Raw genomic sequence first — 288,358 nt, 5'->3', positions numbered from 1 at the left:
ATTGTCATTTTAACTTCACCAAATCTCCAAACAAGCAAACTCCAGGCAGGGAAAATATCAGGGACATGACTCCCTGTGAGGCAGCAGCGCCACCGTGCCACCCCCACATGTGTAATTGTTAACGGTAATAATTATTTAAATGAACTTAATGATTTTTCTGTAAAATGTAACATACATGCTTTAACACATTTCATCATGAAAGTGATATCAAGTATAAATGTAAGGATTCTAAATGAGCAGAAAACTGGAATATAATAAACTAGCAAAATACCTGCACTTCGCAGCGGTGAAGTACTGCCTTAAAATTTTTATTAAGAAGAAAATGAAACCTTTTTAAACTGAGGGAAAATATACCAATAATTAAGGATCTCTTTGTATACCACATTGTGAGTTACGGCCCTCTGGTTGTAATATGACCAAGCTGTGTGCTGAGCTAACCCTTGAGCCTGCAACGTACAGTTGGCCATGTGAACAGTAATCTTGTTTCAAATCTCACAGCTTGGATTGCTGCTGTCATAATCGGTTTGAGTTTCATGGTTTGTTTCAATTACGACAGTATTTGTAGGACTTGTGTTGAAGAGACATTCGGCATCTGTCAAGCGTTGTAAGCATACAACTGGTTTTATGGAAAACTTTGCATCCAGCTTTTGAGAGTTTAAACATTCATAAACATCAAAGTGTCCACTACTGAAATCGTCACTTGTCAATCTAAGATGTTTAAGAGGCATTGGCGGTTGTCGAAAGGTGTAAAATATTTGGCCATTTTGGTAGACTTGAAAGCGACAACCAAACAATTCAGCGGCAGCCCTCAACTCACATGCAGATGCATAGGTGAAGGGTTTAAGCATTTCACTCTTCTAGTGCTCCTGTGTAGTATAATTATCTCCTGTACCGTCATCAGTCCACACCTTGAACCTGTCACAGTCATTCAATACATAAGACACAATGTCTCTCCGGATATCAAGAGTGAACCTGATATGGCCGTGCAATATGTAACAAAGAGAATGGAAAAGGTAGGTGCCATTTCCGGGCATGGAAACCACTCGGTAAGTGACAGTTCTTTGATCGATGGTGATCACCTCGATAGACATGTTAATCGGGGATGCGGTTGGAATGATAAAGGAAATGGGTACCTGAACAATGTAAAGTAAGTCTAAAATACCTAAACAATAACTATAATCGCAATAAATGAACAATGAAACAGCGGAGAAGCCGTGGATTAAATAAAAAGGCAGCAGGGAGACGTGAATCCCATGGCGAAGCAAGGAAGGGAATGTAGAGACTGGAGCGACGGATGGCCTTATATAGGCAGGCAGCCAACAACGTGGGAGGCGTTGGGATGGGGGACCCAACGCCGCCTCACACGGTGACCAAGTTGCAGGCTATGGACGTATATATGTACGTAAGTATTATTCAGTTAGCGTTGGGAACCCACGTACCAAATTTCTTGAAGATGGGCCCATAAGTAACAAAGACTGTTGAAAAGTTCAATATGGCGACCAACAGTGGCATAATACCACCGAAATAAGTACCAAATTTCAGCCTTCTACCTACACAGAAAGTTGGAGAATTAGTGACGTTGGAAAGTTTAATATGGCGGCTGACAGTGGCATCATACCACTGAAATAAGTACGTACATTGGTTTTGATTAGTGCAGGGAAGCCACGTACCAAATTTAGTGAAGATGGGGCCATGAATAAGAAAGTTCAACATGGCGGAGGTTGTTGACCGTTATGACCGTTACGCGTACAATTTCTAAATGAAACCTGCTAAATTTTTGTAAGTAAGCTGTAAGGAATGAGCCTGCCAAATTTCAACCTTCTACCTACACGGGAAGTTGGAGAATTAGTGAAGTTGGAAAGTTCAATATGGCAGCCGACAGTGGCATCATACCACCGAAATAAGTACGTACATCGGTTTTGGTTAGCGCAGAGAAGCCACCTACCAAATTTCGTGAAGATGGGGTCAGCCTTCTACCTCCACGGGAAGTTGGAAAATTAGTGATGTTGGAAAGTTCAATATGGCGGCCGACAGTGGCGTCATACCATTGAAATAAGTTCGTACATCAGTTTCAGTTAGCGCAGGGAAGCCGCCTAACAAATTTCGTAAAGATGGGGCTATACTGTAAATAAGAAAGTTCAACATGGCGGACATTGTCGACCGTTATCGACCGTTATGACCGTTACGTGTAGATATTCGAAATAAAACCTGCTTAACTTTTGTAAGTAAGCTGTAAGGAATAAGCCTGCCAAACTTCAGCCTTCTACCTGCACGGGAAGTTGGAGTATTAGTGATGAGTGAGTGAGTGAGTCAGTGAGGGCTTTGTCTTTTATTAGTATAGATTAATGTGTTCTGTGTAGTAGTCGCTGCCACAGGAAGTCCCAGAAGCACATATCGATTAACAACTGGGTCGGTTTTAAGATGGCATTTATGACATTCTACTTTAATGATAAAATAAACTATTAGATTAAAGTCGAATTTTCCACTTTAGTTGCAAAATAGACTTTCTTCTTCACTATGTCCCTAATTTGTTTTTCTTCTGTGGCTCAAATATATTCTAATGTGATTCTATTATAATTGCAAAGGTGCAAAAAAAAAATAAAAAGCCGTCAAGGTATGTGAGGCCATTAAAATGTATTGCATCATTACAATGGGGAATATGTGATTGATGATTTGCTTTATTAAAGAAGATAATCATAATACGTATTATATAATTTGTATATACTTTTCAAACAGTCAATCCTATAAAACAAATAAACCTTGAGTGAGTTCTTGTGAGAATAATTAAGCTTGCTGCAGCATTGCACATGCTATCACAAAGTTCATAATGATTGGTTCTTTCATAAAAATGGCGGCATGTCTTCCTTAAAGTTGACACAACACTCTGTGCTTGATCCAACAGTTTTACACCTTTGATCACACATTATCATAGGACACGGGTCTCATACAAATTGCATAGTCACATTTCCCAGAATATTAGTTCTGGTTTTAGTCAACATATCCCTTCGTGAGAATATTTTACCAATATATTCGAGTGATTGGATTAAGACAATAAGAAAAGAAGCTGGTGAAGACATTAACAGATGAAGACAAAACTGAAAATATGAACCATGTGAAACTCAAAAACGCATTACAAAGATTCAAGATCCAAGGCTGAGGGGCAAATGAAACATTAAAACTGAAGCTAAAATGTGCCAACACAAGAAGAAAATGGTTGACTAAGTGACAGAAATAAAAACATGAACCAACAAAAAAAAGATGTTAGGGTATGAAAAAGATTCACAATCAAAGAATATGGTAAAGGTCAAAACAAGCAAAAAAAATATATATTCTTAAATATTATAACAATAAATAACAGCTGAATAATTGTATGGAAGCAGCAGCCATAGTCGGCAGTAAGGGGCCATGACAGTGATTAGTTCTGTGTAGACTAAATACATAATACAAGGTATCATAAAGCATATTCAGAGCTTCAAAATGTTTGAGGGCAGCAACACTACTATGAATTTACTATGTCACTTAAAGACCACTTATATTATGACTAGCAACCAATTTTCAAAAGATGCTTCAAAATCAAAATACAAAAGAACAATGAGAATCAACTGCAGTATGGCATGGAAGTTCAACATCTAAAGCACACATTTGTCATCCTACAGTACCATTCTATGTCAGAAAGAGTAACTGTGCTGTCATCTGGCAATTGCCTTCTATGGGGTAATAGCATTAAACTAGTAAATGTTTGATTTTTCCGTTGCCATTATGAGCAAATTGTTACAGCGAGAAAAGGCAAACACACAAAATGATGTTTAAGCCTTACCGTACTTCAGGGGTTGGGACTCCCGTAACAATGCAATCCAGCTGAACCTTACTACCTTCTGGTACCTCTCTGCTTTTTAGCTTTTGAATAAAACTGGGAGGAACTCCTAGTGGCTGCTCACTGTAATAAGTGTCCGACGCACTTTCCTCAGTGGATTCTTCCAAAGGCTCTATTTCAGTAACTTCTGCTGTGTTCTCATCTTCTTCCTCGGGCAGCATTTCAGGCTCATTTTCATCTAGTGTCACTTCTTCAATTAGTTGGCTTGCTATAGGGGCAGCAGGTCTCTCTCTTTCATCGATGGTGTATGAATAAGAGGAGCTTTCTGACTGAGCTTTACTTTGGTATCTACTCCTGTTAGCTTTACATGCCCGGGGCCTGATCCTTTTTGAACTGTTGGCTTTGAAAAGAGATGAAAGTTCTTCAATAAAATCAGCAGCCTTATTTAGAAATTCCTTTTTACACTGCGAGTCAGATCCATAGGGGCTGTTCCTGGTTGGCTTTCTTGGCTCCTGCAGAGGATCTCTGGAGCTTTTGTAAACATTCTCTTGTCGGAAACTGGAGTATGTTTGTTTCTCTATTATCACAGGAGTTGTCTGTTGGCTTCCTAAGTCAACCAATGGGGCCTTACCCTGTTCCTTTTCTCCTAATTTTATCTCCTTGGGGCACTGAGCAATAGCCTCCCGTGCGAGATTCACACTTTTATCTAGTTCCTCCTGACTTAAAAAGGCTGAGAGATCGGTGAAGTCATCCTGGGTCACCAGGTCTTCAGGATTTCCTGTTATACTTTCATAGAAGGAGTGCTGCAAATTGCTTTCTGATCGGCTCACTTCACTGTGCCTTTGATGGATTCTGGATTCTGCCAAATAACTCTCTCTCAAAAGCTGAGATATTGACGTGGATGCCTCTAAACTATCGTCTTGCATTCTGGAAGAAGAAAAAAAAATACAGGGACTTTAGCTTTTGCTACCATGTATTGTACATAATGACAATTCTGTAGCATTAGGGATCAGGTTCGGTGTATATGTCAAAAGTTAGACTTCCTTTAGCCGAAAACCAGAATAATTAATTCCTCTTAACAGCCACCACACATACAGTTAGGTGATAAAGTGTCCATCCATTTTATAATTATAGAATTTTTACTTATTTTGGACACTGAATATTATTATATTGTCATTCAAACCATTTTAGATTAAGGGAATCTCAAAAAAATCAAATAACACAAAGTTTCAATATTTTTCAAATTATTTCACAAATAAACACTTTCAGCATCCAATGTACCAGCATGTAAAAGGTGTCACGCCATTCTACAGCACAGGTAAAAGATTTTTTTTGGGCTGGCAGCATTGTTCTTAGGTGGTTTACTTCATATTTAGCAATGGTTTCTAGTAAGTGCAGAAATCTGAAGACTGTACTTACTTGTCCTTTCGGGAGCTAGACATGTTGACCCCATGGTTCAGTCCTGGGACCAATTATTTTTTTTACATGTATTGCCACAACAACATATAATTTACAAATCTAAAATCAAATGGTGAACTAGAAGTTTACTTTTTATCCTAATGACACTTTGCTATATGTATTGATTGAACCACATGATATTTCTCCATTTAAAAAACTAATAAATATAATCTATTGTGACAAAACAATGTATGACAGATGATTATTTGTCTTTAAATTCAAGAAAAAAAACACTTATAGTAGTAGCTGAACATTATGGTAATAAATACTGCTTGAACTTTAGCTTGGCTAAAATATCAGTGTTATCTTTGCTACTAATTTTAATCAGTAGTCTTCAAATTGTGTTTCAAAATTAAGGTGGTTTCATAATATGTACGACATTGAAAAGCTAGTGTAGTTTGTTCATTTATTACTAAACATATTTGACTGTTGTTTGCTCACTATTCTATAGTAAAATCAAATCACAGCACTACAGATCATAACCAGCAATAAGATGTATGACTGTACATCTCCTGTTCCCAATTCACTATGCTGACTTCAAGAAAATTTTAAGACTTGTTTTAAAATGGGGTGCTTGGCTGCAAATGCGAACTGGTTGGTCAAGTGCTTCATTCATGGCTAACAGCAGGTGGAGAACAGCATCTGTACCCAATCTGTGCTATAATGGGAGACTGCACAGTAAAATCCGGAGGGACATTTGTTTGAGACAAAAGAAAACAGTCCGAAGGATAGCCGGAGAGGTGAACGGTCAGGAGAATACCAGACGACAGCAGCAGGAATACGGGCGCAAGGAGAGTGTAACTGGGCTCTGTGAGTGGAACGAAGTGAACTGCGCTTAATGGGATGTCCCTGTTGAACAGTGTAGGAGCCGGGAAGTAGAACAAATCTCCCAGGGATCCAGGTAGCACCACATTGGTGTATGGGATGATGGAGGTCCAACTATGCATCTTCTGGAAGATGCAGGCAGAACGGGAGTCAGGGGAGTTGGTCATAGCTGTTGATGTCTTTGCCAGTTGAAAGACCTGCTAGGTAGGGTGAGCTGGGGAGATGATGAGTGAAGGACTTGCTGGGCTGGCTGAGGAAGAACCTGATGCTGCTATGGTTTTATCTGGATTTGCATGACTGTTTAATCTGGATTTAAAATTGGTTTTTTTTCTCCACAAGTTACACTGGATTTTTATGGATTATTTATTTATTGATGCACAGCACTTTTTGAAAATTGTTTGTTGTAAATAAAAGCACTGAAGCACTTACACTGTGTTTGTCCTCGTTTGCTCAGCTCATCTTGGTTTACAACTAGTGAATGTTCCAGGTCCAAGACCATGGAGACAATCCAGACCGTCACACTAGGATAAATAAAATTCCTGAAGTTGGAAGAACCTTTAGATAAAGGTTACCCAAACTCTATATTGATTTGTCTCTCAATATTATGAAATTCCTATCAGCCTCTACATTTCAAAAACTAATTTTTGCACAGCTTACTCTTGTTTGCACTGCTGCTCATATTGCTTTTTGATAATTCTAGGAATAATTGTGTTCATAAGAATTACTTATGAATGCTTTCCTTTTTTGTGAAGCACCCCCTGACTCACCAGTACAAGAAAACCTCTACATACAGTATTATAATATACTGTTTGACTGTTTGAGCTTAATGTCTAGCTATGCAAGATGCTGAACATTTAATGGTCCCCCCCACTTTTGGGCCTTTAGATCTGAAAAACAATACACTGTAGGTCATTTTTTAGAGCATTTTTTGTGCAGGAAATTATGCCCTTATGCCCATTTAGTCATTCTGGTGTGTTCAGACCATAGTGTATTTATTTATTTACTTATTTTTCATCTACCTGCTTATATATTTATTTTATTTAAATAAAAAGCCAAATTTCCCCTGGGGATAAATAAACATTTATCTATTTATCTACCTAAATTGAAGCAAATATTTTAATATTGTTAATATTTGACACAGCTATTCTTGTTTATTATGCACTATTAGCTCATGAAATTATATGTTTGCCGTGCTCCTTCCATTCTCAATCTCCATGGAGTGGATGAGCCATCATCAGTTATGGGTCCATTGGTAAATCTTCTTGTGTTCTGTAATTTGCTGCTGCATGCACGGCAGAGCGTCTATAGTAGCCCTGGATGTGTTGCATGTTGGTCAGATATGCAAATATGTATTTCACTGTATTTAATTGGACTGAATGACCTTGGATTATTGGAACTTTGGGCTAGAATTTTAATACTTTAGAAATCTGCATAGATCAGATTATAAAATTGCAGTGTGGAATATTGTATTATTTAGCATTATGTTATTTGTTTTTAATGCAATTTTCTGGTTTAATTAAACATTGGTTTATTTCTAATAATATATAACATATTGGACTATAAGTGGAAGTGTATAGTGTAAGAATAAATCAATTGAATGAATGGATGAACCAATGAAATGAATGAATGCATGAATGAACGAATGAATGAAAGAAAGAGTTGAACTGAATTCATTTCAAACATACTGAATGAAAGTAGTTGAAACCGTACCTTAACAAGCACCTGACCAAATCCTGATGTTACAGACAGAAAGAGAGTGAGAGTTTTATAGATGTTACGTGTTGAGTTCTATCTGGAGAAAGACAGACAGGTGAACATCACAGCAATATCAATCCTAACTAATTATATGAAAGATTTTTAGTCATATTTACATTGTTAACAATGAGTTCCCATTAATCATTAATGAGCTACTGTATAATATCTTGATGATCACATTGTGAGTACTGCTATGGCTTTTCAGGGGGCATTGGAGGTATAGGTACTGAAAGAGCAGTGAAACGTGAATGGGCTACAGTGATATGCTGTCAATTAATCAAAACCTCGTCAATAGGGACAACCTAGTGCAAAAGGTATTAATAGAAATGTAATGTGTTAAAATAGTTAAAGTCCCTCTATCACCACTAAAATTATAAAAATATTAACACCTTCCAGCAAAATGATTTTCCTTAAGATTTACAGGGGCTATTATTAGGAGACTTAGCTACTTAGTTTTAATCAGAAAGTTATAGGGCTTTAGACAGCATCTTAATTGCAAATGTCATTGCTTAATGTGTTACATTACCAACATCAGATAATATTCACATATTGCATTTCATGTTTAACAATGGCTCAAAATACTCTACATAAAGAGCACAATACAAGACAATTAACGAGAATCAATTTAAATGTTGTCCTCAGCAGGGAACACCATTGCAATATTCATTACATCAACTACCTAAAATATACAAATCTCCATTTTACAGTATATACCCCCTTTGAACATAAAGGACAACTTAAATCACTTTTATGAGGAGAACAATACTACTTACTTAATAACAATATGGTAGATAGTACTTCATATGACATTACTGCTGATATTTAACCAATTTTTAACTCATGTAGTGCAATTCAGGTTCAAGGCTTTTATTCAAATAAAATTAGATTAGATTAGATAAATTTCATTAATCCCATGGCAAAATATAGATGCATACAGCAGCAAAAATCATAAAAAACAAGGATACAGACTCAGAGGACAGCTAATAAAGCCAGTTAATCAATAAATAAATAGAAATAAACTTAACAAGTATATCTTGAGGGCGGCACGGTGGCGCAGTGGTAGCGCTGCTGCCTCGCAGTTAGGAGACCCGGGGTCGCTTCCCGGGTCCTCCCTGCGTGGAGTTTGCATGTTCTCCCCGTGTCTGCGTGGGTTTCCTCCGGGAGCTCCGGTTTCCTCCCACAATCCAAAGACATGCAGGTTAGGTGGATTGGCGATTCTAAATTGGCCCTAGTGTGTGCTTGGTGTGTGTCCTGCGGTGGGTTGGCACCCTGCCCAGGATTGGTTCCTGCCTTGTGCCCTGTGTTGGCTGGGATTGGCTCCAGCAGACCCCCGTGACCCTGTATTCGGATTCAGCGGGTTAGGAAATGGATGGATGGAAGTATATCTTGAGGAAGCATTGAATTGCCTGATCGCAGTGGACAGAAAAGATTCCCAGAGGCACTTCTATAGTATATTTACACAAGAAAGCATGAAATTTGCATTTTTAGTTTCATCCAATAACAGACAGAAATGAAATAAAACAAATAAATAGAGGCGAGACAGGTTAAAGCTTGTACACTTGCCCACAGTTTTTGAGACTTGTGGACTGTGTTTCTGATACAGATGTGAGCAACATTGCAGCAGTACAACAAACAGTCCTGTCACCTTTTCTCTTTATTCTGCACACCTCAGACTACAAATATAACAGCTGGTTATCTCACTTGCAGAAATTCTGCACTTATGGGGTGTATTGATAAGAGGAATAAGAGAGGAGTCAGGTGGAGAAGTTTGTGTCTTGATGCAAAGAGAATTGTCTGCACCTTAACATCAGCAAAACCACGAGACTGGTAATTGACTTTCATCACACCAAAGAGGCTCTGTGTTTGGTCAATATTCAAGGAGTGGGCTCCACATTAATGACAGGTTGGGCTTGTCTCAGAACACAGAGGAACTATATAAGAAATGGTAGAGCGAGCTCTATTTTCTTTGGAGACTGTGTCCCTTTACTGTGGGTAGTAACGTCCTTCACATCTTCTACAACTTTATGATGGCCAGTGTGATTTTCTACCCTATGGGGTGCTGAGCTGATAACACCACTCCAAGAGTGGCCCATTGTATCTACAAGTTAATTAAAAGGGCAAGCTCAGTTATGGGACACACTCTGGACCCCCTGGAGGTGGTGGAGGAGGAGGAGAGAATTAAAACAAAACTGAGTGCCCTCGATGAACAATGCTGCACATCCTCTCTCTCACACACTAACACCAAGAACTTTCAGCCAACGAATCATTCAACAGAATTTTATCAAGAGACACTATGGGGGCTTCTATATACCTGGGACTGGGACTGCCAAGTCAGAAGTTTTCTTTCTTTTTCCTATGCGCCCTTCACCACCATAACCTATCATCTAATTTGGAGGAACGAAAAGTTTAGAATAATCAAAACTTTTGATCTCTGGCTTTCGACAAATCTCGATGTTTTAAGGTTCCCTGATATCGAAAATATCTATATCTCGATGATGGGTGTGTGTCTGGCTGTGTGTGTGTCTGTGTGTCACAGTTTCTTAAGGATAGTCTAGAGCTAACACGGCTGGATGGAAAAATAACAAACTTAGAACTTAAGCCTGTTATGAGATGATGATATACTGATTAGTTTTTGAGCCAAATCATGCAAGAAAAAGAGGCACTCTAGGGGAAGCCTCAAACACTGTAATTCCACAATTAATTATGAATTCTTCTTGTCAATTGCTATTGTAATGACCTAATTTATGATCAGAAAGATCAGCATCAGAGTGGTAAATAATTACTGAAATGTTATAGAATAGTTTGGGTAACTTGGTTCCTAGGGTACAAAACCTACTGAAACTCACGTCAGAAGTTTTAAATTTATCTCCCTTTTTAGTCATTCTGGAGTATGTTCAGACCATAGTGTGTGTATATATATTTTTTATCTACTGTATATATTTTATGTGCTTCTTCATTACATCTTGCCTGAAGAAGGGGCCTGTTGCCTCAAAAGCTTGCATATTGTAATCTTTTTAGTTAGCCAATAAAAGGTGCCATTTTGCTTGGCTTTTCTCTACATTCATTTTTATAAAAAAGAGACAGATTTGGACAATTAAAGCAACAGGAATTTGTGACATTTGAAATTTAAATGAGTTTGACTCATCCATTACACTTTAATAGTTTTTTTTTTTTTACCAGCTAATGATCCTTAAATCCAACTATAAATCTTACAATAGCAGCCGTTACAAACTTAACAGAATGATTCTCTGACAGATCAGATTTTAAAAGTACAAAAGCAATCTTAAACAATTTGTTGAAATGATAATTAAAATTATTGGAATTCATAAATTCCACAATACATACAGTATATATTGTATAAATTTGTAATTGTAGTATTGATTTTAAGCAGCATTTTCCAGTTACAGCTGAGTAAAGGTCAGAGAATAAAATTAGAATGTGCACTTGGTAAAGATAAATCTTGATGATATCATTCTTTATAATCTCTATGCTGAAATTCTCCAGTTATAATAAACCCCAACAACAAAACACTGGGATAATCCCCTTGTCCATTGCTCATTACATTCAAGTCTAGCATTGTTTGTTGCTATTCATGAATGCCAATCCTATTTTATTGAAATGATAACTGTTGTCACGCATGCTTGTCAGAAGACCACCTTCCTTCCTTTATCTGAGGTAAGCAATATTACACCAGGGTGAGAGTGGGTGCTGTTGCTAAACAATGTCATCTCTTCTTACACCTGTAGTGGCAAAAAAGTGCCCAGCATGGGCAACTGACTCCCGCACCCCTATTAAAGCCCAGGTGCACCCAAACTGCAAAGAGGGCACAGCTCCCAGACAAGACACAACTACCAATCTGACAGATTCTTAAAGCTGAGAAGGTTGTCTTTTATTTCTGTTGTATACAAGTATTCTATGTTTGTACCATTGAACACCTGTTTTCTTTAATAATAACTAGTTTAGGATTAAAAGAGTTGACCTGGCTGGCACCCTGACACTTTCTTGAAGTCCTCATGTGTCCTTTGTCACACATGCACATCTATGGATACCACCCCGGGCTGAGGGGGGACCCTGCTGCTAACTGTCTTGTCATTTTCTTCCTCCACAGTCTCGAAAAATCGCACCATGAGGGCAACTGATCCTGCCTCTTCAAAATGAAGGCCACCTGGGAGTAGGCGTCATTTATTGCAAAGATGATGTGACCAAAGGAGCTCCAAGTAAGGTAATTAGAAGCCACTGTATTATGTGGTGATTGACGTTTCTGTCATTTTTCTTACACCATTAAGCGTAAGGGGAGGACCATGTTGGCACCCCAAAATATTCCCACGTTGTCAACCTTCCTTCACTCAGGTGATCACCTCTTTCACCAGTCCACCCTGGGCAACTACTTGATTGATTTAACATTATTTTAAATGTGTTGTTACTATTATTATTTACAGCATATATTTTATAGTGTAAAAGAGCACAATATTGTCCACTTTAGTAATTGACTTACTTTTAATTAAAAGGCCGATGGAGGGGATTATTTTTTGCCATGGTATCGAATAGGTATTGAGTATTGTGAAATTTCATGAGGTTTGGTATCAAACACATAGATTCTGGTATTGTGACATCATAAACAGCACAATACAAGTCAGCCCTATGTTTATCTGAGAAACTTTCTCTCATGGTTACACCATGGCAAAACATTTTATAGAGACAGCATAATATATGTCAACCATTTGTTATAATAAATGTCAGCTAAATTCAGACTATTGCTGTAGTATTTATTACCATCCCCTCATTTCTGGATACTATATTTTCCCTACAGAGTCACATGCACTTTCTTTCATGCAGAATTTATTCATAGTTCCTAATCAGACTAATATGTATGTATTCTGAATGTGAAAAGGAACCAATGTACAAAGAGAAAATACATTCAGACACTGGAGGAACGTACAAAATTTACATAGATGGGGACCAGGCCAGTTCTGCAGCAACACTAACACTGGACAGATGTTTCATTCCTATGACATTAACACCATAAACAAGTTCATCTTTATCCAACATAGTGCTTTTGATGCCAAGTTTCATTTCTGAAATGCTTAGTACATGGTATATTTCTATTAGCATTTAACCTGTACAGTGTTTCTATGCAGATTAAGGTCTAAAAACCCTTATCAAGACCACAGTACAGCTTGATTAACCTTTATTCATCATATACAGTACCTCTCAATGATAAACATGATGTTCTGTAAAAGTGCAAAATAAGGCAAGCTGTGTTTTTCCTGTATAGGGCTTTACATTATGAAAGCTATCTCAAACATTTGCATTAACAGTACCATCCATCCATCTTCTAACCCATCCATCCACTTCACAGTTGGGTGTATACTGCACCAGGATACACCCTTGACAGAGCATCAGTTTATTACACAGTGCAAACACACACAAACACACTCACTTCTACAGGGTCAATTTTAGAGTTACCAAAGAACAAAGCAATCATGTCTTTGGAAGAAAATCTACAGTGCCCAAAAGGATAACCCTCACAGGTACAGTTGGGGAAGACTTCACAGAGAAATGTTCAGGCCAGGATATGGGCACATAGAAGCAACACTGACCATTAGGCTGTCTTTCTGCCCTTTGAAGTATTATTTAAAACAATCAATAATTAAAATACAGTGACCATTTTTCTAAATTAAAATCATGTATTTTTGAAAAAAATATGTAATCATCTTTAAAGACAGCAAATAAACTGTTATGTGGATTCAGCCCTTCAGTCTTTGAAGGAGGACATACCTTGTGCCACATGTCTAAATAGTAAGCTGCAAGTATAGGTGTGATGGTTTTAGGAATATGTTCTTGGCATAGATAGATAGATAGATAGATAGATAGATAGATAGATAGATAGATAGATAGATAGATAGATAGATAGATATTAGTTATTTGTCCACAGGGGGAAATTGGCTTTTTACAGAAGCTCTTTAAATAAATAAATACATTGATCTTTATGTTCCTTGCTTTACACCCCAATAAAAGCAAATTATCGCCAATATACTAATAACCCAATATTACTTCACTCACTCAGAATATTGAACCACTGTAGGAAACATTTTAAGATAGAGAATCTTTTATCGGTAGCACCTCTGCACAAGAACCATCTTTTTCAACCCTCGCAAACATACAGTGCATCCGGAAAGTATTCACAGCGCATCACTTTTTCCACATTTGTTATGTTACAGCCTTATTCCAAAATGGATTAAATTAGTTTTTTTTCCTCAGAATTCTACACACAACACCCCATAATGACAACGTGAAAAAAGTTTACTTGAGATGTTTGCAAATTTATTAAAAATAAAAAAATTGAGAAAGCACATGTGCATAAGTATTCACAGCCTTTGCCATGAAGCTCAAAATTGAGCTCAGGTGTATCCTGTTTCCCCTGATCATCCGTGAGATGTTTCTGCAGCTTACTTGGAGTCCACCTGTGGTAAATTCACTTGATTGGACATGATTTGGAAAGGCGCACACCTGTCTATAGAAGGTCACACAGTTGACAGTTCATGTCAGAGCACAAACCAAGCATGAAGTCAAAGGAATTGTCTGTAGACCTCCGACACAGGATTGTCTCGAGGCACAAATCTAGGGAAGGTTACAGAAAAATTTCTGCTGCTTTGAAGGTCCCAATGAGCACAGTGGCCTCCATCATTCGTAAGTGGAAGAAGTTCGAAACCACCAGGATTCTTCCTAGAGCTGGCCAGCCATCTAAACTGAGCGATCGGGGGAGAAGGGCCTTAGTTAGGGAGGTGACCAAGAAACCGATGATCACTCTGTCAGAGCTCCAGAGGTCCTCTGTGGAGAGAGAAGAACCTTCCAGAAGGACAACCATCTCTGTAGCAATCCACCAATCAGGCCTGTATGGTAGAGTGGCCAGACGGAAACCACTCCTTAGTAAAAGGCACATGGCAGCCCGCCTGGAGTTTGCCAAAAGGCACCTGAAGGACTCTCGGACCATGAGAAACACAATTCTCTGGTCTGATGAGACAAAGATTGAACTCTTTGGTGTGAATGCCAGGCGTCACGTTTGGAGGAAACCAGGCACCACTCATCATCAGGCCAATACCATCCCTACAGTGAAGCATGGTGGTGGCAGCATCATGCTGTGGGGATGTTTTTCAGCGGCAGGAACTGGGAGACTAGTCAGGATAAAGGGAAAGATAACTGCAGCAATGTACAGAGACATCCTGGATGAAAACCTGCTCCAGAGCGCTATTGACCTCAGACTGGGGCGACGGTTCATCTGTCAGCAGGACAACAACCCTAAGCACACAGCCAAGATATCAAAGGAGTGGCTTCAGGACAACTCTGTGAATGTCCTTGAGTGGCCCAGCCAGAGCCCAGACTTGAATTCGATTGAACATCTCTGGAGAGATCTTAAAATGGCTGTGCACCGACGCTTCCCATCCAACCTGATGGAGCTTGAGAGGTGCTGCAAAGAGGAATGGGCGAAACTGGCCAAGGATAGGTGTGCCAAGCTTGTGGCATCATATTCAAAAAGACTTGAGGCTGTAATTGCTGCCAAAGGTGCATCGACAAAGTGTTGAGCAAAGGCTGTGAATACTTATGTACATGTGATTTCTTAGTTTTTTTTATTTTTAATAAATTTGCAAAAACCTCAAGTAAACTTTTTTCACGTTGTCATTATGGGGTGTTGTGTGTAGAATTCTGAGGAAAAAAAATTTATTTAATCCAATTCCAGTGAGACACTGCTGGTTTAAATTATTCTGCTGAAATATTTGTTGTCTGAAAGTCCTCAATGTTAGTGTGCGACAGAGAGGACGTGCCGCATTGTTCATAACGGCACTCAGTTTTGCTTTATTTCTTTCTGTTGCCTCGACCTCCAGAGGGTCCAGAGTGCATCCCATCACTGAGCCTGCCCTCTTAATTAGCTTGTTAATTCTCTTGAAGTGATGTTACCAGCCCTGCACACCACAGTGTAGAAAATAGCATTGGCCTTCACTACTATCTCAGTGAACTTTACAAAGATTGACCTAAAAATGTTAATCCAAGAATGTCTTTTGCATCATTTTAATGATAATACCACATCAAAATATGTGATATTATAAGTGTATGCCAAAAATATTTATCCTATATACTACCTCTCATGGTAAATGTAATTTTAAAACATTTCTTATGTAGAGTGCACTGTACATTTATATAGTGCCTTTCATAATGAACAACATCACATTCATGGTAAAAGCACATTATACAAACAATACAGCCTGATAAACAGTTATGTTACATATTATATTTTATGGTAAACACATTCAAAGCTATTTATGTGAAGCAATAGATTTCAATATACAAAAGGTTAATGTTATATAGTGTCTTATAAAGTGATTACTGTTTTTGAGTACTGCACAGTGTAAGTTTATCACATATCTATATATTTTTGACCTGCTTATCCATTTCAAGGTTGTGAAGAACCAGTTCCTATCCTGAAGGCAATGTACTCAGTGCTATCATATTCATCTGTTCAATTGTGTTTGTTTTGCATTTTTTCTTTTAAAATCCATAAATTAATTTGCTTAAGACCATATCTGAAAGCCAGAATGGCATATTGCAAACATGTGTCACTGACACTCAGCTCCGAGGTTAGGAAAGCCGGTATCAACCTTTCAAGATCCCACCCTTTTGCAGCTGCTGTGCGCATTAATCCTAAACACACAGGCTAAGCCCCCTGCCCCCCACCACCCAACTGCCACAGGCCCCAAAGCCCACACTCCCCTCTCCAAACTTCAGTCTAATTTTAGAGCAGAGTGTCACATTACATGACAAATTTGAAAAGTAAGATATTATCCACATGTCTTACACAGGCACAACCATTCTCTCGTTTATCCAGGTCATGTAAAGATGAACAGTAGTGGCATTTTCCTGGGCCTCGTGGACATAATTAATACAAAGCAGCTACAGTCTTGTCGCAGGTCAAGTGTCTGGAAGAGACACCTTGCAGGGCATTTGGTGGGCACTGCTTCAGCCAGCAGGCGGAAATACAGCTGCTTCCATCCTCATTCCCTGCTATGCTCTAAATAAACAGTGCACAAATGTTTTTGTTCACAGTGACGGCTGAGTTAACTGGAATAAATACATATTGGAATGTCTGCTTCTTAAAAAAGCATGATTACAAAAGATAAAGGTGATGAAATGAGGAAGATAAATAAATAAAGTAAAAGACAGGCTATACCAAAATATGCCGGCTAAGCACACACTCTACAAACAGCCAAAAGGCAACAAGATAGGACATTACCTTCTGCTTATTAACCCAAAATTTGCTGTGCAGATCTTACAATCCTCCAATTAGGCTGGCAGTTTTGAAAATGAGGAGAGTCCCCACAGGCTCTGGGAAGCAGCAGGAAGCAAGCTGCCGGCAGGACGGTACAGAACGGTGGCAGAAAGAGACCGGGGGCAAACCTGTCACCAGTCAGAGCAGTAGCATTTGTCAGCTCACAGGATCCCAGGTTTATTTTTGGGTGGTATGAACCATGTGTTCAGGAAGCATTCCACCTGATTGGGTGGAAGAGGTTTCAGCCAAAATATTCTTTTACCAGAAGAGCACCTAGGCTAGTCTGTCAAACCCCTCCTAAACAAGCACCTATAGGGTTTCTCCAAAGAAGTATGCAGAGGAATCCTTTCCTGATTCATACAGTGGAAGGGGAATTGAGAAAGGGCTGGTAAGAAGGAAGTCCTGCTTGTGATCAGCCTTTGTATTTGCAGGTAAAATTATTTGTATTGTCTGTTTAGGAAGGGTTGGACCAAATTATTTCTCACAACATAATATACTCAAGTTTATTTAATCCAATTCAGGGTTGTTTGGGGCTGCAGCCTTTTTTGGCAGCATTGAGCATAATATAGGAACCAACTCTGGATGGAAAGCCAGTCCACAGGAGAATCAACTCACATTGAGATTCACAATAAGACATGGCCAATCTGGGATTATCAATCAACCTGACTTGAACTCTCTGGGATGTCAGAGGAAAATAAAAGTACCAAAGTAAACATTCATTGGGCCATGGATGACATCCAGCATTCACTCAGACAAATAGTAGAGCAGAGATTTTAACCTATGATGGAGGATTTGTGAGGCAGGAGCGGTTTTAATTACTGCTAGCATTATTTTATTAAATACAAAAATATTTAATAAAAAAATATGTATTTGTTCTTAGCATAATTTTTTTTTTTTTTTGTAAAAACTTGATTGCTATGTATTGATTGTAATAAAATTAATAAATAAAAATTAAAAAAATAAATAAATACAAAAATAAATGATGGTAAAGCGCTATACAAATGTAATGAACTATTATTATTATTATTATTATTATTATTATTATTATTATTATTATTAAAGGTGAATTAACTTATACAAGAAAGTTGTTATTCAAATCTTCTGTTTCTGCAGAAGGACCCAACTAGCTCCATGTCTAAATTGTAAACTGAAATTTTGATGCTGTGGTTTGGATAAAGCATCTTGGGTAAGGGAAATGTACTATATAAATAAAATTCATTATTATTATTATTATTATTATTGCATTTTCTTGGAATCTTCTTGGCACATGTTAAATCTCCAGATGCATGTTGGACAATGTCTGAATGCCACAACAATCCTGCTGACCTCGGTCGCGTGTTAACTGTCATCTGATATTTCTGTGAGCAGGATAAAGCACCACGACAAAAAGAAATAAAAAACATTCGGGGGCTTAGCATTAGGCACATGCTCTTTAGGAACAGGTTTTTACAGCACAGTTTATTTGCAACACTCCTGAATCTGTTAAATCTCTTACTCTTGTAATCAGAGCAGAGCTATTACTGCAACATTTTAAGACAGCAAAGAACAAATGCTGCTAAAGGAAGGGTGTGCTTCACTTACTGTCTTAATGCTTTTGAGAACAGAAATAAAAGCTTTTCCTGAAGGATAGGTTTGAAATGTGGACAGGGAAATGAGGTTCACATGACAAACATACTGTAGTAGTGGTCAGAAAAGAGGCTAAGTAAAAAACCAGAAGGGATAACAAACATTCATCAAATAATAATATGTAAACCAGAGTAATTGCAAAAGACTCTGACTATCCACAAAACCTTTCTCTAAAATAAGAAAGAGAAACAGAAAAGTTTTTCCTACAATAATATGTCCATTCATACATATAAATAATAATTCCTTACATTTATATAGCACTTTAATCACTACTCAAAGCTCTTCAGTGAGTGGAGAGCCACTTCCATCACCACTAAGGTGTAGCATCCACCTGCATGATGTGACAGCAGCCATTTTTGTGCCAGTGTGCTCACCACACATGAGCATTCAGATGGTGAAGTGGTGAGAGAGACAGCCAGAATGAGTAGGCCATAGAGGACAATTTAGCCTAGATATGGGGATACACCTTACTGCCCAGTGATCTTAATGACCACAGAAAGTCAGGACCTTGGTTTTATGTCTCATCCAAAGGATGGCACCATTTTTACAGCACATTATCCCTGTCACTGCACTGGGGCATTGGAACCCCAATTCAGACCAAAGGGTGCCACCTGCTGACAGTAGCAAGTCAAGTCAATTTCCAAATTGGCAGCCATGAATAGATGCAACATAATATAAAAATACAAAATAATCCAAAATTGACAAAATCTACTATATAATAACACACTAAGATCTGTGTGTCCAGTCCCTCAGAGAAATCTGATTGGTCAGTTTGCAATTGGTGATGCAACAAAGGAGAAAGTGAAAAACATGAGAGGAAGAGAAAGGGACAGATCATATAAAGAGTCTCTAGTAGTAACAATGGCAATGTGTCTCGAGTTTCCTTTCTGGCTCTTCACCAGTGCTTAGGTGGCTTGGACGTGAAAAGAAGGCAAGACACTGATACCATCACACATTTACTTAATACTGATCACAATTACTAGACTAATGATTAAGACAAAGCAAAATCCAATGTTCAAAACAGCAGAAGAAGCCTTTAAGTCAAGACAAATAATTCTTAAAGTAGGTCTACTCCAAGAAGAAAGTAACTAACTCAATGCCACAGCAAAATGTTAAGCTTTGAGTACCTCTTTAATTTACAGGAACACTTCAGGACAGAACAGCAAATGAAGGCCCATCTCCAAGAGCTTACTTGGGGCTGAGTTGTTTTGTGTGCAAACACAGACACATAAACAGACAGACATGGCAACCAAAGTAGGTGATTTTTACATTATTTGCAAACCCACCTAAGAAGAAAGCAAATATTAATTTGATTTTTTTCAAAAATGGGCCAGACAGATGCCCTGCATATTCCTAACAAAAACACAAGATTAAAAAACAAAATCAGACAAAATTAACACAAACTACAAAAGCATTTAAATTCACAATGAATCAGTCGAACACAGTTTTAATTTTAAAAAGCCTTTCACAGAGTACTAGGTGCTTTACGAAATGAGGATGATTGCAATAAAAGGCAACACAAGTTACCATGCTAGATATAATTATAACTGTAATCACTGAGGAAGAATGAGGAACTAATAGTTAAATAAGTAGTTTTAAATACCAGCTTACACAATGAGAACTTTCAAACGGTACTTATACGAGGAAAGCAAAATTACAATCTTCTTCTTCTTTTGGCTGCTCCCGTTAGAAGTTGCCACAGCAGATCATCCAAAATTGATGTCTGCATATTGATTTGGCAAAATTTTACACTGGATGCCCTTCCTGACGTAACCCTCCCCAATAGAAAAATAAAAAGGTGGATTACACTATAAAATAAAGTGAACAGAAAATCATTCACAAATAATCCATCAATAAATTAAATTTTGTTGTAATGGACCCTGTGACTATTGTGAGGACCAGAGGAGGGCTTGTGCCTCCTCCAGACCGCGAGGGGGTGTCCGTCCTGGTTATGTTGGGGGCCACGGGTAGAGGGCTTGGAAGCCCAACCCTGTAGGGGCCCGTGGCCACCGCCAGGCGGCGCCCAGATGCCTGAGGAACCCTGGAGCCCAGCACTTCCGCCACACCAGGAAGTGCTGGGGGGAAGACAACAGGGGACACCCGGACGGCTTCGGGTGCGCAGCCGGCACTTCCGCCACACTGGGGTGTGGCTAGGACTGATTGCCGGGAAGCAGCTGGAGCCCATCCGGGTTCCTATAAAAGGGGCCGCCTCCCTCCAGTTATTGGCGGAAGTCGGGTGGAAGAAGGACGGAGCTGGAGAGAGGACTGGAGGCGGCTAGAAAGGCATTTGTTTGACTGTAAGGCCTGGACTTTGGGGGATCGGTGCTGGAGGCACTGGGGATTGGAGTGCACGGTAAATTTGTATATAGTGTAAATAAACAGTGTGTTGGGTGAACTATGTTGTCCGTCTGTCTGTATCCGGGCCAGCGTTCACACTATGTAAGTAAGCAGTGCTCTTGAGGTATGCCCAGAATAAAGTCAAGAATAAATAAAACACAAAATAAAACAAATAAAACACAAAACTGAATATAAAGTAATCAATAAATCAGTAAATAAAATAAAATAAATGTATTATTAGAGAAAACCAGGGACAATTCCTAACCCCAAACATATTAATTTCTCCCTCAGGTACTTCCTTCTGTCATTAGTCAAGTGTTTGCTTCAGCTTACCATCCAGCTCCACATGCAGCTAACCTTTTATAGGGAGTAAGTTATAAAGCCCTTCTCAGAGACAGTTTTAGATCAAAATGGAACCCCTGTCTCATAAATGTAATAGGAGTTCCAGCCTATAGCTCCCTCTGCTGGTCCCTGGTGACTGTGTATACTTGTGCTGCTCAAGGCTCTTAAATGACTATATGTCCCAAGTAGACACCTAGGCTGCCCCATTCTACAGTACATTACAGCTTGTAATCTGTTCCACTATCTTGGTATGTGTTCTCCTATGGAGGCCATGGTGTATTTCTTCATGCTTCATTTCTTCATAGCTAGGATGAGTTTTGTTTAGAGCTTTGAGCACGGAAAAGGCATCCATCTATCATCCAACCTGCTATATCCTAACTACAGGGTCACGGGGGTCTCCTGGAGCCAATCCCAGCCAACAAGGCAGAAATCAAGCCCCAGGCAGGGTGCCAGCCCACTGCAGGGCGCACACACACGCACACACAATTTAGAATCACCAATGCACCTAACCTCCATGTGTTTGGACTGTGGGAGGAAACCCACACAGACACAGGGAGAACATGCAAACTCAATGCAGGGAGGACCCAGGAAGCGAACCCGGGTCTCCTAACTGCGAGGCAGCAGCGCAATCCACTGCGCCACCGTGCCGCCTGGGAAAGGCATTATATAAATATATATTTTTATTATTGTTATTATTTTGTCTGACATTTTACTCCTTTACTTGTATTGCATGGATACAAGGGGTTAGGAGCTTCAATATATTGAGGTCCCTTCTCTACCAGTTTAGAGCAGACCACCGGTTATTTATGGGGAAATGCATCCCAACATGTCCTGTCTGTGCCCACAGTTCCCATATTCATTTCTGTAGTACTTTACAAAGCATGTAAGATTTTAATGTAAAAAAATAAGGTAACACACAGATATTGCATAATTTAATTCTGACATGAACTCACAGAAAACCAATAACATGCCCATCTATCTATCCATATCAAGTAAAGGAAAGAAACAGTTGCATAATCTAGAAGCACAATACACAAAGCAGGAACAAATCCTGAAAGACGCCAGGTCACTGCAGGGTAGACACAATCATACTCAGCCAGATTAGACAAAACAATTTGACTAGCTGGCACATAGCTGGGCTGTGTGTGGAATGGAATTAGAGAGAATGGCTATTCACTACACATTTAGGATGAGAAGAGGCAAATGGGTGCAGGTCACTGAAGTTGGGAAGGACTAGCACTAACCTCTAACCAATCATTTTTATTTTAAAACTAGGAAATGACAGGGTACTGCAGCATTTCTCAACCTTTAAGTATTTGCGACCCGAGTTTTCATAACGGTTTTAATCGCACCCCCCTAACGTTTTTATGAAACCCTAATAAAATTTATTCCTGTATTTTTGGCTGCCGATACACCGCTACAAGTTTTATCATACAACACCTACTTAACTTTTATTTAGCTCTATATTTACTTTTCTAGTATCAGAATGTAGTTTAAGTTAATTTGTTTTGGTTTCAATAGATGTATTTTTCATATTTTCGATTCTTGTTTTCCTTTTTTCACATCTTCACACCCCCTTTTTTGTTATTTCAGGGGGTGCACCCCACAGGTTGAGAACTGCTGGGTACTGTGTTTAGGTAAGGCCTGGATTGTAACTTCCAGTAAAGGAAAGGACGATTGTATTACAGTTTTTCTCGATTGGTTTGGCTCATTTCTTGAAACCGAGATGACATTCTCAAAATAACATGGACAGATCTCCAAACCACCTTGCAAATGTTCACAACAGAATGGCATTTCTCATTGATTTCATCAAATTGCAAATGCCTTAGTACATGTCTCAAGTGTCTCAGTGCATCTTTGCAAATGGTTAAGTACAAGTAGCCTGCAGTTAGCACAATAAGCCCACATTTAGCACATTTTCCAAATAAATAGATCTTGCTGATCTAAACTGATTAGTTGATTCTCAGTCTAATGGTTGTTCTCTCCAAAACATGTCAGCATGATTTCATCGTGTAAGTCATCATATGCACAATAGTCTGTTCAATTGTCAAAATTAGTCAAGAACATAATACCATGAACACCATATATGAATTTCTTGGAACATTTGATAAATTCATGACAGTAATTGACAATCAGGTGAAATTAGAACTTGACCAACGAAGGAGGAGTTTCCCACATCTCAGATGACCAACCAAACAGTTTGTTTAGTTACCTGACAGGTGCTGTCTATTGTTGTGAATGCTGCCAAACGTGTATATATAGAGCTTGGCTAGGGCCAGTACCATTTGAACATGGAGGTACCTCACCAAGTAAATCAAGAAGGGCAACCTCCTGCTCGAGGAAGAAGAAGAAGAAGAGGAGGAGGAGGAGGAGGAGGAGGAGGAGGAAGAGGAAGAAGAAGAAGAAGAAGAGGCGGAGGAGGAGGAGTGAGGATGCGTGGTGGTGGAATAGGGGGAAGAGGCCGAGGAGCACGAAGACACCATGCTGTCCCGGATGAGATTCGGGCCACAATTGTAGACCATGTGGTTAACCATCGCCTGACAATGGCAGAGGCTGGGCCGAGTGCAGCCTAATGTGCCTCGCTCTACTGTCTCCTCCATCATCCAAACCTTTCGAGGGAAAACAGGTATGTACTCAGTCAATGATGGAGTCATTACAGTATACAGTACTGTGCATACTGTAAAGCAAGACATGTATAAACTCTTCATTCCGTGTGTGTGTGTGTAGGCCTACAGTACTGTAATATATTACCTCAATGTGATGTTGCAATATGATGTTACAGTACAGTAACTCATTCTGTAACAAATACGGCATACATTACGAATTGTCATACAGTGTTGTCCTTTGACTTCTACGTCTAGGATTGGACGACAACCTCACATGGGTGGCAGAAGAAAACTTCTCAATGAACAACAAGAACAAGAGATCTGTAACATGGTGATTGCAAATAATGCTCTCACTTTGAGACAGATCCGTGATGCAATCCTTCAAGACAATGCCATATTCCAAAATGTCAACTCTATCAGCATCTCCACAATAGACCGGGTATTGAAGAAGCATCAGATGACCATGAAGCAGATTTACAGGGTACCATTTGAGAGGAATTCTGACAGAGTGAAAGAGCTGCGGTACCAGTATGTGCATGTAAGTCAGTTATTGGTTGTCTATTATAGTAACATTACAGTAAGCAGTGGTTCCCAATTTGTTTGGTTTTCAGTATCCTCTTTACCTTTAGAATCCAGCTTTATCTGACTACAGCATTTTGCCTAAAACTGCAACAGTGTTTCTCCCTCTTTGTGTCAAATACTCCCTGCAGTGCCTCTGCATAGGCCTGTACCCCAGGTTTGGAACCACTGGAGTAGTGGCCAGTAGCAGGCTATATTGAACTTGTGGAGGAGAACATAGAACAATCCCATGTAATTTTCTATTTCTGTTGTGTATGACTCCTCTATATGACTGATTTGATTTTTTACTCTATTGTAGAGAATAATGGCATTGGAAGGGAATGAAACATCTCACATCCTTGTATTTGTCGATGAGGCTGGTTTCAACCTGGCCAAGGGCCGCAGAGCGTGGCCGTAACATCATTGGTCAGCGGGCCACGGTGGATGTCCCAGGCCAGCGAGGGGGCAATTTAACAATGTGTGCTGCCATATCTGAGAATGGTGTGGCCACACACATCCCCAGTTTAGGCCCATATAACACTCAAAGCTCCTCATTTTCTTGGACCGTCTTTATACACATCTGGTCCCAGAAAATGAGAGAGGTCTCGAAGGGCCTCACCTACCACACTATGTGATCGTGTGGGACAATGTAAATTTCCACCGTGGGCCGCTCATCAGGGCCTGGTTCACCACCCATCCAAGGATGCTCATGGAGCTACTACCACCATACTCTCCTTTCCTTAATCCCATTGAGGAATTTTTTTCCGCTTGGAGGTGGAAAGTCTATGAACATCAGGCTCAAGACCAGAGATCCCTGCTCCATGCAATGGATGCTGCATGTGAGGACATTACAGGGGATCAGTGTAGGGGATGGTTGAGACATTGCCCGTTTCTTCCTCGCTGCATCGCAAGGGAAAATATCCGCTGCGATGTGGATGAGAATCTATGGCCAAACAGAGAGCAGCGTGGATGGCCAGGAGGATGAGGATGGTGGCCAGGAGAGGGACGGTGACGACAACAACCAGTGAAAGTTACCTTAGTTGTGAAACTTTATTTACTGTAAGCCCTACTGTAGGCTAGATATAATTTTTCTTGTTTTTTGTTTGTGTTTATATTTCGTACATGTACAGAATACTGTATACATTTTTATGTACTCTAATGTATGGAAGTTACTTTATGTGTGTCAATAAAAATGATTACAATTTCCTTGGAAGTAGGAGTGCAGTGTGTCTGATGTCAAACTTTGGAGGCTGCTCTTACTGTAAAATCCTTTTTTTCAGTTTTATACATAATTGTATTCTGTTGGCTAGACCTCTGCCATAGTGACAAAACATCTAGGCATTTTGACTTGCAGTGCTTACACGATGCCAAAGGGACGATGCATTTTGGGGGCACTAACTATTTAAATGGGAAAGGAATTTAGTTTTGACACATGGGTAAACTATTTTGGGAGAGATACGAGCTTTTGCAGGTGATCCATGGTGTTGTGCTAAACCATCCAGGTTATTTTGGAAAAACGCACTAAGTGAATGCAAATGAGCCAACGCAATTGAGAAAGATCTTTGACATTTTGATGGTACTGACTCTTTATATGGGAAAGGAATCTATTTTGAAGCATGTATGAACAGTTTTGGGAAAGATATGACCTTTTGCTAGTGAGCTGTAATGTTGCGCAGAACTGTAAGACTGTTTGGCCAAATGATCTTATAGTTTTAAGAATGTAATTTCTGTTTCAAGAAATGAGCCAAACCAATCGAGAAAAACTGTAATATGAATATAGAAAAGATAACTGAAGTAAAATGAGTAATGCACAAAAATGTGCATATCAATAATGAAACAAGCAAGCAGGGGTTATATGCACCTGTACATAATTACAATAAGTTAGCAGTAACAGAAAGCTGGCTACATCAGAGGGATGGCGATGAGTGTAACATAAGATATGGTTATACATTGTTAAGGAAAGACAGGCAAAATCAAAAAGGTGGGAGAGCTAGCATTTATATAAAAGAGAATTTGAATGGCTGTCTACTTCAAATGGTAACGAACCAACTCTTAGTGAAGATACAGTATCTGGATTCAGTTAGAATGCATCAGGGATTTTGGCCTGGTATTGGGAGTATGTTACAAAACCTTTTACAGATAAGTTTAAATGGAGTTATGATTGAGTCTTTGGACCAACTAGCGACTATTTGTTAGAACAGGATGTTAATTTATCTAGAAATGAAAGTAAAAGAAAATTAATTGTGCAAGTATCACTCTGTAAACAAAGAGAGAACAAACATGTACTCAATACAGTATTTACATTACACTAAAGCATTGTCATAGCTGCATTATCATCACATAATAATGATTCATAATTTTGGACGCTATAATTTATTGGTAAAGTTACAGACCTGCTCTCCATTATGGTCTAAAGCAACAATTTTATCTTCAGAATTCAACAGCAATTTTATTCTTTATTGGGTATTTTTTTTTTTTTCAAAAAGGCCACTTTTAAGACATTTCCACTACAATAAGTCACGGACCATCCACACCCAACAAGTAACAACAGAACATTAATCAATGAAATTTTCATATCATTTGAGTCATAATCTGCAGTCTATGAAAGCTTTTTTTGTGATATACTTTGTTAATTTCTGATGGGAAATTGTCCTTTCACATACATCTTTGGTATCAGAGCCCAAGGTCAGCCCACTGTACAGTGCAACTGGTGCAATTTTCAGGTTAAGGGCTTTGCGCAAGGGCCCAACGAAGTAGGATTTCTATTGGCGGTAGTTGGATTTTTCCAGAATCCTTAGCCACAGAGCCACCACTCAGTCTATCTGGGCTGTGTTTGTAACAACATGATATTTTACATTGTTAAAAAAAAGCATGGATTCAATGTAGTCTACTAATGCAAAATAACTGGAAATGAGCTACATTTAAGACATTTTAAGAACCTCATTCAATTTAAACATCTGTAAGAAGTAGTTAGTACTGGTATAAATCCATTTTTTCTCCTACAGATGTATATTAGTTATCAATCATATCTGTGCTTATTCTTTGTAATGTATGTCCTTTTAAAAGGCATCTTGGATAAAAGACATCAGTAATAAAACAAACCTCTGGAATCCCACCCAGGGTTTGGTCTTGATCTTGATCCTGAAGCTTCTGAGACAGGAGCCAGTCCTCACTACGCTGGATGAATCTAGTTTAGTAACACCATTAAATAAGCAGGCTATACAACAAATCTGCTTAAGTGTACCAAGCATCAAGACAATCCATCCATCCATCCATTTTCCAACCCGCTGAATCCGAACACAGGGTCACGGGGGTCTGCCATCAAGACAATAATATTGTTACATCTGATTAACTCTTCTGCCATATTCCAAGTTCAAAGACAGAACCACACATCTTACAATTAAGCAAAACCTTCACTTCAATACAGAAATTCACCTGTAATTTAAATTACTGTAGCCACATTGGATCTCCATGAGTAGGTCTGTTTAGTAATAGTAAATAAGCAGTTACTGTAGTAAAGCCATAAAAGTTACAAACCACACTGTGGCATAGATGTACTGAACTTGTAGTCGCTATGGCTCTTCAGGACTGGAACTGAATACTCCAAGTCAAGAAACAGTGTCTGAGAGGATATGTATATGTTTGAAAAGAAGATAATGAATTACATCATTTATTCAGTATGCCCTCCTTGAGCCCGCATGCAGTTAGACCCCTTTTTTCATGTAAATCAATTTCCCACATAAACTCAAAATCACGTACTTACCATTTGATTTGGTTCACAGACGTTCGCTTTGCCTCCAGGATGGTAAAGGTCACATCATTTATTGCTCTTTACAATCAAGTAAGATTGCTAAATTTAGGATGCTTCATCATTCTGTGAAAAGAACATTGCAAGAGTGCCAAAGTCGACACTACGACGCCCTTTGGTGCTGCTATTTTTGCTCTGTTACTCATCATTCTCAAATGACTAGTGAGGTGGACATACACAATAAGGATGGTGATTACACACTAATGACAGTTGATTAAAGTGCAGTTGTTGCTGCTGGTTAACAAAATAAGCCATTAAAGCAACAATTCATATTTATAATATATAAAGCACCACTCATAAAATACATATTTGCAATTATATAGTATCTCAAAATACACTTACTGGCAATCTTGAAGATTCACTTGGACTTTGTTCAGCTGCCATAAAACTCTGCTATACCCGGGTTCGCTTCCCGGGTCCTCCCTGCGTGGAGTTTGCATGTTCTCCCGTGTCTGCGTGGGTTTCCTCCGGGCGCTCCGGTTTCCTCCCACAATCCAAAGACATGCAGGTCAGGTGGATTGGCGATTCTAGATTGGCCCTAGTGTGTGCTTGGTGTGTTTGTGTGTGTCCTGCGGTGGGTTGGCACCCTGCCCGGGATTGGTTCCTGCCTTGTGTCCTGTGTTGGCTGGGATTGGCTCCAGCAGACCCCCGTGACCCTGTATTCGGATTCAGCGGGTTAGACAATGGATGGATGGATGAATATATGTGTTTAACAGTCTACTGAAATTTGTTCATTTTTTATATCTGCAATCAATTAAACCAAAATCCAGAAGTGAATTAATTTCATATAAAAAAAAAGAAATGGATGAAATAAAAAAATGCAAAAAGTTAAAAGATCAGTTAAAAACAAAATTACCATAAAAATTAATTTTAGACTCAGAATATTATAATATTTTATTCAGGCTTGAATATTTGGAATAATAAAGTCCTAATCACTGTTGACAGGAAATTTTAGATAGATAGATAATAATGACCATCACTCATAACTGAGCCTAATTTCTTAATCAGCTTGTTGATATTACTAAGAAACTGAAAGATGAAACAGCAAGAAATGACATGTAGGGGTTATATTTTGAATGGGATTAGATATTTGGTAGTAAAAACTGCTTTCTGTCCTGAATATTGACTGTAAGAGTGAAATCACAAATACAATTGTCTGAAATAACACTCACATGCAGGGTTTCTGGGCTCATTCTCCGTAAAAGGGTGAGGAATAAAGCATCATGGGAAGGACTTCAGAGTTCGGCCACTGCTTCTCCACCTCCAAAGGAACCACTTAAGGAGGTTTATGAACATTATGATGTCCTCTTTGAGCACCCCATGGAGACTGAACTAGAAAATCCCGGGGCAGACAGAAGGATTATGACTTAACTGGCATGGCAGCTTCTGGGAATTCACCAAGAGGAGCTGCACAATAGAGTGGACAGGTTTGTCTAGTCTGCCATGTTGCCATAATGACCCTCATGTGAAATCCTTCCCACTATTTTCTAAACCCACTCACTTGCATTTACAATTTTGCAATGGACACTGAAAGTAAAAGAAAAAAGAAAGGTGGTGCTGAGAGAGCAAACATAAGTGAAAAAACAGAATTGAAGGAAGATACGGTGTAATATATGAAACTATCAGCTCTATTTAGAACGGGTGAGAAAAGTTGTCATTCGTTAACTTTACAATACTGCATTGGTTCCTTACTTCAGTACTACTAGGTGATGCCAAAGTAGGTACCTAACTACAGTACCAAATTAATTATATATTGCCCCAAATGCAAAGACATGTTTTTCTTTGATTTTCCCTTCTGCTCTACAGTTTAAAATTAGAAATCAAACAATTCAGACATGATTAAAGTGCAAATTGCAGACTTTCATTTAAAGGTATTTGCATACATTTCGGTAACAGCACGCAGAAATTGCAGCACTTTTTATGACCCCCATTTCGGGGCACCATAATGTTTGGGACAATTGGTATCATCGGTATTTGTGATTACTCTGGTGAGTTTCATTACTTCATTAGTTCAGGAATAGGATACCTTAGTTTGCATCTGCCCTTTGGAGTGTGCAGTTGCCATTGTTCAACATAAGGACAAGAGTTGGGCCAAGAGTTGAATGTCAAAGGAGCCATTATGAGGATCAAGATCAAGAAATAAACCAATAGAGGCATCAGTTAAACCTTAGGATGGCCTAAATGAACTGTCTGGAATATCATTAAGAAGAAAGAACACACTGGTGAGCTTAGTAATCGCAATGGGACTGCTAAGCCAAGAAAGACCTCCACTGCTGATGACAGAGGAATCCTTGCTATAGTAAAGAAAAATGCTCCAAACACCTGTCAGAGAGATCAGAAACAGTCTTGAGACGACAGATGTGTGTGTGTCAGAGACGACTATCAGTAGAAGTCTTCATGAATAGAAATGCCGAGGCCATACTGCAAGATGCAAACCACTAGTTAACCACAAGGAAGGACAGATTACAGTTTGTGAAAAAGCACATAAAAGTGCAAGCAGAATTTTGGAAAAAGATCTTGTGGACATACAAGACACAGATGAACCTGTATGAGAGTGATGGTAAGATCAAAGTGTGGAGACAAGACGAAACTGGTCAAGATCCAAAGCAGACCATCTCATCAGTTAAACATGGTTGTTATGGCTTGGGCATGTATGGCTACCATACGTGCTGGCACACTTATCTTCTGAAATTATGGAATTGCTGACAGCAGTCATACAATGAAGCACTCATCTTCTCAAGTTCCAGTAAATGCATCCAAATTCATTGGATCAGGGGTTCTCAACGTCGGTCCTGGGGACCCCCTGTGGCTGCAGGTTTTTGTTCCAACCAGATTCCTAATCAGTGACAACACCTGATAGCACTGATCTCATTTAATTAGCTGGTATTTTTTTTTTTTTCTTTTATTCGACATTCAGAAAAGCATAACGGTATGATTTTTACATTTATAAGACATTTATAAATATTTCTGCTTTTGCTCTAGATTTAAATGCTTAACTCTCTTTTATTTCATTATACTTTGCCCTTTCTCTATGCAGTTTTTCCCCCTTCATTGTATTTTAATAATGACAACTTAAAACGAGCAGAGCAGACACCCAGGCAAATAACACTGAATAATCAAAGACTGCAGCTACTTTAGAGTCAGACCCACTAATTAGTAAATAGTAAGGATTAATTAAACAATTAGAACACCTAGAAAAGTAGACTGAAAATCAAGATGAAAATACTGTTAAAACGAAACAAATACATTATTCCTATATAACTGCTTGGTATATTTTAATATTTTTTTTTTTTAGCAAACTTAGTTTTCTAATTAATATATTGTTCCTTAAACACAGAACTTGGGAAATATCAGTTCACTTAATTAGCCCAGGAGTTCAATTAAAAATAGAAGTTGGTTGGAACAAACACCTGCAGCGACAGGGGGTCCCCCAGAACCGACGTTGAGAACCCCTGCATTGGGTGGTGCTTCATACAGCAAGATAATGTGACCCGACAAAATAGCGGCGATTAAAACGCGACGTCAAAATCGCGCAGACAAAATCGCGCAAGTTTCATTAAATATGAATTTCTAGTTTAAAGCATATATAATAAGGTTTATTTTAGAAGTCAATATTATGAGACGCGGCATGCCATCAGCACGGCACGCAGATAGTCCTTAAGATCACGCCCTGCATATGTAGGAAGAATGGCAGCAAGACGTCTTGATAGTTGAGCGTATTTAGACTTGCTGGCTGCCTGACTGCTGGTAATTCCGCTTTGTGTAGGACGCGTTATGCCAACCCTCGACTGCGTTATTTGTTCGCGGCATGCCATCAGCAGTTATAACAATTATAACCTGGCACATAATGTGTACATGATGCGCACGTACGCGTCCCACTCTCTTGGCCTCTCTCGCGATTTTGTCAGCGCGCATTTGTCGAAAACCAGTTTGTCGGCGTTGCGGTTTTGTCGGGGCTCATATGTCTATACGTCGGTGAACCCAAATAATGCTACCAAACATACTGCAAAGGAAGCAGGAGTTTTTCAAAGCTACATAATTCTTGAATGGCCAAGACAGTCACCCAGTTTCAATCCAATTGAGCAGGCCTTCCATATGCTGAAGTGAAAAAATAAGGGGACAAGCCCCCAAAACAAGCAGGAGCTAAAGATGGCTATATTAAAGGCTTGGAAGAGAACCACTAGAGAAGATCCTCAGCAGCAGCTGGTGATGTCTATAAACCACAAACTCCAAACCGTTGTTTCATGCAATGGATATGCAACAAAATACTAAATATGACTGCTTTAATAGACCTGCCATTGCTATGGCCCAAACATTACGGTGCCCTGTGGACCATGTAGAGAAAGTGCCATTTCTGCATGGTCTGATTGAATGTATGCAACTATCCATAAATTAAGGCCACTTTGATCAATTCTGAATTGTTTGATATTAAATTTTAAACTATGCTGAAGAGGAGTATATCAAGGGATTTGTTACAGATATGAAGGAGGGCACTATACGATGCAACTATTAAGTCCAGTCCATTGATGCTGATGAGACAGGAGCAGGATATAAAAAAGAAGGGACAGCAACAGATTCCTGCAACATTGTGGTGCTGTGGTGTGATGATAGAATAGAGGTTTGCAGGCATTTTTCAGTATTACAGAAAGCTATATGACCTGTGTGAATTTTTATCATGACAAGCAGGATATGAAGAAATCATCTATAGAAGGATATGCCATAATATACTATAACTATATAGGCATCATTTATTTTGTATTGTAAAGTTATAATTAGCCATGGTACATAGCAGTACACATAGCATAGCAGAAGCATATTAATTACTTAATTTATTTGTTATTAAAGATGACACTGGCCCTATGAGAAGGGAGGAAGTTAGTTCAACTATAGGATCCATGTCAGAGGCAATTTAGGCTTGTATGTCTGGGTACATGGCAGAGGCAAAAACAGCTGAGGAAGATAAAGAAAGAGATATTCAGGCAGATGAAAGAAATGTAGAGGACGCTTCTACAAGCTTTGATTACTTTGCACATCTCCAGTCTGAAGGTCTTAAACTGTTTTTTGTGCTATCACCTCCAACAATCTCCATGACAGAGTGTGTTGCTGATGTGGTAAAAGTGATTGGAAAGTCTGGCCTCAACTAACAAGGCTGAAGCTACCCATAGTCTTCAAGAAAATACACTTGACCGTGGCAACTTCCCACCTTCTAGATGAGTGCATTAGAAAGAGCAAGAGACAGCTGATTTAGGAGTTGTATGTCTCTTTTCTTTCATTGGCAGATACCATGATAGCCTAGTAATAATGCCCCTGTGCCAGAGTGGGGGTGGTCTGGACTGCATCAATTCACCCCCGGGCAGAAAAACAGCACCACTCTGTGCCTCTGCTTGTGTTTGTGTTTACTTCATCCTGTTTTTAAAAAAAGGATATTTGAAGGTTTCTATCAGTTATCATCAATTAAAAAAATGATTAATGAAGGCCATATGTCATCTCATTAATTTCCAAAATGTAAATTTCAGATAAGTATAATTAATTCTTTTTCTGGGTTAGAATATTCCTAATGATGGTTTAATTATGAGTTCAAGTTACAATAAGCTTTTAATAAAGTTATAATCTTCTTACGGGCGGCACGGTGGCGCAGTGGTAGCGCTGCTGCCTCGCAGTTAGGAGACCCGGGTTCACTTCCCGGGTCCTCCCTGCGTGGAGTTTGCATGTTCTCCCGTGTCTGTGGGTTTCCTCCGGGCGCTCCGGTTTCCTCCCACAGTCCAAAGACATGCCGGTTAGGTGGATTGGCGATTCTAAATTGGCCCTAGTGTGGGTGTGTTTGTGTGTGTCCTGCAGTGGGTTGGCACCCTGCCCAGGATTGGTTCCTGCCTGTGTTGGCTGGGATTGGCTCCGGCAGACCCCCGTGACCCTGTATTTGGATTCAGCGGGTTGGAAAATGGATGGATGGATAATCTTCTTATATAATACACTAACATGTCGGTCCAGGATTTTAAATCACCTGTAGCTCGCAAACCGTTCCAGCTATTGACCTGAAATTTGGTACACATATACTACGTGACGTCTACTATCCGCTTTCAGGGTAATGATTGACCTCTGAGGTTATTCCTCTTTTTATTTTTATTTTATTTTATTGTAGAATCAACTCTTGGCAGCAGCCAGCAGGCCGGCCATGCGGTGCATTCGTACGGGCGCCGTTCTCATCCCTACCACCTTCACCGTCACTTCCTCTATCTCTTCATATCTTAAATCATTCTTGAGGCAGATTGAAGCCTGAAGTGTAGCTTAAGTAAAAAATTAAAGAAAACGTACTAAGTAATTGCAACACAAACGCTGATTTAATCAGTTTTAACGTGAAAAGATGCCGACGACAGAATAGAAGAAGCGGGCTGCTAGGGTAGAGAAAAGAAGAGCTGCTCAGGAAGCAGCAAGCACATCAACCTCTGAGCAAACAAATGCTAAACGTACAGAGAAAGAGGATGAAAACTAGGAATGCTCAAGTCAAGTGCATTCACTGTACGTTATTGTACAGTGTGCTGTTACTGGTATAAATATAATATGTGTTGGACTATGGGTTTCGACTTTGATAAGAAGTATATTTGTGTGATTTTTGAAAAAAAAAAAACATAAAATTCAACTAGACAGCCTGTGTTAGACTTAAAGAATGCTTTACATCTGCTTCTTACCAGTTCATGCAGGAGGTACAATATATTTCTTTATCATCAGTCTTGAAACGGTTTTGTCACAAAGGTCTCCAGAGATATCCTCCCATGTGCCTTTTTCCTGTAGGAAATCATCTGCTGCAAAGAACAATTATAGTGTTGGTTGGTTACTAATTACAAAATACTTTAAAGGAATTAAAACACTAAACATAACGAATGAATCATCCTTGCATAATCATTTCTAAACACAAAAAATAAAAACAGCTAGAAGGCTGACCTCCAGGTAGACTGGATAAGCAGAAACTCTTTACAGACATATTGAAAACAAACATTTTTAAAGCTACCAAGAACCAAAATTATCTGAAAAAATGTCATTTAGTGCTAATAGTCCTCTCCACTGAAGAAACAATTGATATAATGAGTTAGGCACTTGGAGAGTTCATGATAAGCAAATATTTGTTCTTGAGATCAATCATTCAAAAGTTCATAATATAGAGAAATAAAAACATTTTTGTTAGTTTTTTCCAAGTATTACATTACCATTAGTGTTAATTAACATGCATTATTGGAGACAAAGTGTGAAAACTGACATAAAGCCAAGAAATTATATGTGAAATGTTGTTCTTACAGCACAATTGAGTCCATCTAAGAACACCAGTTATTATTGCTAATCGGGCAGTAAGGCTTGGAGGCTCAGATTGTGCATCATAAATCACACAGTTACCTGGTCAGTCCTTACTGCTGACTTACTGTGTGACACTGAAATGTTGCTAAACTTGCTTATGTTTAAATTCTAAAACATATATGACATGGGTGGTACGGTGGCGCTACTGCCTCGCAGTTAGGAGACCCGGGTTCACTTCCTGGGTCCTCCCTGAGTGGAGTTTGCATGTTCTCCCTGTGTCTGCATGGATTTCCTCCGGGTGCTTCGGTTTCCTCCCACAGTCCAAAGACATGCAGGTTAGGTGCATTGGCGATCCTAACCTGTCCCTAGTGTGTGCTTGGGGTGTGTGTTTGTACCCTGTGGTGGGCTGGCGCCCTGCCCGGCGCCCTGTCTTGGCTGGGATTGGCTCCAGCAGACCCCTGTGACCCTGTAGTTAGGATATGGCAGGTTGGATAATGGATGGATGGACATATATGACATCATGCATGTGCACCAGAGGGTCACCTAAGATAAAATTCCAGGATGAGAGGGGGTGCTGTTACTAACATTCTTGTCTCCTTTTTCTATCATAGTGCTGAGGAGCCTCCCCTTGAGGGCAATGAAGCCAAAAAAGCACCTCTGTGGAAGGTGGCATCTCATTTGGACCTGACGGCCCCACAGTCAGGAACGACTCCAGACCTGTAATTACCTGAAAACACCAATAGAGGACGATAAGAAGCTGTTGCTTGTGTTGTTTGCTTGTGCCATTGTGAGTCTGCTAAGTTCTTTTTTGTTTTGTTTGAAATTAAAGGGGTTTGCCTGGTTGGCACCCCAACTATTCTGGGATTTGCAGCCGTCTTATTCACCCCCCTGCAATGAAACAATTATAATATATATTTCTACCTGTAAAGTGTCTTCAGACTTTGTTCTCTAAATAAATGTGCTTCATAAAATAAATTTTGTTTGTTCATCTCCAGTTTTTAAGTGTTGTTGGACTCATTTAGCCATGAACTTTATGTCTGCTTATGCTTTACCATCATCAAATGTTCATGTTAATATAATGCTAGTTGTTTGAAATTCTGCAAAGCTGCATGTTTTATTTAATTAAACAGATAAATAAGCACAAAGGAGCTGGTGGATATTTTCACTGAAAGATTTTGTACTTTCAGAAGTTTTTAGTATCTGTAGTTTGTCAGGAGTTAGTTTGACTCTCATTTTCATAAAGGATTTTTTTTGCAAAGCAATATTTGTGTATACCCTTGGTCAGATTGAAAAGCAAAATCAGTTTATGTTGTAATTTCTAGATTTGCATTGTGTTATTTTTTCAGTAGGAATGAAGGATTTCTATAATGCCCTGAATTTTTTATCAACAGAAAGTCTCCTCTAGATATGATTATAGATTCACCATACAATTTTCTAAACCCACTTAAACCCGTGCAGGGTCACTGGGAGCTGGAGATTATCCCAGCACACACACACACCATACACACATGTGTACATGCACACAGACACACTAGTGGAAATCCACCTTAATCTGCATGTACTGTATTTGTTTTGTTGGAGGAAACCAGAGCCCTGACATTTATCTATGGAGCATGCAGTGTTTTCGTTGCCCACAGTAGAATGACATTTGTGTCATTCTACTTTATAATGTAATGCCTCATCTAGTACTTTATATTTCTACTTTGAATTGAATTTGTGCTTTCCTTATGATGATGTGTTGTGTAAAAGGGCTGTTATATAAAATATTGACCACTTATATGGAACCATAAGTCATGACTCGTGTGTCTCATTGCCTGAACCCAAATCTAATGAAAATAATTAGCATGTCCCATTTCTTATTATTTAAAAGTATTAATTGATAGGTGAATGATAGCCTGAATGAAAAAGGTATGGAATTAAAAGAGATGGATGATTAATGAATTTCTTTAAGTGGTTAATTCATTGAGCCATTTTTCCATTATTACCTGTACTGTGGGATTGCTTTGAAACACAGAGAGACATGAGCAAAATGATTGTAAAGTCTATTGTTAGTGCACCACCTAGTGGCACATTGTGTTTACTTCAATATCATTAATATCATCAGAGCATTTCTTTATTTTATGTACAGTCCATAATATTTGGACAGAGACAACTTATTTTCTAATTTTGGTTCTGTACATTACCACAATGAATTTTAAATGAAACACCTCAGATGCAGTTGAAGTGCAGACTTTCAGCTTTAATTCAGTGGGTTGAACAAAAAGATTGCATAAAAATGTGAGGCAACTAAAGCATTTTTTTTAACACAATCCCTTCATTTCAGGGGCTCAAAAGTAATTGGACAATTGACTTAAAGGCTATTTCATGGGCAGGTGTGTTCAAGTCTGTCGTTATGTCTTATCAATTAGCAGATAAAAGGCCTGGAGTTGATTTGAGGTGTGGTGCTTGCATGTGGAAGATTTTGCTGTGAACAGACAACATGCGGTCAAAGGAGCTCTCCGTGCAGGTGAAAGAAGCCATCCTTAAGCTGCAAAAACAGAAAAATAAATCTGAGAAATTGCTACAATATTATGAGTGGCAAAATCTACAGTTTGATACATCCTGAGAAAGAAAGCAAGCACTTGTGAACTCAGCAACGCAAAAAGACCTGGACGTCCACGGAAGACAACAGTGGTGGATTATCACAGAATCATCTCCATGGTGAAGAGAAACCCCTTCACAACAGCCAACTAAGTAAAGACCACTCTCCAGGTGGTCGGTATATCAATATCCAAGTCTACCGTAAAGAGAAGACTGCATGAAAGTAAATACAGAGGGTGCACTGCATGGTGCCAGCCACTCGTAAGCCTCAAGAACAGAAAGGCTAGATTGGACTTTGCTAAAGAACATCTAAAAAAGCCAGCACAGTTCTGGAAAAACATTCTTTAGACAGATGAAACCAAGATCAGCCTCTACCAGAATGATGGCAAGAAAAAAATAAGGAGAAGGCATGGAACAGCTCATTATCCAAAGCATACCACATCATCTGTAAAACACGGTGGAGGCAGTGTGATGGCTTGGGCATGCATGGCTGCCAGTGGCACTGAGACACTAGTGTTTATTGATGATGTGACACAGGACAGAAGCAGCCGAATGAATACTGAGGTGTTCAGAGACATACTGTCTGCTCAAATCCAGCTAAATGACGTCAAATTGATTGGGCGGCATTTCTTGATACAGATGGACAATGACCCAAAACATACAGCCAAAGCAACCCAGGAGTTTATTAAAGCAAAGAAGTGGAAAATTCTTGAATGGCCAAGTCAGTCACCTGATCTTAACCCAGCTGAGCATGCATTTCACTTGTTGAAGACTAAACTTCAGACAGAAAGGCCGACAAACAAACAGCAACTGAAAGCCGCTGCAGTAAAGGCCTGGCAGAGCATTAAAAAAGAGGAAACCCAGCATCTGGTGATGTCCATGAGTTCAAGACTTCAGGCTGTCATTGCCAGCAAAGGGTTTTCAACCAAGTATTAAAAATGAACATTTTATTTCCAGTTATTTAATTTGTCCAAATACTTTTGAGCCCCTGAAATGAAGGGATTGTGTTAAAAAAATGCTTTAGTTGCCTCACATTTTTATGTAATCGTTTTGTTCAACCCACAGAATTAAAGCTGAAAGTCTGCACTTCAACTGCATTGGAGTTGTTTCATTTAAAATTCATTGTGGTAACGTACAGAACCAAAATTAGAAAAATGTTGTCTCTGTCCAAATATTTATGGACCTAACTGTATATAGATAGATATATATTTCAGATGTATGTGATATATCTATAGATAGATAGATAGATAGATAGATAGATAGATAGATAGATAGATAGATAGATAGATAGATAGATAGATAGATTATAATATAATCTGCTTTCAGAATTAAAGTATTTTAAACAAAAGCTTAATACTCACAGCCATAATACAGAGCATGCATCTATGTTTTTTAAGTAAACATTTCTATTACACAGTCAGGGTCTTTCCTGGATGCATTATTGTAAAAGTAAGAAACTATATTTTGGATGAAAATCAGTGACAGATAAATACATATTAAGGGAAGAAGAAGAAGATTCCGAAGGGCGGCATGTCGAAGAGGTGGTAGCTCTGCTGCCTCACAGTAAGCAGACCTGAGTTAGCTTGTACATGTTCTCCTCGTGTCTGAGTGGGTTTCCTCTGGGTGCTCCAGTTTCCTCCCACAGTCCAAAGACATGCAGGTTAGGTGCACTGGTGATCCTAAATTGTCCCTAGTGTGTGTGTGTGCCCTGCGGTGGGTTTGCTCCTGCCTTGCGCCCTGTGCTGGCTGGGATTGGCTCCAGCAGACCCCTGTGACCCTGTGTTAGGATATAGTGGTTGAACAATGACTGACTGACTGAGAAGATTCTGATGTCAGTAGTCTGAAAAACACCTGGGATTTCAGCTACATTATAAATGTACTAGTATGATTTACTACTTTGTTTTGAAAAGGCTGTCTAAAACTTCTCTTTGGTTTCACTACATCTTTGTAACTTATATTCAGTTTCATTTTTTGGAATACAGTATGTGTCAGTAAAAATCTAATTAATAAGAAATCCATAAACATTATAACAGGTGAACAGTGGAACAATGTAAGCGAATAGGAGTTACTTCACTTCACTTCAGGTAAAGAGAATAATGGTACAAAGCAGCATGTTCATTGTATTTATTCTGAAACTAGAAGCTGTAGGCATCAGAGGTAACCTACAAATCTGGATCTCTACTTAGTTAACCGACAGGAGACAAAGAGTACAGATAAGAGGAGAATGCTTCACATGGAGCAAAGTCATCAGTGAAGTCTTTCAAGGGTCTTTTTTATATTAATGACATTGATTCTGGTATACAGTAGTTAGTAAACTTGTCAGATTCGCAGCTGACACTAAAATTATGGTAAGGCAGACACTGAAGAGGCAGCAAGTAGAATTCAAAAACACCAGGACCACCTCCAGAAGTGGGAGAACAATAAGGAAATGCAGTTTAAAGTAGAAAGGTGCAAAGTGCTATACATAGGCAAAAGGAACATCAATTATACTGTAAATACAATATGGGAGACACTGACCTACAGGAAGCAATCTGAAAAGAATTTTGGGGTATATGTTGACACAACATTTTCATTGACTAAGCAATGTGTACAAACAATTAAAAAGGCAAATAAGATGCTAAGTTATATTATAAAAACTGTTGAATTTAACTCAAGGGACATTATACTCAAACAATATAATGCACTAGTAAGACCACATCTGGAGTACTGTGTACAGTTCTGGTTACCCCCAGTACAAGAAAAGCATATCAGCACTTGAAGCTGTGCAGAGGAGAGCAACCAAGTATATCCCAGGACTTAAGGACATGTCCTAATCTGGCAGACTCAGAGAATTAAACCTGTTCAGTCTCGAGTAGTGCAGACAGAGAGGCGATCTTTTCCAGGTGGTTAAAATCCTCAAAGGAATTGATAAAGTAGATCCAGCAACATTCCTTCAGCTTAAAGGTGAATCATGTACTTGAAAATTAAGGAAACTGAAGCCATGAAGCACTTCTTTATAAAAAGATTTGTGGGATTTTGGGACAAACAACTGAGACATGGAATTGAAGCAGAAACCTGACAACCTTCAAGAAAAATCTAGATGAGATATTGGAATAGCTTGGCTTTAGCTAAACAAATGGGCTTGATGGACTGAATGGTCTCCTCCTGCTTATCAGATTTCTTATATTTGTATTAAGGTGCTTTGTGGACCCTGACAATTACTGTGTGTATTATAGTCCATACTGTGTTGAAGGTGTTAAAAGTACTGGCCACCAAGAAGTTCTTGACTCAGAGGAATACCCATCTTATATAATACACTATGAGAATTGTCTAACTTTATCATTTACTCAGTCTACAAAAATATGACATTACAAACACAGTTTCTTTCATATCAGAGAATGACATTATGATTTTCTGTTTGTGGAGGAAAGCTGTGGTGTAGATTTACAGATGTATGATCTGTGTAACAATTCTGGCAAGATCATACATTTGTATGGTTGATATTAGTGCTGCATACATGGTTTTAAAAACAAGCCAAAGATTCTTAAGTCAAATGTTGTGAATAAAGCTGTGTATGCCAAAAATGTGTAAGATGCTATGTACTGCAATATCTGACATCTGTCCATTGTGCCCAAGTGACTCCATAATGACTCTTGATATGCACCTTTTAATATTCCACAGAAATACAGCAAACGAGCAAATGTTCTCTTGAGTGAGGACAACCTCGTAATCATGGCTGCTATTGTCTGTTTGTATCAGCAGACTGGTCACTGAGTTCAGTTATGGCTAACTAATATGAAAATAAAACAATTTTAGAATTTAGGCATTTCATCTTTACATGATCTTCAGTGTGGCTTGTCTTTTTAGCAAAGTCTCCAAATGACCACATTGTGTGAGATATAAAACTATCTCGGAAGACTGTTTCTTTTATATGCTTATGATTCATGTGCAGCTGGTGTGGTAATGAATGTAGATAATATAACAACATTCTTAAAACTACCTTGATGTAATTCAGGGCCATGGAGTTGTATAGAACATATTTGTCATTAATTAAATGTCAAACATCTTTTATCTGCTGCTGGCATTCCTTCTTTAAAATATCTTTCTACTACTCAGTTTGTATAGCTTCCTAAATGCTTAAGTTACAACCTCACTTTAGTAGATTTCCTAAGGGGTTGGTTACATTCTATTTTTTGAGCATTTTTGTTCCTTCTAAAGCATTTAAACTGGCAATATCACTGATAAGCCAAAGAACAAGAATGTGGAGGGGAAAATGTTCAGTCTCGTAGCCTTATCTATACCTGGCAGAATAAAAGGATGATGAGTTGCAACAGATGGAGGAAGAGGAAGGTAGAACTGAAAAAAGATAGCAAAGGACATTTACTGCTATTAGCTGCTGTGAGGCCTTGGATGACAGTTGACCAGTGAGGTACATGGTGACAAATCTCAAATAATGTCCCCTGAAGAACAATACAAATTAGAATTTTACTGTGCTCTGTGCACTTGACACAATGATCCTATACACCTAAAGCTGTACTGTAAGAAGGGGAATTACTACTACTGCCATCTAGATATATACAAATGGGAGTGAGTGTTAAATTAAGTCTTTATCATCCATTCAGTTGCGGAGACCTATTTCATTTTACAAAATTAACTCTAAAAAATGGACGGCACGGTGGCGCAGTGGTAGCGCTGCTGCCTCGCAGTTAGGAGACCTGGGTTCGTTTCCCGGGTCCTCCCTGCGTGGAGTTTGCATGTTCTCCCCTTGTCTGCGTGGGTTTCCTCCCACAGTCCAAAGACATGCAGGTTAGGTGGATTGGCAATTCTAAATTGTCCCTATTGTGTGCTTGGTGTGTGTGTGCCCTGCAATGGGCTGGCTCCCTGCCTGGGGTTTGTTTCCTGCCTTGCGCCGTGTATTGGCTGGGTTTGGCTTCAGCGGGTTGGAAAATGGATGGATGGATGGAATTCTAAAAAAACAATCGATGCAGTTTTCATTAAAGAAACAATTGAGCTTGCTTGGCTGCATTGTGATTATCTTGCTTATTGTTAGAAACAGCCTTGGTCTAGCAAACATGAGATTTCAAAGGTCTAAAAACTAGTCATAGATGAAGAAGACACAGGATAGGCCTGAATTACAGTCAGTGAACATAGCCAGATAATACAACTACAGTAAATGGCCAAACAGAGGCTGAGAGAAGCTTTAGGGCTCAGCATAGCATACACAGTGGGTTCAAATGTGTTGATTTTGTGTTAAAATAGGGAAAACCACAAGTTATTTGGGTATTTTACCTTTTTTTCATTCAAAGTATATCCTTTTGGTAGAACATAATTTAGTTGGTGTTGTCTAAAAATAAATTGATTGATAAACACAGGCAAGTGTTCCTTTCTCACAGAGGAAGCATGTTTTTTTAAGTTTATGATTCCCATATTTACATGAATTGTGTAATGAAAAGATAGATAGATAGATAGATAGATAGATAGATAGATAGATAGATAGATAGACTGTACACTGAAAAAAAAAGTCACGATTCACACTTAATATCAATCTGAACCAATATAATTCTTTTAAACTTATTGATCCCACAATTTTTAAGTTGAGGCAAATCATTTAGAGTGATTGGGTGCAATTCACTTGTTTTTTTTTACTGAAGTAAATCTATTTTTTAAGTTGTTCTTCTTTTTTGGCAGTTGGAAAGCCATCAAACTGGAAAGTTCGACTGAAAGAATATACAAACGGCCCCTCAAACACAGCACATGAACAACCTAAAATATTAAGTTAAATGAAATAGGATTTTTACGTTTATTCCCTCCACCATAACTTAATTTGGTACAAACAAATTTTTTTACTTTGATTGAGATCTGAAACTAAATATTTCAAACTGCAACACTAAATGACTAATCTTAAGTTGCTTGAAAGAGAAACTTTATGTTGAATGGACAACATCAATGTTATACTTTTTTCAGTGTAGTTTGAACACACACCAGAATGACTAAAAAGGAAGAAACAATTCTGACTTGGCAGTCCCAGTTCCAGTGAGGCATTATGCAGACATATTACTGTTGCTATAAAGGAGCCCCCATTGAGTTTCTTGACACACTTCTACTGAATAATTCATTGGCTGAAAATCCTCAGTGTTGGTGTGTCAGAGAGAGGATGTGCAGCATTGTTCATATTGGCATTAAGTTTTATTTTAATCTTCTCCTTTGCTGCTACATCCAGATTGTTCAGAGTGTGCCCCATAACTGGCCTGCCCATTTAATTAGTTTGTAGATTTGGAGGTGATGTTAGCAGCCCAGAACACCACATGTAGAAAATCACACTGGCCATCACAGGGTTACAGAATACATGAAGGATGTCACTACCCACAGTAAAAAATGCAGTCTCCTAGGAAGAAAGAGCATGCTCTAACCTGTCTTATATAGTTATTTTGTGTTCTAAGATCAGTCCATCCTGTCAGAGATGTGGACCCCCAAGTACTTGCCGGAGTGCACCATCTACATCCCCTCCTTGAATAGTGACCAGACATAGAGGCTCTGTGGTGCAGTGAAAGTCAATAACAAGTTTCTTGGTTTACTTTTGATTTTACATTTCAAATATTCTTTCTGCACCAAGAAACAAAGATCCCCACCCGACTTCTGTACTCTGTCTCATCCCCCTTATCAACAGACCCAAGAGTTCTCCTTGTGGGTTTACTGTACAGAGAAGTCCCTCATGTATATTGTATTATTGTTGTGTGTATAATAGTCCTTTTTATACTGTATTTTGTTAAACAATTCAGTTTGGCACTATTCCATTATATAACGTATCTTTTATTTGCTTGAGACTTTAACATTTTTTAAACGTTATGGTAACAAGTCAAAGCTAGATACTTGAAACATCAGGGGAACTCACATGCTAGTTCAGTTTTAAAACAGTATTGAAAAAGAGAACTTATTGTTCATTTGCAAGCGATCTATTTGGTTGATAAACACTTGAAACTGCAGAAATGTGTATTTAAACACATTTTCTTTACTTCAGTTATTTCTAACGGCAGTAGTGTGGCTATCAGGAAGAAGCTACACTTAAATTATTAAGCTGCATAAAAGATAAAGGAATGAGTTATCTGGTCAATTAAGTAGCATTAAAAAACGAAACAAAATGGCATTAAAAGGGAAAAGGACATTGCTGTTATGATTCTACACTGTCCACCTGGCCATCTTTCTGATTTCCTTACTTGAACTTTTTCAAACCTACCAGAACAGAACAAAATGGAGGGGATTATAATGGCCATTAATATCCTCCAATGGACAGGTTTCCCTTGGATACACTGAATCAATTACCAAAGGAAAGATATCTTTTGTCTGTGTGTAATGAAAAACATTATAGAGACATGTGAATACCCCATCTAGATAAAAAGAAATTAATGAATGTATTTATTTCTTACATAACAGACTCCCGTAAAATATTATTTACAGCCTACTCAAGTCCTTTTATTTATAGCTTTCAGTTAATTTAAAATCTTGCTTGAGCAATCTCTGTGAAGTATGACTTTAATACTTGTGTTTGTAAGTTTGTATACTGGCTTCCATTTAAATTCAGGGCTGATCTTCCTTTTCGTCATATGGCTTGGGAACTCTTTACTTAAAGATATTTTTGAAATCAAACAATCATGACTTACATTCATTTGCCCTAGTTTTATGTCTAAAGAAATCACTACCTTTTCCAGAGGCAAGGATACATTTTCCTTTATCTGTACTCAGCAACTAGCGTGGGTGGAGTTTTTATGTAAGTAACAGCCAGACTAAAACTGAAGCGCTGGAGTCGGATACCATACATGCAATGAAACATTGGCCTACAGCTTTTTTGTATGTTACAGCCCTTGGGCTAAAATCTTTAAAAATGAGCATACCTGGGATGTCTATAGATTTATCAACCCCTTGACGGTGATGCAGATATTTTGAAGTTAGTGTATTCCTTATGTATATCACTTAGGTTAGATGTAAGTTGCACATCTTTGGAGTGTAGGTGGCGAACCAGAGAACTCAGAGGAAAACACACATGAACACTCTGGAGCATTCAAATTTCACACAGTCACTCAGTGTTCACATATTCTGCTTTTACACAATGAGTTTCATGTGGCTGATGCACAGTATTGCTGTGGCTACAGTTAATGCCCCATAAAGTCAACATCCTATATCTGAAGAATGTTCCTTGTAATTGTCTAATACGGTCTAATAGGCTAGCACTTTAACATGGCTTTCTCATAGTTTCATTTTAGTGTAACCCTGATATTCTGTATATGCACTGAATTATTGTTTTTATCATGGCTCTGCAATCCCTACTGTCCCCTACTTTCTGTGCTGTTGTTTTTCTGGTTTTCTTTGGTGGCGATCCGCCTACCATCACCTGAGCAAGGAACTATGCAGTCCCTACAGATATACCCACATGACCATCATCATCTGATTCTTCCACGTGAAGCATGAAAAACCCTGAGGACTGATTTAGATCATTTATGTTAGGTAGAATGCCAGAGGGTTACGCCAGGAAGGGCATCTGGTGTAAAATATTGCCATATTAATATGTGGACAATGATAGAAATTTCCATACCGGTGCAGGCAGGGTGAAATGGGTGGAGAAGAGTGTCAGGAGTGATTTGTGACAGACAGGTATCAGCAAGAGTGAAAGGGAAGGTCTACAGGACGGTAGTCAGACCAACTATGTTATACGAGTGGGAGACAGTGGCACTGACCAGAAAGCAGGAGACAGAGCTGGAGGTGGCAGAGTTAAAGATGCTAAGATTTGCATTGGGTGTGACGAGGATGGATAGGATTAGAAATGAGGACATTAGAGGGTCAGCTCAAGTTGGACGGTTGGGAGACAAAGTCAGAGAGGCGAGATTGCATTGGTTTGGACATGTGCAGAGGAGAGATGCTGAGTATATTGGGAGAAGGGTGCTAAGGATAGAGCTGCCAGGCAAGAGGAAAAGAGGAAGGCCTAAGAGAAGGTTTATGGATGTGGTGAAAGAGGATATGCAGGTGATGGGTATGACAGAGCAAGATGCAGAAGACAGAAAGATATGGAAGAAGATGATCCGCTGTGGTGACCCCTAACAGGAGCAGCCAAAAGAAGAAGAAGAATAACATGTTAGGTAGAATGCCCATTGGGGGCTGGGCGGTCTCATGGCCTTGGAACCCCTGCAGATTTTGTTTATTTTTTTCTCTTTTTTTTCTCTTTTTTTGTATTGTTTTTTCTGTCCTCCTGGCCATCACACATTACTTTATTCTTTGTTATTTAGTATTGCCCAATCTTATTTTTATATTTTTTCTAAACTTTTCATTCTTCATCTTGTAAAGCACTTTGAGCTGCATAATGTTTATGAAATGTATGTTGTTGTTGTTGTCTCTATGGAGTTGGTAAGCACTCCTGTTATTGTTATTTGGATTTTATTTCTGCTTCTCAAAAGATATGTGCACTTAGCTAAGCAGTGATTCCAAACTGGCCCTACGTAGACATGTTCGCAAGAGTAGGCTCCGCACTCACCTCATCCCTCAAACCAGAAATGTATTAGGTGCATTTGACATTGATAGATGTCATTCATTTTTGGACTAATCAGAAAACATTCTTAGTTTCAAGACTGATAATTCAAATCTACCTTAATAAAAGTGTCTGCATGTCTGTCTGTGTGTCCGTCTGGTTGCTATATCTCTGCCATTCCAACAGACTGTGCATCACAACTTTTGCAAATCCCATATGAAATGGCATATAAAAGAAACATATGCATTGCATGGTGCACTGCAAACATTAATGCTGAGGCCTATGTTGATGACTTATATTTCAACCTGTATTAGACAGCACAGATAGTGAATTTATATTATCATTTAGTCACATGATATATTTTAAAGAAAATGTGTCTAAAACAGAATTTATCATTTGGTCTCACCCAGAGAGAAAGGATTAATCTTGACATATGTTATTATTTAAGTGGCATAGGTTTTTGTTATTATTTGTGTACTTAAATCAATTTCCACAAGCTGACTTTGAATACATGTGTCAATATTTAGCTCAAGAAAAAGAATAAGTTATTACTAAAGAAACATACTGGGGGATGGGTATGTTTCCACCAGCTCTATTTTGTAAAAACAGGCAAAATGTATTGACTCAGTATTACCTCATTAATTGGTTTCAGTGATTACTATATTTGTACTTTAATTTTCATTTAAATTACATACTTAACTCACAAGAGGAGTAGAGTCACCGAAAACAATCTTCCTACACCGAGTCTTTCTCAAAATACAAAAATCTTACAAAGTTCTAATCTGACTCGTAGTTTAGTATAAGTTAAATACCAGAAGCTGTTATACGATACATGTTATTTATTTATAGCATTGTAACATCACTCGTCATGTAAATATGTAGAGTGAATGAGGATGCTAACAAATGCAAACAAAAGATATGCATTAGGATACTGGGACTGGGATCCCATGGGACTGAAGTTGTGGATATGGGACTTTTTCAATGCAGAAAGCATTTGCCAGACAGCATTAAAAAATGTGGGATCACATGTTATAATATATTTTTGTTGAATATGAACAAATGCCATTACATTATACAATTTCAGTGTAAATATTAAAAATCCAATCATTTCCAAGCTGGGGATGGTCAAAGCATATTACAAAAATGGAGCAGGCAGATGTGCAAAGAACAATAAAAAATGGTCAATATAGCACAAAAAAAAGTGAATTCAGGCATTTGGGACAGATTCTCACTGGCTTTAGATCCAGTTATAAAGGAACTTAACTAATTTATTTGTGTTTATTGCTTCCTTGTCAAACTTTCATTAAAATAAAAATCATCTGTTAACAAATTTTAGTAGTGTTTATTTGGAGGTATTGGATTGGGTTCATTAATAAAGAATCTTGAACTCTTGAGAAAATGGTGTAATGAATGGAAGCAGTCAAAGCATCTATGGAAACAGGACTGAAAAAAAGTTACATAAAAAAATATATATATATATATATATTGTCACACATGTACGATTAGGAGGCAGTCAAAGAGCCTAAAGGTGAGTAAAACATTGCGAGATAAGGGGATGTCATGTGGTACTTACCTGAACTCTCTTTTGTCAGCAGGAAACAAGAAGAGAAATAATCCCACAACTTCCGGGTTTTCAAAATGGTCACGATGACACCACTTACGGCCAATATTGATGACGTCACTTCCGGCTCCCACAAACCACCTCACTTCCGGCTCCTCAAAATGACGTCACTTCCGGTTCCTGTTGCCACGTCACCATTTTGTCAACCATTTCCTGTCACCTGTTTTTTGTTCTATAAAACCGTCATTTTGTTTCAGTAAGGTTGTTCATTGTACTTTCAGGACTTTGAATCACTGCATTTTTCCAATATTGTCTGCACGACAATATACGGGGACGGTCCCCAAATCTTTATTTTGTATTTGTGACTTTCTTTTCAATCATTATATATATATATTGTCAGGGATTCTAGGGGCAACGACCCGGCCGGGACGCCGTGAGGGACCGGAAGAGGGTCAAAGCCCACCCTGGATCATGTGGGGGCCACCTTCCTGGCTGCTCTTGGGGCCATGGGTACAGGGCATGGAAGTTCCACCCTGTAGGGGCCCGTGGTCACCGCCAGGAGGCGCCACAATGCCTTGGGGACCTGTTACCCCAGCACTTCCGCCACACCAGGAAGTGCTGGGGGGAAGATTTAGGACGGCACCCGGAGAGCTGCTGGGAGGACAGCCAGCACTTCCACCACGCTGGGGCGTGGCCAGAGGAGGAATGCCGGGAACACCTGGGGCTCATCCGGGAACTAAATAAATGGGGCCGTCTCCCTTCATTCGAGGCTAGAGTCGGGTGGAAGAAGGACGAGGCAAGAGGAGTTGTGGAGGCGGCCCGAAGACAGGCATTTGTGGCCAGGACTGTGTTTGGGGTTTGTGCACTGATTTTGGGCTGGGTCTGAGTAACCATTATTGTAAATATTGTTTATAATAAATACGTGCGGTGGTGAAAAACAACATGTCCGCCTTTCTGTGTCCGGGTCGGCTCCATATATATATATATATATATATATATATATATATATATATATATATATATATATATATATATATATATATATATATATATATATATATATATATATATATACTAGGGTATGTTTCATGTTGTGTTAGAGGTATTCTTTGTGTTCTTTCATTCTATTTGGCTTTGAAATTAACATGCAAATGCTTTTTAAACTTTTGCACTTTTACTGTAAAACTTCAGTAAAAACAATATTTGGAAATAACTTTTTATCAATATCGTATTGAATTTTGATTCTGTGTTTGGACTTACATCATGACAACGCAACATATAACCGACCATGAGTGAATATTATTTCTTTCTCTCTAATAAATAAACCGACTTTTTTGAATGTTTGTCCCTGTGATTTGTTAATTGTCATAACAAAAGCTATCGTAAAGAGAAACTGTAAACATTTTAATACGAATGGCATATCAAGATCTCCTTTGGTGTCTAATGTTTGACCAATTTTGAATACAACTAATCTTGTTCTATTGCATAGCCCATCACTCATACATAAATTATACAATAACATTACAATACATCTTTCTTTCAAAAGTAATTCGGCGTTACTGGTTGCAGATATTCTATGGCATATTGTAAGTTGAAGTTTTCATCTTCACCACCAACTGTTTCAGAATAGTCTATTGATACACATTTAACCAAATTGACAATTTGATCGTAAAAATGTATAAGAGCTGAGAGCGCAGGAGCTGTGTCTGAAAAAAGCATTCACATGATTGAGAGGTATATATATATATAGTGGAACGGGACCCGGACACAGACAGATGGACAACAGTTTAGCACTCATCATACTCATTTAATATTTACAATATTTACAAATAAAGTCAGTGCACACTCAATGCCTCCAGCACCGATTCCCCAAAGTCCAGGCCTCACAGTCACTAATGCCTTTCTTCTGGCCGCATCCAGTCCTCTCTCCAGCTCCGTCCTTCTTCCACCCAACTTCCACCCGTTGGGAGGCGGCCCCTTTTATCACACCCCGGATGGGAGGCCAGGAGGGACCGGAAGACGGTCAGAGCCCTGCCTGGATCACGTGGGGTTTGCCTTCTGGGTTGCTTTGGGGGCCACGGGTCAAGGGCATGGAAGCCCTTCCCTGTAGGGGCCCGTGGTCACCGCCAGGAGGCGCCCCGATGTCTTGGAGACTTGCTGCCCCAGCACTTCCGCCACACCAGGAATTGCTGGGGGGAAGACCTTGGGTGTTACCCGGAGGGCTGTCAGGAGGACAGCCGGCACTTCCGCCACGCTGGGGCGTGGCCAACGGAGGAATGCCGGGAACACCTGCTGCTCATCCGGGCACTCTTTAAAAGGGGCCGTCCTTCATACATTCGAGGCTGGAATCGGGTGGAAGTAGGACAAGGCAGGAGCAGAGAGGATGAAGGCGGCCCGAAGCAAGGCATCATGAGGCCAGGACTTTGGGAAGGGGTTTGTGCACTTGTGTGGGTCTGTGTGACCAAAGGACTGGGTTCTTTGTGACCAAACAATTGTATATAGTGTAAATAAACGTGTGGTGGTTTGTGCAAAACAAGATGTCTGCCTGTCTGTGCCCGGGTGCCGCTGACACTACATATATATATACTGTATATAGCAAAATCCCCGCGCTTCGCAGCGACGGAGAACTGCTTTTCATTTTTCATTAAGAAGAAAAGAAAACTTTTTTAAACTGAGGGAAAATATACCAATAACTATCTGTTAAGGATCTCTTTGTATACCACGTTGTCAGTTCAGTAGTCCGGTTGTAATATGACCAAGCTGTGCACTGAGATTACTTTTGAGAATGCAACGTATAGTTTTGTCCAGGAGGAAAGCAATGTTGCCTCAAATCAATGGCAACCTTTTGTAGGGTGTGTCCCTGAGACTTATTAATTGTCATCGCGAAGCAGAGCCTTACTGGAAATTTGAGGCATTTCAATTGAAATGGGAGATCAGAGGGTATAACGGTGATGCCAAGAATACATTCAGAGTGTGGTGCTCTGCTGTTTTTTTGTGTAGCTGCCTTCACACAGCTTCTCCGCTGCTTTATAAATGAACGCCATATAAGGCCATTGTTTATCCTTGCTTCGCGGTTCTCTACTGTTTTATTGTTCGTTTATTACGATTCTTATAGTTATTGTGTAGCTATTCGAGACTTACTTTACTGTTCAGGTACGCATTTCCTTTATTTAATCCGCGGCTTGTGCATTATTTTTTGTTCGTTTATTACGATTATAGATATTTATTGATTCCCTTCTTTAGCTGACTGCCTGCTCATATAAGACGCTCCGCTGGTTTTTTGTGAAACAGCCTTTACACAGCTTCTCCGCTTTTTTATAAACAAACGACATATAAAGCCATCACCTTGTCAATTGTGTAATGCGTTTTTTGAACAGGTTTGATGCATGGAAGTGATCACTCGTACTGCATTCAGTCAGTTCACGTGAGCTGCTCTCTTGTGTGATGTTGCGATGTCCACGGCTTTATTTAATGTTAGCTAAGACCCGGCACTTAAACGTTTCTGGCTGCACTCCGGTTGTAATATGCGCGAGCTCACTCTTGAGAATGCAACGTATAGTCGTCCAGGAAAAAAGCAATCTTGCCTGAAATCAATGGCATCATTTTGTAGGGTCTGTCCCTGAGACTTATTACTTGTCATCGCGAAGCAGAACCTTACTGGAAATTGGAGGCATCTGAATTGAAATGGGAGATCAGAGGGTATAAAGGGGATGCGAGGAATACATTGAGTGTGGAGAAACTCTAGAGACAGCATGTGTATTAACTTGTGGATTTTTCTGTGAGTATTTGGTGGCAGCATGACGAAGTTGCTTCCGCAAGACCGCAATAGCTGTGGAGCTCAACTCAGGGCATATTCTTTTCCTACCTTGTCAATGGTGTAATGCGTTTTTTGAACTGGTTTGATGCATGGAAGTGATCACTCGTACTGCGTTCAGTCAGTTCACGTGAGCTGCTCTCTTGTGTGATGTTGCGATGTCCACAGCTTTATTTAATGTTAGCTAAGACCCGGCACTTAAAAGTTTCTCGCTACAGCAATTTTAACTCCGTTACAAAGTGATCCAAAGTCTCGTTTATACCTCGTGTCTTCTCATTAAACTTGTATCTCGCGAATAAAGTATTCAGCGTTTTTCTTCAGCGCTCTTTGGGAGCTCTTCCTTCTTTTCTATGTACTGCGGTCACAGTCAGTTCATGTGATTACGTGGGAGTCGTGATGATGTCACACGCAGCTCCGTCCCCCGCGGCCGTCCAGCTAACGTCCATTACAGTATATGGAGAAAAATAGGTTCCAGTTATGACCATTACGCATAGAATTTCGAAATGAAACCTGGAGAATTAGTGATGATTGAGCAAGTAAGTGAGTGAGTCAGTGAGTGAGTGAGTCAGTGAGGGCTTTACCTTTTATTAGTATAGATAGATATATATTAAAGCCAAATACCACTGACTCACACATCAAGAAGTCTCCCGAACCTTGAAATTTGGAATGTAGGTTACCTTTGGCCCATAGGTGCTTGCTAAGAAACAGTTTTAAAAATTTTGTGGTCCAGGCACAAAATTTCTTATAGTTTTTAGAACCATTCACTCCATTTCTTTCTAAAATAAATTTCTTTAAAGTAAATTAAAAAATACTTTCATTTTTCTGAAGAGTACAAGCTTTGTTTTGATATTTTCGAGTTTCCACAAAGCATTTATAATTTGACATTTATTTATCTTATTTAAATAATTTAGTTAGGTTATTCCAAGGTATATTAAATCAATTTTTTTTGAGGATTTTGATTTTCACACTTTTTTTATTATATTATTTTTCATACTTTTTTCACGAATTCTTCTACTAAGTGTATACCTCTTTAAATAAACCCATAAAAATATGACAGAGGAAGAAAAGATTGTTATTGACGAAGTAATGCTCCCTCACAGTGTGGTGCGGATGAGCGGTGATGGCGTGTTCCTGTTCTCCTCGCTGGCCTACCTTGTCTTTATATATAAAACTGTACGGTGACTGACTGACTAATAGATAAATGGACAGCCAAACCCGCTGGAGCTAGAAACGTGAAATTTGGACAGTATACCTTTTGTGACATAGGCACCAACTAAGAAGGGATTTTTCGATATTCAACCCCTGAGGAGGTGAAAAGGGCGGTTAAATGTTTTTTAAAGTGACACCTGTATATCAGAAACCACTTAACTGAGAAACACAAAAATTGGTATAGAGACATTTCAATAAAAAATAAATAAACACGTATTTCTAGATTTTTTGAAATTCAACCCCTGCAGAGGTGATACAGGGTGTTCAAGTTTGTATGGGAAAAAATTAAAGTAGGACTTTGGTCTTCAAACTTGATAAATATGCTCTACAAAAGAAATAAATAAACACGTACTTTCAGTGTTTTTCAAAATTTGAGGGGGTGAAAAAGAGGGTTAAACCTTTTTAAACTAACATCCATATATCAGAAACTACTTGACTGAGATACTTGCGCAAGAATTAGTATACAGACTCTTCAATACATAAAGACGTATTTTAATACTTAAATACGTGCGTCTGCATTCTTTTTAAAATGCACACCAATTGTGTAATTATTGTGTAATTATTAGCTACTAAGAATTGTAACAAAATACAGTAATAGTCGTAGCGTTTGTACTACGTGCACACCACCGCCGCTAAGTATTTAAGCAGCAGCACAGTGCTTGCTGCTTCATTATAAACTAGCCAACCTGCGGTGTAGCATACGCCACATATAATTATTTATTGATAAGTGAACACTTGCCATTACAGAGACCTTTTGCTGACAAGAGGCTCCTGAGAAGCATGATGACTGAACCAATTTTAATTCTGAGTTTATGCGGAGGCATGCCAGTTGGAGTAAGACTATTAAGAAATTCTTCAGGGAATGCAAGTTGATCTACAGGATCGTCTGTGACGATGGAGTCAACGCTGGTGAAAGTTACTTTGTCGTTAGGGATAAGTTTCATCACCTGTTCATTAAGGTGTAGTGAGTCTTCATTGGTGACGCTTAATATAGCTTGCGCACTGAGTTGTTCCCGAGTGAGAGTTGAGAAGTCGATGTCGGCATATAATTGCTTCGAGAGCGATCTCGGAAGCCTCCGAAGGGTTAGAGTTGGCGGGCAGGGTCTTGTGGTGCGTTTCCCCATGATGTGGGAGGAGGGCTGGAGTGGGCATTCGTGGCTCTTTCGTATGTAACCCATGGGCAGGGCTTTGTTAAAGTTGGCGGGCAGGGCTCTGTGAGTTGGCGGTCGTGGCTCTCTGTCTTGCGTGCGGTGAAAAGTCAACGTGGCTCAGAGGTGCATGTGGACTTTTGCACAGACAAAAGCGACTGAGGCTGTGTTTGATGAGTTGCTGCATGCAGGCACATGAGTAGGCAGCGCACATGCCTCGAGAGCGACGCTGGACGCGGAAGGACGGTTACAGTTGGCGTGCGTGGCTCTGTCATGCGTATCCTATGATGCGGTAGGAGGTTTAGAGTTAGCGGGCGGGGCTCTGTCGAGCGTATCGCATGGTCTTAGAGTTGGCGAGCGGGGCTCTGTCGAGCATATCCCATGGTCTTAGAGTTGGCGGGCGGGGCTCTGTGAGTTGGCGGGCGTGGCTCTCTCTCTTGCTTGCGCTCACTGTCTTGCGTGCCCTTAGTGAATTATATATATAGATGTGACATTGGCTGTCTAGGCAACAAGTCTGCGCGTTCGATATTACCGTCAGTTCTATCTTCTAATTTGTAAAACTATACTTTTCAGTGCAATTTTTTCCTTTTTATACACTTATTAAATATATATTCCTATCTCATATAATATAATATATATATATATATCACAATAGATATCACAAACAGATATCCCTATTTGTTTATTCTATTCCATATTCTTATTAATATAATATTTTTAGCGTTTCAACCTCCTTTGTCTTAGCAAAGTTTAGGAGCAGTCGTGAAATCGCTTAAGATGTCGCGTACTCTGTGATCGCTGCTACACTTCTAGAAGGGGCAAAGACTGTACATGCTGCTTTTAGGCTTCCTTTTAACCTGATACACGTAGAGACCCCTTTACTGTATGTAATTTTTCCAACCAAAGTAACATGGCAGAAGTGCTGCGACATACTAAGCTTATTGCTTGGGATGAAAGCATTATGACACATAAAGGGGGTACTGAAGTCTTCAAGATATCACACTGTTCCATTCCATCTAAACAAGTGTGATGCTGAGATGTCACCCATTGCATGACTGCACTCAGGTCCTAATCTGGGACCCTAAGTTGTTTTGTCGTGTGGTGGGTGTAGCAATGCGCTATATCAGCGCGTTCTCCTAACCTCACTCTCTCTCTAAGATATTAGGGATAATAATAAAGGTGATGCAAGGAGTTACAGTGTTGTTGGCATGTGATTTTTTGTCAAACATTACCAGTAGTGCCCAGAGGAACACAAGCAGATGAAGTCAAAGCATGTTGTAACAGACCTTATCTGTGGCCATTGGTGACCAAACTCAAACATACCAAAAATATGAGAGTCCATCTAAGGGGTGATGTTTTTGCTGGTCAGTTTTTAGACCTGTTGCTTAAAATAGAGCTTGGCGATTTTCCAGAATTGGATAGTAATGTTACCATCCCTTCAGAACTGTGTTCTATCGTCTTGACCACTGTGGAAGACAATTTTCAAAATATATCCTGATATTGCATACATCCATAATAAGCCAATGGAATGGATATGCAAGAGTGCTTTTCTGACCCCTAAAAACGATCAAGCAAGCGTGATCAACGATGTCTTATTAAATTCTTTCAAAGGGGCTTTATTGGAATACAAATCGGTAGATTCAGTGCTAAATACGAATGATGCTACAAACTATCCTGTTGAATTTCTTAAACCACCAGGCCTCCCAACCCATAGGCTTATTTTGAAAGTGGGTGCTCCAGTGATGTTGCTGTGAAACCTATGCCCACTCAAAGTCTGTAATGGAACCAGGCAGCAGATAACAGCATTAAAAAGTAATATTATCGAGGAGATAATATTGACCGGATGTGCTCGACGCGCATAGCCTTAATACCCTCTGATTTCCCCTTTGAATTCAAGAGATTGCAGTTCCCCCTTAAAGTCTGTTTTGCCATGACTATCAGCAAGTATCCAGGCAATGCCGGATAATCCAGGTAATATATTTATATATCAATCCATCCATTATCCAACCCACTGTATCCTAACTACAGGGTCACGCGGGTCTGCTGGAGCCAATCCCAGCCAACACAGGATGCAAGGCAGGAAACAAACCCCAGGCAGGGCGCCAATGTGTATATATATATATATATATATATATATATATTTATATATATATATATTTATATATATATATATATTTATATATATATATATATATATATATATATATGTGTGTGTATATATGCATATGTGTATATATATGTATATATATATATATATATATATATATATATACATGTGTATATATACTGCTCAAAAGAATTAAAGGAACACTTTTTAATCAGAGTATAGCATAAAGTCAATGAAACTTATGGGATATTAATCTGGTCAGTTAAGTAGCAGAGGGGTTGTTAATCAGTTTCAGCTGCTGTGGTGTTAATGAAATTAACAACAGATGCACTAGAGGGGCAACAATGAGATGACCCCCAAAACAGGAATGGTTTAACAGGTGGAGGCCACTGACACTTTTCCCTCCTCATCTTTTCTGACTGTTTCTTCACTAGTTTTGCATTTGGCTACAGTCAGTGTCACTACTGGTAGCATGAGGCATACCTGGACCCTACAGAGGTTGCACAGGTAGTCCAACTTTTCCAGGATGGCACATCAATACGTGTCATTGCCAAAGGTTTGCTGTGTCTCCTGCACAGTCTCAAGGGCATGGAGGAGATTCTAGGAGACAAGCAGTTACTCTAGGAGAGCTGGAGAGGGCCATAGAAGGTCCATAACCCATCAGCAGGACCAGTATCTGCTCCTTTGGGCAAGGAGGAACAGGATTAGCACTGCCAGAGCCCTACAAAATGACCTCCAGCAGGCCACTGGTGTGAATGTCTCTGACCAAACAACCAGAAAGACTTCATGAGGGTGACCCAAGGGCCCCATGTCCTCTAATGGGCCCTGAACTCACTGCCCAGCAGCATGCAGCTCGATTGGCATTCGCCATAGAATACCAGAATTGGCAGATGCACCACTGGTGCCCTTTGCTTTTTACAGATGAGAGCAGGTTCACCCTGAGCACGTGACAGAAGTGAAAGGGTCTGGAGAAGCCATGGAGAACATTATGCTGCCTGTAACATCATTCAGCATGAGCAGTTTGGTGGTGGGTTAATGATAGTCTGGGGAGGCATATCCATGGAGGGTCACACAGACCGCTACAGGCTTGACAAAGGCACCTTGGCTGCCATTAGGTATCAGGATGAAATCCTTGGACCCATTGTCAGACCCTATGCTGGTACAGTGGCTCCTGGTGCATGACAATTCCTGGCCTCATGTGGTGAGAGTATGCAGGCAGTTCCTGGAGGATGAAGGAATTGACACCATTGACTGGCCACCACACTTTCCTGACCTAAATCCAATAGAACACCTCTGGGACATTATGTTTTGGTCCATCCAATGCCACCAGGTTGCACCTCAGACTGTCCAGGAGTTCAGTGATGCCCTGGTCCAGATCTGGGAGGAGATCCCCCACAACACCATCTGTCATCTCATTAGAAGCATGCACCTATGTTGTCAGGCATGTATACAAGAACACAGGGGCCATACAAAGTGCTGCATACAATTTTGAGTTGCTGCAATTAAATTTTGGCAAAACGGACTAGCCTGCCACATAATTTTTCACTCTGTTTTTGGGGCGCCTTTGAATTCAGGGCTCTGTAGGTTGATCATTTTCATTTCCATCAAACGATGTGGCATCCTTTCGCTCCTAACATATTACCCAGTCTATATCAGTATAGATATCCAGGGGATTTCTTTTTCCCATTGAGATCTGATGTGTTTTCAAAGTGTTCCTTTAATTTTTTGAGCAGTTTATATATATATATATATATATATATATATATATATATATATATATATATATATATATGTCAGGGATGCCAGGGGCCATGACCCGCCGGGACGCCAGGAGGGACCGGAAGAGGGTCAGAGCCCTGCCTGGATCACGGGGTTTGCCTTCCGGTTGCTTTGGGGCCACGGGTCAAGGGCATGGAAGCCCTTCCCTGTAGGGGCCCGTGGTCACCGCCAGGAGGCCCCAATGCCTTGGGACTTGTTTCCCCAGCACTCCCGCCACACCAGGAAGTGCTGGGGAAGACTTTGAGGATACCCGAGAGCTGCCGGAGAACAGCCGCACTTCCGCCACGCTGGGGCGTGGCTAGAGGAGGAATGCCGGGAACACCTGGGGCTCATCCGGTCCTGTATAAAGGGCCGCCTCCCTTCATTCGAGGCTGGAGTCGGGTGGAAGTAGGACGAAGCAAGAGGAGTGTGGAGGCGGCCCGAAGAAAGGCATTGTGGCCAGGCTTTGGAGGACTATTTGGGGTTTGTGCACGTGACTGAGGTCTGAGTGACCATTGGCTGGGGTCTTAGTGACCATTATTATTGTGTTTAATAAACGTGTGGTGGTTTTACAACAACATGTCCGCCTGTCTGTGCCCGGGTGCCGTTCACATCTGGCGTAGTCGGCAGGATGCTCCGCCTGTTTCAAGGCGGAGACCTGATCTAAAAATATTGTTGTGGACGGCCCGTGCAGCAGGGGACCCCACCCACGCATCGCTGGTGCTGCGTGCACACAGCCCCGCTGGGTAAAGGAACCCCACGGACCGCCAGGGGTCCGCAGGAAGGCCATGTTTCCCTGATGCGGCAGGTGGCGTGTTTACAACGAGTGCAGCGGTCTCCTACAAGCAGGCCGCTGCTGAAGGCGCCGGGACCGCATGGCGCCAAGAAAGGCCACGCCGAGGAAGTGTCCTCGGTTTGACGAGTCCGAAGGTGAGTTCCCTGCCTAGCGCAGCCGCCCATGGGGTCCGGGCGTGTTTTCTTTTGCAGGCAGGGACCTCCCGGATCCACGCCGGTGGCAGGCGATGCTGGTCTGCGGGCTCCGCAGCGGGCGGCAGCCGCGAGGGCTGTGGAGGAGGAGACGCTGCAGCTCGAAGGCGCTGGCAACAGCAGGGCTGCCGGCAGGCACGCCGCCACCGCAGAAGGGGAGGCAAGATGGCCGGACCAGAAGTCCCTCCCCTGACAGGCACGCCATTGGGCGGTGTGTCTTGCGGGCCCGCCGATGACTGCAGAGAGGCGGACCAAGGAATGTCCATCACGGGCAGGGGAGACCCGATTGGGCCGGAGGAGAAGGCCCACAGGAAGTGGCGGCGCTGGAGGCTGACAGAAAGGTAGGCTCCGCCGCTTCACTTCCCGTCTTTGCCGGCTGCTTAGGCGGAGCTGGGGGTGTCCCTTCAGCCCGCCGGGCAGCGTGTGTTGCAGGTGCTATGTGCCCTCCGGGCTGAGGTGCTGGAACTGGAGAGGAAGGCGCTCGCGGCGCTGAGAACGTTTCAATCAACAACGGACGGCGCGACGCTGGAATCTCCAGCCGGAGAGGTACAGCGGAGACGGTGAGTACAGCCGACTCCGTAAAGCATACGGGAGGGTCTGCTGAAAAGGCTGTGATGACAACGATCAGTTCCGAGTAAGCAGCCCTCCGACAGGAGGGCGCCGCGGGCTGTATGCGCGGCGAGGGGGGAGTCCGTGAGGACGCTGAATGGACACGGGCTGCTAAGTGCCCCGGGTCCTAGCGCCCGCCGAAGTCGGCTGCGGTCTTGCGCCGCACTATAGGGACGCAGACGGGACAGAGGCGCCTTTTATTCCATAAGGAGTCTCAAACCGCCATGGCGCCCCAGAGTGAACGGAGGAATAAAGGGCTGGGTGCCGATTCCTCCGATATGAAGGGGACGCAGACGGACAGGGGCTCGCGTTGGTTATCTGAGTCGCACACCGCCAAGGCGCCCGAGAGTGAAGGGAGGATTAAGCGGCTGGGTGCCGCTTCCTCCAATATGGTGAGACGCGTTGCTGGGTGCACGCGGACGGCTGGCTGCCCTCTGGGAGAGCAGAGGGAATCCCTGAGGCAGGCAGAGAGAGAGCAGGCGGTGCCGACGACTCCATCATCGAGAGGGACACGGAAGCCGCGGAGAGGGTGCCGATCAGGCAAGTGCCGGGGTGATTGGAGGGGGGAACGCTGCCCGTGCATGGCACGAGCTGGGTGCTTTGGCAGCGGTTCTGCCCTGTGTTCTCTTTGTAGGGACGGACCCGGCGGCTGAAGGAACCCTTCGTGGCGGAACAGCCCTCTGATGTCGGGCCGCCAGCGGAATGTTCTCTGCCGGTGCGCAGCTGCGCCACAGCTGGAGGAGCCTACGGGGAACGAGTGGCTCGGACCAAAGGGGCGCTGGAGGTCTCGGAGGGGTGCCGACGAGGAGGCCCCGGGTGTCGGTAAAGGGGAGCACAACCTGTGCGAGGCACAGGGATGCACCAAGGGCTGGTGCTCGGATTGTGTCTCCGCCCTGTCCCTGCTAGGAGTGTGGGGCCGGACCCCGCTATCCTCGAGTGGGGCCCGCTTGGGCTCTGCTGCCCTCGCTGGACAGGTCGCTCTTGCCCACGAGTGGTCTTCGCTGGCTGTGGGGCACTGTCAGGGATGCCAGGGGCCATGACCCGCCGGGGCGCCAGGAGGGACCGGAAGAGGGTCAGAGCCCTGCCTGGATCACGGGGTTTGCCTTCCGGTTGCTTTGGGGCCACGGGTCAAGGGCATGGAAGCCCTTCCCTGTAGGGGCCCGTGGTCACCGCCAGGAGGCCCCAATGCCTTGGGACTTGTTTCCCCAGCACTCCCGCCACACCAGGAAGTGCTGGGGAAGACTTTGAGGATACCCGAGAGCTGCCGGAGAACAGCCGGCACTTCCGCCACGCTGGGGCGTGGCTAGAGGAGGAATGCCGGGAACACCTGGGGCTCATCCGGTCCTGTATAAAGGGGCCGCCTCCCTTCATTCGAGGCTGGAGTCGGGTGGAAGTAGGACGGCAAGAGGAGTGTGGAGGCGCCCAAGAAAGGCATTGTGGCCAGGCTTTGGAGGACTATTTGGGGTTTGTGCACGGACTGAGGTCTGAGTGACCATTGGCTGGGGTCTTAGTGACCATTATTATTGTGTTTAATAAACGTGGTGGTTTTACAACAACATGTCCGCCTGTCTGTGCCCGGTGCCGCTCACAATATATATATATATATATATATATATATATATATATATATATATATATATATATAGTAGCCGGCCCGGACACAGACAGGCGGACACGTTCATGTCACCCAACACACATTTATTATACATTAATTATAAGTGCCACACAACCCCAAAGTCCTGGCCACAACACAATAATGCCTTCACTCTTCAGGCCGCCTCCTGATCTCCTCCCAGACCTTGGCCATCTTCCACCCGACTCAAGTCATCACATGAAGGGAGGCGGCCCCTTTTATAAGCACCTGGTTGTGCTCCAGGTGTGTTTCGGCAATCTCCCGCCGACAAACCCCAGTGTGGCGGAAGTGCCAGCTGCATCCCCGGAAGCACTTAGGGTGTCCCTGCTCATCTTCCCTCCAGCACTTCTGGGTGTGGCAGAAGTACTGAGTTCCAGGGCTCCAAAAGCATAGGGGCGCCCCCTGGCGGTGACCACGGGCCCCTACAGTGTTGTGCTTCAAAGCTTTGCACCCATGTCCCCTAAAGGTACCAGGGCAGTCGCCCCCACATGTTCTGGGGAAGGCACAAAGCCTCCTCTGTTCCTCCTGGGCGTCCCGGCCAGGTTGCCACCCCTGCCATCTCTGACAATATATATATCTGTGGTGGGCTGGCGCCCTGCCCGGGGTTTGTTTATATACACCCTGTGGTTCACAGCTGCACTGACACTGAAGATAGTTCTATAATTTTATTTGCATGTCTTGCTCTTGCCCTGTTCTTCAAAACATGTAGAGCCCCAGTGTATTCATTGCAACCACTTCATTCTAAAATTAAGTTCAAACCAAATTACATTAGAAGTTGGTGTATGTTTTTTTTAGTGTGTGAGCCACTAAAAAGCTGACAGATGTCACAGCTGGAATTTCAGTCTTACTTATTAAAGTACTTGGGACTCAGATAAGAATTTTGTAAAACTGACTTTGCCAAAAAAAGCCAACTCTATAACTGTGATTTCACAGTCAGCATTGACACATATACTGTATAAAGTGACTTACAAATCACAAGTAGTATTAGCTTCCATATCTAATAAACAGTAGAGTATTTAGGTTAAATGACATACTCAGGATAATACAGAGAGCGGTGAGGAATAAATCCTTGACCTTATGATTTACAGAGAATTATAAGACTACACTTAAACTAAGTGTCTTATCTTGTTTTTTTTCTACAAAATTAATAGATTTTTGAGACTTCAAAGGCAAACATGTTAATATGCTTTCTGAGTGAAGTTTACTCTAGAGACTCAATGCCCATGTATGGTGTGAGTGCCTCAGGGTTTGACTGACATGCTTTGGAAATTTTTTGTCTGAAAGGTACCTCCTTCCTATGAGTATGAGCAGGAAACAGAAAATAGGAATATTTTCATCTAAATGCAACTCTATATACAAATAATCAGTTAATGAATATGGATGGATGGAGTTAAGTTATGAAAGATGTATAGGCAAATAAATTAAAAATGGATATTTGAAAGTGCGGGTAAGATCACACAGTTTTGAAGGCCGGGGATTAAAAATTAGATAATTACAATACCAATAAAATGCCATAGGATAGTTTAAATTAAAGCACCTCCTGACTACAGACCAGTCGCACTTAGGTCTGATATCGTGAAGACCTCTTGAGAGGTTGGTCCTGGGCTATATGAGTCCTCTTATGGTTGGCCACCTGAGCCCACTGAAATTTGCCTGTCGGAAAAAGATTGTAGCAGAAGAATTATGTGTCAGCTCCACAAGGCTCACTCCTATGTGAACAAAGCTGTCAGCACTCTGAGCATTATTTGTTTTGATTTCTCCAGCTCCTTCAATAACATCCAGCCATCCATGTTAAGGGATAGGCTCAGAGATATGCAGGTGGATGAGCCTAGCATGTCCTAGATAATGGACTACCTGGCGGACAGACCACAGTTGGTAAGACTCAGAGACTGGGTCTGATATGGATGTGAGTAACACTGGAGCACCAGAGGCAATAGTCCTGCCTCCGTTTCTCTTCACTCTGTACACTACCAAATACAAATATAATGCCAGATCATGCCACTTGAAGAAATCTTGAGATAATTGTGCAATTATGGGGTGTAAGTCCTCAGGTTAACTGAGTTTTGATTTGGGAAAAGAAAACAGGCAAGAGCTCAAGTGGTGGGAAAAACAGATGGTAGAAAGAGGGAGTGAATGAGGATATTGGGAGGTGAGTGTTGTGGGGGTCTTTGTGATACTAGGAGGTAGAAAACATGTCAAGTCACCATACTTGCTATATATAAACATGAATAAGCTGCAACTGTTAAACAGTTTTGATTTTCTTTTTTCTGTACTCCCTGTATTCATTGTTACTACTTTGTGTTTGTTCCACTTATTAAATGCATTATTTAGTATATTTAAGCATACTTAGTTTTATTTTGGGTCAGAGGAACATCACTGGATCACTCCTTCATAGTTATTATTTATCTTTTCCTTTAAAAATATTTTTACATGTTACACAACAGTGTCAAACCCACTTAATCAAATTCAGGGTTAAGGATGGCCAGAGGCTGTCCTGGCTAAATTGGACTGAAAGCAGTGGCCAGCCAATGCACATGGAGGTCAACTTAAAATTGCCAGTTAATTTAACCTCAACATTTTATGAACCAGAGCTCCCAGAAGAAATCCCATACAGGAGCAGAGAAAGCATGCAAACTGCTCATGGGTAACATCCACACACAGGAATCAAAGCCAGGATGCTGGGATTATAAGGTGGCAAGTTAAAAACATTGGACTTGTGCTTTTATATGAGCAAATTAAAATGTAAACATGATTGTTCATGATTAATAATAGCATACTCTGTATTTGAATAATTTTTTAGATTTTATGATAGGACTTATGTAAACTACATATAGAGCAGGCCAGTGTTTCCCAACCTCAGTCCTGGGGGCACACTGTGGCTGCAGGTTTTTGTTCTAACCAGCTTCTGTTTTTAATTGGACTCCAGGGCTAATTAAGTGCTGTGTTATTTCCCAAGTTCTGTGTTTTGGGAATAATATAGAAATTAGAAAACTATGTTTGGTAAATATATATATATATATATATATATATATATATATATATATATATATATATATATATATATATATATATATATATATATATAAAATGGACCAAGCAGTTATATGGAAATAATGTATTTTTTTCTTTTTAACAATATTTTAATCTTGATTTTCATTCTACTTTTCTAGGTGTTCTAATTGTTTAATTAATCCATTATTTACTAATTAATGGGTCTGATGCTAAAGTAGTTGCAGCCTTTGATTATTCTGTGTTATTTGCCAGCGTGTCTGCTCTGCTCATTTTTTAATTGTCATTAATAAGATACAACGAAGGGGGAAACTGCACAGAGAAAGGGCAAAATAAAATGAAATCAACAAAAGAGAGTTAAGCATTTAAATCGATTGGAAAAGCAGAAATATTTCTAAATGTCTCATAAATGTACAAATCATGCTGCTGTGCTTTTCTGAATGTAGAATAAAAGAAAAGTAATACTCGCTAATTAAATGAGATCAGTGTTATCAGGTGTTGTCACTGATTAGGAATCTGGTTGGAATAAAAACCTGCAGCCACAGTATATCCCCACCCCCCCGGACTGAGGTTGGGAAACACTGGTGTATGCACATACATTTAATACATACAGTAATATTTTGTTTTTAACATTAATAGGAACAAAAACAATTATTACTATTAACTCAAGGTGCTGCACTGTGGGAGAAACAGGTTGCTGAATCTATAGAGAGATGTGAAGAGATGGAAAGAAAATTTCAAGAGCAGCAAAACATGTATGAATCCGCTAGATCAAAAGGAAACATCAGAAAAGCCTAATTACATCTCAGGTAGGGCTTTCGATCTCCTTTTGCTAGAAAGTTTTACTTTTATTGGACATGCTTTTGTTACTTTCAGTATAGGGAAATTAAATTACATATGATGTCTTAAAGCAACATTTATTTCTATAGCACATTTTCATATGACAGCTGTAGTTCAGTTATTTACAAGATGTCAAAGAAGTTGTTACATACAAAAAAACTAGGTAAGAAAAAAATGCAAAAATAGTATACAAAATAAATGCACATATTCATAAAACAGATATTGTGGCCTGCAGGGGGCGCTCCATCTCCCCAAACACCCAACACAGACAGGTTCAGGCACAAGTCAGAGCAAACAAGAGGATTTTATTATTGTGTATCATAGGAAACTCTCAAGTAAGTGTTTCACACCTCAGTCACAAGCACAAGTACTGTATAGCAATCCTTTGTTTTCCTCTGTAATTCTGTCTTTCTTCTTCTTCTCTCTTCCTCTGTTATCTCTCCACCTCCGCTCCTCCAACAAACTTTGTCCTCCTTCCTCATGCCTGAGTGTGGCTCCTGGAGCTGAGGCAACCGGCTTCTTTTATGTACAACCTGGGAGTACTTCCAGTGTCCTGTAAGTATGGTCCAGAAGCACGGAGCTGGAGTTTGATACCCCCGGAACTCAATAGGGCTTCAAACTTCAATTCCCAGTGTGCCCTGTTGGGAATCTGTGGTTTGTAGCAACATAGTGGACTATTCAAAATGAAAAAGCAGATTTCAAAATTTGTGTTTCAAACAAGGTGTATAAGACAAACACATTCTGCACATCACTGGATAGAGGAATGTTTAAAAGCCTGCCTAAAAGTACCAGTGAATGCCACCAAGGACTGTTTCACAGTTTAGAATTAAATTGTTGACAACACCACAAGACAAATCATTTTGAGTGCAGCAATTTGTGAAGTGTGAGTCCATTGTTCAAGTGCAATTGGATTGGAAGAGGTGGACAACAAGATCTTGCTCATCGTCAATGGCCTCCCAGGTCTCCAGACCTAACCCCCTGTGATTTTGATCTATGGGGCTACATTAAAGAAAGAGTGTTTGTTCCACCTATGCCTGTGAATCTTCAAGATCTGCAAGATCAAATTAAGGAAGCTGTGAATTCAGTAACTAGGGACCAGTTAACTCGTGTGTGGCAAGAAATGGTCTATCGTTTTGATGTTTGTCATGCTACACAATGGTGCTCACGTTGAATGTGTGCAACCTCAAGGACTATAGGACCAAACTTTGAATATTCCTCTATCCATTGATGTGCGGAATGTGTTTCTGTCTTATACAAGCTTAGACTATTTCAAGTCCAGTGATTCTGAATATGATTCTATTTTTTCAATTATACTCGAAGATATTTAGACTTTAAACATTTAAAACGTAACACTAATATTTCAAATATCTGATGCAACTATTCTTGTTTTTTATGATTGCCTACCTCAAGAAGTATATCAATACATTTCATATTAACACACCGAAATTGGGCGGCTTACGCTTAAGACGTTTTGCCCATTTATGAATTCCTTGTCTATATTTAAATACCTTCATCATTAAAGCATAGTAGCGTGACATTACCGTATTCAAATATTGATATTAAACTAAATATACTAAATCTAAATATCACGTAACTACTCCAAAAACTATACCTAACTCTGTAACAGTTAATCTGCAGTCTGATAGCTTGTTGCTTTTCTTCTGGTGACTGCGCGTGCGCACTGGTGTTACGTTTCTCAACGCGCACTTTTGGGCACGCGCATCTAGAACTTACCAGAGACTCGCCAGTTTGTTCTCGAATCGTTACCGCGTCGATTGCTTGCAGTGGGCGTTACAACAGTGCCGTCACATCCGGGAGCGCAGTGGGTGCGTCATCGTTGATTAGTCCGAAGTGGTTCTAGAAGAGACAACCAAAATCTTCCCGTTATCGTAATAAAGCGGAGTTCTAGGATTTCTTGCTGTGAAATGTACACAGACACCAAGAATCTTTTCAGATAGCTGCTGTCAGAGGTGACGGAATTAGGAGGCTGTTATGGTTTAAGTGCCCGAACGAGCAGGTAAGACCGGGGGCTATGTCGATGTATTTATCCAGTGTCAGTAACAAAAATGAACCGAGAGTGAAACTGACACTGCAAATATTGGAGCTGTGCTTCTATCTCCGAAACAGAAAGGTTATTCAAGTTGTTGTACGCCTTGCGGAACACGCTTTCCCTGCTGCGTGGTCTCTTTTTGTGTGCTTAGGTTTACACGCTTAAGTTCAGCTGCAGCCTCGACAGTGCGCGGAAATTTTAGCAGAAATTTGTACCCTGAAAGGCTGTATACTTGACATGGCATATTTTCCACAGCAGTGGCCAGATGTTTGACTCGAAGACGCTAGAATGTACAGCTGTATTGATAATGTCGCCCCTGAGTTATCTCCCTCGCGACTTTTTCGACTTCTCTTCGACTCTTATTAGCGCAGCGGGCTTTGCATTTCAGAACCCAATCATTCCGTTTTCAGTATTTCCATCGAGCCGTTACGATTTTGCTATAATGCAAAGGACCAAAAACAAAAGTTTCATAGTAATTCAATTAACTCCTCATACTGCTACATCCTTCTTTCTCGTTCGGCTCTAGTTAGCTCCGTCTCTTGTAAGGCTGCGCAGCACCACACCTACCACTGTTGACTTCATCGAAGCTTGCCTGTCTCCTTTTGGTACTTGAAGCTGTCGCCGTAAAAAGGTGTGAAGCTCCATCATAATCGGTAGCAGCCAGTCCATTTTTTGAGACACATGAAGTATGGAATGTAGTATGTTTAATTATAGAGCGACTGCTTAATGCTTTGTATACTTTGTTGTTAAAAAAATAATTGATGTAACATGTTAATTCTTATTTATTGGACCGCAAACAACAAAATAGAAGTTTTGTTTACATCTGTCATAGATGTCAGTTTTTAGAAACCAAATTAAGTATATTAATATTAAATATTCCACTTATACAGTTTACAGTACCTGCTCTGTTTCACGTGTGTGCATTGTATATACTTTGGAAAGTTGCATGTAGCATCTAGAAATTGATGTCTATTTTCCTTCGAAATCAGCATGACAAATTTTATATGGGGCAAAAAATTTATTTCATAACCAAAGCAATTAAATATTGGTAAAAATAGGCTGTATGTTAAAATACAGTAGTGTTGCTACAACTCGACAGCTTTGATAGAATACATACATACTATGTTTTGAGTAGTGTCCTTTGGCACATATAACCCAAGCAACGCGTCCACTCTGCTTAAAAAAATTGGATTGGCATCATACAGAAATTGGCATTCTTAGGAGATAACAGTTTTGATTGATTTATCTATCTCAGATTATATATATGAAGCTTAATCGGCTCCAATATGCTGCATAGGTCTTTATATGTGACTATTATATGTGGTGTTCTTTTCAAGAATGTTGCCCAGAATGCACCGTTGTCTTCATGGGTGAATTTCGAGATGATCAACATAAGGCAACAATGGAAATAATATAATCCCCAAATGTGCGATTGATTCAGGTAACTATCAATCAGGTTTCGTCAATGGCAGATAACAGTAAAATTGCAGAGCATGCTCATGTGTTCACCCATGATTTCAGTCACAGAGGGACAGTTTTAACACATTTAAAAAAAATTCCATGTATACATGGGATAAAAATGTTACATTTGCACAGGCAGTGCTTGAGCTGGGATTTGAACGGAGGGCAATGGATGGAAAATCTGTGTATTTTTACTTTTTAACATAATCTCTGTAAACACTAACTCGCTTGTTATAATTTTCACAAAGCATTATTATGCCACTTTGATAAAGTATTTTTTTCCTCCATGTGTGCAAAGTGTCATTGTCATTGATTTAGTGCCTGCCACAGTTTTAGCCCTTCAGACATGGCAACAGGTGGTAGTAACACAAGGATGTGTCTAGAGAATTGTGTAATCTGTTGGAATCCACAGGTGTCACAGAGCAACCTGTCCAGCTCCTGCAATATGAGCCAAAGTGTTGTCATGAATGATAATAGGAATAGTTGACCTCTTTCCTTTCCATTTTCCGTACTTGATTATTAAGAATGTTGGCAACAATCACTTTCATCGATTAGTTGGTTATGTCATTAGGCTTAGTATTTTGTGCTGCGCAATTACGTCACTACTTCATTCAGTTGTGAATAAATTTGAAAAAGGAGAATACAGTGTGACCTAAGAGCTTAGGAGCACTTTACTCTGAATGTAGAAGGAAATGGTTGTGACTTGCAAAATATGAATGTTTGACCTTGTATGGCACAAGAGCACAACAGAGATGCACAAACATTTGAATACAAATCATATTATTACAGGCTCTGTGGAGGAGAAATACGCGCCATCATTCCAGTAAACTGAATGTTACTTCAGCGTTATGTGATACAGATACAGGTGCTGGTCATAAAATTAGAATATCATGACAAAGTTGATTTATTTCAGTAATTTCATTCAAAAAGTGAAACTTGTATATTAGATTCATTCATTACACACCGACTGATGTATTTCAAATGTTTATTTCTTTTAATTTTGATGATTATGACTGACAACTAATGAAAGTCCCAAATTCAATATCTCGGAAAATTAGAATATTGTGAAAAGGTTCAATATTGAAGACACCTGGTGCCACACTCTAATCAGCTAATTAACTCAAAATGCCTGCAAAAGCCTTTAAATGGTCTCTCAGTCTAGTTCTGTAGGCTACACAATCATGGGGAAGACAGCTGACTTGACAGTTGTCCAAAAGATGACCTGTGACACCTTGCACAAGGAGGGCAAGACAAAAAAGGTCCTTGCTAAAGAGGCTGGCTGTTCACAGAGCTCTGTGTCCAAGCACATTAAGAGAGAGGCGAAGGGAAGGACAAGATTAGGTAGAAAAAAAAAGAGTACAAGCAATAGGGATAACCACAGTCTGGAGAGGATTGTGAAACAAAACCCATTCAAAACTGTGGAGGAGCTTCACAAAGAGTGGACTGCAGCTGGAGTCAGTGCTTCAAGAACCACCACACACAGATGTATGCAAGACATGGGTTTCAGCTGTCGCATTCCTTGTGTCAAGCCACTCTTGAACAAGAGACCGCGTCAGAAGCATCTCGCCTGGGCTAAAGACAAAAAGGACTGGACTGCTGCTGAGTGCTCCAAAGTTATGTTCTCAGATGAAAGTAAATTTTGCGTTTCCTTTGAAAGTCAAGGTCCCAGAGTCTGGAGGTAGAGAGGAGAGGCACAGAACCCACGTTGCTTGAGGTCCAGTGTAAAGTTTTCACAGTCAGTGATGGTTTGGGGTGCCATGTCATCTGCTGGTGTTGGTCCATTGTGTTTTCTGAGGTCCAAGGTCAACGCAGCTGTCAAACCAGGAAGTTTTAGAGCACTTCATGCTTCCTGCTGCTGACGAACTTTATGGAGATGCAGATTTCATTTTCCAACAGGACCTGGCACCTGCACAAAGTGCCAAAACTACCAGTACCTGGTTTAAGGACCATGGTATCCCTGTGCTTGACTGGCCAGCAAACTCGCCTGACCTTAACCCCATAGAAAATCTATGGGGTATTGTGAAGAGGAAGATGCAGTATGCCAGACCCAACAATTCAGAAGAGCTGAAGGCCACTATCAGAGCAACATGGGCTCTCATAACACCTGAGCAGTGCCACAGACTGATCGACTCCATGCCACACCGCATTGCTGCAGTAGTCCAGGCCAAAGGAGCCCCAACTAAATATTGAGTGCTGTACATGCTCATACTTTTCATGTTCATACCTTTCAGTTGGCCAACATTTCTAAAGATCCTTTTTTTGCATTGGTCTTAATTGATATTCTAATTTTCCGAGGTACTGAATTTGGGACTTTCATTAGTTGTCAGTTATAATCATCAAAATTAAAAGAAATAAACATTTGAAATACATCAGTCTGTGTGTAATGAATGAATCTAATATACAAGTTTCACTTTTTGAATGGAATTACTGAAATAAATCAACTTTGTCATGATATTCTAATTTTATGACCAGCACCTGTATATGAACGCTATAGTCTAGCTCTTTACAATGTGAATATAACACTAGCATATGCAACAGAATTTTATATTTGGCAACTAAAAATATGTTTTATTAGCCACTAACTAGTACACTTTCAGATTTTCCTTTGCCATATTTGAATGTGGGCGGCACAGTGACGCAGTGGGTAGCGCTGCTACTTTGCAGTTAGGAGATCCAGGTTTGCTTCCTGCATCCTCCTGAGTTTGCGTGTTCTCCATGTATCTGTGTGGGTTTCCTCCGGGCACTCCGGTTTCCTTCCATAGTCCAAAGGCATGCAGGTTAGGTGCATTGCGATTCTAAAGTGTCCCTAGTGTGTGGAGGTGTGTGTGTGTGTGTGTGCTCTGTGGTGGACTGGTTCCCTGCCCGGGGTTTTTTTCCTGCCTTGCGCCATGTGTTGGCTGGGATTGGCTCTGGCCGACCCCCATGACCCTGTAGTTAGGATATAGCGGGTTGGATAATGGATGGATGGATGGATATTTGGGTGTGGTTTTTTTTTTTTTTTTTGGACACGGTCAATCTACTAAATTATGGTGCTGCATTCAACACTTCAAAACATTTGTAACATTAGCGTGTTTACAAAAAATTACTGTGAAGAAGCAGAAGTCCCTGTCCGAGCAGAAATGATTATTTTTTTTTTTTAAGTCTACAAAGGAAAGTAAAATCTGTAAAGTATGCAAAGGAAATCAAAAACACTGCGAGAATGCGGTGGTGAATCTCACAGCACATCAACTGTAACTGAAAGGCATATCGCTTATTCCAAGTCAAAAGATAGGAGGGTGGAAAAGCAAAAGTTCAAGACTGTTTGGTTGTTGGATTTTAAGTGGCTTTTATAGTCTGGGGAAGACATAATAATGTGCAAATGCTGCTGCAGCAAGCCTGTTGTAACCGGTAAAACAGATTTTGTGGCAGGATCACACAGTTTCAAATTTGAAAATGTAACAGCAGACTCCCAACAGCAAATGGCACGTAGCAGGCTGTGACAGTGTGTTGGCTGCAAGCAAATGTGCCAGAGAATCTGCAGTGTTAAAGGGTTTCCAGACACAAAAAAGACAAATGATGAACCAAAAAGATATGAACTTTCAGTTAAAAATAAACTCTGCATATTACTTAATAAAGAAAGAAGTGAGTTTCACACAACTGACACCACTTGTTTTACTGCAAAAGGAAAATAGCCCGGGCATTTCCCCAACATATGACAGTCATGTTCATTGTGCTGAACTAATTTCAAACAAGACTTAACAAAAAAAAATCAAACCTAATAACGGCATGATGGTGCAACAGAGTTTTCTGTGGTGGTCAGATATTTACATGATGCTTTGCTGTCTCTTTCATAGAAACTTGAACAAAAAAAAAAAAAAACAATAATTTAAGTGTTGATTTAATGTGATTCTGAAAACATAAGCCAAATTGTGATTTTTAGGTAATTTATTGAAAACTGTTGTCTTTTTAAGGAAATTGTGTGTGTGTGTGTGTGTTCATTGTATAACGAGAGCCATAAGTGCTATATTTTCAAATGTTGTATAGGAACTTATTTTTTGTTGAAAATTACTATTAGTAAATTAGTATTTTATAAAATACATTCCTGTAAATTTTACACAGACCTGTTTTTTTTTCCCCAACGATTGTATTTAATGCACTTAATGTGTTTAATTGCAAATTGCATTTTTTTGACAGTCCAACTAATTGATTAATCGACAAAATAATTGCCAAATTAATCAGCCTTCAAAGTAATCACTAGTTTTAGCCCTAATGGATTGCACACTCAGCAGTGTAACAAATCATACAGATGACTTTGTCCACACAAGCCTGATTCTTGAATGCCTTTGGTGTCAAAGAATCACGGTGGTTCAATTTTTTTGATTGTCATTTGGAAATTGGGTCATGGTGGTATATCTAAGTTTCACTACCAGTTATAAAACAATTTTTACATTTTTCCTTGTAAGAACCATTTGTTAGGTTGTTAAACTGACATAAATATGTCCTTATGTTAGAATCCTTGAGGGTTCTCATGGAGCGCAGACGTGAATATCGGCAGAGTTTCTTTGCAGCCTTTGTCGATTTTAACAAAGCGTTCGACTCAGTTGATAGAGCTACCCTGTGGGACATCCTGAGGGTTCGTGGGATCCCCTCGAGGTTGCTGGATATCATGGCCGGCTTGTACACTGGTACTGTGAGTTCTGTGCAGAGTGGAGGCAGGACCTCTGTTTTTTCCCAGTTGATTCTGGGGTTCGTCAGGGGTGTGCTTGTTCCTTCTCTGTTCAATGCTTGTATGGACTGGGTGTTGGGCAAGGTCGTGGGGGCCAGCGGCTGCGGAGCATCTGTTGGTAAGGAAAGATTCACGGATCTTGACTTTGCTGACAATGCTGTGATCTTCACGGAGTCAATGGAGGCTCTGATCGGGGCACTCGAGAGACTGAATGAGGAGTCTTGAGTGTCTGGGCTTGCGAGTGTCCTGTATAAAAACCAAGATCCAGGCCTTTAATGACCTCTTAGGCACAGCCATCAGCAGTGTGTCTGTTTATGGAGTGTTAATCTTGTTTAGAGGTTTACTTACCTTGGCAGTGACATTCATGTCTCTGGTGACTTTTCCTGTGAAGTCAGTAGACGGATTGGGAGAGCATGGGGGGGTCATGAGGTAGCTGGAAAGGGGTGTGTGGCGCTCCCGATATCTGTGCAAAAGGACGAAGGTCCAAGTCTTTAGAGTCCTGGTGCTTTCTGTCTTGCTATGTGGTTGTAGACATGGACGCTCTCCAGTGACCTGAGACAAAGACTGAACTCCTTTGGTACTGTGTCTCTCCGGAAAATTATTGGGTACCATTGGTTTGACTTTGAGTTGGTTGCTCATGGGGTCCCGAATGAGGCACATTACCTGCATTGTGAGGGAGCATCAGTTGTGGCGCTACGGCCATGTGGTACGAATCACGAGGGTAATCCGGCTTCTAAGATTCTCATTGTTGGGGACCCAAGTGGCTGGACCAGGCCAAGGGGTCACCCACGTAGCACCTGCCTGCGGCAGATAGATGATCATTTCCAACACGATTGAAATGAATAATGATCAAATTAAAATAACCAGTGAAACATGTGAATTTGACAATGATCAGATGTTAAAAAAGAAATACATTAAACAATACAAACTGAAGTGCACATAGTCTTTAAACAAACAAGTGCATTTAACTTTGTCCAAAAGTTTAAATAAAGCTTCAATACAAATAAAATAAAACAATGTACAGTTTATAAAAGATTCAGTTCATGTATTCCTGATTGCAGTGCAGGAACGTGAGCATTTCGACAAGCTCTGGTGTGAGGCTGCCTCTCTTCTTTGAGACAATGTTCCCAGCTGCTGAGAAGAGACACTCAAGAGGGAGTAGAGGTAGCAGGATTACGCAATAATGATTTTGCAGACAAAGATGTTTTAATCATCACACTCTGAAGGAAAAGTGTTGTAGTTTATCACATCATGTACTATATTATGCCAAAATAAAAAAAATAACGGACTAAAGTATGTGATAAGCTAATTACTGCCAACACAACGGTGCCGAGTTTATTTGGAAAAGCACATTTGTTGAACGCTGCAACCGGCTAGAGTTGGTTTCCAGTGCAATTTGGAAGCGCGCCGAAGCCGAGTATATGCGGTGACATACATTAGGCGACGTACATTCATTGAACTCCGCAACCAGCTAAAGTTGTTTCTCCCTGCAATTTCACAGCACGCTGGAGCCGAGCATATTCGGCCATGTATATTCATTGAATGATGTATCCGGCTACAGCCGTGTCTCAGTGCAATTTGCCAGCACACAGGGGTCAAGTATATTTGGCGACGTACATTCATTGAACCCCCGCAACCGGCTATATTTTACAGGGCAATTTGCCAGCACGCCGGAGCTAATCAGTCAGTGCTATATATTTGTTGAGCAGCCAGCTTACGACCACTGCAGGCCCTGGCAGAACTACAGCACCACTGTTTTTGGGATTCAGCCTCTGCACTAGACGAGCCTGCAATGATCAGCGTTTACCACTGTGTGTTTGCATGCCGACAGTTTAAGCGCAGTTGGCTCTGTGGTTTACTGAATTTTCAATGGCGTCAGTTGCACCTTGATTGTTGCAGTAGGTTTTTTATTTTATTCTATAGTTTTTACATTTCATTTGCAATGTGTAAAATGATCAGTGTTGCAGTAATTGTGATGCTCTTTGCATGAAAAAAAATACGCGTTCCATTACAATTTCACATTTTCTTTGTGAATTGTGATGTTTATTTAAAAAGTGCAGCCAAAATGTATTTGTTTTCCAGGGGTGCATTAACCTTCAAGTATGTGTCTGTTTAGATAGATAGATCTTTATTGTCTTTGTCACTTTTACAAAGGAACAACGAAATTGAAGGTGCAGTTGACTCAGTGTGAGGCATAAGGGCTCATTTATACTTCAAGCTCAGAACGCGTACGCATCATGGCTGCCACGCGTTCCCAGCGTTCATTTCACGCGTGCGCGAGTTGCAGTTCCAGCAAAAAGTCGGGGGGGGGAGGGGCGCAGTGTGCTAAAAGTCGGAATGTGACGTCAGAGTCTCTGTTTACTATCTACATGTGACAGCAAGCCTCTATGGAGATCCTTCGGGATCGATGCGACTTTGCTGTTTGATGAATGGCTCAATATAGCGCTATACATTATGTAGCCGATGTGAAGTTGCAAAAAAAAAAAAAATAGACGGCACAAAAGATGGTATGTGAGACTTTTAAAATGTATCCTGCCATTTATATATGTCTTTTTTATGTTTTAATTTTTGCAACTTAACAACAGCAACATAATGTATAGCGTTATATTTGAGCCACTGAGAAAAAAATAAAGGACACAGTGAAAACGTGTATTTTGTGATTAAAGTGGAAATTTCGGCTTTAATCTCGAAATGTCCACTTTAACCTCGTAGTTTACTTTATCATTAAAGCAGACGGTTGTAAACGTCATCCCAGTTTTTAATCGCTACAAGCTTCTTGGACCTGACAGCAGGTAAAGTAAAACAATAAAAAATAGATGGCTCAAAAGATGGTATGTGAAACTTTTAAAATGTATTGTGTCATTACGATCGGGAATATGCAACGCTTGAATATAAAAGCACCACAAATGCATCTGTATGTCGGCATTTTGCTTCAGCAGCGGAAAGCAGCAATAGATCGCCAAACAGAACAAATTAAATGTATGATATTCCAACTCTCAGCACATTTAGAATCTTTAGATTTATACTTGATATCACTTTCATGATGAAATGCATTAAAATATGTATGTTACATTTTACATATAATTTCGTTTAAATAATGAGTACTGTTAATAAATACACACATGGGGGAATAATTACACACACGGGGGTGTCACGGTGGCGGAGCGATAGCACTGCTGTCTCGCAGGGAGTTATATTGCTGGTATTTCCTGCTTGTATTCCACACTGTGCTCTGGTTTCCTTCCAAAGATATGCAGATTTGGGGATTTTGTGCCGCTAAAATGACGCTAGTGTATGTGTGTGCTTGTATCCACCTTGCGAGGAGCTGAGGCCTCGTCAAGGGACTATTTCTCACTCGTGCCCAATGCTTCCTGGAATGGACACATACATCCCTGGATTTATGGATTTGGTGTTTTAGGCAATTCACAACACAGAGAAGCCGAACATGTTCTCACCGCGATATCTCGCACTGCCACCTGGTGGATTCCTCCAGATTTACGTAAAGTACACACGCAAGTATAAACACTATAACGCTTGCGTAGCAGGAGCATCCGCTGCAGCATGTGTCGCGTCGCGTGAAGTATAACTCCGGCCTAAGAGTTAAAAAGACGAGAAGAGAGAAAATAATAGCAAACTGAATAGTAATAAAAGTACTTCATAAAATTAGGGGTTAACTATCATTGTTGAAACCTTGATATACATAGTATTGTACAAACATCAGTGTTAACACGTGACACTAACTTTACTCACTAAAACTTATCTCTTGAGAGACGGCGGCATCACAGCTCCAGAATGCTTGCGTTGGTAGGACTGTGTGCGTCTTGACAAACAATAACAAACGATACTGCCCCCAGACGGTCATGTAATTAAAGCTTCTGTTTATGACGCGTCGACAATAAAAAAAAAAAAAAATTTCGCATCGACGATTTTTTTGTAGTCTGCGTCGTCGATTACGTCGACTAATCATTGCAGCCCTACTGTCTTGCACCCCAAAACATGAGGCTTAGTCACAGTACTTTAGCAAAACCAATTTTTATTCCGCTTGAAACAGGAACGGCACACTTATTTATTGTAGAGTGATCTGCCACTCTGCTATACACAGACACAGTAGTCGGGCAGGGTCGTGGCCAGATCAGTAACCAAGTAAACCTGTTATCTGCATTTACAATCTACCTTGCATTACCCACCGATAGCTTTTCATTTTGCTTTGGCAGAGAGATGCAGCATAGCTTTGAGCTTGCTGTTGCTCCAGCAACAGATAAACAGTCTTCCATAGACGGGAGATCGGACTTCGGGACACACTTCGGCGTGTCGTCCAGTTGTGGGAGGTCCCAAAAGAGTTTACAGACCTCACGTTTTCTTGAATGAGTGCCGCATTAATAGGAATGTTTCTTGAACGATCATCACTGAACTACATAAAAACTGCTTTTTCGACGTCTTCAAATGCAGCAGTTCGCATATGTTTGCAACCTGAGATTTTTCTTCTTTGTTTGCTCGGTCTTTCAGAAAAGTTGACAGCGTCGATGGCAATTCCAAATTCACTGACAGCGTCTTTTTTTTTCTTTTTGCCGCAATCGAGAGCTGCAAAAATGTAAAGGTTTTTTTTTTTTCTCCTAATATGAACTGTTATCGTTTTCTCGTTTCTGTAGGAGGGTGACAGTGAGTTAAGTTTCAATGGATTTTTTTCAAATGTTGATGAGCAATAAGCAAAAGGTATTGCTGAAAACCACTGAAAACAAACACGGCAAAAAATAAAAAAACAGTACAAGGAAAGTTTGAAGAAAGAAAAAAAAATTACGGTGTTTCTGTTTGGGGATTGTTGTGCACAACTGATCTGTGGCCACAGAACTAAATGCTCTGTGGATGATTCATTCAGGCATTTCAAGGTGTTTTGGCCACTCCGTTGTAATGAAAGTATCTGCTGAATGTACTTCGTAGTAACAAGATTTCTAAAGACTCGCATCATATGGGGAAACTGTTGGGACCATAAAAATATTTGTTGGAATGATGTACATTGCAGAACATACTGAAGGAAGTGAAGCATATGTAATGTTGCCATTGAGAAATAACAATGTTTTTAAATATCGAAAGTAACCCAAGTTTAACACAAGAAAGATAAGATCGTAGAAACCTTTTTTTCCCTTTTTGCCTTTTATTATGTGTTTGTGTTTTATGTGTTTTATGTGTTTGTGTTTTATGTTTTTTTACTGAAATTTTGTGATTTGTTCCTTTTTAAATGTTCACTAAACTTTTAAAACATGGTTTATTGGGCTGAGAAATTTCTTGTGTTACAGGTTTGACTCATGTTGGATCCTACCTTGCTACTGGTTCTTGATTCAGGAAATCTGGAAAAAATACTGCTGCACTCCTATTCTGACTGCATTAGCTTCAGATGCACCTTAGAATTTAAGATGCAGCAATGCTTAATTTCATGAGTCAGCATTTTTTGAAATTATTGTCCCCAAACATTTCTCATGTTTTATTGTTTAAAAGGAATGGGTTCAGAACATTCACAATAAATCTCTCCAGTGTCTGCAACCTGAAGTACTATCTTTCTGTTTTTTCCATTATGATTTTTTCTGTATATGGTGACAGTATTTTATTCTGTTTTTATGATTTTGTATATGGTGACTGTGTTTTATTCTGTTTTTAACATTAAAGATGAGCCAGACTTTCTGTCATATTCAAGAGATGTTCTTCCTTGACAAACTCCTGCAACCCATCTCATCACTGTGGCATATGAATGAGTCCTTATCACTATCACAATAAAAATAGGATTTGACACTGCAGTTCTATGAAATATAATGCCTTTTAACAGTTTCCACCTATCCTGCCTTTGCATGCTCACTATGTAAACACTGTAATTCAAAAAATAGACTGTTTTGTATTATGACTGACTATATAAATAGGTCAGACTGCCAAGCATCCAAACATGTAATGGATTTGGCTCAATATAGATATGCCCACTGATAAAATATCTCAAAACTTATTGCAAACCTAACAAACTTTCCCTCACAGTAGCACCAGTGTTGCTGGTGATTACTATGTAAAGGACAACAATAAATACATCGCTTTTTGGAAGCAATTGACAAAGCTTAACGGCTCTGTATATAGTGAGTCTGTCTGGTGAAGGCTTTATGAATGGGTCAATTTTCCTTGCTAACAGCCTGACTGATATTGATAAGTGCTACATTAGCAAACCGGGTTAGAAAGGTACGCTAGTGCTTCCCTTAGAACAAGGGTGCCCAATGTGTCGATCGCCATTGACTGGTAGATCGCAAAGGTAGTGCAGGTAGATCGCGTTGCATTCCAAAAAAAATTTTTTTTAAACGTTAGTCTATATATCCTCCCTATTGCATTTGCCACTTGATTACACACTGGTCATCCCGCACGCATGATCAAACACGCAAGCTACTGCAAAACTCTGGCTGTGATCTAGTTAGCCTTCCAATTTACATTGACTAAAGAAGGGATTTAAAAAATGTGTTTTAACACATTATTATTACTGAAGCAATTATTATTCAAGCAACATTTGTGTTTCATTTTAACTTGCTTGATAAGATTCCCAACTGTTATTTGTTAATTTTAGTTATGACCAGCTTCATTCGCTATGCTTAATTTGATCATGATTTTTTTAACCAGCTGTCAGTAAACAACTTTGAGATGCAGATGACAAAGGAACCATCAGTTCAAAATCTACCTCGGTGGTTCTCAAGTTCAGTCCTAATGGTCTACTTTGTCAGCAGGTTTTCATTCTAACTGATTTCTGCTTTTAATTGGACTCCTTTCTTAATCAAGTCAGCTGTTATTTCCTAGCTTATGTTTTCTGGTGTCAGTTCATAAGTTCTAGATTTGAGGTAGAAAAATAAACTCCACTTAAATTATTTAGGTAATGCAAAATAATCATTAAATAAATTTGTTTGTTTGCGCAATGTGCTTGGTGTCAGGGCCTGTCAACATCCATTTAAAAATTGATTCTGACTTGTATTTATTTAATTTCTTTGTGAATACCTAATGTTAATGGAGAGAAGGATGCAGATTAAATGAGAGTCTATATAAGGACCTGAAGCTGCCATTTAATTGGTTGCTTTCATATTTTTTCGGGGACACAGCTCTCTGTGCCTTGGACTCTCCCACATTTATTAGCAGTAAATTAGTATCATTGTAGGTTCTTTTTTTTTTTTTATATATATATAAATCTAATGTGATTGGACAATCGTTGATGCACTGTTTCATGTTTACATCAATAGTTCACAGTTCACGCCTGCAATTAATGTAACTACAGATGAGCAAGTGCAGCTTAACAAGATGGCAACTTCAAGTGGAACTTCAGAAATCAATGAAAATTGTTATTTCTTTAATGAAACACCCTTTCATAAATTGTTCACTTGAAGAAAGAAAGAAGATAAAGGAGTTTGTAATGGACTGACCTGACTTAAGAATTCAGCAGCAGGCAAGTGATCATAGACAAGCTTACACAGACTCAGACTTTTTCCCACACAAGCTCCGCAGGTGGCAGGGACCTGTCTGAGGAGGATAGTTCTACCTGGAGAAGCTGGGCTAGAAGCAGCTCCATAATGGCCATGTTATTTCACTTCAGATGAGTAGAGTCCATCTGCCCAGGGTGTTTGGTCACCAGTGAGGCCTCACACTGAGGCAGAGAGGGGTCAGCAAAAGGGCGAAGCAGCTTAGAGATGCCAACAAAGTGCTCACTAAGTGCCATTGTCAGAAACCCTGATCTGAAACCTTTTTTTTTTTTTTTTTTAAACTGGCTTCTCCGGTAGTCCTGCCCTCTTCGGCCATTTGAGCAAGTGTATGAGATATACTGTATATGTGTTTGTGGTTAGTAAAATAGTAGAGTTCATTGGGATGGTTTTGGTTATAAAAAGTGTGCCACTACAGGAAAAAAAAATGGGGAAACACTGATCTAGACAATAGTATGAGGCTAAATTTTATTGGCAAGCTTAGTGAAATGCCTCAATTTAATCAGAAAATAATTTAGAACTTTCCAGGCCTGAAGGTAAGGAGAGCAAAATTTACAGTACTGTGTAAAAGTTTTATTTTTTATCCATTTACAAAATTCAAAGTGAGCTAACAGAGGGAAAATCTAAATCCAATCAATATTTGGTGTGACTACCGTCTTAAAAGGTACACTTGCACATATTCAGGGATTTTGTAGGATTATGATTAACCAATTATGCCAGACAGGTACAAATGATCATCATTTTCATATGAAGTGTGGCAGAAGTGCTTGGTTGGCGCCGACCCGACATAGACTGACACCGGAGGCACAGGTGAAAATGAAAATAAGCTTTTGATTTTTCTTTGTCTGTGGGCTACGTCTTCCCCGTACCCACAGACACAACACAGTCCCAAAACACACCAAATGAAAACACCAATATACTCTTCTTCCTGTGCTTCTCCCAGGCAGCTTTGTCCTCTTTCCTACTGTGGCACCCTGAGTAGTGGTCGCAGGCTCCTTTTATAGATCACCTGGAAGTGCTTCAGGTGATAATTGACCTAATTAGGCTGCACTTCCGGGTATGACTGCGTCACAGCCCAGATGGGCTCAGGAAACTGTGCAGCTTCCACTGGCAGTGGCCACAGAGCCCAACAGGAATGAGCTGTGGTGTTCCACAATAGTGGCCCTAAAGCAGCCTAGGGGGGCTGCCACCAAGTGTTCCGGAGGATGTAGTGTGCATCCTAAGGCTGCTTCCCCGGATCCAGTGTCAAAGGGGCGTCCTGGCCATCCATCGCAGCATGTTGCTACACAGTCATTAACTGAAACAGAAACAGCTGTTTAGGAGGCTTAAAACTGGGTGAGGAACAGCCACACTCTGCTACCAAAGTGAGGTTATGAAAGACCGTTTCATGTCACAGGTCATAGGAGCACAGAAACAAGACACAAGGTAGTTATACTACATCAACAAGGCCTCTCCTAGGCAAAGATTTCAAATCAGACTGGGTTTTCAAGATGTCCTGTTCATGCTCTTTTGAAGATGCACAAACTTAGAGCTGTAGATGAAAGACACCTTATGCTTAATTTCCTTTCGAAATTGGAAGATGTCCGGCAGAGCCATCGGCTCAAAATTGGCAGAAACCTGTAGAACCCATTTACACCAATCTACTGTCTGGAGAAATCTGGCCAGGATAGGTCCTCATGGAAGAACTGCGGCCAAAATGCCATACCTCCAATGTGGAAACAAGGCCATGCGACTCATCTATGTACAAAAACAAGAACTGTGGTGCAGAAAAAAATTGCTGCAGGTGCTCTGGACTGCTGAATCAAAATTTTAAATATTTGACTGTAGCAGAAGGCATTTTGTTCACCAAAGGGCTGGAGAGCAGTACAATGAGTGTCTGTAGGCAACGGTAAAGCATGGTGGAGGTTCCTTGCAAGTTTGGGGCTGCATTTCTGCAAATGGAATTGGGGATTTGGTCAGGATCAATTGTGTCTTCCATGCTGAGAAAAACAAGCAAATACTTATCCATCATGCCATACCATCAGGGAGGCATCATTTAATTGGCCCCAGATTTATTCTGTAGCAGGAGAGCGACCCCAAACATACAGCCAACATCATTAAGAACTCTCTTCAGCATAAAGAATAACAAAGAGTCCCGGAAATGATGGTATGGCCCTGATCTCAACATCAAATGTGTCTGGGATTAGTTAAAGAGACAGGAGTACTTGAGGCAGCCTATGTTCATAGAAAGATCTGTGGTTAGTTCTCCATGATGTTTGGAGCATTCTGGCGCGTTCCTTCAAAAATTGTGCAAGTGTACCTAGAAGAATTGATGCTGCTTTGAAGGCAAAGGGTGGTCGCACCAGATATTGATTTGGTTTAGGTTTCTCTTCTCTTCATTTACTTTGCATTGTTAATTGATAAAAAATAGACTAACATTTCTATTTATGTAAGCATTCTTAGTTTACAGCATTTTTTCACACCATCCTGAAACTTTTGCTCAGTACTGTGTGTTCAGGGAAAAAAGGTATCCTGATCATAAAGACAGAATAAGATTTAGGTTGGAATTGTCCTATGGGTTTGGTACAAGACAGTTTGGGGGAAAAGTTGTTTTAAGATGTGGGAGTCAGTAGGTCTTACAATGGGAATGTGTGCCCAGGTACAGAAAGCTTGGCAAACTTGCATAGAACTGAGCAGACTGGAAGCAAGTTTGAAATAAAATTAGGGTGACTCAGTGGGTGTGGTAAATGATAAACTAGGATTGAAACCTTGAGGGAAAAAAACAGGACTAGTGACTGTACGATGTGGATTTATGAAATACAGTGGAAGTTGGCAAGGAATGGGCATGCTGTTCACAGAGGCAGAATACTGTAATATTTGAATTGGATTTATGCTATGGATGTGCTATAGGACAGAAGAAGCCCACATTATTGGAAGATTATGGAGGTGGAGGTGTGGAAATTATGGTGCGGGTTTTGGCAGAATGGGGAACTGGGCAAGTTGGCAGAGGATTGGTCAAAATTAGTACATAATTTGGGTGGCAGGAGCACCTGTTCCTTTCCACAATCCCAGTATAGGGAAAGTTATGGGAAGAATAAGAGGCCTGTGGATGTCACAAACTGACATTTTGGAGCACAGAAATGAGAAAGCTGGCTATATAAATGGACAGCATGGTGGAAACGGTATGATACATTTTGGCCTGGATTTGTCCTATAGATCTGGTTCTGGACAGGCGTAGACGTGCATTGACACTATGAGGACCACGAGATTATGTAGTACAACCATATAGATAGATGTAAAAGGCACTATATAATAAATAGATGTGGAATACACTATATAATATACAAGTGCTGTTTCAGTTTGTCCCTTCAAAAACTGTGTCCCTGCCCAAATCTTTTCACCAGCCACCACTGGGTACAACAAATCACTGATTTGAAAAACTTGCCTAATCTGATTCCATTTACAGCAGTGTGTGCTTTTCATGTAGTGCCTGGTATTGTGAAGCTAAAAAAATATTCAGTGTGATTCCACCAGAAATTATTTTCTAAGCTTTGATAGATTTGACTCTTAATCTCTATAGTGACATCTGATGGCCATTTGTATTAACATTACACACGGTTACAATAGAGTTCAATGACTGTCTGTAAAATGCTGGACACTTAATGCCTTTGACAAGCACTGGTCATTGTTGCATCTGGGAAATGGTTTAATTTTCCATTTCTTAATGTCAAAAAATAAAACTGAAAAAAAGAATAATGACAGGCAAACTGTACCATATGGTATAAGAGTTAATAATACAAAACAAGTCACCTCACCAGTCTTATAAATATTCCCCTTTCAATTATTAATGGTTTATATGGGTTATGGGTTGAATGGAATGAGCTTGCTATGAAGTAAATACATCATCACAGTAAGTAACCTGATTTGTCACATACCTTCATCATCTGGTTCCTTTGCTCAACTCATTAAAGTGGTTATTTTTATACTTTGTAGGGAGTTTGGACCCGAGTTCACATCTTGTGAAGTTCCCCTTGGATAATTAGTAAGGGAGAGTCAACCGAGCAAAGAATAACCACCTGTTCTATCCACAGCACTGACACAACCAGACCATCCACCACCTTTACAGAAGACCAAGTCATGAGAAAATTATGCAAACTTCGTTCTGACAAAGCGGCAGGCCCTGATGGCATCAGCCCAAGGGTGCTTAAAGTCTATTCCTCACAACTCTGTGGTGTACTACTTAGGATTTTCAACTTAAGCCTGAGTATTAAAAAAAAGCGCCAGTGCTATGGAAAACATCTTGTCTGGTTTCTGTTCCAAAGAAGGCACACCCTTGTACCCCCTTCTGACTACAGGCCAGTGGTGCTCACTACACAGTCTTTGAGAGACTAGTCCTGGAAATACTTTGCCCCCAGGTTAAGTCAGCACTGGACCCTCTCTAGTTTGCTTACCAGGCGAGGATTGGAGTCAAAGATGCAATCACCTACCTGCTGCATTGTGCCTACAATCAACTAGACAAGCCAGGAGGAACTCTCAGGATTATGTTCTTCGATTTCTCATGTGCCTTTAACGCCAGCCAGCCAGACTGGGGAGTAAGCTATCAGAAATGCAGGTGGATGCTTCCTTAGTTTCGTGGATCATGGACTATCTAACGGGAAGGCCACAGTTTGTGCGGCTACAGGGCTCTGTGTCTGACACAGTGCTGTGTGGCACTGCTGCTCCACAAGGGACAGTTCTGTCACCATTCCTCTTCACCCTGTACACTACAGATTTTAGTTACAACACAGAGAGCTTCCATCTGCAGAAATTCTCTGATGACTCTGCAATAATTGGTAGTATCAGACATGGAGACGAGATGGAATACAGGAAGGTAGTGCACAGTTTTGTTGACTGTTGTGAGCTGAATTAACTGCAGATCAACACCAGTAAAACTAAAGAACTGGTAGTTGATTTAAGACTAGAATTACCAGAGTCTACGAAAATACTCATAGATCCGGCCCACCTTAAAACCGTTCGCAGTTCTCCGCCGGCGTCCTTTGTCCTGTAAATGTGCCGATAAAGACAAGCTGCAAGCAGCCGGCTATTCCATCCCCCCACCAACTTAGAATGTGCACAAACTTCTACCAGCTCATGCCTTGTTTGATTGGCACTAATTGGGAGTGAAGTGGAATTTTAGAGTGGAAATAGATAGTTATTTGGAACACGCACATTTCATGTGTGTTCCGTTTCTACAGTAATCTGTGTAAATACATTTTTCAAACAGAAACTTTTTTTCATATTTTAGTAATAAATGTTACAAAATGTAGGCATAAACTATATAATGTGTGAAGCATGAAGTCCAAACATCAAATAAACACTTTCACAAAAGGTTCAAGAATGATACAACAGCTTCCGCGGCTTAGCGGTAATATTTGCTGACTTAAGGCATAGCAGGCTTACCGTGCCTCAGAGACCTGAGTTCGATTCCCCACTGGGAAGAAAGTTTTTTTTTATTCTTTTTAACCTCAAATGGACATACAATTTATAAATTGGTATGCACTGTCAGTTAATGAGATTGTTATTTTCGTGTGCGATGCTCCTTTAAAAATATTTTTTAACAATTGAAACTGCAATTAACATTAAAAATTGTCCTTATAACTGTTCTGTTTTAACAATGTATTTACACAGATTACTGTAGAAACGGAACACACATGAAATGTGTGTGTTCCAAATAAGGATCTATTATTTCCACTCAAACTCCACTTCACTCCCAGATAATCAATCAAGGCATGAGCTGGGAGAAGTTCGTGCACGTTCTGAGTCGGTGGGGGGATGGAATAGCCGGCTGCTTGCAGCTTGTCTTTATCGGCACATTTACAGGACAAAGGACGCTGGCAGAGAGCTGCAAACGGTTTTAAGATGGACCGGATCTAAGAGTTTTTTTTCATAGACTCTGGTAATTCTAGGTGTGGAGGTGGAGATTGTTGAGGAGTACAAGTATCTAGGGGTGCATATGAACAATAAGATAGATTGGTCCAGGATCTCTCTGGTCATATACAGTAAGGGTCAAAGTAGGCTGTATTTCCTACGCAAGCTCAGATCTTTTAGTGTCTGCAACACTATGTTGCAGATGTTCTATAACAGCGTGGTTGCCAGTGCCATTTTCTTCACTGTGGCATGCTGGGGGAGCAGCATGAAAGTGGCAGACATCAGTAGACTAAACAAACTAATTCAGATGACTTCCTATGTGGTAGGAGAGAAACTGTGGCAGATCAGAGAATGTTGTCTAGGCTTCGGTCTATTATTGAAAATGCTAATCACCTACTTCATAGTGTTGTGGTTGGACAGAGGAGCGTTTTCAGCAGTAGACTGACTAGCATCAACTGCTCCACTGAACGTCACAGGAAATCTTTCCTCCCCACAGCCATCAGACTCTATAACTCCATTTCTGGTCACTCACCCACAGTTTAAGTTATTACCTTTTTTCTTTATTGGATATCCTGGTTCATTTTTTATGTACTTGAAATGTGTAACATACTATCTGTTCTTGTGCAATAAATTGTCTGCTCTTCACATGAGAATAACCTTATTTGCTCTCAAAATGTGCAATATTAACTTATTAACTCTGTAGTTTAGTTTGACACTTACATTTATTATACCTTATTTATATTTACATGATTACTTTTATACTTGCTCTTAGTGTCCCTTGTCTGTTAAGTTATAAGTAATTTTCTTCAGGATTAATAAAGTTTTTCTGATTCTGAACCACAGACATCATCCTCATTATCAACATCTTCTAGAAACAATTTATGGAAACTTGGAGTTTATTGTTAATGAGTCTGTAAATGTCTGCAGTGCCACTGCACATGCTTCTTTTTTGATTAAATAATTCAGCGATTCATACAGAAGTCAGAATGAAGATTCACTTGAGGAATGGCAGCAGAACAACTTGATAACCACACCTGTACCTACTTTCAAAACAATATCTGACTTTGCAAGCAGCATCCCTTCCTTGTGAACCCATCCTTTCAGAGTCTGGAGTTGTGCTCGGTAAAATCGTTATCTTAATCACAGAAGAGCAGAATAAATTGTTGTCTTGAATAAAAATTCTAGTTATCCTTTCTGTATGTTTCATAACCCATCTTCCATTACATTAGCACAATCTTGGTCAGTAACACATTTACTTTTTCCCCTGTCCTTTACCAGTCATGTTGCCAAACTAAGTATAAATACATTTTTTGTACTTTTTGATAAATTTAAATTCCAAGTCAAATCTCCCGACCAAGAGTCTGCCTTCTCTTAGTATTGTTAGATATAACAACAATTGACACTGTCCGTTAATGCCAGTAAAACTAAGGAGCTGGTCATAGACTTCAGAAAGCAGAAGGAAGACCATATTTCCATCTACATCAGAAGGGATGCTGTGAAAAGAAAGAGAGGTTTTAAATTTGTTAGCATGACTATCGCTGATGAGCTATATTGGGCACAACACATTTTGGCTCTTGTCAAAAAGGCTCACCGATACCTCTACTTTTTTAGACATGTATGGATCAATTGCTTTTCTCCATCTGTTCTCATGAACTTCTACAGGTCCCTAATGGAGTCCTTCCTCACAGTTTGTATCATATGCTGGTATATCACCTGCTCATCTTGAGACTGTAAAGCACAGCAGAGTTTGGTAAAGGTGGCACAGAATATTACTGGCAGCAGTCTGCCTTTTGTTCCGGACCTAGACAACTCCCACTGCCTTAGAAAGACAAATAGTATAATTGAAAACCTTAACCATCCTGCACAGCTGCTTTTCTCACTCCTCCCTATAATTGAAGACCTTAACCATCCTGCACAGCTGCTTTTCTCACTCCTCTCTTCTGGCAAAAAGTACAGGGCCATGGGCACTCTAACCAGTAGACTTGGGTATCGTTTCTAACCATTAAGTCAGGGCTATTCAATTACAAATTCAGTTGGGCCTGATTTTCAAACCAAGGAATGTAGCTAGGCCAGACATTTTCAGCATCTGGTAAGCAAAAGGAAATAACAAATTTTAATCCAATGCAATTGAATGTATTTAAAAACAAGTAAGGTTTTTTCATTGTTTCCCTTTTATATTTGGTCACATCTGACACAAGCACATCAGAAATTGCAAAAAAAAAACAAACTATAACTGAACAGAATCTGCAGTAGTGGCAATACTTTATTTCAACCTTTGAAAAAAAAAATAAACATTTTGGTCATATCTGACCTAGGCACATCTCAAAGTACATAAAAACAAAATAGCTAATACACATGAATACAACGTCTACTGCACATGGAGGGAACATAAGTTTGTTTTAACCACATATGTGATTATCCATGCCTTTTTTGTGGCAGTACACATGTTAAATTTGGATCAAGTTTGAGATATTGTGAAGGTGTTATAGAGGCCAAGAGTCCTCGCATTACATGTGGAAAAAGTTTACAATGCACCTCATTCAGCCAAGCAAATGCACAATTGTTGTAATTTTCTGAGCAGCCTGCAATATCAGAGTATGTGTGCAAAGCTGCCGACATGAAGTAGCACCATAAACTGTACTGAGCAGATTATATTAGAGGCACTGTCAGTCATAATGGCTGGTTCTTTGTCTTTTTATGTTCCATTCATCCAGTGCCGCTGTCAACATGGATCTGATCTAGATCATTTTAAAATGCTTCCTTTTTGTATGAGGTGAAACTGTAAGGACACATTTTCGAGACAGATTAATTTGACTACTACACATGAACAACTAAAGGTACATGTAACTTCTAGAATTACGGAAATACATGAGTCTTTCTGCTGTATCTTTTAATTTCAACTAATTCAAGATTATTTGAAATGCCCAATAGGGAATAAATTTGGCTAACAATTTAGTTAAAGGGTGTCTACATGGAGATTCATAACGCAGAAATAGGTTACTGAACAACAAATATTTATTATTTAAGAAGCAGTCTTTGATTGTTTTATAATATTAATCACAAGATGATACAGAATTTTAATAAAGTAGATGCCATTGCACTGTGTTAAAACAATGGAGTCCCACGTAATACATTTGGACTCTGGTGTGGTGATACATGGTAGTTAAATTATGGTGAATTTTGAATTAGTGAATTGCAGTAAATGTTTTTGTTTTTAAAAGAAATCTTTCAAATACGGATGTTAACTGTTAATTACTAATTGAGTATTGCTTCTTAAATGTCATTCCATGCTTATGCATATGTTATAAAGTCACTATGGAGACACCCTTCAAATAGTCTTACTGAAATTTGTTGCATTATATCAATGTTCTCTATAAATTAAGTATTCTCTAAATAGCCAGCACTTTCAATAAATATATTAGCGCACACTAATTAACTTAAGAAAAAATCGATACCAAATTGAATTGGGACATTGTGAATCAAATGAAGACATCAGTGCTGGTACCCAGCCCTACATTTCATTTTAAATCTACAATGCATACTATATCAACTTCTTGTACAGTGCATCCGGAAAGTATTCACAGCGCATCACTTTTTCCACATTTTATGTTACAGCCTTATTCCAAAATGGATTAAATTCATTTATTTCCTCATAATTCTACACACAACACCCCAAATTAAAAACGTGAAAAAGTTTACTTGAGGTTTTTGCAAATTTAGTAAAAATAAAAAAATTGGGAAAGCACATGTACATAAGTATTTACAGCCTTTGCCATGAAGCTCAAAATTGAGCTCAGGTGCATCCTGTTTCCCCTGATCATCCTTGAGATGTTTCTGCAGCGTAATTGTGATATATTCAGCTGATTGGACATGATTTGGAAAGGCACACCCCTGTCTATATAAGGTCCCACAGTTGACAGTTCATGTCAGAGCACAAACCAAGCATGAAGTCAAAGGAATTGTCTGTAGACCTCCGAGACAGGATTGTCTCGAGGCACAAATCTGGAGAAGGTTACAGAAACATTTCTGCTGCTTTGAAGGTCCCAATGAGCAAAGTGGCCTCCATCATCCGTAAGTGGAAGAAGTTCGAAACCACCAGGACTCTTCCTAGAGCTGGCTGGCCATCTAAACTGAGCGACCTGGGAGTTTGCCAAAAGGCACCTGAAGGACTCTCAGACCATGAGAAACAAAATTCTCTGGTCTGATAAGACAAAGATTGAACTCTTTGGTGTAAATGCCAGGCGTCACATTTGGAGGAAACCAGGCACCACTTATCACCAGGACAATACCATCCCTATAGTGAAGCATGGTGGTGGCAGCATCATGCTGTGGGGATGTGTTTCAGTGGCAGGAACAGGGAAACTAGTCAGAATAAAGGGAAAGATAACTGCAGCAATGTACAGAGACATCCTGCATGAAAACCTGCTCCAGAGCGCTCTTGACCTCAGACTGGGGCGACGGTTCATCTTTCAGCAGTACAACGACCCTAAGCACACAGCCAAGGTATCAAAGGAGTGGCTTCAGGACAACTCTGTGAATGTCCTTGAGTGGCCCAGCCAGAACCCAGACTTGATACCGATTGAACATCTCTGGAGAGATCTTAAAATGGCTGTGCACCGACACTTCCCATCCAACCTGATGGAGCTTGAGAGGTGCTGCAAAGATGAATGGGTGAAACTGGCCAAGGATAGGTGGGCCAAGCTTGTGGCATCATATTCAAAAAGACTTGAGGCTGTAATTGCTGCCAAAGGTGCATCAACAAAGTATTGATCAAAGGCTGTGAATACTTATGTATATGTGATTTCTCAGTTTTTTTATTTTTAATAAATTTGTAAAAACCTAAAGTAAACATTTTTCACATTGTTATTATGGGGTGTTGTGTGTAGAATTCTGAGGAAAAAAATGAATTTAATCCATTTTGGAATAAGGCTGTAACATAACAAAATGTGGAAACAGTGATGTGCTGCGAATACTTTCCGGATGCACTGTAAGAAAACATTGAGTACTAAAAATGCTTGCCATGGAGTGTCGTGCACATAATGTGGTGAAACTACCCTGGTAAATATCACAAATGATCTTCTCTGGGCAGCTGACATGGGACTTTCATCAATTCTTGTGCTTCTTGACCTCCGCTCCGCATTTCGCACCATATTCCATCAGATACTTTTGAAATGACTAGCTAGTTTTGGAATCTTGTCCTCCAGTGGTTTTCTTCCTACCTCACTGATAGGAAGCAATTTGTTCAAATAAAGGGCTCTAAATCTGAGAATGCAGTCATTACCCAGGGAGTCACGTAGGGTTCTGTTTTGGGGCCACTTCTTTTTCTCATCTGTATCTTCCCAATAGGTAAAATCTTCCTGCACCATGGTATTAAATTTCATTGTTACGCTGATGACACCCAGCTATATCTATCCACTAAATCCACTCCTGTTTTCCTTCCAGATGCTCTTATGACATGTCTCCAAGACATAAAGACATGGATGACTCACAATTTTCTCCAACTAAACAGCAGTAAAACTGAGGTGCTCCTCATTGGCTCTAAATCTACACTTGCTGAGATTAACCATTCTTCTGTTTTAATTAACAATATTAACAAACATCTCTTCCCAAGTTAAGAGCTTGGGCATCATTCAACAGTACTCTCTCCCTTTCTTCCCATATAAGTAAAATATCTTGGAATGCCTTCTTCCATCTCTGAATCATTTCCAGATTTCGTCCTGTTCTTACATAACACGGTATTGGTTAATGCCGTAAGTCACCTCACATATAGATTACTGTAATGCTATTCTATCTGACATCCCACAAAAACATATCCATCGCTTACAACGTCTTCAAAATTCTGCTGCCAGGATAATAACCTGTTCTAAATCCACTGAACATATTACGCCTATTCTCTCTCAACTACACTGACTCCCTGTTAACTACAGAATACAATACAAAATACTGCTCTTAACATTTAAAGCTCTCCACAACCTCACTGATCTCCTACAGACTGACACTCCCTCTTGCTCACTCAGATCCTCATCTGCAGCTGTACTTTCTGTACCACACATCAGACTCTGTTCTATGGGAGCTCGAGTGTCTCTCCTAGTGCTCCTCAACTCGGGAATTCTCTTCCCTGTCATATACGTCAGCTTGATTCAATAACATATTTTAAAACTGCCCTCAAAACTTCTCTATTCAAACTGGCATACCAGTTGTGAATTTTGCACTGTTACTGTCTGCTATCTTTGTTTGTTTGCTAATTATTGCTTTTTGATTTATCATTCTCTTGTTTTTATTTTACTAATGTTGTTTAATTTTATTGTAAGGTGACCTTGAGTGCTAAGAAAGGCGCTTATTAAATAAAATGTATTATTATTATTAGTAGCACATATTCTAATGTGAGGTGTGTTTCAGTGTCTGTTACATGGTCGAGATTGCCAAACTGAAGAGTTTTAATTGCTGGATGTAGCACAGTGGGCACAGCCAGCACCCCAATATACTTAGTATGTGGTGAAACTGCAGAATTGTTAACCCTCTCTATCGTGTAAGGATACATATTCAAATGTTGAAGAAAAGAAGATTGATTATCGCATTATGTAAGATTATTAAATTATTCCATCAGAGTTTGATGGGGATTGTGTGTGGAAATTATTCTGTAACAAACAACAAAGTGTGTTGCATGACCCTGTCATACTATCAGTCAAAATTATGTGTTACCTTAGCCTAGCTTATAAACAAACATTCCTGTCACTGATAAAAAAAAAAAAAATTGGTAATGAATGACATAAGTTAAGTGTTGTTCATTTTCAGTCTATAGAGTAGGTTATAGTTTTTGACCACTTTATAGCGAACATGCAAGATTAACTTTAATGATATTTTGGCAACATGAGATATGTTATGAAGAATCTGGAACCCTTCTCTATGGTTTTGTTTGTCATCGAAAGGGAATTTCATGAACTCTCAATCCACAACACTCTGTTAAGTTACACTTTTAGCAAGGTACAGACCACACCAAGACATGGTGCTCTGTGGTCTCAGTTACCAAGCCTGACTTGCCTTAATTTTCTTTGGTGGAACTAATACTAGCTCAGATTAGCCTCAGCACCTCATATTTAACCGAGGCTTACTGATAAGGCGTGGAGAACAACTGTTGCATATAGAAGGTCTATTGCACCACATACCACTTGTAAACTTGTAATAACATAATCTTAATACATATGTGGCTTTGTCTAATTTCTGACCCACTTCGGTCTCTTGTTTTTGTGAGGGTGAGATAGAGAAAGTGTACATCTGGTAATCTTGTGAAGTGTTTCTATTGAAGGTGCTCCTCTTGGAAGTCTGCTGTTTTGTCTTGGGCCCCCATTCCCTTTTTTCCTACTTGTGTGTACTGTACATATTTGTACATTTTTACTGTGTCCAACTCCTTTCTCATAAGGTGACTCTGCCCTCTCATTAGTTCAGTTTAGTTTTGTATAGCAATCTTAACTACGTGCAGGCTCAGAGCACTGTAACATATATTCAGGTAAAATGCAATTATAAACGTAACTATTACAGATTACCAAGTGTGCAAGCATAAAAATTAAATTAGTTAGAACACACAGTAAAACAAAACAGTTCCAAAGTAATGACACAAGACAGTATATGACCACTAATGTTATTAAAATATGTCCAGTTCACAGTTGAAGAGAAGGGGAAAAATATCCGGACAGCAGCATCTTTGGAGAAAATAAACTTCTTGGAGGTCCATGATCATTTATAGTGCAAAGTCAAAGCGTTTTCACTGAATAGGCCTGAACCAAACCGTAAAGTGCACATCATTAATGTGATATCCCATCAGAATCATGTTTCCACTGGAATGAACAACAAACCTGGAGATTTTAATTAATGGTTTAGCAAAGACACCATTGCACTGACAGTTTGTGTTCTTTTCCATTATTCAGCATTGATTTTTTGCTAAAATTAATTTAGCCTACTGAATCATGAAGATATGAGAGTTTAAGGATGTGTTTTCATGTTTAAAAGTAATTTTTGCAAGGCTTTCTGTGCAAAAGTCCCAGATTTATTTTGTCATCATCAGTTATGGAAGTGAGTTTTTTTTCTGTATTAAACTGAAAAGTTTCCAGAGCAGAGTTGTATAAGTAGTGTACATTAATTTAGTTATTCGTGGAAAACAACAGCTTGGCCTCTTTTGTAGTCCTTTAAAATGATCATGTCCTGTGCCATTGTTTCTTAATATTGTTTTTAGGACTTAACAAAGATGAGATGGATGTCAAGTGTTGTTTTTACGTATTTCTTAAAAAGTAATGTTACTTTTGGAAGCTTTTGCTGTGTGTGGTTTATTAAGTAAGATTTTTTAAGTGTTATTGTGTTAAACATCATCAAAGGAAAATTATGCATTATTGTACAACAGATCAGAAGATTTGCATATTTTAGCTTGGGTATAATTAGTTGAGGTAAAAAGTTTAATTTTGCAAATGAAGTTGGCAGCAATCCTGTTACCTTCATTTGTAATTGTCCACATATATTGCATTTAGCATTGCAAATATATTTGCATTTTTCTGACAGCACGGTTACAAAAATAATTATAAAAAACACTGTATAATCTTGTTATATTATAATTTTTGTATTTATATTTATAGTGCATCATATTTGTATTATGATGCCATTTATACCATCAAGGCTTCTGTTAAATTGATCTGTCATACTTATGTTAGCGTAAATTATTAATTCTTCTTCTTCTGTCCTTTCCTCTGTCCAAATTCTGGACCTTTGGTTCTGGACAGCAAAGAGCCTGCGTCTGTCCAAGTAGGAACTAAATCTGGATGGCAGTTTGAGTATCAGGAGAAAAACTATGTAGACAGTGCAAGAATATAAGACTCCACACATTTATTTAAAGGCACATGACTTTAAGATGAGAGGCAGCTGCACAAACCATGTATTATGGTGCTGCCTTCTATCCTTGGAGTTTCAAAGGAATACTACACCAAAAAATTACACACATATATATACTGTATGCATATATATATATGCGTGATACTGTATATCACGCAGCAAGTGTGTATGTGTGTGTATATATATATATATATATATATATATATATATATACACACACACACACTTGCTGCGTGATCTGCATGTCATGTTGTGTGTCGATCATTTAAAAGCATGTACAGCAGCTGTCCTTTTGTCTCACGGGACATCAAAGTGTCTCTGAGAAATTGTGTGTAAGTAGGGCGTGATGTGCAAGTAGTCTCACGGGACTTCAAAGTGTCTCTCTGAGATGATCATGTCTCGACCCAAGATTTTTTTTATATAATAGATAGATATATAGTGAGGTTTCTAAAGTCTTTTGGGACTCCCCCATTTGCAAACCCCCCTCAAAACAAGACGACACACCAAAGGGCGTCCTGAAGCACAATTACCATGTCTGTAGAATACTGTTTATCTATTGTTGGATCAACTGTAGGCTCACAGCACTGCTACAGCTGGTTGCCGCCAAAGCAACTCCAAAAAGGTTGTGCTATCAGCACCTGTTGTTGATGGGTGATACAAGGAACATTGTAAATGAAGAGAACAGTATTACTTGGCCACTAAACTGGTCACGACCCAGCCTGACTGCTGTGTCTGTGTATAGGAGAGTAGTAGATCCTGCTACAATAAATAACCGTGCTGTTCCTGTTTCAAGCCGAATAGAGCTGGTTTTAGTAAAATAATGAGACTCACCCCTGTGTTTTGGGGTGAAAGACTGTGACTCACGTGTCAAATATATAAATGTAAAAATATGTATACATATCTATCCAATTGTAAGCCCAAAGTGTAAAAAACTCATGTGTTTTTTTGCTAAAATGTTGTTAAATCGATACTTCCAGAAAAATTAGCACACATCATGAACAGGAAACGTAAGTCCCTTCGCAGGGTTGGGGGAGGTGAATGTTTTCCATGTATTTGTGTTGGCCACATCCGAGTAGCGAGAAAAGAAACAGCAAGAAAGCATTAGTAACAGATTTTAAATATCATGTTACTGACTTCTATTTTAGTACTAATGACTAACAACAGAGATGCAGTGTGTACAGCTAATCCGCAGCTCTACTCCGGGTGTGCTAAGCAGAAATAATGTGTCTTCAGCTGGGATCTAAAAGCCAAGACTGCAGGGGCATCTCTTATGGTACCTGGAAGACCCTTCCACAGCTTGAGAGCCCTGTAGGTAAAAACTCAACCTCCCACTGTTATTTCATTAATCCTTGAAATCATAAGCAGACCGGCATCTTGAGATCTTAATGTATACGCTGATTTGTAAGTAATAAGTTCAGATAAGTAGGTAGGATATTGATCATTTAAGGCTTTAAATGTTAAAAGAAAGATTTTGAAATCTTTCCTAAATTTAATCAATAGCCAGTATACGGATTTAAGAACTGGAGTTATGTATTTGTATTTTCTTGTTCTTGTAATACTTCTTGCAACATCATTTTGAATTAACTGAAAGCCATATAAAGAACGATTTGAACAGCCAGTGAACACTGCATTGCAGTAGTCAGTCCTACTAGAAATAATATGCATAAATTGAATCAGATAATACAATTTTCAGTTTGTTTTGTATCAAACAGTGAAAGGTTAAATACTAAGAGCTGGTTATTATGGTAATAAAGTGGGTTTTACCTGTTAAAAGAAAACTTGAAGTGAAAAATTCAGTCACTTCATTTTTCCAAAACTTCCAAAACACTACAAAATAATGGATAGTCTGACTTATCCTTGCAGTATTTGGTTCAATCAGAAAACTCATGCAGATTTCTTTGGCTAATTAGAGATAAATGAAGCCAGATGTCTTCATAAGTTTAATAAGGTGTATTTTTTATATGTTTGTTAATATGTCGTTTACAATCTTTTCCTTGAGATATTTATTAACTGATCTAATTTCTGTTTTTTTTTGTTTTTTTTTTTGTTGCAGGGTCTTGTACACTGCTAGGCTCCTCAATCTTTTAATCAGCTGTGGAAAGAAGACATTGTCGTGGTTAGCTAGACACCATGTTGTGTTGGGGTAATGCCTCCTTTGGTCAGTTGGGGTTAGGAGGAATTGATGAAGAAGTAGTGATTGAGCCCAGGAGTTGTGAATTCTTCCAAGTAAAGAAAGTTAGAGATGTGGGCTGTGGACGTCGGCATACAGTGTTTGTTCTGGATGATGGGACTGTGTATACATGTGGTTGCAATGATCTTGGTCAGCTGGGTCATGAGAAAGGCAGAAAAAAACCAGGTAAGCAATAGTTAATATATTTAATGTGGATTGGCTTAAAGACTTAAGGGGACTAATATAATAGCTTTATCTTATCTTTCTGTATGTAATAGGCCAAACCTTAAAGGAGTATGCTTGACCAGATACATTTTCAAGAACATTTCTTTGAATCATTAGGAAGAAGCTACTAAAATGGTACTGCTAGAAAGCAATAGAGTACTGAGTGCTTTTCCAGTGCTAAATCATCTGGATCATTTCTATATTTGAGTTACTTCTTTAATAATCAGTAATTACAAACTACTAAGTCATAAAAGTACAGGAGGAACGTAATGGTTTTGAAAATGAAGACTAAAAGATTAAGATTACAAGATTAATACATTTTAAAAGTTCATATCATACACTAAAGAAAAATAATATTAATTTTTTGTTAAAAAGAATAAAAGATGAATAGAAAAATTTCTCAGTTAAGTGGGCATTTATTTCGTGTTTTAATTTTGCAAAAATCTTTAGGGTCTCTAGGTTTATGGTTTTTAACTGAAGGTTGAGTAGGATATAAAAACCTCATAGGCACTCTATATTATAGGTATTTTATTTCCAGAGGTAATTTTTTTTCCCATTTATTTATTTATTTTTATAAATTTTGTTTTGCAAAAATTAAGTTTCATTTGATGTTTGCTTATTTAACTATGTATTGACCTTTATTTAAATATGTATTGACCTACTCGTTACTGAACTGAGACACATTGTAATACTCTAAACAGGTTTTGCCGACTCAACTGTCATAACTGATTTATAATAATATGCAAGCGAATTAGAATTAGTAGAAAGATAAAATTCAGGGGTCCAGAATTGTTCTTGTTTCATCTTGCGCATCCTGTTTTCTGCTCTTTTCCTAGGCTGGGTGGATTGGAATGGGTTGGTCAATTCATTTTAAATATTGTCTTTTTGAACATAATATATATACAGTACTTTATTAATGTAAGTTATTACTTCTGATACTAGTGGGTGATGTTGTGGTGAAAAATTCATTATCAGAAGGCTTTTTACCTGAAAATAAAGGTTATTAGGACTCGGGATAGACAGAAAGAATTTTAAAGTTTTATTGCAGTAAACCAACACAAAAAATAACAAGGACTCAACCCAATACGGCCAAATAGAGCTGAGCCCTGAACATTGCACCAATCGAAGTTTTCATAACAATTTCTTATCATTTTAACATTGTTCGATTTGCTCATTCTGCACCTGACCATTCTGTCTATTGTTCACTCCAGTTTCTGTTTTTCTTATTCTTGATTGTTTCATCAACTAGGCAGATGTTCTTTTTTCCATATTTGGTCATTCATGGTGTCACTTCCTTTTCTAGCATTTCATGCTATGCTATATTGGTGGCCTAAAGATAAGCTTTAATTAAAAAAAAATATAGTATATGCTTTCATTTAATCATTGCTTGGCATGCTTGATTCGTCTTAATTTCTACACTAAAGTTAATTTCTAATATATTCTTCTAATATTTTTGCTAATGCCTGAATTTACTAAGATTTTCTCTTCATGCATTATGTCAGTGTGACCTTGCTTACAGCAAAAGCCTTTTGTTTTCTTTCTGCTGTTTTCCCAATCCAGCTGGTATTCTTTACGTGCCTAACAACAACAACATTTATTTATATAGCATATTTTCATATAAACAGTAGCTCAAAGTGCTTTACATAATAAAGAATAGAAAAATAAAAGACACAGTAAGAAAATAAAATAAGTCAACATTAATTAACATAGAATAAGAGTAAGGTCCAATGGCCAGGGTGGACAGAAAAAAAAACTCCAGATGGCTGGAGAAAAAAATAAAATCTGTAGGGATTCCAGACCATTAGGCTGCCCCAGTCCCCTCTGGGCATTCTACCTAACATAAATGAAACAGTCCTCTTTGGATTTAGGGTTCTCGTGGAAGGACTTGATGATGATGGTCACGTAGACTTCTGCCTTTTAATCCATCCATCATTGTTGGAGCATCATGATGCTTTGAGTAGGTGGAGATGGCGCAGGTCACCACCACAAAGAAACTGGAAAAAGAAACAGAAGAGAGAGTAGGGGTCAGTACGGATTTTAGAACCACCATGAATAGTTATTATGATGAATTGTACATACAGAGTATCAGGATTAAGTTAAATTGAAGTTATAAAAAGGCCATGTTAAAGTAATATGTTTTCAGAAGTGTTTTAAAGTGCTCTACAGTACTAGCCTGGCGAATTCCTATTGGCAGGCTATTCCAGATTTTAGGTGCATAGCAGCAGAAGGCTGCCTCACCACTTCTTTTAAGGTTTGTTCTTGGAATTCTAAGCAGACACTCATTTGAGGATCCAAGGTTACTATTTGGAATATAAGTTGTCAGAAGGTGTTCTCAAACTCTTACCCTGTTCTGAGTTGGTTTCTGACGTCAGTCTATGTTCTTTTTCCTGTACGTTCTCAAACTGGTAATTTCTGCTGTAAGCTTAAAAATAATGCAGTATAACTGATTTTTAGTTAACTATTTGCCTAACTTATCTTATTTGCTTAACATTCTAATGTATGCTTAATCTAATGTTTTAGAAGCTTTTAATTACTTTTTATGGCTCTTTATTTTAATTTGCTATTCTCTATGCTAATATAAAAATTTTCCTTCTACAGTGATAGAGTGCTTTTTTAATTATTTACTAGTTAGTCCAGTTTTTCTTGAGGTAAAATACAAACTTCCTTAGCAAAGATCTGGTTGTAATTAAAACTGGTATTTTTGTCAATAAATAAAGCAACCAATATAATGTTTTAGACTAACTGTTCATTAGTTACAATATCCAAACCTCACGGTTGCCAGTTCATTTCACACCTCCTTCTTATCATGCAACTCCATGAGCATGGGAAAAGAGCTATATAAGTAAAATGTATTATTATTATTATTAACTCCAAGCTAGTCACAATTTGCCTGTGCTCTATCTGTAAAAAAAATTTAAGATTTGTAATACAAGTATGCATTTAGATTTCTCAAAGGATGTATGGAAAGAGTTTGGCTTTTGATAGAAGACCGCCCTTTACACATTTAACAGTCTTGGCACATATTAGCCCTATTGTATTTTTTAAAATTCATAACTTTGGATGAAGCTAGATAATTCATATTGCATCCTGCCTCCTGCTTGTCGAATGCTGTATTTAGTATACTTTATTCACTGGTATATTTTATTCAGCTGAATCGAAATTTTAAGCCAGCAAGAGCCTCCCCAAGTTGACAAAGTGTCAGAGTGTAAATTACATGTATCTATAATAAATTTAGAAACTGCAGAATCCTTATGAAGTACAGAGGAACATGAGGTCATGACCATAATACGTTCCAAAACTCTGGTTGTAACCCGATTTGGTCATGACCCGAAGTAATTTCCACCATAGGATTGTATATAAATACAGTGAATCCATTCCAGACCATACGAACTGTATGTAAATATATTTTTTTAAAGATTTTTAAGCACAGAAATACAGTGCCCTCCACAGTTATTGGCACCCCTGGTTAAGATGTGTTCATAGGCTTCTAATAAATTGATTTTTTCCCAAAAAATACAGGCTCACGACACAAAAAAAGAAAAATCCAACCTTTAATTGAAGAGCATTTATTCATTTAGGAACAAAATCCCACATTAAGAAATACATTTTTTACATGAAATCATATGTGCCACAATTATTGGCACCCCTAACAATTCTTATAAAATAAATGTAATTGAAGCATTTTTGTAATTTCTAGTTTAGTTTTAAAAATTGATCTGATTAAATTGGAACTTTTAATTAGTAATTAATGACTCCCTGTGTCCCTGGGGTATAAATATGACGTGACCCAGAGTCCTATTGCTCTTAGCCACTCTTCAACATGGGAAAGATAAGAGAACATGCCGTTCAAGCAAGGAAGATGTGTGTCGACCTTCATAAGTCAGGTAATGGCTACAAGAAAATAGCTACTCACCTAAACCAGCCTGTATCTACAGTCAGAGGAATAATAAAGAAGAGTAAAACAATGGGAACGGTGACGAACAAGGCTGGACGATGACCCAAGTTTATCTTGCCACCACGCACAGTAAGGAGGATGGTAAGAGAAGTAAAACATTCTCCAAAGCTCGCCATTAGAGCACTGCACCAAAGAGTGGTATCTTGGAGTCTCATGACAACCATAAGACGCTATCTCCATGCCAACAAGCTTTTTCGGAGACATGCAAGGAAAAAGCATTTTCTCACCTCCAGTCACAAACGTAAACGTCTGGAGTTTGCTAAGCGGTACTGGGACTTCAACTAGGACCGTGTGCGTTGGTCAGATGAAACTAAAATTGAGCTTTTTGGTAACAGACATTCTATGTGGGTCTGGTGTGAATCCAAGAATGAGTATGTGGAAAAGCACCTCATGCCCACTGTAAAGTATGGTGGAGGATCTGTGATTTTGTGGGGCTGTTCCTCTTCCAAAGGACCTGGGAACCTTGTTAGGGTGCATGGCATCATGAACTCCTTGAAATACCAGGACATTTTAAATCAAAATCTGGTGGCCTCTGCCAGAAAGCTGAAGATGGTTTGTCATTGGATGTTCCAGCAGGATAATGACCCTAAACATATGGCAAAATCTACACAACAATGGCTCAGAAAACACAAAATCAAGCTCCTTCCATGGCCATCTCAGTCCCCAGACCTCAACCCCATTGAAAACCTGTGGAGTGAGCTGAAGAGGAGAGTGCATAAGACTACTCTGGATGATGTAGAAAGACTGTGCAAAGAGGAATGGTCAAAAATCCCTGTCTCTGTATTCTCCAACCTTGTGAAATGTTATAGGAGAAAATTAAGTGGCATCTTGTTGGCAAACGGGGGTTGTACGAAATATTAACAGCAAGGGTGCCAATAATTGTGGCACACATAATTTCATGTAAAAAAATGTATTTCTTAATGTGGATTTATTTTCCCCAATGAATAAATGTACTTCAATTAAACGTTGGATTTTTCTCTTTTTTGTGTTGTGAGCTTTTATTTTTTGGGGAAAAAAACCCAATTTATTAGAAGCCTAAGAACACATCTTAACCAGGGGTGCCAATAATTGTGGAGGGCACTGTAATTAATTTTACCATAGAATGCACAGCATAATAAACTAAATGTAAAACATTGATTAACACTGAGAAAATCTTGAACAGAGAAAAGTAACATTGCAGGAATTCACGCTATAGCCTTGGGGCCGATTTATACTTCATGCTCAGAACGCGTAAGCGCCCACATCATGGCTGCCACACATTCCTAGCGTTCATTTCACGCGTCCTCTGAGCAGGTCCTCAGAAATTAATGCGACGCGTGTGCGAGTTGCAGTACCAGCAAAAAGTCCGGGGGGCGGGGGGCCCGGGTGGTGGTTGCATGCTAAAAGTCGGAACGTGACGTCAGAGTCTCTGTTTACTATCTACATGTGACAGCAAGCCTCTATGGAGATCCTTCGGGGATCGATGTGCGTGCTTTGCTGTTTGATGAATGGTTCAAAGTGGTAAAGCAAAATGCCGACATATAGATGCATTTGTGCTTTTATATTCAAGCGTCGCATATTCTCGATCGTAATGACACGATACATTTTACAAGTCTCACATACCATCTTTTGTGCCGTCTATTTTTTATTTTTTTACTTTACCTGCTGTCGGGTCCAAGAAGCTCGTAGCGATAAAAAAATTGGGATGACATTTACGATGGTCTGCTTTAATAATAAAGTAAACTACGAGGTTAAAGTGGACATTGCGAGATTAAAGCCGAAATTTCCACTTCAATCACAAAATACACGTTTTCACTGTGTCTTTTATTTTTTTCTCAGTGGCTCAAATACAGCGCTATACATTATGTTGCTGATGTGAAGTTGCAAAAAAAAAAAAAATAGACGGCACAAAAGATGGTATGTGAGACTTTTAAAATGTATTGTGTCATTACGATCGGGAATGTGCGACGCTTGAATATAAAAGCACCACGAATGCATCTGTATGTCGGCATTTTACTTCACCACATCGAAGCATCCATCCCGTAGGATCGGCATAGAGGCTTTCTGTCACGTGTAGATAGTTCCCGAACGTAATGACACGATACATTTTAAAAGTCTCACATACCGTCTTTTGTGTCGTCTTTTTTATTATTTTTGCAACTTAACAACAGCAACATAATGTATAGCGTTATATTTGAACCACTGAGAAAAAAATAAATGACACGGTGAAAACGTGTATTTTGTGATTAAAGTGGAAATTTTGGCTTTAATCTCGAAATGTCCACTTTAACCTCGTAGTTTACTTTATCATTAAAGCAGACCGTCGTAAACGTCATCCCAGTTTTTAATCGCTATGAGCTTCTTGGACCTGACAGCAGCAGAAAGCAGCAATAGATCGCCACACAGAACAAATTAAATGTATGATATTCCAACTGTCTGCACATTTAGAATCGTTAGATTTATACTTGATATCACTTTCATGATGAAATGCATTAAAGTGTGTATGTTACATTTTACATATAATTTCGTTTAAATAATGAATAGCCTACTGTTAATTACACACATGGGGGTGTCACAGTGGTGGAGCGATAGCACTGGTGTCTCGCAGAGAGTTATGTTGCTAGAATTTCCTGCTTGTATTCCACACTGTCCTCCGGTTTCCTTCCAAAGATATGCAGATTTGGGGATTTGGTGCCGCTAAAATGACGCTAGTGTATGTGTATGCTTGTATTCACCTTGCGATGAGCTGAGGCCTCATCAAGGGACTGTTTTTCACTCGTGCCCAATGCTTGCTGGAATGGACACATCCCTGGATTGATGGATTTAATCAATAAACATCCTTTTCAGAGACATTGCGGTAAGGTGTCATCAGAATTTAATAGGTGTTCTAGGCAATTCACAACACAGAGAAGCCGAACATGTCCTCACTGTGATAATATCTCGTACTGCCACCTGGTGGATTCCTCCAGATTTACGTAAAGTACGTGTGCAAGTATAAACACTACAACGCTTGCGTAGCAGGAGCGTCCGCTGCAGCTTGTGTCGCGTCGCATGAAGTATAACTCCGGCCTTACAAACCGCTCGCTGTAAACACTTTTTTTAATGAGTTTTGAGCACAGGGAAAAAAGAATATCTGAAAAATCTGTAATTTAATAAACAACCAAGAAAAGTAACATTGCAACAATTCACACTACGAACTGAAAAATGAACATTTGAAAAATCTGTAATACAAAAACTAAGGAGGAGAACCTAGGTGGAGAGGAGATCACAGTTTGAGGTAAAGTCTATAACGATGCGGGTTCACTGCATGCTCCCATCTCGCTTCAGGGAGCCATTAAACCCGTCACCGTCGGTAATGTTACCAATCAGCACGACAGTGAGGCACTATAATGGAGCAATCAGATGGTGCAAAAAGTGCCAAGTGCTTTTATTAAAATCAAAAAAACAACAATCAAAAACAATGTCCAAATTAAATAAACTGCAGTGCTTTCAGAATCTATACTAATAAAAGGCAAAGCCCTCACTCACTCACTGACTCACTCATCACTAATTCTCCAGCTTCCCGTGTAGGTAGAAGGCTGAAATTTGGCAGGCTTATTCCTTACAGCTTACTTACAAAAGTTAAGCAACTTTCATTTTGAAATTCTACGCGTAACGGTCATAACTGTCAACAACATCCGCCATGTTGAACTTTATTTATGGCCCCATCTTCACGAAATTTGGTAGGTGGCTTACCTGCGCTGACTGAAACTGATGCACATACTTATTTCGGTGCGTAGGCCAGTGTCGGCCGCCATATTGTACTTTCCAACGGTTTTTGTTACTTATGGGCCCATCTTCAAGAAATTTGGTATGCAGGTTCCCAACGCTAACTGAATCCTACTTACGTACATATATACGTCCATAGCCTGCAGCTCAGTCACCATGTGAGGCAGCGTTGTGTCCCCCTTCCCAACGCCTCCCACATTGTTGGCTGCCAGCCTATATAAGGCCGTCCGTCGCTCTGGTCTCTACATTCCCCTCCTTGCTTCGCCACGGGATTCACATCTCCCTTCTGATAACTGCAGCCTGTTTATTTAATCCACGGCTTCTCCGCTGTTTATTGTTCGTTTATTACGATTATAGTGTAGGTATTTTAGACTTACTTTACATTGTTCAGGTACCCATTTCAATTATTGTTCCAACCATACCCCTATTAACATGTCTATCGAGGTTATCACCATCGATCTAAGAACTGTCACTTACCTAGTGGTTTCCATGCCTGGAGATGGCCCCTGCCTTTTCCATTCTCTTACATTACATATAGCACGGCTATATCAGGCTCACTCTTGATATCCGGAGGAACATTGTGTCTTATGTATTGAATGACTGGGACAGATTCAAGGTGTGGACTGATGACCGTACAGGAGATAATTATACTACACAAGAGCACTAGAAGAGTGAAATGCTTAAGCCCTTCACCTATGGTTCTGCATGTGAGTTGATGGCTGCCACTGAACTGTTCGTTGTCGCTTTCAAGTGTACCGAAATGGCCAAATATTTTACACCTTTCGACAACCGCCAATGCCTCTTAAACATCTTAGACTCACAGGTGACAATTTTAGTAGTGGACACTTTGATGTTTATGAATGTTTAAACTCTCAAAAGCTGGATGTGAAGTTATTGATAAAACCGGTTGAATGCTTACAACGCTTGACAGATGCTGAATGTCACTTCAACACAACTCCTGCAAATACTGTTGTAATTGAAACAAACAATGAAACTCAAACCAATTATGACAGTAGCAATGCAAGCTGTGAGATTTGAAACAAGATTACTTTTCACATGGCCAACTGTACGTTGCATGCTCAAGAGTAAGCTCAGCGCACAGTTTGGTCATATTACAACAGGAGGGCTGAACTGACAATGTGGTATACAAAGAGATCCTTAACAAATTATTATTGGTATATTTTCCCCTAGTTTAAAAAGGTTTAATTTTCTTCTTAATAAAAATTTTAATGCAGTACTTCGCCACTGTGAAGCGCGGGTGTTTTGCTAGTGTAGTATAAAATTCATCAGCATAGGAGGTACTATATTTGGATCAGATTACTCAGATTTTGTTTTTAGCAGCCTCTTGACGACTTGCTTCTCTGCGGCAGAGGTTCTGAAACTTTTTAATCTGTGGATCGTAATTAGAAAATCACTACCATACTTGAGACCCGGGAAAAGAATTATTATCATATTGATGACAGAGCCATACACAGACAATTGCCATTTAATAAAACAGTAACTGTTTTTGTTTCCTTTCATGTATATTTCTTACATGAATATTACTGAAAGAGACAAGTGGAAAACAAATGTATTGTTAAAAACAGTAACTATCGTTCAAAACACGGAATAAATTCCTGAGGGATTCAGTAAAGCTGAGAAAAATAAATTCTTTGTAACTGGAGCGGCATCAGGATGTGATGATTTTATTAAAGGACTGTATGAATAATCACTTAAACTAGTCACTTGATTCATGGCACGAGATAAAGAATAATAAAGTAGACAAAAAAAAAAACAATCGATTTACCTTGTCTTAAATAACATTGTTTTGAAAAAAAAACTTTTTTCAAATTAGCTTTACCTTCAAAAATACACATTTTCAAATATGAAAATAGTACAGCGTATCCAAAGTTTTACTTAGTAATTCAATAAACCAAGTTTAAAAAAAAAAAATCTTCCTAATAAATGTATGCACTGTTTGTATTTTTTACAGCGATAAATCTTGACAAATCACAGAGACTAACATTCCAATTTAAAATCTTTAATGCTATCACTTTGAAATTGCACAGAATTGTCTACATTTATGTCAAGTACTCACTATATTTTTTCTTCTGTTTTTACAATTCTCAATGATCCAACAAACATGTTCTTCACACATTACGAGAAGCAAATCTTCCTCGCTAAGACACAATAAACTAAATGAACAGAGAACAATTTATTAATATTACTGTTAGGAGAGTAATATTTTCCATTAATATGAGCTACTGAAATTATCAACAAATGGTCAATAGGGACACACTTTTGCTATATTAATAAAATAATGCTGCAGCAGAGTCAATGGAGAATTCTAGAGAAAAAAAATCAAGTTTTAGATGCCACATTGAAAACAGAATATTAGGATAGAACAGTGACTCAAAAAGGTGTGTGTGTATATACATTACGCTGTTAGCTTTGTTAGCTTTACACATTGGAACAACTTTCCCTTCTGCTAGCACATGCTGTTCTTTCCCAGCACCACTGTGTCAGTTACATACCTTCAGTTTTAACACTAGAATTACCAGAGCCTACGAGAAAACCCGTAAATCCGGCCCACCTTAAATCTGTTCGCACTTCTCCGCCAGCGTCTTTTGTCCTGTAAATGTGCCGATTCAGACGAGAAGCAAGCAGCCGGCTATTCCATCCCCCACTGTCACAGAATGTTCACTAAATTTTCCCAGCTCATTTCTTGTTTGATTATCTGGGAGTGAGTGAACTGGTGGAGTTTTACAGTGTTCCGTTTCTACAGTAATCTGTTTAAACACATTTAGAGGACAAAACACGCTGGCAGAGTGGTGCGAACGGTTTTAAGGTGAGCCTGATCTACGAGTTTTTTTCATGGACTTTGGTAATTCTAGTGTTAATAGCATTTTGTAACTTTTCTGTTTTGTTATAATTAATCTACTATACATTGTTATGGCCGTTAAACGTATATGTGTGGTGTTGGAATTGTCAGAAAAATTGAAATTATTAAACATTTACAAAACGGAGAAAGTGTTTCAAGTATTGCTTCAATTTACAGAGTAGGAAGAACTAGCCGAAGCCCGCTGTAGCATACGGTGGTGTAAGAATAGGAACGGAAAACGGTGAGAAAGGAATTCAGAAATCAAGAAGAAATAAATACTTCTTGAAAGACGCAGGAATTGGTAGTGAATGGGTATTTTGGTGGTGACGACAGATAATGAGTCGAAAGATCTAACCCCAGAAAAAGCCACGTACAACTGACCCTGGCTGAAGACTGGTTGTTAGAATTATTGTGTAGATTAAACAGCATGTGGGTATGAGGAAGGCCACGCTTCTGAAATTCAATTCTGTAAATATAATCATTAACAACCTGAAAAAGATGTTGTTGTAGAATGTCTCTAAGCAATTCATGCAGCTTAATCCAAAAAACTCGTACTACAATATCTGGTCTGTGCTCCGGTCTTTGGGTATCCGACAGTGCATGTAGAATTTCCAGTCAAGCAGGATTACATGTGAAAGTGATAAATAAATGATGCTGTCCGAATTTACGTACTATGGCCATGGCGTCCTGCTAGTTTTGTTGCATGTATCTTGGACTTCCTGGAAATGTGGATGGTAATATTATCATTTTGCCTACACGTACGTTGTTATTTTCAGCATTTGCTTGCAGCGCGTCTGACAGTCCTTTGTATTGTTCCACACGCAAATCTTGTTGATCTAATCTGAGATAGTTGAGACGCGCGCCCTCTGTTTTAACATACGCATCTACGACCTACTGTTGGAATAGTTCGCCGCTGGAGTGCAAAATACTAAATATATTCCTCATTACTAATTTGTATGTGTAAAATTGGCATTGAGTAAGCCTTCTTCGTATAGCAGTTCTTTTATCAGGAACATGTTGTAAATCTTTGTGCCAGCCAATGTCTCTGTAAGGGAATAAAAGTGTGTAAACCATAGGATCGCAATTCATATTGAGCGTGGAAATCTGTTTACAGGAGTTGCCTATGGGACAGATGCAAATGTCCCTTTCGGCAGGCGGTTCGCCATCTTCTCTGTTGAAAATCGCTGCAACATTGGTGTGACGTGGCATTATATCGTTGTAAATTCTGCCTAGGGTTTTCCTCAAAAAGCATTCGTACATATGCTTTTGAATCGGACTGAGAGATTTCATACATGTGTTTGTATGATTTAGAGAAGGGTTTGATGGTTCTGAGCATGGAATCTAACTGGAGAAGTAAATTTTTGCTGCATGTAGAGTTTGCTTTATTTTGTAAGCGTACTTCAGATGCTTGGTGAGAAATGCTGTTTCGGCTGCATGTGGGCAGGACCGGTTTTGAGGTGGAAGCAGGACGATGCTCCTAGCTTCCTAGCTCTGATGGTATGAATCAGGGTTTTGTAGACAAAGGTTTTCCCTGTTCCTTCAGGACCATCTAAGAAGAAGCATGTTTGTTGCGGATGGGAATCGCTGTATGCAGCGTGTAAACATGTGTTTGGTGAGGTGTTGGGGGCAGGCACATGAGCAGGCAGTGCGCATGCCTCGAGAGCGAGGGTAGATGCAGGCGGGGCTCTGTCGTGCTTATCCCATGACGCTGGAGGAGGGTTAGAGTTGGCAGGTGGGGCTCTGTTGTGCGTACCCCAAGGTCGGGCGACTTAGTCAATTATATATATAGATAGTGAACAATATAAAGTATGATGCTGACAAAATTGAAAAATGTGTCGAAAATGGAAACCATTGACGGTTATATTATGTTTCGTTCATACATTGTGATGTGCAGGCAGCTTGTGATGCACTGTACTGGAGCAGAAAGGGTGTAATGAATGCTGTAAGTGATGGGACTGGGTGAAGGGCTTCTGTTCTGTAAGGAACGTAAATGCCTCTTAGGAGATGAGTAACAGGAGAAGTTAGGGAAAAAAGGAAGGTGTGGCACAAGTAAGTTTTGAGTAGGGAGTCAGGAGACAATAAGGAGTATTTGCGATACAGAGAAATAAGTGGCAGGAGATAAAACTGATTGATAAGGAAAGCTTTCTTTTATTGTTTTGGAGGTGTGCTCCATAACCCAGATAACGGCATACAAGACAGGGCATCGTTTGTTATAGAAGCAAAGAATCCAGTTAAAACATAGAAAACTCTAGTACTTCTGTGATGTATTGCTTTTTATGATGGTCGTTGAAATATTTTAATGAATTGATTCATTTTGTTAAAACTACATTATACTGTATTAATATAGTTTTATTTTGTAAATAAATATAACTATTCGCTGAACTCATCTACAGTATCATTTTTAAAGTAGCTGTTATCTGTCTTTTCTATTATCCTTCACGGCTCAGGTAGTAGAAAACAAAAGGCATGGACTAAAAAGTTTAATCAATGATTACAACAAAAGAGTAATTAAAAAGCTACAATGCTGAAACGGCTTTGAAACTTGATACCATTAACGAAATGGCACAAAGTAAGACATGAAATCATAATAAAATAGCAATGGGAAACTTCACAGTCTCTGAGACAGTAAATTGAATAATTGTGCTATAGTTCCCAGCTCAACTAAGCACTATCTTTAGTCTTAAAGTTAAAGGTTTTTGGCAGAGCCATATCTGCAAAGTCAAACATCCTTTCATTGTTTTTTTTTTTGGAATTGAGCTTTCATAACGCAGATGAAGTCTGAATTTCAGTTAAATGTAATGTTTTTTTTTTTTGGCTATAGATAAATGAAGAGAAAAATGTTGATAGTCTATCTTTAATGTACCAACCCTGGAAGCATCTGCCTTAACCTTTTATAATGTCCTTTTAAATCTTTGCCATTGATTTAACAGTCTCAGATAATCAGGAGTTTTATTGAAGGCCTGAAAGGCATGTCAAAACTAACAAAAACCTGACAGTGTCAAATAAGTTAAAGCAGAAACCTGTCCAGGCAAAACTGGATACAGTCCATTTCAAAGCCCACTCTCACTCAAGATATTGTAAAATCGGCAGTAAGCATAACACATGTGCTTTGGATAGAGTGCATAGAGAAAAAAAAAAACACACAGACAGAGGAAGCACAAGCAAACTCCTATTGTCTGCCAAACATAAAATTTGAACCCAGGATGCTGGATCTGTGATGCAACAGCTCTAACCACTGCAACATTATGCCCCCTTTTAACAAACAGTTTATATTTAGTCAACTTTTTGTAATATCAACTAAAAATAATATCTGCCAATGAGTGTAATATTGATTAACATATATTATTACACATAAACTCCAAGAAGTCAAGTTTGCTTTCCAGAAACTGTTGACTGCAGCAGTGGTAAAATAATTCACTGCACTGTTAGAAAAGGCTGTCAGCATGCAGTTGAATCACAAATACGCTCTTTATGTGCAGAGAGCTTCTGTTTTACCTAGCAGCACAGAAGAAGTGACAATTTGGTGTTGCCTTCTTTATATTAGCATTAATGTGATCTGTAAGTTGATCACTCCCTGAGATTTATTTCAAGCATCAATTCAGATAATTTGCTGTGCTTAGTTTATTTTGGAGTACTGCCATTTACCCATCTGTGCTTCTCAGCAATGTAAATGGTTGTCATAGAAACTAGGGCTATGGTGGGTGTCCAGGACTAGGAGAGTACGAAGAGTATATCCTCTAGATTGTCAGTGTTGATGCCAAGCTCCAGAATATTTAGTGGTTTGTACCCTCCTTGGTGATCCGCTGCTTTTTTTGGCCATTATTTGTTTGACATACAGTCATATGAAAACATTTGGAAACCCCTCTTAATTCTTTTGTTTTTTGTTTATCATTGGCTGAGCTTTCAAAGTAGCAACTTCCTTTTAATATATGACATGCCTTATGGAAACAGTAGTATTTCAGCAGTGACATTAAGTTTATTGGGTTACTAGAAAATATGCAATATGCATCATAACAAAATTAGACAGGTGCATAAATTTGGGCACCCCAAAAGAGATATTACATAAATACTTAGGTGAACCTCCTTTTGCAAATATAACAGCCTCTAGACGCCTCCTATAGCCTTTGATGATTGTCTGGATTCTGGGTGGAGGTATTTTTGACCATTCTTTCATACAAAATCTATTCAGTTCAGTTAAATTTGATGACTGCCGAGCATGGACAGCCTGCTTCAAATCATCCCATAGATTTTTGATGATATTCAAGTCAGGGGACTGTGACGTCCATTCCAGAACATTGTACTTCTCCCTCTGTATGAATGCCTTTGTTGATTTTGAACTGTGTTTTAGGTCTTGTTGGAATATCCAACCCCTGCATAACTTCAACTTTTTGACTGATGCTTGAACATTATACTGAAGAATTTGTTGATATTGGGTTGAATTCATCCGACCCTCGACTTTAACAAGGGTCCCAGTCCTTAAACTAGCCACAACAACAACAACATTTATTTATATAGCACATTTTCATACAAACAGTAGGTCAAAGTGCTTTACATAATAAAGAATAGAAAAATAAAAGACACAATAAGAAAACAAAATAAATCAACATTAACATCAAATAAGAGTAAGGTTCAATGGCCAGGGGGGACAGAAAAAACAAAAAACTCCAGACGGCTGGAGAAAAAATTAAATCTGTAGGGATTCCAGACCATGAGACCGCCCAGTCCCCTCTGGGCATTGTACCTAACATAAATGAAACAGTCCTCTTTGGATTTAGGGTTCTCACGGAAGGGCTTGATGATGATGGTCATGTAGACTTCTGCCTTTTAATCCATCCATCATTGTTGGAGCATCATGAAGCTTTGAGTAGGTGGAGGTGGCGAGGCCACCACCACAAAGAAACGGAAAAAGAAACAGAAAAGAGAGTAGGGGTCAGTAGATTTTTTTAGAGCCACCATGAATAGTTATTATGATGAATTGAACATACAGAGTATCAGGATTAAGTTAAATTAAGTTAAAATGAAGTTATAAAAGGCCATGTTAAAGTAATGTGTTTTCAGTAGTGTTTTAAAGTGCTCTACTGTATCAGCCTGGCGAATTCCTATTGGCAGGCTATTCCAGATTTTAGGTGCATAGCAGCAGAAGGCCGCCTCACCACTTCTTTTAAGTTTTGTTCTTGGAATTCTAAGGAGACACTCATTTGAGGATCTGAGGTTACGATTTGGAATATAAGGTGTCAGACATTCCGATATATAAGATGGGGCAGATTATTTAAGGCTTTATAAACCATAAGCAGAATTTTAAAGTCAATCCTGAATGACACAGGTAACCAGTGTAGTGACATCAAAACTGGAGAAATGTGTTCGATTTTCTTTTCCTAGTTAGGATTCTAGCAGCTGCATTCTGCACTAGTTGCAAACGATTTATGTCTTTTTGGGTAGTCCTGAGAGGAGTGTTTACAGTAATCTAGTCGACTGAAAACAAAGCTGAACTAATTTCTCAGCATCTTTCAGTGATATAAGAGGTCTAACTTTACTTATGTTTCTTAAGTGAAAAATGCTGTCCTAATGATCTGATTAATATGTGATTTAAAATTCAGATTACAGTCAACAATCACCCCTAAGCTTTTTACCTCCGTCTTGACTTTTAATCCTAATGTATCCAGTTTATTTCTAATAGCCTCATTGTATCCATTATTTCTGATCACTAAATTTCAGTTTTCTCTTTATTTAACTTGAGAAAATTACTATTCATCCATTCTGAGATACAGTCAGACATTGTGTTAGTGAATCAATAGAATCGGGTCATCAGGTGCTATTGATAAGTACAGCTGTGTGTCATCAGCATAGCTGTGGTAGCTCACGTTGTGCCCTGAGATAATCTGACCTAACGGAAGCATGTAGATTGAGAATAACAGCGGACCCAGGATAGAGCCTTGTGGAACACCATATTGGATATCATGTGTCTTGAGTTGTATTTCCACAACTAACAAAATATTTTCTCCCTGTCAGGTAGGATTCAAACCAATTTAAGACACTGCCAGAGAGGCCCACCCATTGACTAAGGCGATTTCTAAGAATGTTGTGATCAATGGTGTCAAATGCAGCACTCAGATCTAAGAGGATGAGAACAGATAAATGGCCTCTGTCTGCATTTACTCTCAAGTCATTTACTACTTTAACGAGTGCAGTTTCTGTGCTGTGATTTGTTCTAAAACCGACTGAAATTTATCAAGAATAGCATGTTTATTTAGGTGGTCATTTAACTGCATAATGACTGCCTTCTCAGAACTTTACTTAAGAAGGCAGGTTAGAGATGGGTCTAAAATTTTCAAGAGCGAGGGTCAAGATTATGTTTCTTAAGTAGGGGTTTAACTACAGCAGTCTTAAGGCAGTCTGGGAAGACCCCCGTATCTAATGACAATTTACTATGTCAGAACATTATCAATTAGCGCCTGATACTTCTTTGAAAAACCTTGTTGGTATTGGGTCAAGGGCGAGGTGGAGGTTTTAATTGAGATATTATTTTTGTAAATCAGGTAAATCTATCCTAGTGAAAGAGTTTAATTTGTTTATAACAGGATGCTGGGGTTTAGGAGGATCCTTAGTGTTGGGGAGATATACTATGTTATTTCTAATATCATTAATTTTTTGATTGAAAAATACAGCGATAGCCTCACAGGTTTCACTGGAAGCACTTAGGAGGCATTCCTTTGAGCTACCTGGGTTTAGTAGGCGATCAATTGTAGAAAATAAGACTCTGGGATTACTAGCATTGTTATTTATAATCTTGAGAAATAGCAGCTCTCAAGACGGACAGTGTTATTGTATTCTGTTATTTTGACTTTTAATATTTCATGGTGGATAGTAAGTTTAGTCTTCCTCCATTGACGCTCAGCTCTACGGCATGTTCTCTTTAAATCAGACACTCTTTGGGTCTTCCATGGTATAACAATGCTAGAAGATTTTTTCACTGTCTTTTCAGGTGCAACTATGTCAACAGCAGCTCTCACTTTAGTATTAAATCTTTCCACCTTACTATTTACATTATCCTCGCTATTATAGCTGGCACTATAAACGGACTGATTGCTTAAAATGTTTGTAAGTTTTAAAGCTGCTGCGAGTCAAAGAAGCGTTTTTAACAATATGCTTCTCATGAGTGTTTTTATCATTATTTCTATATTAAAAGTAGAAGAAAATGGTCTGATAGACCAATATCAATGATCTGTTTTATATCAACTTTCAGTCCTTTAGTAATCACTAAGTCTAATGTATGACCTGCTTTATGTGTAGGCTGATTTATGAGTTGTCTCAAATCAAAAGAATCCAGGAGGTTCATAAATTCTTTTACTTTTAGATCACACTGATTATCTATATGAAAATTAAAGTCGCCAACTATTAGGAGTGTGTCATAGTTAGTAATTAAAATTGACATTAAGTCAGAGAATTCCTCAAAAAGACGTTATATTTAGGAGGTCTATACACGGATAGTACTAGAACTTGAGAATCTCCATGAATAACAACGGCGAGATACTCAAAGGACTTGAACTTACCAAAACTGACATCTTTACATTTTAATCGGCTCGAGTAAATGTTAGCCAATCCGCCCCCCTTTTTCCCTGGCGGTCTGCCTGAGTAAAACTGTAATCCGGGCGCAGATTCGATTAAAACTGCGCATCTGAATTAAGCCATGTTTCATTTAGTGCAATAAGATCTATTTTTTATCACTAATAAGATCGTTGATAAAAACGTTTTGTTAGTTAAAGCTCTAACATTTAATAGTGCCATATTTAATGTTTGGAGGTGCAGAGATGAGTACTATGTGCGTTATTGATATTTGGAATAGGAACTAAATTATTTTATTAGCGCTCTGTGTGTATTTTTTTTTTAATCTGTGATCTGTTTTATAGTTTTAATACATTGTTCCTCTAAAATAGTGATTTTAATTAGATTATTGGAGTTTATGCCGTATTTCCTAGGTTTTCTACGTGCATTGAGATTGCTTATTACAGTATTAATGTGTGCACTTTAACGGAAGACTCTATTAAACATTTATCATGTCCTAGCACAACAGTATTATTTCGGAAGGGGTTAAGAGCAGAGATAGATAGTCAAGAAAACGAATTACCTTCGATATGTTTTCGGAGAGGACCCGGCGCGAAACTGTTCGGATGCAGGCCATCACGCTTGAAGAGACGCGGCCTTTCCAAAAAGAGATTCCAATTGTTGATGAAACCGACATCCTTCTTCTTGCAGAAACCCTGTAGCCAGTTGTTCAACCCTAGCAGACGACTGTAGTACTCGTTGGATCGTCTGGCGAGAGGTAGTGGACCCGAAACGAAGATTTTTGCCGATGGGGTCCTCTCCTTCGTGTCTTTAATCAAAGCTGTGAAGTCAGCCTTCATGATTTCTGATTGTTGGTGTCTTATATCGTTAATGCCGGCATGCAAGACGATTGCCCCAACTGCCCTCTCCTTGTGCTTTTCGTAGACTGCTGGCGACGCTCATTACATCTCGGACACGAGCACCGGAAAAACAAGAAACAAACGATTTTGCATTAGGGCATGCGACATTAAGGTTTCTAACGATAGAATCACGTACCACTATTACATCACTATGGGCTGAAGGCGAAATGGGGACGCGGAGAGGTCAAACCGGTTCTGAGATAATGCTCGCCTGTGCCGATGGAGGTGCTCTGGCCTTGAACCCCGCCTGCATAGCTGAAATCCACCAGGTCATCAGCGCGCGCTCCTACGAGCGCTGGGTGAGTTCGGCACAACGCGGGGTTGATGTTTCGCCGGTTCCAGATGGCAAGGACGGTTTATCCAACAGCCGGGCCTTCAGATCTCTAAGGTATCTCCGTTGGGACAGGAGTTTCTGAATCTGTTCGTCGAGTGCCTGGAGTTCTTCAACTACGATTTCAACGCGAGTTTCCCCACCGTCGGCCATTTTCTGCTTCTGCTTCGTGCCCTAGGAGGAATGAGAGAGAGAGAGAGGTTAGAGGTCTCACACAGCCCCACAGCATGTTGGAACCTCCACCAAATTTAACAGTAGGTAGCAGATGTTTTTCTTGGAATGCGGTGTTGTTCTTCCGCCATGCAAAACGCTTTTTCTTGTGACCAAATCACTCAATTTTTGTCTCATCAGTCCAAAGCATTTTGTTCCAAAATGAATCTGGCTTGTCTAAATGAGCATTTGCATACACCAAGCGACTCTGTTTGTGGTGTGAGTGCAGAAAGGGCTTCTTTCACATCACCCTGCCATACAGATGTTCTTTGTGCAAATTCCGCTGAATTGTAGAACGATGTACAGATACACCATCTGCAGCAAGATTTTCTTGCAGGTCTTTGGAGGTGATCTGTGGGTTGTCTGTAACCATTCTCACAATCCTCCGCATATGCCACTCCTGTACTTTTCTTGGCCTGCCAGACCTGGATTTAAAAGCAACTGTGCCTGTGGCCTTCCATTTCCTGATTACAGTCTTTACAGTTGAAACTAACAGTTTAAACCTCTGAGATAGCTTTTTGTAGCCTTCCCTTAAACCATGATACTGAACAATCTTTGTTTTCAGGTCTTTTGAGAGTTGCTTTGAGGATCCCATGCTGTCACTCTTCAGAGGAGAGTCAAAAGGAAGCACAATTTGCAATTGACCCCCTTAAATACCTTTTCTCATGATTGGTCACACCTGGCAATGAAGTTCAAGGCGTAATGAGTTAATCCATCCAATTTGGTGTTGCAAGTAATAAGTACTGAACAGTTACTTGCATTCAAATCAGCAAAATTACAAGGGGACCCACATTTTTGCACAGCCAGTTTTTCACATTAGATTTAATTTCATACAACTAAATACTGCTTCACTAAAAATCTTTTTTCAGAAAACGCCCCAGTACTCAGATGTTCCTAGGAAATGAAAGACATGCCACTGTTATCTTTTTTGTTGAAAGTAAATTATTATGCAGGCTGAGAGGGGTTCCCAGACTTTTTCATATGACTGTATGTAATATGCTGCCTTTGGCTGGTTCTCTTCTTCTTCATGATTTAGCAGTCTTAATGTGGATCAAAGATGTGATCAGGAGAATTGTAGTAGAATAATTGGAAATTATGAAGGGGGGGGTGTTTGTTGGTACTTGACTCTTATCGATTCGAAGAGAATCTGGTCATTCTACGTATATTTAAATTATCCTAATAATGCTTGCGTTGCAGGTCCCATTGCGACCATTACCACAGTAATAAAATATTAAAAAAATGTACAGAAGTACATTAAAATATTTACTTAATTTTAAGTTGAATATTCAACCTACGGTCGTAAATTTTATAGTAGTTTAATAAAATTTTCAATAGATAAAGGTTTTAATTATTATTTCAAATAATTTATCTTTGCTGTTGTAATTATATATCTTGCGAAAAAGCCAGACTTTGAGGAAAAATTGCATCATTTGAGTAAAAAATCTAGGAATGTAAAATAAAATATGCTGTGACAAAAATGTACTTTTTTTTTGTATTCATACACTGTTTTTCCTATAGAGTTTAATTTTCTACAGTTTTAAGATAGTTGAGCAATCAACCTAAGACTGTAAGTGTGAAATCTGTGAATTTAAGATATTTGTGATATTTAATCATAATATAGTTAAAAAAATTTTTTTAGCTTAGGTGGCACAGTAGTTTGGACTGATTAACATTGCTACTTTACAGATCCTAGCCAGCACCTTATTGTTTAAATGGGGTTTTCATGTTCTCCTTGAGTCTTTATGCTTTTTTTTCAGGGTACTCCAGTATTTGTTGCAAATTCTCATAGCCTTTTAAATTTGGTCAAATGGTGTTAGTGTGAGTGTGGATGTGTGCATAAGTTGACCCTGCAATTAACCAAGCCCTTTTCCTGCATTGTGCCCACTACTGCAAGAATAGACTCTTGCTTTCTGAACTGAAGTGGGATTGAGAATGACTATGATTGTTATTAGTAATATATATTATGTTAAAAACATAACACATTTTCTTTGAGATTACCATGAACTGTCGCCAAAACTAAAGAACATTTCTTAACACTAGAATTACCAGAGCCTACAAAAAAACTCGTAGGTCTGTCCCACCTTAAATCGCTTCTTAAAGCCGTTCTCACCTCTCCACCAGCATCTTTTGTTAATCTAAATGTGCTGATAAAAGAAAAGCTGCAAGTAGCCGGCTATTCCATCCCCCCAACGACTTAGAACGTGCACAAACTTCTCCCAGCTCATGCCTTGATTGATTATCTGGGAGTGAAGTGGAGTTTTAGAGTGGAAATAATAGATAATTATTTGGAATACTGTACACGCATTGCACGTGTGTTCCGTTTCTACAGTAATCCGTTTAAACACATTTTTAAAACAGAAACGTTTTTCATATTGTAGTAGTAAATGACAAAATGTAAGCATAAACTATATAATGTATGAAGCCTGAAGTCCAAATATCAAACACTTTCACAAAAGGTACAAATATAACAAAACAAGTATGCTTTTATTCAAAAATATAACTGCAGAAAAAAGCCGTCTTAGCATGCCACATTGACACATACATACTACAGCTGCCACGGTAGCGTAATGGTATCAACTGCTGACTAGTATTCAAAAGGTCATGAGTTCGATCCCACACGATTCTGTTTTTTGAAGTAAACTACTCTTATTCCTACTATTTTAGAATAAAAACATACATTTGATTTCAGTGTGTAACAGCCGGTGTAATTTATGATACTTGTAAAGGTTAGTTTTTTTTTTTTTATTCACTTTTCATTCTCTCAGTCGTGTTCAGGATCCTTCCCTACCCCCCATCTGAGAATGCTGTTTTCACATAAAGATGCGCTACAGCTCTGCAGCGTACTTGTGACTGCATTCTCGTACCAATGCTTGAACTGCAGTGCCTGCGTGCACTTTTTGTGGCATTACACGTCTATTTTTTGAGCATGCCCGTGTCGCTCAAACACAGGAACATATGTTGGTGTACAAGTATAACAAAACAAGTACACTTTTATTCTAGACTATAAGTGAAGAAAAAATAAAGCAAGTTACAGTAGGCGGTTGATACGACAGCTTGCGTGGTGCAATGCTAAGACCTGCTGATTTCCGATCCGTGCTATATAAAATCATCACATTCAAATATTAACAATTCCCACACACCCTTCCTACATTCACGACATGTGTTCTTGTTGCAGTGTACACAGCTCTCTGTGCTATGGTTCCTATTACACTGAATGAGCACCTGACATTGTACTTTCTTCCCTATATAAATAACATTTGAGTATAGCGCGTCTCCAAATAAATCACATTTGAGCTGCAGCGCGTCTCCAAATAAATCACATTTGAGTTATAGCGCGTCTTTATGTGAATACAGCAATATCAGATGGGGGGGAGGGGGGATCGTGAACGCGAATGAGAGAATGGAACTGAATTTAAAAAAAAAAAAAGCTAACCTTTACAATTATTATGCATTTACACTGGCTCTTACAGACTGACTGAAATCAAATGTATGTTTGTATTCTAAAATAGTTCAGTACATGCAATATTATTTGAAAACGAACAGCGTCAGATCGGGTTTGAGTACACGCTGACGCTGTTACAGAAGAAGTCAGCTTATTCAGTGCAGCAGTTTCAACGCACAGTGCATGCGATATTATTTGAAATCGAACAGCGTCAGATCGGGCGCATATTCAAACCCGATCTGACGATGTTCGTTTTCAAATAATATTGCATTAGTGCAGTGATGTTTTTACATATATTGTCTCTTTCATTCATCTTGCGGTTTGTAATCAGTGACCGTGTGGTTTTTCCCCGATCTTGCCAGTTCGCACATGTTGCTGTATGGTGGTGTTTCTTTTGTACTCCAGGACATGCAGAGGACAGAATAGTACAGAGCAGTAAGTTCAGCGCTATATGCAATCAGACAGACAGACAGACAGACAGGCAGAGAAGGCACTAGATATATAAATAAACAGAGAAGGCACTGTATAATAGATATATAAAAAATAGCTAAGGGGATAGATATATAGATAGGTAGGAAGGAAAGGCACTATATGATAGGCAGACAGGGAAACTCCTATATAATAAAATTACTGTTATTACTATATAGATAGACAAGGAGTTCAGGCAGGCAGAAAGGCGAAGGTTAAAAATACATTTTTGTTTTCTCCAGCGGGGAATCGAACTCGGATCTCTTGAAGTACAACAAGTTTGCTGCGCTTTAAGTGACAAAATCTTACCAGTACGCCACGGAAGCTCTTGTAAAAGTCTTGGACCTTTTATGAAAGTGTTTATTTTCTCTTTGGCTTTTATGACTAAAATATGAAAAAGTTTCTGTTTTAACATTGTGTTTACACAGATTACTGTAGAAACGGAACACACATGAAATGCATGTGTTCCAAATAACAATCTATTATTTCCACTCTAAAACTTCACTACACTCCCAGATAATCAAGGCATGAGCTCGGAGAAGTTCGTGCACGTTCTGAGTCGGTGGGGGGATGGTATAGCCGGCTGCTTGCAGTTTGTTTTTATCGGCACATTTACAGGACAAAGGAGACTGGCGGAGAGGTGAGAACGGTTTTAAGAAGCGATTTAAGATGGGACGGATCTACGAGTTTTTTCGTAGGCTCTGGTAATTCTAGTGTTAAAGACCATTATGAGAGAGTAAAGGTAAACTGTTGTATCAGAGTGAAAGGTGCCCTGCAAAGTCCACCTTTTTCTGATGAAAATTCCTTTCTAGAGGTAGGTTGTAGCCTTTACTATGAGTATATCTACTGCCGATTTTTCTTACTGATTTGTTTGTACGTGTTACTGAATTCAGATTTAAAGGCAGTCAGCCCACCATAAATATTTTAAAGAAACGGGCAATTATGTGTATTAGTGAAGCCACAAATTTGTTGTTTCATCAAAAAAAGCAGGAAGAGGAATTGAATACAAATTCAGTAAATAAGCCAAGTTCATTTCTGAAAAATGTTAAATAGCTTTTTAGCACAGAGATATACATATATATCAGCCTGTTTTTAACCTTCACTTTATCAAAGTTTAGTTTAGTTTCTTCTAAAGCTCAGTTTGAACAAATGGCACAGTGAGCCCTGCATCTTTGACTTCTGCTGTGTAATTTCACTGATCTGCAGAATAGCTCATTGTTGAATGCAGGAGTGCCATGCCTCAGTCAGGAGCAACTGCATCAGAGAGGCGACATCCTATGCATGTAATCTTAAAATGTACAATAAAAAAAAATTTTAAGTAACAAATTAGACACAATTTGAAATAAGTAACTTTTTAAAAATTTGAATATTCTTGCAACAAACAAAAATTGCTTACCAAATGAATACATACAGAAAAATTACACATCAAAATTAGAATTTGTGGAATCTTAATTAGTTCTGTGCTGAATTTCAAGCCCTGCATACTCTGTAAAATATTTACAAGATTACATAACACTAAGGTTTCATACTGAAAAACAATTAGTTATTTGCTTTAAAGATTCCCTTAACTTGAATTCAATTTGTTTCTCCCTTTCACTGCAACTTTCTTTCTGCATGCTTTGCCAGTAAGGTAGTGTTTTCAATAAATTTCTCATTAACACATCTTTTCAATGGGTAAAAGATCTTTGAACCACTTTCGTCATAGTTATATTAAAGTTTTGCCTTTTTTTTTTGCAATTTGCTTCCTATATGTTCATGATTATGTAGTTTTTAGCGATTGCAAATTTTTTGTTTTAAAGGCACAGTAATTGGCAGTAGTTATAGTAGTAATTAGAATTTGACATGGTGTAACCGTTTGGAATTTCTGCACGGATTGCAAATTTTTTGTTTTAAAGGCACAGTAATTGGCAGTAGTTATAGTAGTAATTAGAATTTGACATGGTGTAACCATTTGGAATTTCTGCACGTTTAATTCTTACAACCGGTAACCCACTCATCCATACTTGCCACAGCCCCACTTTAGCACTATGCAGTGCTATACTGCTTTGTGAAGTGCAGGCAAGCTGATCCCAGATACCACTACCAGCCCTCTGATTAGTGAATAGGCCTTAGTTTCTTTTCACAGAAACAGTTTACAGGCACTGGCTCTCCACATCCCAGAACTAGATAAATGGGCTAGAAAGGGATTGGAGTTCTATAGGAAGGTATCTGCTAAACCACTTGGTGTTGCTGTTTCCTTCACCCTGAGATGCATTGGTAAATCTAGAATAAAATTGGGCATCACTTTCATCATAGAATTAGTACATTATACTACATTTTTAATAACTGGATAACTGGAAAATTAATAATTTGCTTAGTGTTGCAATTGTAAGACACATCACTACAGGGTCTAACACAAGTAATAAAGCATTCAGTTTTAAGTGTTAGTATGTAACAGGTTAAACCAATCAGCACTAAGTGATGGATTTGAAAAGAAGATGTATATTTTACTTGTAAGAAATACAAAAGTGTTCACTTGATCAGCTTTAGAACCAGAGGAAAAGCCAGTTCAGCACTTAACTAAAGGAGAATATAATTCAGTGTGATGGTTGGTAAAAGAAGAAATACACCTTAAATATTCTTGATCAGCCATTTAGCATTACTAGCATATAAACAGTGTTTACAGTAATTATACTGATACTAGGCTGCTCAAAACCAGACAGGATTGCAAGGTCATTACATTATTTTATCAGAAAATGCAGTATAAAGTAAATATTTATAGAGGGATTTGTTTACTTCAAAATTCATTTGTTTTCTTCCACAGCATGAAAATAAAATGTCCTAAGTTACAGCTTATAAACATCTATAAAAATTGGTATGCTTAGTCACTCATGAGGTCACTAGAATACAGTAATCCCTCGCTATATCGCGCTTCGACTTTCGCGGCTTCACTGCATCGCGGATTTTAAATGTAAGCATATCTAAATAGTATATATCACGGATATTTCACTGGTTCGCGGATTTCTGCGGACAATGGGTCTTTTAATGTATGGTACATGCTTCCTCAGTTTGTTTGCCCAGTTGATTTCATACAAGGGACGCTATTGGCAGATGGCTTAGAAGCTACCCAGTCAGAGCACGTATTACATATTAAATAAAACTCCTCAATGACATACGATATGCTTCCCGCGCGCTGCTTCGCACACTTAAAAGCTCTAACAGCCCGTATTGATTTTTCATTGTTTGCTTTTCTCTGTGTCTCACTCTCTGTGAGAAATACAGGCAGATACTTATCCATCATGCAGTACCATCAGGGAGACGTATGATTGGCCCCATTATCTGCTTCTGACGGAGGGGGTGTGAGCAGAGGGGCTGTTGCACAGTGGCTGTTTGCTTAGAAGATACGGACGCGCCTGTAAAAAAATGCTGAAAGGCTACCTTCACATTGATCCCTTCATTGCGCCGCTTTATCGCGGTGCTTGCATACTTAAAAGCGCACCAGCCCTATTGATTTTTGATTGTTTACTATACTCTCTCTCTGACATTCTCTGCTCCTGACGGCGCACCTTGAAGAGGAAGATATGTTTGCATTCTTTTAACTGTGAGAAAGAACTGTCATCTCTGTCTTGTCATGGAGCACAGTTTAAACTTTTGACTAAAGGGTGTTACTTCATGTCTAGAGGGCTCCAATAATGTTAAAATCCATATTTAGAAGGTCGTAAACAGGTTTTCAATGCTCTAACTGCGAAAATATTAGATTTATAAATAAAGAATCCTACTTCTTGGAAATCCATTTATCTGTCTGGAGCGGATCAACCGCTATAAACGAGGGTTTACTGTATAACTGTACGGAGAATATATATAAACAGTGTGGGAGAGTTTCTAAGAGCTTAAAATATATAAAAATAACCATAGAAACATATGGTCTCTACTTCGCGGATTTTCACCTATCGCGGGGAGTTCTGGAATGCAACCCCCACGATCGAGGAGGGATTACTGTATGGGGTTTGTGGTGCTCCCGATATCTATGCAAAAGTATGAAGGTCTTAGTCTTTAGAGTCCTGGTGCTTACTGTTTTGCTATATTGCTCAGAGATATGGATGCTGTCCAGTGACCTGAGCTGAAGACTGGACTCCTTTGGTACCGTGTCTCTTCGGAGAATCCTTGGGCAGCACTGATTTGACTAAGTGTCAGATGAGCAGTTGCTCACAGAATCTGAATGAGGCATGTTACGTGCATTGTGAGGAAACATCAGTTACGGTACTACGACCATGCGGTGCAATTCCCAGAGAGCGATCCGGCTCGCAGGATCCTCGTTGAGGATCCGAGTGGTTGGATCAGGCCATTGGGACACCCACGTAACACTTGGCTGTAGCAGATAGATGGTCATTTCCAGAGGGTGGGACTGGACTATGTGTATGCCCTTTGGGGTTACCAACCAGGATCTTTAGCTGTTTCGTCATGTACTGATTGCGGCAACATGCTGTACCAGTGCATGCTCCCCAACCTGAACTGACCTTAGCTACTTAGAGTTAATAAAGTGTTGCCAGCATAAGTAGTAGTTAAGTAAAATGTCAGATTATAAAGAAATATACCTTATACAGTGAACTAATTTTTTCCCTATTACTAATGTATTCTGTATGATCATTATGTTTTTGCTTGTCTGACAGTATCTTTGGCTACATATTTTATGTACAGCAGTCACAATCTTTAAAATGTGTTACGCTGCAAGTTATAACAAGAGATTCCTTATCAGTGAGCATCTCTTTATCATGTACAAAAGCTACAAAGCTGATACAAATCCCTCACAATCGGCTTCCTGTGGTTAGAAAAGGAACAATTTTGATGATTAGGCTAATCCCATGCATTTGGTCACTAAGGTCTTTGCACATGCAGCAGAAACTTGGTTTGTTCAGTTTTATTACTTCAGTACGTGCAGCCATTCAGAGCCCACTATTTTGTTTTTTAATTTAAAGAAACATTTACTATATATCAAACTATATATAACAGAATTATAGGGATTGTACCCAGTGTCTAAAAAATTGGGTACTTGGTGGGGAGAAAACTGGAAACTTTCATGTGTGCATTAAATATGGCTCATTTTTTTTCAGGTGATCTCTCTTGACTTGATAAAAACATAATTTGTCTTTCCATCTTCTTGTTTGGGTGCATGTTAAAGGGACAATATTAAAAGCACCTTCCCCAAAAATTCCTTTGTGATCGCAAACTGTAGAGATATATAATCCTTCCAGAGTATCTTCTCTCAGTGAGCTGTGTTTAATACACTTCCTGTAAAGGCGCCCAGAGAGCATCCTCGTAAAAATGCACATACATCTTTAATTGGTTCCTGGCAATCTGAAGAAGCATTGTTTCTAGTACAGTCACTTCTGCCATCACTCATAAACATAACTTAAAATATTTGAACACCTCCACCTGAGGATTCTGCTTTGTTGTGCCTAATTTTAAATTTTAACATTTATTCAGGACCAAGTCTGTTTTCAGATTTCATTGTAGTAACTAGTGACTGTGTAAAGGTTCCATTTACACTTCATTGCTTGAACATTGCTGTTTTCAAGCACTGCTCAGTCACAGACTTTATTTAGATAATCTTAAATAGATTATCTTAAGTAGGGCAGTTTTGTCATGCTCTTCGAACCACCAACAGTGTACTTTGATATACACTGTGACTCCCCCTTTCTAAACCAAACAGGTCAGATTTTTGTGTTAAGTCGCAGAGGCGGACCTGTGAATGTTCAAGAGTTGAAAACCAATAAGCGCTCAACGAGGAATTAAATGTATACATTGCAGCCACGAGGAATAAGCTGGTGTTTTGGGCCGTGCAAACATAAGAGAGGCTCATCTGCCTGTTTTTTGTTTATAGTATCACAACAGAATTGAAAAAGAATAAAAAATGGTTGAAATTATGGATGAAGTCACCATACCAGGAAAGCATTAGTAAAGGGACCAGAGCTGACAGGTACCATGTTAATTGCCTGTCAATGTGTGCCAAACTTGTGATAGTTTGTGAATTTTAAACTTAGCTGAAAAGTCATTATAGAGTCGAGTAATTTATCCTACCCTGCGATGCGTAATTCTGTAATCTGACATCCTCAGATTGACATAACCAGCAACTAGAGTCTTAAAATGTTTTGCCAGCTTAATCCAACTATGGAACTGTTACTATTAATTCCTGATGCCTCCTACCTTATTGGAAGCTCAACCATAGTTTCTTTGACCACCTTAAAAGTGACCTTAGGTACAATCAGGCAAGTGCTTTGAGTACTGAGACTTTTATCAGTGTGTTTCGATTTATGATTACACTTTTTTTATATATATATATCAACAAACTAATATATACAGTCATCTGATACTTACTATGTTGTAACTCTTTTATTTTGTTTGCTTTTTGACAGATTGTTTTTCTTATATTTTTTCTTATACTGTATATTTATGATGAAATTATAAATGAAAAGGTTGGGTAACATCTTTAAAATACCAAATTTTGATAGAAACATGTTATTGGTCCCAGCATAGTTTGCAGTATTTTAGACACGTTAATTAGACACCCAAAAGTTCGTTGGAGAGAAAAAAAGGCAGATAGATTATGAAACCAGTAAAATTCTAAAGTATTGTAGCGTCCCAGCTAGGTTGCAGCCGTTTTGGTTTTAAGTGACTGTTCGGTCTGATTGACGGAAGACTGATAGCGGGGTATTGATTGATGCGGTAAGGCGGGGGCGGGGCAAGATGCAGGGGATGAGGGGTTGGAGAGTGTGCTAGAAAGTTGTGTTTGGGGTTACAAAGTCAGCGATTGTTCAAGTAAAAGTTTTGTGACACTTTATCCTGTCAGTCGCTACAGTGTCAAAAACAAAGATAGAAAAGATCGCAATGCCGCAAAACAAAAGGTGATTAACCAAAAAGATAGAAAAGATCGCAATGCCACAAAACAAAAGGTGATTAACCATCAGAATCAGGTGTAATTAAAAAAAGAGAAGGACAAATCGAGGTCAGAAATAAAAGGCAAAGAGTAGAGTCTTCGCATCATTCTTATGCACAAAATGTAGATATACACAATAATAGACCATACGCTATGAGAATCTGTGGTCCCGCAACAGTTAAAGCAACGACAAGTTGAATTTCAAAGAATACACAATTCAGTCAGGTTTATATTGATGATCACAGAGAAGCGATGCAAATTTTAACAGGTAAAAAGAAAGGCAATGTATATATTCCGTGAACAACATTACACACCAAAGGAGATCATGATATGCCATTCGTATTAAAATGTTTACAGTTTACCGTGAGAATAACTTTTGCTATGACAATCAATAAATCACAGGGACAAATATTAGAAAAAAATCGGATTATTTATTAGGGAAACAAACAATAGTCACTCATGGGCAGTTATACAGTACATTGCATTGTCACAATGTGTCTCCAAAAAATATTGTTTTTAATGAAGCTTTAAAGTAAAAGTGCAAATACTAAAATTGAAACAATTCCAAAGAAAAAAAAATGAAAATTGTATATCCGATTAACCAAACACAGGGGTTGGCGAGCTAAGCCCCCTAGTATAACCAAATAAAAAAAATGTACATATTGCTATCAATGACTCGAACCTGGTTATAAGGCAGCAGTTCTAACTTCTTCACCATCCAGGAATACATATCAACTTTCTGTTGCTGGACATTTGAGCTTGGGTTTTTAAGTCATTGACAGCAACATGTAAATTGAATGATTGTTTTTTCTTTTGTTACATTCTTGAATTAAAGTGCATGTGTTTGATATTTGAACTAAAGTCTTCACACATTATACACTTCATGTCATTATTAGTATAACATGGAAACAGTTTCTGCTTTGGGTATGTGTTCAGCATTTGCCTTGCATTTCCTGCCATCCTACATTGTCACAGATCGTTGTAGACAAGAAACACACATGTAATGTATATATTCCAAATAACAATATATTATTTACCCTATGCACTTCATCCCTTTACTTCTGCACCACCTACATCTTCTTCTTCATCTTCCTTTATTTTTGAAGAAAGCAAAAAAGAAAGACCTATACAACTTAATCAGCATTATCATCACATCTGCCATTGTCCTGTAGATCATCCATAATAGTGTGTGCATCTGAAATGAAGGAATGGTAACTACAACTGTATTCAAACTATATACTATTTTGATTTAAAAATGATTTTGATTTAAAAATGAGTTAAACTGAAATGATTTCCATCCACACTAGCGTTTTCACAACTTTTACATAAGTTTCTGTGCCCGTGGTAAAATGACTGAAAATGCATATGGCATGACAGTGGGCACACATCAATTGAAAAAGCTTTGAAATGGCCATGGGAATATTGGATAACTATAGAAACCAGTACATTTGACTTTTATGTGTGTACAGTATGCAGAATTCAAACTGTACAAAATGCAATATAAATCCATGCAGTTAAACAACACAACATGGCGCCTCTATGTCTGCTATGTTGGAACATGGTTTTCTTCCATAAAATATGACCAGTCAGGGAATGAAATGTTGTGATGGGCAGGATCAAATCAGGGAAGGTCTAAGTAATAAGCACAAACATATTAGAGCATGATTAGAGTCAATGTTTTCACCTATCCACATTGTGGTACATAGCCAGTGTTTTCTGAATTACATGGCTCTGGAGATTGTTTTCAAAAGTTACTGTTTTCAGGGGTAAAAAATGCAGGGTAATGTCAACATTTTTAAATGAAACTGTGGTTCATTTAAAAATGTCTTTTAATCACCAAACATAGCCTATAACTGTAACTTTGCTTGATCAGTCCATTCTTAAGTATTTTTAATACTACTTTTTATTTATTTCATTTTCTTTTGAACTTTCTGATTTTTTTTTCCAAGGGTATATGGAAAAGTTTTGTTCATTGTTTTGCTTACTTGCTTGTGAATTTTCCCTGATTTCTTCCTGCTTGTGATATCTGAGCCAGACAAATTAACCTTTTTTTTGTCCATTTGATGATGACATTCCTACCTAATGGAGTTTTTCAGAGTTTCAAGGTGGCTACACACCATGCTTTAAATTTTACTTCTTTTTAATCTTCTAACCTCTATTATAATGCATTCTCATCTCAGTTTATGAATTGCCACTAGGTTCTTTTTTCCCTTTTTCTTCGCATTCAGACGTTATAAATGAATATTTTAAAGGTCAGCATAAAGATCAATTCACTAACAGATCAACTGATTTTTTTTTTTCTCTGCAGAACAAGTTGGGGCCCTGGATGCTCAGAATATTGTAACTGTTTCATGTGGAGAAGCTCACACCCTAGCTCTGAATGGCAAAGGACAGGTTTTTGCCTGGGGTCTAGCATCTGATGGACAGCTTGGGTTATCAGGAGCAGAAGAATGCATACGTGTGCCAAAGTACATGTTTCAGGTTTATATAAATGGATTGTTTTTTAAACAAGTATAGACTAGTTAGTCAGATTTCCTTTCTCATGTCCGTATCTTAAGTCATTTAACCACATGCACAGACTTCAGCTGTAAAAATTTTGTGTCTGACTTCCGCTGCCTCAGTTGGGGATGGATGAACTGGCTACCTTCTGCCAGTGCTGATTACACCTTTGTAAACCAGAGGTGCAGATGAGGAGGTGGGAGGGAATTTAATGTGGCCCAGTGTTACAGATATTTTCGTAGGCTTCAGGGATTCTAATATTAAAAGTACTGCATTAGTATTTTGCTGCTTTTAGTAGTGAGAGTCCTTGAAGTATAGCATCACATAGGCATGGATGCACATGTGCTGCAAAATATGTGTTTCTTTGCCCTGCAACAAAACAAGTTCGCTTTTATTAAATTTTTTTTTATAGCCGAAGGAAAAAACAATTGTTCAGTTTAGAGCTTCTGTCAGTATGTAAAAACAGAAGCCCAAATATCAATCGACACGAAGTAGACGTGTTTGCTTGGCTGGTGCAGAGGTAAGAAGCGTTGTCTCATAACGTGTACAGTATAAACGAGTCCTTAGTGCTTTTACAGCCCAAGTGTTATTCGGCATGGACACTTGCATGATACAAATCTGTACTGTTTCCTGAATTTAAAATTATAACTCTAGTACATCATGAATATTTTATAATAATATTCAATACCCTGATATGTCATCTAATAACCAGGAATTCATGTCAATAGAGAAAGGTAGGAGATGTATACCATTGAGTTTTATCAATATGTCAAAGTCGGTAATTAATAAACTTGCATGCATTATCCAATGTATTATGTAGGAGTGTGCAATATGTATCATCCATGATAATAGCTTAATTGTTTTACCAATGTGTAAGCTGAGATTATCGAGTATGTCAGTCAGTTTGCAAAGAACTATCAAAAACTCACCTTGAGAGTCATCGTATTTGCTGTTTCATGTAACCTAACAGGATAGACTACTGCACATGCATACATAGCGCATCACAAGTTAAGCTAGCATAGCTGCCTAAAACTGAGTGAGCAAATGGCTCCAGGGGATAAGCAGCCTCACAATCTACATTGTTAGATTTAATTGCAAGACATGAATCATCCTCACTCGCATGGAGGTGGTTTGGCTTTTAAAAACTGATGTTGCTTAAAAGATTGCAATCTGCAAACTAGCTCAACAACTAACTTGTTTCACCATGTGCGAAGTGAAATTGATCTAGAATGGTGTCAGGCAAAAAAAAATAATAATCAGGAATTCAGAGAAAGCGAGTCTCTGCACACTGCCATTGAAAAGAGATTGAGAGTTACTTGATACCTGAGGTGAACAGTGATGTAAATCCACCTAAGTGGGGGAAAACACAAGAAGTACATTCCCTCAAATTGTGAAAATTTGCAAATAATTACCTGTGTATCCCATCCTCAAGTAGCCCATCTAAGAGGGCTTTCAGCACTGGAGGTAATGTAACAGGTAACCATGCTACTCCGAAGTCAGATACTGTGAACAGACTGGTTTCTGTATTTTTTTTTTTTTATTTTTTTTTTTGTGTTTATGTGCAATATATGACAGAACTTGTTTACAAATGCTGTAGTTTTTTTCTGTGCAGTATTTAACAGAACTTTGGATTTTTACACTATATTACAGCACTGTATGTCACATTTTTGTTCTTGCTTGTATGCTGCACAATTCACCTTAAAGGAGAGCAGTTTATGTTTATCCAGACTGCATGTTCATGCCCTGTAGTTCAATTATGATTAGTATTTTATTCCCTTTAGATTCATATCTTGTTTACATTAAGGATAAGTGTCTGCTTAAAATGCTCTTATAATAGTTTTTTGGTCTCGTAGTGGGGTTTTTTTTTTTTGGTAAATTCTGTAGGCCACTTTGAAATGGTTTACTCATACTTGCTTTGATCTTAGTAATATGTTGACTGGAGATTTTAATGTTTTTGTGTTATTTTACTTCAGTTTTAAGTAAATAAATAAGACCTGTTTTCCTTAACTATTGTTTTCATTAATCTCATTAGTAAGCAACAATTAATAGCCTGTTATAAACATCAAGCTAGTTAAATAAGACTTTCACAAGCATGTTTTTAAAGGATGCAAAAATATTGTCTAATTATTGTTCTCAAAGTCACAGAAAATATCAAGATATTTTTTGCTAATATCACACACCCCTACTGTATGATCTATAAACAAAGTACTATACAGTCTGTTTAATTGAAAAGAAAAAGAAATAAGTTCACAGGTAAAAAAAAGTTGGTTTTGTTTTTTTTTTAAACTCAGAAACATCAAGAGCTTGTCTGAAATCCAGATTGTCCAGGTAGCCTGTGGGTACTATCATTCTCTTGCATTATCAAAAGGTTAGTCCTTTTTGGTTTCTGAAATTAGCAGTGTTTAAACCTCTTTTGATTTTCGCATTCCAGTTCACTTTTGTTTTCTAAATGTCATCTGAACCAGGTAAAGTGCATAATCCTATCCTGATTTTTATTATTTTTTGTTTTGGTCATTGATTCCTAAGTGTTTTTCATCATTACTCTGATGTAGTGTCTGTTGTGTGTACTAGGGTGGGAAATTTGAGGTATGAGATTTATTCAAGCTGTTCAAAACCTTTTCGCAACTCATATCATCTGTTTTTCCTCATCATATTCCTAAATGTTGAGTTTAATTTCTTTTGAGATATATTACAGTTCAAAATGTATCCTTTTAATTTTATAGCTAACATTTGTTTAGGGTATAACTAGTCTCTTGGTCTATTTTCAAGTTATGGTCATTATTTATAGTCCTGTGTCTTCCTGGTGTTTTTCTGCCAGCTAACTGTTCTTAGATCTGCAAGAACCCACATGACTTTGCATTATATTTCTCTTTTGCTGTTAACCTGCCAAATTGTCTTAGTTGATTTAAAGTTTTTAATTTTTTGTTACAACAATTCCCTTGTCTTTTTTTAGACAGCAAGATATTCTCATGGGGTCAGAATAAATATGGACAACTTGGATTGGGCATGGAATCAAAAAGTCAATCTTCTCCACAGCATATCAGATCCCTTCTTGGTATTCCTTTTGGCCAGATAGCCGCTGGAGGTGCCCATGGATTTGCACTCACGCTCTCAGGGGCCATCTTTGGATGGGGGCGCAATAATTTTGGACAACTGGGTGTCAATGATGATAAGGGTAAATTCTTCTGGTTCTTTATTTAAAAATTTACATTCTTAATTATTTAAAATTACAAACATTGGTTATTATTCTGTTACAACTGGAATATTGCTTTATTTGCCTTGTTTATTAGTAGAAGTTTTGTTTTCACATCAAGTTGAGTTTCAGAAATTGACATTTCAGACTTTTTATACTATGTGATATGTATTGTTTCACCATAAAGGGTTACTTTTCCTGCAGATAGATATGCTCCAGTACTTTTGAAGTCATTAAGGACACAGAAAGTAATTTACGTATGCTGTGGAGAAGATCATACTGCTGCACTTACCAAGGTACTGTCCATCTATATTTGTAACATGTTTATCCAGGGCAGGGACCTTTTAACATAATCCGAATATGTTTGTTTTGTACATGAATGAACTCTCAGGTTTAGATACTCCTTTTTCAGTCATATCTGTTATAATTTAATATGTGACTGTTTCTTCTCAAAGCTACAATTTTACTTGTTGAATGGTGATGGAGTAATGTTTTTGCTGATATGTAATGAAAATTAAAACAAATGAAGTATTGCAGAATCTAATTTCATGTCTGAGTTCTGGTGGTTTGTGTATTACCTACGTTGTACTGGTTAATTGATTCCTATTAAAATTTTTCTGTCAGAGAAGTACGTTCTGTTTATTTATTACCTTTTAAATATCAGAACATGTTACCACTTTTTCAGTTGATGGATAGAGCTTAGTATTGGAACTCTATATTGGCCTGATTTAACCTCTTCTAGTGTAATGAACTATAAAAGGCTAGTCGTTGTCAGTCTTCTAAACAGTTGAGTGTGCTTTTTAATTTTAGGAAGACTTTTGTCCTTTTTTTCTATTTCTTTTTTTACTTCTTCAACTTGGCTTTGTTGTAGGAAGGCGGTGTATTTACATTTGGTGCTGGAGGATATGGTCAGTTGGGTCATAACACTACCAGTCATGAAGTAAACCCTAAGAAGGTCTTTGAATTAATGGGAAGTGTTGTCACACAGATTGCCTGTGGTAGGTAAGTACTGTTGTTTTTTTTGTTTTTTTAACCCAGTATTAATTTAGAACTTAAGTACTGATCATGATTGATACTGTTTTTTAATCTAATATGATCTAAACCCAGGTTACATTATTTTTCCCCTTATGTAAACTATTTATTACTGGATAAAAGGATATTTTCTTTCAGTTCCAACACATTTCGGTTGTCACTGCAAAGAATAAAGAGCAGTATTTAAGAGCATAATGATATGTTCTTTTTGCTTAATATACAAGTACAGTAGTGGAAGTTTCATCTTGCTAGAGCTCTGTATAATTCTTACTAGAAATTGCTTAAGTGATCTATCTAGGCTATCTTAGAATCTGACACTGTATATTTAAGCCACTTTTCCCTTTTTCAGCTTCACACATTGGCACAGTGTAAATGGAATACAGTAATACCTCGCTATGTCGCGCTTCGACTTTCGCGGCTTCACTCTATCGCGGATTTTAAATGTAAGCATATCTAAATATATATCACAGATTTTTCGCTGGTTCGTGGATTTCTGCAGACAATGGGTCTTTTAATTTATGGTACATGCTTCCTCAGTTTGTTTGCCCAGTTGATTTCATACAAGGGACGCTATTGGCGGATGGCTTAGAAGCTACCCAATCAGAGCATGTATTACATATTAACTAAAACTCCTCAATAATATAAGATATGCTTCCCGCGCAGTGCTTGATTGTTTGCTTTTCTATGTCTCTCTCACTCTCTCTGCCTGACGGAGGGGATGTGAGCAGAGGGGCTGTTTGCACAGAGGCTGTTTGCCTACAGGATACGGACGCACCTCTAAAAAATGCTGCTTTAACGCGGTGCTTCGGCATACTTAAAAGCACATACTGATTTTTTGATTGTTTGCTTTTCTTAGCGGGCGCGAGCGCGCGCGCTCTCTCTCTCTCTGTGAAATTCTCTGCTCCTGGCGCGCGCACTCCTTTGAAGAGAAGATATATTTGCATTCTTTTAATTGTGAGAAAGAACTGTCATCTCTGTCTTGTCATGGAGCACAGTTTAAACTTTTGACTAAAGGGTGTTATTTCATGTCTAGAGGGCTCTAATAATGTTAACAGTGTTGGAGAATTTATAAGGGCTTAAAATATATAAAAATAACCATACAAACATATAGTTTCTACTTCACGGATTTTCATCTATCGCGGGGGGTTCTGGAACGCAACCCCCACGATCGAGGAGGGATTACTGTACTTCCTTTCCAACAGGTAACTTTTTGTGGCTTTAAACACTACACGCTTGACAACTATGAAGCAATTTCTCTTGGTATTTTGTTTGTTTACAGTAAGCGTGATATTTACTGTTTCAGCAACTCTGGACTAATTTTGTTGGAACTAAAATGCCTATTGGTTAAGTCCTTTTCTTCATTATTTTTTTTGTCATGTACTGTTCTAGAAAATCATGGCCCTATTCTGTCCACATCAGGTGCAGGACAGGAATCCTGCTGAGTGAGGTATCACTTGCAGTTGAACCAATATTTTTTAGTTAATTCTCAAAACCTCATAATACTATTAGCCATGTATTACCATTAGTAGAAAAAAATGTAAATAAATGATATCTCTTGCTTTACGCGCATCTTTCCTCCGTATCCTTGTGTGTCTGATTGACTGGTGCTGTCTCTTTCGAGTATGTTCCCATAAAGCCTTCTTCTCTTTGAGCTGCCTTGCTTGTCTCCTGTCCACTTTTATACTTCTCATCACTGATTATGACTCACAGTGTGCCTTTACTCATCCTTATATATCTCACGTTTGCATTACCTCTTTCAGTCGTGTCACCAAAACTAAACTGACTAATCACATTAAAGCCAAATTGACCAATCAGATTACTCATAGCAACTGGACACATATTCAAAGCTTAGTATTTTATTGTAAAGTGAAAATTATGACTCTCAATCGTGGTGGTCTTTATTTTTAGAAATAACACAATATAGAGGAAAGAAAAAAAGACAAGCCTTTAAAAACTAACAAAATGAATAGATGACAAGGTTGATTTAACTTAATAGGGTCCTGTACAACCGAGGCTCACAAAGCTAACAATTATTGGCATCAAACATGCTGTGGTAATGGTTAAAATGCCCTTCTGATCCCAATAAAGGAGAAGATTTTTTTGGAAATGATTGCTACTGTAATATTGGATGGTTCACAATGCTTACTGTGCAAAACAATAATATAAATAAGGGTAGATAGCTTATATGCTTACTTGTATCTATTTATACATGAAACTTGTATATTTAAATGCTTGTTCTATTTATATTTATATGCTTACTTTATTCATTGAATAAATAACATATTTTAGCAGTACTAGGGTGTTGTATGATGTTAGCCATTATGAATGTAGTGAGAAGTCAAGCAAAATGACACCTCTTATTGGCTAACTAGAAAGATTACAATATGCAAGCTTTCGAGGCAACTCGGGTCTCTTCTTCAGGCAAGATGGAATGTAATGTAAAATGTAATTACATCTTGCCTGAAGAAGGGGCCTGAGTTGCCTCGAACTATACTGGGACTATAACATAATAAAGAAAACATTAAATAGAAAAAAAACAATATCTCTATGTAATATAAAATTATTTTTTCCAGGCTGGCAGTTATAGCTGGTTAGGTGAATTCAGGGTTAACGTTTGTGACATGCCATCTATGGGAATGTACTTTGCAATGCATTTTAAAAAAAAAAATAAAAGCTAAAATTACAATTCATTTTATGTAGCTTAGGAATATATACATGCGATTGAAATTTGCAAAATCTAAAGTGTCAGTCATCACCTGTGCATAAATATAAGGTGGATTACTTACCTAACTGCACTAGAATAATTTAAAGATTTTTGATTAAATGTGAGAAATTCATCTGAATTGTTTCCGGAATTTTCAAAGGATACAGCTAAGCTTCAAAAAACAGGCCTTTCAGTCCAACAAATTTAACAATCCTATTCAGAGTCTCCAAAATAACATTAAGGTCCCTAAAATCTCACTCTCCACCACACTACTTCGTAGTTGATGTCACATGTCTGCTGTGTGAAGAAAAACTTTCTAACATTTGTATGAAATTTGCTCTTAACATTGTCCCTGTACTCTTGAAGAAGTTATTTTAATGCAATAGCCGGGAACCACTTCACTAATTTCCTTCATTATAAATTCTTTAGTCATGTTATCTCTTAATCTCAATTTAATTAAACTAAAACTTGTCACAGCTCATACCTGTCTGTCCTTCAGTAGGCTTAGTCACTCTTCTCTGAGCTTTTTTAAAGCTGCTGCAGTGCTTTCCACTAATAGTGATGCTCCTAGTAATTACAAGGAAAATGGATTTGTTTCTCCTCTTGATTCTTTTAATTCAGAGTATTAATTGAAGTATGATAACTAAAAAGAAAAAAAAATCCTGTCATATGAAAATTATTTTTTCAAATATATTTGCAATATAGTTATTTACACACCTTTTTGGTCATATAAGTAAAATCTAACTGAAATATATTTCCATTCATATTTTACATTTTTAAGATCATTTGAGAGATTGGAAATTAAGTGATCAGCCATGACTTCCTGTTTTACTGGGATATACAGTACAGTAAATATGAGCTGACAGTCATCTGTCACAATGGGAAAGATGTGGTAATGATGTACAACCAAGGGTTATTAAGCTGCACAGATTAAGAAGTGGCTATAGGAAAACAGATAAAATGATTGGAAATACCCATTTCCACTATCAGAGCAATAATTAATCATTTTAAGGCAACGGCAAATATATAAAATTGGTCTAGAAGGATCTGTGTTTATATAGACCTTACACAAAATTAGAAGGGGTAATTGTCTGTTTTTAAAAATATCTAATGAAATAATTAACTCCAGGGCAGCACAGTGCTCGGTAGTTAATGCATCCCAAAGGCATTGAATATTGGGTCAATTAGTTACTTTAAAATGGCTTCATCCAAGTATGTTAGGTGAGTTGGCTCTGTGATGCATTGGTACATTATCCATGGAAGGTTCCTACCTTATACCCAGTTCTGTCATTCTTAGTTGGTTTGAATGATGTACTAAGTCAGGGGTTTCCAATGCGTCAATCGCAAAGGGAGTGCAGGTAGATCGCGTTGCATTCAAAAAAATGTTTTTTTAAATGTTAGTCTATATATCCTCCCTATGGCATTTGCCACTTAATTGACAATACAGGGGGGCCAGTCTGAGATCTCTTTTCTTCTAACTCACTGGTCATCCTGCACACACAATCAAACGCGCAAGCTAGTGAAAACTCCGGCTATCTAAGTGATCTAGTTAGCCTTCCAATTTATACCGACTAAAGAAGGGATTTAAAAAAAATTGTTGTTTATGGGCTGGATATGGAATTGGAAAAGAGAATTTTTTTCTCTCACAATGTCACAATCGAAGTTCATTTGTCTGATCTGTCAATCTATCATTGCTATTCCAAAGAAGGAAAATGTGGAAAGGCATTTTCGAACTGTTCATAAAAACTACGAAACTGACTTCCTTCTGAAAATCGATCTGAGAAAGAGAAAGGAGAGGGAACTAAAATCGCAGTTAATTGGACAGCCGTCATTTTTCACTCGGCTGAATTCAAAAGCAAAGACAGACACACCTAAGCATGGTTCCAAGTGAGTCACTCGATCATTAAGCATAAGAAGTCCTTCCAAGATGGAGAGCGTTGAGGCAGATGGCTAGGGAGAAATTCCTGCTGAGATTTCAAGACCCCTGACTGGAGAAAAAGGAGTTTCTCCTTGTCGTTAAACATGCAGAATGCAAGCAACTTAATAACAATCAATGGCCTCTAGACTTGCCATTTTTTTTCCAATCCGACCAACATGTTGAATGAGCCTAATTTACAGCTGCAAGGAAAAGAGAAAACCATGGTCAATATGATTAGCTCAGTTAATGCTTTCAAACGAAAAATGTAACATCTGTCCTCAAAGCTGCAGCGCCTTGATTTGGGGAACATCCAAAACCTTGCGTCAGAGGTGCAGATGTAATGGAAGGTGTGCGCACAACTTGACAGCATACGCTACACAGAGCAGATTGAAAATTGTCTGTCAGACAATAATGCAAAAAAAGTAACGATTCGAGTGTTGCCCAAAGTAGCGGAGTAAGAGTAGCGTTTCTTCTTCACAAATGTACTCAAGTAAAAGTAAAAAGTATGGTGTAGTAAAACTACTCTTAGAAGTGCAATTTTTAAAAAAAGTTACTCAAGTAAATGTAACGGAGTAGATGTAATTTATTACTACCCTCCTGTTATACTCAGTGTATATTGTGGAGTGCACCCCGGACACAGACAGGCAGACATGGAGCCCGCTGCAGTCCGGCAATGTCCATTGTTGTTTCCCCGCACCAGGGGGATATGGCCCTTTTGTGGACCAGTGGCGGTACGTGGGGTTAATCGCTCTTGCGGGGTTGTGCGTGCGTCGCTCCTGCGGCACATGTGTGGGCTTACCTGCTGTTCCGGACTGCCCATAAAATTATTTTTTCGGGGTCCCTGCCTTGCATTAGGCAGAGAGTCCCATCTGGGATGCCATTGTGGGGCGCAGCCCAGACACAGACAGGCAGACATGATGGTTTCACCACACACACGTTTATTTACAATATTTACACAAGACAAAGTGCACAACCCAGTGCCGCAGCACCAATCACCCCTTCAGTCCAGGCCTCACATTCCAATGCCTTTTACTTTTCTGGTCCGCCTCTCCTCCGAGCTCTGTCCTCTTCCACCCGGCTCCAGCCCTCGAATGGAGGGAGGCGGCCCCTTTTATGCAAGCCCGGATGGGCTCCAGGTGCTTCCTGACCCTCCTCCGCAGACACTTCCCTGTGTGGCGGTAGTGCCGGCTGTGCATCTGGAAGCACTCCGGGTGTCCCCAGTCTTCTCACCCCCACCCCCCCCCCCAACACTTCCAGGTGTGACGGAAGTGCTGAGGTCCAGGGCTCTAAAAGCATAGGGGGACCCCCTGGCAGTGACCATGGGTCCCTACAGGGCTGAGCTTCCAAGCTCCCAAACCGTGTTCCCCAAAGCAACCAGGGCAGTCGCCCACACATGGTCTGGGGAAGGTGCAAGCCCTACTTCGGTCCTCCTGGGCGTCCTGGCCAGGTCGCCTCCCCAGCCGTTTCTGACAATATATATATATAGCATTTTTAATGTAGGTAGATCATTTTGACCGGTCATTTTAACAGTAGCTTGCAAGCCGAAAAAGTCTGGGCACCCCTGTACTAAGTTAATGTAATATTTAGAGCCACAATGTTATGGCTTTAAAGTATTAGTCATTTTTGACATGTTTTGCCTCGTTTGCTAAAGTTATTTTCCTTTTTGTCTTTTTTTACTTAACAATTTTTCTTCTTGAAAGTCCATGCTGATATAAACTTTCTTTTGCTATTTTTCTTTTGAGAGAGCATTTATCTGTATTTTCTTCTTTCCCATCGCACATTAAGACAGCATACATTGGCATTTGTTCCTTCATCTGGAAGAATTTATGCTTTTGGCCTAGGAGGAAATGGACAGTTGGGTACTGGATCTACTAGCAACCGAAAGAGTCCTTTCACAGTTAAAGACAACTGGCTGCAACATAATAGCCAGTGCGGGCCTGATATAAGTGAGTAAATGTTATCTTAAACTTCCCTTTTTGTCGTATAATTTTGTTTGCCTGTTTTTTTACTTCATCATGATTGTATGGTAGTTCCTTTAACCTACTTTTTTTAGACAAGGAAAAGCTTTGATTACTTCAGTATTTTTCTAAACATGCTATAAAGCACATATTTGTATTTTTGACATATCTGTAACTGTGATCCTTTTAGCTCATTTAGTCAGACTTTGGTTTAGTTCAAGACCAATTGAAAACAGTACATTTTTTTCATGAAGAAAATTCCAATTTGACACACACCACAGTGTAGACTAACTTGTACCAGGTGGAACCCCTTTTATAATACAGTGATAAGAGCAAGTAAATCATTTAAGGTGTTGATCTTGTGGAAAAAATTGCAAGTAAAATATATTTGTTACTGATTTTAAATTTAAACTTTTAAAATTTTCCAAAGGATACAGACATTTTGTATATAGTTAAAAAATTTTTCTCAAAAAGAAAAGTAGTTGTTTTTTCTAGAAGTAAGAAACCATCTGTGTACTGGTCTACAGTATTTCAGTATTAGTACAAATTAGTTTTTTCTTCCCATTTCCTTGATTTGTTTTCTTTCACTACCAATTATCGGTAATAAAGTTGTCATTTTAACATTTCTAAGATTGAATACTTGTGTTAAATACATTATGTGTCTGACTCTGTAGAAATGCTCAAAACAGTTAGATTGTGATGGGAGTCACTTAAGAGGATTAATTGACCACTTTTCCAGTCAGCATCTTTTTTGTTGTTTTGCTCCAGAAAATATTATGTGTGTATATTTTAAATAGATAAGTTACCAGTTGTCTTGTAGCCAGTTCCCACAAACTGTCCAGTTAACACTGTAAACATTATGGTGTACAGATATTGGCAACTGTTGCTGTGTCAAGAGAATTTTTGCTGGAGGAGACCAAAGCTTTGCACATTTTTTTCACCATAAGGTAAGCAATAAAATAGATCTAGTCAAAGTGTATTCGATAATCATGACATTTGTATATGTGTTTACTCACATATATATATTGAGTAATTGTGTGTGTTTTGTTTTTGTGTGAATTTTGCTATTATAAAATGAACAGCATATTGTACTGTTTTTGTTGTTTTAGGGAGTTATTTTCCCTCAAGGAACTGTAAAGGAAACATTTGATAGTTGTTATATGTGGTGATCCCTCAATAAAAACTTTTCTTTTTATATAAAAATAGGCCATTAAGCATTGGAAATTGTCAATCTCTATTTACCTCAGCATTTCCACAGTTATATTGAGTCAGGATTTGAAGGTCTCCAAGATGCTATTATCGGCAGCACTATTCAGTAACTCATTCGATGTGGCAGTAGTCCTCTGTCAAAAAAAAAAACAAAACTTTCTAACATTTGTGTAGAGTTTACTGTTAACAGCTGACATCTGCCCTAAGTATCACCCTTATCACTTTAAACATATTTACAGTATTGTATCTCCTCTTAATATTTCTTTGTTTAAATATGAAAACATGTTTCTCCTTTAGTCATGCCACATAGCCCAGAACTTGAAAAACTGGAATATGTTTAGTAACTCATTTATTATCTAGATAATATGTTGGTGAAAGTTTTACATTTACATGTATTTGCTTAGCAGACAGTTTTATGCAAAGCAGCTTACAAAAGAGGTCTCCATATTTCAGTAAACATCGGTCTGGGGTACTGTTTGGGAACAGTTATTATGTGACAAGGTTACAAAATGATCACAAGTGAATACCTTAGAACAAATTACAAGCTTGTTACAATTTCTAGGTTATTAAACCTTATAGCTCATATCATTTAGATAGAAATTCTCCAAGCCAGAGAGTCTTCAAACGCTTCTTAAACACATTGAGAAGTCAAAATTTGGAATTGATGTGGGTAATTCATGTCTACATCCAAGAGCTACACAGGAAAAGGGTCTGAATTGAGATTTGATACCACACAGAGGTGGTATTACCAGACACCATGCAGCAACAGACCTGAGTGAAGTATAGGTCCTCACAATTGTCTCCATGTATAGGTGCTGACCTAGTGACTACTCTGTAGGCAAATATCATGCATTTTAACTAATAATGTGCCACCACAGGAAGACAGTGTAGTGATTTGGAAAGAGGAGTAAATGCCTGCCTCAGATGTATAACTCCCCTTGGAATCATCTTGCAGTGGCTTGGTGGCACATGTTGGTTCTCCTGCCAGCAGAGAGTTACAGTAGTCCAAACATGACCAAAGCCTCAGCTAGGAGTTGTGCTGCATGTTCTGTCATATACAGTCTGATCTTGCAGATATTGCATAGGCAAGGCTTCAAATGCAACAAAAAATGTTATTTTGTGGCAGGAATTTAAAGTTAGTTGTCATTAATAACTGACACCACAACTGTCTTGTTCTGGATTGATATTTGGTAGAATTTTACCTGCTGTCCCTTAAGTACATCATCAAACCCTTTACTGCCATCCCAATGCACCACTAGTCGCATGCACTCGGTTAACTTATTATTAATATGTAGATATGGCACACATAATCATAGCCAAGTTTGTTTGTTTAGTTTGTGAACAACAGCAGCTTTATCAATGGATCAAGTGGTTGGTGGCTATTTGAACAGCACTTTTAACTATAGGGAGTGCAAAGCAATTTATCATTTGACTGTGGCAGCAAGATTATATTTCTAGTGGTGCTAAATTATGCAAAGCACACAAAGGTGACAATAGTGTCCGCACTGTAGGCTTGTGGTGCTACTGCTGAATCTGCATGGTATGAGAAGTGTTTGTCTTTTGCTCTGTCTCCAGGGAGCAATGCAGATATACTGGATTTAGATGATCCATTACATTATTAAATCTGTTCATAATTGAATGACATGTTAGATGTGAGACTAACAGACACTAAAACTCAATTGCAAATTGAATATAATGACTGTTGCCATTAGGCTTCTTCAATCTTTTTATGTGATAGCTGATCTATAACAGCTTAGCGTAGCATCTCCTATTGGACTTCAACTTTTGTTTGATCTTTAAAATTCACATAGAGTTGAATGTGAGTATTGTAAACAGTGCATCTAAATGTCCATCTATATCAAGCAATTACGCCAATCAGCAGGTTTCCGGGAGAATTGAACTTTTCAAAACAGAAACCGATTTTAAAAAAAAATAAAAATACGGGTAGAGAGTCACAAATATTAAAATAAAATTCACAGTATTGTTTAATTGCAAAATGTGTGCCCAAGGAGGCATCTTTAGTATGGGTCACATCTCACTTCTGTGATAAAACTGCCTGGAGAGACTTTAAAGAACTGAACATAAAGTGTATTATTTCTTACATGATCATATGTAAGGAATTACAAAATATACATGGAAAGGGACAGAGCTGATGTATCGAAAATGTATGATAACCATACAGAATGAACTGAATGTATTGGGTTGCATTGCAGATGAGCTTAATGTGCAAATGTTGAGGGATTTCAAATGCAAATTGCATCTTAGTTATTGCAGATTGTGGCATTTATGAGCCAGACAGAAATGGTGTGATTATATATGGTTGACACATTTCTACAGGTGAACCTATGGACTGTCTTGTTGGATTTGCTGAACTTAAACATAACCTTGGCCAGGGAATAGTAAACACAATTTTGAAGATAAAACATAAGATCTCTGCATCAAGTGGAAAAGTGTAGTCCTAAAATGCGAGGAGGAGAGTTAGGAGAACATGTACTTTCACTTTACTGTTGTGATGTAGAGATTTTCCAGGCGGTGTGGGGAGAGCTTAAATTGCTTATCAAAGGCCAGCTTGCCAAACATGTCTTAAAGTAGTTTGTGGGAGGCTGTCTTGGGAAAAAAAGAGCCTTACTGTACAGATTTCAGGAGTGTGTTGCATCTAGTTGAGGTCATGCTCGTATTACCCTTCTCAGCTACACAGTGGGAACAAGGTTTTTCTGCACAAAGTAGCTAAAATCAAAATTTTATAATTTACTGCCTCAGCGTTAAAGAGTTTATTCAGGATTACCTCAGAAGGCCTTTCACTTGATCATGAGCCCTGTGTATGGCATTGGATCAATTCACAGAAAGAGAAATGTCTCTGTGTATGGGATGGCTTTGTTGATATTAATATTTTGATAGTGATGCAGAATTTGACAAATAGACATTGAGTTTTTATGTGTGTTTGTAGTATTGATATTATAACAAAGTACATAGTTTTAAAGTTTGAACAAAAGATCAGTGTGCAGTCAAAGGACAATGGACAAATCTAATATTCAAGATATAAAAGACTCTCATACCTACAGTCACAGAACAGAGGACAAAGTATTTTCTTTTACTAATTTTATCTCTTACACATATACATCAAAATGTATATTTTAAATTTGCTAATTGATTATGATTTAGGTAGCCATATTATGCAGGATTAGTAGTTGCCCTAAAAAAAGAATCGATCAGCATAGTGTTCGCAACGCCTAATCTCACTGTCTTGTTTTCAGTGTGATTATTATTAGGTAATCATGCACTACAAACTTTTTGAACAAGCTTTCCAGTTGAAGGAACAAGGATGTTGCTTCATATGTAACGTTTTCACTAAAACTTAATAGTCTCAAATTTTATGTATTTAAATAATGTAATAGGTATTTGGCGATGTTGCTTTCAACTTTAATATGTTCCCCCATAAAAATGTATATGTGTAATTATGATTTTGAATTTTGATAATTGCAGTGCTGCTAAGGAGCAGCAATAGCTATTGCTTTGTCTTACAATTCATTTTACTTCTTTTCTCAGAATTCTTTGCTTCCAGATGATTTCAGAAATCCTGAACCAAGCAAGCAAATATTGACATTAAATGAAGAAACTATTGAAAGGTGGTTAAGTCAATCACAAGGAAGACATTCATTTGAGATATTAGGGTAAGAACTACCATTGCAGAAGTTTTTTTTTTTTGCTCTTTAGATTCAGTCATTCTTAACACTCTTAGTCCTGAACAGGGTTGTTGGGTGTCTGCTGGAGCATAGTGTGCAAGGCATTGAACAAACTCTGGACACAGGGTGCCAGTTCATCACAGGGCAAACGCACATCCACAACACCAAGCACACAGTAGGCCCATTTTTGAATCCCCTAACCTGCATGTCTCTGGACAGTAGGAGGAAACCAGAGCATCTGGGGAGAACATGCAAACTCCACACAGGAAGGACCTGAGACGCAAACCCTGGTCTCCTTACTGTGTGGTAGCAGTGCCACCACTGCACCACCATGCTGCCTTGCTCTTTAGAGAGCAAATTGTAATTTTCTACAATTTAGTATGTGAAAGTAAACACTTGTTATTACCAATTAGAGTTTTACTATTTAGTCATTTTAGCCAACGCATACATTTTCAGTATGAACATTATCTTATATATAAACGTCATGCGTGAAAGTGTGTGTGTCTGTCCAGACCGGAAGTGAGAGGTAGATTCGGGGTAAGGACTCCGAGGATACAAAAGCGAGGCCAGCACATCAGCAAAACAAAACCTCAGAAGAAAGACAAAGTCATTTAGCCACTAACACTAGCAAAACGGTATCCCTTTTACTTTTCCTTCCTCTGCTAATGCACAAGTGATGCGAGCATTTCGGCAAAATGAATCCTCCTAGGAGAGAGATGTGCAGAGTAGTTCCTTTCAATTACCTGACATCTCTACATTTCATTTTTTTTTTCCTGACGATTTCAATAGTTTCTAGGACCCCAGGCTTTTTACATCACGGGCTTACACAGCTAGTTAATAATTATAAGCATTCTTGAATGTACTTTTTCCTGTCATTAGTGTGTATATTATATTTTACTGTACATCAATTATTTGGCTTTACTTGTTTTGGTCATTTTCTTGGTAAAGCTTATTCGTTGCCACAATTCAGCATGATTGGCTGAAGGTGGTTAAAAAGCACACTTCCTTTCAGAGAGTGCTGAAACACTGACTTTTCTCTCAATCTCTCAAAATTTTAAGAAGTCTTATATCTGGTGCATGTCACAACTAAAACTTTTGCTCTGTCAATATGCAAGTATGGAAATGTACTGTACATTCTCTAAACAAGAATGTAACAGTATCTAATATAGCATGGGCAGCTTTTAGACTACAGACATGGAGTTGTTGTTTTAAGGCTGTTTTTTCATTTGTCATTATCTGTAAGTTCCCAACAAATTAATTTCCTTGAACATTAGGATTTAGAATTTATTTTATGGTAATTGTCTTTAAAATGTAAACTGTTTTTGATTGCTGTTTCAACTTCTCATTGCATTATGTATTTGAGCATAAAAGGTTTTTTTTTCCAGTTAAAATAATTTGTTGTACTGTGGATAGGTATTTTATTGTAATTAGGCTGTCTCTTAAATTCTGATTTATTACATAAATTTGCCATTTCTTTACCTTGTAGAAACTTTTTGCTGATATTGAAAGTACTGAAGCATACATGGTAGGGAAAGTTCAGTTAATGTGTGAATAGATTGCCAATATTTTTTATAATTCGATAAAATGCAAGATAATACAATACATGCTAGCATTTTGCACTTTTTTGTGCCTTTTCTTTAGGTGCATCCTGTAAGCAGAATTTGCTTTCTAGTGATGGTAATGTAATAGATTGCATTTATTTACTTTACAGTGAAGTAGAAATGGTTTTGTCTTCTGCAAGTTGCATCAATGGAAGTTTCTTATCATTAAGGTAATAATTTGTTGGTGATTTTCAAGTAATTGTTTTATCAGAGAATTGAATGCAAACATTTACTATTATAGTTAGTGAAGGCAGTTTTTTTTTTTTTTTAAGGAGCATGTTTAAATTTTATAACCAGCTAATTTTTTGTAAATGTAAGGCCCCATTAAAGTAACTAAAATAAATTAATCATTCTAGCTTTTAAGAATCTCTGAAATTCAGTATAATTAAGCACAACTCTGTGAAAGAGCTGCACTCTGCTTTTCAGACTATTATCAACATATCATCAGGAATTGCAAAAGTAGTTACAATGACATGGTCATGAGAGAGGAAGAAATTAATTTACAGGTCTGTAGTCTCTTTCATTCTTTTCACATTATAATTCCACAAAACGTATGCTAATTAAATAGCATACCATTTACTTTTAAGCATATAATAAAAGAAGTAAATAATATGCCTTTCAGTCTTTGATGTATAGTGGCATACAAACGTTTAGGCACCCCTAGTCAATTTCTGTTACTGTTAGTAGAAGATGGACTGATGCCCAGAAGACATAAAGTTAAAGATGAAACATTCTTTAAATATTTTAAGCAAGATCAGTTTATTATTTTTGCTTTGTACAGTTGTATAGTGAAAAAAGGAAAGCAGCATCATGCAAAAGTTTGAGATTTGAGGTCTCAGATAACATTACCAAGATCTTCAACCTTAATTTGCTCATTAGGGCTGCGATTTGTTCACAGTCATCATCTGGAAAGACAAGGTAATGCACATTTCAGAGCCATATAAATACTCCTGAAACCTTGTCCCAACAATCAGCCAAGAGTTTCTCTAAGAAGCTACCTAGTACTCTGAAAACTAAAATAACTGATACTCAAAAAGCAACAGAAGGCATTTTCAGGTAACTTTTTTCTCCTTTAATAATATAATTAAGAAGTGGAACTTAACTGGAATGGTGGGGGTTAAGTTGAAGTTTGGAAGACCAAGAAAACTTTCCAAGAGAACTGCTCATAGTTCATGGCTCATAGAAAGGCATATCCAAACCCCCTATTTGACTACAAAAGACCTTCAGGAAGATTTGGCAGACTCTGGAGTGGTGATGCACTGTTCTACTGTGCAGCAGCACCTGGACAAATGTGACCTTTGTGGATGAGTCATTGGAAGAAAGCCTCTCCCCTGTCCTCACTGAAAAAATCAGCATCAGAAGTTTGCAGCTGAACATGTAAACAAGCCTGATGCATTTTGGAAACTAGTCCTGTGGACTGATGAAGTCAAATTATGTTGGTTGCAAAGTACACAGCTATGTTTGGTGAAAAACGTGTAGAATTACATTTAAAGAAGATATCTGTAACTGTTAACCATGGAGATGGATTGATCATGCTTTGGGCTTGTATTGCAGCCAGTGATACAGGGAACATTTTACTGGTACAGGAAAGAATGAATACAATTAAATACCTGAAAATTCTGGAAGCAAACATCATAGTGTCAAAAATCTAAAGATAAAAAGAAGATAATTTGTATAACAAAATAGTGATTTGAAACACACCTCAAAATCCTCAAGAGATGCAAGCTGAAAGTTTTGGCATGGCCCTCACAGCCACCCTGACCTAAACATCATCGAAAATCTGTGAATAGTCCTCAAAAGAGCAATGCATGCAAGATGGCTCAAAAATCTCAAAGAACTAGATGCCTTATGCAAAGAAGAATGGACAAAAGAACTTGAAAGACTCTTAGCTGGCTACAAAAACTGTTTATAAGATGTGATACTTGCTATAAAGGGGGTGTTACTAAGTACTGACTATGTAGTATACCAAAAGTTTTATTTTTGGCCCTTTTCTTTTTGTTTGTGATTTTGAAACTATAAATGATGGAAATAAAAAAAAACTAACCTTGCTTAAAATATTAAAGCATTTTTTTAATCTTTAACTTTATGGAAATCAGGTCATCTTCCACTTGCTTAGCTAGTCACAGTAACAGAAATTTTGACCAGGGCAGCCAAAACTTTTGCATGCTACTGTATGGCCTTATACAATCAGTCACAGTGAACATGGGACATGTATCCAGCATAACCCATGTGCCTCTCATGTTATGTCTGCTGTTTTATCCTCAGTGATCTCATGCATAGTGTTTTTTTTTTGTTTTTTTCAAAAAAGTTAATGTTGACTGTTGGTTTGTTTTCTAACTTCAGTAATCCTGACCATTACAAAACTAGCTCCAAATTCTCAGGGGTAGATATGAATGCAGCACGGCTTCTATTTCACCGACTTGTACAAGCTGATCACTCACAGATCTCCAAACAGGTAATTAATACATTTTATTTTACTTTATTTTGTTTTATTTTTGGATGGCTTCTGTTGTGATGTAAAAAAAATTATAGTGTCATTTCCTAGGTTAAAAATGAAATGATCAAACTTGTCTGATATAAAATTATTTATTTACATACAGTATCTGTTACCTTACAATGGTTTCGCAGTGTTCGGAGGAAAGGACAGTTTTGTAATTTTTTTAAATATATGTTAAATATACTGGGAACATTAGTTTTGTACTGTAAATGTATCAGGATGAAAAACATAAAACATTTTTAAAATATTACCATTGATTATATACATTTTTCTATAGGTTGCAGCCAGTCTTGAAAAAAATCTTATTCCACATCTGAATAGTTCTCCTCCTGATATTGAAGCTCTTCGTTTGTACCTCACACTTCCTGAGTGCCCACTCTTGAGTGACCCCAATAACTTTATTACATTAGCTATCCCTTTTGGTTTGGCTATTGTCGCCCTGCAAGATACAGCTCGGAAAGTCTTAGGTAACGATCTCTTTAAAATTTATTTAGTTTTTTTCTGGGAGAATTTAATGATGATTTGGTCAAATTATACAGTATTTTTGAAAAAGAAAAAAGCTGTCAGTAGAAAAAGTAGTGTTATAAGTGAAATAAATGTTTTGTCTTAGGCTGCACACCACAGGTTTGCACAGTTTTTCTAATTATTACTCCATTGCTCTTATAAAAAGATTTTCTATACATTTTGAATGGTTTTACGAGTATTTGTTGTTAGTGTGGGCAGCACAGTGGTGCAGATGTTTGTACAGCTTCCTAGCTATTCTAGTTTCACTCAAAAGCTAAGGCTTCCAGGTTAGGCTGATTAGCAATTTTATAGTGGATTTGTGCAAATGAGTAAACTGGTGTTCTATTTGGAGTAGCTCCCTGGCTTGCATAAGACAGCATCCTCTTAATGGAAATGGTCCTTTAGATGTCCATTGTCTGTAAGTTATGGTTGCATTTAGTCCACTGCTCAGAAACATATTTGTACCATTTTTGTACACCAGCCATTCTGTTCTGTCACAATGTTTAGAGGTACCAACAAACACCTGTTACACTCAGCACTGATAGTACATGTTGTTTAAAGGATAATTGGTGTTTTTCAGGTGAAAGTTAAATCTTCACAATCATGGTATATGTTAATTTGCCATAAAAATTTGCATTCTAAAGTGAAGAATCTTATTTATAAATTTTAAAGGTAACCTTGTTTGTTCTTGCAAAATACAATACGAATTAAGAAAACCCAAGCGCAAACATGAAAAAAGTATTATTATTTAAAAGCTTCAGGGTTTGTGCTTTCATGGTTAGGAGTGCTGCAGCGTAGGTTTCCAATTCCTATCCCAATCATTATTTATGGTGAGTATGCAAATGTGTATCTTTGTTATTTATTGAATATTATAGTAACTACTTTCAAAATTGTCACGGAGCAATTAATGTTGAAAGGGATCTGCATAAAGTTGTATGTTGTATAAATGCAATATATTATGTATACAGTATGAATCTGAAAGATTATAATTTAGAAGAAAGCAATAACTTTTTTCAGTCAAGATATACTGAAAATATAAGTTTAAATTTTAACATTTTTTTATTTTTTTTTTTTTACTTAAGTCTAACAGTCATTAACTTAACCCAGTTGTTAATAAATTTTTAATGAAAGCTCATGATGCTGTCACTTGTAACTGTTATCCACAAAATAATTAAGCTATTTTATACAATACTTTTCACGTCTATCACAAGGTACTATTAAAAAGTAAAAAAAAATATATAACTTAAACTAATAAGATTTTAAAGCTTTTGAAATCTATTCCTTTAAATGCTTAGAGAATTTGTGCCTGGTAAATTAGGCACTTTAGCCCCACCACCGCCCCAAAACCAAATTATAGAGGCACACACAAGCCAGAACAGACTTATATCTGACAAGTAATAACTTAAAACATTTTATACAAATTAAACTAACTAATACATGCTTTTGTGAAGTGGTAAATGGAAGTAAATCACTATTTTTTTATTTTGTATCATTTAAGGTTTAATTAAAAAATGTTAAAATATTCCAGAAAACTAAATAAAATGTCCCTTAAATTCCTCTTGACAAGCATGAGTTTGTAAAGCAGGTATATTTCTTGCATGCCAGGGAAACACCCTGCTGTTTTGACTTTAATAAATCTTATTTATCCTAATTTATTATTACTTTTTGTAAATCACTAGCAAAATACCCGCACTTCGTACCGGAGAAGTAGTGTGTTAAAGAAGTTCTGAAAAAGAAAAGGAAACATTTTAAAAATAACATAACATGATTGTCAGTGTAATTGTTTTGTGACTGTTATGAGTGTTGCTGTTATCAAGGATTTGATTATCATTATTTCTTTCAATCAGGTTCATATTTGTAGGATGTGTTGTGTTCAAGTTATATTCCGTGTTTGTCAACCGTCGTAAAGATAACAAGTTTCATTCATCGAAGTGTTCACTACCCAAATCGGTACTCGTGAATCTAAGATGTTTAACAGGCATTCCCGGTATTAAGTTGTGGATTTGCCTGCGAATATTTAGCGGCAGCGTGTCTATGAACTTAATTTAAACTTAAGCTTTACACCTTGCTTTCCTATTGATATGTCTACAAAGGCTTGTTCAGATTCAGAGGGTTGTTCCTTTCTTACTGCAATGAAGAGGTATATCCGCGAGAATTAAAAGATTTGTAGTTGGTGAAAGTGAAAGCTACATATGTCATGCTTGGGTCACAGAGTTGCACAGATACACAGGAGATTTTAGAGACAGAAACATTATTCAGACACTTCAAACGAACATAAGTCGTCTTCAGGAGTGAATCAAGCTTTATGTGTAGTCGGAGGGGACTGTTTGTTATAGTACATTTTTCTTTATGTCACTATATCTGGACAATACTGTTATGAGTTTTATTCACAGTTGCATGTTAAATTTGGCACACAGGGGCTCAGCAGTTAGAATTACTAGCCAAGCATTGGATTAGATAGCCAAAGACAACTGGAGGATTGTATAGTCAGCTTAAACACAGGATAGTGTATTTCTGTCCTCTGTCAGCACAAAATCTTCTTTCCGAATTGGGAGAATGAGAACCGGAATGTAAGCACTATGATATTTCTGTATTTTGTGGAGGAGGAGTTCAGCCCTTGTTTGGAGACAGAAAGGACCAGCAAGTTGAAGAAGAACAGTATAAAAGGCTTGGACAGCAGCCAAACCCTTCGAGGCTGTGTCGTCAAAGTTTCGAAAAACCTCCTAGCGTGGGGACGAGAAATGGCAGCCTGTGTTGATCCAGATTCCCACTTGGATAAAAAGTCTGTCCATTTGCCTCCCGTCTGTAACCGCGTTGACCGTCAGTAAATGTAAGCTAAAAGATATTTTTTCTCATGTGATTCTTGTACCGCCGTAATCACGAAAGGAGGGATATCGCCTTTTCTGGTATATTACGATATTGTTTAGTTACTTAATATGCCGCAATTTCAAAATAACACATTTCCAAGAGAGCTAATGCCTCTTCAGGAAACATAATGGCGTAGTCGGCAGGATTGTGGCTACATTAATAACTACATATTATTTATAATATTATATATATATATAATTATATATATTAAAAATATGCTTATACTGATGAATGGGGGGGCTCGGTCTGAAATATTTAATATTTGGATGGTCGCGCACACTGTCATGGACTCCCAACCGAGAAATAAACCTGCCTTAACATGCCTGGCCCGAATTGGAATAGGGATATTAATTAATCCCATCAAAAGACAAGAGGCGGTCTTGTCAAAATTGGCACAGTGCATGAGGCTGACCTACGGTATGCGAGTGGACTTTTAAGTTCAATGCATAAGTATAAAGTGGGACTAAAATCGGACAAAATAAATGGAAAACAACAAGATTGAAACTTATGGCACGAGACTGGCTGTCCAGTAAAATGAAACGGCACTCACGGGGGCAGCACAGATTAATGCACTGCCGTACGAAGCCCAAAATCTACCTAGAAAAGTAAATGCTGTGTTGGGAAACACGTATTTAAAATAAATTACATTGCTAGCAATTAGAAAACAATATTGAAAAGCTATAAAGAACGGCGCGTTATTGTATTAAGTTGCAGCAGGTAGACAGACATGCAGGCAATGCACTTACCTTGCCGTTTGCATAATAATCCAGTGGAGCTGAAAAAACTAAAGATGAAAATAAAATCAACAGCGATAGAATCCATAACGTCTCGATCACGATCGCTAAAATAATTTGTAGAAATCTTTAATGGCATCCTAGCAGCCCGATGCAAAAATACAAGCTTCGTCCACATGTTAAGAGCAGTCTGAAAGACGCCAGCTGTTCCTATCAGTCTACCTACAAGGTTAAAGGTTTTGGCAAAACCCCACCTATTTTGGTACTTTTAAGAAATTGCCGTGTGTTTAAACACACAGAAATTATTAAATTGCCTTTTAAATATAGCTTAAATAATGAACCTACGTTATAAGCTAATGTTTAAAAAGAATTTGTAAAACGGTGTACACATATAGCGCTAAAATGCAAAAGAGCTAAAAAGTGGAAAAAGAATACATACATTTAGGGTTAAAACTAATGCATGCCTGTGTACCTTCTGGTAAGTACTGGCCAAACTTTGTTTTAAGAAGGGATTAATTGGATAAGTGTGAAGTTAAAAAATGAGGCAGTTTCTCATAAGACAAAGAAAGATAATTATCGATATGTTTAATTGGTTTAAAGCAAATAACATAGAATGTCTATACTTTTGTTCAAGATTTGTAAACGTGCAAAACGTTTTTCCTTTTAAACACTGATCAGGTTTAAAGGAGAAATGCTCTTTAATAATACTAAATAAGAAGGGAGACAAGTTCTTGCGAATATGTAGCATGTGCCCGATTGTGCTGAGTGGAGGTTGTGTATTTTGGGAACTCTTAAGGGAATGTATGGTGGCGCAGTGGTTAGAACTCTTGCCTGGTGATAAGAGATAAAGGTTCAAGCATGTATGTTTTCCTTGTTAAGTAAGGATATTCTTTGTGACCGCGTAACTTTTTCTGGGAATACTTTCTTTTTGTGGAATTGTGCTGCGTGATTTCCCCACGAGTGGATTTTTCTTGTTGCCGCTGAATTTTACAGATCTCCACAGACAATATTGTGTCCTTGTTGCCGCTGAATCGGGAAGTTCACCACGAAATTTCCATGATCTGGAAAATACCGCGTATGAAACTGAGGTAAGAAGCATTCCTAATATTTTCAGTAGTATCTGCTTGCGGCCTAAGGATTAATAATAAGCATGAACGAAAAGACGCGTTTAAGTGTGTTGCACAGTGAAACCTTATAGATAAACAAAAAAGCACAACCTCGAGTGAGTTTATAGCACGTTTGCTAGAAATCGAGAACTTTAGTCTGTGAATGAAGTATTGTTGTAAATGAGAACATGAGTATGTGAATATATGAAAGAATGAAGCAATTGCCAAATACTGTGTGTAGAAATGACTGAAACGAGTGAAGGTTGATTGTCTGTTCTCTAGTGAACAAATTTCTGCTTTAGCCAAGTAATTTTGCTTGGGCATGAAGCAGGATTTAGAATCTAGCAAGAAAAATAAAAGACAAATAAATTATCTTTATTCAGAGTCTGGGGTGGCAGATGCGTGTTTATGTCATTTGTAAGTCTGTCTTTCTATGTTCGTCAGCTGACTAAGAATGGTAAATAAAACTGTAGAAATGGGAGACGTCCCATATAATAATATAGTAAGTTAATTGTAATACATGTGAATATCTATACGTGGTCATGATTGGTGATTGATAACACAATCTGTGCCTGGTCTGTGTCTTTGAAGCCTGCAAACAGATGCAGAGTTTAAATAACGCCATGACTTATTGACCTCGACGAATCTCAGAATAGCTTGTAACATGGTCAATTAAAGAGAAGAATTTTAAAATCTGAATTTCATGAAAAGTATTATAAGCATAAAAGTTTAATTTAAATCTATAGATGTTCTTTTTCCCTTAGATTCAGCAAATCCAGTGACCAATGGATGAAAAAAAAAAAAAACAAACTATGTTTCTATACAAGTTGCAAAAAATAGCTTAATAGCAAGTTTGGGCAGAGCAATTAGAAATAATCTAATCGAAGGATAGTGAATATTTATCAATCATAAATTAATGAACAGCAGCTATTGGAATAATTTTCTTGTATACTGATTTAGTGCAAGTGTTAAATGTTTAAATGAAAAAATGCAAACAAATGAACACTAGACTGATTTCTTTCTCTTAGTCTTCATGAAAAAACAGTATAGAGGGTTTGCATATTTTGATGTATAACAAATTATTATTATCACTTCAGTAATTACAAACTGAAGTAGAATTGAAATACATGTATTGATTTGTCTCTGTAAGTGATTAATTTTAGGAAGAGTTGTTATTGCATCAATGTATTAAGTTAATGCTCATAGCTAAATGCATTATTCAGTTATACATTAGAACCATTAGTCTATATGAACTGTTGTAAAATCTTACAAACATTTAAATTCAAATGTGTAACATCCTGTTATAAGTTAAGACACTTGAATAACTGAGGCAATGTGTTAATTTGGTGTAATGTATGATGATCCTACTGAAGAAACATTGTCACTAGCATAGTTTAAATGTATTAATCTATTTCTTACTGCTATTTTATGAGACTGAACTGTGGGTCTAGAATTGTCATTTATAATGCTGCATTTGTATGATACATATGATTGGGAAATAATTGCTTTATGTTATGTATTTGTTCTACCTTGCACCCTCCTTTAGTTAGCCTAGCAAGTAGTTTAGTTTGGCCACTCATGTTAGTGGTTAAAGCCTCTCCATTTAGTGGTAAAGTTTTATCAATGAAGAAACGGTGGTATACACAAATGAAGATTTAAAGAGACTGTACTACACTAATGACTTTTGATCTGCTGCACATACCTGAGAATAGCTGGTGAAAAAAAAAAACACTTGCTTTTCCAGAGGGAATAGAGTAAAGAACTAAAGAAAGATTGTAAGTCCAGCTACTCAGATTTGATGCTGTGAGCAGACCTTTTTGCTAATGAGACAAGTTTTACGGACTCTTCAAGGACAGGCTGTAGCCACTGAGGTGATGTGACAGCTGTTGAAGGCTCCCATGAATGACCACTGAATACAGTGCAAGCCTAGAGGGAAGTGCAACTCTGCTAAAAAGGGACAGTCACCATGTATTTACCTTATGAGCTCCCTAATGGCAAAAGGACTTTTTACTTTCTGTTCCAGTAACAAAGAACTTTAGTGCCTTGAAACAGTCACACTTTGTTCAGACGGATCTGCAAAGTTACCATTCTGCAAAGCCACCAAGAAAAAGACTTTGTTAACAGACCACTGGGTTGGACAGGGCATATATATAGCAAGCCTAGGAATACACTTGAAACTATTATAAGAAGGGCTCAAAGGTATGAGGATATGCATGATTTATCAATGATGTGAACTTGTAAATTGTTAACTTGGAATAGAACATCTAAATAGTGAAGTTGGGGAGGATAACAGATATGCAATAATACTAGTTAAGAACAATTAATAATCATAGCAATGAAGCTAGAATAGCTTCTGAGTTATGTTACAACTATTGTAACTCATAAAGGGATTAGACACCAAAGGGTGGGGCACATATAGCAACATATTGAAACTAGAAATGATAGGAGTGCCAAAGGATAGTGTAATCCATCAAGATGCTATATAGGATTATAATATAATCTGATGCTGTGACACCCACTGCATGAATTCAGTAATATATAGATACAACACAGACTATGTAAGAAATAACAGGGCAAAAATCTCCACTAATACCATTGATGAGATACATTGATCACTATTTGATAACACCATATTAAATGTAACTGTTTGTCCATGTTTACGCTGGTTTTAGATGAATGGTACAGAAGCTATAGTGGTACTACATCTCACATTTCCATAAATGATCTTGAAATGTCTACACTGTGACGGGGGATCAAGTACCTTTTGCTATGTGGATATAACTTCAAGTATTGTTTTTGTCACAGATCCAGTGACAAAGGGTGGCTTGTTATACTACATTTTTCTTCATATTACTATATCTGGACAATACTGTTATGAGTTTTATTCACATGTGCATGTTAAATTTGGCTCAGCAGTTAGAATTGCTAGCCAAGCATTGGATTAGATAGAGAAAGACAACTGGAGGATTGTATAGTCAGCTTAAACACATGATAGTGTATTTCTGTCCTCTGTCAGCACAAAATCTTCTTTCCTTATTGGGAGAATGAGAACCGGCATGTAAGCACTATGATATTTCTGTATTTTGTGGAGGAGGAGTTCAGCCCTTGTTTGGAGACAGAAAGGACCAGCAAGTTGAAGAAGAACAGTATAAAAGGCTTGGACAGCAGCCAGACCCTTCGAGGCTGTGTTGTCAAAGTTTCGAAAAACCTCCCAGCGTGGGGACGAGAAATGTCAGCCTCTGTTGATCCAGATTCCCACCTGGATAAAAAGTCTGTCCATTTGCCTCCCGTCTGTAACCGCGTTGACCGTCAGTAAATGTAAGCTAAAAGATATTTTTTCTCATGTGATTCTTGTACCGCTGTAATCACGATGGGAGGGATATTGCCTTTTTTGGTATATTACAATATTATTTAGTTACTTAATATGCTACAATTTCAAAAGAACACATTTCCAAGAGAGCTAATGCCTCTTCAGAAAACACTGTTCCATCTCTCAATTAAAAAAATAGAAAAATCTTCCTCTTCATAGGAGTGCGCACCAAAGGAGCAGAGGATGCCTGGGGGAGAAGAGAGACAAAGCAGTGAAACAAAAGGACAGCTGCTATACAGGCTTTTAAATTGTCGAAGCGCTCCGCGAGATGCAGATCACGCGGCACGGTGGCAGCAGCAGAAGCAAACCAGCAGCTGATCGAACAAAAAGGAGGTTAAAAAAAAAAAAAACTTTCTCATTGTATCACTGTTTAAAAGAGGGTTTTAGAGGAGCAACCGTGTCTACTTGGGGTGCGTTCATTCCCTCTCTTCACAACATGAGCGATAGAGACGCGAAGTAGCTGGCGTGTAGCACAGGCCTAGGGTTGGTGAGCGAAGTCCCCTAGTGAGTTATGCAGTAGATAAGGACAGTAAAGACTCGCAAATTTCTCTACATTTTTGCCTTTTGACTGCACTACTCTGTTGTTTTAGAACACTGAAAACAAAGACTTTTAAAAACACTGTGCAGAGCTGTATGCTTCTAAATATGTGGCATCAATGTTTTCATTTTGACAGCTAAACATGTGCTTTTCTGAAAATTATACTTTTCCTCAAACTCTGGTTGGTTCATGAATCTGTGGACAACAGTTACTGTTGTAGTGAAAAAAATCAGAGCTCCATGGCAATCAGAGTGTAAATAACTCAGCTGACATCCATTAATCAATGTTTATTACTTAAAGTGAATCTGTTCAGTAAGGAGGAGTGTATTCCACACAAAAATATTAACATGGCACTTAATGAAGTGGATGGGTGTAGAATGCAGCTCAGCTCACAATATTACAGGACAGATAGAGACACAAAAGCACAGTGCAGTAAAGAGAAGATATACTGTAAGACACTTGCACACGTTTATTTATGTATTTATCTCCTGTATGTATAGTTACATTTATTAGTGATGTTAGGTAAAAGGTGTACTCCAATTGCTGCATACTGCTTATGCAGTAATTGGTTATCTCACAAATGAACATAGAGCTAAACACTTTATTTTTGTGTACATGTTGATTTAACATTTGCTTTATTTATATACAATAACAAGATTACTGCCAATATACAGATGCTCAGTGTAAGCAAAGGTTTTTCGTGCATTCCAGTATGGACAGGAACACTTTTGAAAATAATGCAAAAACTACAGTGTGGACATAGCCTAAGTGTTCAGTTTAAAAATATTTTAAAAACTGTGATGATGACGGATGAGTATGTTCCCTGAATTGGAAAATTTAGAAGTTATGCTTAATGTGTCATTAACTTTTGTTCTACTTTGTCTATCCTGATGATGTTAAATTTTCATTCATTCATTTTAAATTTTTTCATTGTAACATAGTCTTCTGTTTAAGTTCAAATAAAAGGTGACTTTTTAATTTCTTAACCATTAGCCTGGATATCTCATTGAATGATAGGCTGAGTCCAAAATTAGGCTATTTCCATGCAACTGATTTTAAAGCTTTTATACTGGCTCACTTACAGTCTCATATATACAGTTACGTCCATAAATATTTGGACAGAGACAACTTTTTTCTAATTTTGGTTCTGTACATTACTACAATGAATTTTAAATGAAACAACTCAGATGCAGTTGAAGTGCAGACTTTCAGCTTTAATTCAGTGAGTTGAACAAAAAGATTGCATAAAAATGTGAGGCAACTAAAGCATTTTTTAACACAATCCCTTCATTTCAGGGGCTCAAAAGTAATTGGACAATTGAATCAAAGGCTATTTCATGGGCAGTTGTGGGCAAGTCTGTCGTTATGTCATTATCAATTAAGCAGATAAAAGGTCTGGAGTTGATCTGAGGTGTGGTGCTTGCATGTGGAAGATTTTGCTGTGAACAGACAACATGCGGTCAAAGGAGCTCACCATGCAGGTGCAAGAAGCTATCCTTAAGCTGCGAAAACAGAAAAAAAATGAGAAATTGCTACAATATTATGAGTGGCAAAATCTACAGTTTGGTACATCCTGAGAAAGAAAGCAAGCACTGGTGAACTCAGCAACGCAAAAAGACCTGGACTTCCACGGAAGACAACAGTGGTGGATGATTGCAGAATCATTTCCATGGTGAAGAGAAACCCCTTCACAACAGCCAACCAAGTGAACAACACTCTCCAGGGGGTAGGCGTATCGATATCCAAGCCTACCATAAAGAGAAGACTGCGTGATAGTAAATACAGAGGGTGCACTGCAAGGTGCAAGCCAATCATAAACCACAAGAATAGAAAGGCTAGATTGAACTTTGCTAAAGAACATCTAAAAAAGCCAGCACAGTTCTGGAAAAACATTCTTCAGACAGATGAAACCAAGATCAGCCTCTACCAGAATGATGGCAAGAAAAAAGTAAGGAGAAGGCATGGAACAGCTCATTATCCAAAGCATACCACATCATCTGTAAAACACGGTGGAGGCAGTGTGATGGCTTGGGCATGCATGGCTGCCAGTGGCACTGGGACACTAGTGTTTATTGATGATGTGACACAGGACAGAAGCAGCCGATTGAATTCTGAGGTTTTCAGAGACATACTGTCTGCTCAAATCCAGCTAAATGCAGTCAAATTGATTGGGCGGTGTTTCATGATACAGATGGACAATGACCCAAAGCAACCCAGGAGTTTATTAAAGCAGAGAAGTGGAAAATTCTTTAATGGCCAAGTCAGTCACCTGATCTTAACCCAGCTGAGCATGCATTTCACCTGTTGAAGACTAAACTTCGGACAGAAAAGCCCACAAACAAACAGCAACTGAAAGCTGCTGCAGTAAAGGCCTGGCAGAGCATTAAAAAAGAGGAAACACAGCATCTGGTGATGTCCATGAGTTCAAGACTTCAGGCTGTCATTGCCAGCAAAGGGTTTTCAACCAAGTATTAGAAATTAACATTTTATTTCCAGTTATTTAATTTGTCCAAATACTTTTGAGCCCTTGAAATGAAGGGATTGTGTTAAGTAAATGCTTTAGTTGCATCACATTTTTATGCAATCTTTTTGTTCAATCCACTGAATTAAAGCTGAAAGTCTGCATTTCAACTGCATCTGAGTTGTTTCATTTAAAATTCATTGTGGTAATTTACAGAACCAAAATTAGAAAAAAGTTGTCTCTGTCCAAATATTTATGGACCTAACTGTATTAATTAATTAAATTCTTGTTTTTTTTCTGCTAATCATTGGCAAACAGTAAGGTTTCCTTGGCAGTTACCTCAAGATATACTTAAATATCTGAAAAGCATATTTTACTAATGTAAAACAATTTATTGGTAACAGTAACTGGTCTGCTGATAGTTACGTTAAGATTTGAGCAGCCAGTTTTGGCTCCTTACCTATGATTTTCATTTGAATGTAAAACTTCTAATTTTTCTGAAAAATCTTTGTTGCCCACTGCAAAAATACTGGTTCTATGTAGCTGTGAGAGAAGAGTAATAACCACTGTGCTGCCCTACACCAAATCTTCCAAATAGAAACAATAATAACTAAAATGAATCTGTCCTAGAAAGGTTAAACAGATTCTGGCTGCTGCATGCTGAGTGCAGCATTGTGTGGTTTATACTACTAAACAGGTTCTAATATAGCAGATATACTTTGTTTGTAGAGCTTTTTATTAGTCTCTCACATATGTTTATAAACGGGTCTGCACATTTGGACACCCTAGCCAAATCAAACAAAAATAAAACTATTTGATAACATTGTATTTCCTTTTTTTTTTTTTTTTTGCTGCTCCACTTGACAAATGTCAATAGAATTTTGAACTTGGCTAGGGGTTTCCCAGCCTTTGCAGGGAACTGTAATTACAATATGATTGATATAATGTATGTATTAATACTGTACATTATTAACAAGTCTCACAATACAACGTATCAGTTGTTACTGGACTTCTATGTACTTCAGAGATTAAAGTAATTTATTATGTTTGATGATGCACTATGGTTACGACATTAAAAGTTCTCAGTAATCCAGAGCAGTGATTAAGTGATTGTATAATAATCATTATAAAAGTTCAGCAACAATATACGTGAAATTGTTGTTGGTTGTATTTAATAGAAAACTGGTGGTCGATGCTTGAACCTCCTGCTTTCCTAAGAATGGTTGAGTTGTACAAGGAAGTAGTCATGAGCCTTCTGAAAACGCAGAAGATTGGAATTCCTCATTCTGAGCAGCCCATCTTCAATAGGTTCCTACATGCTGCCTTGAAGGTCCTGGAGATATTTCACAGGGTGAGAGGCTACATCTGTGGGCCAAATTTCTTTAATTTTAAGGCTTACTTTTCTAAAAATCTTACTATTATAAACATGGTACACATTTTTTTGTTTTAGTGGAAGTGAATTTTGAATTTGACTGTGGCAGTAAACTGAGCTTCAGGTTGTAGATTTTTACATTTTGTTTAAAGAATTCTATATAAAATCTTCAATTTGTAATTACAAATTTACAGTATATTTGTTAATATCTGTGGTATTCATTATGGTCATAAGTTACTTTGGAACCTGAGCAGAACATAACTACATTTTGTTGACAACTGCATATTTTATATGACAGTTTTAATGAATAACAATTATTTACAAAGATTATCTGCTGCATTCAGAAGCTCTATCCTATTTACAGTTCAGATCCATCAATAACTACATATGACATTGCTCCAAAAAGGTTTGCAGTGCTTGTAAGTGGGAGATGCACATGCAGCTCACAGTTGGATTTAGCGAATCAACCAGATGGGCAGGATGTGCATTCCATGTATAGTGAAATATGAGGCTGACCTTCGATAAAAGGCACAATGTACAAAGTGACTGCATTGTGTTCACCTCAGTATATAAATGGTAAGAATTACAAATTACACCTTGGTACAAGGGCTTCAAAGTGCCTTTCAAAGGCAACAATCAACAATATTCTTCTTGTTCTTCATCAAGTACATGCCTGTTCATATGTTGCAATTTATCTCCAAAGACCAGTTTTATTCCAAGGTCATTTTATTTTGTTCATTCACATTTGAAAATACTTAAAACATTACATTTATACTAATCCACACACTTGTAAGGCAATTTAATAAATGAAAACAGTTTCTCTAGGCTGCAGTACCACAAAGATAAGTTCCTTGAGATGACCATATAAACTAAATAAATATATAGAAACATTTTTCCTACACTTTAAAAGCATATTCTTCATAGCTGTGTGTTATGCACACTTACCAAATTAAACCATAGTTTAAAATGTACACTTCTGCATGTGACTCTGTTTGCCTGATGGCATGATTTATACTGCTTGTAAAAAATAATTTCCATGTTAATATTAACGATGCTGCAAGATGAAAATATTTCTTTATATGCTTTTATTAGAGAACCACTGTTAATCAGAGAGTCAGTGTCCAGAGCAATAAAAAGCTGCCATCTGCCCTTCTGCTAAATTCTCTCCTATATTTTTCAGTTAACCTTGTGGTTCTTCAAATACAAAATCAGTCTAAAACAACTGTGTCTAATATCATTTTATATTCCACAGCTAGTATTTTATATAAGTCAAGGCATATGGAGAGTTTACTTTAAATGTCGCATTTCAGTGTTTTTAAAGTATTCCCACCTCCTTATATTTTATTTTGCAAACGCTTTTATTAACAGCAACTTAAAAATTCTGCCAATAAGTAAACAAAAAAAGTACAGTAAAAACAAAAAAAAAAAAACAGCTTCTGAAAGGTAAATAAAAAGTTCAGGGAGCCAGTGGTCTAAGAATAACAATACAGTATTAAGCAGGATTCTTTTCCTCCTTTTTATGTGCAGAAACAAAAATATAACACCTGTAACCTTGATACTTATTTCCTTTTGCCCTTGGTTTAGAATTGTGTGTCAAGCCAGTAGCCTCCAAAAGATGCTTGTTGTTTGAGGTAGCATTTCTGTTACTGAACACACTATTTAAAGTGTTGATTTCAAAGTTGTTAGAATAATAAAAGGAAATTCAGAAATATGGTAGTTTTTCCCATTATGTTTAATGAGAAAGGAACCCAGATTTTGTTTGCTAAGATAAATGCTTAACAGTTTTATTATGAAACAGCAGTCATACAAATATACTGTATTTCACTTTGGGAAGGCAAAAGCCTCAGTGTTTTCAAGATTAATACATGTATTATCTATTGCACTAGACAAGTAAACATGTTTAGTCTATTTTTCGTAAATTTTCTGTTTTCTATTTCCACTTGTTTTGGAACTGAAATCTCTCTTTAATTCTTCTTAGGTTTCTTAAATTCTCTAAGCCTTCTTTATTCCAACTCAAATGAACCAATTAAGATATTTCTATATTGCCTCATTATGACATGCATTCCTAAGATGCTTACAAAGGCACTTTCCCTCATATGAAAATTGCATGAGTTATTTCTAATAACATTTGAGGAATGATTTGTTTACCATTTGTATATAAGAATTTAGCCAGTAACTCTTGTTTTGTCTTCATTTCTTGCTGTTTCATACCTTGCAATAAAAGTTCTTCTGTTCATAGAATGTTTATTTTTTTAATAGGTTAATGAAAAAGCCTCACAAATCATCCAGTATGATAAATTCTATATTCATGAGCTGCAGAACCTTCTGGACATTAAAAATGATTACATAACGTGGATCCAGCAGCAGATGTATGGCATGGTATGTACAGTTTATTTAATTTAAAGAAGGAAAAAAAAAAAAAAAAATTTGCATCAAATACCTCATATATCCAACTTACTCAGTTTCACATCTTTAACATCCTGCTTTATAAATGCCTTTCCACCTGTTTTGGAACTGTCTCCTGTGGTAGGAATTACATTATTAATTAAAGAAAGAAACTAATCCTCTATTAGGTCAAGTTTGATAAACCCTTGAGAAACCTGGCAGGATAAAACATATCCATTTTGTCTGGAATTAGCACTCAACAAATGCTGAAGAGGGAGAATTCTTTACAGCAGTCTGATACAAGTTGATCAGAGTGGTCAAAGAAATAAGAGCAGAAGACCATTTTATGAACAACTGAATTTACATAATAGTGCTGGTTAAAATTTACATACTAGTTCTGGTTAATGCATATACATCACCTGACATTTACTCTGATTGGTTCATTGGCTTACACACCCAGATGACTTAGTAAATAAAAGTCTATTTTATCATTCTGTGTATGTGACAACTGTCCAGTTTTTTTGTTTACGTGGCATCTGCTGTTCTCTTAGTCATCTTTTAATTCATTTGTTGTTCAACACAAACCTTCTCCTCATACATCCTTGTCTTTGTTGTTCACTTGACCTTTGTCTGGTTTCCTGATATGCTTGGAACAGATTTGTGACATTTATTAACCATTTATACTTATACTATAATATACATTTTATATTTTAATATGAAATGTATACCAAATAATTAATATACATACATACTGTTTATATATATATACTTTTTTAAAAACATGCTTATATTAAGTTAAAAAGTGTACTAAAAAGTAAAACATAATTCTCTTGTACAGACAACAGACACGGCTCCTTTTTTCGGCAAAAGTTCTTCTGTGTCATCATGTTCAACTTTGTCGTTTGCTACAGCTTCAGTTTCAGAATACTAACGTGTGTACTCTGTTGCATGTGTGTTTAGCGGTGTAGCAGTGAAAAAGGTCCCCCCATAAACAGTTTCCCGCTGCGCCATGTTTCAAATGTTGTTTAGGTTATTTAAATCGGTCTTGCAGTATAAGAAAAATCCATATCAAAACAAAAATAAAAAACAGTTTTCGTTATGAACCAGTATTCCTCCCAGCACTAACACCACATTTTGCTATCCCTGAAACACTCTGTTTTCCCTATCACCTCTGTACAGTGGAGGCTTTTCTCACTTGATATGGGTCTAGTGCTAGAAATCTTTGAGATTTTTCTCATATGGTTTCTGAAAGCCCCTTTTCTACAACATGTTTTTTATAGAATTCAGTGCTTCCTGAAATAATGGGTAACTTGTTTCTGCATTGAGAAGTAGTGTTGTGTTGCATAGATGGTCAAGAGCTAGATTGTTCCTGACTGGTGACATGGGGAATGTTTAAATCCTTTTAGCTTTTCCACACATTATTGAGCATCCAGGAGACAGTCTGCTTCAGATGTCACTGCTCGTTATTCCATCGTGCCTTAATATGTTACCTAAGTAGGTGAAAGTGTCAGTCATGGAAAGATCTTCTCCATTTATCTTAAAAGGTGTCAACCTGTCTACTTTGAGTGTCATAACATCCATCTTAGACTGTCCGATCTACAGTGGTGTGAAAAACTATTTGCCCCCTTCCTGATTTCTTATTCTTTTGCATGTTTGTCACACAAAATGTTTCTGATCATCAAACACATTTAACCATTAGTCAAATATAACACAAGTAAACACAAAATGCAGTTTTTAAATGATGGTTTTTATTATTTAGGAGAAAAAATCCAAACCTACATGGCCCTGTGTGAAAAAGGAATTGCCCCTTGTTAAAAAATAACCTAACTGTGGTGTATCACACCTGAGTTCAATTTCCATAGCCACCCCCAGGCCTGATTACTGCCACACCTGTTTCAATAAAGAAATCACTTAAATAGGAGCTGCCTGACACAGAGAAGTAGACCAAAAGCACCTCAAAAGCTAGACATCATGCCAAGATCCAAAGAAATTCAGGAACAAATGAGAACAGAAGTAATTGAGATCTATCAGTCTGGTAAAGGTTATAAAGCCATTTCTAAAGCTTTGGGACTCCAGCGAACCACAGTGAGAGCCATTATCCACAAATGGCAAAAACATGGAACAGTGGTGAACCTTCCGAGGAGTGGCCGGCCAACCAAAATTACCCCAAGAGCGCAGAGACGACTCATCCGAGAGGTCACAAAAGACCCCAGGACAACGTCTAAAGAACTGCAGGCCTCACTTGCCTCAATTAAGGTCAGTGTTCACGACTCCACCATAAGAAAGAGACTGGGTAAAAATGGCCTGCATGGCAGATTTCCAAGACGCAAACCACTGTTAAGCAAAAGAACATTAGGGCTCGTCTCAATTTTGCTAAGAAACATCTCAATGATTGCCAAGACTTTTGGGAAAATATCTTGTGGACTGATGAGACAAAAGTTGAACTTTTTGGAAGGCAAATGTCCCGTTACATCTGGCGTAAAAGGAACACAGCATTTCAGAAAAGAACATCATACCAACAGTAAAATATGGTGGTGGTAGTGTGATGGTCTGGGGTTGTTTTGCTGCTTCAGGACCTGTAAGGCTTGCTGTGATAGATGGAACCATGAATTCTAATGTCTACCAAAAAATCCTGAAGGAGAATGTCCGGCTATCTGTTCGTCAACTCAAGCTAAAGCGATCTTGGGTGCTGCAACAGGACAATGACCCAAAACACACCAGCAAATCCACCTCTGAATGGCTGAAGAAAAACAAAATGAAGACTTTGGAGTGGTCTAGTCAAAGTCCTGACCTGAATCCAATTGAGATGCTATGGCATGACCTTAAAAAGGCGGTTCATGCTAGAAAACCCTCAAATAAAGCTGAATTACAACAATTCTGCAAAGATGAGTGGGCCAAAATTCCTCCAGAGCACTGTAAAAGACTCATTGCAAGTTATCGCAAACGCTTGATTGCAGTTATTGCTGCTAATGGTGGCCCAACCAGTTATTAGGTTCAGGGGGCAATTACTTTTTCACACAGGGCCATGTAGGTTTGGATTTTTTTTTCTTCCTAAATAATAAAAACCATCATTTAAAAACTGCATTTTGTGTTTACATGTGTTATATTTGACTAATGGTTAAATGTGTTTGATGATCAGAAACATTTTGTGTGACAAGCATGGAAAGAATAAGAAATCAGGAAGGGGGCAAATAGTTTTTCACACCACTGTATAATCTCACATTTCATGCAGTTTTTTTATCTTGCATTTGGTGGTAAATTTGTGACAGTAAAGTAGTGTCATCAGAGAAGTCAAGGTCCCCACAAGTGTGAAGAAGAGTGTCCTTCAGCAGCCACTTATCTTAGTCTTAATCCATATGCTGTATTACCCAATCGATGACCAGGGTGAAAAGTAAGGCAGACATCACACAACCTTGCCTAACTGCTTCCCAAAATATGTGAATATGTTTTGTGATATGCCATATGCTCTTAGAATGCACCAGAGGCTGCCTCTGTCAATGCTGTCAGAAGCTTCTGAAAGTCGATGAAATTTATGAACAGCTGCTTCTGCCCCTATATGTATTGCTCAATAACATTTCTTAGTGCAAAGATCTGATTAGTACTCCCCCTTCCTTTGCAGAAAGAACAGCTTGTCAATTCCTTAATTGCTTGTCAGCTACCTCAGAGATTTGTTGGATGATGATCTTCACTAAGGTTTTACTTGGAATAGACAAGATGATAATACCATGCCACTTATTGCAGTCATTGAGTGTTCCTTTTTTTTTTTTTTTTTTTTTAGTAGTTATGCATTATTCAATAACGTCGTAATGTTATTTATAAAAGCAGCACATTCACATGTAGCTATAAGTTCATTATTGATAGCACTGAAATATAGGCTTCTCCCAAATTACAAACTATCTACTTAAGAAAATTTGCATAATGGAGTCTGAGATGATTTTTAAATGTACATCAGTAATGCCAGCACATAATCATTTTGCAATCATTCCTAGAATACCTTGCTGCATTTTGTACAATGTAGTGTGGCTAGATGTTTGGGGTAGGACAGGATGCTGGTGATAGGCAATCACAGTCTCCGTCACTAAAGCTGCCCTCAGAGATTGTAGTTCAGTCAGCTATACACGTGTGTTATTTGAATTTGTCTTTACATTTTCCTGAGCGTCATGGTTCTAGAAAAGACTGTGAAAAAGTTCTAAAAAAAATCAAAAAGGCCATTCCCTTGAATGTGAAACATGAAGTGATAAAGCATATTGAAACAGTATTTAATCAAGTATAATGCCTTACTAGGTTTTGTGTGAAAGAAGTAATCCTTTTGATGTTATTTGAACAGAAATTAGGTCCTGAAATGCTTACAGGTGTTCAGGTTAAATTAATGGTAATTAACAGATTAGCTTTGAAAAGTGGGGGGATACCTGTGTCCCATTTTGTCTGAAGCTTATTCAGAAATAGTTTTTCACATTTCCTCCTGCTATGTTTTTAATGCACTTTAAGAAAGTTGCTGACATGAGGTTTTTTTCTCAGTTATATAAAAAAAACTTTCATTTGGACTCTTAGCTTTGTTTGTCCTTTTAGTTTTTTTTCCCCCCAGTTGCTGATTCATTTTAGTCCCTGGAGGTTTGGTCTGTTCACTTTGGAACTACACCTAATATTGTTGTATCCTCATTACAGAGCCTAATGTAGTAAAACAGAGACTTTTTGACATGATGATCAAACCTGAATCTATATATAGTAATCCAAATTTGTCCACACTGGTTTCTGTACTATACAGTTTTTGCTTTGTCCTTTGATCAGTAGGACTTAATTCTGAATTCAGCTTTAAGTAATACTGGTGTCACATGGTTCCAGCAACGTTTTTAGCCAGTTCATTTTTTATCTGATATTCAGCTAAAATCCATTTCGTAGAATCAGAATAAATGATTGTTTGAATTTGCAGTGTAATAATGAGAAAGTTGAAAATTTAATTTTGAATATTCCCTCTTGTTTAGCACCAAACAAAAAAGTGTTTTTTTTCTCGGTTTCTTTTTCTAATGAAAATTATACTCGTTTTCTGTTTGTTGCTGAAAATAATATTATAGAAATAAACGGCAGTTTTTTTTGTTAATTTTGGTGTTCTGCAAATATACAGACTAGTAATTTTTGTCTGTATTCCACATTTAATTTCCTCTTTTAAAATGCTTCATTAACTGCCTTACCACTTAATGTAGTTCAGTCTATATGTATTTTTTTCTTTTCTTTATTTCGCCTTATACAATTTCTCTTATTAGGAATTTGTTAGTTTTCGTATATCCCTTGGGGTCAGAGCACAGGGTCAGCCATTGTACAGCGCCTCTGGAGGGTGAATTGAAGGTTAAGGGCCTTGTTCCAGGGCCCAGCAGAGTAGGATCTCTTTTGGCAGTGACAGGGATTCGAACCGGCAACCTTTGTGATACCAGCACTGATCCTTAGCCTCCGAGCCACCTCTCCACCATATGTTTTTTTTCATGTGTCCAGGACATGACTTATTCAACATATAGTTGAAAAATAATTCTCTCTTTCCCCAGATATATTGTAGAGGGATAAAAAATTGTCTTGAGTGTAAGCTTCAGCATTATTTCACAGAAACAAGTTGTCACTGCACCAGCTAAATCAAAACGTTTTTAGATCTTAAGAACTAAGCTATTTTTTGACCTTGAAAATGTATTGCTATGATAAAGATTATTCTGTTTTTAAAACTGCCTTCATTGTTTGAGCTATAACTTTTGAGCTGCATTACTCAAGTTACAGTAGTTTAGTATGAATTGATCCTTTCAAAATGTAGCATGGTTTTGGCTAATTACAAACTTATGAGTTAAATACAGAATGAGATTCTAAGAGCTGGAATAGTAGTTGGAATAGTTATCAGTCATGCATTCCTTTCAGACTGTTCACTTGTCTTTCTTTTTCCCAGAGCATAACTTTGTTTTGCTTTGATTTTTAAATGTATGATGAAGATGTAAGTGGACCAGCTTTGTGTCTTTAGCCTAAAAGAAAAAAAATACACTTTCTATATCTTTTTCTTTTAGATTTTAGGCACTTTTAAGTTTTCATCCAAAACATAAAAGAAAAAAAAATTTTTAGCCCTGTATTTCAAAATTTTATAATTAGAGCAGTAATTTGTGGTTTTTACTTTTTGAATTTTATCAAGAACTAAAGTATTTGAATTTTAAATTAAGATGCTAAAAATGTATTACAGTTTCAATACAAAGTGACAGAGTAAAAAAAATCTTATTTTTGAAATCTTTATGCTATGATAAAATGAGTACTTTGAAAACTTTAAAATTTTCTATATTTCTATACTCTAGCCATGAAGAATAGTAAAATTAGCTAGTTATGTGCACAAGTACTTCCTTTGATCATTTTACCTGCCATTCCAATTCATAATTAGCCTCCTGTACAATATTAAACATTGCTTTGTTTTCATTTGTGCAGGTGATTTCATTGATGTCGCCTCATTTTCTCAACTTTAGTGCCTTTAAAAACCAGTATAAATGAACCCACATACAAACATATATAGTGTAGTCATTTTTTACCTGAAGGGTTATTTTAAGAGTGATTTTTTTATATTAATTACCCTTTAAACCTCCTACTGATTAATTTAAAAATAATCTGTTGAGTTATCTAATGATTTTGTTGTAGTTTTAAATCTCTTTAGTAAGATTCTTCCTTTCTACATAGCCGAGAGGTGGTTATGGCAGTTGCGTTTCTTGAATCTTGGGATCTTTTTTGTTTACACTTATTCTGACATCAAGTTAGTGTAGATATTTTGTACTTTGTGAAAGTCTTTACTATCTACTTTCAAAAAATACTTTAGTAAGCTGTACTGTACGTTTTAAACATTTTTGACAGTTTTATTGTTCATTTATTTATATTAATGAACTTTTGGGGGAATGGAAGTACACTCCCTTTTAAAATTTGATCTAGTGCCTTCTTGCTCAACCATCATTTGGTAAATCAGAGAATGTCGGCACTAATGCTGCTTTTTTTCTCCTTTTCTGATTGTCTTCTTTTCTGCTGCCTTGTTGTAGGATCTCAACCATGGACTGGAGGTAAGCGTAGACTCAGAGACAAGTATTGATATAAATTCTCTTAAACATTTTTAACAATCAGGTTGTCTAATTTTGGGCCCCAGCAAAAATGTATAATATAACCTCTGGAATAAATGTATTAAATTACATAGCATTTTATTTGTTTTATAGCTCAGTTTGCTTATGGTGTGTATTTCAAATTATTCTGAGCTTTGCTAGCACTATTCCAAAGTTCCCTCTGTGAAAAACATGTTTTAAAGTACAAAGAAGTAAAAAATTGTCAGATCAAGTAAGTATGATACATTTGATGAGACAGTGAGCACATTTGAAATCTGAACTAAGTTAAATTTTGCATTCCTTTGCTACATCTTATCCTTTTCCGTAGTCTGCATGTATTCTGCTCTTCTAATGCACATTTTTCCATGATGTCAGGAATTTGAATTGGATGTAGTTGGATTTGTATTTGCATTATCCACCTTGATTAATGTTGTATTACTAGATTCCAGGACACCTAATTCTTACGAATTTCATGAGTATATGCAAGGTGATCAGGCTGTCTGTAACTTTAATATGAATAGTCATGGTACAAAACTATCAAAATATTCTTAAACTACAATAAACAGTGAACAGGAGGCTTAAAGTTTAGTCACAAAGTAGAGCAGTGTTGAGATATGAACATTAACTCTACTAGTTTCAAGCCTAACTATTGAGTTACTATAAGTATTACATGGATACAAACTGAAAATAGAATAGCTAAAGTTCATAAAAAATTCTAATGCTGTTTCTCTTGTGTTCGTTTTACATTAAATTAATTTTATATTTAAATGTTAGTATAAATACAATGTGGCATGGTGGCGCAGTGGGTAGCGCTGCTGCCTCACAGTTAGGAGACCTGGGTTCGCTTCCCGGATCCTCCCTGCGTGGAGTGCGTAGGTTTCCTCCGAGACTCCGGTTTCCTCCCAAGACATGCAGGTTAGGTGCATTGGCGATTCTAAATTGTCCCTAGTGTGTGCTTGGTGTGTATGTGCCCTGTGGTGCGCTGGCACCCTTCCCAGGGTTTGTTTCCTGCCTTGCACCCTGTGTTGGCTGGGATTGGCTCCAGCAGACCCCCGTGACCCTGTAGTTAGGATATAGCGGGTTGGATAATGGATGGATAAATACAGTGCATTTAGAAAGTACTCTTGACTTCTTCACTTTTTTCATATTATGTTACAGCCTTATGCTACAATATTAAGCCACATTCAATGTCCCAGAATTACAAATTGAACATTGGATTTTGGGAAGTTTTGCAAATTAAAAATAGAAAAATCTGAAATATCGCATAAATTTAATATATGAAATCACATTCAGACATTTTACTCAGTATGCAGTTGAATTCCATTTGGTAACAATGCCAGCTTGGAGTCTTCTTGGTTGTGACATAACAAGGTTCACATATCTGGATTTTTGGATTTTCTGCTATTCTTCTCTGCAAATCCTCTCAATTTCTGTCATGTTGGATGGAGACCATTTGTAGACAACTTTTTTAATGTCTCTCCAGAGATGTTTGATTGGATTCAAGTTCTGGCTGTAAGTAGGCAACTCAAGGACATTTCCAGAATTGTCCATGTGCCGTTCCTGTGTTGTGTTTGCTTTATGTTTGGAGTTATTGTCCTATTGGAAGGCTAACATTTGGTGCAGTCTGATGTCCAGAGTGCTCTGGAGCAGCTTTTCAATAAGAATATCTTTGTACATTATTCCTTCAGCTTTACGTAGACCCTGACTAGTTTCTGAGTCCCTGCCGCTGACGGACAACCCCACAGCATGATACTTCCATAACCATGCTTCTGTTTTGTTTCAGGCAGGATTCCTACCTTAGCTGGTGCTCAAATCCTTGTTTTATGTCTCTGTTTATATTAATGTTACATTTTCTTATTATATACTGTATTTTGTATGCCTGTGTTATGTTCCTTGTGGTTTTGTGGGTGGTTCCCAAGTGGAATACCACATGCCTATCACTAGAATGGACTGTCAGCCCTATGAAGGCGGGGCAACCCACAGTCCCTTGTGGTGCATTCAATTGTGCTTTGGAGTGGCGAGTTCTTGGATTTGTGATTATTTTTTGTTCTTTGTGAATTTATTTTTATTTTTTTTTAACCTCTTTGCTTTGTATTTTGACTAATTATTTGGATTTATCTTCGGGACTTTGCTTTTTTTAAAGACATTGATTTCTGTGTCTTCATGCTTCTCGGAGCTTTATAATAATAAATCTTTTATGTATGAATATTCTATTCAGCCTACTTTGTTACAGTCGGGTTTTGATGGGTTTTCCACTTATGGTGGGCATTTTTCGATCTGTTTGGGGCTTATGTGCTTTGGAACACTTATGCTTCACAACAATTTCACTGTTGGAATGATCTCAATAATCTCAATAATGATCAATAGAATGGGATGAATTTGAGCTAAATTTCAAGTGTCATAACAGATACTTCAGCTAATCTATTTCACATGTATATTTTTAATAAACTTAAAAAACTTAGTAAAATCCTGTTTTCACTTTGTCATTGTGGCATACTGAGTGCTGCTTAATAAGGGGGGAAATTAATTTAAGCAATTTTAGTGCAAGGCCCTCAATGTAACAATGTCCAAAAAGTAAAGGGTCGGAATACTTCACTCTGGTATTACCTATGCAATTCTTCATTTTATAAACATAATAAAAAGTTTCAATAACCAACCAACCTCATCTCATAAAGTTATTTTTTCTGGAAACGGATTGACACAGTTTAAGTCATTATTTTAGTTAGTAGTATGATCATCTTTTTGTGTAATGCTGTGTTGGCTCTCTTTCTTCTTTTTTATTTAATGATGTTTATGTATAATTGCACTCTGCACCTAGCGTGACTTTAATTTAAAAAAACAGCCAGATATACTAGATATTTTTGTGTTAAAGTATATAATGTTATTTTGGAATGTGATAAAGTGAATATTTTTTTTGTAGAGAAGTTCATTATTAACATGCAAAAGGTTTTGGTTAAGAACAACATTACAGTATTATGGTTCAAAATTTTATAACCTCTGACATATTTTTTGTTATATATTTCATTAACACTTTTATCCATGGTGATCTACAAGATCAGGAACACATATTTGTAGATTTTCTTTAGGAGCATAGGCAAATTAAGTGACTCATTCATAACCACACTGTGAGGCAGAACTTAGACTTTAATGAGCAGCCTTCTTGATTAAAGCCTGGTATCTTACCCACTACACCATACTTCCCCTTTCTGTAGCTTTCTTTATTGTGCTTTGCACAGTATTACATCCCTTGTCTCTTCAAAATGTTTTCTTTCATTCATAGTTAAGCAAGTTGCAAAACGGTATTCCATTTGTATGTCGTGTTTTGTAGACCTTTATCTCTGCATAAGTTAGTCTCTTTTATTTTTCTGTCATTGAATACCAGAAGCAGATGATATAGCATTGCCTTTTTATTTAACTGTTTTTGTTTGCTGACTTTTGTACGGCTGAATTAACCATTTCACTGATGTTTTTAGATGCCGGTTACAATTTGCACATATCCTTTTGTCTTTGATGCCCAAGCTAAAACCACTTTGTTGCAGACAGATGCTGTTTTCCAAATGCAGGTAAGTTTGTTTTCTATTTTTACTTGAACTTGAGAACATCTGCTAAACCTGTCCATCTCACTTTTGACTGACTTTTCTTTTTTGTTTTTACCAATGTAATATCGCATAAAGTGTACATACTTTAGTAATTCTTATATACAATATAGTACTTTGCATTATGTACAATATTGTACTTTGCATTTGCATCTACAGACATTCTCATGGGGTGTCACTTAATATTAAAAGTGTTCAAACTCTGTCATGGGGAGGCATGTGGCTGCAGGTTTTTCTCAAACCAGTTTCACAGTTATTGGTCATTTTACCTATAACTGATATAATTTAATTAGCTGTTTTTTTCTCTTTGCATTATTCTTCATTCAGAAAATGACAGAAGTTTGATATTTATACTACATTTAGAAATATTTGTATTTTTGCTATTGCTTTAAATGCCTAACTTTCTTATTGGTCTTTTTTGGACTAGTTCACTCCCTTAATTGACAAATAATAGCACAAAGACACCCCACCAAATGACACTGAATGCTAAAAGGCTGCAACCACTTCAGCGTCAGGCTTGCTAATGTGGTCATCAATAAATAACAGATTAAATAACTAGAACATCTGGAAAAGAGGAAATTAAATTATGATAACAATGAAAATGCTAAAAACCAAGTTAAAAAAAACCCACTAAATTATCCCTATGTAATATACATAAATGCTTTATTGTATTCTAATAAAAACACACTTTTACATATTTTATACTACAACTATATTGTAATTATGGTGTATGTTATATTTTCTGCATTTACCCAAAAACATAGAAATTGGGAAATAGCAGCTTGCTTAATTAGGAGGAGATGATTGGAATAAAATTCTACAGCCTCAAGGGGACCCCCGTCCAGCTCTGATATTGAGAACCACTGTCATAAAGTAATACTTGTTGTACTTGGTTGAGAAAACTGGAAAATAAAGATGTTGTAATGTATGTTGCCATTTATCATCTGTATTGAATTTAATGTGATTAATATTTACATTTTTCCCTTCAGCTGATATATGTTAAATGTTAACAAAAAATCTGATTTTTATTTATTTTGTTATTTCTTACAAAGACTTGAAGGCATAAGTTCCGTTTGAGTAATGCAAAAAATGTAATGTAATTGATCATGTTTCATAAATCGAGAAAAAATATAAATAAATAAGCATGGCATTCTTATACAGTGGTACCTCGGTATACGTCTGCTTTGGAATAAGTCCAACTTGGTATACGTCCTGTTTAGAGGCAAAATATTTTGCTTGGTATACGACCTTCGTTTGGAATACGACTCGTGTGCTAGAACAACACGTGTGGTATACCGGGTGCGCGCCTTCAAAAAAAGTTTTAACCTGTACAGTAATCCCTCACTATATCGTGCTTCGACTTTCGCAGCTTCACTCTATCGTGGATTTTATATGAAAACATAACTAAATATATAACGCAGATTTTTCGCTGCTTCACGGGTTCTGTGGACAATGTGTCTTTTTACTTCCTGTACATGCTTCCTCAGTTGGTTTGCCCAGTTGATTTCATACAAGGGACGCTATTGGCGGATGACTGAGAAGCTAACCAATCAGAGCACGCAGTTAAGTTCTCCTGACTGAGAAGCTAACCAATCAGAGCACGCAGTTAAGTTCCTGTGTGCTGAATGCAGTGTTAACCAGGAAGTCTCGTCTCGCTCATTCAGCATCAACGTATTTCGCTGTGTAAAGAGTTAACTTTTGTGCTCTTTTGTGTTTATCTTTGTGCATAGTCAAGCCCTTCATTATGGCTCCAAAACGATCTGCTACTGCTTCAGGGGCTGTGTGCCCAAGTGCAAACGGAAGATGTTAATGATTGCCGAAAAGGTAAACGTTTTAGATTTGTTGAAGGCTACGATTCTTTTTATTTAAAAAGTAGGAAAGGAATATAAGATCTACAGCAGCAGTGTCCTTTTAACCAGGGTGCAAAACGAGTTGTAAGTGGATGTAATAAGGCAGTAGTCTGGATTGAATCTGCTTTAGGGAGACTGCCAGAAGAAGAACAACAGCAGTGCTTCACATTTGCCTGAAGAGGCTCCTTTGGAAGAGCTGTAATGCTCTCCTTTGTTGTGCAGTAAAATTAAACTCATTGTTATCGGACAAGTCATTTTCATTTATTTCATCTAATTGCTTTTGTATTTATGTATTTTAGTATTAAGCAGTGTTTAAATTATTTTATACAACCCCATCAATGTATAATATGCCAATAACAATAGGATTTTTTTTTCATGGGAACGAATTAATCATTTTCCCATTATTTCTTATGGGAAAAATTTGTTTGGTATACGTCCTGTTTGGTATAAGTCCAAGGATCTGGAACGGATTAAGGATGTATACCAAGGTACCACTGTATATTTAGTGCTGCCACATAATATATTCTTGTGGGCTATGAAATTTGGGTAAGAGTGCCAATCACAGTTTGCTTGAATGTAAATTAGAATTTACTTGTTTAGCAAACAAGTACTGTAATATAACATTAAACATAAAATGATGTGAAAATATAAACATTTTGCATAACCTATTGAGTAAATTGTTCTTTTTTGAGTACATGAGAAGTTTTTCACAGCTGATAAAATAGCATCCTCATCACTTAATTTAGCAAAGTGCTTATGTTTTGTATGATGGATGAATAGAGTAGTTAATTCATCAACATGATTGCTAAATAATCACCATTTGACATTTTTCCCCAGATGGCTATGGATCAGGCTCACCGACAAAACTTCACTTCATTGTTTGTGCCGGTACTTGAATCAGTAAATCCCTGTCTGATGATTATAGTGAGGCGAGAAAATATTGTCGAAGACACCATGGAGGTCTTAAGGAAAACAAAGAATGTGGACTACAAGAAACCTCTTAAGGTGATTGTCTGATGGTTTCAGACTCAGTACAGTTCTTTATTTTTTGTGTGTGTATTATTAAACAAAAAGTACTCCCTATTTATTTTTGAAAAATCTTAATTGTGCTAGATGAGCTGAAATCCCAGTTTGTTTTCAGTAAGCTCTTGAACACTAGAATTACCAGAGCCTACGAAAAAACTCATAGATCCAGCCCATTTTAAATCCCATCACACCTCTCTGTCAGCATCTTTTGTCCTGTAAATGTACTGTTAAAGACAAGCAGCAAGCAGTCTGCTATGCCATCCCCTACCGCCGCAGAACCTGCACAATGTTCTCCCAGCTCATGCCTTGATTGATTATCTGGGAGTGAATTGCTGGAGTTTTAGAGTGGAAATAGTAGATCGTTATTTGGAACACGTGCATTTCATGTGTGTTCCGTTTCTACAATAGTCTGTGTAAACACATTGTTAAAACAGAAACGTTTTTCATATTTTAGTAGTAAATGACAAAATGTTGGCATAAACTATATAATGTGTGAATTCCAAAGATCAAATAAACACTTTCACAAAAGGTTCAAGGACAATACAACAGCTTCCATGGCGTAGCGGTAAGATTTGTTGACTTCTAATCGAGAGTACCCAGTTCAATCCCGACTGCCTCCTATACGCAACACGTTTGAAAAGCATTCAGAATTGCAAGAATATTTTTATTTTAGTTACACCTAGTAAGTAAACAGTGTAACATAATACAAAAAAGAAATTAAAAATATCTAACAGTGACAGGAAAAAGTTATGTATGATTTGATTAATTAATGCAATATTAATTAGTTATTAATTGTTATTAATGTCAGTGCTTCAAAAAAACGCTGTTTATGCGATTTCCTTTTATGTGCATCATCAGGACAATCACGTTGGAGACTCCAACAGTAGTCTGCCATCCTGTGTATGTCCCATCTGCCTGGATATCTCTCCTCCATCACCTTCATATCCTGGTGGAACCTCTCGCCTTATTCCTCGCTGAAGTCTCCAAGGTTATCTGGAAATCTGTTTAAATGGCTATGGAGATAGTGCATCTTTATGCTCATATTAACTCCCAAATTTCTGAAGTTAGCAAGCATATCTCGCACCAATTCTTCATAATTGTCTGTTCTGTGATTACCCGAATAGTTCTTCACAACAGAGATAAAACTCTTCCAGGTCGAAGCCTCAGTGTCATTCATGCATTTGGTGAAATTGGGATCATTCATGAGTTTATGAATCTGAGGACCATCAAAGATTCCAGCTTTTTTCATATTCTTCTTTAAGTTTTGTTGAGTGAGCAATGGGAAGAGACACATGATGGTTACCATTGTGCAAGAGAACACATTTCAAGCTTCTAATGGAGCAGTCTATAAAAAGCCGCCAGTCTTCTGGTTGATATTCTGTTAGTCCCATTTGAAGTACAATTCCTGGGATATCATTGCAGTATACAAGTTCTTCCTCTTGGTTGAAATATGGGAGAAGCCTTTCTTCGCTTGTCCAATAGGCTGTAATTTTAACTTCCGCCTTTTATAAGATTTCGTTCATTAAGTCTGGACGCTAAAAGTTCAGATGCTTGCTTGGACAGATGTAAGTCTTGAATCAGGTCATTGAGTTCTTTTTGGCTTAATGATTGAGGCGTCGAAGAGCTTCCCTCAAATTCATTTCCACTGCTTCTACCTGCCATACACTCCAATCCCTGCCTCTCTTCAGAGTCTTGACAGTGGCTGGTTTGGTAGTCTGGTAAACACTGGTATGGGAAATTCATTGCCATGTGGAATAGGTCGTCTTGCTGATTCCAAATCAGGATAATCCCACTGAGCTTTCTTGTAACAATTAAAGCCTTTAATCTTTACAACACAAAAATAACAATCGTCATGGTGGTTTTTCGGTTCTCTCTATACCATTGGCACACCATAGTTTAAACTTTTTCTTTCACCATTTGTCCACTGTCGTAGGTGCTCCACACATGTTTTGCAAACCATATGTGGAGCCCAAGACTTATCCTGGTCTCCAAGCTGTACTCCAAAATAAGCCAGGTATACTTGATGCACAAAGTCTGTGATATTTCTTCTTTGTTTTTCAACCATGTACTCTCCATAGATGTAGTAGAATACATTAGGATTGTTGATGCAGGCTCTTCTTGATGAAGTCATAATTTTTACATCTATTTATATGCATATTAAGACAGAACTTTTTGGGTATAAACCAAGACTGGGTTGACAAACTTATACTGTAGCCGACTTCTTTCCTCTGCAAATTCACAGTTGAATTCTGGCTTCAAAAAGTCGCTTTTATAGCATTGTAGGCCTACAGATTGAAATACAAAATAATTATATGGGATATTTCATTACCTAAGACACTATTAAAGAGTCAAAAGGCAGACCAAAAGCTATTGCATTTCTTATCACACACAAGTCACATTGGGGGAATGCATTATTTTCATGGATGTCCATTATCTCAAAAACTAGAACCAATTCAGCAAAAGTAATTTTTGAAAGTTTTTTGAATTCAGCACCCTCAAAATACCCTAAATCCATTCACAAAAACCTTGGCATCTGGATTTTTTTGTAGACCTGTGTTATTATTACTAGGGGGCTCCGCCCCCTGCTCGCCCATCCCTGAGTTTGGTTTACCGGATAAACAATTTAAAAATATTGGTATTTTCATGGGAATTGTTACATTTGCATTATTTTCATTTTTACTTTAAAACTTTTGTAAAAACAATATTTGTCTTTTATTTCCTGCCACGGGCGTGGTTAAATCTCTTTCTCGCGGCACTTATAATGCTGATCGCGTTGGGGGTTAGGGTCTGAACATACGCTAAAGAGATGCGATCGGTTCAGCTGATGTCTTGCTGCTGCTGGTCAGCTGTGTGTTGTGCTTGTTGCGCTTTGCATCAGTCACTTAAAAGCCTGTACAGCAGCTGTCCTTTTGCCACTTCGCGACTCTGACACTCACTTTGTGAAGGGGGAGAGCTGAACGCACGGTAAGCAGAAGTGGGCAGATCAGCTACTGGCTTTGTGCTGCTTCTTCCAAGATGCCTGTGCTGCTTGTCGCTCTGCGCATTCTGATGGAGGAGGAGTGCGTGTGTGTGGTTGGGGGGAGGGGGGTGTGATGGCTGAACGTATGCTAAGGAGAAGTGCTCGGATCATCTGCTGGCTTTCTGCAGCTGATGCTGGCAAGCTGCGTGTTCTGCTTGTCGTTGTTTTAAGAGCTAGGAGCACCTGAAGTTTGTCTGCCAAAAGCATTCCAAACACTGCTAGGTTAGATGTCAGTGAGCTTGTTTAACATTGTTTGTAAGTAGAGCATGACGTGCAAAAGTCACCGTCTCATGGGTTTTGCTTCCTAAGGTTGTAATGTCTAGTCTTGCATGTCGTCAAAGTGTCTGTCTGAGGTGATCTGGTCTCTTAACGCTTCGCTCAAACCGCTCCCCCGGAGGCGTGCTACACGCCTGCCACTTCACAGTATGAAGGAGTGGAGCTGAATGCACACTAAGGAGAAGTGGAGTTTGTGCTGCTTCTGCCAAGATGCTTGTCACTCTGCGTATCAATCATTTAAAAGCATGTACAGCAGCTGTTCTATCTAACTGCCTTATCTTGCGTGACGTTAAAATGTTTTATAATAAAGGGATGTTACTCATATCCTTATTCCGACATCCACATATCATATGTGTTTACAAAGTGTGTTTTAATAAGTTTACATGTCTTTAAAGCGTGTGGGATGGGTATTTTAAGGCTTAAACTATAAAAAAAAAAATGAATATAAATATTCATCACTGATGGGTCTGGAACGTATCTTCCGCTATAGGCGGGGGATCACTGTACACACATACGTTTGGTTTGCATCTGTAACAGATAGTGTACATTTATAGGACTTGTAAAAGTTACCTCTTTTTTTCATTTTTATTCTCTCAGTCACATCACGATACATAATACCGCCCTAGGAATCTGACGCTGTTAGTTTTTATTTGAAACTGGGAGTAACTGTAGATGTGAGTGGTGTTTTGAGGCAATGGAACTGGACATTCTCTGATCTGGAGGGATAAAAGCTGACACACAAACGCTGGTGAATCTGCCTTCTTCGTATATATCACCGTCATTTGATTTTTTTTTTTTTTATTCAGTTTTATTGAGTGTTCCTGCTCACGCTGAATTAGTATGCACCTTATTGTTTATGATGTCAATAAAACAAAAACAGAGACGTGTATATTTTTGGAATTATTAATTTTATGACTTGTATAGTACATTTCAGAAAACATTGTGGCACAGATTTCCCAGTTTCAAATAAAAACTAACGGCGTCAGATCCCTAGTGTGGTAGTATGTATTGTGATTGTGACTGAGAGAATAAAAGTGAAAAAAAGAGAACTTTTACAAGTCCTATAAATGCACACCGTCTGTTACAGACGCAAACCAAATGCATGTGTGTACTGTATAATATTAACAACTTGCAAAATACCCACGCTTTGCAGAGGAGAATTAGTGTGTTAAAGAAGTTATGAAAAAGAAAAGGAAACATTACCAAGCTACCAAGTAGTGTGGTAGACAGTAAGACGTTAGGGACTTTCAAAACATCCGACTTGATGTTTTCTTGAAGGAAACAAGTGGATAGGACTGGCGAGCTTTGTTGGGCTGAATGGCCTGTTCTCGTCTAGATTGTTCTAATGTTCTAATATTTTAAAAATAACATAACATGATTGTCAATGTAATTGTTTTGTCACTGTTATGAGTTTTGCTGTCCTCAAGGATTTGATTATCATAATTTTTTTCAATCAGGTTCGTATCTGGAGGACGTGTTGTGTTCAAGTTACATTCCATGTTTGTCAACCGCTGTAAAGATAACAGGTTTCATTCATCGAAGTGTTCACTACCCAAATCGGTACTTGTGCACTTAAGATATTTAACAGGCATTCCCGGTATTAACTTGTGGATTTTCCTGCAAATATTTAGCGGCAGTGTGTCTATGAACTTGTGGATTTGTCTGCGAGTATTTAGCGGCAGCGTCTCTATAAACTTGTGGATTTGCCTGTGAGAATTTAGCGATGGCGTATCTATTAACCTATGGATTTTTCTGTGAGTATTTGGTGGCAGCGTCACAAAGTTGTTTACGTCTAGCTGCATCAGAAAATGTACCACAACGTCTGACACGTCTCCTTTTTACTGTTTTCTCACAGCTTGGATTGCTCGTGAATCTAAGATGTTTAACAGGCATTCCCGGTATTAACTTGTGGAATTGCCTGTGAGTATTTAGCGGCAGCGTGTCTGTGAACTTGTGGAATTGCCTGCGAGTATTTAGTGACAGTGTCTCTATGAACTTGTGGAATTGCCTGCGAGTATTTAGCGGCAGCGTCTCTATTAACTTGTGAATCTGCCTGCGAGTATTTAGCAGCAGCGTCTCTATTAACTTGTGGATTTGGCTGCGAGTATTTAGCGACAGCGTCTCTATGAACTTGTGGATTTGCCTGTGAGTATTTAGCGACAGCGTGTCTATTAACTTGTGGATTTTTCTGCGGCAGTATCACATAGTTGTTTACGTCTAGCTGCATCAGGAAATGTACCACAACGTCTGACACGCCTCCTTTTTACTGTTTTCTCACAGCTTGGATTGCTGCTGTCATAATCGGTTTGAGTTTCATGGTTTGTTTCAATTTGCAGGACTTGTGTTGAATTGACATTCGGCATCTGTCAAGCATTTTAAGCATACAACCGGTTTCATCGATAACTTCGCATCCAGCTTTGAGAGTTGAAACATTCATAAACATCAAAGTGTCCACTACTCAAATAGTCACCTGTGAATCTAAGATGTTTAAGAGGCATTGGCGATTCTACAAAGGTGTAAAATATTTGGCCATTTCAGTAAACTGGAAAGCAACAACCGAACAATTCAGCGGCAGCCATCAACTCACATGCAGAACCATAGGAGAAGGGCTTAAGCATTTCACTCTTATAGTGCTCCTGTGTAGTATAATTATCTCCTGTACCGAAATGCCTGTTAAATATCTTAGATTTACGAGTAGCGATTTGGGTAGTGAACACTTCGATGAATGAAACCTGTTATCTTTACAACGGTTGACAAACATGGAATGTAACTTGAACACAACACGTCCTCCAGATACGAACCTGATTGAAAGAAATAATGATAATCAAATCCTTGATGACAGCAAAACTCATAACAGTGACAAAAACAATTACATTGACAATCATGTTACGTTATTTTTAAAATGTTTCCTTTTCTTTTTCATAATTTGTTTAACATACTACTTCTCCACTGCGAAGCGCAGGTATTTTGCTAGTTTACTACTAAATTATTGTAGAAACAGAACACACATGAAATGCATGTGCTCCAAGTAACGATCTATTATTTCCACTCTAAAACTCCAGCACTTCACTCCAAGATAATCAATCAAGGCATGAGCTGGGAGAACATTGTGCACATTCTGTGGCGGTGGGGGATGGGATACCAGGCTCCTTGCTGCTTGTCTTTATCGGCACATTTATAGGACAAAAGACGCTGATGGAGAGGTGCGAACGGATTTAAGGTGGGCCAGATCCGCGTGTTTTTTCGTAGGCTCTGGTAATTCTAGTGTTAAGTGACTTTTTAGGTAGAAACTGTGTAATACGAACATCACTACTTCAGAAACACTTTCTTTTCTTTTTTTCATTTTTTTTAACATTTAAAGAGTAAATGACACATCACATTCTAGATTGTGTTTGACAAGAATAAAAAGCAATTATAATTTTTTTTTTTAACACTGTTCCCTAGGGTAGGGGAGAATCGTAATGCTTGTCCTCTCTGTCTGTAAGGCTCCCTCTGTCAATGCACACAAGACCTTAGAAATCAATCAAATGTTTCTTTATAATTAAGGAAAACTAATTGCTTGGTCTAATACCTTTCATTATGTCAGTGGTCTGGTGTAGGTGGCAGAGCTACATTTCATTACATCACATATTTAACTAATAAATCCTTTTAACATGGGCCTATTCATGATTTGTCATTGGTTTTGCTAAATTGAAAAGAAATTTCATGCATCATGCAAAGCTGTAATGTTAATAGTCCCAAGGCCACCTTACCTTTGTACAGGTCAATTAAACACTTGTTTTTGAGTGACACACAGCACTATTTGTTTTAGTCATGAATAAAGAAAAAACAAAAACAAAGCTGTAGAGCTTTAATTTCCATGTCAGAGTGAGTCTCCCTATACACTCTGAAAGAAAAGTACATGTTCATCCTTTATGGTTTGTAGTTAAATGTTAATGTCGACAGAACTGTTCTTTTTTTTAATTTGCTTCAAGAATTGTGAAGCTCAGATATTCAAACTCCCAAACAGAGCAAAAATAGGCCCATTTATTCCCACTGACTATTGAAAATCGAACTTGGCTGAACAGGTCCCCCTTTTCTTGTAGTATATGCTGTTACAAACTATTAATGTTACCATAATATGTAACACCTTTTTCTTCTGCAGTTTAATTTTCTGTTAATTTGCTTTTGAATTAGAGCATAATCACTTAAAAAGTATGAGAAAATTGTTTTTAAAAAGAAAAATGAAAGATATTATATCTCATGTTACTTAAATCTAGTATTTTTTATAGGTCATTTTTGTTGGTGAAGAAGCTGTGGATGCAGGTGGTCTTCGAAAAGAATTCTTTCTCCTTATAATGAGAGAGCTTCTCGATCCAAAGTATGGCATGTTTAGATATTATGAAGAGTCTAGACTCATATGGTTTGCTGATAAGGTAATAAACTATGTGTTTTCAATCTATGGATTATTTCCAATCTCAACAAATACCTGACTCTGATCATTTCTTTTATTTTTAGACCTTTGAAGATATTGATTTGTTCCACTTAATTGGTGTAATCTGTGGCCTTGCTATTTATAATTTGACAATTGTAGACCTTCATTTCCCTTTGGCACTGTATAAGAAGCTGCTAAATAAACCTGCAACAATAGATGACCTCAAGGAGCTGATGCCAGATGTAGGGAGGTTAGTAATTTAAAAAGTTCATATTTTAATGAAAGTCTGTTTGCTTAAATAATATTTTACTAAATTGTGGTTAATTCGATTTATAATTCATTGTTTTATCTAAGATAAGTTCAGTGTGACGAATTTAACAAAATGTATGGATGGTATGCCTTGTTTTGTTTAAATGAGAATTTCTGAATTACAGTCAGGCTGATCTATAAATTGTGTTTATTAGCTGAAAATATGCGTTTTATTTATTTATTTATTTTTTATTATTAAATTACCCCAGCCTCAAATGAATTGCTGTATCATAGGGATAGGGGAACTATTTTATCATGTTAAAAGTGTTCACAAAAGGCAATTTAATCTGTTTTTTTTTACAAATTAATACTGGAAATGCCTAAATTGTTAGTCTTGATTTACATGTACACCCCACAATATCTATCTCTTTAATATTCACTTCTCACTTACTGTCATCACAGAAGACAGAAGCCAAACCTGGCTACCTCAGCTTCAATACCATAGCAAGGATGAGAAGTCACTCATGAGACGCAATCCTGCTGAGATTTCCGAATCGCTACCCCTGAAAAGGCATTTACAAACTACCTTACCAAAGCCTAGAAGCCATCCTGTGGAGCATGGCTATTCAAATGGCATCCTGCGGGCCATATGTGTCGCTAAGGGCTCCCCTTTGCATATCCCCTGAGCCGCATAAAGGCTAGTTTATATCCTGCTCTGTATGTGAGGGCGTTACAAAGGCAATGGAGACACGCGCAGGAAAATAGTTCTAAGTACACATTGCTTCAGAGGGAAGGGCCATAAATATCAATGGGAGGTAACATTTGTGCCAGAATAATGAACAAAGGGCTGAATATGACACAACCAGCTATCAAAAAAGGTAGGCATGCAAAACATTTGAAATTCATCTACCCATCATATAGGTCCTCTGTTATGAATATATCTGTGCCCTGTGGAATTCAGTTGTCACTTCTGATTTGGTGCGGCACACTAAAGTGTGATTGTCACCAATCTCCTTGTGTTTGCGCATCTTTGCATATCATTTGTTTTTTGATTTAACACATACTCCATGCAAAATACCAACCTGTCTTCTGGTAAAAATGTGCGAGCATTGGCCTGCCCACTATTACATCATGCACAATGATGTAATGAAGTCTGCATTTTAAGGTTGAATGTACTGTATATTGCAGTCATTTTACCGGGGTGCACTGAGATTGACACCAGACAGTAAACTTTCTTAAAATGGTATCAAATATGCCCCATTGTTAGTTGTTACTTCAGTCATTTAGGCTTGCGCACTATATATATAACTATATATTCTGTTACCAATAAATTCTTCAACGGGAGCTCATCAACAAAGAAACGTGGAAAAGAAGATTTAGTAAAAACATAAAAATAGTGATAATTATAAGATGCCATCATCTACATGCTACACCGATCCCTCTTCCACTTGGACAGAGACAGTGGCGCAGTAAGAATTATGTTTCTGGACTTCTCTAGCGCCTTCATCACCATCCAACCTCTGCTCCTTAGGGACAAGCTGACAGAGATGGGAGTAGATTCATACCTGGTGGCATGGATCGTGGACTATCCCACAGACAGACCTCAGTATGTGCATCTCGGAAACTGCAGGTCTGACGTGGTCAGCAGCAGAGGAATGCCACAGGGGACTGTTCTTTCTCCGGGCCTGTTCAGCCTATATACATCTGACTTCCAATACAACTCTGCCATGTGAAAAATTTCGCTGACAACATTGCTATGGTGGGCTGCATCAGGAGTGGGCAGGAGGAGGATGATAGGAACCTAATCAAGGACTTTGTTAAATGGTGCAACTCAACACCAGAAAAACCAAAGATTTGATGGTGGATTTTAGGAGGCCCAGACCCCTTGATTATCAGAGGTGACTGTGTGCAGAGGGTGCAGACCTGTAATTACCTGGGAGTGCTTGTGGATGATAAATTGGACTGGACTGCCAACACTGATGCTCTGTGCACGAGAGGACAGAGCCAACTATACTTCCTTAGACAGCTGGCATCCTTCAACATCTGCAATAAGATTCTGAAGATGTTCTCTCAGACAGTTGTGGCGAGCGCCCTCTTCTACGCGGTGGTGTGCTGGGGAGACAGCATAAAGAAGAGGGACGCCTCACGCCTGGACAAACTGGTGAGAAAGGCAGGCTGTATTGTAGGCACAGAGCTGGACAGTTTGACATCTGTGGCAGAGCGACGGGCACTGAGCAGGCTCCTGTCAATCATGGAGAATCCGCTGCATCCACTGAACAGGATCATCTCCAGACAGAGGAGCAGCTTCAGGGACAGACTGCTGTCACCGTCCTGCTCCACTGACAGACTGAGGAGATTGTTTCTCCCCCACACTATGCGACTCTTCAATTCCATCCGGGGGGTAAACGTTAACATCATACAAAGTTATTGTCTGTTATACCTGCCTTGCACTCTACACCTTGCATTTGTTAACTTGCACTGCATTTTTATCACTCTTTAATTAATATTTTTTTGTTTTTATCAGTATACTGCTGGAGTATGTGAATTTCCCCTTGGGGATTAATAAAGTATCTGTCTGTTTGTCTAATAATTACTTGACACTCAAAAATTCTATACAAAGACATTTTAAACATAAATCAAATGTACCAATCCACTTTCACGTCATGCGTAGTGCCTTACTCTTGAATATTTACTCAGGTAGGTTTTTTCTGAGGGCCTGGAAACAATTTGAACAGGAAAGGCTTTGTTGTGAAACTCAGATTTAACCTCTGTCATATAAGTGATTAAAACTGTGTGAATGAAATAGTTCAAGTGCTATGTAGAAAAAAAAAATCTCTTGCCTGTCATGACCACCCATTTAAATTGGGAGGAGGATCTCATATTTCAAAAGGGTAATCAATGTTATTCCTAATACTGTGCACTTTTATGATTTTATGCAGTTTGAGATGTGCCTAAGTCAGATGTGAGCAAAATGTTTTTTTATTTCAAAAGTGAAAAAAAGTATTGCTATTACCTCAGATTATGTTCAGTTTTAGCTTTCTTGTTTTTTTAATACATTTTAATGTGCCTGTGTCAGATGTGACCAAATTTAAAAGGGAAACGATGAATAAATATTACTAGTTTTTAAATACATTCATTTGTGTTGGTTTAAAATGTGTTATTACCTGCTGTTTACTAGCTGTTGAAAATGGCTGGCCCAGCTACATTTCTTGGTTTGAAAATCTGGTCCAACTGAAATTGTAATTGAATAGCCCTGCTGTAGAGCTCAGCTCCTGCCGGGACTTTTTAGATAATTACCTTTGACAGGGCTGCACAAATAAAACACATCAGCAATATGGCCAAGGCTGGTTACCTCAGCTACAATACGTTAGCAGAGGCCAGACAAATTCCTATGTCATCATTGCTCATCATTACCCCTGAAAGAGCCGCACAACTAGACTACTCAGGCTTCACTTCAGTATAACTAAGATAGAGATGGATGTGTAATTCAAAGTTCTTTAAAAGTGTGTAACATGTTGCACCATTTGTCCTCTTAATTGGGGTGCACATTAATTTTGAGGAGGCACTGTACCTTCATGCTTGGACAGCATGATGTGGTGTTATGGTTTCAGCACTGCCAACGTCCCCCATACAAACACTGCCTTCTCATATTAAAAACTGTGTGTAATCTGTGTCTCTCAAAATCCATATAATGTCTGTAACGTCTGCCTCAAGAAAATAAAGGTGATTTCTTTTAACCTGTGGATTGATATCAGTCAAAAAGCTGTAAGACCGAATTTCTCTTAAGTTATAGCTAGCTGTCAACCTTAACTTATGTTAAGCTAATTATGAGAGATAAGTTAAACACACCTTCTTCCATGATATACACACACTGATTAATTTTTCTGAGATGAAATTTAAGCATTCTAATAGATAATAACATTTATTTTTAACATTTGCTTTACATGTAGTTTAAATACCCATGATCACTAGTAAATAGTAGTTTCCCCCTATGAGCATTTATAGTATTGTTATAATCTTGGTCACACAGTATAGTCATTTAAACTACAGTACATCTTATCTAAATAATCCTAAAATAAAAATATACACATTATATATTTTGAGTCCTTTTTAAATAAACTAGGAAAACTTAATTTTTATTCCCTCATATTTTGAGTCCTTTTTAAATAAACTAGGAAAACTTAATTTTTATTCCCTCTTACAGGAAGCATTTTGGCTGGTGCTAATCAACTTTCATTAAGCATGTTTGCATCTGTGTTTTTTTTTTTTTTATATAAACAAAGGTTGATAGGTTTTGTTGTTTTTATTATCTAAAAGAGAAAAATGTGTTAACATAAAAATGTCTGTTTCAGTTTCATTTGCATCCCTTTTTGTCACACCTTCATGAATACAAATTAATAACAAGGTTTGTTAATTAATTAAATTAGATTCTTTAAAAACAGGAAAGAGACTCTTGCCACAGATGAAATTCAGAACTACTGCCATAACGTATTGACAAAATTTATTTTACATTGCACCTTTATTTATTTGCAGGCATTCTTAAAGCACTTATAAAGCACCTATATAACTTTATGACAAACTTTGAATAATGGCAGTTTTTGTGATGAGGATTAAAGCAGTACCTCTGTGGTTAATAGCCCAACATGGTCCACACGGTCACATTGTTTGCCTAGTGGTAAACTTATTAAAGTAGAAATCATATAAGCTCTTACCTTTTACGTGTAATTCATCTTTTTTCAGTATTTTAAATTCAATAGTGTGTGTGCCTATAAGCACCATACCTGTTTTACCTAGTAGACCAGTGGTTCTCAAGTTCAGTCTTGCTGGATCCCTAAAGCTGCCGGTTTTAATTCCAATGGGTCTAACATTCATTTTGCATTAGTCTTCCTTTTGAGTGATTTTATCCTTTTCTAGAAAATTTTTAAATATTTGTATTTTTGCTAAATGTTTAAATGCTCAAGTTTTGTGTGACATTTTTTTTTTTTTAAATTTTTGCCTTTTTCTATAGAGTTTGCTCTAAGTGTGTCCGAATGACAAAAAGGAGCAGTTAATTCTGTGCTATATTCACTTGTCTGCTCTTTTGTTACAAACATTTCTTAATGATAAGTCCTAACATTTCTATACTTCATACACTAGGTGAGCGATTTTTAGGTTTAACTTGCTGTCTTTTATGTTTCAGTGGCTGCAATGGTTTTGTATAGCAAGATAGGCAAATTTGTCACCCATACATAGACATTTATGTTTTGTAATGGTTGCCTATGTGTAAAGTAAATCGTATAGGCCAGAAAATGCAGGGTGTTATTGCTGTGCTGTATATAATGAAGCAGTTTACTTTATATACCAGTTGCGGCGAACCTATGGCACGCTTGCCAAAGGGGGCACTCAGAGCCCTCTCAGTGGGCATGCGCACCGTCGCCCGAGCACAGAGTTCGTTACTATAAAGCCAGAGGAATGCGGGGCCGGGCTGCTCCCTCACCGCTCCCCTCTTCACGCGCGGAGGACGTTTCTCACATCACCGCCCCTCTGCCCAGCAGCCCAATGGGGCGCTTCCTTCCTCTCCTGTCTGGGGTAAGGCGGGCACACATGCTGCTTGAGGGTGCGGCACGGACTGCAGCCTTTTGAGCCTGTGATTCTCGTGGTGGGGTTGGAGGGGATGTGGTATAGCGGGTCCACAGCTCAAAATTGAAAAGGCCAGTTTTAACAGATAATTGCCGCACTCGTGGCTTAAAGGGGGTTATGGTAGAGTGGCCGGAGCGGTTTCCGGGAGCTTTGTGATGTGGGCAGTCCTCGCTTAAGCGCACAGGTGAGGAGTCGTCCGCATCTGTAATTATTGCCGGAGTTGCTAATCGCCACACCTGATCCACGACCGGTAATATATAATGGAAGCTTTGGGGGAGCTTAATAGGGAAGACCTGCGTGAAACACTTGAGAGGATCGAAGGGATGACAAAGGACAGCACAGTTAGTTATGAAAATGAAATCCTTAAAGTGTGGAATTCTCTGCCAAATAATCTTAAGTCAATGAAGGCACTTGAGATTGCTTTCCTTACTTTGTTTGGAACATCTTATGCTTGTGCGCAGCTGTTTTCAGCTTTGAATTAAATCAAATCTGACACCAGAAACAGACTAACAGATGACCTGAGTGCTGCATGTGTTGCTCTCAAGCTTACAAAGTATGAGCCAAGTTTAGACAAATTATTAGCATGCATACAACAGCAAAAAGCACATTAATTGTTCAAAAGCATACCAAATGCAAACTTTTACCTTTCAACAAAAAGTTGTTTGTATCATTGAAAGCTCTGTTATTATGTTTTTCTTTTAAGACAAAAGATGTTAATGCATGAGTTGCTTTTCTAAACTAAAAGCTCAGTAGATAGACAGACAGACAGAGCATCAGTTTTGGCAGTTCAGTCCAATTTATCATCCAGCTGCACTCCCAGGTATTTATAGGTCTGTACCCTCTGCACACACTCACCTCTGATGATCACGGGGTCCATGAGGGGCCTGGGTCTCCTAAAATCCACCACCAGCTCCTTGGTTATGCTGGTGTTCAGTTTTAGGTGGTATTCAGGTTAAATTGCCATGTTGGCACTTTGCGATAAATAAGTGGGTTTTGGATTGCAGTTTGGGCACTTGGTTTCTAAATGGTTCGCCATCACTGTTATATACTGTACATATAAATAAGTAAGCATATTTACATATTCTAAAGATATTATTCTTATGGTGGGCTTTTGTTTTGTCCTGTTTTCAGGAGTATGCAGCAGCTACTGGATTATCCAGAAGATAATGTGGAGGAAACCTTCTGCTTGAATTTTACTGTATGTTTTGACTTTGCGAAATAAATATTTATTTATTTATACCTAATTAACTCAAGGTGGAAGACTTCAAATTAAAATAATTTTTCATTTTATCCCAATGTTTTGTATTTTTAATAGATCACTGTGGAAAATTTTGGTGCAACAGAAGTTAAAGAGCTTGTTCTCAATGGTGCCAACATTTTTGTGAATAATCAAAACAGGTATGGAATATATTTCATTGTTTTATATGAAAATAATATAGTGTCTTTGTACATTAAAAAGTATGTAGAAGGAGAGCATAAAAGTAACATGGTACATCAGCGTTTGATGGTCCTTTTTTTGTAATTGCTTGGTGTTCAAAGTCATGCATTGTGTAATTTGGAGGTTTGAACAAGTCAATTTCTCCTCTCAACCAATTAAAGAGAAAGTCAAGGCCAGTCATTTAAATACTTCAGATGACCCCTGCCCATTACAGATCTAATTAACCTAAAATAACATAAGATTGTAGAGGCGCATCATGCCACAGTCAAAAGAACATGCAAACACATCCAGAGATGAAGTGTTATGTCTATAAAGGTTTAAAGTGACCCATTTAAGCCTCTGGGGCTCCTGCACACCACTTTCCTTTGCTTGTGCATTTAATGTACCCACTTTGGCAAGATTGCAAAGGTTCACTGCTTATACTCGTATCAATTGGCACAATGTGGAAACCTCAAGTTTGGTAAAGTGCCATGGTTTGTCTGAAGAAAACTTTGCCTCTTGAACACATGTAAGCTATCCTGGTAATAACAGGTAACTTGCCAGGTTGTGGGCCATGTGTGAACAAAGCAACAACAACAACAACATTTATTTATGTAGCACATTTTCATACAAAACAATGTAGCTCAAAGTGCTTTACATAATGAAGAGTAGAAGAATAAAAGACACAGAAAGAAAATAAATAAGTCATCATTAATTAACATAGAATAAGAGTCAGGTCCGATGGCCATGGTGGACAGAAAAAACAAAAAAAAATACTACAGACGGCCGGAGAAAAAAATAAAATCTGTAGGGATTCCAGACCATGAGACCACCCAGTCCCCTCTGGGCATTCTACCAAACATAAATGAAGCAGTCCTCTTTGTATTTAGGGTTCTCATGGAAGGACTTGATGATGATGGTCACGTAGACTTCTGGCTTTTAGTTCATCAATGTTGGAGCATCATGATGCTTTGCGCCACCACCACAAAGAAACCGGAAAAAGAAACAGAAGAGAGAGTAGGGGTCAGTATGGAATTTAGAGCCACCATGAATAGTTATTATGATGAATTGAACATACGGAGTATCAGGTTTAAGTTAAAGTGAAGTTATGAAAAGGCCATTTTAAAGTAATGTGTTTTCAGCAGAGTTTTAAAGTACTCTACTGTATTAACCTGGCGAATTCCTATTGGCAGGCTATTCCAGATTTTAGGTACATAACAGCAGAAGGCCACCTCACCACTTCTTTTAAGTTTAGCTTTTGGAATTGAAAGGAGACACTCATTTGAGGATCTAAGGTTACGATTTGGAATATAAGGTGTCAGACATTCCAATATATAAAGCACATACAAAGCAGAGTCATAAATCTCAAGAAAGTCAACCTAGCAATTTATGTAGTGAAAATATTTCCTGGGACATTTTTGGTTGTACAGTTTGTGACTTCAACTGAGAAAACTCTTTTGTAGTTCCAAAAAAAATTCAGAAGCACATTATGTATCGAGCCAGAGCAGAAACGATTCTGTTCTAGACAGTATTTTCTTCTCTCAGAAGGAAAGGTTTTACTAGTAATGTAAAACACCATTGTATCCTAATGTATAGTGCATCTCCTAATGTTTAAATATAGTCATGTGAAAAAGAAATTGCACTCTCTTTCTAGTGTACGGAAATAATAAAAAATCATATGGTCCTTAGTAGGTCTTAAAATTACGTAAGTAAAACCTCAGATGAACAACACCACATGACATATTACACTGTGTCATTATTTATTTAACAAAAGTTAAAGGCAAAATGCTGAAGCAGTGCATGAAAAACACCCTTACTGCTGTAATGGGAATTAAGAGGATAAATAGCAACCAGGTGCTGCTAATCAAATGCACTTGATTAAATCAATCATCGGGAAGTTTGACCACCTCTATTAAAGCAGAATTTTTGTTGGTGTGGAACATTTAGGTGTGTATTAACACAGTACCAAGGAAAGAAAGACATCAGCAATGATCTCAGAGAAGCAATTGTTGCTATCCCTCAGTCTTAGAAGGGTTATAAGGCCACTTCCAAACAATCTGAAGTCCGTCATTCCACAGTGAGACAGATTATTCACAAGTGGAAAACATTAAAGACAGTTGCCAGTCTTCCCAGAAGTAGATGTCCCAGCAAAGTCACCTCAAGGTCAGGCCATCCAGTGTTCAGAGAAATTACAAAAAAACCCAAGAGCTACATCTCAGACTCGACGGGCCCAAGTTAGCATGTTAAATGCTAAAGTTCATGATAGTACAATTAGAAAAAAACTGAACAAGTATGTCATGTTTGGAAGGATTGCCAGGAGAATGCCTCTTCTCTCTAAAAAGAACATGACAGGATGGCTTCATAGGTTTGCAAAGTTGCATCTGAATAAACCACAGGACTTCTGTGACAATGTCCTTTGGACTGTTGAGACCAAAGTGGAGATGTTTGACCATAATGCATAGTGCCACATTTTGCAAAAAGCAAACACAGCATATCGGCACAAACAACTCAAAAAAAAAAAGCCAGCTGACAAGCACGGTGGTGGAGGGGTGATAATTTGCGCTTGTTTTGCAACCACAAGACCTGGGTACCTTGTACTCATTGAGTCGACCATGAACTCCTCAGATGTTTATTATTTCCTGATATTTAAAATTATAGAACTGTAAGAAGGTGTACTTTATTTTTCTCATGACTGTAAGTGAAGCAATCTTGGGAAATTTGAATGAATAGCTTAATTGTTTCACAGAGTGTATTTTGTAAAATTAACTCCTTGGAAAGTATATGTTGGGTAGTGATTGAAATAAGTGAGCTACTTTTCGTGTAAACCAAGAAAGAAAGTGTTGAGCCTAGTTCTCATAAACCAACCAGTCAGCTTACTTTTTCCCTCTTTCAAAAGAAATGGAGGCCTCTGATAGCTGAAAAACAGTTATGAGGAATGGAGCATCCATCTGGAGAAAGTGGAGATTGATGGTGTTTTGTGAAATTATAAAACCACAGCAGCATATGAATTTGTTTTTTTACTGCTTCATATTTGGCTTTGCTGTTCTTGTGTCATTGTGATCTGAGTACTGTGTGCTAAATTATAGTTGGGATACAAAAATGGAGTAAATGTAGCACTTGAATAAGCAGTAATGTGGAAAAATCAGGCAAGCATAAGATTTTTACATAGCACTGTATACGGTACTTTCCAAGACCAGCATATACTTTTGCATTTAGTATATTTCTCATAAAATGTATGTAATCTCTCTATTATAATAAAAAAAATCCTGGGACGAGATGAGATGTCACTTTTTCAGAGAGATACTTTCACATATCCGCAAGATGAGACTGTGTCCAGGGCCGGAAATAAAAGACAAAGAATAGACGACAAAGTAGAAAATTACAAAAAATTCAGAAATGTTGGCGCGATACACATGCAGAGCAGGTTAAAGATAATGAAAGTACTAAAATTCGAAAGTCTTCAAGAAATGATAGTGAAGATCGCATTAGTGCAAACAAGCGGAAATTATTACTCTGTGAAATAATGGAACAGCAAAAAGAGATTTAATATATTGTTTGGATTTAAACTTTAACTCAGAGACTTGTAGATCATCTAATTCGTGTTGCCATCAGGGAAAAGTAGTGTTTCTTCCAGAAGAAGAAGAAGCGTATCCGCGAGAATTGAAAGATTTGTTGTTTGATGAAAGTGAAAGTCCACATACAGTGCATCTGGAAAGTATTCATAGTGCATCACTTTTTCCACGTTTTGTTATGTTACAGCCTTATTCCAAAATGGATTAAATTCATTTTTTTCCTCAGAATTCTACACACAACACCCTATAATGACGTGAAAAAAGTTTACTTGAGATTTTTGCAGATTTATTAAAAATAAAAAAATTGAGAAAGCACACGTACATAATTATTCACAGCCTTTGTCATGAAGCTCAAAATTGAGCTCAGGTGCATCCTGTTTCCTGCACCTGTGGGAAATTCAGTTGATTGGACATGATTTTGAAAGGCACACACCTGTCTATATAAGGTCCCACAGTTGACAGTTCATGTCAGAGCACAAACCAAGCATGAAGTCAAAGGAATTGTCTGTAGACCTCAGAGACAGGATTGTCTCAAGGCACAAATCTGGGGAAGGTTACAAAAAAATTTCTGCTGCTTTGAAGGTCCCAATGAGCACAGTGGCCTCCATCATTTGTAAGTGGAAGAAGTTCAAAACCACCAGGACTCTTTCTTAGAGCTGGCCGGCCATCTAAACTGAGCGATTGGGGGAGAAAGGCCTTAGTCAGGGAGGTGACCAAGAACCCAATGATCACTCTGTCAGAGCTCCAGAGGTCCTCTGTGGAGAGAGGAGAACCTTCCAGAAGGACAACCATCTCTGCAGCAACCACCAATCAGGCCTGTATGGTAGAGTGGCCAGATGGAAGCCACTCCTTAGTAAAAGGCACATGGCAGCCCACCTGGAGTTTGCCAAAAGGCACCTGAAGGACTCTCAGACCATGAGAAACAAAATTCTCTGTTCTGATGAGACAAAGATTGAACTCTTTGGTGTGAATGCCAGGCGTCACGTTTGGAGGAAACCAGGCACCCACCGCTCATAATCAGGCCAATACCATCCCTACAGTGAAACGTGGTGGTGGCAGCATCATGCTGTGGGGATGTTTTTCAGCGGCAGGAACTGGGAGACTAGTCAAGATAAAAGGAAAGATGACTGCAGCAATGCACAGAGACATCCTGGATGAAAACCTGCTCCAGAGTGCTGTTGACCTCAGACTGGGGTGACGGTTCATCTTTCAGCAGGACAACAACCCTAAGCACACAGCCAAAATATCAAAGGAGTGGCTTCAGGACAACTCTGTGAATGTCCTTGAATGGCCCAGCCAGAGCCCAGACTTGAATCCGATTGAGCATCTCTGGAGAGATCTTAAAATGGCTGTGCACTGACACTTCCCATCCAACCTGATGGAGCTTGAGAGGTGCTGCAAAGAGGAATGGGCAAAACTGGCCAAGGATAGGTGTGCCAAGCTTGTGGCATCATATTCAAAAAGTCTTGTCGCTGTAATTGCTGCCAAAGGTGCATCGGCAAAGTATTGAGCAAAGGCTGTGAATACTTATGTACATGTGATTTCTCAGATTTTTTATTTTTAATAAATTTGCAAAAACCTCAAGTAAACTTTTTTCACTTTGTCATTATGGGGTGTTGTGTGTAGAATTCTGAGAAAAAAAATGAATTTAATCCATTTTGGAATAAGGCTGTAACATAACAAAATGTGGAAAAAGTGATGCGCTGTGAATACTTTACGGATGCACTGTATGCTAGTGGCAGAGACGCAAAGTGGCTGGCACATACTGCAGGCCATTGGCGAGCAAAGTCCCCTAGTTTTTATACATTTTTATATTTTACATTTCAAAAAATGAAGCAACATAACATAGAGGTACTTATAAAATTTAATATGCAAATGCCAGCCAAATAAATAGTATAAAGTTTGATCAGACATTACTTTGAAGGCAGTGGACAGACTGGGTGTAACAAAAATCAGAATTGTATAAAAAAACATAAGTAAATTATGCTACAGTTTTCTAATATAATAATAAATGTTTTTTTCCTTTTGAATGAAGCTGTATTTATATTTGTTTGTAGGCAAGAATTTGTCGATGCATATGTTGACTATGTGTTTCATGCATCTGTGGCCCACTTGTTTGATGCCTTCAGTGATGGATTCCATAAAGTCTGCGGTGGAAAAGTGCTTCAACTCTTTCAGCCCAGCGAGCTTCAGGCAATGGTGACTGGAAACACCAACTATGACTGGAAGGAGCTTGAGAAGGTAGGTAGCCTACACATGGGGCAGTTTCATGTGACACTTTTTTCCTTGGGAATTAGGGAAGAATTGGGATGATTGTGCTTATCAGCTCAGTGGAAGGAACAGAACACACTGCTTCTGTTAGGGTCCGAAGACCTGACAAGTGCTTGTCTGCAACTGGATGCCTCCCAAGACTTTTTCTGAGTTAAGAGCCAAGCACATAGTACTGATAATTTTCTTTGTAGTATTAAAAACTCATGCTAGTTATGTGCTTGTGTCACATGCAGCTAAATAGTTTTCAGGGAAGCTTGGCTATTTGTGTGTGCAATTTGTAAACAAGTCTTTTCAGTTAACTGAATAATCTATAGAGAATTTGTTGCTCTTGATACCCTCTCTTTGTTTTTTTGTACTGCATTGTCTTAAACTGCTGCCTGTCTTTTCAGTATTTTGAGGCACACATTTTAAACGCCACCAACTGTGCTGTTAACTTGAATTTCTTTCTCCTTGGAGGTTTGGAGTTCTTGATTTTCTTGCAGGGCTCCCTTCTATTAGTTAGTTTGTTCTTTTTCTGCTTTAAGGTACATGAGGTTCATTGATTGGGCCTTTGTCCTTCATTGAACTATAAGGTCTCTGCATTCCAGCTAGTACTGTTAATTTAGTTTGGAAGTGGCAGCTCCGGTTTTTAATGTTTATTTTTTAATGCTGAACAAAAACATTTTATTTTTTGTCTTGCCAGGCCACTGAATATAAGGGAGAATATTGGGCTGAACATCCAACCATCAGGCTCTTCTGGGAAGTGTTCCATGAACTTCCTTTGGAAAAGAAAAAGAAATTCCTTTGTAAGTGCTTTATAATTGTAGTACTGTTGTTAGTATCACAGGTTAAACATTTCGTAGGTGCACGTCTAAAAGAATTTCTGGACATAAAACTTACCATCTTTGTTTGCATATGTGGGTCACGGCATTCAACCCACTGTTCTTTGCACAAAGTTTCTCCATACTATTTTGCATTCAACGCCCTGACTCTCTGCACAGTTTGCTGTGGTACAACCAAATGTTACAGGTCAGGTCTGGTTGGGGAACAGACACCCACCACCTGATGAAACCGCTTGGTTGGCAATCCCTCAAGCAGACACTCAGTCCAGTTCCACCCTTCAGAAATGACCATCTATCTACCACAGCCAGGTGTTATGTAGGCATCCCCTTGGCCTGGTCTAGCCACTCGGGTCTTCAGCAGCATATTTTACTTTAACAGGGCTACTCAGGTGTTATTGTCATCTTTTTAAACCCCTCAAGAATAGCATTATCTTTGTGTTTGGGGGTCTTGATTTTCAGAAATGTTTCTCTTAAACTATGGTTAAGATTAGTGTTGTGGCAGCTTTATCAGGGTCAGATAATGCAACAGAGTGCCCATTAAGACAGTTCCATTAGCTTGGAGCTCCAGTGTTGTGTAGGCTTCATGCTGTAGAGATTTCAGACTCGATTGTTCAGATTCTAATGCCGTCAGGCTGAGACCATGATTCTTGGACATTAAAGTTGGTTTTCTTTTATATATCTATGTACTAGTTGTGCTGCCTGTCTAAGACAAGGCAAAATCTAAGTAATAAATCTATACCTCAGTATCAACGTTTAAAGTGCACCATGCAATGCACATGTTTTCTGTTATCTCGTATGGCATTTGGTAAGGAGTTCATAAAAGCAGTAATGTTTGTGGTGCGCCATCTGTTAAAATGATAAATGCAGTGCATTTCCTTACTAAAAATGATTGTGATTTGCCATCTGTTGGAATGACAGAGACGTATCAACTAGACAGACAGACGCACACACGCTTATCCTAATAAAGCAGTGTTAAGTTTCATTTGTTAACCATACAAAATATAGTTTAAATGTATCATACCTTTCATTTAATACATAGAAAAGTGTTGTGGTAGTGTGGGTTTGAATTCTTTATGCTCCCTATGGCTGAAGGTTATCATGTTGGTTATAAGATGGCTCAATGGTGTTGTATATTAAAGGTGTCTGAGGGTTTATGATACAAGAATAATTGGCTATCTTGTAAATCTGAATGTGTTAATCTGTGAATTCATCCTTTCTGATAAACACCTCCTTGTGTGAGTCGATTTATCAGACCTTTTTTTTTTCTTTATTTTTTTCCCCCATAGTGTTTTTGACAGGAAGTGACCGAATTCCAATCCTTGGCATGAAGAGCTTGAAACTCGTCATCCAGCCGACAGGAGGTGGAGAGCAGTACCTGCCCGTGGCACACACTTGCTTTAACCTTCTTGATCTGCCCAAATACACGGACAAAAGCACACTTCAGACCAAGTTAATACAAGCCATCAATCACTACGAGGGGTTCAGTTTAATATAATAGAAAACAATACAAAGATAAATGTGTTTTGCCTAAAAGCTAGAGACTTCACTTTGCCTTTTTATTGTTTGTCAACTCAAAGGTAGTTATTTTTCTAATGACCACCTGAATCTGCAACAACATAGACTGGAAAAGTGCCTTATGAGGTGCACTAGACGAAGAACAGATGCAGTCGGAGCCTTGGGAAAGGATGTCCCAACCAGAACTGCTCACATGGGGTTCATTGGACTGCCAGAAGTGAAGTATGGACGTGTCTGTATGTCTGTCTGGCCGTTAGCATTCAACATATCATGGGAACCCGGGGACAGGAGCTGCATTGTCAGGCTCTTGTAGATTCTTAATATCTAAATGAAATTGGAAATGGGATTAAGACTTTTTTGTCTTCTTAAAAAAATCATAAAGACATGTTTTGTGCTTTGATAAGCTTTGTTTCCCTTGTTTTTTTTTCTTTAACTATGGGATCTCATATTGAGATACCTCAATAAATCTCTGTACTTTATCTCTGCTATCACTCCATAATAAGTGCTACAGCCTATTGTTAAATGTCATAACGTGTTTCTTTTTATTGTTCATATATTGTAGAGGACCACACACACTGCTGTTTAAACAGACAGATGGTATATTCAATGCTGCGCCAGCACATTTGGAAGTGTCGGCACACTCGATGGTGACGATGAAATGCCACGGCCAGAACACAACATCATAAGGTTTGGAACACTTGGGCTGCGTTTACATTACAAGCCTCATTTTTGCCTCAGATCAGATTTGCCTGTCTTGACAGTACAACTACAAGTGAGTTGCAGCATCCAACTGTAATGTGAATGCAGTCCAAAATGGCACACTTGCGGACATTGATACTTACGGTTTGTGCACAAGTCATCTGTGTCATCAATAACAAAAAAATCATCTTTGAGAGATGACTCATAAAACCAATAAAATGGATGTGTGAGTAGCTACTGAAGGCATCATGTTTTGCTCTGGAGGACAGTAAACAGTTTGTCAGCTGTACGTGATCGGGTTGAGAAGGTGAGGAAAAGCCAGACGGCCAGCTTTTGCCTTTTTTGCAGCTATTGCTGGCACTGCCGCACCAAGAGATGTGTGTGTGTGTACACAAGAAAGGAGCCAGCAATGGTCCTCCACACTGCCAGTTCTGGCTGATGACAGCAGCACTCAGCCCATGTGTATAGGCAAAAAAAAATGTATTCATGTGTCATGGCCACCAATTGGAAACATATCTGATCTAGGACAACAGATAAAGGAGACTCAAATCTGATCTGAAAAGATTGCATTTCTGTGTCCACACAGCCCTGAAAACATCAGATTTTAGTCACTTCAGCCTGGTAATGTGAATGTAGCCTTAGTTTTTTGTTTTTTTCCCTAAACTTTATAAGTTAAGTATTAACACAGTTTATAAGCAGATTAAGATTACCGTGATGATTTGCTGTTAACATTTTTTGTATTTATTTGCAGTGTATTGGTACCAGTTAAACTCCGAGGTTGGTACAGGCATTGGCACTCAATTTTAACCAAGATTCATCATCTTATATATTATTTAAATACACATACTGTACCTGTTGGAAGTTGGTGGTCCCCTCCTCGGGTTGCATTTTTTTTTTTTTTTTTGCCCTGTTAATGAGAAGTCAGTTCTCACTGTCGAAATATGTACTGTTCAAGGAACAATTTTTATACTTCATTTTGTCTTGCCACCCTTCACTGCATTTTTTAGTCTTAAACAGCCACACTTACTGATTTTAATTAGCAATAAGATGCTAACAACAAAGGGGCCAGCAGTTCTCCATCTAACTTGTTTCCATTTCCACCTGTCTGTGTTAATCGTGAACTGTCTGTTTTAAAATAAATATTTGAAGAGAATCTACAGATAAAGTCAAGGACTGAGAATTACTCATCTACTGCAAGATGTTCATGGGAAGAACAAAAGAAACCTGCAATTGAAGAATGACCTGATATGGTGGAATGAAAACACGAATATGCCGTAGAATTAATAAAAAAAAAAAAAAATCTGGCAAGAATTGGCTACTAAGTAAACAATCAGGTTGGAACAAAAGCCAGCTGCCACGATGGCCCCCCAGCACCAACTTTGCAGACCTCCAGTCTAAATTCGACATCCTATCAACTCAAATAGAATGCCTAGAGATGCGTGTTCCATTTTTGTTTTAAATGAGATGATGGGTGAACTCGCTTTCTTGGTTTTTGCTGACAAGAGTGGAATGTGGTGTCGAGTCCTTAGCAGCTCCTTTTGTGCTCTGCTGTCCGTGGGATTTGCTGACCACACCTGCAGACTGTGGAGTTGGCCCGTTTTTCTCCCACCATCATTTCATGTGCTATGACCTTGTACGGCTTGTAAATGTGATAAGGAGGTTGCCGGTTTGTACTCAAGCTAGATTCACTTACTATACAGCTGCTTATCATTTTCTAGAAATAAAAAGCAACTTGGACACATTCAAATTTACATTAACACTCCACTGAAAAAGAGCCAAATGGCAGATGAGAGATGGATATATACAAAAAGACATTTTTTTTTGAGAGGGAGATACTGTCCAGCTTAGAAGTTACAAACAACCTCTTGACCAGATTAAATGTCTTTTCATGTATTTCACACAGTTGACACTTCAGTGCACCTTCTGGTAATGTTGGCATGCCACAATGAATTTCAGCTTTAACCCAAAAGGATGTGGGAAGTTTTGCACCAAGGTGGTGCCATTTCACTTCTGCTGCCAAGCTGACATGTACTGAAGTGGGAATGAAAACACATGTAATGCCAGCAGGAGAACAACCAGGGGCCAATGCAACACATCCATGTATGCGGCCTACATCGTGGGCTGTTCATACTCTACCTAGCACTACAGTTATTAGCCTTTTTGTGGATCAGACGAACAACATCCAGAGATGATCAGAAACAGCAATCGTATTTACCTCAAGTGGAGGTACAAACACATTTTCTATTCCATACAACCATCAAGACAACAGAAAAGGCAAAATCATGGTGTTGGGCAGTAGCAGCAGTCAGGAAAGCCATGGAGGGACACCTGTGAACCTTTAAAAAGTAAGCAAGAAATAAATTTGAAAGTTACCTAACATACTAAACAGCCAGCATGGGTTTATGAGAGGAAAGTCCTGCCAAACCAATCTTTTTATTTTTAAAGAAGCAACTGGAATAGCCGATAAAAAACAAAGAATACAGCATTATTTACCTAAATTTTCAAAACAGTGTTTGATAGAGTCATCCAACACCAAAGATTAATTCTTAAACTAGACATTGTGGGCATAAGAGGAAACCTACAAAACTAGTTGGTTAACCAACCAGAGCCAGAGAGTGCCGATAAGAGGAGAATGCTCCACATGGAGTAAGGTCAGCAGTGGAGACACCAGCAGTCTCCCCATGCACAGTTACTTTTTCTAATTTATATTAGTGACAATGATTCTGGTATAGTTCATAAACTTGTGGAATTTGCAGAGGACACTAAAATTGGAGGGATGGCAGACATCGAGGAGGCAGCAAAAATTCAAAAAGATCTGGACAAGCTTCAGAACTTGGCAAATACCTGGAAGGTGAAGTTTAATGTAGAGTATAAACTACAAACATGGGCAAAAGGAATACCAATTATAAATACAAGATGGGAGATGTGGTCATACAGGAAAGGACCTCTGAAAAGGATTTAGAAGTTTATGTTCACACAACATTTTCTTTGATTAAGTAATGCACAGAAGCAATTAAAAATGCAAATGTTTGGTTACATCATAAAAACTTGAATTTAAGTCAAGGGACATTATCCTCAGCCTATATTATGCACCAGTGAGAAAACAGTATTGTGTGCAGTTTTTGATCACCATGGTACAAGAAAGACATAGCAGCACCTGAAGCTGTGCAGAAGAGAGCAACCAAGTGCAGCCCTGGACTTAATCCTAATCGGACAAAGAATTAAACCTGTTAAAACCAAGATGTGTAGTTGAAACGGAAGCCTGGAATACCGGAAAAATCTGGATGAGATAGTGGAATAGCTTGGCTGTTAGATAAACAAATGGGCCTAGAGGGGCTGAATGGTCTCCTCTAATTTGTCAAATAGATACTTTATTAATCCAAGGGGAAATTTACATACTCCAGCAGCAGCATACTGATAAAAACAACATTAAATTAAAGAGTGATAAAAATGCAGGTATAACAGACAATAACGGGTGGATTTGAAGAGTTGCATAGTGTGGTGGAGGAACGATCTCCCCAGTCTGTCAGTGAAGCAGGATGGTGACAGCAGTCTGTCGCTGAAGCTGCTCCTCTGTCTGGAGATGATCCTGTTCAGTGGATTCTCCATGATTGACAGGAGTCTGCTCAGCGCCCTTCGTTCTGCCACAGATGTCAAACTGTCCAGCTTCGTGCCTACAATGGAGCCTGCCTTCCTTACCAGTTTGTCCAGGCACGAGACATCCCTCTTCTTTATGCTGCCTCCCTAGCACACCACCGTGTAGATGAGGGCGCTCACCACAACCATCTGATAGAACATCTGCAGCATCATATTGCAGATGTTGAAGGACGCCACCCTTCTAAGGAAGTATAGTCAGCTCTGTCATCTCTTGCACAGAGCATCAGTATTGGCAGTCCAGTCCAATTTATCATCCACCTGCACTCCCAGGAATGTTTTTCTAGTTGGGTCAATACCAGCAGCCAGTTGCCATTCTAAATCCAGGTTAGTAGCTGCAGTGTGCTGTGCAGCATAGAGAAATGCGACTGAACACCTGTGATGCATTTTAATGCCAAGTGTGAATGTAATCCAACTAAACATAATATGGATACAATCCTCCTATGAACTGCATGTTTAATAGAGTCTTTGAGAAAACTAACAGTCATCTCAGAACTTATGCAACATGCTTTAAATATCAATGAAGTGGGCCACTTTTAAAAGGTCTATGGGCCCTTCAGTTTGACATACTTGCATTAAATCAGTAAAGTATCGCAATCAAAAAAAAAAAAAGCCGTGTGGGCTGTGTGTCAGAATGCCCTGTCAAGGTTTGGTTCTCACATGGCTGGATGACAGCTTCTCTGGGATGCATTTTGTCATTTACAATGTCTTTTTATAGGTAAACACTAAGTAATTTATAAAAATTGTCAGAAGAGTCAAATAGTGGTCAGTTTTAATTTATTTTATTAAAGTACAACTATATTCTTTAAAGGAAATCCTCACAAAAAATATTTTATCTTCAGATAGACTTGCAGAATTTCTTTAGTGTGGTAGTTCATGGTGAACAAGCTGGTAGTGAGAACCACAAGATGGGCAGCGCTGCACATTGCCTTCATGAACCCAAAACCAAACAATTGCAGTATTGTCTTCTTCGCCTGAAAGAAACAAAATGCAAAGAAACTTAAAAGCTTTACATGAGAAAGACTCAAGGCTCACTGGAAATTCATTTCCAGAACCTGCTTAACTTACCGAGAATCCCAGGGGGCTGTAATATAGCAGAAATGCCAACAGTGCAGAAAGCCAAAGCTAGGGGTGCAATGTAAAGGTAGTTCATGGCACTAATGCACCATACAGGCGCAGTGAGCTAGAGTTACCAATAAAAATTAGTAACCTAGTTTTAACCTTTGCAGGCTTCCCTTTGTTTATTGCCCATATAACATGAGTTATATTCTGGAAAACACTCCTGGGTCATTGATGTCAGTTTAAACTTAGCAGGTCCCCCAGAAGCTGCTCCACTGCAATATAAAATTTGTTATCTATGGACTTCGAAAGGGAACCTCCACTGAGGAAAAATCAAGAATTACTGTACTTCATGATGTAAGCAAATTAAAATTGTAAAGATGGAATAATGAAACTCATTTCACAGTCTTCCTAAACTTGTGTTTTGCAGTGACCATCAATAAAAGCCAAGTCAGAAGAAAAAACTGGAATGGATCTAAGACAGGATGTTTTACTCATGGACTGTTGTGTGCAGCATGTTCAAAAGTAAGCAGCTCCTGTGATCTAATAATATTTTTATTACTTCATAGATGCCTTTATCCAAAGCGAAATACACGATTTTAGATAAAACTGGTTGCATTTCTCCCAACAAACCCCCCACCACCACCTCTCCACTGGAGAACTGACAGGTGAAGTGCTTTGCTCAAGGTCATGCATTATCAGTAGAGGAATTTGAACTCCTAGCTCCAAAGTTTTAACCACTGACTGCATGGCCTACCAGTAGCCCTTTGTATATAAAAAAAAAAAAAACAAACCCGTATACAGAAAACTACGGATACGACCAATTAACCAACAGCATTGTGAGGACAAATGTCTTACAAAATTTCCCAGTCAAATACACATAACCCACTTAGATTAATAAAGTAAACCGTACACAAAACCTAAGTAGCTAGGTATATTGGTACTGAAAAAGTATCGAAACCCCCAATTTTTGAAACAGTACAGTGTCAGCATTTCAGTACTAGAAGTACAAAGTAGTTCTGAAAGATGTCAGCTCTTCATTCTTTTGCTCTCCAATACACCGTGGACTCCATGGGTGACAATCCCCCGAATGACTCGCTCTCCTCTTATGTGCATCAGACTTGGCAATGGATAAAATACTGACTCGCTGCAGCCATTGCTGTGGACAGCTTGATTTTAACACACTGGAGAGTTCAAAAGGAAATAGTAACTTGTAACAAAGCAGGAAGGCATGTGATTATGTGTGTACTCAGTGCGGTTAGTAGGAATTATCCGTTATTTGCTTCAGTACCATTTGGTCCTGATACTGGAACCTGAAAACTGGCATCAATGTCAAAATGTTCACATCATTCCAACATTACTGTGGCCAGAAAAAAAAATGAAGGACTGTCTGTTTATCATAATTGGAAATGAATGCTATCATAAACAAAAAACAGTTTCACTCACACTAGATGCCCTAACTGCAATATGAGTAAAATGAATTGCTCCAATTACATTAGAAGGACCAGACATGGCTGTGAATTGGGCTTTAATTTTGGCAAAACCATGTTTTATGTATGTGCACACCCACGACATAAGAAAACTGGGTACAGCACCTTGATGGTTGGTTAATGGCTTCCAGCACAAGGAGCATGACAGAGTGAAGCTTGGCCGAGATATTTCTGACCGTCAGCCAGTTCCCTGAGAAGTGGCATCAGCTAGCCGATACAAATGGACAAAAAAGTTGTCCAGTGCAAATACGAAGCATTGACCGTCTTACACAGTAACTAAAATATAATCCGTACATCTTTTTCATCACTTTTGAGGTGCAATACTTTTTTTACATCAATGCACATAATAACAGATCTGTGATGAATTATGCATATGAGTCATCATTTAACTGGTTTGCATTTCCCTACTTGGGCAAGGGTGTCATTTCCTAGTTTCTCTGAAATGTTGTGTATTTATGGCTCCGAGCTGCCAAAGATGTATGCAAGTTTTTCTGCCAAGCTTTCTTTTACAAATTCCAGCATTTTCATGGGCATATGTGTACAGTACACACATTTTGAGCCTTTCTTTGTACATAATGCTGGGTTTTATAAATCTAACAACCCCTTGTCACCATGCTACACAAAAAAAGACTTAACAGTACTTGGGTGAATCACATACTAGAGGACAAAAATGGAAATTAAGAGGAAGTGCATCTAAGACTGAAGCCAGGAAGCACTTCCTCACACAAAGTGTTATGGGAATCTGGGGGGAAAAAAAAAAAAAACTGGATGAAGTTTTGTGATATCTTGGCTAAAAAAACAAGTTTGATAGACTGAATGGTCTCCTCGTTTGTCAAATCCTTATGTTCCAGTAACTGTGGAGTCTGCTTCCTTATTTAACTTTTCCATTTCATCAAATTCATCTTTTCAATAAAGTAATGGATGTGCAAGTTATACATTATTTCAGCTTGAAAACAGTGCAATCTATGTTCATTTTTAACTACAGAAGCCATTTTTTTATGTTCCTGTATATGAACCTACTCTTAACCAAAAAGAAATACGGGAGTAAGACTTTCAATGAGGGCAGTAAGGAGGTCTGAGCCAAGGACACCAAGAACATCCTTATATATAATTTGATACTATCCGTATGTATGGTGTTCGTGTCAATACCTCGACTCAATACAAGTTAGAACCATGCAATTTGGCATCCGTCCTTCTGACATCTACTGGCAAACTGAGTAATGACGGCTGGGTATTAACAACGGTCATTGTTTAAATTTTAGCCGATCTCAGATCTAAAATGATCGACGACTGCAATTCAGCCAGAAGAGCAGTGGCCGTGGAAAGGATGCGTAGGAAACTAAGTCACATGACTGACTAGGAACGTAGACTTGCTAATGCGACCAGGCGTACACAACATGCACAACATACGGATGAGCACCGTGTGGCTACAAATGCTACTAACACTGAAAGAAATCGTGCAAATCGGACACAAAGGACAGATGAAGAATGTGTGCTACAGGATGCTAGCCGTGCACAAGCAACTGAAGAAGCTCGAACAGCCGCAAATGCAGCATGGGTTGAAAGAAATCAAGCAGCTCGTGCCTTGTGGTGTGAAAATGCTCAGAGGCACGGCATTGCCACGTACAATCACACAGATATTATTGAGGATGAATTGTGGTTGACGTTAATCAACCATGCAACAGTCGGGGACTGGCAGGACATGATCCGCCACGCCAACAGAATTATTACTCTGACTCTGATTAGAGTCGTAAAATACGGTTTGTTCTGAAAATTTGTTTGCCTGAAAATATCAAATGAGGTGCGCCGAAGAGCTAATTTCACGTCTCGCAGCCACGTTTAAACAGGAAGCTCTTCATTACATTGGCCGAAAAGGTCTATTTTAAGCACAAATCAGTACCATGATGATAAAATCATTTCAAGGACTTAAAAAAACAAATAATTCTTTGCAGAGAAAGTATTGATTTAACAAACATAGAATTTGTATCCCGATTCGATCGGGCTCCTAGTCGCTAGTACAAATATAAGTAAACTTAATTAAAAAAAAAAAAAGATTAACTTGTTCTCTTGGTTAAGAAGCCGGTCAGCAACTTTTTTTAAAAAAAGATTATTCATTAAAAGTGTCAAAATGCAACTTAAAAAAAAAAACAAAAGACACCTACCTCTACATTTGTCTATTCCTTAAAGTGAACAGCATAGCAAAGTAAAAAACAATATTTGCATACCCATACAACTTTGTGTTTCTGTTGTTTTAAAATGTTTAAAAGTGCAATAGGTCTAATTTTCTTCTCAACCTTAAGATAAGAATATAAAATGTAATAAATAATGTTAACACAGTATCAAGCACATACTTGATTGTGTGTTATATCCACTAGGTGGTGCCAGTTTCCTTTCAGAATAGGCTGTTCATTGTATAGGTTTCATGTGTACTGTAATTAATTACTTTAGCCTCCATATGAAACACTTTCAGGAAGGCAGTTTCTTCAAGAAATGGCTAATTTTAAGACACTGTATCTGCTGTGGAAATTCAATATTTAACCCAATTCGAATAGGGTTAAATCCTAGACAGGCTTGAATTCTGTCATGATACAAACGTGATACACCAGTGTGCACACTAACACAACTAAAGTATTTGGATCCTATTATAAATACCACAATTCATCCATTACCAAACCCCCATAATTTAGCTCAGGGTTGCAGGGTTCAAGGCAGCCATGCAAACAAAAGTGCTGGGATATAAGGATCAAAGAAAGTTATGTATAAAAAAAAAAAAAAAAATGCATTTGACTTTTACATTTCTGAATAACTTGTCTCCAATATTAGATAGTCATGAGGCCTTAGATAAACACTTGCACACATGCAGAATTACTTACAAATGCAGCCAACAAGTCTTTTGTTTCCAATTGAAGGCACGATGTGTGGATCCTCTTTGGTTCCAGCATAATTCTTGGGTTTAAAAATGCTATACGGGTCCTGCCAATAAAATGACAGCATCAGAATGATCCTTCAAGTATTATGGAACTCCAGCAATGTACTGTATTGGGCATTTCAATTTGTAATTTTTTTTTTTTCATGCAGCACATTCCCATTTAACAGTGAAGGCTGCTCACTTTATGTACCATTTTTAGATCATACTACTGTACTCTGAAATCTGGCCAATTTTCTCCTGATCAATTTTTGACTATTAATAATAATAATAAAAAAGGAACAGTTGTGATACAACTGTGATTAGTAAAAATTTATTTTGAGATTATTCACACCAATATCGCATTACCTTCTGATGAAATCTCATTCAAACAGAAGAAACTAAAACAGATAACAACAAGAATGAAATTGGGGTGAGGGTGCATCCATCCCCTGTACATGGAGTCTGATTCAGCAAGTGGTTTATTTACAGCTACTGCATTTTAAGTTATGACTGTCAGAATAAAAACCTAGAGTGGCTTTGATCTCCTACATCATCCTACCTCGTTACAGGTAGTTGGTATAGATGGGCAATAAACCCTAAGCACAAGCTAGCAGACTGCGGCTCTTAGGGTACACACCTGTCCCTTCTTCAAGGCCTGCAATGTTTTACGCTCCAGTCCTGTAGCTTGCTCTTCATCAGTAGGAATTCCTAAAAAGAAAAATGAATACATTTTGTACAAGTTACACTTCCTCAGCATATAAAAATCACCAAAGTCACATTGCGTTTTAATTGCATCCTGTTTGTAGTTTCAGAGTTAAAGGAGAAGTTCAGTATAGGCATGCACTACAGAATGGGGTGAACGCTAAAGTCACCAGCTCTCTCACTGCTGTATCTGGGAAAGTAAAATAGAAAATCTGGATATCACCTCGGGACCTGCTCTTGACACTGTAAATATTTCCTTACAACATAAAACTGTAACTTGCAGCACCCTTTATACCATAAGACCGTGGTCATCTTTTAAGACTTATGCACCAAAACATCTATACGACACTCACAAGAGGACATCTAAACCAGAAGTTAACATTTAAAATGGCCACTAGAAAAATGAAAGTTTCAATTCCCATTACCTGCTGCTAATGAGGATATAATTTGGCCCACCATTTTCTAGCATTGCTCTTGGGAGACGTTTTGGCTGCTGCTAACTGGACATGTAATTATTCATGATTTTTATTCCAAGCTCTACCTTTATTTTCTTTACTGTGAAACATTTGATTTTTCTCTGAATCAACAAGTATTTACATGAATTCTACACAATAAATTAAAATAAACTTAGCTGTCATTTTCATCATTATTCTAAAGCAGTGGATCATGTATAGCCAGGGGAAAATGACCCTGAAATGTTTAATATTTAGCAATTGCTGTTACTTCCTCTTCATCTTTAATTGATCTCATAGTTTAATCAGCAGTAATTTCCCCTTATTATTTTGTGTTCAGAGAAGTGCAGTAGCGCAAGACTGACATTTGTAAGGAATTAAGAAGTTTGTTTTTTTCCACTCTTAAACATTGAACTCGTTTTTTTCCATTTTTGTTTAATTTTACATTTTTAGTGGAGTCTGCACTCTTAATATTATCTGAATAATGAAAATAAGAAACACGCAACTGCAAAGGAAAAAATAGCTTTATAAGGCATATAAGACTAATAACTCCAAAGTGAATCATAGGGTGTATGAGAACATGAGGGCAACCATTAAGAAGGATATTAGGGAGGCTAAAAGAAAGTTGGAGAGGAATATAGCAGATAAAGCAAAAGACAGCCCTAAGAGATTCTTTCCGTATTTTAGTAGTAAAAGAACAGTCAGTCAATGAGGTGCTGAAGTGCATCAGAAATTGTAAAAAGGAATTAAAAGATACAGACAATGAAATAGCAGATGCTGTAAACTTGCAAGTGGATAACCTGACAGAGGTAAATGAGACTACTAAGGTGGTACTGAGGGATTTGGTATTTGTAGAGGGAGAAGTACTCTCAGATTAAATAGGCTGAAATCAAACAAATCACCAGGGGCCTCATACATAACACCGTGCGTAGAACTCGCACTATAACATGACGTAAGCACAAAAGCCAAAATGTGCTTATGCACAGAAAAATCCAGATGCAGGAATCTGTGCGTACTCCAACTTCCGCTACATAAATCCCGGTCAGCGTGAAAAGTAAAGCTCGTGCACGCACGTGCTGTCCCACCCCAACTCCTCCCAGAATTACGCCTCTTTGAATATGTAAATTAATATAAATAGCCCTTAAGCTCAGTGTTCTGTGAAAAGACAATGGGAAAAGCAAGAGGGAAAATGGAAGAATTTCAGCGAATATCAACTAGAGGCAAGGAAAAACGTACTATTTGTTGGTTTAAACAGTGGTATAAACAACAAAAGGATGTTGATCGACTGACATAGCGTGTCAGAGAAACTCGAAACCTCAAATTCACAAAGTCACACAGTGCCCTAAATAAAAAAAGAAGTTGTTAGATATTAAAGTCGCCATGAAAAGGCGAGTCGTAGCTCACCATTTGAGTTTCATATGAAAGATTATTAGGGCACAGAGAAAAAAAAAGGCACGAAATGTCAACTTCAATCTCGAAATTTTCACTTTAATCACGTAGTTTATTTTGACATTAAAGTAGAACATAAACTTCATCTTAAAATCATTTAATTTACTAGTTTCACATCGTAAGTAAAGTAGCATGTTAAATGCTTTGTTTTGTATGTGTTCTTCTATGTGCTCTGTGTGAATCACTAGTGCTTCTTAAACTAGCTTTCTCTACCTCTGATAGGACACAGAATCCATTACATTTGTGATATTACAGCTCTCTGAATAACTAAAATACTGAGATGTATACGTGATATCATTTTCATGACAGAAGTTAAAGCACGTTATTAAACATGGGTTTCACAGTGGTACAGTGATTGTGCGCGACCTTTGATGAAATAATTTATTGTTGCATTACTCCGGGGCGGCTCGTGGCGGCCCTGGGCAGAGTAAGAATCGGTGGCTCCTTAGCCCCATCAATGTCAATATGGTATCTTATGCACAGCGGATGGCCACGTCCATTGCAACACTGCACAGCCGCCTCGTGCTCATGACACATGTGTTTAACTTTTGTCGAAATTTGCCGCTGCGTTTTTAGCTGTGTCGTTATATTCTCTTTCTGTTTTATATTCAATATATATTGGTGTCGCGGCCCCTGGGATTTGGCGGGCCTGTTCAGGTGCACAGTTTGCACATGCCTAAGGCCACCCCTGTAGTACTGTCTCTTTCAAACGTATTAACCTCCAATTCATGTCCTTCCTTTTCTTCCTCCAAGTAACCACACAATCAGCTCTGTAATGGACGTTAAGCCATCTGTAAGCTTATAGATTGAAATATCTTTGTAGCACATGTTTAATTATTCTATCCTTCACGCCAGTCCCAGTGAAGCATACAGTGCGAGGTAGGAACAATCATGAGCAGATCGCCAGATCCTTGCTAGTGTAGCAACACCGTGTCTTGTAATTATTAACAATAGATTATTTAAATTAAGTTAAAGTTTTATCTGTATAATATAATGAACATATTTTGCTGCATTTCATTTTAAAAATATACATTATTTATAAAGTGGCTCAGGTTGTGCAATATTATAACTGTACTGCAAGTTTACGGTGAGGTTACTGTACTAATAAGTACTAACAGTTCTACAAGGAGCAGTTGATGGACTGATTGAGTGCGTTTAGAATTCTTGGGATGAAACCGTTTCTGAACCGCGAGGTCCGTACAGGAAAGGTTTGAAGCGTTTGTCATATGAGAAACAGTTCAAATAGGAAGCATGGCTGAGGCAGCGTGTGCTTGATGCTGTATACAGATAATTCTCTTTCCGGTCAGCTTCTCCAAGTGGGGCAGTGAGAGTAATATGGAAAAAGATGATCCGCTGTGGCAACCCCTAACAGGAACAGCTGAAAGAAGAAGCAGCAGTGAGAGTAACAACGTTAAATTAACGATGATATTTAGAATAGTTTGACCATTCCGTGAACCATAATATTGTTACTTGTTAATTACAATCAGATGCATTAAACTAATAAACAATATGCGGTGAATTTCAGTGTATTTATAAAGACGCGTCAGGAAAAGAAAGGATAACCACACAAGAACAGTAGCACTGCTTGGACGCTGGGTGCCACCAGTCTGCAAAACCGAGCGGAGAACTTGCATACGACAGGGTATGAGGTAACGTGGAAATGTGCGTAGTTTTACGCCAAGTTTAGGTTTTATACAGCACGATTTGAACGTGGAAATGTTCTTGCGCAACATTTTTGTGCGTACGCAACGTTTATACATGAGGCCCCAGGACCAGAAAATATTTAACCTCAAGTTTTTAAGGAGACTAGTGAGTGCATATATAAACCCTTGATGCATATTTTTAGGAAGTCACTGCATACTGGGGACTTGGACAGCATACAGGCTTGAGCATATTTGTGGCAGATGAAATTTAATGCCAGTAAAGTAATACACATAGGAAATAAAAATGTTAGGTTTGAATGCAGAATGGGAGGTCTGAAAATCGAGAGTACACCTTATAACGAGGATTTTGGTGTCGTAGTGGACTCTACACTATCAACATCCCGACACTGTTCTGAAGCCATTAAGGCAGCAAACAGAATGTGAGGTTATATAGCGCCCTGGTGTTTGGAGTACTAGTCTGAGGAGGTTACGCTCAAGCTTTATAATGCATTGGTGAGGTGTCATCAGGAGTACTGCATGCAGTTTTGGTCTCCAGGTTACAAAAAGGACATAGTAGCGTTAGAAAAGGTCCAGAGAAGAGCGACTAGGATGATTCCAGGGCTACAGGGGTTGAATTATGAGGAAAGATTAAAAGAGCTGAGCCTTCTCAGTTTAAGCAAAAGATTAAGAGGAGACATGATTGAATGTTTAAAATTATGAAGGGAATGAGTATAATGGATTGAGACTGTGACTTTAAAATGAGTTCATCAAGAACACGACTGGAAACTTAAGGATAAATTTCACACAAACATTAGAAAGTTTTTCTTTACAAAGAGAACCATAGACACTTGGAATAAGCTACCAAGTAGTGTGGCAGACAGTAAGACTTTATGGACTTTCAAAACTAGACTATTTTTTTAGAAAAATTAAATGGATAGGACTGGTGAGCTTTGTTGGCCTGAATGGCTTGTTCTCATCTAGATTGTACTAATGTTCTAAAAGCATAGTGGATAGAAGTACAAACAAAAATTTAGGTTAAAAAGGAGCACACAAGTATCTGATTGTGTGCTTAGCAGTAAATTTTCAGTACTTTAAATAACCAAATATTAAAAAAAAGAGAATACAGTGTTAAAATAATTCTTATTCATCAAACAAATGCTTGCTTCTTTCAGTACAAACTGGAGTATAACCAGTTTGTAATTTCTAGGTTGATATATTAAAACACACACACCCCACTAGAAGCTGGCTAATAATGGCTTGCTTAAAGTAAAGCAGCAGTCCAGTTGAAAGAAGACACTTGTCAAGATGTAAACCTGCAGCCACAGTGGCTCCCAGGCCCGAACTGTAGGGTCACTGCCATGAACTAGAGTGGGGATATGCACTGATCAGTAAATTAGTCTTGCCCAAGAACATAGATCCTGTTTGACCAACAAGGTCTGGCGCTTCATCCACAACATTGCTGCCACTGCACCAAATGGCTGTTCAAATTCACGGTGTCTTTAACCTACACTCATGGACACCTCGAGGTATTTGAACTCTTTCACTTGCAACAGCTACATTCCTGAATACAGCCAGACACTTTTCAGGTAGAAGACTATGACCTCATATTTAGGAATGCATATTATCATGCCAAACACATCCCATTACGCTACAAACAACAGCAGTGCTTGTAAGGGGTCACGAGACTGAGGACACAGTTTCCTTTTGGAAATGAAGTAACCTCAACTTTTTCAAATTGGATGTTCCCTGATCCTGGGCTGTGCCTTGATGTTTTGTCCATGAAAATCAAGATACTTCAGGTAAATGTGAGCTCCTTGCCAAGTTCATAACATCCTCCCCAAGTATTGAGGCCTTTAATACACAATTAGGTTTAAAATAAAAGATGAAGATGAGACAAAAGTACTAAGTGTTACCCATTACTTATGGCTTTACAAAGCACATAGATTTTAAAAGTTCTGAATAATTTTAATATTGGGTTCCATAAGCACACTAGAAACATTAACTGTTTTCTACAAGTCAGGAGTTTCCTGTGCACACAAACAGTCTGTAAGCACATTATGTTGCTCTTTCATTTTGCAGCAGTACCCCTAAAACAAGACATCTACAGAACTACTAGTAAATTGAGTTCCTCAGGTCCATGATGTTTGTTGAATTACATACAGTGGTGTGAAAAACTATTTGCCCCCTTCCTGATTTCTTATTCTTTTGCATGTTTGTCACACAAAATGTTTCTGATCATCAAACACATTTAACCATTAGTCAAATATAACACAAGTAAACACAAAATGCAGTTTTTAAATGATGGTTTTTATTATTTAGGGAGAAAAAATCCAAACCTACATGGCCCTGTGTGAAAAAGTAATTGCCCCCTGAACCTAATAACTGGTCGGGCCACCCTTAGTAGCAATAACTTGCAATCAAGCGTTTGCGATAACTTGCAATGAGTCTTTACAGCTCTGGAGGAATTTTGGCCCACTCATCTTTGCAGAATTGTTGTAATTCAGCTTTATTTGAGGGTTTTCTAGCATGAACCGCCTTTTTAAGGTCATGCCATAGCATTTCAATTGGATTCAGGTCAGGACTTTGACTAGGCCACTCCAAAGTCTTCGTTTTGTTTTTCTTCAGCCATTCAGAGGTGGATTTGCTGGTGTGTTTTGGGTCATTGTCCTGTTGTAGCACCCAAGATTGCTTCAGTTTGAGTTGACGAACAGATGGCCGGACATTTCTTTCAGGATTTTTTGGTACACAGTAGAATTCATGGTTCCATCTATCACAGCAAGCCTTCCAGGTCCTGAAGCAGCAAAACAACCCCAGACCATCACACTACCACCACCATATTTTACTGTTGGTATGATGTTCTTTTTCTGAAATGCTGTGTTCCTTTTACGGCAGATGTAACGGGACATTTGCATTCCAAAAAGTTCAACTTTTGTCTCATCAGTCCACAAGGTATTTTCCCAAAAGTCTTGGCAATCATTGAGATGTTTCTTAGCAAAATTGAGACGAGCCTTAATGTTCTTTTTGCTTAACAGTGGTTTGCGTCTTGGAAATCTGCCATGCAGGCCGTTCTTGCCCAGTCTCTTTCTTATGGTGGAGTCGTGAACACTGACCTTAATTGAGGCAAGTGAGGCCTGTAGTTCTTTAGACGTTGTCCTGGGGTCTTTTGTGACCTCTCGGATGAGTCGTCTCTGCGTTCTTGGGGTAATTTTGGTCGGCCGGCCACTCCTGGAAAGGTTCGCCACTGTTCCATGTTTTTGCCATTTGTGGATAATGGCTCTCACTGTGGTTCGCTGGAGTCCCAAAGCTTTAGAAATGGCTTTATAACCTTTACCAGACTGATAGATCTCAATTACTTCTGTTCTCATTTGTTCCTGAATTTCTTTGGATCTTGGCATGATGTCTAGCTTTTGAGGTGCTTTTGGTCTATTTCTCTGTGTCAGGCAGCTCCTATTTAAGTGATTTCTTGAAACAGGTGTGGCAGTAATCGGGCCTGGGGGTGGCTACGGAAATTGAACTCAGGTGAGATACACCACAGTTAGGTTATTTTTTAACAAGGGGGCAATTACTTTTCACACAGGGCCATGTAGGTTTGGATTTTTTTTTCTCCATAAATAATAAAAACCATCATTTAAAAACTGCATTTTGTGTTTACTTGTGTTATATTTGACTGATGGTTAAATGTGTTTGATGATCAGAAACATTTTGTGTGACAAACATGCAAAAGAATAAGAAATCAGGAAGGGGGCAAATAGTTTTTCACACCACTGTAAATGTTATCATTCAACAACAATTAAAATTAACCAATTAAAAAGTCAAACCAATTAAAATTTAGCCTCAAACACAGTATTGAGCAAATATTCAGGCTCAAGAGTTGGATTAAGTTATATAGCCAGAAATCCATAGCACAGTAGAAAAAAAAAATTCTCATGGTTTTCTATAGATGCCAGTATACTGTATTTTAAGACTGAAACATACATTTTACCAAATAAAAAAAAAAATGTATTAATGTTTAAGTTCATACAGTCGGCCTCTCATTTGTCAAAATGGTTGTTAATAACCTGCAACTCAAATGCATTTAATTGAAGGTATTGACCTCTCTGGTCAAGCTGCACTGATGGCAGTGCAGTTTGTCAGTTGTTCACTGGGTCAGCCGGATGCTTGCTCAGTCCATTAATTTTTCCTACCCTACCTTAATTTTAATCTTCTATCTTAACACATAAGTACATTATCAATGAAGCTTAATCCAAAGCGGAGTCGTGGGCAGTTTGAACTTACCACTCAGACGACACCGTTGAGTGGGGCTCATCCTGGGCAATATTCTTAAAGTGATAGGATCATTTGTTACTCATGGTTCACACTGTGGCCCATAAAGTCATTGCAGAAAATCACATTTCCGCTTTCTTCTGTACACAGAGATTTGTACATTGTGTGACAGGACATGTTTTATATTTAAAATGTACTCTCCAAGTTTTCCACAGATTTCTACAGAACAGCATTTTTTTTTTCCCCATAATCGATATTGCAGGAATAATTTCATCCAGCATACTGGAACAACAGGTTTATCACCCATCCCTGCAGGGAAAAACTTGAGGGTTGGTGGCAGAATTGGCACTCCAGCCACCATAAAAAAACCTCACCCTGTTCCACTCCATCTGAACTTGTGTGGTGCTGAGGTGTCACCCGTTGCGTGGCTGCACTCGGGTCCTAATCTGGATCCTGAGTTGGTCTGTCATGTGGTGGGTGCGACAATGCAATGTATCAGTGCCTGCTCCTAACCTCTCCCTCTCTCTCGCTTTCTCCACTCAGAGACCAGACTGAGACTTAAATACTAAGTGCAGGAGGCAAATACCATGTTCTCCACTTTGTTTGATACAGTATATGTACCTCTTATTGATGCCCGTGAGCAGCTATTTGCACATTTTAAAACAAGAAGGCAATTTTCTGAGAAACAGTATCTGATGCCTAGGACAGCATTCACTTATTGATCAATTCTTGTTTTTCAATTCAGCTAGGATCTTCTTAAATGAGACAAACATGACTGAGCACAATTATGAATGGTGTGATCATTCCTACTTTTGTGTTTTGCACATGTTACATAAAATATTAAGGTACTTCTTGATTTACAGTATATCCTTATATATTTGGCATCACCGATCCACCTAACCTGCGTGTCTTTAGACTGCAGGAAGAAAGTTGAGCACACAAGGAAGTCCTTGCAGACATGGGGAGAACATGCAAACCCCATGCTAGGAGCACCCAAGACTTGGACCTCTCTCTCCTTGCTCTGAGACAGCAGTGCTACCACTTATATTTACTGTATTATTGTATCAAGCCTTTGTAACCAATTTAACTCATAGTGAGGAATATGAAACAGCTATCCCATTTAGCCTATAATTTGATGTCATTAAAACTAAGAAGGACGTCTCACGCCTGGACAAACTTGTTAAGAAGGCAGGCTCTATTGCAGGAATAAAGTTGAACAGTTTAACAACTGTAGCAGAGCGACGGGCGCTGAGCACACTCTTGTCAATCATGAACAATCCACTAAACAGGATCATCTCCAGGCAGAGGAGCAGCTTCAGCGACAGACTGCTGTCACCGTCCTGCTCCACTGACAGACTGAGGAGATCGCTCCTCCCGCACACTATGTGACTCTTCAGTTCCACCCGGAGGTAAACGTTAACATTATACAAAGTTATTGTCTGTTTTTACATGCATTTTTATTACTCTTTAATTTAATATTGTTTTTTGTATCCGTATACTTCTGCTGGATTATGTGAATTTCCCCTCGGGATTAATAAAGTATCTAAAACCTACTAATGTAATAAAAGCAAGTAATTCGACTGGCTTACCCATAAACTAACTAATAAATTACAAACCAACATTATATGCTTTCACATCATAAATGTATTTCTGTGAGTATTTTAACATTAAAGGTTTGACCTCTGAAACAGGTCTATTTACTATCGTTTATTTAATCCTTCCTTCTTTGTCTGTTCTGCAGACATCAGCTGGCTACTTTTGCTACAAAATTTGCCTTACAAAATCATAACAATTATTCTTTACATTTATAGAGCGTGTTTCTCACTAATGAAAGCGCTCCACACAGGTACGGCCCAGGATGCAAACCCATGATCTCCTTACCGTGAGGCAGCAGGGCCACCCACCATTGAGCCACCTGCAGATATACCATTTCTGAATTCGAGATTCACAATATGGCAGAAAAGTGTTCATCATTCAGGCGGCATCTGAATTTGGATTCAGTAGTTGCCTTACACAAGCACATAAGTGGAGCCAAAAAAAGCTCCCTTAGGAATGAATATTGTCCCTCAATTAGAGGGGCATACATAGTATTCAGGTAGCACGGCTGGGTTGAACTTTTCTTTAAGCACAGTGTTAAACTGGAGTTTGATATACACCAACTGCATGTCTGATAGGTTTAGGTTTTTCCTAGAATTTCTAATAAATTAAACCAATTCCAATTTACAACAAAAATGTGAAAAGGGAGGCAGCTGTATTTAATTTATAAGCTAGACATGCCCAATCACGTCACACATTAAACTGCATTTACCCGTTGAGCATAAACTCAGTTTATACGTTAAAAAGTATAAACGTATGTGTGTTTTTCTTTTGCACAGGTGTGTGTCGATACCAGCACTCGTGCGGTTCGAGGCATTTAGCCAGCGACCTCCCTTCAGCCCTTAGCCATTATCGTTCACGTTGTACCGGTGCAACAACAATAAAATGAAGCAGGGAAGAGTGCGCTGGTTTTGAAGCGTCATTTGAAATGCACTTGATTTGGGAGTGACCTTGTACTATCCCGATTCAACCCGCCACTTAACCTTTAGCTGTCCCCTGCGTACTGGTACGAATGTCACACCGCCATTTGCTATTTTACCGGGTCAAATTGCTCCTTTGCCCTTGGTTTTCGTCACTCTGTCTGGGAAAACGTAACTGTATCGAAGTTTCTTAACTTGTGGCCGCACGTCGCTACTCCGTTTGCTTACCCCCGCCAGTAGAACTCGACCTCAGAGCGGTCCTGAAAAGTGGCGCCGCTGGACGGGGCTTCACGATGCGCGACAGGCTGAAAAGAACTCTAGACGCCATCACCGAACTTCTATTCACCAAACACACGTCTGTCTCCAAGAGTCAGGACAGTCCGTCCGAACTGCGCAGCAGGAGCGGCGATGTGAGCGCGCTGGTGATTGACAAAAGCAAGCGGCCAGTCACGTGCAATATCGCCTTCACAAAGCAACCAATGGGAGGAGGGCAGGACGCGGACTACGGCCTGCGCGCGAGGTGGCTATTTTTAATAACAACCGCAAATAGATTCATAAAAGGTTTGTTTCTCTTTTTTTTTACCTCTACCCAGATTTTGGTCAGCACGCATGCTGGACCCTCATTAATACGGAATATTTACTCGACATTTGCAATATTTACAAGTGTAAAGTTTTCGATGCAAAGTTTATTAAGCCAGCTTATTCCAATTCATGTTTTTTTAAGCATTAGGGGGCAAGGCAGGCAATCAGTTCTGATCGGGGCGCAACTTACATTGCAGTTTCAAAGATGACTTGGGTCCTTGTCCCTCTCAAAATGGTACAACCTTTGCGTCTGAAATTAAATCCATCCATCCATCCATCTCTCACTCCGCACCCTACATTTAACCATTTTATAATGGACACGAAAGGTACAGGAAAAAAGGAGGTGCGTAGAAAGCAATAATTAAGTGAAAATAAAACAATGATGCAGGATAACGTAAGAAACCATCAGCCTTATTTAGAACGTGCAAATAAAGCCATTTGTTAACTTTACAACACTGCATTGGGTCACGAATTCAGTAGCAATAGATGACAGCAAAGTAGGTAGCTAGCTAGGCAGAGTAGAAAATATGATTGGCCCCGCCGTCTGTCATATGACACCCAGCTCTACCTCACTAGCAAACCTACTTTTTCCTTTCCACCTTCCTCGGTTATTGATTGCATAGCAGAAATTAAATCCTGGTTTTCTTCAAATGGTCTTAAATTAAATAGTGACAAAACGGAGGTTCTCGACATTGGTACATAATCAACATTATCCAAAACTGATCACTTTTCATTTGCTATTGATAATTCCTCTGTCTCCCCTTCCCCACAGGTTAAGAGTCTGGATGACATCCTTGATAGTACTCACATCAATAACATCTCCCATTTCCACCTGCGTAACATTAATCATATTAGCCCCTCCATCACTCACTCCTCACACCACCGCTATCCTTGTTCATAGCCTTGTCACTTCTCGTCCGGATTATTGTAATTCCCTTTTCTTTGGTCTTTCTCGCAAATCTCTTTATAAGCTTCAACTGATCCAGAATTCAGCTGCCCGCCGTCCTCAACCCCCTTCAGCAGCTTCACTGGCTTCCAGTTCAGTTCCGAATTCAATTCAAAATTCTCCTAATAACTTTCAAGGCTCTCCACAACCTTGCCCCTCCACATCTGTCTGAACTGCTCCATGTTGCCATTCCCTCCCGCACCCTTAGATCCTCTTCCTCCATCCACTTGACTGTCCCCTTCGCCCGTCTTACCACCATGGGGAGCAGAACATTCAGTTTCTCTGGAGCTCATTACCAATCTGAACTTGGAAATACTGATTCATTCTCACTTTTCAAATTTAAACTTAAAACTCATTTGTATGAGACTGCTTTTTCTCTTTGACTACAATTGCTCTGTCTGATGTTAAGTTTTGTATTTTTAGTTTTGTTTATAATGTGTGCTTTATCTATTGCTCGGTATCCTTGAGTATTTATAAAGGCGCCTACGAATAAATAACATATATTATTATTATTATTGTTATTAATTATTATTATTATTATATTGCTTAGGACGAATCGCATTTGCAGCGCTATATTAACATGCTGTGTCTGTGTCTGTAACTTCGCGGCACTCCTCAGCTTCCGCAGGCAGCTTTAGGCTTTAGAATTCGTCTCTGTAGCCAATTAAGAAAGGCAAACCCTTAGTCAATTTACGATCCGAGTTTCAATCAACCGATTAATCAACCGAAACGCTACCTGCTATGAATGCCCAAGGAGAGCAAAACGCCGCACGTGTCAGTCATTTCTGTTCCAACTGGCAGCCAAGGAGTCAGTCCAGTGATGCTGAGGAGGCTGGAGGTCGTAGAGGAAGGACGAGGACATGCAGGTATGTGCAACATTGTGGTGCTGTGCTGTGCTGTGCTGATATCATGCAGGTTTACGGGTATGTCTTAATATTATTGAAAATTATATGACCAGTGTGAAATATTATGACTGAAGGATATGGAGAAATAGCTATAATTAGCCGTTGAACCCCTGCAGGTTGTATTTTTTTTTTTCTCCAGCCGTCTGGAGTTTTTTTGTTTTGTTTGTTTTTTTCTGTCCTCCCTGGCCATCGGACCTTACTTTAATTCTATGTTAATTAGTGTTCCCTTATTTTAAATATCATTTATTTTGTCTTTTGTCTCTTTCTTCATTGTAAAGCACTTGGAGCTACATTATTTGTATGAAAATGTGCTTTATAAATAAATGTTGTTGTTGTACACACCATATAGTAGAACTCCAATTGTGTTCATAAGAATTTCTTATAGGGACGTCTTGAAATCACCTCAGTTTTTATTTTGTCCTCTGTCTCTTGACTTCCTGGTATAAGAAAGGAAAAAAAACACGCATATGTTATACTGTTTGACTCGTCCTGATGTCTAGTTATGTAAGATCATGAGCCGCGTTTGGGGGTGGCAAGTGGGTGACCGCCCCAGGCCCCGCACCTTAGGAAGCCCCGCTTTTGAGGTCCGCGTGTCCCGTTCGTTCGGAGTTGTCAAGGTATATTCTCCAGTTTGATAAAATCCGTGTATTTATCTTGCAAAAAATTTAGCTGAATACTGTAATGAGAAAATCCGTTGTATATTAACATTATATTTATTAAACTTGTGCGCACGTTTATACAGTTCCCACATACCGGTAACCGCGTTTGACATAACTGGCCCTGATCAGCCCTAAAGCCCCTTCTGTGTAAGATGATGAGCGTTTTGGGGTTCTCCCCTATTTTTGGCACTTTAGACTGAGAAAATCCCAATTTTTAGGCCATTTTTGGACCATATTTTAGGATTCGGGGAGTACAGTTGGCGAAGGTGGATAAGCTTTAAATACTTGTGTTCAACAGTTCAGAATAGGGATTGTGGAACAGAGATGAAAAAGAGAGTGCAGGCAGGGTGGAGAAGAGTGTCCGGAGTGATTTGTGACAGACGGGTATCCGCAAGAGTGAAAGGGAAGGTCTGCAGGACGGTAGTGAGACCAGCTGTGTTATATGGGCTGGAGACGGTGGCACTGACCAGAAAGGAGGAGACAGAGCTGGAGGTGGCAAAGTTAAAGATGCTAAGATTTACATTGGGTGTGACGTGGATAGACATGATTAGAAATGAGGACATTAGAGGGTCAGCTCAAGGTGGACAGTTGGGAGACAAAGTCAGAGAGGCGAGCTTATGTTGGTTTGGACATGTGCAGAGGAGAGATGAGGGTATATTGGGAGAAGGATGGTAAGGATAGAGCTGCCAGGGAAGAGGAAGACCTAAGAGGAGGTTTATGGATGTGGTGAGAGAGGACATGCAGGTGATGGGTGTGACAGAAAAAGATACAGAGGACAGAAAGATATGGAAGAAGATGTGGCGACCCCTAATGGGAAGAAGATTTTGGGCAGGAAATGAGACCCTTTTATAATAAAGAGTAAACAAATAGCTGCCTGCAGCAAAAATAATCAGAAGAATTTAAAGTTGTGTATGCCACATCAAACAACCCCAGGGATTCACCCCTTAATTGATACAAGAATTTAAAGCTGATCCTTTTCTCAAAACTTCATAAAAATTGGGATCGGAAATGTAAGCATGGGGAGTGTTTTATGCTTTTGTGAGGTTGCCAATCACGAACATGATGATATTTTTCAGATTTTGATTCTTTTCCAGTTGTACTGGCCTTCAAAGAGTCACTTCCAGAAGGTTAAAAATGACAAATTTCAAGCATAAGCATGCGGGTATTGTTTTAGACAATTTCAAGGTCTGTGATTATGAATATGACGTTATTGCTAATTTATGATCCCTTACTTTTCACTGAGAGAGTGAAAAATAACACAGTTCTATCATAGTATTATTCATCAAAATCTCGACATCGAATCTTTGGACGATTCCAATATTTTCCATATACAGTTAAAAAAATAAATAAATAGTGCCACCCGGGGCGGGACGTCCCCTTCGCCCCAAAGCTAAGCCAGTGCTGAAGGACAGCCAAGTGCACAGCGAGGGAGGGAGCGAGCGAGCGTATGTAAATCGCGCGTTTGCCTTGATCGATCAGCAGCTAACTTAGCAGGATTACTTTTGCTAGCTTTCAATGGCACTGGATCGAATTCACGAAACGTGAGTAGGTCGAATTTCTTCGTGATTCGTTCATAGTTTTAGTAAGGACCGTCTGTTCGTAAAAATGAAAGGATCTCGCACATGCTCAGGATCAAACGTAGTGCGTGTGTAAATAATAAAAAGCATAGTATATATGAATGCCATTTTCACAAAACAATTTTAAATGAATAAAATACTTTATAAATATCCATCCATTATCCAACCCGCTATATCCTAACACTGGGTCACGGGGGTCTGCTGGAGCCATGCATAAGATATCACATCCTTCAACGAAATCTGTTCACAGGTGCCCTGATTTGTTTCTCAATAACACATCACGCAGGTCTGTACCTAACGAAGGGTGTTTTCCTATAAAAGGGCATCGATTACAACCTGAATTGACTGAACGTAACAACGGTTGATCCCGCATTACGGCGCGAATCCACCACAAATAATTTACAGCAGCGCTCTTGGCAGAATCAAACTCGCAAACGTCCTGTAAAAATAAGTCACTTCGCTTGGAAGGTTATTCCTCTCTCACGGTGTCCCCGATCTCCATCCATCGTGTCGTGTCCCTTTTCCTGCAGTTACCCCGTTATCATCTGCAAGTCTGCATTTGTAATGCCATGAAAGTCTCCACCTGCCTTCTGGAATCTTCTCGGACTTCAAAGGTATACAGGGCTCAGCACACCTGTGTAAACCGTGCTGTCAATCACCCGTCCAGACCCCGCCCATCTCTAGAGTGACAATGCTGGTCATTACAGAGAGAGATGGATGGTTGATTAGTTGTTTTAGACTGCCCAGACCCATTCTGGTGCATTTATACACTATTATGGATCCTATTCTGAAAAGAAAATCAAAAGTTCGTGCCATATTCCTGCACATCTTCAAGTCCTGTCGACACTTGGCTTTTTAGCTGCAGGGACATTTTAGCGGTAGACTACAGACAGGTCTGGAATTTCTCGGCATCTATGAGCCGCATGCAATCGGGAGTATTAACGGCATATTAACATTAATGCGGGATTATATCCAGTTTTTATACGGTGGTAGATAGTTGAGTGTTTTCGGGGCTGGATTGGTGTAAAAGAATGCACACGTGTATGCATCAAAGGTCCACCTAATCATGCTTTTGAATATACGAATAGAAAACACTTGCACTTATGTTAACGTGCAGCCTTGATGTTCTGTAAAGTGTGTTCTACTCAACGCCGCTGTCCGATCGCCCGGCGGTACGCATGACTGTTTCATTCTGCAGCGCAGTTCCGTTGGTACGTGTCTGGAACAAGGAGCTGTGCGAGACCACTGGCTTCTCGGTAACAGTAAAAGTTTCTCCTGTAGATTGAACCGAGAGATTACTATTTCATAGGTATAAATAGGCTAATTGTTAATATCCATTGAGGACATGGCTTGTGACACTCTCAACAGATACCCCAGGAATGGGCTTCTAATAATGCAGACGTCACCGAGCGGGCTGTTATCGAGTGCACTTTTGTTAACTTCTGTTAAAAGCAGCCCACTCTTCGCTTCTTTGAGGGTTTGTCTTTGCCTTTCTTTATTCGCTTTTGACATTTCGGCAGATCTCGGGCACGTGTAGCAGCACATCCTTATATGGTAAGATCTGGGGCGTTGATGGGTGTGGATTATGTTAATGAACTGACAACGTGCACGCGACTGTCAGTTTACGATTGATTGGGATTTATGAACCTACGCAGGGTATTAGTAAAAAAAAAAAAGCGAGGTTTCATTCATAGTTTGTTCGTGTGGCGTAAGATTTTAGCAAAACCGCCCTATGCGAGCAAATGGGTTCGTTAATTTACGGTCGTTTCATGAACGGGACCCTCTGTGTGTAAAATCGTTAAAGAGAAACTGCAGTACCGCCAGCAAGCAGAAGGTGCGACTTGAGGGCCTGCTGAGAATACCTCGTGTCTGGGAAAAGAACAAACTCGCTCATCTCTACTAGAAGTTATTACTTTGATTCCAAGAACTATTAACTGTAATTTCATAGATCTAATATACTGTATTATGGTATTGGGGTAACTTTTTTAACTAAAAGATAACTTCGTCAGGGATTACGTTCTAGCACGGTGTTAAACCCATGCAGTGACAAGAAGCAGCGCTATGGCAAGACGTTTTAACAATTAATTTAATTTGATATCTGCGTTCAAAACATGAATTTTATATTTGATATCAGGACTTAGAAATTTGATGCCTGATGTCATGCTTTTAAAATTTGATATCGAGCTTTTGAAATCTGATGTCACATTTTTGGAAGTTGATATCATAGCTTAAATGCTAATATATATGCATTTTAAATTCTCCTATCCTATTTTGTCATTTCGATTTCACGTTTATTAAATTTGACATCAACTTATAAAATTTGATAACACGCTGTTGAAATATATCGCTCTTTAGAAACAAATTTGATTTCAACTTCTAGAAATTAATGTCCACATGCTTTTTGAATCTGATATCGAACTTCTGGAATTTTGATATTAGGGTTTTAAAATGGGACATTGCACTTATGAATTCTGATGAAGTTTTTAAAATTTGAAATTATGCTTTTGAAATTTCATATGAGAAATTAAGTGTTAATATATGTTATATCAGTATAAGTGTACATTTCAGTTCAGCTATTGATGTCTGATTGTGGGTTGACACCTCGTGATTTGATTGGTAATGCCTTGCACATTTTGTTAGTTGTTGTTCAATAAAGAAAAAGGCACGCGCTGTCTGCTCGTCCGTTCTTATCGAAGGAAAGTGTACAGGATTACTAATACATGACAATATATATGCATTTTTAATGTGGCACATTTTTGTCATTTTTAGAAATTGATATCACACTTTTAATTAGATATCAATTTTTTTTTTAACTTGATGTTTTTATTTTAAAATGTGATATCAAGTTTGAGGATGTTGCTATCAGAATTCAAAAGCTCTATTTCCAATTTTATAAGCCTGATATCAAATATCATAAAAAGGAAAATGGATTAAATGTTAAAATGTTCAACCATTTAATATATTTTCATTTAAGCTCTCTTTTTTGAAATTGAGTTTTAAAAGCTCTATATCAAATTTTAAAAACTTGATCAAGCCCTGGCCAGGGCCCCAGGTCATCCGAGGGTAAAGACTCCCCCAGCAGCACTGTAGACCCCCATTCCGTGTTCTGCAGTTCAAAGCGAAGCCCCACACTGGCTTGTTATCTCTCAACACCGACGATTGATGTTCCGCTGTTAGTTGTTGGTTGTGGAGTGCCTGTGACTAACTGTAGTTTTTTAACCTCTTTATGACGTTTTACTTTGTTTCCTACTCTTTGTCTTTTCTTTCTGACCTCGCTTTGTCCTGCTTTTTTTCAATGACACCTGGGGCCTCATGTATAACGCTGTGCGTAGAACTCGCACTATAACATGGTGTAAGCACAAAAGCCGAAATGTGTTTACGCACAGAGAAATCCAGATGCAGGAATCTGTGCGTACTCCACCTTCCACGTTCTTCCGCTACATAAATCCCGATCAGCGTGAAAACTAACGCTCGTGCACGCGCATTTTGTAACGCCCCAAATCCTCCCAGAATTACGCCTATTTGAATATGCAAATCAATATAAATCGCCCTTAAGCGCAGCCTTCTGTGAAAAGACAATGGAAAAAGCACGGGGAAAATATAAGAATTTCAGCGAATACCAAGTGGAGGCAAAGGAAAAAACATACTATTTGTTCAAATAAACTGTGGTATAATCAACAAAATGAAGTTGATCGAGTGACATAGCGTGTTGGAGAAACTTGAAAGCTCACATTCACAAAATCGCACAGTGCCGGAAATAAAAAAGTCACATATCAAAGTCGCAATGAAAAGAAGAGTTGTAAACCCACTGTCTGAGTGTCATATGAAAGCTTATTAGGGTACAGAGAAAAAAGGCACACGGTGGGGGAAAAAGCACGAAATGTCAACTTTAATCACGTAGTTTATTTTGTCATTAAAGTAGAACATCATAAACTTCATCTTAAAATCGTTTAATTAACCAGTTTCTCAAATCACATCGTAATTAAAGTAGCTTGTTAAATGCTTTGTTTTGTATTTGATCTTCTACTCGTATGTGATCTATGTGTGTGAATCACTACTTGCTTCTTAAACTGGCTCTCTTCCTCCAAGTGGACACAGACTCCATTAAATTCGTGATATTACAGCTCTCTGAATAACTAAAATACTGAGATGTATACGTGATATCATTTTCATGATGATAGGAGTTAAAGCACATTATTAAACATGTGTTTCATGAGCCTCGTGCTCATGACAAGCATTTATCTTTTGTCGAAATTTGTCGCTGCGTTTTTAGCTGTGTTGTTATTTTCTCTTTCTGTTTTATATTCAATATATATTGGCGTAGCCGTCACTGCAGTCAGTGCTTTTCTTTCCCCAAGTAACAGATCGCCACACAATCAGCTCTGTAATAGACGTTAAGCCATCTGTAAGCTTAGCGCCGATTCTTCAAAACGTTTAAAGAACATTGAAATATCTTCGTAGTACATGTTTAATTATTCTATCCTTCACGACACTCCCAGTGAAGAATATAGATTATTTAAATGAAGTTAAAGTTTTATGTGTATAATTTAACAAACATATTTTGCTTCATTTCACCTTAAAATGATATTGTCATCATATGTAAATACGCTTTATAAAGTGGCTCAGGTTGTGCGATATTATAACTGTAGTGCAAGTTTACAGTGGGGTGATTGTACTTATAAGTACAAACCGTTCTACAAGGAGCAATTGATTGAGTGCATTTAAAGTTCTTGGGATTAAACTGTTTCTGAACCGCGAGGTCTGTACAGGAAAGGCTTTAAAACGTTTTGCAGTGGCTGAGACAGCGTGTCCTTAAAGCTGTATACCGATAATTCTCTTTCCGATCAGCTGCTGCTGTGATTCACACTCAGATACAGTGATATAAATACTCCGAGTGGTGCAGTGAGAGAAATATGGAAAAGATGATCCGCTGTGGCAACTCCTAACGGGAGGAGCTGAAAGACGACGAAGAAGAAGAAGGCGAAGTGAGAGTAACAACGCTAAAGCAGTTATGGTATTTGGAATACTATGGCTGTTCCCTGGACCATTATATTGTTACGAGTTAATTACAATCAGATGCATTACACTAATAAACAATATGCGGTTAGTTTCGGTGTATTTATAAACCGCGTCATGAAAATAATGAGTAATCACACAAGAACAGTAGCATTGCTTTGACGCCGAGTGCCGCCAGTTTGCAAAACCGAGCGGAGAACTTGCGTACGACAAGGCATGAGGTACCGAGGAAAAGTGCGGGGCTTTACGCCAAGTGTAGGTTTTATACATCGCAATTTGAACGTGGAAAAGTTCTTACGCAACATTTCTGTGCGTACGCACCGTTTATACATGAGGCCCCTGGTCCGTGGTTACTTCCTTTTTTTATATTTTCTAAATTTCACTAGTTTCTTTCTCCACATGTGTATAGTGCCAGTGGTGTGGTTTTTTTTTTTTTATCCTTTTGAATTCCACTGCTTTCATAAACTCTAACCTGCTCTGTACGTGTACAGCACCAACGTTCGGATTGGACGCATTTTTTTTTTTTTTCCAATTCCACTTGTTCCGAGCTAAAAATTTTACTTTCCTTATTTTCTGAATTTGCACCTCGATTATTCTTTCTTTTTTTAATCTCTCCAACGTTTTTGAGTCTTTTTTTTTCCGCGCTGCTTTCTTCATCGCATATTCATTTATAACGTATTGTCCTTATACTTTATATGCGCTGAGAGCCCTAAATCTGCGTTTGCTCAAATCCTCCATTACACGACTGAGTGTTCCTGCCCATTGCTCTTATTTGGTTATAAGTAGGGCGTGTCTTGCAAGAATCTCATGTTCTGCGTCATCGCGAGACGGTCCTGGTCAATCTCTCTAGTCTCGCGGGTCTTTTAAGTGTCTTCCGTGAACTTAACGTGAAGATCACGTCTCGTCGCCCTACTGTTTCTCTCCAGGATTTTCTTTTAATAATAGAGAGATATTCGTTAAAATTGCAGTTGAAGTCTCTAAGTCAAAGTAGAAGTGTTGGCTTCATCAGGCCAAGTAGGAGGCCTGTGCTGATTAATTATTGGGTCAGAAATACAGTACAGGTAATGGAGCCCTGAGACTGTCTGTACTCAACATCTGTTCACTCAGTACACTTTCAGTTTATTTTAGTGAATTTTTAGTATTTTTGGACCTTTCACTTTTTTTTTTTTTTTGTTTAAGTTTTAGGGTTAGCAGAAGGTGAGCTGGAGTTGACATGAACTCTCTCGAGGTAAATTGGCTTCTTTTGTTTTCTCTGCTAAGTGCCAGGCTTGTAGTCCTGACAAAGCTTTAATTTGATCTTAGAAAGCGAAGGTCATGTTAAGAAATCCAATGCTGTCATGGCAGGGCTTCTCAAAGTCCATCCTGAGACCCACTGTACAGGCTGCAGGTTTTTGTTCCGACCATCTTGTGTTTTCAAGTGGACTCCCAGGCTGTTCGCTGCAGGATGTGATGTTTTGGGATCATAAATCGGAAAACCAAACATTAAATCTTTCAAGCAGTTTTATAGGGATAATGTGTTTTTTTTTCTTTTTAACTATATTTTCATTCTACTTTTCTAGGTGTTCTAATTGTTTAATTAATCCATTATTTACTAATTAATGGGTCTGATGCTAAAGTAGTTGCAGCCTTTGATTATTCTGTGTTATTTGCCAGCGTGTCTGCTCTGCTCGTTTTTAATTGTCATTAATAAGATACAACGAAGGGGGAAAACCGCAGAGAGAAAGGACAGAATAAAATGAAAATCAACAAAAGAGAAGTAAGCATTTTAAATCAATTGGAAAAGCAGAAATATTTCTAAACTAGGGGGTTGCTTCTCTCGCCAATCCCTCAGCCATTTTGTGTCTCTGCTGTTCGTATGTGGATTTCACTTCCACAAAGCAACGAATCTTAATTCTCATGGATACGCCTCTTCATTGGGAAGAAACACTACTTTTCCCTGATGGCAACACAAATTAGACGACTTACAAGTCTGCAACTTTACGTTTCAATCAGAACAATATCTACATACTGTACTCTTGTCATATCGCCTATGTCCACATATTCCATCTCTTTTTGCTGTTCCATTATTTTATGGAGTAATAATTTCTGTTTGCGCTAATGCAATCTTTACTATCCGTTTTTTTCGAGAACTTTGGTGCTTTCTTAATCCCTAACCTGCTCTGCATTTATGTTTCATGTTGCGTTAAGAGGTATTGGTTGCGTTATACGTTTTTGTTCTTTTTGGCTTTGAAATTCAGTTTTTAAACTTACTTTTACTATAACACTTCAGTAAAAACAATATTTGGGATCGCCTTTTTTGTTATCGCCTTGTATTTTGATGTCGTGTTTGGAATTCCATCGTGACAAAGTAGAACTGCCCGTGAGTGAATATCGGTTTTCTCTCTGTATGAACGGTATCTGACTGACAATCATGTTCGCACAGATGAGAAATGACTGAACTGGGCGTGTGCGGTTGTGAAGGTTTTAGATGTGGGCAGAACTTTTCCAAATCTCTTTGCATAAAGTCTTGTCTCGTGGGGGCTTGAAAGTATCTCGGAGAACGTCTCATCTCGGGCGTTTCTTTTAAACCTTTACTTCCATTATCTCTAACCTGCTCTACATGTGTATCACGTTGTTTTTGAGTTCTTTACAATGTTCTACTTTGTCATCCACTCTTTGTCTTTTATTTCCAGCCCCCGGTGTGGTTAACTCTCTTGGTACAAAGTCTCGTCTCGTGGGATTTGAAATTCTCTCTCTGAAAGTCTCGTCTCAGGATTTTTTTATTATAATAGAGAGATGTCTTATAAATGTAACAATAATGCGGCTCTACTTTTGTGAATGTAGAATAAGAGAGAAAAAAAATACTGTAATCCCTCCTCGATCGCGGGGGTTGCATTCCAGAACCCCCCACGATAGGTGAAAATCCGCGAAGTAGAAACCGTATGTTTGTATGATTATTTTTATATATTTTAAGCTCTTAGAAACTCTCCCACACTGTTTATATATATTCTCCATACAGTTATACAGTAAACCCTTGTTTATCGCGGTTAATCCGCTCCAGACAGATAAATGGATTTCCAAGAAGTAGGATTCTTTATTTATAAATCTAATATTTTCGCAGTTAGAGCATTGAAAACCTGTTTACGACCTTCTAAATACGGATTTTAACATTATTGGAGCCCTCTAGACATGAAGTAACACCCTTTAGTCAAACGTTTAAACTGTGCTCCATGACAAGACAGAGATGACAGTTCTTTCTCACAATTAAAAGAATGCAAACATATCTTCTCTTCAAAGGAGTAAACGTCAGGAGCAGAGAATGTCAGAGAGAGAGTATAGTAAACAATCAAAAATCAATAGGGCTGGTGCGCTTTTAAGTATGCAAGCACCGCGATAAAGCGGCGCAATGAAGGGATCAATGTGAAGGTAGCCTTTCAGCATTTTTTATAGGAGTGTCCGTATCTTCTGTGCAAACAGCCCCTCTGCTCACATCTCCTCCGTCAAGCGCAGAGAACGTCAGAGAGAGAGCGCGCGAGATTAAAGCAAACAATCAAAAAAATCAATAAGTGTGCTTTTGGACGCACCTCGATAAAGCAGCATTTCTTAGAGGATCGTCCGTATCCACTAGGCAAACAGCTTCTGTGCAAACAGCACCTCGGCACACACCCCCTCCGTCAGGCGCAGAGAATGTCAGAGAGGGTGAGATAGAGGCAGAGACAAGCAAACAATCGAGCACCGCTCAGGAGGAATATCTTACAGCATTGAGGAGTTTTAGTTAATATGTAATACGTGCTCTGATTGGGTAGCTTCTAAGCCATCCGCCAATAGCATCCCTTGTATGAAATCAACTGGGCAAATAAACTGAGGAAGCATGTGCCATAAATTAAAAGACCCATTGTCCGCAGAAATCCGCGAATCGGCGAAAAATCCGCAATATACATTTACATATGCTTACATATAAAATCCGCGATAGAGCAAAACCGCGAAAGTCAAAGCGCGATACAGCAAGGGATCACTGTATAATACCAGCTAATTTAAAATTTGATCAGCGTTATCGCGGATTATGAATCTGGTTGGAGTAAAAACCTGCAGCCACGGTGGGCTGGAGTTTGAGAGCCCCTGCTTTATGGGATTCTGTATTTTTTAAACATTAAACACTTGTTTTAATAATTGCAAAATCACTTCGGTCAGCGTAAGGGCAGAATGGTCAGCAACGGGTTACGTACTCTTAAAGGCCCAGAAATGAAGTAATGGCTTGTGCTCTCCCAAATTAAATGAGGCAAGTTAGATGATTTTTTATTTTTAGCACATTATAAAAAGCCTGATGTTCAGTCGCTCATTCAGATTTGCTATCACGACCGCCATAAAGTCGAATGTTTTTTCTCCAATAATCGTTGTATTCGACCTCCTCTCTTGACTTCCACAAACTTCACCAATGCTTTTCAAATCAGAGGTTGTAAAATTTAAAACTCCATTCATGCAGCATGTTGTGTTTCACATAAACTGAACTTTTCTTCTAAGTTTCTCCGAAAGCATCTGTCAAATTTCACGTCCCTGGGACACGGAGTCGTTTTCACCGAGATGGAGATTCACAGTGAAAAGCAGAGCTGGAGTTGAACGTGAACTAACTTGAGTAACGTTGATAAGCCAGGATAAGAGTTTGTGAAAATCTCGCTCAATCCAAATGAAATGCAACAGTTATTAATACTGTAAAATCTATCCATTATCCAAACCCGCTATATCCTAACTACAGGGTCACGGGGTCTGCTGGAGCCAATCACAGCCAACACGGGGCGCAAGGCAGGAAACAAACCCCGGGCAGGACGCCAGCCCACCGCGGTCTGTAGAATGTGAGGAGCAGATAGATGGAACATCTGAGCAGCACCAGAGTACCGTCAGTGCAGGGAGAAAATTCACTTTATTAAAATCGGGCTTGTAATATTTTACCATTAAAGAGCACAGCTGGCGTCATGTAGAGAAAGCCATGGACTGGACACGAGATTTTATTCTTGTGACATATTTGAACCATGAACTCCTTCAAAAACAAAAGTACATTAAAGTTGTAAATTTGACAGAAAAATAGAACGTGTTACATTAGCATTTTTGTCTTCTGTTAAAAAACACACTCTTAAGTATTCCTGTTAAAAAGGATACATGTCAAGACTGTTTATTGCATTATATTACAAATACATCTTTTTGTTATATGGATTTATATAAAGCAAGAAAAGACAAAAAGGGTTTTGAACCTGACCAAGACGGGACACATCAGTAGGTTAACTAAATCTAGGGAAACAAAAATGCAGGACCGAAATTTGCCGTGAAGGATTTTTTTCCACTGCTCAAGACAGTGTGTGTATATATAATATATTTTTTTTTTCTTTAAATAACACAAAAAAAGTACAAAACATTGCTTCTCAAAATCGGCCAAAATGTCTCGATTTCCATTCCCCCCCCCCCAATGGTAAATAAATTGTATACCATTAGACTACACAAGACATTGTGTTTAAAAACTTGTGAAAATAATTTAAAGATTGTAATCTTTAGCAGTTAAACAAAAGCTAACCTATCATGCAAGTAGTTTCTGTTTGGACTGCACTTTAATACGTTAAAAAGGAAGCAGGAAATCAAATAATAAACCTGTTGACAGATGAACCCCCAAGAGACACCTCCAAGCTCAGCACTGGTGGCCAGTTTGGACCGCTGATGGGGTGTCCTGGTTTTACTCATTTTAACTCCACACATCAATAAAACTACTGGACGTCCCAGTATAAAGTAGTTCATGCTGGTGTAGAAATCTTTTTTTTTTTTTTTTAACCAGCTTATACACTAAACTGTTAGGTAGATGCACTCAAGTCTTAAAAAAAGCTCCATTTGTTTTCAAACTGACGATGTGATGACCCTTCACAAGCCACGTGCAAAACTAAACATGATGTCTCACATATATTGTGCCCAAATTTCATTACAAATAGTGTGCCCTGTTCATCAGCATATTTCACTTTCCAAGACAGCATGGCAAAGTGTTTCAGTGGCGCTGCCCCAAGACAGACCACCTGACTTTCCCTGAGCCTCTTTCTGTGGCCGAGGGACCAGCATAAAATGTTTCATGCTGTAGAAGTGCATGGCTTTTAAAATGTTGAAAGCTATTTCTATGGTTCTCTATAGTATTTCTTTAAATTCGGTATAAAGGCTTGCATAATTCACATTTTGGCAGTGTAAATGCTTAATGGGAAAGGCGCACTTTAATGCTAAAAGATGAGTTGTACCACAGTGACGGCCATTCCTAAACAACACTTCACAGCCACAAAGAGTTATTAAAAAGCAGGCACGTGTTTCCAAAATACTTTACAGTTCAGACGTAGAAGAAGTTCACAAGGAAATCTCTAGGAGCGTTGCCAAACCTTCTATATACTGCATTTCCACAGGACAGGACAGTATCCAGAACGAAAAACTGGAACCGCTATTCCATATATATACTCCACAAATTCTCTGCAGCTTTCTGGAAGGTGAAGAATGTCTTCATATATATATATTTTTTTTTCCCCCCCATTACATCCAAGTGCTGCAAAACACCATTTGTAACTCACTCATGCAGAGGATGCCTTTTCATTGTAGCAAAATACAAAAATAACAATACCAGTTTATACCATAAAAAGTAGCTGCCAGTGAACTGGGTGGGGGAATGCCAGTGTTACGTTCAATGAACTGTAGAGGTTTAAGGAGCAGAAGCGAGAAAGGTGTCTGCATTGGCAACTGAAGTTTGCGTCGTCGAAAAATTTTCTTGTTCTTTGGTCTGCCGTTGCGGTTCCCTTTATCATCCTTTTAATAAGTGTAAGAAGTTTAAAACGGCTGTTGTGTAACAGCATAGTTACAATCAAAATGGGCTAGAAACGAACCAACTCGTGAAATTTACATGCACTGTACCTTCTTGGGGAAAAAAAAATCTGTAAACGAGAGGGAAAAAAAAAAACTAATCGCAATGAGGGGGGTGGAGACGGGAGGGGGAGGGATTGGAGTGTCGGCTTTTTTTTTTTTCTTTTTAAATAAGAAAAGTCCATTGACACTCTTGTACTTCAACAGCAGTAGAGACCACTGAAATACAGACATTACTAATGCTGGTGGATAGGTAGCAAAGTAAAAGTAGAAACGAGGATTTACCACATTTGCGTCACATTGTTTATATCCTCCGCTTTAATGTCTATCTGGTTTATCAACTGTTCTTTTCTATCGTTTGTGTCTTTATTAAACTCTCCTTTGTTATCCCTCATACAGTCCTCTCCATCGGAGCACTCGTCTCCAATGCTCTCGTCCTCCACTTCCTCTCCAACACTGCAACAGGAGTCTTCACTGTGGCTAACACACGAACTTGAATCGTCCTCGGAATTTGAATAGACTTCGGCTCCATGAAAAATGTAGTGATTTGGTGCTTGAAACAGATATTGAGAATCTGAAAAGTGAACAAAAAAAAAAAGGAATCAGACATTCTAAAATGACAGACTTGACACATATTAAGATGCACCGTAATTCTATATTTTACCAACTGGTAGAGAGGCGCTGATTGGACAATTACCAGAACTCTAATGCACACATCAGTTTATATATGGTCATGGTTACATTAAAATGCTATCCAGGTGATACTTGCCAAAGTGTTTATTTTTTAAAAACTAGGGAGCTCTGCCCTCTGCTCGCCCACCCCCAGGTTTGGTTTACCAGATATACAATTAGAGAAAAGCCAAGCAAATGACACCTTTTATTGGCTAACTAAAAAGATTACAATATGCAAGCTTTCAAGGCAACTCAGGCCCCTAGTAATCATTTTGCTTGGCTTTTCTCTACATTCATAATGGCTAACACGGTACAACACCCTAGTACTACAGATATACAATTTTAAAGAGTATTATTTTCATGGGAATTGTTATACGCTTTAATTTTAAAACTTTAGTGGAAACACTATATTTTGAATTAACTTTTCTTCAAGATGGCACTGAATTTTGATTCCGTGTGTAGACTTGCATCGTAACAAAGCAACGTATAACTGCCTGTGAGTGAATATCGTTTTTCTCTCTAACAAGTAAAACGACTTTCTCGAATGTTTGTCCATGCTCTCTCTTCTTCGCTTTGTCATTGATGTGTCATCTAGAAAGTATAAAATTACTGTCCTGATAAAATTTATAAGAGTTGAGAGCGCAGGAATTGTCTCTGCCAAAAACATTCACACAACTGTGGTTAGATGACCGTGGTCTTGTTTGAAAATAGTTGTAAGTAGGATGTGATTTGAAAGAATCTTGTGTTAAGTCTCCATCTCACGGGACTTCACACCACGCCAAGGTTTTTGGAATCTTAATTCTCGCTGGCAACACAGATTAGACAATCTACAAGTCTCTGTCCTTAAAGTTTAAATCCGAACAATATATTTGATCTCTTTTTGCTGTTCCATTATTTCAGAGTAATTATTTCAGTTTGTTCGCGCTAATGCAATCTTTCCTATCTTTTTTTTTTTTTGAGACTTTTGATTTTTCGTAATTCTATCATCTCTAACCTGTTCTGCATGAGTACCACGCCAACATTTTTGAATTCTTTACAACGTTCTAATTTCATTTAGTCTCTGTCCTTTATTTCTGGCCCCAGGTGTGGTTAAATCTTTCTCGCAGAACGTACAAGTGTCTCTCTGAGAAAATTGCATCTCGTCTCCTTCCAAAATTGTTTCTTTTTATAATGGACAAGTTCTGCATTCTCCCTTAATCAGGGAATTTTGTCTGAAAGCTTATTTCTTCTAGAAATTTGGCAGCACACTGCCCACTTTACGTTTTACTCTTACCCTAATTTCTCAAACCTCCATTGCAGGCCCATACCCATACATGGGCCAATTTAGACCTGCAAGTGACACTGAAGGACACTTTTTTCAAATATTCTGCTTCCTGAAAAGTGTGTTTATGATAAACCGCTTCATGTTGAAAACGCTCATCACTGCAGATTGGTGTGTTGGGTAAAATGAAAATGGCAGCACCATGACAAACCTCACACTGTTCCATTCCATCTGGACTAGTGTGGTGCTGAGGTGTCGCCCATCACATGGCTGCACTTGGGTCCTAACGTGGTATCCAGAGTTGGTTTGTCATGTGGCGGGTGCGGCAGTGTGCGGTACCAGCGTGTACTCCCTAAACTCTCTTTCAAGCAACTTTTACTGTGGTGGATTGATTTTTAAATGGATAAATGTGCCATTTGGGCACATCACAATGACACAGTGGAAACGTTTTCAGAAAGGTTTGAAAAGTTATAAAATAAAACAAACTGAAATCTCTTCGTCATATAAGGCCCTGTCCACACGGGCGTTCATCTTGGTTAAATGAATACGCTCCGAGTGATGTAAGCTGCGTTTTACAGTGGCGCTTAATTGACTTCAATACGACATTACGTTCGCATTGGTTTGTCTCTGGTAAACGCCAAGCTGCAGCCCAGATTGTAGTTGTGGGGGGCAATTATCAGGCAGGCTACAGCATTTTTAACCTTATGGGGTTTGAGGTTCATCCTTCATTGGATTCACAAAATAAGGTTGCCTGCTTCTGTTAAAAAAATCCTCCTGGTATGGCAACGCAGGCAGAGAAAACATTGCCACCACTACTAGGTTAACCCTGACTGCACAGCGTGTGCGTAATCTATGAAGAAATGCAAAAAGAAAAAGCTGGTACAAATACTACATGCCAGTCAGCCGATATGAGAGTCCTTGTTAGTTAGCCCTGAAGAAGTCACCTTGAAGTAAGCAAATATACAGTACTCGCGTTTACTCGCCCACCGTATTCGGAGTATCTAAAGTTATTATCCATAGTAGCTAAAGTTACGTCATCAGCACAAACCTGTTTTGAATTCTCCATTATTATTATTTTGATACGTGTAAACATGTATGTATGTAATCATGGAACATGTCATTCATTTAATGTTCTGGAGGACTGGACATGTAAATAAAAGCAATAGACGTTTTCTTCACATTCATTGAGATTTTGGCAGAAATCGACGCCAAGAAAAAGCAGCACACAGTTTTTGATGCCATCCGAACGCGTACATGTGTATATAAGGACAAAAACCGAGGCATTAAGTCTAACGGACTGTTTTGCAATCAAATTGTGGATGTATACAGTAAATCAGGGCAAGCTCTTAAACATTTCTAAAGTTGTGAGTGTTTCCAGGAGCCCAGTGGCCACAATAACTGTGAAATATAACAAGATTGAAACCACCGGAACTCTTCCTAGAACCGACGGTCCGGCAAAACTGAGAAGAACGGAGAAGAGGAGCCTTAGTCATGGGGATAAAAAAAAATTCCCAATGGTTACTCTAACAGAGCTTCAGAAGTCCTTTGCTGCAATGAGAGAACCATCAATGAGGTATTTATGGTAAAGTGAATAAATCTCACTTGGAGTTTGGTAGACAGCAGCAAAAGATATTCCGAGAAGACAAAAATTGAATTTAGGTTGAGCTTCAACCACAAGGGCCCGCTCTGTATTTGGGACATGGACAGAACCCGCTTCAGACTGCATGAGACTTCAGCCGGTGAGGGCAGTTTATCAGCACAATGACCCAAAACACTGGAGTCTGACTTTACTTTAAGTGGCTGAGCCAAGCCCGGACTTAAACCCCATATGGCATCTGTGAATAGACCGGAAAAAGGGCAGTTTACAGATGCTTCCCATCTAATTTAATGAAGCTTGAGATGATCTGCCAGGAAGAATGGAATAAACTGTCCAAATCTATTTATGCAAAGCTTGCAGAGTCCTGCTCAAGAAGATCTGAAGCTGTAACTGCTGCCTAATGGGCTTCAACCAAGTATTGAATTATGGCTCTGAATGCTTACATGAATGACAAATCCTTGAAATGTTTTCACTTTGTGATTATGGATTATTGAGTGTAACTTGATAGGCAAAAATTGGGAGTGTGCTCCCCTCGACTTTCTCATATACTGAGACAGAGGAAAAGATCAGAACTTGTTGTGCAATATTTCTCAAATACCGTATCTGTTTCTCATAACTGCTAATATCGATACATAATCATTAATCTCTATAATCAAGCTTTATATTAAAATATTTTCACACTTAGGGAGGTTGAAAACAGTGGTGGAATTTTTTCATGATTACATATGCATTACCTAGATTAAAGGTAAAGTGAAGAGAGTTAGTCACCTAAAAACAAAGTTAGTCTTGTATATTTGTTCCAATAAATTGCTATGGGTAAAACTGCATTTAATTATGACAATGATGGCGGAAAAAAAATTAAATGTATTACCAGGAACACACAGAGAATGTAGCAGCTTCTTATTCTCATTACATCTTTATATTTACATGGCATGTTCAATGCTTACACGTTATTTTTAAACTGATGTATAGAAATTAAAAAAGTTATTAAAAGAATATGCATTTTATTGAATACAGTTTAATATCGTGTACACATTTCCATGATACAAAAAATTTGGATGGTTGTTTAAATAAAATACTACTTCCAGCTGAGTAATTTTTCTCCAATTTTATAGGAGTTTGCTTTTTATCATTATACCTATATAACATTTGAATCTAAGTACTCAGTTAAAGTACCCCAAAAGTTGATAGGATTAGTTATTTTTGATATACAGTGCATCTGGAAAGTATTCACAGTGCATCACTTTTTCCACATTTTGTTATGTTACAGCCTTATTCCAAAATGGATTAAATTAATTTTTTCCTCAGAATTCTACACACAACACCCCATAATGGCAACATGAAAAAAGTTTACTTGAGCTTTTTGCAAATTTATTAAAAATAAAAAAACTGAGAAATCACATGTACATAAGTATTCACAGCCTTTGCTCAATACTTTGTCGATTCACCTTTGGCAGCAATTACAGCCTCAAGTCTTTTTGAATATGATGCCACAAGCTTGGCCCACCTATCCTTGGCCAGTTTCGCCCATTCCTCTTTTCAGCACCTCTCAAGCTCCTTCAGGTCGGATGGGAAGCGTCGGTGCACAGCCATTTTAAGATCTCTCCACGGATGTTCAATCGGATTCAAGTCTGGGCTCTGGCTGGGCCACTCAAGGACACTCACAGAGTTGTCCTGAAGCCACTCCTTTGATATCTTGGCTGTGTGCTTAGGGTCATTGTCCTGCTGAAAGATGAACCGTCGCCCCAGTCTGAGGTCAAGAGCGCTCTGGATCCAGGATGTCTCTTTACATTGCAGCAGTCATCTTTCCCTTTATCCTGACTAGTCTCCCAGTTCCTGCCACTGAAAATCATTCACACAGCATGATGCTACCACCACCATACTTCACTGTAGGGATGGTATTGGCCTGGTGATGAGCGATGCCTGGTTTCCTCCAAACATGATGCCTGGCATTCACACCAAAGAGCTCAATCTTTGTTTCATCAGACCAGAGAATTTTGTTTCTCATGGTCTGAGAGTCCTTCAGGTGCCTTTTGGCAAACGCCAGGCGGGCTGCCATGTGGCTTTTACTAAGGAGTGGTTTCCGTCTGGCCACTCTACCATACAGGCCTGATTGGTGGATTGCTGCAGAGATGGTTGTCCTTCTGGAAGATTCTCTCTCCACAGAGGACCTCTGGAGCTCTAAAAGAGTGACCATCGGGTTCTTGGTCACCTCCTGGACTAAGGCCCTTCTCCCCCCGATCGCTCAGTTTAGATGGACGGCCAGCTCTAGGAAGAGTCCTGGTGGTTTTGAACTTCTTCCACTTACGGATGATGGAGGCCACTGTGCTCATTGGGACCTTCAAAGCAGCAGAATTTTTTTCTGTAACCTTCCCCAGATTTGTGCCTCGAGACAATCCTCTCTCAGAGGTCTACAGACAATTCCTTTGACTTCATGCTTGGTTTGTGCTCTGACATGAACTGTCAACTGTGGGACCTTATATAGACAGGGGTGTGCCTTTCCAAATCATGTCCAATCAACTGAATTTACCACAGGTGGACTCCAATTATGCTGCAGAAACATCTCAAGGATGATCAGGGGAAACAGGATGCACCTGAGCTCAATTTGGAGCTTCATGGCAAAGGCTGTGAATACTGGACTTATGTACATGTGCTTTCACAATTTTTATTTTTAATAAATTTGCAAAAACCTCAAGTAAACTATTTTCACGGTCATTATGTCCATTTTGGAATAAGGCTGTAACAACAAAACGTGGAAAAAGTGATGCGCTGTGAATACTTTCCGGATGCACTGTAAAGCAGGCGTACAAAATCTCAGTGACTTAGGACAAAGCGTTAAGTTATTGTATTTACACACACAGCCAATTTCAAAAATGGCATTTTCTGACTCCGGAAGGTCTAAAACCTCAAGGTTGAATTTTTTCACAATTCCTATACCTTCTCTAGTAAGAAAAAAAAGAAAGAATGTAAAAATGGCACATTAACCATTTTAAAATTAAATCTACAACACAATGTGCAGAAACTGAAGAGGTATGAAGACTTTCTGAACACCACTGTATATACTCTAAATTCATTCTCAAAATCTACAACTTAGTCAGTGTTTCAAAGCAGTATATTTGTACTGAGACACACCAGACTTTCATAGATAAGCTCATGATGCCAATTTGGAAGCACAAAGCAAACTGCTCTACTGATGCACAGATGCATGCATTATTAGTGTTCCTAAAAGTTAAATGTGGCTCACTCTTTAGGTTTTCAAAGACAGTGGAGTGTATTGGTATACGAACTGCGATACAATCTTGAGCTGAGAATAAACTGATGGGATTGAATTTTGTGGGAGAGGTGAATCTTCAATTCAATAACTCAATCCCATATTTAATTATTTTCCATTTGGAATGTAAACTGAAATTTCTGGATTCTTCTAATATTTTAGCTAAGCAAGCATGTATTTCACATGTGAGCAAAAAGGACTGGATAAATCGTGTGTAAATGTGACACAATTAACATGAAATATTTAACCCTATGGTTTTCATATCATTTGCCATTGTACAGCATTGGTCATCGGCTTGTATTTAAAAAAAACAAAACAAAAAAAAACAAAACCTCTATTCTCCATGAAAATGACATTAAATTTTCAGTCATCAGTACAAAACACATGGTTTAAATATATATAAAAAATATTTGGGTTGTGTACCCTTTTAAGCATTTCAGTAGATTTTCATATGTGCACAATTAACCAATACTTGTATTTGTCTCTCTATTATAAAAAAAAATAAAACCTTGGGAGGGAGACGAGACATGATCTTCTCGGAAGACAATTTGACAGCCCACGAAGGCAGTGAGACATTTAAAACAAGTTCACGGACATCTAATCTAGCAGTTGTTGGACTGTTTTTTTGGCAGACACTTCATATGCTCCCAAGCTCTTAAAACAACAACAAGCCACAAGCAGAACACGCAACTCACCCGCACAGCAGCAGATCCGACTGCATCTCCTTAGCGTGCATTCAGCCGTGCTTTTAGTTTATTTCACTGTCTAAAGACAGACTACAATATCTTTTTTTTTTTAAAAAACCACTTGTACAATATACCGTATTTTCTATTCAAAGCAAAAATTTTCCCCAAGCAGGCATTTCATACAGCACGTTGTAATATACTACTGAAGAAGTTAAACTAAGGCACTTACTATCAAGGCGCTTGCTGATTGGCTCTTTTGCAAACTTATTTATCCAGCGGCGTCGTGGAACTTCAGCTTCTACATTTCTTTCAGCAAGTTCAGAGCAGTCTTCATTTTTCTGTGTCTGCTCATCCCCTGCATGGCTTTCAGAATTTTCCTGATTTTCAGATTTGCTTACTGGAGAATGTTCTGTAGTGCTTAAAGGAAGTGTGCCAGCTCCAGATTCCAGCTGGCTTGGTAAAAGACTATTCTCGTTTTCCAAAACTGGTTTAGATGAATGATTTTGTTCACTTGCATGCTCCCAAGAACTAGAATCTTCTGTAAAATTGAGTGGTGTGGGTGGCAAGTCCGAGAACTGCAGTTCAGATTCCTTGATTGTATGTGGGGGTTTCTCTGAAATTTCAGAGAGTCTTAAAGGATTATAGCAAAGTTGTTCATATTCTCCACCCAACCTATGGCATAACTCATTGATAATGACATCACAGTCCCCAAGCAGCTCTACATCAAAATTGAGATGTGGCAACTGTTCTCGGTTTATAAGAATCTGAGGCACTTCATGAGGGATTGAACCTGAAAGGAAAAAAAAAAAGAAAGAAAAATTCAAACAGTCATTTACTGTTGCTGTAAGGTTTTAAAACTTTTGTATTATCTCTTCCTCACACACACAAAATTACACTGTGCAGCTTTAATGAAGAAATCATGAGCTGGTAACTCATTAAAGAGATGAGTGGGTAAAATAAATGCTTTACGTATTTTATGTCCACATATGTCATACATATTCTTGATAGGGATCCTTCAAATGGTAGTGCATTGAAACTTACAAACGTATGCGACAGAGCAACATTACGTGCTGAACTTGGACATTAAAATGGTTATTTCAACTTACTTGGAATAAGAGCCACAGGCCGTACTTTTAAGGACGATCCAATAACAATTAATAGATCAACCTCATCTTTATCATGCTTCATACTCCTGTGAAATTGTTCTGGCAAGTTCTCACCAAAAAAAACAATGTCTGGCTTCATTATGGCGAGTGGAAGATCAGGTGAACACTTAGGACAGCGGGGAACAACCTGCAAGTAAACAAAATCCTTAAAGTTTAAAGCCAATACCAAAAAACAATTATCTGCTGCCAATACATGAACATACTACTGTTAGTCTTACATAGAACTTCAAGTCTTAAGACCCATTTAATGTCTGTGCTGCACATTACAAATGGAAAAGCTTACTTACACTGTAGCTTACCTAATATGTAAGGTAGTCGATGCCTGTCATGGTGGCAATCCCCAAACCCGTTGGACACCAGCGGTGAGGGATGCGGTCAAGCTGAAGGAGTCCTACCGGACTCTCTTCTCCTGTGGGACTCTGGAGGCAGCTAATAGGTACCGGCAGGCCAAGCAGAATGCGGCTTTGGTGGTTGCTAAGGCAAAAACTCGGGCACGAGAGGAGTTTGGGAAGGCCTGGGAGAATGACTTTCGGACCGCTTCGAGGAGATTCTGGTCCACTGTCCAGCATCTCAGGAGGGGGAAGCAGTGCAGTGTCAACACTGTATATGGTGGGGATGGTGCACTGCTGACCTTGACTTGGGACGTTGTGGGTCAGTGGGGGAAGTACTTCGAAGACCTCCTCAATCCCACTAACATGCCTTCCAATGACGAAGCAGAGCCTGGGGACTCAAAGTGGGCTCCCCCATCTCTGGGACTGAGGTCACCAAGGTGGTCAAACTCCTTGGTGGCAGGGCCCCAGGGGTGGATGAGATACGCCCGGAGTTCAAGGCTCTGGATGTTGTAAGACTGTCTTGGTTGACACGTCTCTGCAAAATCGCATGGACATTGGGGACAGTGCCTCTGGATTGGCAGACCGGGGTGGTGGTCCCCCTCTTTAAAAAGGGGGACCGGAGGGTGTGTTCCAACTACAGAGGGATCACACTCCTCAGCCTCCCTGGAAAAGGCTATTCGGGGGTTCTGGAGAGGAGGGTCCATCGGATAATCGAACCTCGGATTCAGGAGGAACAGTGTGGCGGGCTCTGCATCGGTCTGTCGTGGTGAAAAAGGAGCTGAGAGGAGTCCGATGAGGTGGCTCGAGCATCTGATCAGGATGCCTCCTGGACGCCTTCCTGGTGAGGTGTTCCGAGCACGTCCAACTGGGAGGAGGCCATGGGGAAGACCCAGGACACGCTAGAGGGACTATGTCTCCCGCATGGCCTGGGAACGCCTCAGGATTCTCTCGGAAGAGCTAGAAGTGGCTGGGGAGAGGGAAGTCTGGGCATCTCCGCTCAAGCTGCTGCCCCCGCGACCTAACCTCGGATAAGTGGAAAAGGATGGATGGATGGATGGATAGATACTTTTAAGAGGGACATCCTAATTATCACATAAAATAAGTTGAAAATTGCTTGCAGGAGTTAAAGTACTACATTTTTACATTTTTTGTATTAAATTGGTGAACAGAAGATGTGCCTTATCCATCTGTGCAGTGTGCACACACTGTGCTATGCAATTTTAGTATTTAGAGCCAAGTTTTTTAATGGATTTGCAGTATTAACTTGCCAGCTTCTCTTACCTGCATTGGAATGTTGACCTTCTGGCAGCTGCACCTACCTTCTTATCCTTTTCACTGTTATTTAAAACACAGACCTCTTGGAGATGCACCATGTGTGCATTATCTGTCTTAATGTATTACAAGAACTATGGAATTACTGGTACATATTAAATGATTCCCATGCAAGAGGTTCTCACAGTTTGTGTGTAATGCCTTCCCCTTTCTTTTTAAAACCTGTTAAGACCAAACCTCTTTTTTTTTTTTTTCTCAAAACCAGTCTGTACTCTTTCATGCAGTGTGAACTTTGTATCAAGTGTCACAATTCTGTTCAAAAGTCACTATTTCTAAAGTCACAAAACTGCCTCAGACAACTTTAATTTTTTTTTTTTTTACCTAGCAAGAAAGGGACTTTACAGTAACATACTAGTACTTTCGATATACAGTAATCTGTACAGAATTAATCCACTGAAAAATTCATATTTTTGACAAAATATTAGACCACTTCGTGCAGACAGCAGCAATATACAAAATATGGACTAAATCAAGAGCATTTTGTTGCAGACCACAAATTAAAGCAAAGCCAACCTTAAAACTCAAAATTTCAGTTTGCCTGCTTGAAGAAATATTGTGCATGAACAATCTGCACTTTTAAGTGCTCACAATAATATTCATGGTATGTTTTTTCCTCTCCTTACAAATATATGTAATTAAAGGGGATTAAATTTCCCTTGTGTGATGTATATAATGTGAATATAATGTGTGTGTATATTTATATATACACACACACACATGCTGCATATACACAAAAATGACACGAGATAAGCTAACATCATATCCAATACCGATTCCTACCTTCTATGTGAGGCTGCCAAGATGAGCTGCTTATAACATAGTATTGGGGAAAGAGAGCCCAGAAAATTGGATAGTTTTCAAGTAATAATGGGCTATGAAATTCATGTTGCTTTCACAGGACTTGAGACACTGAGGAAACAACTTTCAATGTCATTGAGAAGCTTTCCTTGGGTGTACATGGCGGAAAAATTGAATAGGCTTTAATTGTGTAGGTTGAACACTAACACATTAACTACTAGTCAATTAAGTTTCCTTCTAAATCCAATTACTAAGGGGACAAAAAAAGGCACTGCTCATCACTTGTCCAATACAGTCCCCACAGTGAAGCATGGCGGTGGCAGCATCATGCTGTGGGGGTGTTTTTCAGCTGCAGGGACAAGACGACTGGTTGCAATCGAGGGAAAGATGAATGCGGCCAAGTACAGGGATATCCTGGACAAAAACCTTCTTCAGAGTGCTAAGGACCTCAGACTGGGCCGAAGGTTTACCTTTCAACAAGACAATGACCCTACGCACACAGCTAACGAAGGAGTGGCTTCACAACAACTCTGACTGTTCTTGAATGGCCCAGCCAGAGCCCTGACTTAAACCCAATTGAGCATCTCTGGAGAGACCTAAAAATGGCTGTCCACCAACGTTTACCATCCAACCTGACAGAACTGGAGAGGATCTGCAAAGAGGAATGGCAGAGGATCCCCAAATCCAGGTGTGAAAAACTTGTTGCATCTTTCCCAAGAAGACTCATGGCTATATTAGCTCAAAAGGGTGCTTCTACTAAATACTGGGCAAAGGGTCTGAATACTTAGGACCGTGTGATATTTCAGTTTTTTTTAATAAATCTGCAACAATTTCAAAAATTTTTATTTTTGTCTGTCAATATGGGGTGCTGTGTGTACATTAGAGGAAAAAAATTTAAATGATTTTAGCAAATGGCTGCAATATAACAGTAAAATTGATGGGGGTCTGAATAAATTTCCATACCCACTGTATATAAATAAAATGATTTATTTTATGCATAGATCTTAGTGCAAAAATAGTACTCATTTAAATAAACACACACAGTGAAAAATCAACATATGGCATTTCTGGTTTTTCAAAAATTTGACAATGGTAATAGCTTTTTATCAAAAGTTTAGCTTTGAGGCTCTTCAAGACCCTCGCATGCAGAATTCATGGTATCATTGGCACAGAATTAAAAAATAAAAAAATGTCAGCGTCATGGCTTAGGACAACTTTTCAGGCATGGTTCTTGACAATTCATTGATTTGATGGTACTGGGAAAGGAACTTTCAGTCTTCTGCCCTTGAGGAAGAAATAGATTTTAAACAGTGTAGCAAAAAAGCTACAAATTACTATGGGGGATTGGGGGAAAGTGTGGCCAAGTCTAAATTCCACATTTAACAGAGAGTCATTTGACTTGCTGTATTGGTGGGTACAGCATGGACATATTAATGGTAAATGACAAATATTTAAAGGAGGGATCCGTGGTGCCAAGACACCATCAGCAATACAACAAGTAATAAGTCTCGACTCTTGATACATTACATTGTGGTGATTTAGGTCTTAAAAGAATGGTTTAGACCACCAAGGTCATTTAATACAAGGCAGCGCTCTTAATATTAAGTGCAAGTTGTTTATGATATCCCATTACGATCAAGGCATTCAATTCAAATCCACTAAAATGCCAAGTAAATGGATTTCTCATAATTATGTCTAGAGATCTAGTTATTAAAAAAGGTTGTAAATACAAATTAAAATGTAAAAAAGAGGAACTGGCCAATGACTGGTAAAGGCTGTGGTGTGAGGACCCAAGAGTAAAACTGAAGAAATATGGATAGAATTGGTGGCAGGTGGATCAGGAATACATTCTCTTCCCCTCAATTCACAGTCTTGGATGTATGTGACATCTGACAAATCATGCATACCTGCTATTAATAAAGTATCTATATCTATGTATTAATCAGGTGGCTCAGGTTGAATTTTGTAATAGAAGCAGGGGTGCACAATAAACCAGTAGAAACTTGTCAACTGGAAGAATGTGGTTTAGTACATCAGAAAGCTGAATTTGTTACTTGCTCTTATTACACAATACAGCACATGTTGGTACAACTGTGGTGATAAGACCACACATGCTTCAACTAGCCATAGCTGATTTTGAATGTTCACATGCAAAGAAGTATCATATGTCCTAAATGCCTTAAAACTAATTTTTTATAAATGTGGGTACAGCAGAAAATGCATGCTGTAATAATAGCATAACAGTCCAAAGAGATGGTAGTAGGGCCCTGGCTTTTATTTTAATAATGTTAGTGTAAGAGGAGAGGTAGGTGAGGCTCTGCAGGAGCAGAGCAGCTCCATGAACACTAAAGCAGCTTAAAAGGAGTGTGATGAACAGTGCAGCAGGTTTGATTGTTTAACTCAGATGAACAAATGAAGAAAGGTGTGCTGTGCCAAGGCTTGCGAGGACAGTGATCCCCCTGGAAAAGGAACAAGAGTGGTGTCCAACAAGGTTAATTGTGTCTTTGCGCCAGTCCTTCCCCACTGTAGCTCAGGTTGCTGCATTATATTTTGTACACTGTATGACATGACGACTAGCATTGCACTTTTTTCTCCTCAAAACGTAAAACTAACAATTTTGAAAGGGGGCAGTTCAAGTGTTATAGCACTAACTCCACCTTCTCTGTATGATGCTCATGTATGCAAAAAAAAAAGGGGGAAAATAATGCACTACAAAACTAATAAGTTATTCTTTGCTGCCAACAAAAAAACATTTGTGTTGTGATTTTACTGTATGCAGTACTTTTCACAGTCTATGAAAATAAACAATCATATTTTAAACTTCAAATTAAGTACAAGGATGGGTTTTGTTGGAGGGAAAATTGAGCACCAAAGTTTTTACAAAAATACACGAAAACTAAATATATATATTTAGTACGCAATAAACTAATTTTACATCTTTTTATCCATGTATGTTGAAATGCTATACTGTATAATATTCACGCTTAGAAAGCAATAGGATTGAAGATGTTGTTTGGTATAAAAGGAGATTTCTAGCATACATTTAAAAAAAAAAAATTATTCAGTTGATTAAAAGGGTCTGTATGAAAAATGTTACAGTAGAACTACCCACTGTATTTCCTATGAAATTGGGCCATCTGAAGCACAAACTGGAAGAAGTCTGCAAAGTACATGCACACCATGAAATTTACTGTAACTGTCATTTTTTAAATTATACCATAATATATGGCCATATAATTAGCAGGAAATAAAAAAAATCAGTTCATGTATTTTTACCTGATTGAAAATATCTTCTCTAATAGCTTCACAATCAACTTTATATTTACATAGAAGGCAGGATGCTGTTGCAAAAGAGCCTGAAATTAAAAGCAAAAAACAAACTGTAGTTACACAAAGTGGTACATAAGAAAATATAAATACAAAATAAAGGGTGACACAGAAAAACGGGAACATTTGAAATGAGTAGGACACTGAATGAATTGAAACGAAGAATTCAAGACGAAATTCATGGTATCCCAGTTGAGATGTTGCAGCGATCAATGGGGAACCTCAACAGCAGATTGGAAGAATGCATACGTACGGGAGGACGCCATCTACAGGACGTAATTTTCAGAAATTGAGAATTTGGATTACTGTCTCTTAAAAGGCAAGTTGTAGTGGTTCAATTGCTGTCAATAATTTTTTTTTTTTTGTTGGATTTCTTCTATTTTTACTGGGTTTTTCAAAAGTTCCCATTTTTCTGTGTCACCTTGTATATACAGTATTTTTTAAGAAACCTTTTCAAAATAGACTTTCCCATTAAATTAATGAAACTATAGGCAAGGGTATTCACTAAAATCTCTCATAAATGTGGACAATCTTAAAACAGGGGTGAGCAATGTTGGTCCTGGAGGGCCACAGTGACTGCAGGTGTTTGTTCCAATCCAATTGCATACTTAAAAATATCTGCTACTGAGAACTGTTTTCGAATTCCATGACTAGTTAGTGTTTTAACTCTGCCATATCAGGTCATTCCTGCATTCTACAGTATATCTTTTCCTATCCAAGGATATTATCCAAATTATTTGGATCATTAAATGTAGGAGTAATTCTCAGTCTCACTTTTTTCTCTTGCTTCCTTCCAAATATTTTATAAAACCAGATTGTATTCATTGTGAACTAACAGATTTAAAATGCAGACCAGTTACATGGGAATTGCTTGTTCTAATGAGGAGCAATTAAAACCAGTGAATGCAGCTGTTTAATACCAAAGTATGTAACAGTGGAAAACGTTAACATGTGAAACAACCAAAACAAAGCATTATAATGTTGCTTTGCTAATAAGTGCTTCATCAGCAATAATTGCTACTAATTAAACTGGGTTGAAGCAAAAATCTGCAGCCACTGTGGCCTTCCAGGACCAATGTCGCTCACTGATAACGTAAGAGGTGTACAAACAATGTGCAATTTTTTATATTTCCAAAAAATACACACTAAGGGAGTTTATATTCAACACAATGATGAGAATATTGCAACGTGTCAAATACCCACAAGCTTCTAACTTAATCTACAATTTTCATCACCCTCTGAATGGTCAATATTTTTTGGGGAAAAAAAAAACCTATGCAAATATTCCCTATGATTAACTGTCCATGAGAAGAGGATATCGGAGGACATTAATCCAGGACCACCACTAAATACAGCAACTGAACTAATACTATGGATTGAAAATAGGTATGGTAGGGAATACTCAGTATCCATGCCCTGTATCACTCATTTATAAAATAGCCTTTACTTTACAAAGAAAAGTTAGCAAACCTCAGTTAATTTGACAGATTAGTCTTATTTCAGGCAGTTTTAATTCCACCAATCAGGATTAGGGGAGTCACTCTTGAGGAGTCGCAACTAGGCATTCTCTCTCAGCCTGCTCCATGCCAGGCCCAAGAAAGTCTCGCATTTATCCAAAGCATCAATGGACAGTAGATAATGAGCTACAGGTTTCCCCAAACAAAAGGCACAAATAAATGCACTGCCAATTGCCAACTTCATTTAAGGTGGGCTATATAAAATACAAATATTCCATAACATGACTGCGATGTGAATCATTTTAAATGACATGGACGTGTATGGCAGTTGCAATGTGCCATCAGCCATTCCGATTGTGGATATCTCCTCAGTAGGCGTAATAGTCAGCCACGTCTCAATTTCTTAAGTATGCTTCATGGAATATCCCCCCAGCCAAAGGGGGCAGTGGGAGAATTATTATTTGAGAGAAGGGAAAAAAAAAGTTCTGTATACAGAGTCAAAATATTACAAGGAAGAAGAAAACACTAAAAAGCTATAGAATTAAATTTTAAATTATGCCACAGAAAAAGTCATAAAAAGCATACCATTAGACAAATAATATTTGTATTAGAGTAAATTCTGTTAAATGCATTTATAAGGTTCTTACTTAAAGTATACACATAATCAAAGGTAACACTAACCATGGCACTGAATGATTTTCTGGACTCCAGCTACTTGCTCCAATGTGTCAATGTTCTGTGTGTAATTCCGAAGAAGTTTTCCCTGTTTGTCTAACATTGAGATAAATTTGTGACAAGGGGAGGGTTGAAATTGTCCTGGATAGATTTCCTAAAGAAAAAAAAATGATAAAAGTTATTATTCAACATAACAGACTAATAAAGTAAATGAATTACTAAAAACTTGACAATTTATCCAAGAATATGATTGACAATAGGATTCGGATTTGGCTGTGGGGATAGTTCATTACCTTCTTAGATCAAACATAGTGCCCACATATTCAAAAGCTTGGGTTTAAAGTAACTGTGCCCTGCTTGCCTTTTAGGCTTCTTTTGTTTAATGTGAAGCAGTGTGACAGGTTTACTTATTTTTCTTCAGTACAAATAGAAATATGCATGACATGAAAAATTAGATAAATGCTGAAGATTCTGAATACTTTTGCAAGGCAAAGTAACTTACAAACTAAATTATTAAACAAACAAATTTTAATGTTACTTTATTGGGCCCACAGCATAATGTTAGGGACAAAGACGTTTTTCTTGATTTAACCCTCTGCTCCACAGTTTAAAATTACAAATCAAAGAAATTAGACGAGATTGTAGTACACATTGCAGACTTTCATTTAAGGCTATTTGCATACATTTTGACTACACCATATAGAAATGACACTTTCTACATGGTCCCTCCATTTCATAGCACCATAATGACAATTGGTGTCACAGAAGTTTGTGATTACTCGGGTGTGTTTCATTGCTTCATTAGTGCAATAATAAACACATCTAGGCTTGCTTCTAACTACAGACTACCTATGGAAACTGTAGTTGTATTTGTTCAACATGAGGACAAATAAAGTCAAATAAGCTATTATAAAATGTATGGAATTTCATTAAGAAAAATGCATTAATGAGTGAAGTAATTGCAAAGGGACAGGTAGGCCAAGGAAGACTTCCACTTCTGATGACAGAAGAATCCTCACTATGGTAAAGAAAAAAACTCCAAACGCCAGCCTGTCAGATCAGAAACAGTCTTCAGGAGGTAGATGTGGCGTGCTGTGTGATCTGCATTGTGTGGCACACTTCTGTTATATCACCTATGTCCATATATTCGATCTCTTTTCGCTTTCACCTTTTCATCAATATTGCATTGAATTTTAATCCAGTGTTTGGAATTTCATTGTGACAATGCAACGTATAATTGCCTGCGAGTGAATATTGTTTCTTTCTCTCTACAAGCAAATGTATCTGACATAATTACGCAGGACTTTTCCAAATCTCTTTGCATAAGTTCTTGTCTTGTGGGGCTTCTGGTCCCAAGTATGAATACATCGCTTGGCACGAAGACTCGTCTCGCAGGATGTGAAAGTATCTCTGAGACAATCGCATCTCATCTCCTTCCAAGATTTTTTTTTTTTTATAATAGAGAGAAATCTTGGGACAAGAGGAGACTGATCCTGCAACGAGACGTGACTATTTGAAAGGAAGTCCCGCAAGATGGACTTTTACCATAAGATTCTTTCAAGTCACGCCTTACTTACACTATTTTCAAATAAGATTAGTCGTCATCAGGTGCATTCCGGCACTTAGAATCAAACATACATCTAAATATGGCAGCGAGAAATGATATCAAACGAATTAACGTGAAAATTGTCAATCGGTCACATGGCAAATTGATTACATGCATATCAATAGACTCTGCTGAAGTAACTGGTGATCGTGCAAAAGATGAAATCATCAATTTACGGTATCCCTTAGAATGTCTACAACCGTTAAACACTGTACTGTTAAAATCATGATGAATCATGTTATAGCGTAATTTGTATGAGTGATAGACTATGCAATGGAACAAGATTAACTTTATTAAATTGGTCGAACAATTCTAACGTAAAATTTTAACAGGCGACAAGATAATGTAGTACATGTTCCGCGAATAATATTAGGCACAAAAGGAGATCTTGATATGCTATTCGTAGTTAAACATTTACAGTTCCCCGTAAGAATAGCTTTTGCTATGACAATTAACAAATCACAGGGACAAACATTCGAAAAAGCCGGCTTACTTATTAGAAAGAAAGAAACGATATTCACTCACGGGCAGTTGGATGTTGCGTTGTCACAATATAAATCCAAACACTGAATCAAAATTCAATGCGATCTTGAAGTTAATTCCAAATATTTTAACTGAAGTTTTAAAAGTGAAAATAAAGCAAATGTAACAATTCCCATGAAAATAATCTCTTTAAATTGTATATCCGGTTAATCAAACCCGGGGGTTGGCGAGTGAAGCTAGCAGGGGGCAGAGCCCCCTAGTCTATCACATAAAAATGTGTTAACACAGATTAGTAAAAATCCAAACATTTATCATATTAATTTAAAATCTAATTTGGGGTCTTGTGGGGGGGTATGTCTATTCCAGCAGGTTAGACAATGCTATTATGTGGTTCCATACCAATTTAACACCTGTGTGTACAGTCCAATTCATAATAACCAATTAACCTAATTGACATATATGGTGAGGAGGCCAGCATACCCAAAGAAAATTCTGCACAGAAATAAGAACATGCAAACTTCACATAAACAGCAAATATACAAGGGAGATAAGCTCCCTCTGCAAAACCACAGTTCTCACCAATATGTACTCAAGAAACTACAAAGACTCCACTTCAAGGCATTCATTTAGGGTTCTGTGACAGTTTTCACAATGAATAATTAGCACCTTATAAAATGTCTAAGAAAATGGGCATATTTAACCAAGCACTTGATTCAATCCTCAGATCCTAAATCCTTGTGGCAGCAGCACCAACCATCACTATGGGATCATGCCACCCTACAAAGCAATTTCTGAATATTGTTGCTAATGAAGGTTTTCAATAAACAATTTAAGACAAAAGTAGAAGTTTCAGTTACGCCTGTTCAAGACTGGCATAAATCAAGGTTTTTCAAATATAATCATTTGTATCCAAATGTATCTAGTTTTAAATAGACCCATATTAAATTGGATGGACTTTAACTTGAAAGACTAGAACAAATTTACACAATAGCCACCATTCCCTGAAAAAGTGACAGAAAGCAAGCTAGCAGACAGACATAGGACAAGACCTGCACATAGTCAGCAAAACAAGACTATGGAAGCTACCCTAGACAATGCCAGTTAATAAGATGTGCTTACTGGAATGTAGAGACTGTTGCCTTGTTTCCTCTCACTTTTCAAGCATTGTGTATTTAGGAAAATACAAATTAGCAAAGCAACAAGAAAATTACATTTTTCTAACACTATTATCTTGTCACAGTGAAATGGGTTAAAGACAAAATATATTAATTCCCCCTCTCCCATCATACATAAAAACAAGGACAGGAGTTTGAGTTAAAAATTCAAAATAGTGGCATTTAATATTAATTAGAAATTACTAACTAGCCATGGCAGTGTTTCTGCCAAATGCTAAATTAAGAAGTTTACTATGATGTGCAAACATTTCAAGTTTGAACTTGAGTAGTGATATCATATACAACAAACCTTGGCAAATTTAAAAAATGGTCGAGGATCTCTTCTAAAATAGTCAATATCGAACATTGCTTGAGGATCTGGAAGATCAGGGAAGTCTATTGCAAGACGGGCATAAATGCCATCCCTGGATCTAAAATCAGGTATTCCACAAGAAACTGACACCTATGAAGAATAGAAATACCAGAATTTAAATTTTCAATAAAATAAAGACCATTTCGAAGCAAAAGCATATGTTGAAATGTGAATCTGAATATAAAATGTTACCAAAAATAAATAAATAAAAACCTTCAAGCATACAAAGTGTTCTTTCGAGTGCAATAGTACTTGGAATATAACAGACAAAAATATCACCTACCCCAGCTCCTGTCAAAACTATAATTTTTTTACATTCTTGAAGCAACCTACAAACATCTTCTATAGTGTTAATATCTTTGCGTTTTTTTCTTTTAGGAGGTTCGGATATGTTTATAACAATCTGCCAGAGAGTCATATCATCTAGGTCAGGTGGTAGAACAGTTCCTGGGAGAAGGTCTTTCAAAATAGTTCGAGGATCAGTTTCCCTCATAATATGTTGCTGAATAAAACTATATGACCCTGCCAGATGAAGAAAAGAGGCATTCATGTTAGGAAGGAAAAGTAAACATCCAATCAAGTGAATTTACATACAACTTATAACTTACATATTTTCAAAAAAAAAAAAATTAAACCAGACTGTATGCACAATATATCGTTTGTATTACAACACTTGTTACATTTATTCTCAATATACAAGCATGTAAGCTCAAAATACCTATCTGAGGTTGTGGGGTCCAGTCACTAGAACTTGCATGTGAGGATTGATCATCATCATCACAGCTATTTACATAAAATCCATTTAGAATAATATCTTCATTCTGATTAAAGATATCTGCAGGAAAAAGTTAGAATCAATGTTAACTCCTTCGGCAGCAATATTCAGCAGTCATAAAAAACAAAATTGAACAAACAATCAGACTTGACCATTTAGAAAAGTACAGTAGCAATTTTCTTAACAAGTTTTCACAAAATTAGTTCCCAAGTAACTGTCATCCACCATTTAATAAAAAAAAAACACCACATTGTTACTAAAAATCAGACCAACAGTACTACTATATAGTAGTACTGTTGCTGGGGAGAATTCTGCGTACAGTCTACGTTCTCCACATTTACATAGGAGATTTGAGAAAATGTTCGTGACTGTCTTTGATTTAGCTTCAAACTGATTAAAATAATTTAATTGTACCTAATAACTATAGTGCACAAGTTTAGGCTTGCATCTTCGTTAGTGTCTGGGATATTGATTGCTTTAGAAAAAAAGGGGATTGTGGTCCCAATTTTACTGTAAATATAAGTGCTAAAAAATTTACAATGTTACATAAATTGTAACTTTAACTGTTAATGCTAGATTTACAACATTTTCAGAGATTGTTAGAATTACATGTCAACATCTAAAACTGGTCCCCCAGTTACATTGTTTGCTGACAACCATACAAAAATAACACTCCATGTTTGAGATCAAACTATATACACACACTAAACTACATCACATCTTTCAGATTGGCTTCTAGTTTCTACAGAACTATAAAATGAGTAATACATTCAGAATCTGAAAGAAATCAGATTTTCTAATTTGATGCATTAAATATGAAAAAAAATACATGCTTATAAATGCATATTGCCCGTGTATGACAAAGTCTACCATAAAAAAATTATAGTTTAATTAGTAAATGCACAAAATGACAATAATACCTTTTAAACAAACTATTTCCTAAGGCATGTAACAAATGTGATATAATTTTTCTTTAGATACTTGTAACATTAGTAATATGTTTTTACAATTTTAAGCAAGCCTTACTGTAAACTGATAATATGCAATTGTGGACCAACTATTTTAAAATGTTAAAGACATCACACATCTACATATGCTCCCTGAAAATTGTATGTGAATGCACTTGGTAGCAACAGTTCAAACAGTTATGACTTATGGAACATTGTCATTTTTTATGAGAAGTCATTTTTACAATTAAAGTACAGCTACGCCCCCTTTCTAAATTAGCCAAATAGCTCAAAATCTAATAAATATACTTACATGAAATTTGCCACACTATTATTGGGTACACATTTGCAAGAATTAAGCAAATCAGAGACGGTTAGTCAGGAAGACTCCGCTGAGTTCACATGCATTAACCAAAGGTTTTCTCCCACATTACTTTGACATATTGTCCAGTTGACTGTAAATCTAAACTGGCCACAGCAAGAGAGCAGAAGTTCAATAGTGAACGGGTATTCAGTGCAAAATGTGCACCTACTGTAAATAAATGGTAGTTAATTTCGTTTGGTAAAAATGATCTTGAATATGTGTAAAGCGCTTTGACCACAGGAAAGGTGCTATATAAATAAAGCTATTGACACATATTTCTAAGTCAAATCCTTATTGCAATGTGCACTTTGGTTCTTGTAGCAAGTTGGAAAAAGGAGTGACCTGCCTACCAAGCCTAGGCTATAGACTCAATCATGCCATTAGCTGGGAGGAGAGACAGTCCAGTATACTGACGCTCTATTTTACACCTTTCACCTCCAGCCAGCGTGTTTTTTTTTTCTTTCTTTAAATTAAGACGGAATTTTTGATTAGCAAAGGATGAACCGATATTTAAAAAGATACCAGAGCATCACAGGGCAGACAGGCTCGCATATGACCAGTTCAAAAACACAGCGATAAATGCACGACTTTATGTACATCGCCTTTCTTTCTATAATATAAAGGAGAATCAAACTTCAAAAGAGATAAAGCTAGTATCAATAATGAAGATGCCAGCGAAATCTTAAGTCGCTTATATCTTCTTATGTCATCAGCTCCCCAATATCTGATAACTAATTTTGAATAACTCCTCGCTTAGTGCAGGTTCAGCGTGCCTGCACAGATTTACAGCTACAAGGCTGTCAACAGTCAACTAGTAAGTCACGTCATTAATGCATGTGCTTTTAAATTAAAAGCAATGCAAAGATGCATAAAGCAACACATGTGCACATGGCTGCTGCTGCTTCTACAGTTTAAGTGATGCGGATATCACAACTTGGGCATCGATAAACTTCATTTTAAGTATCGGACTAACTGGCAGGGGTTTTATCCAAATCAAGACTATCGTCATTTCCCAAAAGCTGCAAGTGACTGATGAGTCCTGCGCATTTTAGGCCCCACCCTCAAACAAGTAGGTGCCGTGCATTTACCTGCATGCTCTGCAGCGCCGGCTTCACTCGCACGATCCTCCTCCTTTTCTATCTCCTCCCCCCTCTGCAGCCCCAGGTCCCGCAGTCCATTGTCTCCGCCCGACGCTGCCGAGGCCTGTCCCACCGCCAATTCCTTCGGCCGCGGGCCAACCAGCTGGGCGCCTTCTTCTTCGTCCTCAACTTCGTTCAGCGAGACGTCAGGCCGTTCTTTTAAAGTCCATTCGAACTTCTGGCGTTTGACGGGAGGCTCCCCTGATTCCAAGCAGCCGGCTTCGGAGCTGTGGTGGGTCTTCTCTCCGTCCGCCATCTTTAAAGACACAGCCTGCTCCGCGCCCGACCATAGAAGCACTCCCGAGCGCGACAGCTGACTGGGAAATTTAAACGCATCACGTGACGCGACACTTTGCGGGGCTGAGCTACGCGCACACGTTTCGGTGACGTCACCACAACAACTCTGTCACGTGAGTCTAGTCAGATACTACTGTGCTGAGAGAGGAGCGGAAGCTTTCAATGGATCGCTGCTGTTTGCAGGCATGACTGATAAAACTTTATATTTATACATTATGAAAGTGAATTGCCAACATCATCGTTAACAAGCATTATGTACTATGCTTCTCCGGTGATGGAAAGCCCTGAATGACTGGTATTTCGTATATTCGTTGCGTATTAACTGTTTGATGTCCGAATGCAGGGGATTTTATACAGAAGATACGGTGGTCGTCTGGTTAGCCGTTGTTGCCACAGTTCTTCAGTGTTCCAGGGCTTGATTTACATTCATAGTTTACGTGGAGTTTACATATTCACGTACTGATTGCCTGAGTGTTCTCCGTGTTTAACCAAAAAGTTAAGGTGTGTTAGACGGTTCAGTGTGAGTGCGACGAAACGGTGGCAGATGGCAGTCTTAATGTCATAGTCTTTAACTTACAGCGGTAAAAATCATGATTCCAGGACTGGTGTGAGTTACAGGAAAGACTGTAGGATCTGAAACTTTTCAGATTAAGCAAATGGAGGTCAAGTGTTTAAAATTACGAAGTGACTGAGACTTTTACTTTAAAATAAATTCAACAAGAACAAAGGGACACGGACACTTATTTAGGGTAATTTTTGCACAAAGTTTAGGAAGTATTTAATCAAACAGAGAAACATAGACACATAGAATAAGTTACTCAGTAATGTGGTAGACAATAGGATTTTAGGGACTTTTAAAACTTGATGTTGTGGAGAAATTAGTAGAATAGAATCGGCATGCTTTGTTGGGCTGGATGGTTGATACTCTTCAAAAGTTTTTTTATGATACTCTTCAAAAGTATCTAATGTTTTAATAAGGTGGTCCATCTAAGAGGTGTCTACCTCATATGATGACCTAGTTATATTTGTATCAAGGTACCCTCAGAACCGGGAAATGTGCAGACTGGGCTTCAATACTTTAGTCCATCTGCACCACCTCATAACATACTTTGAAATGCACATGGACATTACTACATGCTGAGTCAATTGATAATAAGAGATGACAGGTTTGATTTCTTACTTTCCTCCCATCACATCTGGAGTAGTTCCACATACCCCATCTTTCAGTCCTAGCAAAAGTGGCCTTAGAAAATGAATAGATAGATGAAAAGGACTTTATAATCATGAGCACCAACTGAAAATGTTTTACAATCATAAGGCTTATAGTTACTCCAATTGGATTGGTAAAAAAAATTTGAATTCTTTAGTGTCACAAAGGGAGCTCAGTGTTTCAGCTAATCAATTGCATATTGCTTGATTCCAAGGGTTTAAAGTGTGCTCCTCCACCAAGGTGTCTCTGCTGTCCCAGTAACCTTTTGCATTCCCAGTTTGTGACAGGCTTCCCATATTCTGAAATGGATACATTGCTATAGCAGTGGAGCTTTTTTCTATAAACAATCCTATAGTTTGAATGCAAATATGAACACAGCACAAGACCTATGTCATTATTTGAATTAGCAACTCTGTTTTAAAGATCAACTCAATAAGTTCTATTTTCTTTTAAATAGCTCTTTCACATAGTATTTGTATGTCCATTTAGGACTCGCTCCTGCCTTTAATCTGATCCTGCTGGGATAGACTCCAGGTCCTGTGACTAACAAATACATTAAGTGAGTTCAATAGTGGATGAATTGATCTTCACAGCCTCGGGCAGTTTACAAGTGTACCACATTTGTCTCCTTGGTCATATAATTAAAGCACTGGTGTTCTGCTTAGGCTTAAACAAGATCAGTCATTGAGTTTAATTAATCACCCCTTAATATACTGTTAAAACTTTTTATATTGATGTTCCATATTGAGTGTCATTCTTTGACTCTTTAAAATTTTCCATCCGTCCTTTTTTTTTAGGTCTTTCTTACTTTTTATTTTTCTTCCTTTTAATTCTGTGACTGTTCCGACTGTAGTGTGTGTGTATGTACTGTATGTATGTGTATGTGTGTGTGTGTGTGTGTGTATGTGTATATATATATGTATATATGTATGTATATATATATATATATATATATATATATATATATATATATATATATATATATATATATAATATTTAATATACAATCTCTATTATAATAAAAAAAATCTTGAAAAGAGAGACAAGACATGACTTTCTCAGAGAGACACTTTCACGTCCCGCGAGACGAGACTTTGTGCCAAGAGATTTAACCACGCCCGGGGCCTAAAATAAAAGTCAAAGATTAGATGACAGAGGAGCACATTGTAAAGAATTCAAAAATGTTGGCACGATACACATGCAGAGCAGGTTAGAGATAATGGAAGAAAATTCAAAAGTCTCAAAAAAATGAGAGTAAAGATCGCATTAGTGCAAAGAAACGGAAATTATTACTTAGTGAAATAACAGAACAGCAAAAAGCGATAGAATATATTGTTTTTCTTCCCAATGAAGCGGCGTATCTGTGAGAATTAAAAGATTTGTTGTTTGGTGAAAGTGAAATCCCGCAAGAGAAAATTTCGAGCCCCGCGAGACAAGACTTTATGCAAAGAGATTTGGAAAAGTTCTGCCCACATCTAAAACATTTACAACCATGCACACGGTTCAGTCATTTCTCATTTGTGTGAACGCTATTGTCCGACACAGTTTGTGTAGAGAAAACAAAACAATATTCACTCACGGGCAGTTATATGTTGCGTTGTCACATTGTAATTCCAAACATGGAATCAAAATTCAATGCGATATTGACGAAAAGGTAAAAGCGGAAAGAGATGGAATATATGGACATAGGTGATGTGACAAAAATATGTAGATATTGTTTGGCTTTAAACTTTTAAGTCGGAGACTTGTAGATCATCTAATTCGTGTTGCCATCAGGGAAAAGTAGTGTTTCTTCCCAGTGAAGAGGCCTCTTTATGAGAATTAAAAAGTTTTGTTGTTTGGTGAAAGTGAAATCCACATACGCGAGTGGCAGAGATGCAAAGTTGCTGGCATGTAGCGCAAACAGGGTGGTTGGCAAGCAAAGCCCCCTGGTATATGCAGTATCTATCTATCTATCTATCTCTCTATCTCTCTATCTACTTACTGTAAAAAGCCAAATTTCACCCTGGGTACCTGCTCAACTCAGTTCAAGGTTGTGGGGATCAGAATCTTTGCCAATAGCATTGGGCACAACCAACCCTGGGTGTACATACCCTTAGTCACTTATGGGGCCAGTTCAGAGAAGTATGACTGAAATGAGAGACTACAATTTCCACAGATTAATCCACATATACAGTATTTGGAGAAAAAACAGTATACAAACAGTAACTGAGCCAAGTATTCTTAAACTAGCAAAATACCCGCGCTTCACAGCGGCAAAGTACTGCCTTAAAATTTTTATTCAGAAGAAAATTAAACCTTTTTAAACTGAGGGAAAATATACCAATAATTATTTGTTAAGGATCTCTTTGTATACCACGTTGTCAGTTCGGCCCTCCGGTTGTAATATGACCAAGCTGTGCGCTGAGCTTACTCTTGAGCATGCAACTTACAGTTAGCTATGTGAAAAGCAATCTTGCCTAAAATCTCACAGCTTGGATTGCTGCTGTCATAATCGGTTTGAGTTTCATTGTTCGTTTCAATTACGACAGTATTTGCAGGTCTTGTTGTGTTGAAGTGACATTCGGCATCTGTCAAGCGTTGTAAGCATACAACCAGCTTCATCGATAACTTCGCATCCAGCTTTTGAGAGTTTAAACATTCATAAACATCAAAGTGTCCACTACTCAAAGCGTCACCTGTGAATCGAAGACGTTTAAGAGGCATTGGCGGTTCTCCAAAGGTATAAAATATTTGGCCATTTTGGTACACTTGAAAGCGACAACCGAACAATTCAGCGGCAGCCATCAACTCGCATGCAAAACCATAGGTAAAGGGCTTAAGCATTTCACTCTTATAATGCTCCTGTGTAGTATAATTATCTCCTGTTCCGTCAGCAGTCCACACCTTGAACCTGTCCCAGACATTCAATACATAAGACACAATGTTTCTCCAGATATCAAGAGTGAGCCTGATATGGCCGTGCAATACGTAACATAGAAGGCAGGTGCCATCTCCGGGAATGGAAACCACTCGGTAAGGGAAAGTTTTTTGATTGATGGTGATCATCTCGATAGACATGTTAATGGGGGTACGGTTGGAACGATAAAGGAAATGGGTACGGTTGGAACGATAAAGGAAATGGGTACCTGAACAATGTAAACTAAGTCTAAAATACCGATACCATAACTATAATCATAATAAACGAACAATAAAACAGTGGAGAAGCCGTGGATTAAATAAAAAGGCTGTAGTTATCAGCAGGGAGACGTGAATACCGTGGCGAAGCAAGGAAGGGAATGAAGAGACCATAGCGATGGACGGCCTTATATAGGCAGGCAGCCAACAACGTGGGAGGCATGGGGATTGGGGACCCAACGCCGCCTCACACGACGACCGAGCTGCAGGCTATGGACGTATATATATACATAAGTAGGATTCAGTTAACGTTGGGAACCCACATACCAAATTTCTTGAAGATGGGCCCATAGGTAACAAAGACCGTTGGAAAGTTCAATATGGCGGCCGACAATGGCGTCTTACCACCGAAATAAGTAGGTACATTGGTTTCTGTTAGTGCAGGGAAGCCGCCTATCAAATTTCATGAAGATGGGGCCATAAATAAGAAAGTTTAACATGGCGGATATTGTCGACCGTTATGACCGTTACACGTAGAATTTTGAAATGAAACCTGCTTAACTTTTGTAAGTAAGCTGTAAGGAATGAGCCTGTCAAATATCAGCCTTCTACCTACACGGGAAGTTGGAGAATTAGTGATGAGTAAATCAGTCAGTCAGTAAATGAGGGCTTTGCCTTTTATTAGTATAGATTATACATAGCTCAGTTCAAGATCATTCTGAGTCCAGACATGTACTAGGCAGAATCATACACAAAGTAGGAGCCTATCCTGGATAGGGTGCCACTCAATTGCAGGATACACTCACTCATGTTTGGCCAGTTTAGGTTTTCTAGTTAACCTAACACATGTCTTTTGGGCTATGGGAAGAAAAATGAAATACAAGGAGAAAACCAACACAGATTTAGGACCAGGCTGAGATTTAAACCCAGTCTTTTCCAGTATAAGACAGTACCACTTTGTGAAACTATTTTACACTTGTAATTATTGCCTAACTGCAGGTGCTTAATGTCTCATGGTTGAATAACATTGCCAAGGCCATACTGCTACCCTGTTGCAGAGGAAGATACTTGACCAGTCATTCATCAGCAGTGCCTTTTCCAAGCCTTTTGCAATTTTCCCCATCAATCTGTGCTCAATAATCCATAATGACAACATGAAGACATGCTTTCTGAAAGGTTTGCAATTATTAAAAAAATAAAAACTGAAATCTCTCATCCATATAAGGATTCATACCTTCATTTGGTACTTTGTAGAAGCCTCCCTGGCAGAAATTAAAGCTTCGAGTCTACTTATGTAAGTCTCCACAAGCTTTGCACATCTAGATTTGGACTATTTATGCCATTTTCCTGGTAGGTTCTCTCAACCTCCATTAGACTGGATAGGTAGCCTCTTTAAACCACCATCTTCAGATCTTTCCACAAATGTTCTATGGGGTTTAAGTCTGGACTGTGGCTGGGCCACTCAAAGATTTTCTGAGATTTGTCCCAAAGTCACACTATCATTGTTTGTATGTTTTGGGTCATGGGAATGCTGAAAGGTGAGCTGTCGCTCCAGTCTGAGGTTGTTTGCAATCTGGGGCATGTTTTTTTCAAGGATTTCATTGTATTTGGCTGCATTTATGCTTCCTTTAATTCTAGTTCCCTGTCCCTTTTGCTGAGAAACACCCAATAGCATGATGCTACCACCAGCAATGCTTTGCAAAAGGGATGGTATTAGGCAGGTGATGAGTGGTGCCTGGTTTTTGTCAGACATAGTGCTTAGAATGCTGCCCAAAGAGTTCATTTTTTGTCTCATCACACTAGAGAATCTTTTCATCATCTTCTCATAGTCCGTTAAATGCCATATGGCAAACTCCATGGTAGAGTTAGCCACTTTATCATATATGCTATTGTGATGGTAATCCTTCTGACAGGTTCTCCTATCTCAGCAGAGGACTTCTAAAGTTACTGGGTGCTTGTTTACCTCCATGACCAAAGCCCTTTGATACCTCTCTGGACAAGGCCCTGCTTGCCTGGTTAGTCAGTTTAGGTGGATGGCCAACTCAATGAAGAGTTTTTGTGGGTCTAAACCTCTTCCATTTCACAGTTATTAAGTCAACTGTACTCACGGTTTAATACTCTTGCCTTGAACTGTGCCTCACCACAATTAGATTGCAGAGATCTACAAAGAGCTCCTTGGATTTCACGGCATGTTTTTTATTCTAACATGCATTGTGAACTGTGGGATATTACAGTATATACACAAGGGTGTGCCATTCTGAACTATGTCTAATTTGGTGGACTCCAATCCAGTTCTGGACAGATTTCAAAAATAATTAAAGCAAACAGGATGCACCTGACCTCAATTTAGAGCACCACAGCAAAAGTTCTATATACTTGTAGAAGTGAGAGATTTTAGTTTTTGATTTTTAATAAATTTTCAAATCTTTCTGAAAATATGTGTTCACTTTGTCATCATGGTTCATTGGGTCATGATCTCAGCAAGTGCAGGTACAGAGTGCTGTGACAACTCTCAAGGCAAAATGCAAGAATAGATTATACTGCCACCAAAATACAGAACTATCACATATGAGGATATAGATTTGTTAAAATGCATCAAAAACAAAGTAGAAACTAATTAACATAAACAAAAAACAACAGTATCTTTCCATCAGCCAGAGTCAAACAAGCCAGATGCAGTCAGAGTCATGGAGACCTTGGCCAATAAGCGGCCTCCTCCCTACTGGCCAGTCTACTGCTGAGCCAGTACTGGGCCAGCTAATCTAATGAAAGGATCCTTCTACCTGATGATTCCAGGGCTTCTTTATCAGAGATGACTTTTCCATAGGCAGGCAGGCAACTTGGCAGTACAGCAGTGTCACCAACTGTGCAATGAGGATACTAAGAAGAGAAATAGAATAGGAAAGGGTTAGTAACAGGTTATAAATATCATATTACTTTTATTACTAATGACTAGCAACATAGATACAGTATGCACAGCTAATAAGCAGCTGTAGTCAGGGTATGCTAGACTAAAGTAGAAAGTCTTCAGTCTGGATTTAAAAGCTGAGTGTGAAGGAGGCACCTCGTATTGTAGCAGGCAGACCATTTCACAGTTTCGGGGCCCTGTAACTAAAAGCTCGACCCCTACTGTTATTTTATTAACCCTTGAAATCATAAGAAGGCTGGTATCTTGAGACGTAATGTGAGCTCAGGTTTGTAAGAAATGATAAGTTCAGACAAATTGGACTGGACTGCCAATACTGATGCTCTGTGTAAGAAAGGTCAGAGCCGACTATACTTCCTTAGAAGGCTGCCGTCCTTCAACATCTGCAATAAGATGCTGCAGATGTTCTACCAGACGGTTGTGGTGAGTGCCCTCTTCTATGCGGTGGTGTGCTGGGGAGGCAGCATAAAGATGAAGGACGCCTCACACCTGGACAAACTTGTTAAGAAGGCAGGCTCTATTGTAGGAGTAAAGTTGGACAGTTTAACATCTGTAGCAGAGCAACGGGCATTAAGAAAACTCCTGAAGAATCCACTGCATCCACTGGACAGTGTCATCTCCAGGCAGAGGAGTAGCTTCAGTGACAGACTTTTGTCACTGTCTTGCTCGACTGACAGACTGAGGAGATCGTTCCTCCACCACACTATGCGACTCTTCAATTCCACCCGGGGGAGTAAATGCTAACATTACTCAAAGTTATTGTCTGCTTTTACATGCATTTGTATTACTATTTAATTTAATATTTTTTTTGTATCAGTATACTGCTGCTGGATTATGTGAATTTCCCCTTGGGATTAATAGAGTATCTATCTATCTATCTATCTATCTATCTATCTATCTATCTATCTATCTATCTATCTATCCTATCTAAGCTGTGCCTTGGCCATTTAAGGCTTTATATGTTAAAAGGAGGATTTTGAAATCTGCCCTAAATTCAACAGGGAGCCAGTGAAAAGACATGAGAATTTGAGTTATGTGTTAATTCTTTATTTATTTCTTTTATATTCTTCACAGTGCTCTTCAGTCACCACAGCCACAGATAAACAGGCAATAAAGCACCACAAACCACACAATTATGAATTTTTCTTTCTCCTCCACTCCTCCTAGCAAGCTCTGTTCTCTGCCTCCCGACTCCGGCTCGTTCCCTGGGTGCAAGGTGGTCCTTTTTATATTGGCCAACTCGGAAGTACTTCTGGGCTTCCACTAACATGACCTGTCAGCACAGTTGGGTGAGAACCTTGTCTTCCATTGTCCTTTCATTACGCCTCTTGCCGGCACCCAACAGGGCTGAGATACTGAACTCCAAATCCCATGGTGCCCTGCGGGAATCTGGGGTACCTCTGTTCCCTAGGGAAGCTGTCATCTAGTGTCTTAGGGGAGGCGGTGCCTTAAAGAGGGGACTGGGCGGTCTCATGGTCTGGAATCCCTGCAGATTTTATTTTTTCTCCAGCCGTCTGGAGTTTTTTTGTTTTTCTGTCCCCCCTGGCCATTGAACCTTACTCTTATTCGATGTTAATGTTGATTTATTTTGTTATATAATTGTGTCTTTCATTTTTCTATTCTTTAATATGTAAAGCACTTTGAGCTACTGTTTGTATGAAAATGTGCTATATAAATAAATGTTGTTGTTGTTAAAAATGCTGCCTTCCCCCATCCTTCCATATTTTGGGTGTCCCGGCCGGGTTGGGATGCCGGCTGTCCCTTACAGCTGAAAACTGTATACAGAACTATTTGAATAGCCAGTGAACTCCTCATTGCAGTAGTCAGTCCTACTAGAAATAAATACATAAATTAATTCCTCAGTATCCTACATATTTAGAAAACACCTTAATTTTTCCAACATTTTTAAGATGGAAAAACATTGTTTGGATAGTTTTGTACTTTGTGCTTTAAACAACAGGGTATTGTAAGAGAGAACATCTAGATTGGTGCGTTATTCAGAAAGTAAAACCACAGTAAGGCTACTTTGGAAGGCAGAGAATTTAGCTCCAAGGCCCTTTGTCCAGCAGGGGGTGTTAGTTCCACAGATTAACTAGGTTCAGTGCTGGAAAATGCACTGCAGTGTCACCTCAAACCCGCAATAGCAATAAAATAAACACAACAAGAGCAATAAACTGTCACAACAATTTAATCTTAACAGTAGATTTTATTGATGAATCATTCAGCACAGTCCACAGCTGGCTCTGTTGGAAGACCCCAATGAATATCATCATAGCAAATGGTGCTGTAATGGTTTGGATGCTCTGTTTCTCTCTCTCTCTCTCTCTCTCTCCTTATCTTAGATGTTCTCTGCATGCCCACATATCATCTACTCCATTTGCTCTATCATGTCCAGGTTCAGCAGTTTTGGGATTCTCTATTCCACGGTGTGGTAACATTTTTTTTATGAGTTTAAAATAGCCTTGCATGAATTCCATCTTGTTCTTATTATACTTTAGTACTAGCAAAATACCCGCGCTTGGCAGCGGAGAAGTAGTGTGTTAAAGAAGGAAAGAGAAACAAAAGGAAACATTTTGAAAATAACATAACATGATTGTCAATGTAATTGTTTCGTCACTGTTATGAGTGTTGCTGTCATATATATATATATAGCAAAATACCCGCGCTTCACAGTGATGTCATGTGTTAAAGAAGTTATGAAAAAGAAAACATTTTTAAAAATAATGTAACATGATTGTCAAATTAATTGTTTTGTGTATTTGGCGGCAGCGTCACAAAGTTGTTTTTGTCAAGCTGCATGAGAAAATGTACCACGACGTCTGACACACCTCCTTTTAAGAATTTTCTCTCAGCTTGGATTGCTGCTGCCATAATCGGTTTGAGTCTACATATACATATATATATATACACAAATTATATATATATATGTGTGTGTGTGTGTATGTATTGTCACAAAACTGAGACATACTCGAAGAAGTTTTGGGGCAGCCACCCGTATATTTGGTATCCTGGCTGCAAAAATCGTTTCTTTCACCAACAACAGCACTGATGTGCATACAAACGAGTCCAAGACAAGACTGAGGGTAAGGGGAAAAAGGGCAGGCTTTTAAAGGGGAAGACAGGAAGTGAGGTCATGGGAATCGGGCACGTGTTCGTCACTCATTGGATCAGGCCCGGACGTGACATCAGGGGGGCCGGCGTCTGTTGGTTCTGTCTCCATTGGTTCGGTCCCGGAAGTGATGTCACGAGAGCCAGGTGGAGTCTCCCAGGGATGGTCTACAGGAAGTGAGAAAAAGAGTCAGTGCACTCTGCCACAGCCCGGCCTGTCTTAGAACTGCCATCACTCAAGCCCTTTAGCTGCCTCCCATGCGCACGTGTGTGACAGTATATATGTGTGTGTGTGTGTGTGTATATATATATATATATGTGTCTATATGTGTGTGTATAGCTTTGGTCACTGAGTGTAAGGTAAAAATAATAAAATATAGTCTAAGTTATTAAACAGTAAAACATTAATGTTTTAAGAAGAACAGGTACATTGAGCACTACTGGAGTGGTTGCGGGTAAACTACATTTTAAAGACGGTGTAACACAACAGGTAAGTAGTAGTAATAGCAGCTAAAATGTATATGGATCATCTCTCGGTAGTAGATCCCTTTTGAAAGGCGCTACACGACGACTGTGGTATAGAAATTACATTTTCTATGTGAATGTCCAAATTTCTGCCTCTGGTAATGTGCCTTACCGACATTACCAGCAATTAAAGAAAATTAGTTTTGTGTCCTCTGCAGTGTTAAGAGAGAAAGGCTTTGGTTTGGGATAAAAGGAAAAAAGGTGTAAAGAAAGGAAAATTGCCTTTTTCTTTAATATAGTATAGAGAGATGTGTTCGCTGACGTTATGATCGCCTTTTGGGGACAGTCGCGGTGGGTCTTGTGTAGACTGGTGAGTCGTCCCTGCCATTAATCGGCTGTGATGGCACTGTCAGTCCTCCACTCGTGTGCGTGTCTTCATCATCTGAGCTGACGACCTCATAATCGTATACGTGCAAAAGAAAATGCGAATCGCCTTAATATTAGTTTGCCGCGGTGTAGAAAAGGGGTCACGTGTTTGCACTTGTCTGGGCTATAGCTCAGGGGGAGGATGAAAAAAATCAAAAGTGCTCACTTTGACTTAAGGCAGAAGCGCAGTCAGCGTCTCAAAGGCAGGCACAGCTACGCGCCTCGCAGTGGAGAAGTAGTGTGTTAAAGAAGTAATGAAAAAGAAAAGGAAACATTTTAATAATAATGTAACATGATTGACATTGTCATGAGTGTTGCTGTCATATATATGCCTGCCTAAATAAGCCACCCTCGCTCCGCTCTTACTTTTTTACCGATCATTTAATCATGGGTAGTGGCGGAAAAATTATAAAATGGAAGGAGGATTACACCGAGTATGGCTTTACCAAAGCAATTATTGATGGCGAATCGATTATTCATAAAGGTTGAATTGGTGATCTGTTTTTCTGTGTTAACCTCACATTTTTTCATACTTCTAATCAAACCAAGGTGGTGCGAGGGTAAAATGCGCTGATCAATGTAATCGGTGTACCAGGAAATCATGCATTGACAAAAGCTCCCCTTTGCTTGTAATGCAAAGTGTGATTAAATGCATTATTTTTTAACGCGTTATGGAGCACATGCATCAAAGCTTCTCAACTGTGCTTGTGCTAAGAAAAGGAAAGATTTAAAAAATAACGTAACACGATTGTCAATGTAACCTTTTGTAAGTAGTGCCTGGAGGATTCAGTATGGAGAAACTCTAGAGACAGCGTGTGTATTAACTTGTGGATTTTTCTGTGAGTATTTGGTGGCAGTCTGACGAAGTTGCTTCTGAAGACGGTGTTAGCCGCGGAGCTCCGCTCAGAGCAAAATGAGGTGAATGGGAGGGCACATGATGACGTGACTCCCCCACCCGCCTTAACTGTCAATCCCCCACAAACACAGTCTCGTGGAATTTGCATAAGCACACCCCTTCACCTGCAATTTTAACTTTGTTACTCTCGTTTATATCCTGCGTCCTCTCATTAAACTTGTATCCCGCATTACCCGTGGGCATGAGAAACGCCAGCGGCAGCCTGTCTATGAGCTTAATTTAAAGTTTAGGTTTACACCTTGCTTTCTTTCCGAAGTAGCAGCACTCATGAATATGGTAGTATACGTCACTCGCTCGCTTCTTATTGTTTCGCTGCCTTCTCAATTATATAATGCATGTTTTCTTCAGCGCTTTTTGGAGGTCTTCCTGGTTTTCTATGCACTGAGTTGACCGTCAGTTCACATGATTACGTGGGAGGCGTGATGATGTCACACGAAACTCCGCCCCCACGGCTTTCGAGCTCAACTCCATTACAGTAAATGGAGAAAAATACCTTCCAGTTATGACCATTATGCGTAGAATTTCGTAATAAAACCTGCCCAACCTTTGTAAGTAAGCTGTAAGGAATGAACCTGCCAAATTTCAGCCTTCTACCTACACGGGAAGTTGGAGAATTAGTGATGAGTCAGTGAGTGAGTCAGTCAGTCAGTGAGGGCTTTGCCTTTTATTAGTATAGAGATATATATATACACACACACACATTATATCTATATATATATATATATAGGTATAGCAAAATACCCGCGCTTCGCAGCGGTGAAGTATTGCCTTAAAAATTTTATTAAGAAGAAAATTAAACCTTTTTAAACTGAGGGAAAATATACCAATAATTATTTGTTAAGGATCTCTTTGTATGCCACATTGTCAGTTCGGCCCTCCAGTTGTAATATGACCAAGCTGTGCGCTGAGCGTACTCTTGAGCATGCAATGTACAGTTGGCCATGTGAACAGTAATCTTGTCTCAAATCTCACAGCTTGGATTGCTGCTGTCATAAGCGGTTTGTTTCAATTACGACAGTATTTGTAGGACTTGTGTTGAAGAGACATTCGGCATCTGTCAAGCGTTGTAAGTATACAACCGGTTTCATCGATAACTTCACATCCAGCTTCTGAGAGTTTAAACATTCATAAATATAAAAGTGTCCACTACTGAAATCGTCACCTGTGAATCTAAGATGTTTAAGAGGCATTGGCAGGTGTCTAAAGGTGTAAAATATTTGGCCATTTCGGTACACTTGAAAGTGACAACCGAACAATTCAGCGGCAGCCATCAACTCACATGCAGATGCATACTGTAGGTGAAGGGCTTAAGCATTTCACTCTTCTAGTACTCCTATGTAGTATAATTATCTCCTGTACCGTCATCAGTCCACACCTTGAACCTGTCCCAGTCATTCAATACATAAGACACAATGTTCCTCCGGATATCAAGAGTGAGCCTGATATGGCCATGCAATATGTAACAAAAAGAATGGAAAAGATAGGTGTCATCTCCTGGCATGGAAACCACTCGGTAAGTGACAGTTCTTTGATCGATGGTGATCACCTCGATAGACATGTTAATGCTGGTACGGTTGGAATTATAAAGGAAATGGGTATGTGAACAATGTAAAGTAAGTCTAAAATACCTAAACAATAACTATAATCGTAATAAATGAACAATAAAACAGCGGAGAAGCCGTGGATTAAATAAAAAGGCTGTAGTTATCAGCAGGGAGACCTGAATCCCGTGGCGAAGCAAGGAAGGGAATGTAGAGACTGGAGCAACGGACGGCCTTATATAGGCAGGCAGCCAACAACGTGGGAGGCGTTGGGATTGGGAACCCAATGCCGCCTCACACGGTGACTGAGCTACAGGCTATGGACGTATATATGTACGTAAGTAGGATTCAGTTAGCGTTGGGAACCCGCGTACCAAATTTCTTGAAGATGGGCCCATAAGTAACAAAGACTGTTGAAAAGTTCAATAGGGCAGCCGACAGTGACATCATACCACTGAAATAAGTACCAAATTTCAGCCTTCTACCTACATGGGAATTTGGAGAATTAGTGACGTTGGAAAGTTCAATATGGCGGCTGACAGTGGCATCATACCACCAAAATAAGTATGTAAATTGGTTTCGGTTAGCGCAGGGAAGCCGCCTACCAAATTTCGTGAAGATGGGGCCATAAATAAAGTTCAACATGGCGGACGTTGTTGACTGTTCTGACCGTTACGTGTAGAATTTTTAAATGAAACCTGCTTAACTTTTGTAAGTAAGCTGTAAGGAATGAGCCTGTCAAATTTCAGCCTTCTACCTTCACAGGAAGTTGGAGAATTAGTGATGAGTCAGTGAGTGAGTGAGTGAGTCAGTGAGGACTTTGCCTTTTATTAGTATAGATATATAGTTCTTGATTTCAGCTTGTACTTGCCTGAATAGATGGTCAGTTATCCTATTTCATCAGAATTGTGGTTTTGGAAAAAGAGAATAAAAACTGTTTCAATTCTAAAAAGGAAAGGTTACAGTCACAATGTTTTGGCTTCAGCCTTTATCAGGTGTGTAATAGAAAAGGTAAGAGCACATAACATATACAGTATAAAAGGAGAAGGAAACCAAACCAGCACAGTTAAATGGAGAGTAGGTGAGAGCATGTGAGAAAAAGCTACTAATCCAGTTGTCTCTGTCCAAATATTTATGGACCTAACTGTACGTTCCCTCTCTCTTGCTCCTGTCCTCACTGTCCCTCAGCAAGGTTAGACTAACGGCAACCTTGTCCAACCTCCAACACAGACAAGTTTTCCACTGTTTCAGTCCAGCATGGTTGCCTCTCTGGAGTAAAGGGATTACCAAATTATGGCCAGGTCAAGCTATAGTCTAGTGAGAGAAGAACAGTTAGTTTGAGTGTTTACCTGGGTTTTATAGGGAGAACTAGAAGTTCTGTCATTGGCTTTTTAGTTGCACATAAGCCTATCCTCCTAGTTGACTACAGATGCAAAGTTCTCCCCAGCAGTGTTACACGTTCTGGATTTATGGGCCTTTGTTCACAACTTGAGTCAATTTTGCTGCTAACAACTAGTATATCCTGAAAATGATTTACTCCCACTCAGTGAGAGAGAGAGAGAGAGAGTCATATGAAAAGTTTTGGGAACCCCTGTTAATTCTTTGGATTTTTGTTTATCATTGGCTGAGCTTTCAAAGTAGCAAGTTCTTTTTAATATATGACATGCCTTATGGTAACAGTAGTATTTCAGCAGTGACATTAAGTTTATTGGATTAACAGAAAATATGCAATATACATCATAACAAAATTAGACAGGTGAATACATTTGGGCACCCCAACAGAAATATTACATCAATACTTAGTTGAGCCTCCTTTTGCAAATCTAACAGCCTCTAGACACCTCCTATAGCCTTTGACGAGTGTCTGGATTCTGGATGGAGGTATTTGTGACCATTCTTCCATACAAAATCTCTCCAGTTCAGTTAAATTTGATGGCTGCCGAGCATGGACAGCCTGCTTCAAATCATCCCATAGATTTTCCATGATATTCAAGTCAGGGGACTGTGACAGCCATTCCAGAACATTGTACTTCTCTCTCTGCATGAATACCTTTGTAGATTTCGAACTGTGTTTTGGGTCATTGCCTTGTTGGAATATCCAACCCTTGCATAACTTTAACTTTGTGACTGATGCTTGAACATTATCCTTAACAAGGGCAGCAGTCCCTGAACTAGCCACACAGCCCCACAGCATGATGGAACCTCCACCAAATTTGACGGTAGGTAGCAGGTGTTTTTCTTGGAATGCGGTGTTCTTCTTCCACCAAGCAAAATGCTTTTTGTTATGACCAAACAACTCAATTTTTGTCTCATCAGTCCAAAGCACTTTGTTCCAAAATGAATCTGGCTTGTCTAAATGAGCATTTGCATACAACAAACGACTCTGTGGCGTGAGTGCAGAAAGGGCTTCTTTCTCATCACCCTGCCATACAGATGTTCTTTGTGCAAATTGCGCTGTATTGTAGAACGATGTACAGATACACCATCTGCAGCAAGATATTCTTGCAGGTCTTTGTAGGTGATCTGTGGGTTGTCTGTAATCATTCTCACAATCCTGCGCATATGCCGCTCCTGTACTTGGCCTACCGGACCTGCTGGGTTTAACAGCAACTGTGCCTGTGGCCTTCCATTTCCTGATTACATTCCTTACAGTTGAAACTGACAGTTTAAACCACTGAGATAGCTTTTTGTAGCCTTTCCCTAAACCATGAGACTGAACAATCTTTGTTTTCAGATCTTTTGACAGTTGCTTTGATGATCCCATGCTGTCTGTCACACTTCAGAGGAGAGTCAAAGGGAAGCACAACCTGCAATTGACCACCTTAAATAACTTTTCTCATGATTGGACACACCTGTCTATGACGTTCAAGGCTTAACAAGCTAATCCAACCAATTTGGTGTTGCAAGTAATCAGTATTGAGCAATTACATGTATTCAAATCAGCAAAATGACAAGGGGACCCAAATTTTTGCACAGCCAGTTTTTCATATTTGATTTAATTTCATACAACTAAATACTGCTTCACTAAAAGTCTTTGATCAGAAAACACCCCAGTACTCAGATGCTACTAGGAAATGAAAGACATACCACTGTTACAGTATCTTTTTAGTTGAAAGTAGAGTCAATTATTATGCAGGCTGAGAGGGGATACCAAACTTTTTCATATAGCTGTAGATAGATAGTACTTTATTTGTCCCTAGGGAGCAATGAAACTTTTTACACAAGCTAAAAAAAAAATCCCTTCAAATTTTCACAAGAATCACAAAAGAGAAAGAGAAGAAAATAAACATATGACTTGGCCAACGAGACTAGTCATAGTGAAGCATTATAGTGGTATATTACCATATGTACATGTTTGTAGAAGTCCCTAGTGTGTCAGGGAGAGGATGTGCGTCATTGTTCATAATTGCCATCAGTTTTGTCTTCATTCTCTCCCCTAGCAATCTGAGAGTGCATACCATAACTTTTCCTTAGAATTTCACTTAGAATCCTAAATTTCCTAAGCATAAAATTTTTCAAAGAGATGGAGATTGAAAATTTTTGACAAGGTTTTAGGCTAAAATTGTTGGCTGCATCTGAACACGATATACAGTATATCAGATTATTGTGGCACTTTGCTGATTAATTACAGTGTCAGAGATATATGAAATCATTATAATCTTTACATAATGCAGACGTGAGTTAGATTTTAGTGTAACAGAAACACTGGATACAAATTTACTCACTGTAGGATAAAGTGTCACTTTGTTTCTACACTAAGAAGCTGCTTATTACTTAAATTATAAAAAATACTAACCTATAGCAGAAAAAGGAACAAAAATAATGTTTTACTAAACAATATTAAAATATAAACATACAAGCAAACTTTCTTTGAGTATATAGCGCTGGGCTTGTGAAGACACCGAGGTTATCAATTTCACTTTTCCAGGAATAACAGTGGGGCTTCTGAAGGGACTGGTGAGCTTAGGGCTCATAAGATTGAGCGGTGTATTTAACTCTTTTAGGGCTAATTTTTTTTTTTTTTTTTATCTCCCAGGGCTGAATATTTTTCCAAAAACTGACATTTTTTAAAAAAGAACACAAAGCAATTGTGTAACATATCAAATCAACAAAAAATATTTACTTTTGACAAATGTTACTGTCTTGCATGCACTGTCTTTGCAGCAGCACGTAACTATCACCATGCTGCATAACCTGTCCAAAGCCACCAGGGGACAAAGCACGTTTGGACCAATGCTTCCTGAAGTTATATCACCAGTTCTGTCCCATCTCTATTTGTAATACCACAGCACGCTTCATCTCGTCTTTTGTTGTGGGTTTACACTTTGAAAAACGAGAATGCGATGCAAACGCAGCCCGCGATTCAAAAAATGTCTCTGCCTACCTGTTTATCTCATCTGACGGTAGCTGAAAAGTAGCATCAGGAGAGAGCAGCCTGAAGTACAGCAGCTGGTGATCTGTCGTGTCCAGCAGCAAGCCATGCTGTCTTGTGAAGTCCAGTAGCCAGATCGGCTCTCAACGGATCAATGTCTGTGTATTTATCCCACGCGAACCTTGCCGCAGATGCATCGGCTGCGCGCTCAACTGGCAGCAGATCCGCTGGCGCGGCATCGGCTGGTGTTTGATCAGCTGATGCCGGCTTCTCACTTTCTTGCTCGATCTCCTGATCACTGTCAATAAAATCCGATTCTGAAAAATCAGAGTCCGACTCTGCGATAATGCGCAAAACATTGTCTGCCGAGTGTTTTCTTTTCTGCACTCACTTCGCTCCCTTGTAACATGTCGATGCCATCTTGCCATTGTTTACATTTCGCAACTCACGCACACGCTAGGATTAGTTGCCGAGTCAACGAGTCTAGCATTCCTCCAAGCACAGAGGGAATGCCTGTGACGTGACAGTGAGATTTGTCGCCATTAACAGCTGATTATCGCCCTCTATCCCTGGATGTCGACTTTAGTCGACATTCGCCCTCAACCCCTCCTGTCGACAAAAGTCGACATCCGCCCTAAAAGAGTTAAGGTTTGATGAAAGGATTTTATAGCTTTGGTTTACTTGTGTAGGCCAGACAGGCCTTGTCGACTATAGTTTTGATCTGTGACCCTGCTTTACTCTTCAGTAAAACCTCTAGATTGACACTGCCTACCTGAAACTCTGAAGCCAAAAAAAATCTTAGCGACAAAGCCAGGTTGTTGACAAAATGTTTTTTCTTATCTATTGTGATGGACCGCCGGCATTTCAGTCTGGCTGGGACATCCTTCAACAGAGAAAAGAAAGGAGAGTAGCCTTTTCAGGGCACTGCATCCCCCGGGATGCTAGATGGCAGCTGCCCTGGACAGAAATGGTTCCCTGGATTCCCAGAGGGCAGCATTGGACATGGAGTCCATTTCTTCAGCCCTGTTGGATGCTGGGGGTGTCGCCAGGGGGAGCTCACAGAGAGCCTGGGGACTATTATTGCTACACCAACCTGGAAGTACTTCGAAGTCACGAGGACGGAAGCCCGCAGTACTTCCGGGATATTTAAGGAAGGAGGATGTGGCGTTTGACCCGGAGAAGGAATACTTTCGGGTCGTGAACTATTTAAAGGACAATGGGAAACCCAACAGATTGAGCCGGAGTTGGGATGGAGTGTAACGGAGTTGCTGGGAGTGGAGGATTGTGTTATTGATTATTGAGAATTGTGGAGTGTGTGGTGCTTTGTGCATTGTATTGAAGAATATTATTAAAGAAATTTATTCTTGGTGTTTTAAACGTGTCTTGGACATCTGTCTGGTGGGTTCAACGGGGCAATGGCGATCCCTAGCGTCCACAATTGGCGTAGTCGGCAGGATTCTGGCCGTCTGTTTGGTCAGAAAACCTTTTGAATTTAACGTGGACAGAACCGCCAGACAGCAACACACAAAACCGCCAAACCTACTTTTCGCCAGTCCATCATGGGAAAGAAAAAGATTAAACCGACTGACAGTGCTGAAAGAAGTCAAGTGTTAGACATCCCCTGCGCCCAAGAGGAGCAACGGAGTGACGCCGCCGTACGGGAAGAAACTTTTCCAGGTGCCGATAACCAAGATGAGGTATGTGCCGGGGAGGGATTGAAAACATCTTTAAAATAACCCGCTTTGTCCCATGCTCATACCTCGTAGACGGTGAGCACCTGGAGGTCATAATAAAGACGGCAAATCATCCCGAAGACAGTTGGGCTCTCTACAAGGGGAATACGAGGACAAAGGACTTCTGCATGAGGTCGGACAGCCATGGACACGTGACCTGCCCCGAAGCATCATGGGATAAAGAAGGTCAATCGCGGCCCATAGGCTGGAGTCAAGGTTTTCCTGAAAAGGACGGGAAGGCGGCAGGGCAGACAGTCCCTCCTGGGGCAGGACTACCCTAGCAGGGCTGGCCGCTTCGCATCATGATGCTCGGCTGGGGGAGGAGTACTGTGATGGATGGCCAGTATTTCAGCCTGGCCAGGGCGTCCCTCAACAGAGAAAAGAAAGAAGAGCAGCCTTTTCAGGGCACTGCATCCCCTGGGACGTTGGATGGCAGCTCCGCGGGACAGAAATGGTTCCTCGGATTCCCTCAGGGCAGCATGGGACATGGAGTCCGTTTCTTCAGCCCTGTTGGATGCTGGGGATGCTGCCATGGGGAGCTCACCGAGAACCTGGGGACTATTATTGCTACAACAACCCGGAAGTACTTCGAAGTCACGAGGACGGAAGCCTGCAGTACTTCCGGGATATTTAAGGAAGGAGGATGTGGCATTTGACCCGGAGAAGGAATACTTCCGGGGCGTGAACTATTTAAAGGATGATGGGAAACCCAGCAGATTGAGCCGGAGTTGGGAGGGAGTGTCTCTGTCTGTCTGTCTGTCTGTCTGTCTGTCTGTTATACAGTAAAATACAATTTCAAAATGTTTTGTTATGTATGTGCTGTATATATAATACAGTAAACCAATCTCTTTCCTGGCAATTTTGTATACAAGTATAAGATCTCCAGTACATAAAGTATAAATCATTTTATAAACCTCTGTCAAGCATGTGTATTTAGGGGACATCTTCAGGACTCCTAACCCTGTCAGGAGACTGTCACTAACTTTATTACCTCAATTTACCTGCAGTTGCAAGGCTTGCCGGTTGGATGATGAGTGACCTCGTTTCTGCTTCTGCCCATAAAGACCCATACTTCTAGGATGTCCCTTTGAAGACCCAGAGGTCACAGGAAGTTGCATTTCTTTGAGGGCCAGCATCTGAGGAAGACAGAGCTCCATCTTAGTAGAATCTTTTTTATTGGCAACAAGCTGTTATTATGCACCTTGTGAGCGTGCACTTTTGATAGTTTTGCATTGGCTTTACAAAACATGGCTGGCGCCTGAACTCTTCCTTTGCTGACCAGTCTCATTTATCTTACACTTAATTCTATGCTATTTCAATAAACAATTTCTGTATTTTTTTAACATTCATCCTTCAAAGGAAACTCTTCTCTTCTAGGTTGGCGAAGAAGAAATGATATAGTCAGAGAGATGCAGAAAACAGGCAAGAGTACAAGGAGGTAAGGCATAAGGTAAAGAGAGAGATGGTGAAGGCTAAAGAAAAGGCGTATAATGTGTTGTATGAGAGGTTATCACTAAGGAGTGAGAAAATGACTTGAAACAATTGGCTAAACAGAGGGACCGAGCTGAGAAAGATGTGCAGCAGGTTATGCGGATAAAGGATAAATATGGAAACATACTCAAAAGTGAGGAGGGTGTGTTGAGAAGATGGAAAGAGTACTTTGAGAGGCTGATGAATGAAGACAACGAGAGAGAGAGAGAGAGAGAGAGAGAGCAGGTTGGATGATGTGGAGATAGTGAATCAGGAAGTGTAGCAGATTAGCAAGGAGAAAATAAGGACAGCTATGAAGAGGATGAAGAATGGAAAAGTCATTAGCCCAGATGACATACCTGTGGAAGCAGTGAGGTGTTTAGGAGAGATGGCAGTGGAGTTTCCAACCAGATAGTTTAATGGAATCTGGGAAAGTGAGAGAAGTGTACTGGTGTTGATATTTTAGAATAAGGGGGATACAATTGATGAGCTACAGCATGAAGTTATGGGAAAGAGTAGTGGAAGCTAGGTTAAGAAGTGAGGTGATGATTAGTGAGCAGCAGTATGGTTTCATGCCAGGAAAGAGCACCATAGATGCAATGTTTGGTCTGAGGGTGTGGATGGAGAAGCTTAGAAAAGGCCAGAAGGAGTTGCATTGCATCTTTGTAGACCTGGTGAAAGCAAATGACAGGGTTTCTTGAAAGGAGCTGTGGTATTGTATGAGGAAGTTGGGAGTGGCAGAGAAGTACATAAAAGTTGTACAGGATATGTACAAGGGAAGTGTAACAGTGGTGAGGTCTACGGTAGGAATGATAGATGCATTCAACGTGGAGGGTGGATTGCATCAGGGATCGGATCTGAGCCCTTTCTTATTTGCAATGGTGATGGATAGATTGTCAGATGAGATTAGACAAGTGTCCCCATAGACTGTGATGTTTGCTGTGAGGTTGAGGAGACCCTGGAAAGGTGGAGATATGCTCTAGTAAGGAGAGGAATGAAGGTCAGTAGGAACAAGATAATACATGTGTGTAAATGAGAGGAAGGTCAATGGAGTGGTGAGGATGCCAGGGTATAGAGTTGATGAAAGTAGATGAGTTTAAATACTTGAGATCAACAGTTCAGAGTAACGGGGATTATGGAAAAGAGGTTAAAAAAAAAAAAGAGAGTGCAGGTACGGTGGAATGGGTGGAGAAGAGTGTCAGGAGTAATCTGTGTCAGATGGGTATCATCAAGAGTGAAAAGGAAAGTGAGACGTGCTATGTTATATGGGTTGGAGATGGTGGCATTGACCAGAAAGCAGGAGACAGAGCTGGAGGTAGCAGAGTTAAAGATGCTAAGATTTGCATTGGGTGTGATGAGGATAGGATTAGGAACAAGTATAGTAGAGGGTCAGCTCAGGTTGGACGATTTGGAGACAAAGTCAGAGAGGCGAGATTGAGTTGGTTTGGACATGTGCAGAGGAGAGATGCTGGGTATATTGGGAAAAGGATGTTAAAGATAGAGCTGCCAGGCAAGAGTGGCTGTGATGCTAGGGATCTGTACTGGCAATTGGAAGGTTGCTGGTTTGAATCCCATAAATACCAAAAGGGACTCTGCTGTGTTGGGCCCTTGACCAAGGCCCTTAACATGCAATCGCTGAGCACTTTGAGTAGTGAAAAAAGCACTTTATCAATGCAAAGAATTATTATTAAAGAATTATTAAGAGGAAGGCCTAAGAAAAGGTTTATTTGTGTGCTGAGAGAGGACATGCAGGTGATGGATGTGACAGAGCAAGATCCAGAAGACAGGAAGATGCGGAACAAGATGACACACTGTGGCAACCCCTAACAGGAGCAGCCAGAAGAAGAAGAAGAAACCTCCAAAGGAAAATCTTCTGAAACACAATCA

At 38.7% G+C, this 288,358-nt stretch overlaps 4 protein-coding genes and 1 long non-coding RNA gene across 8 annotated transcripts in view; 2 read left to right on the top strand and 3 right to left on the bottom strand.

The window, feature by feature from the left end:
* mypn (myopalladin) overlaps window positions 1-17,309 on the bottom strand; it is a 357,752-nt gene extending 340,443 nt beyond the window's left edge. For 2 of the 3 annotated variants that reach the window (XM_039735149.1, XM_039735165.1), the window contains exons 1-3: window positions 17,139-17,309; window positions 7,808-7,889; window positions 3,818-4,741 (exon numbers count right to left, since the gene is read on the bottom strand). In XM_039735149.1, the coding sequence (XP_039591083.1) occupies window positions 3,818-4,740 (923 nt within the window). In that variant the 5' untranslated portion in view covers window position 4,741; window positions 7,808-7,889; window positions 17,139-17,309. The remainder of the gene's footprint in view (window positions 1-3,817; window positions 4,742-7,807; window positions 7,890-17,138) is intronic. The other variant, XM_039735157.1, reaches the window with a different exon arrangement.
* A 51,027-nt stretch (window positions 17,310-68,336) lies between these two features.
* Window positions 68,337-204,509, top strand: herc4 (HECT and RLD domain containing E3 ubiquitin protein ligase 4). Of its 2 annotated transcripts, XM_039735133.1 has the most exons (25): window positions 68,337-68,503; window positions 99,003-99,305; window positions 132,041-132,200; window positions 134,523-134,599; window positions 135,185-135,406; window positions 135,629-135,720; window positions 136,296-136,426; window positions 142,864-143,024; window positions 143,907-143,983; window positions 147,792-147,916; window positions 149,640-149,699; window positions 151,873-151,984; window positions 152,304-152,493; window positions 164,786-164,958; window positions 167,239-167,358; window positions 174,405-174,425; window positions 177,935-178,024; window positions 180,745-180,912; window positions 188,500-188,643; window positions 188,726-188,892; window positions 195,642-195,708; window positions 195,826-195,908; window positions 201,557-201,740; window positions 202,453-202,555; window positions 203,878-204,509. In XM_039735133.1, exons 2-25 carry the CDS (start codon window positions 99,080-99,082, stop codon window positions 204,084-204,086), a joined length of 3,162 nt encoding a protein of 1,053 aa, XP_039591067.1. In that variant the 5' UTR covers window positions 68,337-68,503; window positions 99,003-99,079; the 3' UTR covers window positions 204,087-204,509. The 2 variants fall into 2 exon arrangements, with proteins under 2 accessions (XP_039591067.1, XP_039591074.1); XM_039735140.1 differs by lacking the exon at window positions 174,405-174,425.
* A 4,710-nt stretch (window positions 204,510-209,219) lies between these two features.
* LOC120514623 (cytochrome c oxidase subunit 5B, mitochondrial) lies at window positions 209,220-225,365 on the bottom strand. The gene is made up of 4 exons (XM_039735113.1): window positions 225,170-225,365; window positions 214,554-214,624; window positions 213,882-213,981; window positions 209,220-209,433 (listed from the first exon to the last, which is right to left on the bottom strand). Exons 1-4 carry the CDS (start codon window positions 225,267-225,269, stop codon window positions 209,321-209,323), a joined length of 384 nt encoding a protein of 127 aa, XP_039591047.1. The 5' UTR covers window positions 225,270-225,365; the 3' UTR covers window positions 209,220-209,320.
* Window positions 225,366-227,131: 1,766 nt separating this feature from the next.
* On the top strand, window positions 227,132-286,339 carry LOC120514628. Its single transcript, XR_005630497.1, has 2 exons — window positions 227,132-227,335; window positions 286,009-286,339. It is a non-coding gene; the product is annotated as an uncharacterized LOC120514628 (long non-coding RNA).
* sirt1 (sirtuin 1) lies at window positions 239,593-265,192 on the bottom strand. Its single transcript, XM_039735099.1, has 9 exons — window positions 264,840-265,192; window positions 262,384-262,500; window positions 261,949-262,187; window positions 261,603-261,755; window positions 258,056-258,203; window positions 255,867-255,946; window positions 250,069-250,255; window positions 249,192-249,752; window positions 239,593-242,049 (listed from the first exon to the last, which is right to left on the bottom strand). The coding sequence occupies exons 1-9, from the start codon at window positions 265,144-265,146 to the stop codon at window positions 241,757-241,759; spliced, it is 2,085 nt and encodes a 694-aa protein (XP_039591033.1). The 5' UTR covers window positions 265,147-265,192; the 3' UTR covers window positions 239,593-241,756.
* Window positions 286,340-288,358: the final 2,019 nt, after the last annotated feature.

Source organism: Polypterus senegalus, chromosome 1, assembly GCF_016835505.1.
Source record: "Polypterus senegalus isolate Bchr_013 chromosome 1, ASM1683550v1, whole genome shotgun sequence".
Classification (NCBI taxonomy): Eukaryota; Metazoa; Chordata; class Cladistia; order Polypteriformes; family Polypteridae; genus Polypterus; species Polypterus senegalus.
This window is presented reverse-complemented; position numbering and strand designations above follow the sequence as displayed.

Coding starts and splice junctions, on each gene's coding strand:
- herc4 (XM_039735133.1), top strand. CDS start 99,080: ATGTTGTGTTGGGGTAATGCCTCCTTTGGTCAGTTGGGGTTAGGAGGA. Junction 195,709..195,825: donor CCTTCTGCTTGAATTTTACT/GTATGTTTTGAC, acceptor TATTTTTAATAG/ATCACTGTGGAAAATTTTGG. Junction 195,909..201,556: donor TTTGTGAATAATCAAAACAG/GTATGGAATATA, acceptor ATTTGTTTGTAG/GCAAGAATTTGTCGATGCAT.
- LOC120514623 (XM_039735113.1), bottom strand. CDS start 225,269: ATGGCGTCTAGAGTTCTTTTCAGCCTGTCGCGCATCGTGAAGCCCCGT. Junction 214,625..225,169: donor GTCGAGTTCTACTGGCGGGG/GTAAGCAAACGG, acceptor TTTTCTTTTTAG/GAATTCCTACTGATGAAGAG. Junction 213,982..214,553: donor AGGCCTTGAAGAAGGGACAG/GTGTGTACCCTA, acceptor TTTTATTGGCAG/GACCCGTATAGCATTTTTAA.
- sirt1 (XM_039735099.1), bottom strand. CDS start 265,146: ATGGCGGACGGAGAGAAGACCCACCACAGCTCCGAAGCCGGCTGCTTG. Junction 262,188..262,383: donor GACCCCACAACCTCAGATAG/GTATTTTGAGCT, acceptor TTCATCTGGCAG/GGTCATATAGTTTTATTCAG. Junction 250,256..255,866: donor GAGAAGATATTTTCAATCAG/GTAAAAATACAT, acceptor GTTTACTTGCAG/GTTGTTCCCCGCTGTCCTAA.